Source organism: Melospiza georgiana, chromosome 1, assembly GCF_028018845.1.
Source record: "Melospiza georgiana isolate bMelGeo1 chromosome 1, bMelGeo1.pri, whole genome shotgun sequence".
Lineage (NCBI taxonomy): Eukaryota > Metazoa > Chordata > Aves > Passeriformes > Passerellidae > Melospiza > Melospiza georgiana.
In genome coordinates, this window is record NC_080430.1 from 16,486,074 (window position 1) to 16,771,816 (window position 285,743).

The 285,743-nt window shown below is 38.1% G+C and overlaps 3 protein-coding genes across 4 annotated transcripts; 2 read left to right on the forward strand and 1 right to left on the reverse strand.

Annotated features, from left to right (window-relative positions):
• Positions 1-33,945: 33,945 nt before the first annotated feature.
• MPP7 (MAGUK p55 scaffold protein 7) lies at positions 33,946-180,789 on the forward strand. Its single transcript, XM_058023683.1, has 18 exons — positions 33,946-34,033; positions 38,442-38,518; positions 75,478-75,641; positions 88,703-88,821; positions 115,237-115,314; positions 120,218-120,298; positions 135,207-135,338; positions 143,470-143,551; positions 144,676-144,761; positions 146,553-146,627; positions 147,227-147,423; positions 147,946-148,010; positions 165,119-165,289; positions 172,055-172,135; positions 173,958-174,051; positions 175,123-175,231; positions 176,101-176,244; positions 177,624-180,789. The coding sequence occupies exons 3-18, from the start codon at positions 75,605-75,607 to the stop codon at positions 177,801-177,803; spliced, it is 1,731 nt and encodes a 576-aa protein (XP_057879666.1). The 5' UTR covers positions 33,946-34,033; positions 38,442-38,518; positions 75,478-75,604; the 3' UTR covers positions 177,804-180,789.
• Positions 180,790-190,075: 9,286 nt separating this feature from the next.
• On the reverse strand, positions 190,076-195,609 carry LOC131091930 (uncharacterized). Its single transcript, XM_058038316.1, has 2 exons — positions 195,580-195,609; positions 190,076-191,286 (listed from the first exon to the last, which is right to left on the reverse strand). Exons 1-2 carry the CDS (start codon positions 195,583-195,585, stop codon positions 190,588-190,590), a joined length of 705 nt encoding a protein of 234 aa, XP_057894299.1. The 5' UTR covers positions 195,586-195,609; the 3' UTR covers positions 190,076-190,587.
• A 6,337-nt stretch (positions 195,610-201,946) lies between these two features.
• ODAD2 (outer dynein arm docking complex subunit 2) lies at positions 201,947-271,335 on the forward strand. 2 transcript variants are annotated; one of them, XM_058030080.1, is made up of 14 exons: positions 201,947-202,013; positions 206,430-206,632; positions 208,083-208,205; positions 208,410-208,548; positions 220,461-220,607; positions 220,889-221,098; positions 221,277-221,501; positions 223,740-223,850; positions 224,343-224,497; positions 228,070-228,312; positions 235,804-235,918; positions 246,644-246,832; positions 247,419-247,640; positions 269,765-271,335. In XM_058030080.1, the coding sequence occupies exons 2-14, from the start codon at positions 206,439-206,441 to the stop codon at positions 269,876-269,878; spliced, it is 2,187 nt and encodes a 728-aa protein (XP_057886063.1). In that variant the 5' UTR covers positions 201,947-202,013; positions 206,430-206,438; the 3' UTR covers positions 269,879-271,335. The 2 variants fall into 2 exon arrangements, with proteins under 2 accessions (XP_057886063.1, XP_057886074.1); XM_058030091.1 differs by having other exon boundaries at positions 208,086-208,205.
• Positions 271,336-285,743: the final 14,408 nt, after the last annotated feature.

Sequence of the window (285,743 nt, forward strand, 5' to 3'; positions counted from 1 at the left end):
CTTATTACTTTATACTAGTCCATGTAAGACCACCAGGTTTTTTAGGCATGGAGGCTCCTTGATGCTTGAAGGCAGTGGGAGGTCTGAATTCTAGTCCATGTATACAGCATACAGAGCACATAGAGCAGGCTGTGAGGCAGCCATATTCCAACACAGCTTGTTTTGGGTTAATGGATTGAGGTAGTATGGCAAGGGAGGAACTCTGGATATCTGGATGGATGGGACTCTTCTGTAGTGAAAATAAGCTGGCTGCATGAATTCAGGTTAAGAACCTAGGACAGGTGGCACCTGACAGCAGTGTTCATATATTCACACATCATATGTATGTATATATGTGTGTGTGTATACTCACACATACATTAAAATGGATATTTATATATACTCAGCATTTTGTAAGTATAGAGAAAGCTGTCTAATACTTCAATATTATCTGCCATTAAAAAAGACAATTTAAACAGGTTGGACATTAACAACTTGCATGAGGTTGTGTACTCTGTTTTTTCAGTAGTCTTTGCAGTCTTGCTTCCACATAAGCCATCATTTGTAGCACCATCCTCGTCTTCCTCCTGCAACAGCTTTTGTTGCCTCTATTTCCTTGCTCCTTTTTTCCATGTGTTTAGTTATCCCAAGCTGCTGACCAGAACCAGACTGCTCTTGTGATGTGTGGTGGGTCAGAGATGCTTTCACTATCCTTATCTTGATATTGTCCAGGCACGTTCCAGCACACTTGGGAAAATTGTTTGCATGATAAACAGATTACATTCAATTTGACAGGGCCCCAAAAGTTATGATTGGATGGGGTGACAATATTGTATTGCAGAGAAACAAGAGACACCTGATCTGAGTTTCATCCTAATAAAAGGATGTAGGTCAAAGTAATGGATGGAGGGGAATTTTCCTGATATGCTATGGAGATTAAAGAATAGAAGTTCATTTTGTTTGTCATTGAGTATAAATAATATAATCTTCTGCAGATAAAGGTCTATATGAGATGCTGTAATTTAATTTGTATTAAGGCTGTATTCAGAGTGATATGAGTTTGTTTCAGAAATGTTTACTCTGTGTTTGGGAAAAGATTATAACTTGAAATTAGAAAGAGGAAAAGGAATAGAGTGCTGGATCTTGCAGATAATGATCTCATTGAGGAGCCTGTTGTAGGTCAGCTGTGTCTTCTTCAAAGCTCTGAGTGTGATCTGTATTGCAAATTATTAAATATGTGCTAAGACAGAGTGGAGTATGGCACAATAAGGCTACTTGGAAAAAGTTATGTCAAGGCATTGTATGTATTCAGCAATTTTCTTTGCAGTCCTGCTCTATTTTACAACCTAATCTATTCCCCACTAAGATGTGCTAGAGGTAAACATTGCAGATGCCTTTGTGTGCAGAGAAGAAGGAGAGGCAATTAAAAGTCTGCATGCTGTGAGGTCTCTGGGTAGCAGCAGTGTCTGCCCAGACCTTGACAGTGTTTTAGGGAACAATTGCTTTTCCTGCTGGCTGGGCTGACCGAACACAAATAGTTTTTGAACAAGGACAGTAGCTCAGTTATTTTCATGCTGGCTGAAGTCCTGCTGGTTTGCATAAAGGTTCCCATTTTTATTTACTGGTAGCAAAGTCTTGGTGACAAAGTGGTTTCTCCAGATCAGATGCTGTTATATTAGAGCACGTCATTTCATTTCTGACAAAGAAAGGGCAAACTTCTGATAATGTAGTGAAAGAACCTGGGGCAGGGCAGTATCTGGTATTGGCCTCCATCAAAGACAAGGAAAAGCACAAAAGAACCAAACTGCTGGCCATGGTCTGAATCAAACAGGATTGCCTCCAAGAGTAGCAGGTGAGAGGGCTTTTCTTTCTTGTAACTTGCTCCCTCCTACATCATTACTGGGCTGAGTAAAAGAAAAATTCTTTTGAATAATAATAAATGGGATAATTTGCTTCAAGAAAAGCTAGTTCCACATAGGAGGCAGCTAAAGCTGCTCCATGCGAGCTTTATTTATTTTTTCGTCAAAAAAATTTCAAAATTCTAAAAGCAAGCAACCATTGTAAGGAAAAGAGGAACAACAAAATGATGTGTTTGCTTGTCATTGCAGACTTTTTATACTTCAGTAACTTCACTCCTATGTGCAGTTTCTTGGCTGCAAGTACTGCTTGTCCAAAACATGGATTTTTGGTCTCAGGCTTGTTCAGTCTAAAATTCCTTTTCTTATTTTAGATAAACATAAGAAAGCAGAATACATTTTTTATTTATATTGCATGTATATTATATATACGTGTTATATATTACTTATGTAAGTATGTTATTACTTAGGTAAGGAACTTAACCTATAACTTTTAAGTACAAGTTTTTTCCCCATGGTTTACAATGCCATGAATTACTTAATGTGTTACCACACTGATGTAGCTGGAGTGAGGCTTGGTTCTCAGACATTAAGATGACCTTTGAACTTTGATTAGCTGATAAGTATTTATAGTTTCAGGTGTTGGCAAAGTCGGAAGCAGCCAGACATTGGGAAGTGTAACTTGACTTTGCAGATTTAAATTAGGATTTGCATATTGCCTTACATGGAACTTGACTTTGTTTCAAATAACTTCTGCATCTGGTTGTGTGGTGGAAGAGCACAGCCAAATGTTTTAAAGAGGTATCAAAAGCCATAGAGCCATTTAAATTGGAAGGAACCTCCCAGATGGTCAAGTCCAGCCATTAACCCAGAACTGCAAAGCCCACCACTAAACAATGTCCCTAAGTGCCACATCTAAGTGTCTTTTAAATAAATAATAGCTGCTTGAGCTACTAGATGCTACCTCTGCTACACTGGGATTGTTACATTGAGAAGCTGTGATGTAACTTGTAGTTAAAATAATCTCATTAGCAGGAGCACAAATCCCCTTAAACTAACTACAGTAGTTGTACAGTGTCACTGGATTTCAAAATGTAAACTTCTGATTCTTGTGCTGTGGCCTGTATAAGAGCTAAGGTGGTAACAAAAATTAATCTTAAAATTCTGGAATGAGTTTTGAGATATTAATTAGAATTTAATAGGTGCCTAAGGGTTTTATGCCACAAGACTCACTGAAAGTTAGTGGGTCTTGTGCTCTGCTTGGTGTTGCTCTGGTTTTTAAGATTCAGGATTCTGCACACATTTTCAGAGGCCTGGCTCCTGAAAGCAGGGCATTTTCTTTGTCTTTCTTCCCCCTACCCTCTGAAGTTACACTTCTGTTTCTTGTAAAGAAAAGGCTGAAAGCGCCAAAGCAAGTAGAAAGGCTCAGAAATGCAAATATAAACAATTCTAAATCTTTTTCATGATTTAACAACAGTCTCACACTTCGTGCTTGGCCTGGTGTGCGTCTTTTGGAGTGCCTGAAGCTGGTAATGGTCAAAGTCCTATTGAAAATTTCATACCATGTTCTGCTTCAGTCAAACCAGATGCTATGATGGCTCTGAGAAAGGCCCCCATAATCTGTGGCTGTAGGACATAACTGCCTTTCTGTACCTGTGAGGTACAGAAAGTGAGGTACAGGATTTAAATTCCTCTCAGTACCTTTATCAACTACATCCAGCGTTCCACAGTCATTATGGGTTACTCAGAGCTGTCAGGGAAGCCCCTTTTAATCCAGCCTCAATGTGATCTGCAGGTGTCATGGAACAAGGTGTATGGAATTCTGGAGCTTCCTGGAGCAGAAGCTGGAAACCCTGTGGGCTGGCAGGGGAAGGGAGGGCTGCTGACTCCTGGCTGAGAGAGCATGCAGCACCAATGCAGCAGCAGCCTGTCTTCTGCCAGAAGAACTATTAACCTGACATGATGCTTCCTAGAATCAGGACTCTTAGAGGAACAAGCAATTTCAGGGCTGAAAGAGGCTCCAAGGGATCTCCAGACATCACAATGTATTTATTCCCTGTGAGTGAATGCAGGAAAGGTGGATGGGACGGTGACTGAACAGAACGGGTTTGTAGTACTTGCAGAGCCTGCTTTGGAGTCTGAAAGGCCAAAAATATGTTCACAACATTTAGCTGAGGATTGAAGATGTGATTTAGAAATGGAACAGTTTGTCAGACTGAAGCTAGAGATTGAAGTAAGTATGCTGTATAAAGGGTAGGACGAAGACATTTGAATAAAGCTAACTCTGATCAAGAGAGAATAAGCAACTGACAACATCCAGAGGGATTTTTCTGAGAGGAGAACATCAGAAGAACTGCCAGAATTGTATAATTTTCCAATCTTTTTTGTTAAAACATAAATTAGTATCTAACATGAAGAAAAATTTATCACAATAGAAATAATTAAATCCTTGGCAAAATGAACATGAATTTTGATGCCATTCCACAATTATTTTTGACAAATGTTTTAAATTTGGCCCAAACAATAGCAAGGAGGCTTTGTGGGTGTCATAATATGCAATCTAGACTGGAATGATTTGTTTCAGTCGTCATAAAGAGGGGACAATAGAGGAAGCATGACAAAAATATAGACAACAATGAGTAGGGCTGCACATAATTTTGGCTCTCCTATTTTTATTATAAATCTTTGTGGTTTGCTTAAAGCCTCAGCTCCCAGATTCATGTAGTAAATAAGCCAAGATTTCATTACACAAAAACAAGTTTCTGATTTCTGCAATTGCAAAAGAAATGCTTATATACAAAGCAAGAAGAGGAACCAAAATGCATCCTTTTAAGAGACAAAAAGTAAAATCCACCTTTACTCTAAAAAAATCCAAAGGTGTGAAGACTTGATGCTGCTATTAGTGCTCAGGTCAGTATTTATGGTGTGTTGGTTGCTCGGACAGACATTGCAAGGCCTTGTATCCCACCCTTTTTCTTTCTTTAGCAACATCCTCTCAGAGCCTGGAAAATAACATGCCTTTGCCCTCTGTTTTATGTGCTTTTTCCTTCAGCAGATGCTGCCAAGCCCAGCGTCTGATTTCAGTCCTGATCTGGAATAACTCCAGGGCCGTGCATCTCTTTCTTCCCTCCTAAGGGGGCGGTGGCAGGGAGGAGACTCAAGACCATTGTTCTCCCTCCCCGTGTCCCTCCTGCAGCAGCAGCCAACATTGTTCCTTTTTATTTACTTCCCCCTCTCTGTAAACCAGCAGGGCTCGCAGCAGAGGGATGCAGCTCTCATTAGAGTAATTAGGCTGATTCATGAGAGAGAGGCACAGTGAAGGAGAGCTTTCCTAACCCAGTGTTCCCCACGGGAGGCTGGGCACCCTCCAGCTGCTGGCAGGGCAGTGCTGGGCCTCCCTGCCAGCTTGGACTGGAGAGCCCCCTCCTCTTCCACCTTTCATAGCAGTGAAAATGGACAAACACATGCAATAAATGCTTTTTTCCTTCACATGATATTCTTCACAAGTTGTTTGTTCCACATTAATATTAGAAGTCTGATTAAAGTAATAGAGGGGTCCTTCCTTAGTGTTAACTAAGTGTATGTTTTGACTTACAAAGGACTCTTGAAGCAAGTTTGCTGTGTCACTGCAACAGCAAGAGCTGCTAGGGCTTTGTTCCTCTCCTGCTCTGTGGAAGTTTTGCATTACTTTTATGAAGGGTTTTATACATCATACTTTTATGTATGATGAGTTAGGAAATTGCCTTCTTCCTGGGAAAATGTTATGGATATTCTCTGTTCATCACATTTCCTTGGTGTCTTCATGGCAAGATACAGTGTGTCCCTGGGAAGTCCTGCTGCACTTTGGAAGTCCCATTTGAAATGTGCATGGGCCTATTTAAAAACACATTTAAGCTTTTAAAACTGTATTATACAAGCAAACAACAATAAAATATCATTAGCAGTTCTGCCTGTTGTGTTTCTGCCAGGCACCAGGATCAAACTTGTAAAACTTGCCAGCTGCCTGCACTTCCCAGTGCAATATTTGTGGTCACCTTTATGGAAGAAATGTAGTCATCAGTTGTCTTCACTAACAGGGTGGTATTTATAGTGCCTGAAGGGCAATTAAATAATTTTGAAGTCATCCCCCAAGTCTATAAGAGTATATTCTATCCAGGAGCATTTTAATGGCGCTAAAGGCATGTTCAATAGCCTCTCACATTGCAAACTGAAAATCCTCAAGAAACACAAGGAACTGCCAGTAGAACTAAGCCAGAAAAGTGAAAGCAATAAAAGAATGAGGTGTATCTTATAAACTGACATGGAGTATCTTACTGCAATTGTAATTGCCTCAAAATGCCTCACACCACCCACAATAAAAAGCACATAGGCATCATTTTCTGCCACCTTCACGTTGTCTCAAATGCTCTCAATACACTTTCAACTGGAACATTTGCCTCTGCCTTTTGCATACACAGAAAAGCAGTGTAAGCCCCAGTTTCCTTCATGCAAAGCCACAGTATATTTTTGGCTGCCACAAACTTGATCCATGAGGAAATATATCCCCCTTTCACAGACTTGCATTCCAGAAACTGAGTAAGAACATGTTTTTTTTATGAAACTTCATTTAAAAAAAAAAAGAGGTGGGGAGGGCAACCCCTGGGACCTTTACAGCTGGAAGAAAAACTTTGGTGCTTATTGATACCTCATTAGTCTGTTCACCACAAAACAGCATCTAAAAATGTATCCAAACCATAATTTTATTCTCAAAGGTCACTGTTCTGATGGGTAAATATGCAACCTAGTTTTTTGTGCCTCCAGACACAGTGATTTCTCTGATGTGGATGTGGAGCATTCCCATGGGAGGAGCCCATGGTGTTGCTGTGTGCAAGGGCAATCTGTGGGGAAGAGACACAGCTCTAAAATGGAGAAATGGTTAAAACAGTGCAGTGTGCCTCTCCCCTAAACAATCATACTGTACTCGCTTTCCTTCTCAGGATTGCTGCCTTGGGGAGGTAACGAATTACCATTGCCATAAACCGTAATCAAGATCAGATGTGCAAAGGGAAAGGCCTTGCTCAAATATCAAAGGGGTCTTAAACTGCCAAAACAGAGCAAGAGAGAGAAATCCTGAGGGAATCAGAGATGTAATTTATGACTGACCTTCATTTTAACTGGGAAATCTGTGCTCTTGAATGGTAATGCTCCCATGAATGCATGTTTTATTTTGTTTCAGCTTATTGGGAATCTTTGTTGTAGCAGTATTGATGTAAACTCCCAAACAAAGAGCCAGGGACAAGGACTCACATATGCATTCCAGAAACATTTTTCTGCACTGAACCCGTCTCAGCAGTGACAGTGCCTGGCTTTGTCATCCCCTCTGCCACAGCGCTGCCTTCCAGGGCTCGCTTCTTTGTGTTTGCATCATTGCTTGCCCAAATGACTCCACATTTTCTGCATTCTCATAACCCAATTGTATGGGAAACAAAGTGAAGTAACAGCTCTTCAAGGGGATTTTTGCTGCCACAGGAGCAGCTGATGCTTGGATGAGCTCTCAATCATTCAGAGTCCAAGCAGTACAAGAGAAAATAAACATATTAAATCTTTGCAGTCAAATACTAAATCACAGCACCACAGTGCCTCAGCTTCCCATGTGCTGCCTCCTTCTATGAATTTCACAGGGTAACATTTGGGGCCCCACTATGCTTTGAAAAAGTTAGACTAAAATCTAGTTCCAAACTTGTCTTTGCAACAGACCCAAACTGCACACCAAGCATTGGAGAAATTCAGATCCGCATTTCCATCTGTATTCTGTATTTTGTGGCCCAATTCCAGCTATAGTTTAAAACAAACATGCTTAGCTGTTGTCAGCTGAAGTACTGTACTCAGTTCCCCTGGCTTCCCATCAAATATACTGTTTTAAAGCAAATACTCATTTGCATCATCTCAGAATGACACTCTGGATTCTTTTTAAATTCCAGTTAAACATTTTGATGCGAAAGCATATCCTCTGAATTATCCCTTACACTGAACATGAACTACAAGCAACAGAAGTGCTTAAAAGGGACGGTGAAAAGAACAGATTGCCAGGAAAGCCTGTGGAGTTGTCCATTCTGAAGAAACGTCACCAGGGTGTTAGCTATTTGTAAGTTACACTTCTTGTCTGATAACCAGAAAAAGATATCTGTCATAAATGTCACAACTCCTTCACAGTTTCCCCTCTCAGCTTCCTCTGTGAACAGCTGTCAATATGTGTATGAAACCAACTTAAAAAACCCCAACAGATAGGTTTGATGGCTGATTTAAACAAAGTGATCTTTTAAACTGAGCTTTTTCAGGTAAACTCCCCTTTAGAGCTAATTGGATGGGAGTTATTTTTCATCACTGCAAGATGTTGTTCTGCCACACAAAATATGTCCATTTTCAGTAAATACGGAGACGTCTGCAACAAATTAACTTCGGAGTTTTGGAAACACAGATGGTATTTGTTGCACTTTCCCAAAGGGCTACATTCACTCTAGAGAAAGCAGAGCTTTTAGCTATTCTGTTATTTTTAGGAGTTTGTTCATCCCCATAATTTCCACTTCACTAAGAAGAGATAAAATCTGATTTGCCGTTTATCTGCTACCAAGCAGGCAGATTAAACAATTCATTTTGTCACTCGCGCTGTGTTTCTGCCGCCTCGGGCATTTAATTCTAAAACAACTGCAGGGTGGCCATGGAGATCGTGCGCTGCACAGGGAGGGCTCGGCGTTGGCACATCCCGGGCAGGCAGAAATCCCGGCGCTGTCCCTGCGCTTTGGCCCGGCCCGCCAGGAGGGGGCGGTCCTGGATCTGGGAAAACAAGCGTGAAACATTTCATACAGCCTTTGCTGGAGCTCGCGTTCACGACTGTCCGCATTTTTGGAATTTTTCACCGCCATCATGGCGTTAGAAATTCAATTTCGGACACTCCCGGGAGGGCAGAATTCCTGCGACCTTTAGACAGAGCGGGCAGTGGAAGGGCAGAGCGTGCAGCAGGGCGTGCGTCCGTCCCACCAAAAACGGGCATCCAAGGGGGAGAGAGGGCTGACTGGGAAGCCAGTTTGTCTTTGCTTCCCTCTAGAGTCGATGGATGGATCTGGCTCCTCCGAATAGCGATTCAGCACATACAGCTGTCAAAAGCATCGCTCAGTTCACCATCCCCTGCTCCCAGGGGGGAAATAATCAGATTTTGCAGGCGATGTAACACAACATGCTTTTTGTAAATCCTTTATTGTGATGCTTAAGTCATTCAAAGTGAACACTGTGAAGTAAATTACTACTTTTTCACTTAAAATGTTAAAACACACAAAAGATGGCTTGAAGATGTAACTTGCCAGTGACAAGTTCTGTTAAGAAGTAAGAGAAATAGTCTTGTGGCAGAACTGTCATTGATTGACTGCTAAAACATGCAAATGAATCCAGAGAGGCATTCAGACACCTCTCAAGTGACAAATTCTTACTGCAAGTAGATCAAATTCTTCTCTCCTGAATGACACATTTGACTGAACAGTGTTTATAACAAGCAAATGGTGAGTTTGAGATAAATATGAGGGCAGAGCAGCAAACTGCTCCTGCTTGGCAGAGCAGCAGGATTCCCTCTGCACCCTGCAGATTCCTTTGCCATCTGGGATTCCTCTGGCCTTCCTGATTTGACACTTGCTGTTTCTGGGATCAGGGAACACACATGTTAAATGTTCATCTTCTACAACTCAGTTCCTGCATATGGCTCTAGGATCACTCTTGTCCCCAATCCTAAAGGTGTTCAGCAGCTCAGTGAAATTGGTTTCTACTGCACAGACTTGTAAAGTCCTGGTAGGTACCTGCCTGCATGTGAAGGCACCTAAAATCCTTTCACAATCTGGTCCTTGCTTTGGCCACTAGCTGCTTCATTCCTCCAGCTGACTGATGACAGTGAAAAAGCAGGATTCAAATCAGGTTTAAACCTGCAGGCAGCCTGACTTCAGTATCTTGTATTGCTCAACAAATGGTCTTTTCCATAAGTCCAGGGTTTTTTTCATTTCAGATTTTTCTACCTGTTCTATCTTGTCTTCTTTTGTTATTTTCCCTACTATTAGAGTAATCTTCAGTGACATCCTCAAGGAAGGCATCCCTCAAATCCTTAAGCCAGAGATGCATGCAGTAATCTGCATGGATTGGAGGGAGAACAAGCTATCCCCAGACTGCTCCCAAAACCATCACCATCTCCCTCTTCCTCTCCTGGGAAGTTGCACAGCAGTGGCTGTGAGAATGGCTGCAAGAACACAGCCTGCAGGTTCCAGTCAGCAAGAACAGGGGCAGATCATCAAAAGGTAAATACAATACTGAGCCAAGGCAGAAATACTGTATTAGTGGAGCCTACACTACAGACTTGGCTACAAGCACCTTTGGGGGATCACACCAGAGGACAGGGACTCGTGGGCAAAGGGCCACTGCACAGAAACAGTCATTCTGGACTCATGTGCATATCCCAACTTGCACAGGATATTCCAGACTTGTTGCATCTGTCCTCTGGCTACCCAAGGTGGTGATTTCATGGCTCTACATGGTTGCTCTCAAGGCCTCTTGAGGGTTTGCACAGCAGCCTTCTTGCAGGTTGAGACTTTCTTCCTACAGGCAGCACAGCTCCAGGGGGAAGGGGGGTTTCCAAGACGTTCTCATCCTAGCCCTGATCCCTTAGTGCTGTGGCTTCTTTGCAATGATTGATGTTCACAGTGCTTAGCACTGCTGTCATTTGTGGAGATGTAACTTGCAAACCATCGTTCACTTGCCACAAAGCTCTTCCTTCATATTGCATGTGACCCACAGTAGCACATACAGACACAAACTTTGTTCCCAAGGCAACTGGCAAGCAGTGCTGCATCCTCATCCTGCTGTCACTGACCCTTCCCGTTGTAGCTTACACTTGTGAAACGCCTTTACAGATGTTTGCAGCTAAGCCACAAACTTCCACCTCTGCTGTCTCTCTCCTGAAAACTGGATGGCTCTTCTGCTGTGTGGATCAGCAGTGTGTGGTGTATCATGTAAGAGTGAACTGCTCAGCAGAAAGGGGCTGTGCAGGCTGCGGCCCCAGGCAGCTCCCACAGCTCCCAGCTGTAGCACACGGATTCCCTGCCACAGGAACAAAGGCATCCCGTGTCCCAAGTCCTCATTTCTTGTGGTGTCAGATCTCATTGTGTCACTGCAGAATGAACTGAAGCACTGCTGGTGCAGATGTGACCCTTGAGGTGAGTGGTCTCCTGTCTGATACCCTGTGGTTAAGGTAAGTGTGTGACTGCCACCAGAAGCAAGAAAGCAGCACTTGGGTGAAATGACAATGGGAATTCAAAGAGGAAGTGGTCAGTATTTGCTCATAACATCTGCAGAGTTTATTTTCTCTTTGTTGCCTATATCAGGAAAATCTATTACAGTAGTTAGGAGAGGAAAATATTTCTTTCTGTTTCTAAGCATGTGAATCACACTCCCCACTGGCAAAAGCTGCTCAGCACATTGCGTTCAGTGATGTGTAGAGCCTGCAACTGTACACTGCACCAGGAGCAAAATGTGTGGCACTACAGGAACCTGGGAAAGGGCTTAGCAGGACAGGAACCTGGGCTAGCTAAGCCCCAGCTAGATCCTGCTTTGGGTAAGCCTTTGTTTCTTTTATAAAAAGGGAAATTACACCTGTATTTCATTTCCTTTTTTACAAATGAGAAGTTTGGTGTTTTGAGGATGTGGGCAACTTCTGGTGAACCATGTTTTGATGATGAGTGCAACCATTTGGGAACAGATAGAGATGGATGGAGAGAGGGGGATGTGTCTTCCAGTGGCAGGTATGGTGTCATGCCCTACTCCTTTCCAGGGAAGCAAGGGAACGTGGGTCTGAACAGAAGAAAAATTGGCTTCAGTGACGTGTCAGGACAGCCCACCTTTCCTGACTGGTTATGAAAGCTCTTGTAGCTCGTGAGTAGCCACACTGGAATAGCATTTGATGGAGCTCCTGCCTGTTCATGTCAAATGAGCTCAAGATAAATGTCAGCTCATGACAAGGATGAGTCTTTAATTCACTTTTAAACTTTGAAGCTAGTGGAAAAGACCTTTAAGGGATATTGGCAATTATCAAATTTCTGTTAAAAGCATTTTACTTCTAAAGCAGCATCTCTAAAGAAGCAACAATTTAAAGGAAGAGGGTTTTCTTTCTTTTCTCCTGGTCCCTTCTGAGCATTTATAGTATTCTTTCAGCTTCCATTGTTTCCCCCTTTAACTTTATTTTTACTTTTTTGTTCCTGTGGTATGAGTCCATGACAGTTAAGTATAGAACATAGAGGAATCTAAGTTTACAGGGAATGCCAAATCAATTTCATATTTCACACTCAAGTCCTCCTTTAGCACTTCCTTGCCAATGTTTTACAGCTATAAATGTGCCAGTCTCCACACCACAATAATCTCATCATACACCTTTAGGAATACTTTTGCCTAGTGACCATAAGATAAAACCTTCCTTGAACCTTGATATACATTAACACAGATCTAGAAAGGATAAGAAACTTCCCAAATTCTCTTTTGAAAAATTCTTTCTTCTGCTTGTCTGTAAAGATCAAGTACACAAAAGCATGAGACCCTAGCCTCCAGCATTTAGAGGACCCAAGGAAGTTTTGGATGCCAGAAATCTTATACCAAGGTGGAGCTACTACCTTTTCAACTACTTTCTATTCCCAAAAGGTACCTTCAGCTTTGTCCTTTCAGGGGAAAAAAGCCTCTCTTGATCCTTCTTCCTAGAGATTGTTCCAGAGAGAATGAATGCTTACACCTGTCTCTGACAAGTCTTCAAGTCTGGTGGTTGAAAATGTGGAAAGAGCAGCTACCAGCACCACTGTCATCAGAGGGTCAGAGCAGAGCAGCTTCCAGCCCTGAGCATTGGCATGCAGTAGAGGACAGCAGAGGGAAGTTGTTACAGTTGAGGCCAGAACTACCCAGTCTTATTTGCAGTGGCAGAGAGGACTCTGGCTCCCTACTTGGGTGGCAGGACAACCTTAGTGGTAGAGGTCCAAGGAAAAGCTGTACATGCCTGAAGCAAACCCTGGGAGAATTTGTCATGCCTCAGCCCAACAAAAAGCCTGTTTATGTGCCTGAGTTTATGGGCACCTGAGCATCATTTGTATCCAAATTTCTATTGTCACACTTGTCCAGAGATGCAGCCACTTTGCCAAACTGAGCAGCTCCATGCTTTCTTCTCACCTAAGACAGCAGCAACTGTGGCAACTTTCATTTCAACCCACACAGGTTTGTGTAACAGCCTAGATGCTTGCTCTGGAAATAAGCCACCACTGTAACTTGCTTCTCAACTGAAATAAACTAAGTCAACAGTTCCAGTGACTGTAGGTCAGTAGGCTACAGAAGTAGGTGGGAAGGGAACAAAGTCCATTTCTTTTCGAAACTACATCAGTGCAAGTCCAAGAGTGATGTGGCCAGGAGGAGAGGAAATGTAATGAAGCCATTCTGTAGTCCATAAATTAGAAATTTAGCTAAGTGTGATCTCAAAGCAAAAGAGGTATGGTCATCTCTGAAGTGTCAGTGTAATCTCAAGACAAAAGAGGTATGGGAACCAGTCACATAAGAATAAATAAAGTCTTCAGTAACCAGAGTTCACCAGCTCCTGACCTGAGTTCATTTTTCATTGACTGCAACCCCCTCCTGTTGCTTGTGCACTTTGCTTACAGCCTACTGTAACCATTTCAAGAACAGTTAATGAAAATTTTCAGGTTACTAAAAACAAAGGTTAAGGCCAGATGTAAAATGAGCAAGTATATTTTCTAGGTCACATCAATCTTCATTTGCAACTCTCAAATTTTAAAAATAAAATGCCTGAGAACTCATCTCCAAAACCACATAATTAAGGACGAAAAATCTAAATGGCTTGTTATGGGGAAAATACTTAAAACCTCCTTTATGGAGCACTGTTGTATCTCTGGAATTTGGATGGTGTATTTCTTGCAAAAAAAGACTTACTTTCTCAATGAGAAATCCTCTCCCAACCTCTACGGCAGCAACATTCTTGAGCTGCTGAGCTGCTCCATTCGTTCTCATTCATGTGCTACTGACGAGTATGGAAAAGAGAAAAGGAGGCATGACAGACTTTCATCTTTTTTAGTTCCTGCCTGACTACATAAAACTATGAACCCTGTCAGACCTTATTCTTCCTGGGAGCCTCAGGGTAATTCTGAAAGACTTTACAGTCGTCTCTTTGAACTTCTGCAATCATTTATGCTTTATTTTCTTTTAAAAACAGCGAGTGGGAAATGAGTTGTCCTGCTCTGATTTCATCCTGCCTGTTGTTTCTGAGGGAGGAGGACTCCTTCTGAGGGAGGGGGTACCAAGTGTGAGCTCCAAAACTACCACTGCCTGTGATGGAGTGGAAGGGATCCAGGGAACCCTTAGAACATGCAGAATGCTCTCTGTGAAGGTATTTAATGCAACATTTAATGTTCATACTGCTCAGAACAGCAGGTCTGCTTTTCAAACACAGGCTTCTGAAGTACAAACTTTACAGGTAATGCAGTAGTAACACTGCCTGCCTGTTACTAGCTCTGAAATTTTCAATTGCAGTGAGCATGTGTCTTGAAAAATTCATTCTAGCTGAGACTGGGGTGTCAGATAAGGGACATGTTTCTCCAGTGCTGTGAGTCAGAGGCTCTCTTATTCTTTATCTGTGACAGTGGGAGCACTGACAATGAAAGCTGTATTTACGACACTTCCCTTATTGAAGTGCCAGGCTTATTGTGCTGCCTGTAAAATCATAGGAAAGAACCTCCCCAGGTTTCTATTTCTTTCCTTTTTTTTTTTTTTTTTTTTTTTTTTTTTTTTTTTTTTTTTTTTTTTTTAATACATACATGTTTGAACCAAGGCATTCCTGCTTCTCGTAGCTGCCAGCTCCTGAGCACAAGATTCAATGTTTTTCTTTTACTTGCTATAAAATGCTTAATCAAAGCCTTCCCTGCTCTGGTATAGCTGTTTCATTATTTATTAATCTAAAAATATGAATTACTGAACTTCAGCCTTGGCAGATAAGTGAAATTGGAATGAACTTTCAGGTCTTTGGTTTCAGAAGGTGAGTAAATCTCTGGTGGAGTTTGCACACATGGTTGGAATAGTTCCCCTTGTTTACCCTGGCACAGCTCCACCAACTGCTGCTGCACTGGCCCGATTCACACTTCCAGCAGCAGGGAGTTAGAAACTCAGGGGCCTAAGACAGCTGTAACTTTTTCAAATCACTTGTCCAGCTTACCTTTTAAAACAGAAAATTTAAAATCATACAGGAAGAGAATGGTTCTTTTTCTCCTTGCTTATTAGGGGTGACTTGATTACAGAGGAAGAAGCTGTAAGTGGCACACTGAGGATGACCCTGGAAGAAGAAATTAAATAACAGTACAAATATCCTTTGCCTCTTGAACCAAGTCACACACAGCATTTCTCATCTCTTTTACACAATGCCCTGGCAAGAAGGAGCTCCTTTTAACTTAGTTTCCCTAGGAAATGTAGCAAGTATGTTGACACCATCTGCCCATCACGTCTCCCCAGCCTTCCTCCTGCCTCCTGCCACTTGTCCACTTCCTGGTGTGTGACAGAGAAAGTCCAAAAGTGAAAACTGGCAGCTGTGTCTGGGAGAGATGAATGCCTGGCATCCCCAGCTGGGCACAGGGAACAGCACCCACTGGAGGGGGGGCTGCATTGAGTGTAGCTGCACCAGGATGCCTCCAGTCTGCCAGAGGGGATGCACAGGCACCTGGAGACATCGCAGGAAGGAGCAATGGCACTGGGGTGCAGGAAGGAACTGGGAGGGTAAGGGAATGTGGAAGAGAAATCCAAAGGAAACCAGCTTCTGTGAGCTTCACTGCACACAGCAGTGGAGCCTGACACCAGAAAGGCATTAAACTCAAGAAAATTCCTTAAATAGGCAGATGTGCTCTTTCCAAAGTATCTGCTGGGTAAAAAAATGAAGCCAGTTAAATTAAGCTTCCATGTTAGCATCCAGCAGTACAGCTCACCCTGATTTACCAGGCTGTTTAACTACAGTCAGCAATGTAAAGCTGGCATTTTATAATTTAGGATGGTTGATTCAAGTGTGGTTTGACATACTGTCCACTTTTAAAAACCAGGGAACACGAAAGTGTCTGCTCGCCTTTGGAAAAGGAAATAAATATTAACTTATCTGCACAATGTGTGAGCAGATCTAGCCCTGTTGCAGGAAACTCATTAATCTCACATGGAAAATAAATAACCAGGAGAGAAAAGGATGGGTGGGATTTCAACTTCCTCTATTTCCGTAAATCTTTATTTTATATGAACAAGAGGATGCCAAAGGTTTTAAAGAGGAAAATTACTGCAAAGAACAAATAACTTCATTGAATCTTTTAAAAGCTTTGCAGTAGTGGGATAATTTAGGGTGGCATTAGGAAAACTCACCTGTTAAATACTGCCTGATAATTCCTGCTATTAGACCACATTTTCCATTGCTGATGCTATTGTCAGTCTTCAGCCACCAGGGCTCACATTTTCCATGGCAGGTGTCTGCCTAAGGCTGGATACGTGTGATGCATGCGTGCTTGCACCAAGAATTGTCTCAGACTGTACATAAAAATTTCAGCCAAAATGCTTGTGCTCTTCAACAAGTTTCCCTCACACTGAGAAGAATGGCAACCTCATCTTTAGACAGTCCCAAAGGCCCCATACTTTGGAGGAAAAGCATTAAATTTGGCAGGAGTGCTTCAGCCACCCTGGAAATCCAACTCAGCCTGGATGAATCATGAGCCTTAACCAGATCAGTTTGGTCTTGATAGAGTTTCATAGCTTGGTGTTTCAAAGATCCTGCCTTCAGTGATTCTGTGCTAGTCTGGGGCTGACTGAGGTAATTTTCCTCAGCAAGTTTCTCATTTACTACTTTGAACCCTTGGCTGCTTTGGGGGAACCCAGAAGAAATAATCACCCAAGGAAGGAATGGGCTGGAGTGGGAGAGGTGTCTGGACAGAGAGCATGGGGCAAGGGAAGAAGGTTGGGATGACAGCTGGTGCAAGACAGGAATGTAGCAAAAGCGATGCTGGATGGAAGAAAGTGATCAGAGGGTTTGTGGCCACTGCACCCACAGCCAATGATCAACATATGTGCCATGGATAAGATAGAGGTAGTTTTCTTTGCTATCAGGGATCAGCTGACAGAATCTCACAGGAGCACTGACAGAGCATTTAGAATAACACAGTTTTGAAAGTCACAGAAAGCATGGCTCAAGCTCAGTTTCAGTCATGGAAGAGTTGGACTTCCAAGGTATCGCCATATTAAAAAAAATAGAATTGGGAAATGGGTGACTGGCCCTTTTCTCCCATAAAAATATGACTGCACCTAAAAACAGCCACTTGGGTCATTGGTGCTCTTGGTCATTTGTCACAGATGGGACATATTGTTCCTCAATGCCTTGGAAATTCAAATACTCACTGAGATGCCTTTAATATAGCTTTAAATGTTGGCCTTTCCCAAAGACAGACATCTGTGACCAAAGTAGCCAGCACTTCCACAATCATCCATGTATTCATCATACATCTCCAGCACTCTAGATCTGCTCTCACATCATTTTCAAAATAAGAAGGAAAAACAGAGTGTGCATTGAGTCACTACCAGTTCTCTCTCTGAGCCTATGGGTTTATTCTCTGATCACTAAAGGAGTTTGAGACATTTGTATGGCATTCACTGGCAAGAGGCACCTGTTCCTTCAGATTAAACCACATTCTTTAGTAATCTGTGATTTTTAATAGTAGTCATTTCTAACTTCAAAATATTGCTATAAATACTCTTCTTTCAGGTTTTATGGCAGTCAGATCATTGTGTGCTAAGGACCCCAAAAACCATTCATTACAATCCAGAGCTATATTTCTATAAAGATGTAAAGCTTAGAAAAGCAGGTTTAGAATATCTTTGAGAAAAGGAGAACTTTTAATTTAAGCTAAGATCTAGTGAGAGTGCCGTGAGAATTTAGGGTCATAGGATGGGTGTGCCACTGAATCAGACAAATGTCTTCCTGATATGAATACAGGCTGGAAAAGCAAATGAAAGCCAAGTGTGAAAGAGATGCAGCCAGCCCTTAGGGGAGTGCAGGAACATCTGCAATCAAATTAAAATAGCAAATAGCATATGACCACAGGAGAGCTTTTTTACAGTATGTATTTGGCAGAGCAGGCAGGGGGTAGATGAAATGCTGGTTTGGATGGCAAATACACAAAATTCAAATCTGAATTCATAAGCTTCTGTTGTGTTACTTGGGAGGCAGGAATTAAATTTCAGGGATTTTCAAGGCAGCTTGGGGGACATTGGGACAGCACAAGGTGGAAAGGAAAGGAGGGCACAAGTCATAAGTAATGGTTCATCCCTGCTTTCACACTGGACAAAGAAATGGCAATGGTACAACACTCTACAGATTGAGTGTCTGTACTGCGATTCCCTCCATTTCTATCCATACAGAATTTTGATGGCAGCTTTTATAGTGGTTTGGGTGCTGTCAGACATTGCTCTCTCCACTGAACAGATTCCCTGACACCTAATAAGAGCTGAGCTCTTGTAGTTTTTCAGTGTGGAGTCACCAATTTTGATTTCTTTATTCTGTCAGCTGCCTTTTCACAAAATTTAAACTCACCTCTGAGTAAATTCAAATATGTTTGAGACCTGAGTCAATTCTAATTCAAACTTGGTGACAAATCCAGTAATTATTGGGGAGACATGGACATCTAAGTCTTGACTCTTTAGAAACTAAGCAGAAAGGAAAAAAAACAAGGAGAGAAAAAAAAAGGAGGAAAAGAAACTAAACATTGAAAGACCTCTTAATATTTTGTATGTATTGAGAATCTGAACTGGGTTAACCCAAGCACATCAAAGGCTAGAAGTCATTAGGATGCCTTCAGATGTCTCTGCGAAATCCTCCTCCGCAGAGCTGTTTCAAAAGCTGCAGCACAGTGGAGGTCCTGCAGCTGTGAGTGCAGTCCTTGCACAGTCCTGTGCCCCACATTTGTTTCTTGCATGCTGATGGGAGTGGAACTGCAAGGAGTAGTTTTGAAGTCTGAAGTCCTGCAAACAGTGAATCATGGCTCCAGTGGATCATCTCTCTGAAAAGCCTGTCTCAACAATTTGTAGCTGTTTCTGACACCAGTGGGTCATTAGAGCTTCTACTGCAATGACAGCTACCTCCCCAGAATCCCACACCAGTCAGCCTAAACTCACATGCTTGTATTCTGCAAAAAGGAGACTTCCCCTCCATGCTTGGATATACAGCATGAGCATGTATGGAGTCTAAACTAGGTGATATGGTTTCATTTATCAACTATTTTGGGGCAGGGAAAACTTAAAAAGTTACTTACATAGCCAGTTGTATAGGACTACATTGGAATTAAGTTTTCTGCCTTTAATTTAGATATTAAGAAATTAACTGAAGTGAACTATACTCTGTTTTGATCTCTATCTCGAGGATCTCTGTGAACAATGCATGACAGATGCACTGTGCTGAGACCCACAACAGAAGAACTGGAACTTTTACTCAGGGGTGCACAGCTCTTTGATTCTGGCATAAATGTTTTCTTATTTATTAAAAGTTGGCCAGGGGAAATCAAGAATTCTGGAAAAGAAATTATACATGTTTCTGATCATCCTGATATATGCCTGAGGAAGAAACTACTATTCCCCAAACAAAAATGGGTAATTAAAAGTTATGCTTTTAATTCTGTGACTGCAGAATTTGAGAAAAAAAATCATATGGTGTCTAATTAATGTCTATGTTAGTACTTTCATGTCTTTTCTCAGGAGTAAGATATTTTTAGCCACATACAAAAACGAGAAAAAGACCTAAGGGAACACAAACAAAACCCCAGCACCTTAACTGCAGCATCTGCAAGCCAGCAGTCATGGAATACTTGATGAAGTGCTTAAGGCTAGAAAGGCTGATAATGAGATTTCTTTTAAGTTCACAGTGCGCCACATTAAAGAGACATTGCCAACCTTATTCTGAAAGGAAATAACATTACATTACATATCACAAACAGGCTGGGTTTTTTTTTTTTTAATAGAAGAGCCCTTTTCATCAGCCTTTGCTGGTGTCTAGAAAGACAAACAGGTTTAGTAAGCAGCATACTTGGTCCACAAGTTTTCCCTCAATATTTTTGCATTTTATTTGTGTATTTAGTAACACTGCAGTTCTGATGGTGTGTCTGGAGAGTGCTCCAGAGAGAAGATTGGTTCTGAGCTCCCACTGGATCAGTGGGCAAAAAGCTGGAACTCCCCAGGATAGTACCTTACACACAGTACACTAAAGGCCTCCTGCGCTCCGTGACACAGACTGCACACAAAGTGCTGACACATGTACAGCATAAACAACCTGGAACCAGAGAGTCCCACCTCCCTCTCTCTCTGATCTGTTCAGTGGAAGAAACTACCACATTATTTGCTGGAAGATTATTATTATTATTTTTATTATTATGGTATTTCTAGAACTACATATGAATCATTAAGTTGAAGAAAAGTCAATCACTTACTTTGTCTACTTTCCAGATATTTTTTATAAAACCAAATCATATTTTCTGATGCAGAAGCCTTTTATAGAGGGATTGTAATGTTTCTTATAAAACAGCATATGTGTAGTCCTATGCTTATCCCAACTTAATTGCTTCCAGGAGTTTGTCTGCAAAAATTCCTTGAACCCTTTCTGTTGGCCTTTTTTATTCTAAATGGCAGTGAAATGGTAATGCCAGCATGTTCCATCTTCCTGCACGGACTAGTTCAAATTAACTTTCCTGTTCTCCTTACTTCCTATAATTTTTCCTCAACACCTGCTGTGAGGAGGAAGACTGTGAGCTGCCAAACAGGTAGAACACATAAATGGATCTGTATTCAGAAAAAAATTGCATTCCAGCAGTATTAATATTACACAATCAACCACTAAAACTTGACAAAGCTAATTTTGTAATTCTAACTTTTAGCATAGTTTTCACTTACAACACTGCATATCTATTTTTTGGGCCTGGTGTGGGTATGACAAAATTTCTGAACCAAAAGTATCTCTTATCTGCCAGACCCTTGTTCCCATTGTTGCAGAAGATGGAAAATGGTGAATGATGCCACAGGCGACTGCATGAAGAAATAGGATTGCTTTACAATTATGGTAGCAGAACTCTGTCACTGGGGGAATGGAGTCTGCTTCTGCAAGGTGTCAGCAGACGAGTTCTTATTGTGCTACTCCTTAGTTTCATATCCTTTGTTTTGGGTGCTGACTTCATAACCTAGGATTTGATTTGTAGACATGCTGAAGATAACTATAGCTGAGGATTCAGAAACTGCTTTGAACATACAAAGTAATATACAGCATTAGGTATTACCAGGAAAGAGATCATAAAAATCACAAACTGAAATTAGGGGATATTTTTAATCTAGTTTAGTATGTTGGTTTTACAATGTAATGCTGTAACTGCTACAGAAACTGGAAAAGAAGTGTTATCCATATCTGTTCATCCCCACACCCATCTGATGCTGCAGGGCTGGATGCCCACAATATGGTAAAAAGCTACTGAAGACAAAGGTGCCACTTCACAGCACTGCTCAGCTGCGGTGGTGCTCACTCCTGAGCTGCAGCCACCAGTGCCTGAGCCAGCTCTCCTGGCAGGACAGGTGCCATCCACAGCATGCCCTGGTAAGGTCTCATGAGGGAGACTGTCAGATTTCCAGCTGGAACAAAACACCAACACCATCCCAATCACTATGTTTAAAAGGATTGTCAAGAGAATGAAAGAAATGTAGCTGACTTCAGCTCAGATAACTGCTGGCACCATCTTACCAGGGTTAGATCAGTCCATGGATGAAGCCTCCAATCATCCTTTCTCAAAGAGTATCAATGGCAACCGAGGTGTTCCTCTGTGGTAAACATTTCAGTGGGCTGTGTGCAATAAAACCACCCCCAGAGCTCCAGAGAGTGATTCCTACAGTGGTCTGTGCTAACACCAGCCTTATTAAACATATTTGGTCATCACATAGAAAATGCCACATAGACCCTTAAATACTGATGGAACCTGGTTGATCTTAAGTGACAGTAGATTGGCTCCACCCAAATGATGTTGCTTCAGAGAGAAATGAAGACCAGCACCATGCATGGGCCTGTGTGCCATCTATATGGCATTACAACCTTCTGCACACAGAAACCTGGAGACAGCTGGAGTTTTCACAAACACAACCCAGACTAAGAGGATCAACCTACCTTGAACGCTCACAGTTATGCCCATACACCTTGGTCAGAGGAGGAAGATCAGGAGCTTTTTCCAAAATAAATGCAAGGATCTATTCAAGAAAGCTGTGCTAAATACAAAAATCATTATCTATGCTATTCATTTGATGAATACTAGAAGGCATTTCATCTACAGCAGACTTCACCATTTTTATTTTGCCATAATTAATATGATTGATAGTTTAAAATCATTAAAAGCCATATTGTTACTTGAGATAGCCAGAACCTCTGCTCCTGCTGTCTATAGCCAGAATGCAGCCTGACCACCAAGTGGTGGCAAGCAGAGAGCAAGTAAAAATCTCATTAGAAAATCTAGAGTCTCCACCCTGGAAAGGAAGCACACACAGCATGTGACATTCTTGACTTGCCCTGCCTGCAGTGTCGCTTCCAGGAATGCCCACAGTCAGAGAACCTGCTCACCACGGGCTGCCACATCCCTGCTAGAGCTGCTTGAGGGGGCATGGTGTGGTCCCTTCGGGCAGTGGTCAGTTCAGCATGCAAGCAGTGCAAGGGTGGCTCCTGTGTCCAAACAAGGCAGCTGCTCGTGTCCTGGGCTTCTTCTTGTCTTCTCAGAGTGTACACTTACACGTCTTTGACAAGTAGATGATAACTTGGCTACTTTTTGTTTTGTTGCAATTGTTGCCTTATTTGTTTCATTTCCCAACACTCATTAAAAACAAGCCCTTGTACTCAAACTCCAAGGCAAGGCTTTATTCCACATCTCCTTGCTCAGTTTTTCTGAATTCCCTCCTGACTCTTTGTCCTGGCTCTGTCTCATCTGGGACTGCTCACTATGTCCTCTTGCCAACGCCACCCACATTCACTGGTTTCTAGGCCCAAAGTCTCTCCCGGGACTGCATTCCCAGAACATCTGCCCTGTTCATAACAACTTCTCTATCAGTTTCCTTTTCTTGTGCCTCAGTTTCTTGAGCAGTTTTTTCCCCCCCCATATTGCATTCACCTCTTCAGCCTACAACACCAACATTCTTCTGGATCTTCAGTCTCTGCCAGTTGTCATACTCTCTAATGGCTTCACAACAGTATTCTTGTCCTGCCAATCCTGAGTTTCTGCAAGTCCCAGTTTTCACCCCACATGCTCCTTCTTCCAGTGCAGCCTGCTGGTTTTCCACAGAAAGGGCCTCAGATCTGTCTCTTGCACTGCTTGCCTCTGAATCAGGCAGTTTCTTCCTTCACATTGCCTAGATGCCAACAGAGAGGTCACTGAAAGTGCAGAAGTGTCCCTGCTCCCCATTCGTTGCTTGGGTCCAGCTCAGCATGTGGCAGCTGGAAACAACCATTACTGGGAAATTCTGTCTCCATCATATAATCCTGGGCTGCACCATGTGTAGTGGCTTTGTACTGAGAGTGCATGCCCAGGCCAGGAGCTGAGAGAGGCTGGAGAGCCTTATTTGAACTGTGGGAATGATGCACAAACAGGACTGTAACTGTGAGAGTCAAAAGCTTGCTCTGGGACAACCTTAACCCTTAAGCAGTAGTAAGTGTCTCTGTAAACTGGGATTTGAAACATCCCAAAATTTGGGCAAATGAGAGTAGATTTTCTTTGGGACATGAAAAAACATCTGACAAAGGCCTCCTTTGCTCAATTTCAAAACAAATTTTCTCCATAAAAAGTTTGGGGGTTTTTTTGTATTGAAAACCAATATACCCTTCCTAAATTTAATTTCAGAAATTACTAAACTCTTTGGTTGATATTTTCCCCAGGCAAGAAAAATACCCACGTGATGCAGACAACCAGTATTGACTTTTCCAGTGTGAATCAGGGTAACCTGGCACAAACAGCTGAAAGCTGGGTCCTGCACTGGAAAAGTCAAACCCTGTGTAACAGGCTGTATGGGCTCTTTAAAAACTCAGCAGAGCAGCTCACCCTACCTTGTGCATGTGTTGGGAATCAGCTGAAGGGCTGATTCCCATCAAGCAGATTTAAATAGGTTTCCAGCTTAGGGAGAGAAATGGATGTTTGTCTCTTGTGGGAGCTGTTCCTCCCTCCCATCCCTCCCTTATATGTCCACATAGATACACTGCAAAAGAAAAGAGCAGGATGGGTATAAAGGTATTCTCCAGACAGGAAAGACCAATCCCCTGTAGAGACAGAGTAGCATTTCTGGCAGATCTGGACAGTACTAGAGTTTAAGTGAGTTGAAAATAAAAGACTTATAATCAGATTTTGCACTAGATTGGCTGGCTTGCGCTGACAGGCAACAAGCGCAGCCAGGCTGCTTACAATTCACTCTAGATGAGATAAGCAAAAATAGAAACCAAAGAGCCACAATCTGTTATCCAGCCTTGGGAGGTAAAAATATTTACTTGAAAGGACCACCACTCTCACACAAAGTGACAGCTCTAAGTTGCAGCCACTTGCCTTTCTCTGAGTTAGATTCAGAAAGCACTAATCTTTCACTTGCAGAAAGAGTAGAGCTCACAATTCCGCTTTCTCCAGAGCAGGCAGAGAGCAGTGTGAGCACAGAGGAGTGTGGCATTTGCCAGCTCTGGTCAGACTCATGGTCCCTATTGCTGCTGATCCTGAGTGGCTTATGGTCCTGTTAGTCTAAATCGCCTTTTCACAGGCAGGAGCTTGTGCCCAAGCATAGAGGAGGAGTTCTAGGAAGGCTGAGAAGCAACAACTGCTTCACAATCTTCCCAGGATGGAAGAATGGTTTGCCAGTGGATTTGTCCAGAAAACACACTCCTTTCTGGATGTGAGCTTTGCTGCAGCCTGAACTCAAAGCATCTCTGCTTCTACTTAGGAAGAGGTAAATCTGAGACCAATCTCACTGCTGCCGGCAAGGAATTCGCCTGTGCTTGAGTCATCCAGAGACAATGAATGAGCACAGATCTAAAGTATCTGACACTTATCAGGAGCCTTCAGATCTTATGCTGCTGAGGCACTTTGGTGAAGACTAAGAACTGTATAGCTGGGTGCAATCCTGATATTAAGGGTAGGTTTTACCATACCTTGCTAGGTGCAAGAGAAAGGTATAGATCTTGCTGGGTCCTGGAGGACAATTTATATTAAATTCAGGTGTCTTTCCTGGTATCTGGAGGAGAACATGGCTCTCAGTTTTTGTCACATAAGTCTAGTAAAGAGTAGTTTAACTATCTGATAGAGAACAAGTATGCTTAATAATGACTGGTAATAGCTGGGTAGATAATGAGCATCTTTCATCTCACATTACTTATCACTAATAGGTACTTATTTTTCAGTCTAGAAAATTCTCTTTAAATGCACAAGTAAATGCACAAGTGCTGGTGGTGCATCTCAGGCACTGTGGCTCCTCTTCTGATATTCCCCAATTTGTGGCCACATACACAGCAACATCTGTGAACTGGGAGGACAAGGTTAGCTCCACAGCAACCCTCCTTCCCTCTGGAATAAACTATTTGCCAGAAGCACTCAGCATCAGTTGCCCCAGGAGAGAATTTTAAACTCAAAATATGCCACAAGTGTGTGCTAATTTATGAAAAATTGCATCTGGCTCCCTCATCTTTATTAGTTAATGTGCTTGTCTGGGTCCGCAGTTGCATATTTACTGTTAGCCTTGGTGTCATGTCTGTACCTGAGCAGTGGCCTCTTTTCTTATGCATTTCCTAAAAGTTTAGCTCAGTACTTGAGCTGTACATCATGGTAATCACATATTTTTTTAAGAGAGAGAGACATAACTCTCTCCCAGGATTTTTCTGGGAAGCTGTGAGAAGCTGTGAAAAAGCTCAGAGAAAACAATTCTTATCTCCACATACTACACCTGTTGCTGTGCACTTGTTGAATGTGTTACAGAGATTGTTTACCAAAGGGAAGTTTCTTAATTAGACTCTGGTGATAGAGTTTTAATTGATTGACCAATTAGGTAAAAGCTGTATCAAACTGTCTGGCAAGGGCAATAAGTTTTTCTTAATAGTACAGTGTAGTGTAATAACAGTAAAGCAATAGATCAGCCTTCTGCAGCCACGGAGCCAATGCTCACCATTCCCGGCGGGGAGCGCTGCTACGATGGCACAAGATGATCATTTGGGATACACTAAAGGGAGATCTGCTCTCTGTTCAGCTCCATGTGCTGCCCAAAGGGAATGCAGCAGAAAACTCTGCTCCCTGCCTCAGTGCTGGGGAGGATTAGACAGGGTTTTGTGGAGAAAATGTAGGCAAATGAAATCAGGCAATCAGGTAGCAAATTAAAATGAAATGATAACTGTTTATCTCACTATATTCTATTTTTCTTCATACTTCTTCTGCCGTTCAAAAACACAGTGGACCCCACTTCCCAGCTTCTGACTTTGAGCATCAGTCTTCTCTTCAGCCTGTGAGGGGAAGACTAAAATGCAGATGCAGGATCACACTCGTGGAACAGCACATTCTTGGCTTGCAGCCACATCCAAATTCATTAATAGTAGTTTTCTGTAACTGCCAGGAAAGATAAAGAAAGCAGTGACATTTTAACTATCTTGTGATGCAAACAGTTCACCCTCCCAAGAGTTCTGCAAAGTAAAGTGGAAGCTTAATCAGGGATGATACATTCTAAACTTTGCATTCAGTATGTCTTTAATTCTTTCACAACTCCTCCACAAATCCTGAAGTTGTTTTGTAAGAAACTTTGGCGTCAGCAGTGAACTTATAAATATACCCTGGTTTTGAAGTATTGCAAACAACTGTATATTTTCTCCTCTCCAAATAACATTTTAAAATATAATATTAACATTAAGGAAGTATGAAGGACATGTCTGCTTTTGGTACAGTGCAGTTTGGTGGTGGCAAGTGGCTTAGTTAAGCAAATCCAAACAATTAAACAATATTGAGTAAGGTACCAGTAGGTGTGCCAGGGATCAGGAGGTGGCAGCAAAACTCTGAGGAGAAGTTTGGTTTCTGCATGTCAATAATGGAAGTATTTTAACTGCAAACCAGGACTGATAAACATGTAAAATTCTAGTAAGAAAAACAAGGGATGGCCACTGATCATGCAATGAGGAATTGTATGAAAAATCATTGAATTTTGTGAATTGAAAACCAGCCACCGTTAAACCTGAAATAGCATTAATAATTAATGTAATAAATGTAACTTTTCAGAACAAGAAGACTCCAAGTTGTTGGACAGAACTTCTCAAGCTGGATGGAGTAGCATCAATGGATGTTTTGCAAAGCTCAGTAAATTGGACAGAAGTTTCATGATTGGTCAAGTTATATATCTATCTATCTATCTATATATATATATATATGTATGTATAAACTGAATGGCACGGCAGAAAGGATATCAATGTTTGCAGTAAGGAAAACTTTAACACTGAGCAAGAAGAACAAGACATATTTGGAGTAGAGACAAAATTCACCTTTGTTGTTTATCAAAATTGCATGAATATTCAAAACAGCTTATGCACAACAAAAAGATCCATGGTAAGCTCACCAAGCATGCAGAACAAAAAGGTCAGATCTGCATTTGCGTGTACTTCTGTGATAGCTGGATCCTAGCTAGAAATCCTAAAGGTGGTGCCACAGAAAAACACTGGGTTCTGGCTGAGTACACTGAGTTTAGTACTAATACAAAGGTTTGAGATTATAGAAGAGCAAACTTAGCTCACTCAGAGCTCAGGTGGCAGGGATTCCATGGAGGATAAAGGAGTTAGTGAGCACTGAGAATGTTCTCCTGGAAGCACAAAATGTTCATCCCTTTTAGAGGCAAGGAAAGCAGGTGGAGCAAGAGACCCCCTTGGCTTAACTGGGAGCTTCTGTGTTTGCTCAAAACTAAAAGAGACATGTACCAGAGATGGAAGTGAATGAATACTCATTGAGAACTACCAGGGTGTGCAGAGATGCAGTCAGAAAAGGAAAAGCTTGAGTTGAAACGGGCCGGAGATGTCAAAAATCACAAGGAAGGGTTCCTCAGGTTTGTAACCAACAAACAGAAACAAAAGGGAAATACTGGCCCACTGTTAAACAGGAGAGATGAGTTAGTCACCAGCAACACTTAAAAGGCTCAAGGCTTTCTTCACCTCTCTTTACCAGCACTACTGGGCCCCAGGCCTTGGAACAAAAATCCACATTGATGCAAACACAGACCCACCATCAGTGAATGAAGAGTTGGTAGATGAGCTCTACAGAAACTTGACCCCTACAAATCAATGGAGCCTGACAATATCCACCCAAGGGTGTTAGGAGCTGGTTCATGTTGCTATGAGGTCACTCTCCTCAAGCTTTGAGAAATTGTGGAGACTGGGGGCAACCCAGAAGACTAATGACATCCATCTATAGGAACGGCTTAAAGGAGGCTCCAGGAAATTATAGGCCCATCAGTTTTACTTCAGTGTCTGGGAAAATTGTGGAATGAATCCTTCTGGGGCTATCAGATGAAGTATGTGGTTAGGAAAAGCCAGCATGGCTTCACCAAGGATAAATTGTGTTTGACAACCTGATCACTTTCTACAACAAAGTAACCTGTTCAATCGATGTGGGATGAGCAGTGGACATTTTATAGGTGCCTTTCTCCAAGGCTCTCCATACAGCTTCTGTCAGGCTCCTCCTACAGAACTGAGGTGTTCTGGTGGAGACAAGGGTCCACAGGGTGGGCAGCTGGCTGAGAGGCTGCACCCAGATCAGGGTCACAAACAGCTCCTTTCCACCTGCCCCAAGTGAGGCCTCCATTGGGCCCAGCACCGTTTAATATCTTGAAAAAGCAATCTGGATGATGGGGTCAAGTGCAGCCTGATGAAGTTTGCTTCCCCTGAACTCAGTGGGACACTGGACACAGGGATGAAGAGCCATCCTGCAGGAAGATCTGGATAGGCTGCAAGAGTGAGCTGCCAAGAACTTTATGAAGTTAACAAGACAAGAGTAAGGTCTTGCACCTGGGAAAGTATAATCCATGAGTGCAGCACAGGCTGGGATCTACCAGCTGCTGAGGAGAAGCTCTGTAGGAAGGAACCCAGGTGGACAAGCAGTTGAGTATGAGTGCACAGTCTGCTGCTGTGGCAAAGAAGCCAACAGGAGTCTGGGCTGAATCAACAAGGGCATCAACAGCAGAGATGGAGATGTCATTATCCCACTCTACTCAGCACTTGGCAGACTACACCTGGAATAGTGAATTCAGTTTTTGTCCCTGCTTCACAAAAAATAGGTGGGCAGCTGGAGAGGCTCCAGAGAAGGGCCACAAAGATGAGCCAAGGGCTCAAAGCCTGCCACGTGAAGAAAGGCTTGAGAGAACTGGGCTTGCTCAGCCGTGAGATAAGAAGGCTCAGGGGAGAGCTGATGGAGGTAATGGTTCTAGTCTTTAATGGGTGGCTACAAAGAAGATGGAGAGTCAATTTTTAAAATGTGACACATGGAAAAGTCAAAAGGTAATGAGTACAAGTTACATCCACAGAAATTCCAATGGCACACAAGAGAAATATTTTTAACAAGAACAACCAACCACTGGAATAATCTCCCAAAAAAGTGGTGGGTTTCCCAACTTTGGACACTTTTAAGATTAGTCTGGGCAGGATGCTGGACCATCTGGTCTGGATGATGCTTTTGCCAAGAAAGACTGGACCAGAAAATTCTTCAGGTCCCTTCCAACCTAGTATTCCGTGACTAACATTATAGACAGAAAAATTTTACAAGGTGAAGGGGAAAAATGATGTATTTTGAGACTTTTATAAATATAATGAAAGAAGAAAGTTAAAATTACCTTATGAGCAGCTAGAAAAATTTCTCAACCTAAACCAACAAAAATAATGTTCAACATATTTCAATATTTATTTATACTACTGTATTCAAGCTCCATGTGTCCTACACAAGCATGACAGATTTCTACTGTATCATTCAGAAATCTGGAATCTTTAGAGCAGTTTTTGCTTTAACAAACTAGGATGTTACTACAAGTTGCATCTGTAATAGGAAGACCAGGCAAATAATGTGTACACATAAATGTGCATGTTCTTTCAATAAAATAATTTGCATAATTCATTTACTATACCTAGATAGCAATACTTCAGAGTATTGCTGAACAAAAAAAAAAAAAAAATCAGAAGGTTTTGCAATTATAATAGGAAAAAGTGAGAAAACAAACGAAATATGCCTTTAATAAATGAAACCATTTTAACATATTTTCCAGTATCCTTGATTTGCAATGACTGAAACATTATATTTTCCAGTACCCTCAGTTTGCAATGACTGAAACAGATATTTTGCTGGTTCCAGTTCCATTCAGCCAGTCCTTTGTGCTATCCACAAGGCTGTCTGCTGGAATACTGTGAAGATGAAACAGTAACACAAAAAAAGCACGTATTTAAAATGCAACAGAAAAAATATGTCTATGACTATCACTTGCACCAACAATGTTGGAATTTGAGATGAAAAATGGAATAATATTGTTTATACTCATATCAGAGAAAAATCAAGGAAATAAACTTGGCTGGAGACAGCTCTCATAGGTATTTTTGGAGCAAATCAAACATATGTGAATGAAAAAAAAAACCCACCCAACTTGTCTTCTAGAAAATTTCCTAAATAAGCAAGTTGTGTAAACTCTTCAGTAAATGTAATGTGTGCCACAACCTGGAGAACAGAGCTTGAATGCTGGGAACAGAGTGGGAGACACCTGAGATGGCTCTGTTAAATTATGCAAGAATCTCAGCTATGCACAGCAAAAGTGTCAGTGTCAGGAGGTGAATAACACCAAAGCAGTTTCTAAACACACACAACTAAACATATTTGAAGCAGTTCTCAAATTGTCCCACAGGGCTGGCCTCACTTTGAAGAGAAACTGGCTCGGTTTCACTTCCCATTAATGATCATATAATATCTTTGTGCCAAATACAGCAATTGCCTGCATGGAAAAATAATTTTAGGAAAGTATTTAATATGTTTTTAACTGCCTTGTAAAAACAACTTAGCAACTGAAAAGAGTGATGCCAACACCTTGTGATGGGCTAAATCTTTAGAGGAAACCAGGAAGATTCTGTGGGTGGAATGTGTACAGTGATATGCAGTCATGGTACCACCTGAGATGTCTTTCTACTGTTTCATCTCCCTGAGAGAGATGTAGGATGCTGCCTTTGCAGATTTCCAAACATGTCAGCAAGACAGGAGAAAATACCCCAGACATATCAGTCCTATCTAAAGTGTTTTGGGGACCAGTGTGTCTCAACAGCTTCTGAAGTGTCTTATTTCTTCCTGACATTTTTCACCAGAAAAACCTCTGGGAGGAAATGAAAAGGAGCAGGTCATCCAACCTGCTTAAATTTACCTCCCTAACCATCTTTTTCTAGTCTGGCTCATGGACTTTCAGACTTGGACTGATTCAATGATTTTGAGATACTTAGTTCTTAACCAAAGTCACATAGAAAAATATTCTTTGAAGATGGCTTGGAAAAGCCCCTGGGTTTGGAAAAAGCACTGATCTGTGGAAAGTTCTTCCTTGTCTCCTTAGTTTCATCACGTTTGCTATTACTGAGTGTTCAGCTTGCAGGAGCTGCTGTGCTTTGGATTTGCGGAGAAAACGCCCTTTTTCAAAACCAATAGAGGGCCCAACTCACTCTTGCCAAACCCTACAATAGGAAAGGAAGGATAACACATGGATGGGCACAATGGCAATTCATCTTTCTGACTGGAAGTCGTGTTTTGGAGTTCTGTTGCTTAGTGTCTGTCAGCACTTTCATCCTGGGGAATTTAAATTTCTCCAACAACAGCCTGACTGCAACTAAAAGTTTGCATATAAAGTATCAGAACTCAGAACTAATTATTTTTAATTAATTTTCCAAATGGACTTAAGTCTTAAGATATGAAAAAGTACTTGAGGAGTGCTACTCAGCATAACAAGAAGGAAATTATTAGCTTCGTATTTGTTTAATATTGTGAAACATTTCTTTAAAAGGACAGGGAGATGAATATCTAAAATGTGATCTCAAAACCCACAAAAAATATGTATTCATCCAGGAACTGAGCTACATTTGATGTGTCTAGCTTTTCTAGGCACTGTAATTACCCTGCTGGCTTTGAGAATAACTTATTCAAAAACTAACCATGTATGTTCAACAGGTTTCCTTTCAGGAATGCTTCAGTTGCTGATGGATCACAAAAGGAAGGACCATATCCTGTCTTTGAAGATATGGATAAAAGGGAAGTAATTGTTAATGATTTGCTCATCTAAACAAAAAATGACTGACAACATAATGAAATCCTGTAATCGTGTAGTGTGTCAAATACTGCAATTTTAAACTGAATAGGAACAAATGTCAAAGGAAGCTGAATGAGAGCAGTTGCATTATACACTACAGAACCATATGTCTAGTAATAAAAGACATGAGAGGAAGCTGTAAGAATCTAGTCTTCTGGAACTGCTTACGTATTGCAATGAATTTTTGGCACAATTAAGCACTTCATTCAAAACACTGATTGAAGACAATGCTGAAAGGCCTCTCTCAGTGCAGGAGAATTACAGCTGTCCAAAACCACCTGTAATGACATATTTTGAAGAGATTAGCCAGGAACTAGTATCAGTACAGCATGCTGTAGACTAGGGAGCACTTCTGCAGGCTGGCAGTTCAGTGCATTAAAAGCTGAGTTGTGTGGATGTTGGACAGTACTCTTGTAGCAAACATACCTGTTTATAATACCACTGTGTTTCTTTGCTTAGAAAAGACTGAAAGAATCCTTGGCATGTTTTATATGAAAAACAAACCTATTAAGAGTAGATTCACCAAAAGAGTAAAGTCTTGTTCTTTCAAACACAAGTAGGACTGTAGCCTCTTCCTCTGGGGAAGGCACCCAGCTTGCCAGCTGCCAAGCCCTGTCCATCTCTCAGCCGCATACCGATAGCCTTTAACTGCGCTGCTCCCCGCCCGGGCTCCCTCCTGGAGCAGCGCGGTGTCCCCGGCCCGGCAGCACCGCAGGTCCCGCGCCCGGGCTGGGAGCACAGCAGGGCACACGGAGCCAGCCTGAGGGATCTGCCTCAGCACTGAGGCTGCAGCGTGAAACAAAGCAGGAGGAAACAAAACCCAGCGGGAGAAGCAAACCCAAGTGTTGTTTTCCCACCGTACCTTTTAAGGATATTTTCAGTAAGCATTGGAGGAACATCGTCACATTATCACAAAATAGTTGGATCGCAGTAAAAGAATGTGGCTCACTGCTAGCATGTGCATTAAATAGAAGGCACGGAGCTGACAAATGAATTAATTTGCTTTGTCACTAGTCCTTTCCGGGCTTGGACAAGCAGCTGCTGCAGATCACTGCTGTTCCCCTGTGCACAGCCCTGACCGATGCTTTCCAACCTTTGCCTGCAAGGTCTGAGGACTCTACTGCTAAAAAAGTCCAAACAAGTTGAGAGTTCATATATCCAGCAAAAAAATTTAGCAAAATTTTAGAGAGGAAAATATGTGCATGCAAAGGTGTTCTAACTCAAAGACTTGAAATACATTGGCATAATAAATAAACAAAAGTAGGAAGAAGCTTAGCAGCACAAATGGTAACTGCGTGGAGAGCTTCGCATTCGTTTTCGGGCAGAGCCGTAACGAACTTTTGGCAGCCCCGCCGTGAGGGGGCTCATCCCGGAGAGCGGCTCACCCCTCAGGAGGGTTCATCCCTCAGGGGACTCATCCCTCGGGGGACTCATCCCTCAGGGGCTCCCGGCGCGGGACCCACGGCCCAGCCCCGCCACAGGGCGTCACGCGCCCCCCGCGGGCGGGTCCCCGCCTCCGCCGCGGGCCAATGGCGGCCCGGCCCCGCGCGGCCCCTCCCGCCGCCAGCCAATGGCGCGCGGGCCCTGGGAGCGGGCGGGCCGTGGGCGCGCGGCCGTTGGGCTCCTCGGGCCCCGCCCCGGTGGGCGGCGCACGGCGCGCCCGGCCCGGCCCAGCGCGGCGGCGGCGATGCGGAGCCGGGGCGAGCGGAGCCGCGGGTAGACGGAGCTGAGCCACACTCGCGCGTCAGACCCGGCCGCAGGTACGAGCAGCAGCCCCGCGGTGGTCCGCGAGCTGACGAGGGTCGCGGCGGGGGGCTCCGAGGCGCTCACGGTGCGCCGGAGGGCTTTTCCGCGGGAGGGCTCGGCGGGCGAGCGAGGGGATGCGGCAGGTGCCGGGCTGTGGCCGCTCGGTGCCGGGGGCGCGGGGAGGCGCCGGTTCCGAGATGGCCGCCGCCGCCTCCCCGGGGAGCCCCCTGGAGCCGCTGCCGTGCCCGCGGGGCTCTCCGGGGCGGGCGGCTCCGTGCGGCAGCGCCGGCTCCCCGAGCCCCCCCGCGGGCAGCGCCCGAGCGGGCGGGGGAGCTCCCGGTGGATCTAATCACGGCGAGTGCTCGGGCTTTTAAAACCTGCCGGGCTGCCCGGATTCGTTGCGCAGAGCTCGCTCTGGCAAGTAATGGATGTGACTGAGCCATTAAGGGACACCGGGCTGCGCAGCCGGGCTCTGGAGACCTATCAACTTCAATTTATGGGGTATCGGGAACAGGAGGCGTTTTTATGAATTGGCTGGTAATAACTTAATTCACCTGTGAGGCCAGCTCCTGTTAATGCCTACGTTTAATCTGCGTGGAGCAATAAATAGCTATTAATTTGGCGTGTTGCATGTGGAGAAGGTAGATGATATTTGAGGAAAGAGCTGGGAAGAGCAGTAGGTGCCTTTGCATGTTACTTGTGTGCTTTCCCTTCTGAATTCCTAGCTTCCTTTTATTTTACCCGTGTTTTTAACAACGTGCCTTTCTGTGCTTCCAGAGCTTCTTAACTGATTTGATTTCTTAAACAGCCTGCCATATCTTTGCTTTTTATTCCCTCTGAGTAAACTGTAGAGTGACTTCAGGGGCAATAGCTTTCAGTGATCATAGAATCGGCAAGGTTGGGAGAGAGCTTTAACATCAAGTCCAACCGTGAATGCATCAACACTATCACTGTAACTCCTAAAGCACTAAACCATATCACCCAGCGCCAGAATTCTTCCTTTTGAGGAAGACTAAACAGTCTGGACAGTGGTGATCAACATCATTAGATCTCATGGCTATCTTTGGTAGCTGAATTCAGAATTTGTTTTTTACAGTTAGGTTTTTTGGATGAGGTCTGGAGTTCTTATTTTAAGTTTACTTAGATCAGGAGCCTTTTAATGAGGCATGTTGCTTTGTAGGTGATCATTTTAAAATATAGTAGTTAAAATTTTGGTATGAAGTATTCTCATCCATCAGGTCTCTTTTATGCAGGGATGTTATATCTTAGCCATTTTTATAGAAATACCTTGCTTAATTTACTACTAGGTTATTCACTTACTGAAAGTATTCTTTGTCCTTAATTGATGTGGATGATCAAATCTATAATCTCACTTAGAATTAACATTAGGATTTTGCTAGATGTCCCTGTTTGGATTAAGATTTTTTGCATTCAGGGTGTGTGACTGAATGTGGCTTCTAAAAGCTGTCTTAAAGCAACAGTAAATTTAGGGTTTGTGATTTAATCATGCAGAGCTAGGAAATAAGTGAATGAGAGTCATCAGTTTCAACTGTGCTAGTTTATTCATCTTTATGAAAAGGAATAAAGCAGTAACCTAAATGCTGAGGACTTGATTTAAATTATTTCAGACATTGACTAGGTTTGGACTTTACTGTGAATGTGTTTATATTTACATGTGTACACTTAAAGGGAGATGGGAAATCCCGGAGCTGCAGATTGCTGTCAGCTGGCAAAGTACATCAAGGAATGGTAGCTGTATGTTTGCTCTGTTCTTGTGCTCTGTGCACCCACTGGCAGTACTTATTAGAAACAGGATACTGTGTCAGATGGACCTTGAACCTGAGTCAGTATTGCATTTTTGTGTTTGTAATGAAATGTTTTCTGTGTAGTAGCATGTCGATAGGAAGCTAGATTTTAAAGTAGGCACATGTCAGAGCTGTGAGTTTTTAAGAGTACAGTGTGAAAGTCAATACCAGGTACAGAAAAAGCAGGCTAAGGAATGTGCTATTACTTTGGAAGTTTATTTGCATTTTTGTTAACATCCCAACACCTGGTAGGAAATGGTCACAAGCATGTCTTCTAAGTGGCAACTTCCAGTCCTTTCCTGAGTGCCTTGCAGGAGTACTGTGCTTCTCACGAAGATGATGTTAAAGCTGCTGCAACTCCCATCTTATGATGTTGCAATGTTGCCTTTCCCTGAAACTCCAGCCTTAGTTCTGCTTTCCTGCACGGAATCTTCCCGCTCTGTGTGGCAAGCACCTGGGCCACCCGTGAGTCTGTCAATTAATTCTAGCATGTGGAAGGGAGCAGAATGGATCTATAAAACTTATTCAGTAGTGTCTTCCCTCCAAACTAGTTCTACTTTTTAAAATTTTACTGTGGATCTTGCTATGATAATGAGTAGAAGCAGGAAAAAAATCCAGTCTTGCTGCTAGCAAAGTGTCTGTTAGTTGCCTTGTAGAGAATGTTTTGGAAAGTTGTTGCAGTGAGTTAAGCAAGTTTGACCATCTAGAACTACATGAATTATGTGTAGGAGTGATGAAAGCTTCCCACATAGCTGTGCTAATGCAGTTTAATCCCAGGCTATGGTGTGTGTATTCTTCCTGACCTCATCTCCTGCTTGCTGCTGGTTTTTGTTTGGTAAAGAAAAGATGGAGTATATTAAATTGTGTCCTCCTAATTTTAGACTTAGAGGTACAATAATAAAGCTGAATTTATTTTTACCTGCTTTTAGTGGATTGTGGACATTTCTATCACAAGTGATATCATATACTTATCTAATATAGTACCTTGCTCTGTATTACAGAAATAGAGCACAAACATTACTTAATACACTTCAAATAACTTACACTGCAGTATCCTTAAAAGCCCTTGACAGCCCAGACCACTAACTCTGTCCTGTGTCATTCTGGCCATATGGCAGTTCTGAGAACAGCTCTGATGCCATGTTTTTGTGTTTTACTGAATTGTTTTTGAGCATTACCATGAGAAGTGTTCAGTAAAGTTCTTTGACAAATGAGTTTTCAAAGACAGAAATAGATTATAGATACATGGACATGCTCTTTTTTTTAGCTGACACTCTTGCCTTTAGGGGAAACCCATCAGATATAAAAAATAAGGCATGTCTGAATATGCACAAAGTGTTGATGTTCTTGGATAGCTGCTTTCATTATGCTTAACTACCAAAGAACACAACTTGAATTTTCCCCACACCTTGGTAGGCTAACAGATTCTATGTGTTCTTAAGCAGTAGCATTAAGCAGACTAGTTTATGAGGCTCAGGATTTTGTCCTGAAAATGTTTTGTCAATCTACATTATGAATCATGACTAGAATCAATCTTATCTCACAGTTGAAAGCTCTGAAGAAAAGATGAGCTGCTAATATAAAATGGTTTTCAGTCTATTTAATCTCTTGGAATCACATCGCTACAGTGGCCAACATCTTTATTTTTTTTTTTTTGTCAGTGATGTAATAAGCCTGCAGCAAAAAGCTCATGGATGAACTCATGGTTTCTATCCTCAATGACATCAGAATTTAAAGATAATAGTTGAATCAGTCAATAAACTGTAACTACAAACTATATTAAAGAGGAGTTATATTATATGTAATATAAACTGGGGAGATGAACTGTATTGTAGTTTGCAGTGTGCAGAGGAGTTGATGGCCCATGAACATGGGAGGAACAGGCCTGCCTTGCTCCTGTTTTGGCTGTCAGGTGCTTGCCATGCTGCCTCTACGTGTATTCCATGGCTGCTGCTCCAATTCTGCATTTATTGCCAAGGGGAGACCTGGGGTGTTCCCAGTGTGTAGCAGCACTAGGCAGTGCAAAATGGACATTTGCTCAGTGTTGGTGTGCACAGCCAGCTATGAGCTAAAGCTTATTGCTAACTTTCAAAGCAGAGTAATTAGCTATGGGGAAGCAAAGAAATGAGCATCGTTACTACAGACAAGAAGTCACAGGTACTTAAGAGCTTTTTAAAGTGGACATATTCAGTGCAGTGGTAGAAGGCTTACACCTAAAACTTCATATCAGAATTTGCATGTTTTTAATGTATAAGATGAAATGATATATCTGAAGTCTTACAGATGACTAACATATCTAACAGATATGTTAGATAAAGCTTACATGTACCCATTTAAAAATAATTATTTTGCCTAATTCTAATGTTAAGACCAATTTATCTCAGACAAGTGTGGAGGCAGAATAAATATGCAATTTGAAATCCTCCCTCCCCCCAGCTAAAATAAGTCTTTTGACTTCTCTTGTTTCTGCAGAGTTCAATATAGAATCAGATATTTGGAAGTTAACTAATTTAAATTTATTTTCCTAACAATTAAAAGGGAAAAAAGTGCAAATATGTAATATGTCCAATACTGACTAGAATGTCATATTACTGTTACCCTTTCTCTTTTCTTTCAGATTCCATAGACTCTCAGCTTGGCAATCTGAAAAATGCATTATCTTGTGCTGCTGTTGAAGTGAAAACAGTTATCCAGGTAGGACTCCCTTGTAATGACCCTTGCTCATTATTTTCTGATACTGAATTAGGCTGTTGCTTGTTTTCTGTTGTCCTGAGCAATGAACAGATGTGTGTATGTCAGTATTAAAGACCAATAATAATTTCATATCATGTTTAGTATTAATAAATAAAGTTGTGAAAGTGTTGTACCATTATGTGGTGTAAGTATTGTGTGTTGTCTAATTGTGTACTGCTTTATTGTCTTGTAAAGACAGCCTCTTTTTTGAGTCAAAATGAATAAAATTTCTTATGTTATTTCATCATGTATGATAGGAGAAGTTTTGAAAAAACAGGGAAGTATTGCAAATACAGCCAACAGTTAGTAAGGACTGACTTTGGATCATGTTGCATCATAAATTGTGTAGCAAGTTTAGGCATAGAGTAAAACTGCATCAGAGCTATTAATTGTGTCTCAGAATTTGAGAACACACACATCCATGTATAAAAAGATCATAGTGAACCTTTATTGCTTTCATAATGTATTGTTTTGTGGATTGAGCTTGGTTTAGCCAGTGAAGCTGTTCTGAGAGGAACAAAGTAGTTTCGGATACGAAGTGCAGAGCTACTGTTTCACAGACAATATGCCATGAATGCTATCTAAAGAAACAGACTTGACATTGCTAATTATACATGAGAGTGAAGTATATTTATTTCACACATCGATGTGACCGAATCAGAAGCTTCAACTGGCATATGGGGAGGGTTTTTTGTGGTTTTAAAAAACACCTTACAAGTTCAGCTGATGAAAAACTTTGCTTATTTATCACGGTCCAGGAGAGTTGGAAAACAAGAACTAAATCTGTTCTAATTCTGTATATAAAGAAACAGTCCTGAATTTCTTCAGAGATTTGACAGATACAGTAATGAAGATTTTCAGTCCCTAAACAGACACTGTGATAGACGTTTTCAGTGAAAAGCTGTTCATGAGCAGTTAATTATCTCATTGTAATCTGGGTCATTTGGGAAGCTGTGAACACAGTTAACTTCTGTGTTAGGATTGCATTGTAACTGAAATGTGCGTGTGGAAGGGGGAACGCCAGAGCTGCATCATCTTGAAACTTGCAAGGCTGGAGAAGTGACCAAAACCAACCTCTCACCGAACAGCTTGCTGCCTAGTTAAGGTGAATGAAGGCTAAAGCTTAACGAAGCTGTGAAATCGCTACTCTAAATCTTATCTGAAAATCTTTGCTCCTCCCTCAGTGCTTTCCCTCCTACCAGCCCGAGGCAGTTAGTGCTGCTCCCACCAGGACAAACAGCAGCCCTTTGTTTAGCTGTCTTGCCTGGGGCACACCCTGTCCTCACACTGCTGCTGCTCTCTTGCCATCTGGGAATCCCAGAGACCCTGAAAGGAGCCTTTTGCTGCCTGGTCTCCAAGGTTAACTGATTCAGTAAATCTGTGTTACTTCCAGTACACATCGAGCTAACCTGTAACTTCAGTCCCAGCATTTAATTTCCGTGGGGATGGGAACATCCAGTACCACAGCTTGTAGGCTTCTTACTCAAAGATTGCTTACTTCTCTAAGCATCCAAATCTGTGACTTTGAAAGATCAAAATTATATGTGCTAGAAACTTTGTCTTGGTATTGAAATGGCACTACAAGTACTACAGCCCAACAAGACTGAAAGGGCTTGAGCTGCAGTGCGTGACTCTCTGCTTCGAAAGCTTGTTGAGTGTTTGAAATGTGATACAGACAGTGACTTGGACCACCTTCCAGCTGCCTCCACCAGTCTGAGCAAGGGTATCAAAATGGCAAGCAAACCTCAGAGGATAGAACTGTGAATGGCATGCTTTGAGCCAAGTGCTGAAGGGTGCCTTTGGTCCCTCATCTGACTGCTGTGAGAGTCATGTGTCTGCGCCGTGGGACCTGGCGAGACATCCTGGGTGCTGCCCAGGGAGGACTGGCTGCCTTCAAGAAATCTTGGTGGTTAAAATGGAGAGCAAAAATCATGTGCAGCAGCTGAGTACTGAGGCAACACAGATCAGTTGTCCAGCAAACACATTTTTGTACTGAGTGTAGAAAAGACAGATGTTTTCCTTTGTTTAGAATCATGGCTGCAATTTGCAAATGTGGATGGTTGGATTCTGTTGTAGTCTCCATCTGTTTAGAGATGCTGAAAGATGCTGCTTCTAGTGGATGGGGGGCATGCCGTCAGCCAGACTGAGGGAGAAACTGTCACTGGGAATAGCAGCTTTTGGACTGCAGCTGGAGGGGAGAATGTCCTCCTGAGCAGTTTGATGTGCAAAGTTTTGTTTGAGTGCCACAAAGGGAAGGATTCACAAGGCAATTACTGGAGGAGGGAAGTTAAAAGGGACAAGTGACTTACTGGGAGTCAAATGACCAGATTGGCAACTGGAGAAAAGCTGAAAACTTCATTGTGCCAGCTGTGGAGGCTTTTGCTTCCCAGAAGCTATAGAAACCTTCCTAGCACTATATACTGTATTAAACATTATCTTAACTCCTGATTTCTTGACATATGCATTTATTACTTAATGAAGATAATGAAGATTCCCTCTCATTAGGGCCTTTTTTTAAACTTGGTCACATTGATACATTAAGACTATTAAATACCTTTACAAAGAAAGAAAAAGGTTGGGATGGGAACAGAAGGGTGTTAGAAACCAATATGGAAATTTGTCTGAAAAGAAGACTCTTTAGCTGACTTGGCTGTGGAAGAAGATGTTAAATATTTTAGATACAGAAAGATACTCTAGCAGAGCTGTAAAACGTACTTTTTTTTGTGGATACCTGATTTAAAGTCATGTGCAGGCATTAATATGACAAATATTTGGATTTTGAGGAATAAAACAAACCCATACATTTCACACAGCACAGGAGTCTTAGGTAATACTTATTAGGAAAGGTTTGCAAACTGAGTAACCTTTTCTCACAGTAGAAACTGGCTGATCTGCTAATTATATTTAATAAGTCATAGAACACCAAGGGAATGTAAGAAATTTTGCCAAATGCTCTTTTTCTTTTAATATTTAGAGAAGAGTTGGCTAGGGGGTGTGTGTGACCCAAATCAGTTCTAGTTGGTTTTTATCACCTTAACTGACTGTAAAAAAGTACAGAGAAACAAAACCAACATGTGTCATATGAAGATGGGTCATCTCAACCAGTAAATCTATCCCCAGTGGTTCCCTTCTGGGTCAGCAAAGCAGAGGTGGTGTTAGTTTTTTCTTATGGTCTGGAACTAAAGCTTCCTGTAGGAAGATAGGTTTAGGTAAATACTCTGTTTAACTGCTCTGTGAATGGAGGCAGACAGCAATTGTAACACAATGTTTAATTCTGTAGCTTTTTTGTGTAGGTGGACATGTAATTGGTGATGGCTGTGGAGTAAATGTCATTTCATTAATGTTGAATTTGTATTTTACTCCTCAGACTTTCAGTTTTACCACACTATTTAATGAATTACACATAGCTGTCTTGACTTCCTATGGGTGATAGCAGTTACACTTGAAAGAAAACAAGAGGAATTCTGGTTTCTTTATCCAAGGGCTGAGCTCACCATTTTAAGTGCTGCTAACTTACATCAGGGAGTTAAATGTCCTACCTTATTAAATCACTTACTCTGTCTTCTCTAAAGCTTTCATTTAGCTTTGATACAGCATTAATATTTAAAATGCATGTATCAGTTCAACAGACACATGCATTACTTATCAAAACACTGCAGCTTATTAAAACAAACCTGCTGTCATCACAGGTGAAAGTCTAGAGTGACATGCAGTGCCAGGAGGTGTGTTGTATATTTTCACGAGGTGTTCATTTGGGATGGTGGGTACTTCAGGAAGAAAAAACAAAAGTGGATGCCTTATCCCTGGTGGTGTTCAAGGCTGGGTCAGATGAGGTCTTAAATAACCTCATCTAGTGGGGGGAATCCCTGCCCACAGCAGTGGAGTTGGAACTAGGTGATCTCTTAGGTCTCTTCCAACCAAAACCATTCTGTGATTCCATGAAAAAAATCACCTTGGTAATAGGAATGGAGTATCTCCAGATAGCTGACATGAAAACATGCATGCACATTAATATGGTCTAGCACTAACAGACCATAGTAACAGGGAAGAATTCAGTAATTGGACCTTCTGTTCAGTGTGTTTGTATGAACAGTTTCTACTGTGTCAGAGCAGCTACGTTTAAATTGAGATTTCTTACTTTTGCCCACGTTGTAAAGATATGAGTAACAAATTTAGTTATCCTCAGTTGTCTAAAAGCAAATCTCATCTTGTATGTGATACTTATGGTTAGGTATTTGTTTAGTTGCTAATTTGCAGCTCATAAGGTCACTCAGCAGTGGGATAAAAATAAGAGTGTGTCTTTCTTCCAGTGCCTGCACAGGCGTGGTTGGAGTTGCTGCTGTCTGTCTGCAGGATTCCAGCATGCTTCTGTTGCTCCTGGCTCCCAGGCCACAAGGACAGTGTCCTCATACAGAGGCCAGACACCTTCATCCCTGTCCTAGCACTGGGGTGCTTCTCCCTCACTGGCAGGTCAAATTCAAATGCTGATTTCCCTTATTTTTATTTTTAGGTGTGCATTGACAGTGAGCAAAGGGCTAAACCTTCCCTTTGTGCCTTCCAGTTAGTGTGGGTCTTACAGCCCATGTGCTGGCTATCACACACGAATGAAAGGCATATTGTCACCTTCTTCCTCTCTCAGCAGGGCTAGGTTTTGTTTCTGCTTTAACAACTGTTAATGTCTGCCTACTATTGTTCCTTATATCATCTCCTGAATAGTGGAAATTAAGAGAATGTCTCTCTTCCTCTGTATATATTTTGCTGCCTTTAGAAAGAAATAGATCTCTCTGTACTTCTTGGAATGCTTTTAGAGGCATTAAATAATATATAGTTTTGAATTTGTAAGTAATAATACAACCTCTTCTTCTTGAAAACTCATTCTTGAGAAGTATGCCAAGATGTTATCTCCCCACTTGAATGCTTGATTAGAGATATGAGATTTGATATGGGTGTGTGTGACAGCCTGCCTTCCCAATGGAGAAGTAAGAACATGCCACAGCCTGACTGAAAGCCTAATGTCTAATTACCTTGTGCTAAATCTTGTGATGTTTTTTACGATGTTATAATAGGAAAGGTAACCTCAAATCCAGTGTTTACATGTTGCAGATCGACTCACAAATCTAGAAACTAGAAGTTACAAACACATGGGAAATGACACATTTTCTCTTCTTTGTAGTTAGATAATCTTTTTTTGGGGGGGGGAGGGGTTGGATGTTTCTATGCATAGACTTCTTCATATGCACATCTACTTACAAGAAATTCTTTCATGATGTATGTGTTTAAGTACAATACAGTCCTCACTGCAAGAAGACTGAATGTGTGTGGGTATACGTGTGCATCTGCAGCTGTTACCAAGGGAGACACTTGACCTTGAGTTTCAGATGATTGTTGCATCAAGCCTCTCTCCCTAATGAGTCTTCCCCACCTTCCTTGTCAGTGAAACCTTTCTCAGGCCAGGCAAAAAAGCAGAGAGTGATGAGGTGCAGAAAGGAAAATGTCAGATGCTTGCCATTCTTTTAGCAGAATCAGCCCATTTCAGGAGAATTTTTTTCTGAACTTGTGCTGGAAGGGAACAGAGAAGTAGTCCTGGAAACAGTAAAGCTAAAGGAAAAGCTCAGCTAATCCACTGGATCATACAGGAATCTTGTAGCAAAGGATGGATGGTAAAAACTTTAAATAAAGGCCTATTTCCAAAGGGTCAAGGGATGAGCTGTTTGGATCACCAGGTATGGAACTGGCTTCAGCCCTGACATGAATTGATGTAGTAGTACCACAGCCTAGGTCAGTGGTTCCCAATCAGTAAGTTGCATTGTCATGGGGCACAGTGTTTGTTCTCTGTACCCTTTTCTTTGTTAGACAACGCTGAAGAGAGAACAAACAGTATTGTCAGGCTGGCTTGGACTTCTCTTTGTAGTAGTTCCTTAAGTGGTGCTGGGATGTTTCCTCCATGTAGCTAAACTGGGCTGTGTTCTGGCAGTCAACGTGAGGCAGATTTCTTTCTCTGTTGCCGATGTCTTATCAGAGAGTTCTTGATCTGACCTATTTTCATGGGAGTCTTTGGCTTGTGACTTGGCATGGGATTTAACAGCTCCCAGAATTACCTATGTGGTTTTATAAACTTGCAATTAAACACAAATGAAGAAAGAAGAACCTTGCCAATAAAAACTGCAAGTTTTTGTGACTGTCAGCCTGAGGCCTAGCATAAACAACTATTCCAGAGATGCCCTAGTCATAGTTCCAATACAGTATTTCAGAAAGTATTGTTTCAAAATAATATACTAAAAAATGGCTGTGCTGCTTGGGACACAGCATTCCTTTACTGTCATTGCAGTGACAGCAAAATAATTCAGGCTGCTTGTAAACTGACCAGGGGTGAGTGTAGAGAGTAACCAGAATATCTGGGAGGGAATTCTGTAAATTGTTTGTGGGTGCAGTCTGGAAGAAGCAGAAGACACAAAGCAAGAGTATTTTGAAATGGGTGCAGTTCTTGGCATCTGCACATTTTCTGAATGCTCTAAGTTAGTTTTGTATAGACAGCTTTTCCTCTTGTGTGCTTACAGTGTTTCTGAAGAGTTCAGTTTCCTCTTTTAATGCTTATCTTAAGGGAAAGACCTTTTGTGATACAAAATATTCTCAGTAACTTTTTTCACTTTATAGGTAAGCTTCTGCAAAAATGAATTCTACTTCAATAATTTGTCTACTTACAATTTTGTAAAATTTAGAGAAATGAAAACCAGTTCAAGTAGATTTCATCTTCCAGTTTATTTACTTTTGTATCAGACTGCTGAATGTCAAAATTTGTCAGAGGCCCTATATATGATATAGTTATAGTTTTGTATTTTGCTATCTAAGACTATGGTAAAAAAATCAAAATGATCTACAAACAGTTAACTGCAATTTATCTTAGCAATATCCAATATATCCCTTTCTATATGTGATGGAGAGAAATGCAGCTAAAGTTGAGATGAGTATGCTACTTTGTGGTACAAGGGAGATCAGGTGGTGCATTATGAGGAGGCTGCATAAAGGCCAAGAAGCAGAGATCTCTTTGGTACTTCCAGATGAAAAATGATCAAAGACTTGACGTGGAGTTGCAGTGAAGATGTGAAAGTGGTCATTTGAGCTTGGCATGTGCTGCTAAGGACCAGCTTGCTGAGGTTAGTAGGGTAGGTCAAGTAAAATGTGTCTGTTTACTCTCAGCAGGGCTAATGGGAAGTCTTTTGTGATATCTTGCAGCACACCTTTTTTCAAACCTGTCTGAATTATGCAGTCATATGCCTAGAATATACTGTGAATCAGATCTGTGGGCTGTCATAGTGAATTAAGAATGTATGCTGTTTGGATGACAGGGTTAAAAAGCACTGGTATTCTGTTATAAGCAGATGAACTAAAATAGAAGGAAAATGCTGTGGTGTGATATAAACAAACTGAAAATGGACTGTAGTGCTGCCTTGCAGCTAGCATGCTCTGTGCTTTGCTAAGAGAATAAAGCTAAGTAAACTACAGATTGAGATTAATTTACAGAAACTGTATGGCTCAGACACAAGTTTTATTATTGTTCTGAAAAACTTTCCATGGGTTTAACCACAACGGTTTTGTAAGGAATAGAGATGTATCTCTGGATGTAAAGCAAGTTGAAAGGCTGGTATGCCTGAAAGACTGTCTGCTCTTTCAAGTTATAAAGTCTAATAGAATGTGTTGTTTCTGTGACTGTTCATGTCTAACCAATTCTCTTACACCCTCATGATTGCTGTAGTTTTTCTGTTTAAGGAGGGCAGAAGTGGTGATTTGAACCTTTAACAGCAAAGCCGTTTCTGGCTCCTCCTGATGAAGACAGTAAGGGTTGGAGCAAATCAAGGGCCCATTGAACATACTGGATGTCATTTGTTTGGGGTAAGGTGATCTGCTGTGTGTGTGCAGAATGCTCGGGGTGCAGATCATAGGAGTACCTGGTTGCATGGAGACAAATAACCTGAGCTCTTTCAGATCTGTGAGTACTGCATGAGAGGTGTGCTTTCTGCAGAGGCAGCATGAAATTCTGAGAAATGAGGTTATGGGTCTAAGATATTTATGAAACTATACTCTGTGAAGTTTATTCTTGGCAAAGTTTGTCCTGCTGTGATATTAATATATCTGGCTTTGCTTTCTGTGCTGTAATTATTCTGGGGTATTGCCTGACAGATGGTTATATCTTAGGGTTGTATCAGAATGATGTTATTTGCTTGACAGGTATTGTTCTCTTAGGATTGTGGGACAGGAAAGGACCTGCCTATTCATCAAGTTTATTTTCATGCTCTTGTAGGCTTTATGTCATACAGACATGGCCATATGGAGCTCGGTCTTAAAAGCAGCTGAGCCTTTTCCCCTCACTGTTTTAATTAGAAGCCTCTTCTAGTGCTAAATTCCTCAACATGATGAAGCTGCTTAGATTGTTCAACCTAAATTTATTCATCATCAGTTGGTAACAATCTTGTGCCAAGATTGTCCTTTTATTTTAAATAGGTTTTTCTTAGTATTTTACAATTATTTCAGTGTTTTTATACATAGCCCTTGCTTTTCTGCTCAGCTTTATTTTTGTTAGGCTAAGGCCAAGTCCTTGCAGCCTCCCTCAGTTCTGTTGAAAGTAGAGCAAAATGAAGGAATGGGTAGTTGGAGACTTTTCAGCTCTCACCTAGCAGGTTTTTCCAGTTCTCTGAGAAGGGCGTGTCTTATTCTTTGTACTCTTGTTGATAAATGAAGTGAATAGGAGCTTCCTTGTTATTGCATTGCACCAACAGAACCGCAGACAGAAAATTTTGTATTTTAAATGCTCTGAAAATTGTCTTCAAGTAGCAAGATTGTTCAAACAGTAGGGACTCGTGGTATATCCTCTCATTTAGGAATAGAGACAATCCTATCAAAGGGGTGTTGAAAGGCAGGCAGATGTTTGATTGCTTCAAGTGCGCGAGTTCCATTTTGTGTTTTTTGTGTTTTTCCTTAGGCTGTTAAATGTTCAGATCAGTATTCTGTGGCTGATCTGTGCACAAATTCTTTGTGCATTTTTAATGACTTACTGCTAAAATGTGTGATCAAAGATAAATCAGACCGATTACAAAGGAATCAAAAACTGGAATTATATTTAAATATTTTTCTGACTAATATTTATAGACATGTGCTACTTGTAAGGCTCTCAGTAAATCAGTGTTCTCTCCAGACATTTATATTTGAAATACATTAATGGAAGATGTAAAAGGCAGATAAACTTTTCAGAATTTCGCAACAGAATTTTAAGAAAAAAAATTTTTAAAAGGCTTCAGTAGGAAGACTTGACCTAATTTCTTCCCATTTAAAATCCTAAAGGCTGTTGTCTTGGAAAAAATAAAGCAAATACTGTTTAAAATGCAGTGGATGGTTTTATGTCCTAGGTTTTGACAAAGAACATAAGCTTTGTAATGTTCAACACTGCAGCTCATAACATTCAGGCTCCTGGCTAAGAAAGTATGGAGGCATCATATGATGATGATGTTCTGATTTCCTGATTAGAATTTAAATGTGTAATGTGGAGCACTGGTACAGTGAAGCTGGTTGATAGGAAACCAGGGTATACCTTAGACATACATATGACATTTATCAGAATATAAATCCCATACCCCTTTCTGCAGTTTTCTCTTGGGAAGATGCTTTTGGTACCTATGTTTTATGTAGTGGACTAGCAGTTAATTAGCTGATGAGTCCAAGAAACAGGAGGCCTTGTTCCTGGGTCCTTCTCAGCCTGGGGGATTTCAAGTCCATGTTTTTCTCCTCCCAGAGAGCTGTGAGGTGGTGGTTCATGCCTAGCAAGGGGATCCAATCCCCAGACTGCAGATCCACACTTCATGTCCACTGTCCAGAACCCATCAAGGTGCATTTCTGACTGCGTTGTAGAATCATGGAATTGTCAAGCTTAGGAAAGACCTCTGTGATCACTGAGTGCAGCCATTAACCCAGCACCACTGTGCTTTGCTCAGAACAGTGTCCCCAGGTGCCACTGTCACCTTCCCCTCAGGGAGGATACGGCAGTCCTGTGCAAAGGGTCCTGCAGGCTGATGGGTCAGGTGTGTTCTCGTGAAACACAGATTCAATTCTTCTTGCTTTTCCAGGAAAGCAAATTCTGCAACTGAAGAGCAGGAGAATTAACATCCAATCAATCTGGTTTTATTCTAATTTAATATTTTTAGCACTTGTTTGAGTACTGTGTTCTGCTTAATATTTGACCAGAAAACTTTTTAACAACTTGATTCCATTTCCAACTGTAATAAGGAAATTGAATAGTAATGGCCATCACTGATTATATCACTTCTGGGCATGAAATTTGAGTTATTTCAATTTATGGTGGTTTTTTTTCTTTTTTTTTCTTTTTTTTTCTTTTTTTTTTTTTATGTAAAAAACCCCTCACGTATGTATCTTTTTTTTTTTCAAAGACAGAAATTGTGCTTTTGAATCCTGATACAGGAAAAGAAACAGGAATTTATAGCTGTTATAGTTTAAAATATATATTTTGTGTATTTGCAGGCTATACTGGAAAACCCAACTCTGAATTTACTTGCTGAGCTAAATAATTTCTTTTTTGTTACTAAGTGGTGACATAACACATCTGCAAAAAAAAATCCTACTCTGCTCAGTTAAAGAAGGCAAGATTATAGTGAATGGGAGACCTAAGAAGAGGGTAACCTAGCTGTGAAACTTACTGTTAAAATGAAAAATAATTCAAAATTTTTTCTTTGCATTTTTCTATGTTGTTTTGGTTTCCTATGTGATAACTCTCAAAGGTTAGGCTTCTACCTGGGCAAAGTTGTAATAGAATGAAATTTAGTCAATTTTGGCTCTTAAGGCGTTCCTTAGTGTGGAAGTGAAAAAAGAATGGGAAGAACTTTCCTCAATGAAAAAAATTAAAATAATCGTGCTAACTGTTGATTTTTAGCTCCAACCTGCTAAATCTTCTGTGTTACTCAGTGTGAGACAATGGTTTCCTTCATGCATGAGTGACTTCTTTAAAAATACAATTCCTGGATGCTATGAAGCGGAATTCATTAAAAAATGGTTGAACACTGGTATGATTGCACACTTGTGGGGATGGCTGTAAAGCAGAAGGAAACAATGTGTGCCCAGACAGCCATGATGGGATTGGTTTTTGTGTCCTGTATTGTGTGGAATATGAAGAAAGGGCAGTCTGTGCTTCTGATCTGCAAGACATCTTCCCTCAAGTGGTTTAGCTTTCCTAGCTGGCACAGCTCACAGCAAGGAGCACATGTGCAGTGTCTGAGATACCTCAACACGGCAGCTTCTGCCAAATTTCACTCATGTTTCCAAATGTAATATTATGCTTATGTCCTATCCTGACTCTGGCGCTGAATTAAAACAGCACCTGTTAATATTAAGAATAAATGAAGTTACTGTAATGTTGAGGATAAAGAGGTTTTGGTGAAAGAAAATTGGATGTGAGATTTAGATTTCCTGCCTTATTAAATATTTCAAGTGGTGGTGTTCTACTTCAGTTTTCTTTAGAAGTCAGAAAGCAGTATTACAATGGTAGCACACACCTTTTTACTTAAATCTTCTTTCATGAGCTGGTATTTGCTGTTATTCAGTTCAAATGCTTTTAAGGGATAAAGAGAAACACTCTGGAACACCATTTTTGTTTTTGAGATAAGTGGTTTTTTTTGGAAGCTTGTTATTCCTCTGCATGTTGTCTGGTTCTCATTTGCATTTAAATCAGCGTGAGCAGAGTTGTGTAGCTCACTGGTGTTCCTCTTCAGTCTGACAGCTGAAGAATAGCAGGTGTAAGTTATGAACATTAGGCTAAGGCTTGCATTGTGCAGCCAGCAAGCATTTGTTCTGGCTGGAGCAGAAAGTTAAAACACAGATTTCTTTCTGCTTCAACCAGTGAACATTGCTGGGTTTTCTGGGTTCAGTGCTGCTTTTGGGTTGTGCTGAAATTGCTAAAAGCAGTGAGCACCTGCACTGTGGATGTTACTGCTGTGGATAAAGAAGGGTAATGCTACTGATGCACAGTTGTTTTTCTAATACCATAGCTGTCTTTCAGGATACTGTCTCAAAATAATGTGTTTTCTTTAAGACTGAAGAATATATTGCAAAAAACATCTGTACTCTATAACTGAATTTCTCTTAAGAGTGGTAGATAAAGGATCATGATGATCTAAGCACTGTTCTGTTTCTAGTGGGAAGAAAGAAGTGGGGGCAAGAAGATGATAGCACCTTTATTAGGATATTGGCAAAGAGATGACTGCGAAAGAGAATCCTTTCTGTTGCTGCTCAGAATGAACATTGTGTGGCTCCTTGGATGGGAAAGCAGGAGAGCTGATTGTCAAGGACCAAGGGATCCAACAGGATCTTAAAGAAATTGGGCAGTGTCTACCTTGCACTGAGAAATGTGATTAACATGTTAGATTCTCCAAAAGACTAATTGTGGAGGAAGTTGTCTGGGGAGAGCTGGTTGTGCTCCTTGGTATATGACAGTTCAATACTTTCATCTCCTAATATCCATAATGAAAATCACTGAAAAAAAAAAACAACTATAAGAAAAGGAGCAGGAGAACTAGTGATTTTAGTTGAAGAACACTGTTTTAGAAGTTCTTGTGAATGTGCATTGCTTTCAGTGGAATTAATGGAATAGAAAAAAAACCTGCCTTCCAAGTTTTATGTGATGAGAGAAGTACCTTTCTTGTCTTCTTGGAAAACCAGGCTTAGTTCAGTTTGATATATACTTGTGCCTGGGTGTGTCTTGTTCAAATGTCAGTCCTAACTTAGAAGCTACAGAGGCATCCTCCTCAATAAATCATTACTTGAAGGCAACACGCGCTAGGATTTTTTTTTTAAATTGAAGTGGATATTTTTGGATAGATACTATTTTAAGATTATTTTAATGGAAGGGCTTCCTCTTCCTATTTTTTCAGTTGCTCACTCACTGGTGACAATAGGAGATGAAAGCTTTGCAGTAGTTGATCTGTTGGGGTACAGAAAAATAAGGCAATGAATTGTAGTTTGTTTAGAGGGAAGTAAGACCCCTTTTTTTTTATTTACCATGTTGTTAAGCTCAATTAAAAGCTAAAAAACAGTATTAGTAATAATAATATTAATAATTATATTTTTGTGCACAAACCTAGGTTTAGTTTAGAAAGGCTAAATTATGTGTGTGTTGTTTTCCTGGATCATCACTAGCAGTTTCACTTTTTTATGCATTTGGGATGCAGATTGCACAATCATTTGTTCAAGACTGGATTTGATACATTGCCACATTAATATTAATTATTCTGACATAGTGTCACTAGTTAAAACTGCAGTTGTGTCAATTACAAAAATATAAATTTCTCGTTGCTTTCAATGTCTGAATATATACTATGAAATTTTTAAAAATAGTGTTAAAATTGCACTGGAAAGTATTTTGTTAGTATTATTTCTGGTTTTCAAGTAAATAATTGGAAACACTTGACTTGTAATATTAAAAAAATTGCATTCTTGAATAATACTATTCATAACATAATGTCATTACCATTTCTAAAATTCCTTTTATGTCCTTTAATGATTTTCTGTGAATGATACCATTGTTCTGTCATTAACTTGAGCTCATAAACAGGAAAATATTTTACAAATTCAGCATTATGTCAAGGCTATATTTAAGTCTTAGTCATTTCAAATCCTGTAGTACTATCTTTAGGATATATTCTTTCTTATGGAGTAATACGGCATAATCTCTTTTGTCAATTGCTGCAGTGTATTCTGTGTTCTTGTAATACTCAGGATCTGGTCATGCTGCTCTCTGAAACAATTCTGCTGCAAAGAATTTCCAAGGCTGTTGATTGTATCTTGTCATTCTTTTTTTTTTTTTATCTGCAGAATCTCTCTTTCTAGGTGAGTTCTATACACAGTACCAGACCTCCCTTCAAAAGTCCTTCCTTGCCTGCTCCTGTCCTGCTTCTCATTAAGTCGCCAGTAATCTGCTGATACATAGGGGTCCACCTCCAGTCAGCCCTTAGTGACGGCCTTCAAATCTTCCTGAGAACTCCTTGAAGGTTTCTCTCACAGAGTATCCTAAACCAGGGTGCATTTTGACTCCAGCTTGGTGGAGAACTGTTCTGTGCAGTGGGGTGGATCTCTGGTGCGTGCAGCAGTCCCTCAGTCACGGCGCGGCGCTGGCTGGTGTGTTCTGACTGCTCACAGCGTGCAGGTGCTTTGGATTCCATGTAACCCTGCACTGTCACTTGCAGACATACCTTAGTTTCATAGCTGCAGTTAAAACTCCTCGCTTTTTACAGGGTGGTAGCCTTGAATTAGATCTTAATCACAAGTAAAATTCTGAAGGAGCCCTCTTGAAACTTGTCGACCAAGTACGCAGTGCTTCCAACCTAAATCTGTTGTACTGGGATCTAAAGTCACAAGCTGCAGTTTTAGTTACAGATGCTAAGGACTTAAGTGCCTGAATGTTTTCTTACATAGAACATACTTTAGCAGTACAAACAACTTCCAAATTGAAATTAAACTGGTGGTTTTCAAGTGGGCGGGTTGATCAGGTGTAGAGAAAATAAGCAAAGACATGATTGTACTAGACACTATGATTATATAAGGCCCAAGAAACAAAACAAAAACCAAACACAGGAATATTTTACAGTAATATAAAAATATCAGATTCCTACTTTTTTTAGTGGGTATAAACTTCTACCAATTTATACAGGAACTGATCACAATGTAACATAGGTAAGTGTGTAGGACAGATGAAAGAAGATGCATCTAGAGAAAGGCAGAAATAGTCATGTTTCTGTCTCTGTTAATAAATTGGCAAAGACAAGACATCCCAGTTCAAAACAGAATGAAAATGGATCCAAGTGCATGTGCAGACTTATTTTGTATCACGATGTCTGTATATTAATAGAATTCAGAGAAAAGAAGGCAAACTCATTTTGCTAATTTCAGTGAATAGACTTATTCAGCTTCCTACTGAGTAATTGCAGAAAGCATTTTTCATTTTAATGAGTATTCTGAATTCTTTATCTCTTGGTTTTCTCCATTTCCCATTGGAAATTTGCTGTCCTAAATGTGTTTCTTAGCACTTTTGTCCATATTGTATTTATGTCTAGATCAGTTAAGAAGTGATTGTAATGTGCAACTTATAATGATTAGCTTAAGGAGGTATTGAATTGAAGCACTTTGTTGTGTGATGGAAAGTTGTGGTTTACTATGTGAACTTAGTGAAATCTGCTTTCCTATTTGGGAAAAGCATTATAGAAACATTATAGTAACATTATAGAAAGTGTCAGCTCTAGAGTTTTATGTTAAATAGATTTATGTGTGGCAGAACTTGGTTTGTTTCAAAATAAAAACTTCCTTGTTACGACATGAATAAAAATACTCTGGAGAGACAAGTTTCTGTAACAAATGATCTTGGCTGTTGCATTCTAGGGAGTTCACACACTCTTTACAGGTAAAGATCTTGCATTTCTTTTCCATATTCAACAGATGTGTCAGGGAAAACAGACATCTCTGCTTAAACATAATACTAAAGTACTGGGGATTTATATGCTTATTTCATAGCTAATGATGGATTGTTAGAACCTGTGTGTTGTTATTCACATCACAGGTTTTCTGCTTGTGATCACCTTTCTTATGTAGTTTGCAGTTCTGCACTTGGCACTGTGATGCCATCTCTCATCCTGCTGTAAATGGTTTTGTTTCACTTTTGTCTGGGATAAGCCCAGAAAAATTTGTTATATGCATATCTTAGGCTTTAAAAACTGTTTTCTTTTAACATAAGTTACTATGAAAGCTTGTTTTGGAATTGCACTATGAAGAAAGTGTCCACTTTTGAGCTTTGGGTGACAGGAAAATGCTCAGCTTAAATTGAGAGACCGAGATAACTCTGCAGCAGGGTGGTGAGGCTGTGGATTCATTGTTTTTTCCCTAATCAAGAAAGACAAAAGAGATGCAGCATTTTGTAATCAGAAGTAGAGCATGTGTCCCTGTTCCATCACCCTCTGCAAGTCTCATGACAAGATGGGTGTTGAATTCTGTGACCCAGTTATTGTGTATGGGCAGGTTGGGCCCTGCCTCCTACATAACTTGCTGAAATGTTGTGATGTTTCTGAGTTTCTGTACAGACAGAATAGAAATTTAAAAATCTACAGCCTGTTTCCAAAATCCTGGGCAAAATTACTTCCCATCAAAATTTTGTAAATGCCTCTTTTCTAGGACTGAGGTAATTCTAAATCTTCTGGGATATTTAGCTACTACAATAAAAAGACAGGTAAAAAAAAATGAAATGGCTTCTCCATTAAAAAAAAAAAGTAAAAATCCCTAATTTTGGTTTGAAACAGAGGTGCTTGAAGGAGGACATGAAAGATAATTATAAATACTGGGAGGAAATTAATAGGAAATTATTTATTCATGATTTTGAGAATTTGAGCTACTGAACACAATGCAAAAAATGCTTTACACTTGACATAAGTTATAGAACTTATTTTCACAACATATTGTGAAAAGTCAAAACAAAAAAATGGGTTCACCAAGGAGCTTTGCAAATCTGTCAGTATTACTGGTGGTAGTTAAGAGTCAGTCTGACCCAGATGGATGCTGTGCTGCTGATTGGTGGGGGAGGAAATAATTTTTATTATGTGTCATCATTGTCACTTGTGTCATCTTCAGTGTGTAGTAGATACTCTGTGTGGCTCTCCTGAAGATAGGATTCTGTACTTCATGGACTGTCACTGTGGTTTGGGGTGTTTCCTTGGTTACTTTTTTCATGTCCTGTTCAAAGTTGGCTGTTGAGCAGGAAGGTGATGTCTTGCCTTTGCCAGCACTGGGGGAATGTGAATTGTTGGGCTTGGGTCACCAGGCTATCAATGACTTGCTTTCCTGTAGAGGACACAAAGCTGACTTTCCATCTGTGTGCACATTCTTCACAAGTGGATCAAAAAGCAGCAAAACAGAGACAGTGTAGTAGTGGCAGTGATTGCAGATGTATTCTGGATTAGTAGAAACTGAAGTGACTGAAAGTGCTAGGTATTGATAATTTTATACTAAAATACAAGTCAGTTACTTTCCCAGGTGTTTTATTTTTCTAAACTTCCTTTTCCATAAAGTATCCCATCAAAGTGGTCACAGAATGATTGAGATCAAGCATTTCCCTGTGGAATGGAGTGGAAAAGTCTGTTATCCCTTGGTTCCAGTTTGTTCTGTAGGACTGAAAAGACAGTGTAGAGTGTGCAAGAGGGTGACAAGGTTTTGTTCAGCCTTTCTTCTGTACACACCATGTGATGGGAATCGAGACAGGTGATTCCCAGGCAAGACCAGTAATTGTGGTTTTATTAGCTGCAGTTCAGACTTGATGATGGCTAATGAGTGCCTAAAGAGACAGCATGGGTGTCTTAGACTCACTAAAATAATATTTTAAGTATTGTTTTAGAAACTTTAATTCTTACAGACCAATTACAGCACCACTGATTAGTGACAAATGAACTTGACCTCTGAATGACAGCTGAGTCTCTCTACACAACTAAAACCGACATAGATGAGAACATTTAGAAAGTGGAGAGAAGTCTGGTGGGGTCATTAGGTGAGGTGTACCTCTGTCACTTGTGATCCTTCTGTCAACTGCTAAAGTTAGTTTGTTTTTTCAGGTCTGAATTACCTGAAATACAGAAGATTGGGACAGCTGCTTCTAAGGTACTAAGGAAAGTTACAGCCCTCAGAATACTGGAATATGCCTGTGTTAAAGACAAGTTGAGCAAAGGAGTGTTTTAATGCCTGGCATAGCAGTGAGAAGGAAAAAGGGAGACTTCTTTTCAATAATTAATGTCTGTATCTGTTTTATAAGGGTGATTGTTCAACATGTAAAATGTTTGGTTTTGAGTGTACTTCAGATTATCCTGTGATATAAACATTGTGTTGACAGAAAAATCTAGTTCTTTTTGAGTAGCCTGTCCTCAATGAAATGTAGGAGTCTTGTACTGCACCTGAATTCTGAACTTCCTGATTCAGCAGAAGGGTTGATGGCTTAGTGGGGAGATACTGAATTCACAAGGAAACAACCATCAGTTCTGTTTTCATTCTACTCTGTCTTCAAAATGAAATAAAAATGCAGTGGAACATATGAATGTGGTTGAATTTAGGAGTAAAAGACATACAGTGATTCTGCTCATACCAGATATTTCTGGGAACTGGGAAGTGTTACCATCTTTTTTTGGGGGGGTGTGGGGTGTGCGAAGTGTCAACATATTTGATCTTTTTTGCGATGTTTTTAGAGAATTATTTAAAATAGAAAAAATGTAATATAGAATTACTTTAAACAAGAACATGATACAATTATTTTAGGAATAGTTTGTCGGTAGATGTATAGATGTTTCTGGCCCATGTTTATGTAAAGTCTGATCCCATCTTTAGGATGTAAACTGATCTGTCTATTTGTGAAACTAGAAGCGATGCCTTTTATTTCTCCCGCAGTTAACTTTGAAAGCATTTGAAGAATGTGAATAATTTCACTCTACTCAGAGAGTATGACAATAGTTTTTTACTTAATATCAGCAATTGACTGGAAAACAAAGTGCTTTCATATACCTCTTTGAACCCAGGAGTGAACAAGTATGTTTCCTTCCTGTTTTGAGAATTCAGGCTTCCCCTCTTGGTATTAAAATATGGAAACTATAGCTTGAATGGAAACTCAGAACAGATCATGGTTTTGTCTCTCTATTACACTCTGATAATTAAAAAAATTAAGTATTTTTTGTTTAGATCATGTGAATTTGCTGAACACAAGAAGACATTTTGATCCCTAGAAGGTGCATGATAGGGTATTCCAAAGGTACTTATAACCAGGGGACTTCTTAGTTTTACTTCTTTGAAGTTTCTGTTGCAAATTCCAATCCTGTGATGGGAATGGGGACTGTGATAGGATTCCCTGGGGACCCTCTGCTTCTCTGTTTGGTACATGGTTCCATCTGGTGAATTCAAGAGATTTTGAAATAATAGCATATAAAGTACATTCAGTTTCTTAATATTTTCCTGCACAGTGTTTTTTTCGATGTGTAAATCCAGTGTTGCTCCCTCAGGTCATCATTAACTTGTTTGTGTATTTGAATTAACTAGCTTGGCAGCTGCCCAGCACCTCCTGCAGATTAATAGGAGCAAGTTTCACCTTGTTTTTTTTGGTCCTTTCATGACTTTACATGTGACATTCTTTCTGCTGATTGTCTGTAACTAGTTTTTTTCTGAGCTGGTATTTTAAAGAAGACATGGTTTCTTGAAAGTGAGGAGAACAAATAAGGTAGCACAGTATATTGTGCCTAAGCAAACATTGATATAGATCTCCCTCTTCCTTTGGTGTTAGGTTGATGTCAGTCTTTTCTCCTGGAAATACAAAAAAAAAATTGCCTTTTCTCATTCAGTTTGGAAAGATTGTCCTTTCTAGTTCAAGTAGACCTGTGGAGACTAAAAGACTTATACTAAAGTTTTGGAATATCTGTGTATTGTTTAGGAGTGGGACGGGGAAATTTTGTCTTTTTATGTTTCAGATGATACTGTGTTTCATGTATTCTGCTGAGCTGGTTTTGCATCCATAGCCTGCCAAAACTATATGAGCTGAGAAGGCCCTTCAGGATATGCAGCAGAGCCGGTAGTGCCAGTTTTTGTGTGGTCCATGTGCTGTGCCCTCCTGCTGCTGTGTCTGTACCTGGTGGTAAATGATTGCTGCTGCTTACTGAGCACCGGCCACAAGGATTTGTGCAGGGTTTCAGAAAGCCCCAGTTTGTTCAGCCCCTGAGCCATGGAGCTGTTGATTGCTTGCCATGATAATACACGTGGATTTTGTGTTAAGACTGATTTCTTAATCAGGGGAAGCTTTTTTTCACAACCAAATCTGAAAGAATATCACAAGAATAGTTGTCAGGTGCTCTAAAATGGAGCAGGTCTGAGATTTGCACTTACAGATTCATTGAGTTCATTTTGTATAAATGTTTTCTTGGTCCTATGTGATGCAAGATGCTCTTTGGACAGATGCCTCAATCTCAGTTATTGTCTGAGTTGTAAGACTACAGTAAGGCTAGGTTATTGCAGCTATGGCAAAAGGTTGTGGGAAAGTGAAGCTCAGCAATTTTTATGGCATTGGAAACTCGAATGGAGAACTACATTGTGCTCCTGCCTCTGCAGCTAGGGTGTTCTAATGAGTTTAATCACATTTTAATTAGTGTTTCTAGGTAATTAAATTTTTTCAAGAGATGTTGCTAAATAGATACACTTGAGTTTGAGTTTCCAGCATGTGTCTGCAAGCTGGCTTCCAGATATCCTCTCTGTCTGTCCCACAGAGGCTTGAGTTCATCCTAACTGTGGTGTTGTACATATAGGTGTTCATTAAACTGCCCTTAAATGCTAGATCATCTCAAAAAGGGCACTACAGATTAATCAGGCTCCTGACCTAAGGCCATCTGTGCCTTCTCTTTGAATCTGGGGATTAAGTACAATGATGCCCTCTTGCATATTTTGGAAATATGTGAAAACTGTAAAAGTACACTATAGTACAGAGAACTTTTATAAGTCAAATTGTTTTGTAATAACCAGATTTTACAACAATTTGTTAGCGTTTACATGAAAATAAATATCTAGATTCATATTTGCCCTGAAACATCTTCACCTTTTCTTAAGACATTCATTCCTTTTAGTTAAAGGCACTTTTTCCTATCCATTGAAGATATACAATGTACTTCTGTACATTTTAATATTAGCAGTTGGATAGCTTAACATGAGTTTTCTTATTTTTTAACTTTTACTGATAAGAACAAAAGGCAACTTTTAATTTTTTAACATAATAATATTTTTGCTCCTTATTTCAGTGGAAGTAGCCAGTAAGTAATTTTTGAATTTCAAGCATAAAGAATGTAATAAATAGTTTTATCTTTCAATTAAAATTCAGATGTGCATTCCTATGACAACACTTACTAGTAAATATGCATATGGCTTCATGAAAAAATTAAATACTGGCCTCCATGATAATTTAGTGGAATACATCAAATTTGCCATCTTTTGAGAAGGTAGAACAAGCAGATCTTCCTGTCGTGCTTACTTTTTCATTTGTATACAGGAAAATGTAAAAAACACTCCTGTGTGAAAGTTCTACTTGGTCACTTGGATTTTAGGCTAGTTATTGCATTGAAGTAATTGAGTAATCTGATGTTTAGGAAATATTCTCTGCATATGTAAAGAGGCTGTGATACTATCCAGGGTAATATGTGGTGGTGTTCACAGGGGTCCCAGGATGAGGGAAGAGATGAGAATCTTGACTCCATGTTTCAGAAGGCTGATTTATTATTTTATTATATATATTATATTAAAAGAAAATTATGTATTAAAACTATACTAAAAGAATAGAAGAAAGGATTTCATCAGAAGTCTAACAAGGAATAGAAAAGAAAGAATGATAATAAAATCTTGTGACTGACCAGAGTCTGAGACAGCTGGACTGTGATTGGCCATTAATTAAAAACAACCACATGAGACCAATCAAAGATGCATCTGTTGCATTCCACAGCAGCAGATAATTATTGTTTACCTTCATTTCTGAGGTCTCTCAGCTTCTCAGGAGAAAAAATCCTGGCAAAAGGATTTCTCATAAAATATGCCCATGACAGTAATACTTCAGAAAACTCTGTCCCTTGGAACCTATTTTAATATATTGTTTTGTTAGACTTTGAAATTTAGACAATTCTATTGGATGAATATTTCTATAGGTTCTTACCTTTTGTCACTTTGGGCCATGATTATGTACTTAAAATAACAGGAGTCTTTTTGAAATACACTTATCTTCAGATTTTTTTTGAAGTGAGAATTAACTTCTAATGTTTCAATAACTTTTAGTATATTGAGCAAGTTGTGTGTAAATGCAGAAGCAGCAAAAGGTCATCCTGTCTTCAGAGCTGCATGTGGCTGGTTTGCAGCAAATAAGGCCAGTACACAGGACAGTAAAGACAAGTCTAGTACTCGGTGAGCATGGATTGTCCATGCAGTGAGTGAGAGGGTTTGTATTTTGGGCAGTGTGAAGACAGAGAATTACTACTTACAACTGTAAAAGATGGACTTAGATGCAAGATACCTCAGGGTTAACACAGAACATAGGTTGTTTCAAGGTATACTTGTTAGGTTTTCATAGGAGGAGCCATCTTCCACTTCCAAGCTAGCTTTTATGGTGAGATTAGATATTGCAAGTGTCTTCAACAAGGTTTGGAAGTAATGCTGATAGCAAATTCTTTGGTCATACTTGCTTGCAATTTGTTTTCAAGGATTCTTTTACCTCTCAATCAGTGCCAGGGCAATTTTTTTCCCCATTAGCCTCATACTCTGCTCCTCCCCGTTGCACACATGAAGACTGTTTTGCAGATTGCCTTAAACCCACAGGCAAGGGTGGGTTTATTTGGGGCTGAAAGATAAGAACAGTGAAACATGCAGAACTGCTCACTGCAGCCCGTCCTGCTGAGCCACTTCCAGAGGTGGCTGCTTGTGTACACAGGGTGGCTGCTCTCTGCTGGCTCTGCCACAAGAGGTGGTGCTTGGGCTGCTCCCCACTGGCGTCTGGCTTCAGGAATCAAGCTGACCAGCTGATACTGGTGGGTTGGAAAATTAATTAGGTCCCAAAAAGCAAAGGGAGAAGAGTGGTAGCTAAGGTGGCTAGCTCAAGCTCAACCAGTCTGCATCTGTATCCAGTGTAGAACAGCACATTTCCATACTTTTCATGGTCATGAAGAACTTACTGAGTGCCTGGTTGGTGTATTTTTTTATTCAGAGTTCTCTACAGCTAGAGGCTTTGTTGTTTTTATAGGCTCTTCCCTCCCCCCCTTTTTTAAGTTCCCCTTCATACAGCAGTAATTTATTTTTCAAATACTTATGCATTTGCACATGGGTAACTGTTCCACAAGCTCCTGCGACATTATTTGTAACTGATCTCTGACATACTGTAGATCTGATGGCTTTGGTATTAAAACTGAGAGTGTTACCACAGGGTATTTGGTGAGACAGGTATTCTGCAAACCCTGTTGTTCCCTCTTCTTCCCTGTGACTCTGGGGAGTTTAGAGGCTGGGCATGCCCACTGTAGTTATTCTGTATTGTTCAAGATAGCAGAACAAAAGAGATTTTTTAAAAAATCACCTACCAGTGCTCTGATTTTGGCATTGCTTTCTAACCTAGAGGTTCTAGTTCTCATTATTTTTTTAGTAATTTTGTAGTTCATGAGGGCATGAAGGGGTTTTGTGAGTGGCCAGAAGAGAAAGGAGCTTAGCAACCTTTATTCATCTTCTTTTGTGACAATATGTAAGATACGTATTCATCACAGAAGCACGTTCTACTGATTTTCAAAAATGCTGTAGTTCATTATTTACATGTACTTACTTGTATATTTTGTGTGATTAACTCTTGGGGTGGGGCTTGTTTGTTTTAAATTTGATTATTATCATTAATCTGTTTGTTTCTGTTTACACTGTCTGCTTGAAATAGTGTGATGTTGTACTTGGGGAAAAAATTATTTAGTAAGCTGCATTTGTATCTACAAGCTGTGAAATTATGAGTCTCTTATTTCTACTTGTTTTCACACTAGACAGCAGTGTGAAAAGAGTTTTCTTTCTTCTCTCTGCCACCTTACTGTCTCAGCTAGGAAAGGGCAGGGCAGAGGCAAGAATTGCAGAGGAGACTTTGGTGACCAGTGGAGCTGACCTTAAAGAAGCACAGCTTGGGCTTCATGAGTGTGTTGCATAACAACCTATTTAAAACAGAGTTATTTCAAAAGAAAATACTTTTTCTTTCTTCCCTTAATATGTGCTTGACATTTAAATGAAGAGAAATTTCCTTTTGAAAAATTCATTTGAATCTCCAAAGTTTTGGTCCATTTGCCTAACAATAAAGACAGCTGGATGGGTGTCATTGTTCTCTGTGTTCAGCTGTTTCTTCTATTGGGCTGTTGGATTCAAGAATTTAGGCCGCACTGAAAAACTCTTCCAGAGAGCTTATGTGCCTCTGCACTTCCATTTCCTTGCCAGTCTGTTGCTGGCTATATTCCTTTCAGCTGAAAGGTGGTGGTTTTTTTTGTTGTTTCAGACTGCTGGGCTACATAATGATGAAATATCTTCTGGTATCCACTTAGTAATTTCTAGGGAATTAACTTCCAGGACCTAATGTCTCTTTAAGCCAGTTTATAATGTTATGAGTAACAATTACACTATTTGTGAAAATTAAGTTACATGTCAAAACCCCTTTAGTATTCTTTAATCATACTGCCATACCTGAAATGAACTGTGACAGTGATACTTTGGCAAATAATATTCCATGAAAAACAGTAATACTCTAATATTTTCCACAAATCTGAAGCCTACTGATGAGTGAGAGAAGAGTAGTTATGAAACTGCATGAAATTTATACTACATAATTATACTGCTATACTGTAAAAGCTGACAGTGATGTGAAATTTGGCAGCAAATATTACTGCTGCTTTTGCCCTTCTTTTGATCTTTATGACTTTCCTTTCTTTCCTCCTTTACCACCCTAGTTGAAGGTCACAGACGCAAAGGGAAAATTTTGAGCATCATTTTTCTCTATCATGAAGCCAGATTTCATTGATGAGTAGATTTCGCTGTCAGTTTTGTTTTCAAGCACAGAGCATTAGTTCAAGAATATTACAGTTGTCAAATGAGAAGTTACATAGACCAGATGGCTGATTGGATGCTGGAATATGATGATGTTAGGTTTTATTTCTGATTAAGCTGAGAGCTGTGTGGGAAATGCTAATACAGTCATCAGTAAGGAGCGGAAGAAATTATGAAGCGGAAGCTTCATTTCCTCGGAAAAGAAATATAGAATGTTGTCACTTCTACTATATAGAAAATAAAACCATTTATCAAAGTTTATACATATCAAAGCATTGGTTAGGGAACCTGGAAGGCTGAGAATTTTGATGAAAATGGAAGAAAGGTATGTAAATTGGGAAACAAGTGCTTACCTGGAACTTAAATCATTAGGAGAGGCAAATATGTTATTTCCTATGTATGCCAAATGATGTCTTACGTTTTTGACATTTTTCCTCTTCAAACTAGCATGTGCTTTCTAGTGAGGAGTTTTCACAGATTGACTTCTTTCAATGGGTAAACATTTCTCGGACATTCTTTACAAGACTTAGAAATAAAAATAATGACTGGCTCAGTCTTGGACATTTTAACTGAACAAGAAACAGAAAGTTATCTGCAGGATTAAGGTGTGTTAGTTCAGTTGTAAACCAGGCATTTCACTATGTATGTGTAGTTTGAAGAGAAGTGATTTAGAAATTTGCCATAGTGATAACTTTTAAATACCTAATCAATTTTATTCCATGAATAGTCCCTCAACCTAGAAAATGTTACTGGTATCACAGTGGTGATTGTGGTATAATGAATGTGTTCTGTTCAAGCACACTATGAAAACTTGTGTTTTGTCCCCTCTGACTTTTTGGTTGTCTGCTCCTACTTTGAGTAAATACTGCCTTTATAGTATGGAAACAGACCACAAAATCTGTGAAATATTTTTTTATTTATCCTGATTAGAAAGGGAGAAAAATAAGCACTTTATTAATAGCTATTCTAGAATGAAATGCTTTATAAAACACCACCTTCATAAAAAGATGGATTGACAAAATGCAACTGTGAAAATATTCTGCAGTAATAAATTGCAAATATTTGTTTTAGTTGGCATTTCTCCAGTTTCTGAATTTCCTTAAAATTACCAAAATCCTGTCCTTCATTTCTTGTAATTCTAGCTTATTCAATTTAGGAATAGGAAGAACACCCTTTGCAGTTAGGAAATTCAGTGGGGTTTTGTACCCATTGTGTTATTGTTTATAGATCATGTAATTTCACTACTTAAACAGTTTGCAGGCAGTTATTGCAGTAATGTTGTGTATGTAATGTGAAAATTATCTCTTTTCTAAGGAGGGGAAATAAAATGAATGGTAACATTTTTTTTTAACAACATCAGTCACATATAGTTAGAGCATTATATATCCTAAAGTTTCATATTAGATTCTTCTTCTTAAGCAATCAGTTGCAGACCTGTGCATGGCATGAGATGAGAACTGCTTTGTTATTTCCAATGACGATGAAATCCGCACGGACTTATTTGAAAAGTGCAGGAGCTCCCTCTCCTGGCTTAGAGCGCTGTAAGTTGCAAGTTTCTGGGAATGTTTTCAATTTATCACATTTTGAAAATACCTTATTTTGAATAGTTACCTGTAGAAATGTTTTTCTGGTATCTTGAAAATCACGGTGAAAACTGGTTTTGATGCCCATTTGGTTTCTGCTCCGAGTGCAGTGTCTGTGTTTCTGCCATCTGGCTTTGTACCCCCATAGGCAGCCGATGATGTCTTCCCTTGTCGGTGCGGTCATACTGGAATGACAGCAACATTTAACCTACTCTGAAGTTACAAATCCAGTACATCCCTTCATTAAACCCCACCCATGCTTTTCACAGCCCTTCAGAGTAATGTGAGTCGTTGATGATCATTTTGTACAAAGCCCTGTAAATCATCCTAAGTCTACAAAGAAGTTTAAAAAAATGTAAATGTTTTACTCTTGATGTATATAGAGTGAGTTCTTTCCTCCCCGCCCATCCATCGGGACAGCAGTCGGAGAGAGAGGAGGCCTCCTCACTGTTTGTTTATTCAATCACTCTCCTTTCATAGCATGTTCCGTGCTGGAATTCATCAGAGAAATTAGATTGTTTTGTAGATACTTCAATTTGATAGGGTCTTTTATACAACATCATTTTCAAGTGTAGGAACTTGGCTTGAAAAGGCAGCACTGGAGACACATTTCTTACTGTAGTGATTTAAAAAAATCCCAATCCAAGCAAAAACCAATTTCTCAATACTGAGAATGCAGGTTGATTAAAACATGTATTTAACTCATCTCTATCAGTGTTGTACCCTTAAATCATCTATCAGAATGGGAGCCAAGAGTGCCAGATGAGCCCTAGCCCCTGTTCTGTTCCGTATCTTGACATCTCAAGGATACTCATGCAAGGAACACACATTGGTATGTACTGAAAGAGAGCAGTGCTTTGAAGGGAATACGACTTCTGTACCTGAAGTAGCTTCACTTAGCTGAACTCGGTTACCTGCCCTTTCTCTGGGTTGTTGTGGGGGTTTTTTTGTTTGTTTGTTGGGTTTTTTTTGACTTCTAGGTATTTTTAGCTTTTCAATTCAGAGGGAAGATTGACCTCTGGTTACCCCTTGTTACAGGAGTATAAGGGAGTTTATGACATGTATGGGGACAGTGCACAGTCCTGTATTAACTTCATCAGTGCAATTAGGGAATTTTCAATGACAGCTCAAGGAAACATTTTCTGTAGAATAGTTATGCGTTGCATCATCAAAGCTTCTGTATTCACAATATTTGATTTTGCAAAGCACTACATTTTTAAAATATGTTTATGCACTTTAATTTAGCTACACTTGCTGGCTCAGGTGTGCTTATTACTTCATTTAGCACCTTTGTTATTTCCCAGTAAACTTCAAGATATGTAAGTTGGAGAGGACCAATGAATAACAAAAAGGTTCACTGTCAAATTGCTTAACTCTGATTTATACAGTTTCAGACAAGGAAAAAAAGAAAAAACCAACTTTGGTATTTCTTGCAAATGCCAAAATAGAATCAATGCAGCATTGTTCACCTAGTTAAAATTCCAAAATCCAGGAAATGCAAACATTAAGTTTCCAACAGCAACATTAACTTGGACTCTTTGCATATCCTGTATTTTCCTGGTATGCATTAAGACTTAAAGCAATGTATTAAGCTGTGAGTTAAACAAGAAAAACAGAAAAAAAAGTCTTCATGTAGGTAGCACTGCCAAGTTTAGTTCTGTTAGCATTTATGTTTATTGACCTTTTATAATTTTAAATTATTTTCTTCATAAAGATTGAATATGGTTTTTTTTGCCAAATGAAGTGAAATCTGAGAGCTTGTTTTCACTGCAGTGTGAACTCGACACACAGTTTACCCCTTGCCTTAAACCTGACTCTTCATCCAGCAGTATCTCAGATTTGCATTAAGCAATTTTAAGTCTTGGAAATACGACTTGACCCTCAGAGGCACTCTGATTACTGTGGGACTATTACTTGGGCTATACAGGTTGGCAAGCTAGAATTAGAATTAATTCTAGATGATATCTTTTTTGCTAATTAAATCTCCTCATAACTTAAGTGTGCAGAGTGACTTGAGTCACAGAGTAAATCAAACGTAAAGATGGACTCTTAACTATATCTCATTTGAATTCCAATGTATAATTTTGTAAGCTATATACGCTATTGGTTTCAGAATGTTTAGAGTATTGCAGTTGCCTCTAAGTACCTGAAGACACAGGAAAGTCCTGCTCTGAGGGTGGTTCCATCCTGGAGATGGTACAGAGCTGCAGGCAGACACTCCTTCCTTCCTGTGTGGATGTTGCTGTCTGCAGCTGCTGACACGTGCCACACACTTTAGGCTTCTTGCCTGTTTGAACTCGACTAATCCATGTTCTAGAAGAAAGGGAAGAGCCTTAAAGGAGGTATTTGGAGAGTATTAAAGCAAGGATTTGCTGGTTAGAAATAGATTTGGGAACTGACTCTAGGTTTAGGAAGCAGTGGTGTGACAGTCATTCACATTTCCCATGTGAACAGTGGTGTAAAAGATCAGTGGGGTGGGAGTGGAGACAGGAGAAAGTGAAAACTGTAAGAGAAGTAAAAGTAAAGTGTCAGGAGATGGGAATATTTATCAAGAGAGAGGGTAAAGGCCAAGTTCATTGCTGGAGGTTCTTGGATTCACGGCAAGAATAGTGAGTACATGGCAGTGTCATAAGGGAAAAGGTAAAATGGATATAGGTGTGAAGCAAGAAACTGCAACATAGAATTTGGACAGCAGGGCCTGAGAGGGGGAAGCTTCTCTCCTGGAAAGAGAGAAATGGAGAAAAGGAAGAGAATGAAAATAGAAATGGGAGGAAGTATATGCTAGGTGACAAGTCATACAGTGGCTTTGAAGCAATGGTGCTGCCAGAGTTTGCCAAGAAGGAAGAGGGGAGGGTGTGCAGTCAGAAGAGAGCTTTTCAGTGGCATCTGGAAGCTAGAAGGAATTGGAGAATTCAAGAATGAAGGATGGTCACAAGGAACTTTCAGAGAAGACAGAAGACTGCACAAAGTGTCTGGTATGCTTGATGTGCCAGCAGTGCAAAGGCACTGGAATGTGTCATTGATTGGCTATTGACCTTCACCTTTCTTATCTTCTACAAATTTAAATCACAGAAAAGTTATTGAGAAGAAGCTTGTAAACTGATGAAAGTCAACCACAGACTTCCTCTGCAATTCCTATTGCACATTGACAGACTTAGCTGTCTGTCAATGTGCAATACTGTTTTTACAATGCACATGTACACTTGAGGAATATTTTTTGTTACTTATGCTCAAGATGACACTAATAAATTACCATTTAATAAACCAGAATGTTTCAAAATTGAGCTAAAGTTGTACTGTCCAGATTGCTCACTGAATTTTAAAACTTTGCTATGAAAAAACAATCTGAAACTGATTAAAATTAAAATTATTGTAGTGGAGTTTTTTTCTTGGATAAAAACACATACGAAGAAAGTGGGGTTTATTCTAGTTTTGCTCTCTGAAATTAAACCCTGTACTTAATTACTAATTAATCTCTTTACTTTACCCAGCCTCTAAAAAAATCATCACATTTTGATGGAGGAGGATTATGGAAAATTATGTTGAACAAAGGAGAAGTGTTCAGAAGATTAGTTAATCTGAAAGAGGAGGACTGATCAAAAATTCTGTAATAAAATTTGGAAGCACTGTAAAATATCTGTACCTTATTTGGCTCTAGAGGTGCTCAGAATTTTGAGTTTGAAAAATAGTATTCTGACATTGGAGGAGGTATTTCTGAGTTTGAAGTAATAATTTGAATATTTATGTAATTGTGGGGATGACTTTTGGATATGGCTGTCTAACAGACCTGAGAATTGATGCATACATGTTTTGTTGGTGACGCTAATATATGGCTAAACTGTTTAAGTCAATTAGATATGTACTAGTTTCTTTAGGATGTACTAATCCTGGTTTTACTTCTATCACAGATTTCCCATCCACTTGAGTAAATGTGGGCTCAAACTGCATTATAGTACTATTAAAATCTGAAGTATATTTCTAAAATTGGAGTTGCAGAGCCCCTTGGTGCAAAACATTTTTAATTGTTTTTAGGGAGTGTTGAGGTTACTGGATGATTCATTGCAGTAGGTTTTGCTGAACTCTCATTTATAGAAAAATTGCCAATTTTTTTCAGTATTTTGGGGGTCAGTAAGGTTTGTAATTTACTGTAGGTAGTTACATTTTTCAAATAGACTGTCAGGAAACACTGCCAGAACAAAACTATTTGTTCAGGTAATTAATGGAGAGGCTGTGGTACGTGCTGACAGTTATTTTCCAAGGAAAGGAATGGTTTGCAGCTAGGGGAAAAGTGTTAAAAGTGTGCCCAAACCAGTAACTCAAACTGAAAGAGCAACCTTTGATCTGAGACATAGTTTAGGTCACATTTTAATGAATAGCTTTATTAAACTAGTATATTAAACTAATATTATTCTGTCAGTTGGTACATTTTATTTGCAGAAAATTGGATCTGTCTAAGGGTATTGGACATCTACAACACTGATGCTGGTTAAAATTAAACTGGTAGCTTTAGTGTGTTTATTTAAAGGAACGTTTTCATGCATTTAAAGGAATGTGTTCAATTCAAACACTGACATTAAAAATCTAAGTCTGGACAGAGCTCACGTAGGGGTTTTTGTGTTAAAGGCAGAGAAGGTGCAGGTTGCAAAAAGCCTTGCCTCTGTTTTAGTATTGATACTCATTGAACATATTTCACATTCAGCATGGCACTAAGGCTGCAAGCAACTTTCTAAAACTTAAACTATAATGCATCGCAATATATAAATTATTAACAACATTACCAACTTTTAATTATCTTCATATATTCTGTATTTTATTTCTAGTTTTTCTATGTTGTATTGACTAATTGAAAGAATTATTTCACATTTGTATTTAGAGAGGGCTTAGATAACAGTGGTATCTAGATAAATGGTCCTGCTCCAGACCATGAAAGAACACTATGGGGGAAAACAGTCTGGAAAAGGAAAATTGTGATACCAATTTCAGTGTTGCTGTTGGAGTTGTTAAGGTAAGTGAGAGTTTTCCATTGACACAGGATTACTCTCATCAAGAGGAGAAACCTGTCTTTTGCTGAAGTGAAGGAATAAAATTGTACACTGTGCTCTTTTCCTTCTGCCTCTCTTCTGAGCCCTTTGAACAAACTCAGTCAAACATGAGAGAGGATCTCCCCCATATATGAGCTTCTGGCATGTTTTTGGAAATGTGTGGTCAGGTAGTGATTGAAGTGTGTGTTTTCTGTTAATAATCCAGCAAGGGAAGTGTGAAGTGGAAGCTCATCCTTGAAGAGAATAAAATTATAAAGGTCCAAACATGTAGCCTAGACCAGTCAGGAGGGCCACTCACTTGAAATAAGCCTAAACTTTGTTCTGGTGTTGATCAAACAAAGCCTGACTTTGTTCTGGTGTTGATCAAACAAAGCCTGACTTTGTTCTGGTGTTGATCAAACTGCTGGAAATAGCTACCACAGACTGCTGGGGTAGTAATTTCTACTGTCTTAATGTTTTTCAGTACACTAATTCTTAAATACTCTCTATTTTTATTCCACGTACTCAAGGATTTTATCATTTAGAGTATCCCTTTTTTTCCATATGTAAACATTTTCCCATAAATAGAGGCCAGAGACATCTCTCTCCTGATGCACTGACTTCACAGTCAGATTTGAGCCATGGAAGTAGAAGTCACACTACAAAATAAAATTATTTTAGAAGTATTTTTTCCAAACTGATGTTTGTTAAAGATGTAACCACAAATGTATAATTAAATGCCAAGCACTTACACATTTTCAGTGGATGCTTAAGAGTGCCTAAATTATCTACTCTTCTCAAAGTCTTTTCACAAAGTGAGGCTCTTTCTAAGATATCTATGGTGTAACCTAAATAAAATGGAGAACACTGATAGAAAAATATGCAGAAGCCTTTAAATTTTCTTATGGCTGGAGACTGATATGATGACAAGTCCGTGAGAAGGTTAATGAAGGCAGCTGTTGGCCATCGCAATTTGGGGCAGTCCGTGTTTTCTGTGTTGTTGTATTAGTGAGTTAATGACATTTGGTTAGTTAGTTACATTTGGTAGTTGCCATAGTTGCCATTTCTGAGGTTTTTAAGTGAACTTCATACAGAGAGATTCTTTCAATAGTTTTAAGTTTCATTACACAGGCAGCTGAGTGAGTCAGAGGTAGCTTCTCGCTTCTGCAGCATCTTTGAAGACCCATCATATTTATGCACATGTCCTCTATGCTGTAATTCAAGTTGAAGATTTTTTGAAGGTCCCTGTTGCCAGCAAGTATGTACTGCCTGTAGGGGTGGCTGAGCAGCTTTGGAAGCCTGTCAGGAGCCACAGGCGGGTTCCAGTAGCCTGTCGGAGACCGTGTGATTGAGGAGGTGAAACCTGCTTCAGAAGAGTTTAAGAATTCACTAGATCCCCTTACATTACAGCTTCCAAAAGAGTCGACCACCATTTTCAATTCAGATTTTGTCTACTGAAACAAATTTACTTCTCCCAGTCTAGAAAACCTCCCTTGGCAATTTCCTGTGCTCACTGGGTTTTGGAGTCTTGTATACATGTCTGTAGTCACTCAATTTACTTGAGGCCCCATAATGAATACAAGACTGACTGGCTGTCAAATTTCCTGTCTCTGCATGAAATCTCTATCTGGTACTTTGAATACCATTTGCAGACATTCTGGTTTAGTCCTGCAAATCAAGGTTATAGTAATCATAATTGTGGCATCCTTTAGAAAAAAACAGGTTGAATGTTTCTAGTATCAAACAACCAAATAACCTGGGGATGGGTTTATGTGTCCCATCCCCAGCCTGCCCGCCTCCTGATTTGTAGTATTATGTTCATACTTAACATTATCTGTCATAAATCAATCAAAGCCTTCAGTCTGCTTTTCAAATGTGAAGAAAATTAATTTATATTCATTAAAGTGCCAAAATTTTGTGTAACTTGTAAAACACCCTTTCAGAAATAAATATTATGCAGTTTATTGAGGTTTGTGTGGGAAGTCTGAAACAGAACCAAGACTTCATGTGTTCTGTCTCCAACTGCATGTGCTTGCCATAAGTACAAATTTGAATTAGCTTTTCTACCTCATCTTTTCTTGAAAAATGAACTTGACTGAAATAAAGTGTATGCGTGACTGATGGAGTCACTTCAATTCAAAAACAATAGAGGATGCTAGAAAGAAGTTACTAAAGCTGAAATTATGCGGAAGGCCATTCATCTTAGCACTCCAGCTGCCTCCCACCTGCTTGCTGCATCTGCCCAACCTCTGCCTGTTCTTACAGTCCTGTATTCACAATGTGAGTGATCACAAACAAGATTTATCCCTCATGCTTTGCTAAGGGGCCTCTCTTACATGTGGGATATACAGAAAAATGGTTCCCTTGGAGAGCTGTAATTCTAGAATTTTGTGAGTTTGGACAGTGCTTCTGGGAGGCTTCTGCCCCACTCCTGGCCTTGTGTAACCGGGGCACGTCACCCTGGTGAGTAATGTCATTGTAATGACCTTGGTGGTGACGGTGACCAGAGCTGTGTCTGGCTTGATGACCCTGCGCTGTGTGGGAGCTGTTGGAAGACGGGAGCATTTCTGTGCTTTTTACAGCCGAGACTTATATTTTCCCCCCAACACCTGCCATTCAACCAGAACGCCTTAAAATAGAGATGTCTTTCATTATGCAGATAAACACAGGCAGAAACAATTAAAGTTATGCGTTTTGTTATTTCATCTAAATCCATTTTTATTGAAGTAATTAAAAGCAGAAGCAGGGAAGGCACTGTTGCCTCACGAGGGGCTCCTGCCCGCCGCGTGCGGGGAGCGGGGCGGGCGCGGCGCCTCCCGCGGCCGCCAGGGGTCAGGCGGGAGCCGTGAGGGGCCGTGAGGGGCCGGGCGGGCGCCGCTGTTTCCACGCGGCGGGTGCCAGCAGAACACGATACGGTGCGATCTATAGAAGCAAGGTACAACTGGAATAATGAAATTTCAAAAATAAGCCCTTTTTAAAGGCTGGTTGTAACAGTTCTGCTGGGTATTGTAAATGCCTCAGGTGCACTTGATACTGCTGTTACGTTCCTGGCCCTGGCTCCTAATTTTGTGGAAAGATGGATTGAACTTCAATTTAGGAATATTTGGTAATCCCTCTCAGGACATACTGTAACAGCTGGTATTTCTGTGTTGCAGCAAATCGATTCCATACAGCAGTCAGCAATGCCTATGGCTGGGCTCCGGCAAAAACTTCCAAAGCATTTTAAATGAAGTGAGCCAAAGAAAATAGCATCATCACTGCAAAAATGTAGCTTAATTTGCACGTTAGAAAAAAAAAATCCCCATCCCATTCCAGCAAAATATTAAGCATTTTACTGGTAAGGATTTCATCAGGTCATTTATTTTTCATTAATATATATTTAGGATCAGGGGGCAATAACTTTATGCTGAATATAGGTTTCTTAAATAATGAGCTTGATTTTTTTTGTACTGAATGATTTACTGTGAAATAAAGAAAAATAAAGAAACTGATGGAGTTGAAATACATTGCATATATGTAGATCAACAAGATTTTCTGCATTTTGCAATGAACTCTTTTTAAAGAACCTGAAGTTTTGGTTAATAATAATGTACTCATAATGAGAACACCTTGTTTGGTTGGTTTTGGTTTTTTTCCTGTTTTATTTTTTTTTTCTTTTTAACAGATGAAAGTACTTTAAGACGAGGAGAAATCAAAGATGTTTCATTAGTAATCAGTAATTTTGTTTCACCAGTTTCTTACACGTGTTAAAGTAAAAATGCCTCTCTCCTTCGTACGGCTGCTCGGGAGAGCTCGCGCTGGGGAAAGTCACAGAGTTTGGGACCCGACTCCTTCTTTATGTGTTAAACAGAAAACAAGCAGAATTAATGTAAAGTGAATATGTTCCATCTTAATTGGTACAATGTGTCCTTGGCTATGATGTCTTCTTTTTTTCCTCCTTTAAACTGCACCCTGGCTAGCTTTACATATAGATGTTTTACAGCTCTTGTCATCATAAGATGAGCTTTCACTCTGGAATACTTAATTTCCTTATCCGTGCTTTAAATTTTAAGTTAATGGACTTTTGTGCTGATTTGATGAATGTCAAAATATGTTTTTTAAGCTGATTTTTTTTTTTTTAAACTGGAAACTTCTTTTCTTCATAAACTTCTATAATTTAAAAAAATTCTAAAAACCTAAGCAATCTTAATAGATAAACTTTTAGGTTTTTATTTGGTTCTTTTAATCACAGAAGAAGTTGTCCAGCAAGGTAACTTCTGCTGTATTTTGTCTTCTTAACCAAACCACCCAGATTCACTGGGTAAATGCCTAGGGGATGTAAAAAACCCCCATACTTAAAAAAACCTGCCAGACTATTTAAACTGTAGGTTTATGCCTGGGGACAAGTGAACAGCTAACTTATATCTAATAATTGCTTTAAAACTTATTAAACAAAATCTTGTGGATGGCCTTTAGTATGCTGCAATATTTTTTGCCATGTGGAGATTTCTTTCAGTGAAAAACAAAATTTTGAACAGCATACAGTGTTTACAGCACCTGTATATCACTCTTCCACAAGACTGTTGCCAAGTTAAAATGGGTCCAAAATATGCACTTTAAGAGCCAACATGACTTCAAAAGTCATTCTGATTAATATGAATGTGTTTTAAAAAAACCAACAAAACTCAAACCAGCAATAGCAGCGGCAAAATGCTCTTCTATTTGTTTATTTTCTTTTGCTAAAGCAGAACTATGCTGCTTTCTTTCTTCAAGGATCCTTTTTTGTTTACTGAAATCTGGGGAAAAAAATCCTTATTTTCTGGTAGCTTCTACTTCCCCCTCTCCCTGCAAACACATCAGTCCCTGCCCTGCTCTAAGTAGACATTTGCTGTCTTGACTTGGAATTTCTTTTCGTACGTTTGCGTTCCAGTTTCACATTTTAACATACTTGAATAAAAATGCATTTACTTCTATTTGAAATTAATTTTAATTTTTGTTACATGTACTCTGAATTTTTCTCAAAAAATGGTTGAAGGAAAGACCCAAAATTTACTATCAATAGACCTGTACAATTATTACAGAATATGTGTTAAACAAACACTGACTTTGTCATAATGAATCACAGAAAAATTCCTTACATGGTAATGGCTCCATCAACTCCACGAATCAAACTGCTATTTACCTTAGAAAAGTATTTGCTCCAGTCCTACTTTTTACAGCTTCAGTTAAAATTTAGATTATATTTCCAGATTGCAAGCAAAAATCTTAAATGACCTGAAAACAATTGAAAGGAGGTTAAATAGAAACACTGAATAAATTACTGTGCTTGTAAGCAATTTTATTTCCCTGAGATAAGTAGTAGAAAAATCTGAATTACCGCAATTATTCACAGTTTTAATAAAATACCCCTAGACTTTATTTCCAAAATGCCTGGAGTTAAAGAGTATAATTTACACAAGAGAAATGTGTTAAATTATTGTTATTGCAGAATGGGATTGTAGGCTAGATTGAAGAAAACAAAACTTGTTTCACCTGGAGGAAACAACGATCTTAACAGTCATAAATAAATGTCTAGTGATTGGTTTTGAGAATCTTAAATAAAAGCTTACTTCATGATAATCATTTAATTTGATTAACTGCAGTAATATACAGTTTAACAATGTTCTTAATTGTAAAATTCTATTTCTGTTCTTTCTAGGAGAAGCTGGGAGATAACATAAATCTTTATAGACAACTTGGCTGCGAGCAGTGAAACTGAAATAAATTTCTGCCTTGTGGCTGCAGCGCTGGTTGGAGTTTGTGTGTGACGCTCTGCAGACTAAACCATGCCGGCGTTATCCACTGGGTCTGGAAGTGACACAGGTACGCGCGCCAGGGAGGGGCCGTGCTTCCTCCACGTCTTGCTTGTTAAGTCTGTATTTCAAGTAAGATAATTAATTATGGTCTCCCCAGATTTTTAATTTAAGACTTAAAACATAACCTTTTCTCCCTGAAGTTAATTTAGCTACATGAAACACCACAGATAAAATATATTCATTTTGAACTGTTCCGCCACCATCACCTTCTTCCTGTCCGTCCCCAGCCTCCTAAAAAGAACAGATCCAAACATATATTATTGATGGATCTGAAGAATTTGGGTTCACCTCCGAGCACGGTTCCTACAATGTTAACTTGAAAAAGGAGGAGGAAGGGAAAAAAAAAAGATGATGATATCATGCATGCCTTAATATTTGCAGCAGTCTAGACTATCCCCTCTGTGAGTTACAGTTATCAGTGGAGTTATTTCTGAACACAGACTATTCAGTTTTGACAATTCTATAACAAATTAGGAGAAGAAAAATACTGTCTCAAGTTCAGTTCCTTCACTTGCCTTCCATGTCAGAGCCCAGTTCCTGACACTGACTGCTGGCAGTGGGATTGCAGATACATAGCTTTCCATAGTTTTCACCTTTTTTGTGGCAATAGAAGGTTATATTCAAAGGTTAAATTTCATCTTCTTGTTATCCTGAATTCTCCTTCTCTGAAAGTATTTTTGCCCCTCTGTTTGGGATAACTGAAGTTAGTATTTTTGCTTAAGAGTGTTTGTTAAAAAAGGGTGATCCAGCTGAGGTTGCAATACAATACAAGATCCCTGCTTTCCAACCCTGTGACACATAGTTTTATGCGCAAGAAGTAACAGCAGGATTTGGAAAATTAGGAGGGTGATTTCAAGTCAGGAATCCAAAAATATGTGTATAAGTATGTATATGAAGAACTGCATTTGATTCTTATTTTAGTAGACTGTACAGGGCAGTGATTTTGCTTCCCCTACACATAAAATTTATCCTAGATGACAATATTAATCTTTACAATTAGGGTGTGCGTCTGTTTATTTGTTGCCATGGGGAAGGAGAGTTGTTTGGTTTTATATCCTTTTTTTCTCCCTATTCCTGTGTTTAAGGGATTTGACTGTGACTTTGCCAAACCCTATCTCTGCATACCTTTCTTTTCTCTCCCTCTCCTCATGGAAATGTGTGAGTTGAAGCTGTTCAGTATGCTAAAGCTGACTTATGGAAGATGTGTCAGGGTCTACTCTTGGCTAATTTTCCACTCTGGACCTTTGCTTTCTTTATCATGCACCCTTTTGTGTTCTTTCAAAACCTTCCTTAATTTTTTTTAACTATTACTTGTTTATTTTTAAAGATTGTAATATGTCCAAAAGTAATAGTCACAGAGTTTCTGAATAAAGAAAGAGAAGTGCTTCATAAAGTAGAAGATAATCCTAATTTTGAAATATTGTGTGTTGAAATGCCTCTAAGCATGTTCTACTGTGCTATTTAATCCATATGATGATGCAAACATACCTTTAATAATTAAGATCTGTGTTAAAATTCAAGTGTCTCCATTGTCTTCAGAAATTTATAGTAAAACACTTTACATGCCGATAATCTCTTTTTCTTAAATAATAGTGCTTGTTCTTTTTTTTTTCTGCTTCAAGTTATAAGTTGTTTCTCTAAATAAAAATTTGCATTTGGAGTGAAAAGAGAATTTTTTTTTCTTCCACTTTCTTTACAGTACTTCCTGATTGGGCTGATATGCACTTAAGTATTTTTGGAATGGTTACCTCAAACTGTGCTTCCTACCCTGGCTATGATACAGGTGGTTTTCTGAAGTCTTGTTTTTCTGTTGTTTCACTCTTAGATTAAAAAGTAGTGATATGCATAAAATTTTTCCTGCCTCTGTTCTTCCTGTGTGGATAAGCAGTCTCACCCTGCCTGCACAGACTGGTACTGTGACATATGACAAGTTGAGACTGCCCTGTCTGGGACACTGAGGACTTGGCAAGTCCCTTAGTGGGACTTTAGGATAGGGACATAACCCTGCTCAGTCTGTTTGCTGAGACTGTCTTTTGTAAATACAATCAGACAAAGTGCAGCCTAACCTCTTTTTGTGTCTGTTAGATGCTGGGTGAAATAAAAGTAAACCTGGATCTAAAAACAAATGAAAGCATTCCGTGAGGGTTTATAAATAGAAGTGCATCATCTGTGAATATTGAAAGTTGTCATGTCATGGACCACTGGATATTCAGTCACCAGTATGGGAACATTAATGATTTAATTTTTTTTTTATATAGTCTGAAGTATCAGTTCACTGTCAAAAATAGGATTGTGTTCATGCTGGGCTGTATTTGATGATACTAAATGTGTATCTGACTGTGTCCATTTTACCTTGCTTTGGCTTTGTCAACAGCTTTTATTAGAAGTGGCACCATGCACTTGCAGCTGCTTTCTTCATATACATTCTTCATATGCTTGCTTTTCTCCTACCGTGTTTTAACCTGTATCTTCTTCTGAACACAAGCCATGCCTTTTAAATCTGTTTTGAGGGGCATCTACCAGGCTTTAAGCTATGATAAATCAAAATAATGGCTACACTATTTTCAATCTTAAAAAAAAAGTTTTAATTTATTCAGATTGATATTGTGACTTTTAATTTAATCTTATACCTTACCAGATTGATCTGGCTTCACTAACCTAAAGACAGAGAGCAAAGGCTTACATGCAGAGGATAAAGGTTTACATGCAGATGCTTTTTTCCCTTCCACTCTCCATTAGCCATATAGAAAACCTATTTTTATATAATAATGATAATAGTAATAATTGAAAAGCTGCTCATTGTGAATAACATCTGTGTGACCCTTAAGGTTTATGGTCCTGTCAGTGTCAAGTCAAAGTTATCTTAAAGCAGCCAGCCTGAATGGAAGGCTGAGCTCATGCCTCAGGCTGGGTCAGAAGCTGTCAGCAGTTTCTGTGGTGCAAAGTCTGCTTGCCCTCTGTGTGCAAGCCCACCAAACAGAATTTTTGAAGACTGAGCAGGAAGACTTGTGTTTTTGCAGGTAAAGCAAGTCTGTGAGATCTAGCATTCACTTATCTGCTATATTTAGGAAGGTGTAAAATTGCAATTCTGGCTTCACAGTAGTAGATGGCAGCTTTGTTGCTGACTTTGGTGGAGCCAAGATGACATCATTATGCTTTAAGTGTTGTTCTAATGTGAAAAACATCGTAAACTGGTTGCAGATTTCTTTCCTCCCAACACTGTATCAAGCTTGCTTAACTGACAAGCTTAAAAATGCTTTTCTGTTTGTTCTCAAAAAGCAGTGCATGAATGTGCAAAGCAGACTTCATGTTTTTGTTTCATGTGTTGTCAGCAGGAAAATCACATTTATGGGCCAAGCTTAGGCACCAAGAGACGCTGTGTGAGATTGTTTATATGCAATGAAAAATACAAGTCAGAAGCAGTTCTTGGATTTGAATATTGTAAATTATAGAAAGAAAATGTGCAAGGGCTTATGTTAGTTTCTCCTTGAGCACATAAAGGAGCGAGCACTGTGCCAGATAGCGAAGTTTTCTAAGTATTACAAGGCTGCAAAACCGAATACATATTAGGTTTAATTTAGGTTTTAAATTAGGTTTAATTAAAAAACCCCCACATTTGTTACTAACCAAATTTTAAGTTCATATGGCCTTTAAATATTCTTGGTTTTCATGTTTCCGTCTCTTTTTTGTAATAATATTAAATAAATACGTGAAATCTGTTAGGTATTTTTAAATAAATCTAAATGTTAGGTATTTTTCCAAAATGCATTTATAGAGTGTATTCTGTGATTCTTTCAAATTAATCTCGACCTCTGAAGCTGCATGCTGTTGATGTGGATATGCTGAATGCTGGTAGAAATATTTTCCTAGGATGGCTCATATGGATTGACTTCCCAGGGGTCAGAGACCACTGCAAGCAATGTGAAGTTCAAAGATGATTTTTTAGGCACCTGAACAAGAAGCTGTCTTGCTTTTATTGTTTTCATATAGATGTCTTCTCTTTATTTACTATTACATTAATGCATTTTGATCAGCTTGACAGTTTCAACATGATGTTTTCTAAGAGGATTTGATAATAAAAAGGATAAAAATAAAAAGGTAGAGAAAAAAGTAATAATATGAAGAAAAAGCTGAGTAGTTGGCTAAGCTGAAAGGGGGGCACCAGAAACATCAGTAGTGGAAGAAGGACAAATTAATCTGAAGTGCTAAAATTTTAATTTTAGCCTTTTAACCCAGTTTTCAGGATTTGGAGGAAGATAGAAATCAGCGAATTCTATTTTTACAGCCTATTAAAAGAATGCAGCAACATAAGATGGTGGCCAAAGATCTGTCCATCTCATTGTTATGAGATGGAGAGAAAGGGAATTTAGGAGAGGCTTGAAGGAAAGTTGTCTGGGAGTTGTTCTGTTGGAGGCTGCCAGGGCAGAGGCTTGCAGGGTCATCGGTCCCTGCTCCAGACTGCCGTTCCTTCCCACTGGCGTCCTGTGGTGGAAACAGAGCGGAGGGAAAGCCTGAACTCACCTGCTTTACACCTTGGTTATAACTGCAGGTACAGGTGTGCTGCAGCAAGTGTGGGGTGTAAATGCTTTGGCTACATCACCATTTCAAAGCTGCTTTAATTCCTCAGCACGTTGAGATGCATAGGTATGGCCAGATATTCATGAAAATGGATATGACAGCCAAGGCAAAATTTATACTGAATTAATAAACAGAGCCAATATTTTATCCTTGCATGCTTGATTTCTTCCCATCTCCATCTGCCAGAGGCATTAAATGGCTTTTAGGATAATACTAATTTGAAAGATTTGGGAAAGTATGGCTAGCTTTAATTGCAATCTGATTTAATTTTTAAAAATACAACTTGCTGGTGTCAGAGTATTTATTTTGGTATCAAAATATTCATGATGACTTGGAAAATTCGTTTAAAGTGAAATGAAATTTCTCTAAACTGTTCTGTTTTGTGTTAATATTGCTAGACTGATTCAGTAGTGTGGAATCAGAAAATGTGTGTAAGTATATATTTACTGATGGTAAACTCTTTAAAACTGTTACAGTTTTTGGACACACTTAAATTCAAATGGTCTGGCAGTTGAAAAACAATTTTACCCCTTTTTTTTGTTTGGTGAGCAGCATGTAGTTTTGTAATAAATGTGAAGGTACAATACTGTTTGTAAGCAGGGGCTCTGTTCTGTTTGTTGGGCTGAGAGCTGTAGCACACACGTGGGTGTCAGTTGTGCTGAGGCCAGGTGTCCTTTGCTGAGAGCACGCTGCCACGCTGTCCCCCTCAAGTGCAGCTGTGCCAGCATCCAGGTTAGCCAGCAGAGCCTGCATGCTGTGTGCATTGCATGCAAGGGTCTGTGGCTTCTCAGCCCAATATCACATCAAATCCTGCCTGATTTAGAAGAATTAAACCTCTTAATCAGAAGACAGTTTATTACTTCTCAGAGGTAATGAGAAGCTTCTCTGCTAGCTGTTAGTTGCCTGTTGAAAAATACAGGGTTCAGAATTGATTTTTTTTTTTTCCTTAATAACACATTGGTTTAGGAAAAAACCCAACACACACAAAGAACACCTGAAAGCAATATATTAGTTTTACAGATAAACGATGAAATAATTCAATTATTTCAAATAGTTTACTTTCCTAAACTTACTTTCAAAAGGAGGTGGTGATGTAGGATCGTGGAATGGTTTGGGCTGAAAGGGACCTTAAAGTTCATTTAACTTCAAACCCCCTGCTGTGAGCAGGGACATCTTTTACTAGGCCAGGTTGCTGAGAGCCCCACCCAACATCACCTTGAACACTGCAAGGGACGGGACAGCCCCTGCTTCTGGAAACAGCCTGTTCCAGTGCCTCACCAATCTCACCATACAGAATTTCTTCCACATATTAACCTAAATTTCCCCTGTTTTCAGTTTGAACCGTTACTGCTTGTCCTGTCAGTACAGTTCCTGACAAAGAGTTCCTCTCCAGCCTTCCTTGTAGGCCTCACTCAGATTTTGGAAGTTTGTTGGGGGTCATAATGCACACTCTTCCATACTGAACAGCCCCAACTTTCTCAATCTGTCAAAATACTTGACTCTTTAAATTTGTGCATAGTCCCATATTCTTCTATAAACTTTTAAATCAAGTGTATGTGGCTGCATATATGTGACTGATTGTGTAATGGCATAACTTGTTTTGAGTGTTAATTTTTAAACTAGGTCCTTCAGTGAATCATAATGCTGAAATAATCTACTGGCTTGATTTCAGGCATCAGTATTGCCTAGGGTTGTAGGACTTTTCTTCTACTCTCATGACAGATATATCCTGTATGAGATACATGATTAGCATGGGTCTTGACCATGAGAGGTTGAGATACGTGGTAATACCGCACTGGTTCCATTATTCTTAGGCACAGCTTGAAAATAATGTTGATTTCTATTGCTAGAAATCTTTATTCAGGCTCTTAATGAGATATTCTGTCTTCCTTTTGCAGATGTGAAATGCTCTGTTTAGTAGTCCTTGCTTGTCCTCCCCAGTGCCAAGTATCTTATAACCTTGTAAACTGTGACTGAGGGGTTAAAACATGGCCAGTGTGCCCAGTGCCTTCCTAGTGCTGGAATGAGTTCTTTCCTGACTGCCTGCCAGGTGCTTGCTATTGCCTCCTCTAGGGCTGATGAAGATCAAGATAGAAATACCAAAGAGTTGCCAAGCTGATGTCTATGGAAAGGACCAGTCAATTAGTCAAGGTTATTCAAGGTGCCATAGCAGGCTTCATTGGAGGAGACAGGAGTTAAAAAAAAAATAAAATTGTATGAGTTTTCCACAAGCTGCTTGTTAATTTGTCCTTGATGGGTCACTTTAAATCAGTTTTATGTATATGTTATTCTTGCAGATAAAAGGTGGGTTTTTGAATACTCATAAAAGTACATTTTATGAACGTTGAAAATATCCATGTTGACACAGTGTCTAGTAACTACGTTTTTGAGGGGGCTTGATTTTGAAACAGCTTTGATGAGCCATGCAAGCAGGAACTTTGCAGCAAGTCTTGCCCTGTATGGATGCAGATAGAGATCAACTCTTTAACTCACATCAGAACATTAACAGTATGTGGTATGTTAAATCTGAAATACACATGTTGAGACAAATCCTAAAAGACCAATAACTGTTTCAAACAACTGCATATTCTGTAGCTCTGGGAGCCAAGTTCCAAAACTAAAGACTTTTCCATTTTGAAGGAAATAATATTTTTTAAAGTGATGGGTTTAAATAATTACTCATTCAACATTTTCTGTCATAACATTGTTTTAAGGTGCATGAACAAGTTTACTGTAGCTTTGAGGAATAAAAATTAGGTACAAGTTTTGAGTCAAAATACTATTGCCCTTATGAATATGCAGTCTTGTTCTTTGAGGACACTTACAGCAAAATTCTTTTTTTCATTAGAAAAAAATATACAACATTGGTATTTCTATTGCTCTGCCATCTGTAAGGATTTCAGCCTTTTACTTTTTTTTTGTGAATTAGCAAATAAATCAAAACAGATATTTTTCCCAAGATGCCGATCACTTGCATGTTGTAGTTTTGCAATTGCATGATGTAGTTACTTGGTGTCCTGTACTTTGAAAATTAATTTTTTTGGTAGAAACACTAAACCGCAAAACTTAAAAAAGGTGCTTACTGGAATGAGTTAATCCATCTGGCTCTGCAGAGAAAAATTGTTACTCTTTAACTTTTTGTAGTGTCAGCAAGCCCATATATTCAGTGGAATTACTTAAGAGAACATAAAAAAAGAATTATTTGTAGCACATAAATTTGAGCACATAGTGGTCTTTTTACAGCTGGAGTCTGATAGGACAGTGCAGTATGTCCATCCTAATGTGCAGACACAGTGCATATGTTTTTATTTGAACCTGTACGTAAATACTAATCTCAGATTTCAGAATGAAATAATTTTCAATATGTGGTGTTAGTGACTGATTTTGTTATTCAGCAGCAAGGATGTCAGAATAAGTGCTTCTACTGCAGTGATGCTTGGTTGTGTGTAAGGCAGATGTCTGAGTCTTCGTAGAACTGTAAAGTACAGTTCAAATGTGAAAAAATGTTAGCTTGTTATAAATGGCAGCAAATGGTGCTGATTATTTTACCTTTGACAAAGTGGAAAATTTAAAGGTTGGTTTGTCCCATTTTATTAATACAATAAATTTTTACAGTGTTGTTCTGGGCCTTTAGATATATGTTCTTTAGTGTTTATTATCCCTCAGCTGCTGTAAAAATTCTAGATTTGAAGCCTGGCATCATTGTTCAGAATGCTAATTCAGGAAATTAATTAGCATATGAAAGCAAAGGCAGATCCATGTTTCCATTTCTTTCCTTACGCTTACCAAAACAAAGTTGGTGTTTTCTTGTAAGAAAGTGATGGAACGCAGAGACCATATTTTTTATCATTTAGCACTAGTTTATAGCTTCCACAGACTTGTCCTAATAATGAAGCTATGAAGGATATGACAAGAATGGTGATATTAAATTTCTCTAGACTAACAGTAAATTTTTCCACTCTGATGTCAAGAATGTAGAGCATCTGGAATCTGCAATGTGAGTGGTTCAGTACGGGAACAGTTTAATCAATTGCTTAGCCATTTATTCTCCTCCTAGGAACAAGCAGTCTTCTGCAGAATATAACGCTACAAAGGAAGCAATTTTCTAAAACTGGAAAAATCTTTTATGTCCTGTTGTTTCTGATTTAAAAGGTTTCCATTGCTTCTTACTCTTAAATCCGATTGCAGGTGCAAATCCACTGTACACGTTTTTAAATTGGAATTAGCATTACTCTACATTTTGGTCTTCAGATCAAATAAAACTAAATTGTATTAATTAGGTTTAGAAAAAGGTGAAGATGCTCTGAAGACAGTAACTGCTTAAGTGTGTTGAAAGAGCACAGTTGAAAATTGTCTTTTATCCTTTTAGATGTGATTATGTTGTGATGAGTCTTGGGGTTCCTCCCCCCTGAGCTGTAGGAATGACCAGACTTACTTCCCCTCTTAAAATTGCATAATTGTCTTACATCTCTATGTTTAATCACATTGTTAGTTTTTTTAGTGTATGCTCAGGTCTTCTGGGAATAAATTATCTACTTTTAAAAATCAAAATAAATTAGTTTTTCTTGTGTGAGTCATGTTTCCTCTGCTGAGTTTTGACACCTGACGTGTTTTGATACTAGTAAATTCCAATGGGTGCAGGATTTCTTTTGAATATAAATGCTGGTTAAAATTAGGTAAACCAGACTAAAAAAAAATCAAGAACCCCAGAGTAGCAACAGTGTATAATAAAAGCAAAAAAAAAATTTTTTTTGCATAACACTCCACACAGTGGTGCCAACATCAGGCTTTCAAAACAACAGGATTTTTTTATTTACTTTTATTTTTCTTTTTAAACAACTTCTAGATACTTTTTTTAAAAGCTCTTGGTTGTGTTCATTGACATTGTGGGACTTTTAAAAAAAAAAAAAGTGAGGTCCAAGCATGCCATATGACTCAAGAAGGTGGGAAACATCACAATTGACACCAAAAGCACAACCGAGGCCTGGCAGGCAGTGGTAGCTTGGAGGTGCTGATACACCTCACTCTGGTCTGATACAATGAATATGCATTTTTAATTTGCCAAACAATCTGTATTTTAGGGACAATCACTTATGACCTTTTGGAAAGTTAATTTTTGGTTTTAAAAGTATTCAGAAGTGTTCAGTGTGGCATCCCTTCACACTTCATAATTGCTACTGGAACAATTTTTAAAAAATCTGGTTTTAACTGTCTGGCATTACTTAAACCATTGTTAAACTTGCACTTTTTTCCTATGGCCTTTGGCTCTGTCTTCTGGAACCACCTGAGATACTACTTAGAAATTTTGCAGGAGGTTTGAAGTTGATCTGAAGCACTCTACTATGAAATTCAGATTACTTCTGCTGCTGCATGGCAGCATCTCTGTAGAGATCTTATAGGGCTGCAGGAATTTGAGCTACTGTCCTTCATGTGTAGGAAGGATGGATGTAGTAATTGTTCAGATTTGATAAGTAAAATTAGGCCAATAAAGTGGTGTCAATTCATTACCAGTTTACACTAACTTGACAAATTATTGTGTCCCTGTCCATATCACAAACACACTTTCTTTAATATGCCATGTGCTGGTAAAGTCACATGCCAGCCACAGTTTTTACTGTTTGTTCACAGTGGAATGATTAACATCAATACATGTCATGTAATTTAGACACAAGTAAAAATCATGTTTTACTTGGAGATGTGTGTAGAAGATCCACATACTTGATTTCTTAATAGATAAAAATTAGAATGCCCATCTAAAAATTTTTGATTCTGTGGTACCGTTCATCACAGACAGAACAAGAAGAAACAAGAGGAAAGGTAAGCCTTTGGAGGTGCCACCACCTTCTTCTGCCATTGCCTTCTGGAGCTGAGTCAGGTGATCTGTAATCACACAAATTTAACTTAGATATCTTCTAGATCTTTGTCTTCTCCCCAGGTTAATACACTAAGTCCTCCTTCTGCCTGATTTTTACTTGGCTCCTTAATGGAGTTGTTTTTTACACAGTTTGGGTAGGAGTGTTTAGAGCAAAAGCATGGTGTTCTCCAGCACGCTGCATGGCACAGCCTCAGTTTCCACTGCTGCAGAGAAGGGATGGGTTCTCATTCCCTTCTGGCTGAAAGCTTTAAACACTGGACTCTAGAGCCAAAGCAGGGAAGAACTAGAAGCATGGCCATGATATTGGATAAAATCAGTCAGCACCTGTCTAATTGTCTCCACTTCCCAGGGGAGTTGCACAGATGGGTGCATTGCTGTTGAAGCTGGAGTGGTGCACTAGGAACATGGACACCCATTTCCCTGGAAGAGGCAATTCAGGGCTGTACAAATAAATAAAGCTCACAGAAACTTTTGAGCTGGATGTGAAACCTTCATATGTGTAAGGACCTGCACTCCTGGAGTGCTGGCAGGTGGGGTTCTTCTCTGGGAGTTTTGTGTGTAAAACCAAAGTCTCATTATGGGCTGATTCAGTCTTCCCCTGTGTCACTAATAGTTAATCCATCAGGAAATACAAACTTTCATTTTATTTTTCACTAGGGATTTGATTCTCAAAGTGTTGAGGAGCAAGTTACAAGGAGAGAATAGTTTTTATAGTTGATTACATGTGGAATTTAAGCAGATCTGATGGATCAAGGAAAAGAAAGCTTACTCTGTTACATGCCTTTATTTGAGGGAAGTGTCTGAAGTTTCTGTTTTCTTTCTTCTGAATGACACACAGGAATTGTCCCCAAGCAGTTATGCCACAGTGCAAGCTTACATTGAAAATTTCTATTCCATTTTCTGACAGCCTTCAGGTTATTTTGAGGTAAATATATTTACAGTAACAAAGTGGCCAAGTGTAAAGAATGTTAGCAATTTTCTAAATAAAAAAAGAAATGTTTTCATTTTCTAAATGAAACTGTTTTTTCATAAATTGTGTGATAAAACAACCATTTTTGCTAAGTTCTGAAGTTCTGATAATCTGGGAAGTTGGAGTCACAAGTCCCACTGAGACCTCTTCTCTCTGGCTGTCACCTCAATCAGTGATTGTGTCTTGCTAGGCAAAGCTTGATGGTCTTTTTTTCTGTCTGCAAAATGGTAGTAGTTTGAGTTGTTTCTTCTTTTTGCAGTATTTTTGAAGCAGAAACAAGAACATACTTAAATAAAAGCAGGATTGTAAGAGAAATTAATATCAACCACTGAAAAATGCTTGGAGCACAAAAAGAATGTATCTGGAAGGAAGTTTTTTTTCCCAAAATATTTTACCAAGGGGCAGTAAAAAGATGAAAATATAAATAATCAGAACCCAAAAGTGCTGTATGCAATGTTGAAAGGAATATGTACTGCCTGAAAAGGTTGTGAAATTATGTTTACTAATAAATATTCTAAATACTCTAAATCATAACTTTCAGGGAGATAATAAACGTAATAACAATAGGTAACCTGTAATTTACAACAATGTTCTTTTACCGGTAGAATATGTTGTAAATGTGTTCTTGTGATGAACAGCAGCCCTTACTCAGACTAAAAATAATAACAGGACCGTGTATCTTGGATCCCAGGAGACTGTTGGTGTTTTTGTAGACAGCAGACAGGAGAAAAAGGCATTTTGTCCTTTTTACCCCAAGTAATCCCACTGGAAAATTAAACATGTGCTATGAATTGATAGCAACTCATGCCAGGTTACCTCCCTAAAGAGGACTGCTGCAAACACTGTTGCTGCATTTCTTGGACAGCCCTTTGATGGTCTGTGTGCACGATGGATACTTTATGCTGTACGCTACTGTGGAACAGAGTGCTACTGTCTGCCCCTCCGAGAGCGCTGCTGAGGTGTGCCACAAATAACTGAGCTCAGCAATTGCTTCAGCCCTAGAGAGAATCTCAAATACCTGCAAATTAAAAATGTTACTGAAATATTTCTGTGTTCATGTGTGTCTGGGAAAACTGTGTTGGTTTTGTTTTTAGAAATTTAATCCTGCAAAACAGAGAAGGTGCTTTTGTATTGCCGTGGATCCTTGCTGAACACAGGATTGAATAAAATATTAAGCAATATATTAGCAAGAAATATTTAGAAAAACCACGAACCTTTTTTTAATGGACCACCCTATCCAGTTTCTGTTCTTTTAAGGAAGTTTTTCCTATGCATGACTCATTTCACTCTTTGGCTAACATCAAGGGAAATGGAATAACGATTAAGCAAAGGAATGTATGCTTTTTTTCTGGGTTTGTCCTTTTCTCAAAACCTTTATGAATTTTCTGCATAACCTTGTGTAAATATATATGGATGTAGAAGCTTGACAACTGTGACAAGGTAAAAAGTACCCTGCTAATACTTGTTTCTTAGTAATTTTTTCTAAATGTTCCTTTTGATTCTACATGTTAATGTTGTGCTGGATACCCCAGACTCCCTCTTTAGTTAAAATGACATGCTCCAGGCAGCCAATTACACAGAACTGTTAAGTGAAATTAATGAGATCACCCTAGATCACACTTTGTGTTTTATTTTCATTTTATAGGTCTGTACGAGCTGCTGGCTGCATTGCCAGCCCAGCTGCAGCCACATGTGGACAGCCAGGAAGACCTGACCTTCCTCTGGGATATGTTTGGTGAAAAAAGCCTTCATTCACTGGTGAAGGTAAATCACATTTTAGTCAGATTCTCTTTGAGAGGAGCATATGGAAAAATGTTTTGAGCGCCATCTAGTAAACCAGTGACCAAACTGTTGCTCAGTGAAAACAAAACAGCCTTGTTTTAACTCTGTTTCTGGCGGGGTGGAAGTTGTTAAATAAGATTTTACCAAAAATACATAGATGATTTCATTTAAGAGTGATGTTTTGGCAGTGTAATGCTAATGCAACAAACATGTGTTGTTTGCCCTTGTTTAGAAAAAAGGAGTACGAAATAGTAGCAGGAAATCTGACACTTCTTTATGGTCAACATTCAAGGCCTGGAGTTTAGCTTAAATAAATAAACGTTCACAGCAAAAATTAGAAGGAATATATTTTCTGAGGTCAAGTATGGCAAGAGTTCAGTAGCCACATTAATTTAAAATAATTTCCTTTAACAAAGTCAACTGAAATTCTAGTAAGCTGTTTCTTTTATTGGCTTGTCTCCATTTAATATTGTGTTTTGCTCATAAATATGCTGGACTAAAGTACAGCCTAAAATAAGTTGGATGAATACTTGAGTAAAATATTATGCTACAAAAATGATCAGCACCAAGAAATCAAAGCATGCCGTGGGAGTACACAGAGCTATCCCAATAATCTTAAAATTGTGTGGAGCTGAAAAATGGGACCAATCAGCTGGTTAAAAATACTCCACTCCTACAAAACGGTAAGTATGTCTTCAGTCCCCAGTACAGAGCTAATTCAAGCTGGAAGGAAATTCTGAGGTCTGAAATGAGTCAGTAGATGTTAGTAACCCATGCCATGAATATATCCAGACTTGTGCAGAATTTGTTGCCCATGTCAATTACTGATCTAGAGTAAGCTTAAAACTGGGATTATTTCTAAGTAGGTATGAAAGAATCACATTTTCCCATTTTTTTCAGTTATTTTATTCTGGAAAAAGATGTAGTAATGTTGATACTTGGTCAAGTGCTTGGTGATACTCCTCAAAATATCTGAGAATTTACGTGTAAAAGTAAAACTAAATAATACTCTCTGGCATTTGATACGCAAAAGCAACAAACAGTGGAACAGTGCTTGGCAATATTTGCTTGCCTGAAGAATTTCATCAACATTTCTGAAGTGCCATGACTCCCAGACTCCTTGTGGCTTTGCTGCAGCTGTCTGTGCAGGTGGCTCAGAAGATCACTGTAAGAGGAATACCAGTCATCTTTCTGATGCAGGCTGACAGTGGTGTGCATCTAAGCAAAATGTTATGTCAGCTGCTAAATTAGTTTTCTTTCTGGTTTGGGAATTAAAGAAGGCTGGCTAGAAAATGAGTGTGGATCTGTGAAACATTGACACTTCAACATTTGCTCTAATTTTTTATCGAGGCAAAACCTAAATGTGTTCAAACTCCTTTCACTTACTCCTTTTGCCCCTCATTCCAAAAGAAGACAGCACTGGTTTACTCACTTGGAGTATGCTCTCATTTTGGAGCAGTTGGCTTTCCTAGCAGCTCTCCTGGTTGCATGCCCTGGTTACCACGTTGTTTGTTATTGCAGGGTGGATTGGACTTTCTGACTGTAACAGAAAAGAAAGATGAGAGAGGGGATCAGTGAATGGTCATTATATTGCAATTACAAGAAGCACTGAAATATTCCAACCATCCTCATTATTTGTCTTGTGCTCTCTAGCTCTGAATACTAGACACACATGTAACTTTGACCCTGTTGATGCTTTTCTTAATGTCCTTTTAAACCTCACACTATCTTAAAGTAGATATAATTCTTGAAATCTTGAAACTACATATTTAGTGTTCACTAGTTGCTCTTCTTTAAGACAGTATATTAACTTCATTTGAGACTCAAAGTTTTTTAATTGCAGGAATTAAGACTATTAAGAGCATTTGGTCTGACCAGTGCATGTCACAGGCCATCAAACCTCACATTTGATTTCTGTGAAGGTCTGGTATATAAAGTAGGGTATGAAAAGCTTTCTAAATGTTATCTAGTTCATATTCTTGCCTCAAGATGGGCTTAATTGTATGTGAAACTCATGGTATTGGTTTGACCTTTAATGCATTTTTAGAAGGATTGTTCAGAATCCTCTCAAGTTTCAGAGAAGACAGTCCCTAGCATTTTTGGAAGAGAGCTGTAAGAGCAGAAGAATGAGCCCCATCTGTCATAGTTTTTCGCTGTTACAAGGCTTTAGGAGTGCAAAATCTTTTTCTAAGTTTTGGTGTCTTATTTGAAAGACTGTTTTTTCCTAGCAGTAACTTCTTAAAGTCAACTGTACTTGCAAAGACAAATGTTTTTAATTCTGCAGTCAGAGAATGATGACACATATTTTGTAATAAAAAAAGAAAAAGAAAGGAAAAAATGTGCCCTTGTCTTGGGCCAAGGATGTTGTGATCCTGGTATGTGGCAGTGTAGGAAGAAAATGAGCATGGGTATATTACCAGTTAGCACTGATATTTCTCTATTTTTAATATGTTGCTTAATAAAAATTTCTACACCAATCTTCCTACCTTACTGCTTAATAATTTCAGATATTATAAAAGACCTTTTTTCCTAAGTTATGAAATGGATAATATGCTCCAAAATTATTGGAATATTTAAGTATAAAATGAACTTACTGCTTTTTCTACAGATATTCTACGTTTCATGGGTATTTAATTACTATAGCTTTTTCTTCATGGTTGTGTACTATAGCATATGGTTTGCTATTCTGGCTCTCTAAATATTGAGAAGAAAAAAAGAAGAAGAAAAAAAAAAAAAAGCCCCAGAACTTGTCTTGGAGTTCTCTTCATTCAGTATTGTTGGACAGAAATCTCTTTGAGAACTTGGATGAGTCTAAGCTGTTCTAAGAAGTCAGAAGTGGAAAAGTTGTATTAGATCATCCAATCCATTCCCCTGCAAATACTGGATTGCTTTCTACAGTACATTCCTATTGTAGTTAGTAAAAGCAGCAAACACTGATGCAACTGCTCTTGCTGTCCCTTTTCTTCACAAAGGAATCTGTTAATGAGATTTTAGTTTACAAAGTAAAACACAGATGAGGGAACCCACAACTGTTGTTGACAGTTTGGAAGGGAAAACTGGTTCTGGATAGTTTAAAATTTGTTTCTGCTTCCCTCAAATTGTTACTTCCTTCTTCTCACATGACTCTCAAATTTTACCAAAAAACTTAAGCCATCTCATTCTTTTTTATATAGCAGAGATCCTGTTAATTCTGTAGATTTGTAGGATAGAAACACGAGGGGAAGATCCTTCAGGGTAATTACAAACATTGATGTAGCTGATACCTGAAATAGTACGCGTGCTCAGCTTGGATATTTTTTTAGAAAGGATAAATAAAGATGTGTTCCAGCTACTCCTGTGGATTATTTTTAGAGGAGCAGCAAGAATTTCCATGTGCGTTTGCTTGCTGTTAGTGCACCAGACACGTTTTACTGTTTGTCTGTTTAGCTCCAGGATGAAGCTTCCACTTGCACTGTTGCCTTAAACATTTCTGGTTGTGGATGTAATGCTCAAGAATTGAGTAAACTTTTCTGTTGCACAGCTACCAAAGTATTTAATAACCAATTGCAGTTTGGTTCTGGCCAACTCAGTACTGTACTTTCCATTATGAAAATGAAGCCACAGCAAGTGCTGTTGCTGTTTCTCTTGATAGGGAAGAGTTTGCACATTCAAAAAGCTATGTGTTGCACTAGGAAAAAAATAACCAACTACTGCAAAAGTAGGAATATTTGGTGAATCAAGTCTGATTTTATTATAGCTGCATAGTATTTTTATAGCTGGCCCTACAAAACCTTAATTTGTGCTAATTTTCCTAGTTTCACCTGGATTTGATTTGACTTGAAGTTCAAAGAAACTGCATTTTCTATGTGCTGGAGTTTGACCATATAAATTGCTTTAAACATATCAAAAATAAACTAGTCAGGTATATCCTGGTGAAATTTCTTTGGCATGTAAGATGAATTGCATGATTACATAGCCCAAATTTTACAATCATTGTTTTGGAAATTTTCAGTGTGAGTACTCAAATATGTAAATGTAAATGGTTTCAGTATACTGTGGTTCCATGTTTGGCAAGAAGAAAAATAAAGACAGTATTTACAAAAACTAAGTTGACTAAGGCAAAGCAAAGGGAATTGATTTGACACATCCCTTAGTGAAAAAATCAACTGTATTCAGATGACATACTAAATCTTCAGTTTGAATTGTTTGTGGGAAGAGATGTGCAGGTTATTTTGGCGTTTGTGGAAGCTCCCATGGTGCAGCTTTCCCTACCCTGTGATATGTCAGCTGTTCTGGGTCGCAGCAGGCATTGTTCAGAGCGCTGTGACCCTTCTGAAGAAGCCTCTTGAAAAAGACACCTCAGGGGCACAGGCATGGTGTGCTCACAGTGTGTGATTTCAGCTCACACAGGGTGATTTCAGCTCACAGCGGGTGATTTCAGCTCACACTGGGTGATTTCAGCTCACAGCGGGTGATTTCAGCTCACAGTGTGTGATTTCAGCTCACAGTGGGTGATTTCAGCTCACAGTGTGTGATTCCAGCTCACAGTGTGTTATTTCAGCTCGCAGTGTGTGATTTCAGCTCACACAGGGTGATTTCAGCTCACAGTGGTTGATTTCAGCTCACAGTGGGTGATTTCAGCTCACAGCGGGTGATTTCAGCTCACAGCAGCTGATTTCAGCTCACAGTGTGTGATTTCAGCTCACAGTGGGTGATTTCAGCTCACAGCGGGTGATCTCAGCTCACAGTGGGTGATTTCAGCTCACAGCGGGTGATTTCAGCTCACAGCAGCTGATTTCAGCTCACAGTGTGTGATTTCAGCTCACAGTGGGTGATTTCAGCTCACAGTGTGTGATTTCAGCTCACAGCGGGTGATCTCAGCTCACAGTGGGTGATTTCAGCTCACAGCGGGTGATTTCAGCTCACAGCAGCTGATTTCAGCTCACAGCAGCTGATTTCAGCTCACACAGGGTGATTTCAGCTCACACTGGGTGATTTCAGCTCACAGTGTGTGATTTCAGCTCACACAGGGTGATTTCAGCTCACAGTGTGTGATTTCAGCTCACACAGGGTGATTTCAGCTCACACCTGGTGATTTCAGCTCACACCTGGTGATTTCAGCTCTTCTGTGATCCAGGCAGAAGGAGAGACAGCATCTTCCTGTGGGGTTCCAAGGAGAGCCTTTTCTGAGCTTCTTCCTCCAAGGGATGCAGGGATGAAAGAGCCTCTCCGGCAGGGAAAGCAGGGGTTTATGTAGGGATCTTGAGGGGTGGGACAGAACACCAGGGCCAATGGGATATATTCAATCTGCATGTTTCATGGAGGCATGCTGGGAGAAGCCTTTCTTCTCACCCTACCTCAGAGGCTGTGGCTTGAGGGGTTTTCCCTCCAGAGGAGGGTTGTGGATTCTTTCCCTGTTGGCCCACCAGCTCCACAGTTGTGCAGCCAACATCCAGGTGTGTGCTTCCCAGATCATGTGCATTCACCTGCTGTGTTGTGCCATCCACATGATGCATGCTACTGCCTGGGCACAAGCTCAGGCACCCAAAGATTTGGATTTTCTTCCCTTAAGAATGTAGAGAAAATGGACTTCTGACTGTATCAGTTGTAGGTTACAACTGATTGTTCTGAACGTATTGTTCTGTGTTTTTGGTGGGCATGGTCCACAGACGGAGGGAATGACGTCTCTGGGTGTGGCTGAAAAGCACGTGGTGGCTGAGGAGAATGTATTAAGTGGTGAAGACCAGAGCCTGACATGATAAAAAATGAAGGTTGTTGATCATACTGAAATAGAAGTAGATTTCTGCATGGAAGGCTGATGATGGAATATGTTGGCTACTTCTGCACTTCAAGTTTGGACTGACATTGAAATACTTTTTGCAGGACATACAAAACTTATTTATTTTTCCATTATTTTGTTCTTTATATATACTTTCTCTAGAACTAATATTTATACAGTCTTCATAGTTATTGTTCAATTTGTTTATTTCCTGCATGTCTCAAGACTTTTTCTGTTGATCATATAGAAGAGGAAGAGAACAGGGTTTGTTTGTGAGGGGATTTTGGTGGCTAATATATTTGCACATGTTAAGGCAATGGTGAGAGTGGTTTCTGATTTCAGGGTGGACAAAACCAGCCACCTCAGAAGGAGCTCAGAGGAACTCCAGTACACAAGAACTGCAAACCTATAAAATGCACAAGAATAGAAAATGGGACTGGGGTTTTTTACCTAACCTCAATTTATCTAACCAAGTGAGAAGGTTGTGATTTAGGGGGAAAAGCACTGGAGAGTTGGAGAAGTGTATGGACCACCTTGGAGTGGGTGGAATAATTGAAACTGACAGCTCAATCAGAAAAATGCTTCTTTGATATTTGAAGTCCTTAAGGTTCTTTACTGATGAGTTCTCAAGCATATTTATTTTTAAAAAGCTGTACCTCTCCAGTAATGGGAATAGACAGCAGTTCTCTAAATTCATGTGGAGGTCTGAAGTACTTTTTGCCTTGGAGATAGGAAAAATTAAGGAAAAGTCAGTATGAGTAAGGATTTAGCACCTGGGCATAAGGAGGAGGAAGTGAGAGTGTGGAGGAGGTGATTGATAGCCAGTAACAATTCATGGCCAATGAAATTTAATTGTTCTTTGTACTTTAAAGAAGAATCAGGCAAGGTTGCTTTGTATGTTAAAGTTTACATCTTTCAGTCAGAGAAGCAAGCAAAGCCTCCTCATGGCAGAAGTGAAGTGATCACTCTTGTGACACAGACTGCCCAAACAGTGCGCAGATGTGGTCCGTTGTGCTGGTGGGGAAACTTAAGCTATTTCTGGCAAGAGGATTTACTAAAGTTGAAGTCATTAATAATAATGAATTCGGTAATAGGTGGCACTTATTTGTCATTCTTTGAATCCAGCTCATCAGAGACACAATGCAGTTTCCAGCTCTCAAGAGCTACCTAGGAATAGGTATAGTGGGGTGTATGTGACAGTATTGGGCTACTGAATGTACAAACATGTTTTTAGGCTACATGGAAGAAAATAAAAAAAAATTCTTTTTCTCCTTCTTTTTCTCATTCTGTTTCTTATTCTTTTTCTCATTTTCTGGAGAGTAAGGTTGATCTCTAATTAATTTTTGAAACTTCCTGCTAGATTTTTATGTACAGAATATATATGGAGGAATGCTAGAATTTCAGTACTCATCTGATCCAAAGTATTTGTAGGTAATGGTCTAATTAATATATCAAAATACAAACTTGCCACATGCTTTCTACTTAGCTGAAGCTAAGAATTATTGGGAAATAATGAAATCCTCTTGATGACTGACAACAGTTTGCATTCGTATTTGGAGTAATTACCACTGAAGCAATGAGTCATTTTGCTTCCATCACAATTATTACATTTAAAAAATTGTAATGCAAGGTGTTACTTGTCATGAAAAAATGCCACATAAACTTAAAGTATTACTTTTAAAGCCAAAGTGATTTTTTGAGACTTGCTGAATTGCCAGCAACTGAAAACTGTAAGCTAAGAGATCGCTCTTAGCTGGAGGCAGTCAGCTGCCTTTGAGCTTAATTTCCATGGGAACAGTGATCAGATTAATCAAAATAAGGTAATTGAGATTTTATAGAAAATAGTACAGGATCTTTACGTTATTCAGGCTGATATTGTTTCCATGAAAAAATTTGGAAAAAAGGTAGCTAGCAGCCAGGCATTGAGCAAATGATTGCTTTTCTTGTTAAGTTTCATGTATTTTCTGGTCACTCTGTGTGTGTTGAACCATTTGACTTGTTTCTGCTTTTGTAGTATAAAAATGGAGTACATCGGGTAATAACTGGGCAAAAATAAGCAAAATAAAAATGGATTCCTTTTGCAATAATAAATAAATCCCCCAACCCTCCATGTTTTGTGTCTAAGTAAAGACAAAGTTGTTTTTCCATGTGTGTCCACTCATACATACCTGTGCTTATTTTTGCCTTCAATTACGTGAAAAAATGCCCCTCCTATTTATTTAGGCATAGCTTTAGATAGTGTAGCCTTATTTGTAGAAGAATGCAAGTTAGGGCCAAGTGGATGGAATAATGCAGTTGTGAAATATGGATCCTATGTGATGGTTCAGCTAAAAATATTTGTTATAGTGTAGCTAGTATGTCATTTACTAGAAAGTAGACAGCAGGTGGACAATAAATAATCATTTTGTCCATTCAAAGTTTGTTGAATTGGTTCTCCTGTGTTCTCTTTTGTGGTTTTTTTTTTCATGTATTTTTATTTTGTATATTTTGGTAGAAATTTAACTGAATATCTAATGTTAACTTCTTTGTCAGGAATCTAGACATTTGGTGTGTCTAGGATCTTTCAGTTTCTACATCAGAGCTGCTAATGTGTTTAGTAATAGGCACTTGCAACTTTTCATCTAGATTTTTATGAGGAAGTCTTGTTCCTGTCATCAACTCCTCTATCAACCCACTTTGTTAAAAATAATAATAAAAAACTGAAGCTCAGATCCCAAAAGGATCAAATTGTCTTGTTGACAGTTTAGTCTCATAAAAGCTGTAGAAATTAGGTTGGTATCAGAAGTCCCTACAGGTGGGTGTACCAACAAACTTTTAAAATTAAAAGTAAAGCAGATAAGCTTATGAAATTAGAGGTGTGAAGTATTTGTCTTTGAGTATTACTTGAAACTTGTGAATAAATCAGTGCTTTGGAATGTGAAAAAACTTTGGTTTAGGTTAAAGTCCAGACAGAGGCTTTTTTTTGGATCAGTGGTAATTGATTTAAAGTTTCTGCTGGGAAACATCCAAAGAGTAGCAGAAATCCAGCCAAAATGTACTGGACATAAAATAAGAAAATCAATCCTTCTAAGATAAATAGTTTGTAATTTCATTGTTACCAAGGGGGCAGTGTACCAGCCTGGTGACTAAACTGGTACTGCAGTTCAAAGAGAACTTCTAGAACCAAAATCTATGCATATACCCAAATTTTTCTTGTCTTACAAAACTTGTGCAGTATTTACTTAACCAAAGTGATGCATTTTTTGTCTATGATACTGAGACTAATGAAAGGTCTCATAAGCTGCTCAGTAATAGTCTGATAAATCCAAGACATCCAAGGATAATGTAATTTTAAACTGTTTTTCTACAGTGTTCTTTTTCCTTGGACTAGAAATTCTGTGGCAGAACATGTGAGGGAGTGTTTAAAACAATTATTTTGTTACTGTCTTGGACTGTTTTCCTTCTAAGAGCAGAAAGTCTTAACTACCCAAACCAACCTCTGCAGTGTGAAAACATTGTAAGAGTTAAGAAGGATGGGATGTGATAGTTATAAAATCTTTCTGAAGCATGAAAACTGATACAATAAGATTTAATAAAAATCGTACTTTTAAGATCCAGCAAAAATGCCTGCCAGTGTTTCCTACCAGCAGGTTTTGTTACTCCTTATATTAGCTTTCCTTCTTTTTTTTGGAAGTCTTGGTTGTATCATTTCTCCAGCTAATTCTTGTGAAGTTTATTTGTTCACTGATCTTTTCAGTATTTTGTTCACTGATTTGTTCAGTGTTCACTGATCTTTGCTTCCTTACACACATACTGTCTGTAGTATGGTAGGTGTGCAGTATTCCTTTGCACTTCCACATGGCACTTTGGCATAGTGCCTCAGTGAGCCATTTAGAGTTGCACATGATTTCCTTGTGGACAGGTATTTTCTATCTTTCCCCACTCCCTAAGACCAGTTTTTCCCTCTGTGTGTTCTCCCATGTATATCTGCAGGCTTGTACTATCTCTTGTCTAATAAATAAGGCTTGGATTAATTCCTTGTCTTTTAGGAAAATTAACACAGTAAATGTATGAAGATGAAATACTTGTGTGCCATGTTAACATGGCTATATAAATTCATAGGGGAAGCTCTGCTTTCATCTCGTTTGCTACATTGCTTTAATGTATTTGCAAAGTTACACTGTTTCATTAGATGCAAGCTAAGCAATACTCCATCAGTGCTGGAATTGAAGGTATTTTGAGATTTGCCAAGTGTAGCAAATACTAGGACAGGAAGACTCTTTGGTCTTGGCTGCAGAGATGCAGTCAGAGATGCACTAGGAGATGGAGGCAGCCACTGCTGAGCACCTGCACCAGTAGCCAATTGACCAGAAATGCCACCACAGGCAGAGCAGTGCTTCAGCCAGCACAGGCACCAATGGCACTCATGTGAAAAAAGCAGGCAGCCTGGTCCCATTTCTCATCTCCAGCTGATCAAGGCACTGCTGACACCACACACCCTTCTGCTCTCTACATTTCTGAACAGGTCCATGTTTGTAGATTCCTCAAATACCAGCACAGGTGCTGAGTGCAGCTGAACAGCCATGCCTGGGCCCTAAGCTCTTTACCCAGCCACAGGTTAAGAGTCCATGTCCTTTCAGATAAGGGTGTCCACTTATTTGCTGGCTACACCATTAGGGAAATACAAACATATTCCTTTCATCATTTTCTGGACTTGGATTTCACACAGAGAGACATATATCCATCAGTATTATTATCAATAAAATAATAAACCATTTTGATTTCTGAATTCCGCTGCATATTTTAATTTCATTATCTATAGTTCTCACACTGTACTAGATGCATCAGCATAACCCTCTTGATCCTTTTGCTAGCCAACACTTCAGAACTGTTTCAGAGAATGTTAGTGCTAAGTTGGTACTTTGTGCTGTCTCCTTCAATTTTAGGTTATTTTCCCTCTGATTTTGGTTGTGCTGCCTTTCTCCTTCACTCTGTTTCATCGAGCACTAACATGAAATCATTGTTCTCCAGAGTAGGAGATTTTGAACCTTGGAGCCACTGACTATTTTCAGCCCCAATGGTTCAGGTACAGCGTGACTCTTTATGAAGAGCATGATGTTTACTGAGTGGAGAGCATGGTGGAGGGTAAAGTCTTTGTCTGTTGGAAATTAAATCTGTATTGTCTCCTTGTCTCTTTCTAACTTTTCTTGTTGGCTTTTGCTAGCAATCACAGCCTGCACAAGGTAATTCCAGTGATTTCAGTTATTCACAAACATGACTGCCTCAATTATTTTGATAGTAGGAGTTAAAAAACACTCCAGTCCTGCCAGTTATAAATGCTAGGGATTATATATGGGATAGCCTTGAGTACTGCTTTACATTTAGTATGGATATCATCTTCATAAAGTATTTTCAGTTTTAATGTGCTTTACAGATTGGGTTTCATGGAAAGGAGCAGTTTTTGTTGAGATTTAGTGATTAAATAATCCAGTAATGACACTGCAGACATACACAGCTTTAATCAGGATCAAACCATAAATCAGGGTGTAATTTTGAATTTCCAAGTTTCAAACATTCTAGGAAAAGAGTAACCCATAATTGTCATCATGTTAATTGGCATCTAAAATACTAAGCGGATCATACTGAAGTTTAGTGTATCATTAAAGGCTAACTACAAATCATACCCTAGCATGTGCCAAGCAACAAAGCATTTGTAATTGTGTGCCTATGTGCTTTCATTTGGAAACATACACTTTCCACCAATTTCTAACTAATAATCTGACCAGGTTTTATTATTGTTTTCTCCCAAAGGGGAAGCAATATTTTCCTTTAGTGGTATATCAGGAAACCACTGCAGAACACCTTTGTATAGCTTGATCCTGTGTTCTGTCCTGCTTCTGCTCTTTCTCTCTTTAGTTATTGAATATGCATATTTGTCTTTTAACTTACTAGAACTAGATTATTTGATAATTTTTTTTCTATTGCTAAATGAATCTTTAATGTATGAAAGCCTTTAATTCCCTTTGTGTTATGTGCATTTATTATCCCTTCATAACCATTCTGTCATGGTTGCTCTGTGACAATGTCATCGTTTTTACTTACCTCAGCTTTTCCACCAGTTTAATAATGTAGGCAAGAGTGACCTCTCATTCACTTGAGGCTGATCATTTAAAGATGGGTATTGTTAAACTACTTCACTATATTTTGATTGAGGTGGGGGAACTTGAGTTAAGCTGGATCATTATTTTTGTTCTCTTGTTCTATCAAGGGTAAATTGACATTTTTGCTCAATAGAAATGGAAATGTGTTGTCTTTTTGTTCTGTTAATGTTATGATTCATGGCACAAAAATGTAAAACAAAACATCAATGGATAATGATACTCTTGGTATTATTTAAATTTTTGCTGGTTTCATATTCAAATGCAGTGTAAACCAGGCTAGGTCATGCTAGCTAATGTTTTGGTTGAATCCTACTTGGAAAAAGGGGACTGGAGCTGGGGAACAGTTCCAGGTTGGAAACTGTCAGGAAATCTCTTGGCATCCCAGCCGCTGATAATTTTGTGTTCCTGGTCTGTATGTTTATAGATCCTTATTACAAGAGTGAAATTGCTAAATTTATCCCTATATTCTTTTTTGTAATGGCAGCAGCTCCTTTATCTTTGTTACTCCTGTCTCCTCATTGGGCTATTTGTACTGTTTTCTACCAGCTTTCCAATATTTTAAGATATGGTGTGGCTGTAATTTTGTACACCTGTGCAAATACATTCGTGTTACCCCTTCCAATATGAAAATAAATTAATATGTTTGCTTTGATTTGAAGCTTCCTGTGAAACAGGTTTGTATGTTGAGGTGATTTAGTGCAAAACTTGAAGTGCCCTGGTCTGAAAAGGTAGCGGAAATGGCAGTAAATCTCTCCTAAATTACTGCAATTTTCTTCCAATATTTTGTCATTATTTTTCATATTTCTCTTTTTCCTACAGCACACATTGCACTTAAGTGTTGGTGTTTCTCTGTCCTCTACAGGGAAGGTTGAGAATTAATTTTGTCTTTTAAAACTATTGTAATTTTCTGGTTGAAGTTACTTGGGACATTTTACTCCTAATGCATCTCTGTATCCTTTTAAGTGAAATTAAGATGCTGTCTTCATGTATTTTTAAATTAAAATTGTCGCTATAAATCTTACTTGCTGGTATTAATTGATTTATTTTAAGCTCTTTGTTTTGATTTCCATGCAATTTAAAATGTAGCCTGGTCCCTGGCTGCAGTGTGCAGGCCTCAGCAGCTTCTCTTCTTACCTTCTGTGCCTTCTGAAGTATTCACTGCAAGCCTTCAGTTGCTGATTTTGATTGATCTTAACTTTGCCCCCCTATTTACATATTTTCTCCACATTTAAAAATTTTTCTTCAACTACTTTTACCATTATTCCCAGAAAAAAAAAAAAAAAAGACTTTTGTAGACTTTGTGTCTGCCGCTCATTGTCCAAGGTCTGTTTGGTATGTTGGATCTGCTTGGCAGGCTTTGTGACCAATCACCTCCTTTAGGGACCAGGGAAGGCTTGAATGCAAAGCATGTCTTCACAGGTGCTCTTTGCTTTCATGGCCATGATTTCATTAAGGAACATTTAAATAAATGTTTAATTTTACACTGGTAACTTGTCCAAATGGTCTTAAGCATGAACATAATGTTTGTGATTGTTTCCTGTTTCGTGTTGCTTGGATTTTTAACATGGACAGTATGCAGGCAGAGGGAGAAGGGAAAGGTGATGTTTTTAGCTCCCTTGCCTGTTGGCAGAGACTGGTAAAGATTTTTCTTGCTGCATTTCAAGCAAAATCTAAAAAAGCACCTTCACATGCAGCTACTTTTTATTTGTCTGTCTGTCTGTCTTGCCTAAGGTTGATGTATGGGGAGTCTACCTCTGATGGCTTTTACATTTGAAGTTCTTCAACAGTTTAGTTGCATGACTTAAGTCTCCTGAAGTTTTAATTGCAGAATTGACTAAAAATCCATTTCTAGGTTTCATATTTGAGAAATTGCATTAAAGGTTAAGGTTAGTCCTTAGTATCTGTTTACAGTTGATGTCTTTTAAATTAATTGTTATGAATATTTAAAAAGTATTTACTATGTTATTTTATTAGGGTTTTGGATTAGGATCCAGTGTTTGTGGGACTTTGATGCAGGTTTATCAAAAGTTGTATTTACAGCAGAATTCTGCTGTGATGATGGAGGTCTTAAATAAAACGGGTTTTTGCATTATCTGATGCTTCAGAGTAGCTTCTTTTAAAGAGTGGCAGATTTTTCTTGAGGCATGTGATAGGGATGCAAAAGACTAAGAATAGAAAATAGTAATTTAATTGTAATTGTGTTTTGCATGTGTATGAATGTCTAAAATATTGGGGTTTTTATTCCTATCAGTAAATTTTCGTATGTATGGACATGCAGCTTTCAATGTCAGTGTTTTTCTTCAAATGTAATTTATAAGGGAAAAACATAATCTTCTGAGTTATTTGGTTTTTTGTGTTGTTGTTGTTGTTGGTCTTTGTTGATTTTGGTCTTTGCATCTGAGTTTTATTAATTAAATTACCTGCTCTGTGTCACGACGTTGCATAGGATGTAGAAAAAGCAGAAAGTGAGCTGTGTATTTCTCACATTGCATAAATTGAACTGACCCCACTAGATGGTGCTAATTGATAAATGTATATCTATGTATATTTGTATAGATGTATTTAATTTTAGCTTAAAGCATAGATGTCCATGTCTGTGAATGAAGTTTGGGCAGTGAATGGGTTAATTCTGTAACTCTGAGCTGCACAGAAGTGATCTCTTCAGTGAACCTGAATCGAATTCCATCTTGGACTAGCTTGCATTGAGTACAGACTGTGAGGATGATGTTTACTGTACTAAGCAGGAATAAACCCAGCTCTTCATGATTTAAAGTTAGCAGTCTCTGTTTGAATAGTAAAACTGAAAAAGCCCAATTCTATGCTGAAGTGTCTTAGCCTGTATGCAGCAAATCCTGTTTTCTTCAATTAATACTTAATTGGCATTTCTGTAGAATCTTAATTCTGCGGGGAATGGAGCTTGCTGAAAAAAGCAACCATCTGACAATCAAACAAGTAGTTTAGCTGTCGTTCTGTTGGAATTGTGTTTACTCGGAGAGCAGGGTTAGGAAAGTTCTTTCCTTTGGGTTTATATCGTTAACAGAACAGTGGAAGTCACTTTTGGAAAAAGTCTGGAAATTTTGTTGTGCATAATGAAATAAAAATATCAGTTTGAATTTGTGATGTTTAAAAACAGTAGTATCAGAAGAAATGAAATTTACAAAGCAGAACATTTATAGATAAAAACATTCTTGTGGGTGAATTAGATCCTTTTAATGTTTATATAAGTGTAGGTGTTTTTTTAAAGAAAACATTGAGACATTTGAGGTATTATTGAGGTAAGTATTAAATCTAGGCACATACTTGTTTTGTTTCTAGCCTCTAAATTAAATCCTAAACTTAGATTTCAAGGAAGTTTATTAGCAGTGAACTGGGGACCTGCTCTTACTGCGCAGTGTTTCTATACTTTCTTAGCAGATTTGCAAAGACGATTCTAATCTTTCAGTTCTGTCTCACATTGAAGATTCTTTTTCCACTGTATTTATTTGACAAAGCAGGACCATACAGTTCATTTAAAACTTGTCCTGTTACCTTTTTATTTAGAAAAGTGCTCTTTTAATTTAGTTTAATTTAATTTCTTTTAATATACTCTCTCCATAATCTTAGCAAGTTACCTTTTCAGTCCTCTGACTTGAACTTTGGGAGTAATGTAACAAAAATCGTTATTAGTATTGGCACAGAAAATATTGTAAATTTTTGTTTGAATTCACTTTATAGCTCTTTCTTTGCTAACCAACATACCAGCATAAAGCACTAGGAAATAATGGAATATTGCTTTGGATTTTAAAAAGTTGCAGATAATCAAACTCAATCACATGTCATGAAAAGTTCAGGATTGCTGTTTTCCCAAGTGACCCTCAGCTGTAATTTGAGTGCTGTTGTTTGTATGTTTTCTGCTTAGAAGGATTTCAGATAATGATAGTTTCTAAAGTGCAGTTAGCTGTTGATGTGATCGTTGTTCTTTACATTTCAGCAGCATCTCCAGTCTTTTTTCTTTCCTTTTTGCATTCATATTTATCAGTATAGTTATGCATACCTATTTTAGATATTTTTTTATTTGAAGTGTTCAAATCTGATATTCAGGATCAAAGAATGATTATATTTTTCTGGTTTTTCTAAGAAAAAACTGCTCCTCTCAAATTCATAAAGATCTTTACATTTAAAACCAACACCAGACCTTAAAAGGAGAAACACTTTTTTACATAAAACAGTAACATTATATTTGCACTGTTAAAAAAAGGTTTGCTATAAACCTGAAGAAACCTTTATATTTCTTAAAATCTGACCAATGCAAAGACTTGAAGTTTTTAATTTCTGATGTTTTAGATCAGTTCTTTGGATTATTTGTTATACATAGTAATTCAAATTAGTTAGGCATACATTTTGCAAGTCTTTGTTGCATTACTTAGACACAGTCAGGTGATACCTGAAAAGAAGATTTTTTAGTGAGAAAAATGAAAGATGCCCTTCAAGAAAGAACAAACCCCAAAGTTTATTTTTGGAAGGTAGGCTTGAAATAATAGAGACAGGTATATGTGTTTTTCTGATAATTTTTATTTTAAAAAATAATTTTTTTATTTGTTAACTTTTATTTGAACTATTTTTTAGTTCATTATTGTCATGAATTCAATGTTTTTCATCAAGTTTTTATTTAGAATCATTATATAAACAGCTATTTGATTATTGCAGTAAATGTTGTTTCCATCTCTATTTTGTTAAAACTATGCAACTTTTCTGTGTGCTCTTCCTCAACACTGAAGATCTTCAGTAGGAGTTACAATTCCTTTCTTGCTTGCATTAAGTAAAAGTACATTTTAAAAGTCACTTAGAAATAAAGATTTCCTGATATAGTTGACATATAAACAAATATTACAGTTGGTGGTATGTGTGTCACTATCAGTAATTGAAATATCAAAAAATGTAAGATTACAGTACTTTTTTCTAAAGAGATGTCATTGTAGTAGTATTGGTTTCAAATTAAATACACTTTTTGTATGTGATTAGTCATTGTCTTCCTTTTGTTGATGAGGAAATTGATGCTTAGTTCCTTTGGTAATGTGCTTATAAATATTTGGATAAAAAATTGTTATAATTCTAAGTACTGTTACCACTGAACCTTGCAGTCTTTTATATAAGACTTTGAGAGTTTTGCTGTATGCGTGTTCAGTTTGCTCTGTCTGTAGTACTGCACAAAATTTCCTGAGAGCTGAGTCAGGATCTTTAATGAAAGATTTGGTATGTTGTGTTGTGAATGATGTACCCTTATCATTTTCTTAATGAAAGGAAGGGAGAAAAATCAATACTTACATGAGCCCACCTCAAATTCTGTCTTCTGTTTAAATCTGAGTGTTTCAATTTGAAAAGTGTTTTTATTAAAGTAATAATACTGAAGGGAGGAGGAGGGAGCATCGAAGTGGGAGTGTATAGACAGAAGGGCCATAATCTGGGAAGAGCAATTTGAGACATGGAATCTTGAGTTCAGTGTTGCTCTAATGAAATATTTCCCTCAAAATTTTACCAATTTTAACGTGTGTTTACACAACAGGTCATTGTGTACTTTTGGAGAAGAGAATTGCTATACTTTTATCAAATTTGGACTGGTACTATTGAGACTGGGACATGATGGGTTTATTCCCCCGATTTTGTTGAAACTGTATTTATGAAGCACAGTGCATTAAAATTGTAGGGATCTTTAGCATCCACGGACTGCAGTTTGAAGACTGCTTGTTTCAAAGGAAAAAAAGTCTGGTGTTCTGTTCTTTCTGTTCAAGGACCTCATGTCCTTAGCTCACATAAAAGAGTTTCATTCAAATTTGGAATTGTTCTGATGCTCCTTCCTTTGGAATTGGGGTTAAAAGTACAGAAAAACAATTTTGAAAATACTGTATACAGTAGCCATGTAGACTGTTTGGCTCTAAAGGGGCAGGGAAATTTATTTTGGAGCAAGTGCAACTTGTTTAGCTTTGGTCTGAACTTCCTCTGTCTATCTAGGGACCCTTTTCCTATAAGCAAAGTCATCAAAACCTTTGCCTATTACTGACAAAAAAGAGCCATTTGAATGAAGTCTGTGAAATCTCATATAATAGGACCTTTATTTTATTGTATAAGGAACAATGAATTCAAAGTGAATTTTTTAAAAAGTAAAATAAACATTTTTAGAAGCTCTGCATGAATAACTGGGTTTGTAGCCAGTATTTAATCTGTTTTGCTTACCATTGCAAAAATAAAATAGCAAATGCTATTACTGTATTACCTCCTTTTAGCAACAAATGGAGAAGGAGAATTGCCATCCTTTAGTGGGTGTGGGGAAAAACATAGTGACAAAGAACAAGGAAAAGGCTGAGGTATTTAATGCCTACTTTGCCTCAGTCCTTAACAGTAAGATCAGTTGTGTGGGTTCCCAACCCCTGCACTGGAAGACAGGCATAGGGTCAGAATGAAGGCCTGTAATCCAGGGGGAAGTGGTGAGCGACCTGCTACACCACTTAGACACAGCCCAGTCTGTGGGGCCGGGGGGATCCACCCCAGAGAACGGAGGGAGCTGGCAGAAATGCTCACAAAGCTCCTTTCCATCACTGGCCAGCAGCCCTGGCTAACTGGAGATGTCCCAGTTACTGAAAGTCAGCAAATGTGACACCCGTCTGTAAGGGGGGTTGGACGGAGGATCCAGGGAACTAGAGACCTGTCAGCCTGACCTCAGATCTTAGGAAGGTCACAAAGCTGATTGTCTTGATCATCACAGGGCAGTTGCAGGATAACCCAGGCGATCGGGCCCAGCCAGCATGGGTTGAGGAAAGGCTGATCATGCTTGTCCAATCTGATCTCCCTCTGTGGCAAGGGGACCTGCATATTGGATTAGGGAAAGACTGTGGATGTGTCTACCTGGACATGAATAAAACCTTTGACAACATTTCCCACAGCATCTCCTGGAGAAGCTGGCTGTCCATGGCTTGGATAGGTGTGCTCTTTGCTGGCCAAAAAACTTGGGATGGCTGGGCCCAGAGAGTGTTGGTGAATGGAGCTACATCCACCTGGTCGCTGGTCACCAGTGGTGTTCCCCAGGGCTTGGTACTGGGGCCAGTTCCATTTAATGTCTTTATCAATGATCTGGACAAGGGCATCAAGGGTGACAACAACCTCCGCAGTGCTACAGGCTGGGGGAAGAGTGGCTGAAAACTGCCTGGCAGAAAAGGACCCGGGGGTGCTGACTGACACGAGCTGAATGTGAGCCAGCAAGGCTCCAGGTGGCCAAGAACGGCATCCTGGTCTGGGTCATCAGCAGTGTGGTCAGCAGGACCGGGGCAGTGATCACGCCCTGGTGTTCGGCGCTGCTGAGGCTGCACCTCACATTCTGTATTCAGTACTAGGCTCCTCAGATCAGGAGGGACATTGAAGGTCTGGAGCATGTCCAGAGAAGGCCAGCAAAGCTGGGGAAAGGTCTGAAGCACAAGTCTGATGAGGAGCAGCTGGGTGAGTTTGACCTGGAGAAAAGGAGGCTCAGGGAAGACCTTATGCTCTCTACAACTACCTGAAAGTAGGTCGTAGCCAGCTGGGGTCAGTCTGTTCTGCCAAGTATCACGCAATAGGACCAGAGGAAATGGTCGCAGGTTACACCAGGGGAGGTTTAGGTGGGATTTTAGAAAAAATTTCTTCACTGAGGGGTGGTCTCCAGCCCTGGAGCAGGCTGCCCCCTAAGGTGGTTGAGTCATCATCTGTGGGGTATTTAAAAGATGTGTAGATGTGGCACTTAGGGACATGGTTTAGTGGTGGACTTGGCAGTGCTGGATTAATGGGCGTCAGTTTTAAAGGCTCTCTTTGGTCATCAGCTAAAGGGAACTCATGGTATATGAGCATAGTGGAGGTATTTATTCATTTTCTCTCATATTCTTTGGTGACAGTAGCATGAATACAGGAAATTCTAAATTAGAAATATTACAAGACATAGCCCTGAGACACAGATCTGCAGGCACATCCCACTGTTCATGCTTCTGCTTTTTGGAAAAAAGGTTTAAAGGAGAGTTGCTCATCTCTTTTGCTAAAACTTTTTACTCTGACAAATTGGCGCAAATGAAGATCTCTGAGTATCTAAAAGCCTTCTGAGGCATACTTTGATTCTTGTGACACTCTCTCAGAGGTCTTTCTGCAATCATTTTATATTTGAGGCAATTTAATGTTACTATGGGGATTGAAATGCTTATTGCAAACTTTGAATAGTTAGCTATGATTGATTAATTTCTGTTTTGTTTCTGCTTTCTAAAATACACGATGCTAATTTCTTAGCAGTATTCTATCTCTAGCTGCAGTTCAGTTGTATGACTAGAATGTGATTTAAAGGCTGTATGTGTTCTAGGTTTTCCTACACCTTGTGTTCATCATGCCATAGCTCTGCAGAGTTGTTCATGTATTTAAGTTCCTTAGTGTGCCAAAGCTTCCTACTGAGTGATAAAGGTAAATCAAAGAGTTGGCTACTTTTTCTGTTACTTTCATGTGATACAGTATGGTTCTGGATGGAGAAAAGAAGGGAATTAAGCAATCTTTTAATTAAAATTCTACATCAAGCAAAATATGTATTCTCTTTCAGCAGAGTTGAGAGTGTAATTATAATTTCTGAATGGTTTTAGTAGTTATTTTCGTTTGTTTTCATGGTAGCCCATAATTTATATTTTTTCTTCTTGCTTATTTATTTTACCTTGACTCAAAGTTGCTAGTAAATTTAGACAGTGACCTGAAGAGTCTAAATCCCAGAGTTAAGGTCACACTATTAGTGAAAACCCTAATTCCTGTCTTGAAATCTCACTGTGTAAATGTTGGAACTATTCACAAGTGTGTCTTTTACGGTCATGAGTGCCTTGGAATGATTTCTCTTGCTTCAGGTATTTCAGATGCAGAACACGAACTGCAGATTAAGCCAAAACTAGCACTTACTCCTCCCTCAACAGTTTTTCTTTTGCTTTCTTTTTTCATTCCTTAATCTGCTGTGGCTTCTTCTTTGTAGTAGCACCACTTTGTAGTGGTGCCATTAGTGGAATTAAATAAATTTTCGCAAATGTCCATGAACCTGAAACTTCGGTGACAGTTAGCTTCTCTGCGTACAAGAGTCTTCCATTATGCATCCGTGTATGGGACTAAGAAAATAAATGCAGCAGCTCATGGCTTTTGTCAGTGCTTTGCTTTCAGACACTCTTGCAGTCAATATATGATGAAAAATACAATGAAGAGAGCAGTTAGAGGAGATGTTCTCCCGACTGTTACGGACTTCCTGCAGCAATATGTTCAATGCCTGTCTTCTAGACTCATCTTGATGGTTTGTGTGTGTGTTCATAGTGATATTCTAGTTCAGATCACCAGTGCATTTTTTAAAGCAATTTCCCATCTTCTCAGCTTCTGCTGCTTTGGTTTTACATCAGCAGTCCAGGATATGAAATGGGTTCCTTTCTGCTGAAAGTCAACAAGCACATTGGCTGCTAATGTGTATTCAGCAGGCAAGACTAGGATAGTCCAGAGGAAAACCCCGGAAATGTGTATGATGTGGTGCTGAAATGAATTTTGCAGGTACAGTATCTTTATGCTGAGTGATATCTCATCTCATGAAATAAAACCCAAGTAAGGGAATGTTTATACAACTCATAAGAGGGTGTGAGCTTCTGATGTTTCTCAAAAGGAGAAGTATTCTAGTCTAGAATTGCTGTCTGCCCCAGAATGATGGTCAGTGCAAATACTCACATGCTCATGAGATCCTCTTCAGCACCTCCTGTCAGGAAGGTGTCATTGCCACAAAAAAAGCTCTTACCCAGAGGTGTTGACATGTCTGAGTAGCTGGTGACACCCTTGTGTGGTTGGCAGAACATTTTCTTTCACACGATGTGTGTGACAGCTCTTGTCCTTGATGTGCTGGTGTGGCTCATTGATGGCCAGTGCTTTTTGGGCTACAAATGTTTGCATATTGTATTTTAACATATACTTTTTTCCTATGCCAACTGTTCTGTCAAAAAGACTAAGTTTGTCTTCTGTTAACTCTTTGGCACCTTTGGTACATGCTTATTCCACTTCCCTGTTTTATTTTCAATCATATGATATTAGAACTGTACATGGAAATGAAGAAATCTAAAAGGAGAAATTAAGCTTATTTTGTAGGACTCTTTGCTTAAGATTCTTATTTTTCTGACTTGGAAAGCTCCTCTTGGGTTTTGAAATAGTCCTGGCTGAGGACACTACTGTGTTTATCATAGAAAGCTTAATTCAGGCTCTCTGGGAAAATCCAGAAACAATTTTTCTTGCTTACACGTGTGCTAAAAATTGTATTAATTTGCAAATTATTATTTTTCCCTCTTGGGGCATAATGTCAGAGTAGATTGTCAGTTTTTGCAGAACCTCATAGATCTTCTTACTCTACAGTGAAAAGAATAGGTAGTCATAAAAAAAAACCAAAAAAACCCACGCACAACTTAGTTATCTGTTCAGCAGAGCAGCTTTTTATGCTTTATTTACAATATATAATTCTTGCTTTGACAGACTTGGTCTCATCTGTGAAGAGATTTTCTGCATTGAGGCTTTACATGTAAATGTCAGAAGAACTTGAAACAGATGTACTATATTTCCTACTTTTAAGCACGACACACTCCTGTATTTTCCATACATTGTTTAAGTTTCTAGTAGAAATAAGGCCATGGTATTAGCGTTACTGGACATCCAGTATCACACTGTAAGCTAAAATTGCCTTTTGTATGAAATAGAACTCTTTAGCTTGAAGCTCAAACACATGGCCACAAATATGACACATCTTATCTTGAGTAGGTGAATGCTCTTGCCTCTGTTTTTGAATCCTCTCTCATACTTCTCTGAAAGTGTTCCAGAGTGGTTTTAACTTCTATTAGAGTTGAATTTCATTGAGTGATGTTTGTAAAGGGGTGAACTATTTGCACCACCTTGTCCTGTTTTGCTTTTCATTTCTGTGTTTGGCTACTTGACATTATTCATTTTCATCTATGTAGTCACTTAATCTAGGTATTCAAATTTCAAATTCTATTTGTATAAGAATTGAAATTTGGAAATGCAGTGCTTGGCGTGTATGTATTAGCACGATGTAACAATTTTGTATTTGGGAAAATAATTACCTGAAAGACAGCATGTGGGGAGGTTGCCAAAGCATATGGCTGTGTGCACAGTAGTTTCTCTAAAGGTGTTTATCATAAATGCAGTCATTCATCACCCTGAAGTCTGGCAGATTCAAAGGCTACCAGGTGAGCTTGCAAATGTTTTCTGTCACTCTTGAAAGACAACAGAGATGACCTAGTGCCCAGTGAGTAGGAAAAGGCAAGTGCTGTACTTGTCTTCAAAACAGGCCTAAAAATACAGCATGAAGAATTAGAGGCCGGTCAGCAGTGCTGTGATCTATGGGGGAAATTGTGGAACAAATAATCTTGCAATACAATTTTAGACACAAGGAGGGAAGGAGTTGTCTGAAAATACATTTTTGCCTCCCTGAAATTTTTGCGTTATCAGTGGAGTTGCTCTAAATCTCCTGTGTTACTGCATCCAGGAATATATTATATAAAAGTGCTGCATGCATTATGGATACATTACTGATCCAGAAGTTAGAGGTGTGAGGTAACTGTTTTTTATGATGTATGTGGTAATTTTATACTAATATGAAAGATAATCCCTGTATTGCACATTAATTGCATCTTGGTGCACCAGTGGTTTTTCATTTCTGTAGGTATATCCTTTAAATTACAAAGATGTGGAAGACAGATGTTGTCATCTAATGATCTGATTTTAAAAATAGATTCAACTAAGAAGGCAAACTACTGTCAAATCAGATATTTGAGGGAAAAACCCATTCTGTATTGCATCTTGAATGGAAGTGTGCTGAAGTTGCAGTGTCTGTTACCATAGACCATGAAATGATTATCTCTAGAGTCACTCTTTTATTGCTAGTACAGTGCTAGTACAGTAAATTAATAAAATTTTCAACCTGATGTAGAAAAAGCAAATATCTAGAACTGTCTAGTAGCAATTAAATTTTCCTGCTTACATGTTTAGCTTCTGGTTTTTTTTGGTTAGGCAGTTACTCTCCACAACTCCTCACTAATGATTGACCTTAATGACCTAAATTATTGTCCTTAAATGCTTAACTGGAATCTAATATCCACTTTTAGGAAAATAAAAATTTGTTTTCAGTCTTTTCTGCAATTTCTGGCTATAGACAGAGCCAATAACAAGTTCAGGTTACACTGTGCCATCTTGAAAACCTATTTTTTGTTGTGTGAATTTACAATTGTGTAACATTTTTCTCAAAGATGGGTTAAACAAGGCTATCTCGACTGTTTTTTTTGTTTGGTTGACTTTTTCCTTTTATTTATTTCAGTATTAAAGATATGTACAGGTTGTCCAGGATAAAAGAAGCTTAATCAGCAGTGGCTCTTCTGTTTTTGAGAAACTGGGGGGGTAATATAGACTACTGCTTCTGACCTCAGAGTTGACAGAAGCTCAATCTGGATAAAATCAGGATGTTATCGAAGCAATCAAAAATTATGGTTTTGAGACTTTTTGATTTACTATGCCTTTTAGTTGTTCAAGTTAACAGTCCAAGTAAATCACAAACTTCTGCCAAACCCAGGGAGCTGCAACTCCTTGTTCTGTTTAGTTTCTCTGCTTTGTGAGCTAGAAATATGAAGTTGTTTGGTTACAGTTTTGTGAAATCCAGTATGAATTACTCTCAGTAATTGCTGAGTACACAATGTCTACGTAAGCAATGCAAAATTCAGATTCATCTTCTGGAGACAGTAGTGCTTTCCATGTAGTTTCCAGATTAGAACAAATTATTTTACAGTTTATAAATTAAGTGACTGTAGTGCCTTCATAATTAACCATGATATGTCAGAACTTCAGCATTCTTTAACCAATGACCTACTGAAATAGTCTTGTTAAAGTTGCAGAAATGATGAAGGAATCAATCAAGACTTAGACCTTGCTATGCCATATTGTATTAACATGCTCTTCACTTCGAAGAATGTACAGACTGAATGAGGAAAAACAGATGTGGACTTAGGGTTATGAAGCACAGCAGAAGACAGGAAAAATGGCAAGCACAAGTGTCACTGACATGGTATTATCTTGTTATGGACATATTTGTGAAAGTTCAGTGTGAATTAAAAAGAATGGGCTTAAAGAATGACCTTTAAATTAAAGAGTGAGGAGGTCCTAGGCAGTGAGAGGAGTGAGTGCTGCTCACTCAGGGGAGAAGTAAGCAGGGAAAAGCAAATGTGGAAGAAGTGGGGAAGGCTGGAGGGAACATTTGGTGCAAAATGGAGATTATCTGGTCAACTCTGAACAGTTTCAATGTGGAAAGAGTGGTTTGCTTGCTCTTTAAATCTGTCCGTGCTGTCTGGCATCTGTCCTGCTCCTCCCCCAGCAGTGTGCTGGGGAGTGCTGGGTATCACTGGGGCTCCTGTTTCCCAAGGACATGAGCGAGTCCCCAGCCAATTTCTGCACCCCACGGCCTCTGCCAGACCTTGTTTTCCCCTCCTTGCCAAGCACAGAAGTCCCTGATTTAGCTCCTTCTGCAACTCCTCCAACCATCTGGAGTTCATGCCTCCTTCAGAACAGCAGAACTAAAGCACAAAATCTAAGAATGGTTATATTTACATTAGTTCAGACTACTATTGTCTTATTTTTTTTAGATTTTAATTGATATTTGTATATCCACGTATCTTCAAAAAAAATAATGTTGATAAATTTAAATGTTTAATATAGTCTTTTATGCTACTCTGAAACAGCTACAAAGAAACTTGTTAGGAGTCTTAAAATCCTTTGGTTTTAAAAGCATTCATACGGGAAAAAATCTAAATTTTGAAATGCATAACTTGTGGAGGAGGGAACAGGGTGGTGTTTAAATAATGGTGTATCTTTTCCCTTTTAGGAAGAACCAAAGCACAGTGCATCTTTAATGTTGATAATTATTAATTAAAAATCTTAACTTGCTGTAGGACTGCCTCCTTGTCTCAGATGTGTTAGAATTAATATTAGCACTCCTCTGCCCTTGTTTCTGAATTATTTTAATGATGGCAGCCGCTCCATCAAGTTGTCTGTCAAGATGTGGGTGGCAAGCTATTATTTCACTTCATAAATCATAATTTACAGGGCTTTTTATATCCATCTTGGGGATAAACACTTTATGCTTTGTGTTTTCAGCAGCAATATAAAATGTAATTGATACTTGAAGCAATATGTTAGAAATATGGACAGAGAAAGCCAGGAGAGAAAAATCACAAATGTTTAGTTTTTCTGTGGGTTGGTCTGCATACTGAGCATTTTTTCCATCTGATTTCATATTCTTAGCACTTCAACAGAGGATGATGATGAATTGCATTTACATGATTGCTGCCTGTAGGTTACTATAAGGATGTTTAGTTACTGACAGTCAACAGACTCAACAGGGTTATTCTGTACCGTTTCTCATGCTGCTAAATAAACTTACCACTCTGTACTATTGTCTTCCAGATTCATGAAAAACTGCATTATTATGAAAAACAGAACCCGATGCCCATACTCCATGGTGCAGCAGCCTTGGCAGATGATGTAAGTGTCCCCTGCTGAGATCACTGGTACCAAGTCTACTAAAAAACTGTCTGCAAGCAGAGCTCTTCACAGTGCAAACATATGAATGTAATCCTCTGAGCTGAAATCAGAAGAAGCTGCAAAGGTTTCCAAAGCTTCTGTCATCACTGGGCTTGTTGCTGATATTACTTTGATTTTTATTCACTTGCATGTTATAAAAACATTGTATCTAGGTAGCCTCTTGTTCTGCTTTAGTAACTAAGCAATAAAAATTACAGGTTGGAACTACTGGGAGGGAAAAACCTGTCAACTGTTAGTGTTTTGAGAAAGTCACAGACAAGAGGAATGCTTTGGAAAAATAAAGACAAATGAGATAGCAGCACTGCTGACAGAACACGAGAAATGACAAATAATATTACAGAAATGAAGCATATGAAATGCCTAGAATGGAGGTTTGTTGAAAAAAATCAAAACTATTTAAGAAAAAGTACAGTAGTGATTTATTGATATTGGAGCCTTCCAAATTACCTTCATAACCAAAAAATAAATTGTAAAAGTGGTCAGCATTGATGGAGTAGTTAATTTCCTGTTACTATAATTTTTATTTTCAAGGAAAAAAATCCAACCTGCCATTTCTTGCTATTTGGTTAATTCTAGGATTCAGATGAATTGTGAACACACCTGTATAAACTATGACTGAACCTTGAGGTAGGCCAGAATAGAGAAATGTTTAATAAACTGTGGTTTAGGTGAAATCCAGAAATCTTTGTTGCAATTGATGATGTCAGGTTGCTTTTTGGAAAAGGCAATATGTGTTAGGATCCATTTCCAATACAGCATGTTTGAAACTTCACATACTTTATAGATGTTTTAAAATCTTAACTATCTTTTTATATAATTAATAGATTTTGGTTTTTAAATTTTACATATAATTAAAAGTTGTGAATTTAGATTGGTAGCATTTTAACAAAAAAATAAATTAGACTTTTTTGAGACTATTGAAAAAAGGATACATGATAATTTAATCATGTTTCAGTGGGAGGAGAGCTATATCCTGTAACATACCAACTATAATAATGCATTAGCCTTGACATCAGGCATGTATTAGTAATATTTTTTTAACCTTCACATAGCTTTGAATGTTGATAGTAATTTTGAAAATTAGAAAGCTGGTTGAAATTCTCTTCATTAAGTTCTTGCTGACATATTAATAATCCTTGCTAATATTTGTGTTATAGATCTCTGGGCTAAAATTCTTCATAAAAATAATTTCTTATTTTTGGATGCAAAACTTAGTTTTTGATACTTTTAGAAATGCTGAGCAATCTCATTCTTTGTTCAGACCCATTTAAAATGTATGGTTTTGGAAATCTCCAAATTTAAGTACTCTGTTACTCCTCAGTTAGACAGGTTGGGGCTTTTAACCCCATGAATGTACTATTATGTACATGTGGTGGTGTTTTTAAATGCATATGTTGGAACATGATTGTGTCTAGGCATCTACCTACTTCAAATGTACAGCTTCTTTTTAATAGATGCTCTGGCTGCTTCTTCATTAATTATTTGTAGGTGAACTGGCTTTTATGGGCACTGTCTCATAGGGTAAGGATGTCCTTTGGGGACTGCACTCAGGCTAGCACATTGCAGGATTTTCTATGTTTTGGTAGTTTTGAGGAAGCAAAATTCCATGCAGTGGGCTTTGTACCTCCCATACTCATGAAGTTTCAGGTTTAAAATGCTATTCATTTTTTGGCATGTTTGTCTGACTGGTTATCAACTTCAGGGATTTGAGAGCTTGTTGGTTAACATGGTGTGTTATTAAACACAGTTTCATTTCAATAGCCTTTAAATTACTGTTTTCTCTTCCTACTGATAGTAACTGTTCTATAGTTAAAGAAGGTGATATTTTTATTAGCAAGTAGATATTTCCTGCTTGATTTTAAACCCAAATCTGAGGTGCTGCTGTCATAAATACAACTGTTCAAGGAGTGTGTTTTTATTCTTGTGGTATTTTTTAAAGCAATTTTAGAAGTAACAATTGTGGCAAGGATTTTCTAAACATTTTCATATTCCCAACTGCCATACCTTCTCTCTCCTCTCCCTCAGGGACTTTTAGGCTGAATTTATCACACATTCTGTTTGCTTCTTATTTTGGAGCAGCAGTGTCTGACTTAAGGCTCAATGATTTCGTGCAAATGATCTAAACACCTCTCTTGGTTTCAGTCAGGACAGTGTTAATTTTTTGCACTGGCTGGGAGAGGGCATGGTTAGGACATGGAGGTTATTCCATCCTACCTCATGTCAGTTCAGAGATGGTGAAAGGGATCTCTTCCCAGGAAGAAAGGGTTTGTTCTAGTCAAGAAAAGGGGGTGGAAAGAGCAAACTAGCATTGTGTATTATCAGGGAGTTTTTCCATATGAATAATTTATTTTCTTACACCTTTTGTTACTAATATGTTGCTATTACTTATTTAGTGATAGTACATACATACAGTATAGTACATTGTCTTATTTCATTGTCATTTCCATTAAATTGTTCTTACCTCATCCTGTGATCTTACATTTGTGCCTCCAGTTGGAGAGGGAAGGGAAAGTGGTGCATGGTTTTAGTGGGATTACTAAATTGGAGAATACCATTCCTAAACCACAACAATATCACTGGCAGGATAGCTGTATACAGCAAATAAGGCCTCAAGGTTGGTAGAAAACTGTTCTGGCAAAAGAAGTTTCAGAACTTTGTCCAGAAACTTTAAAGAGTGGTCCTTGGTGCTCTCCACCTTACCAGCCTCATTCTACATCTGGCCCTCTCCCTTGCTTTTCTTCCCCTCTCTTTAGTGGCAGCTTTCCATAAAGAGCTTTTTGAAATGTTGTGGTTCCCTCAAGAGATCATAGAGGAGGTTTTCAGGCAGATTTTCCTGCAGTCTTTGGCACAGGAGGAGATCTCTCTGTGTCAGTGTGTCCCAAGTATGCCAGGTACTGCTGCTGGTATCTGTTTCAAATCTCAGCACTTTAACAACAACAACAATAACAGCAAATAAAAATCCAGTCTAGAACAGCTGAGGTGGTATCTGTTTGCTAATCTGAAAACACAATTTAGTCTTTCAATCTTTGTTTTCCTCCTCTTCTATCACAAGGTATTAAATGTGCCTAAATCCTTAATGAAAATATTTGGAAAACAGTATAAATCACATGAGAGAAAACAAGTTTTAAATTGTCTCTGAAAAAAATTTACTAAATTGTAAGTTTAAAACATCTGTTTAAACAGTAAGTAAGTGTTTTTTCTCACTGTTCTAAGCCTTATGTATGTATGTTTGCCCAATACCAGTTCTGCTGGAGTTAATACTTGTGCACAGTTCATCTGAGGAGAAATGCTGAAATGGTCATTCTACTGATTGGTTGCTTGTCTCCATCAATGAAACACAAATTAATAGATTGTATTTTCCAGTATGAGCAGCATAATCTAAAGAATGAAAAGAGATCCAAAGGTAACCCATGTCATAGACCTGCTGTCATTCCTATCACAGAATATTTTCAGCTTTGCAGGGCTTTTCCAACATGCAGACTCAATTGCAGTCAGATTACTTCAATATTTGGCTTTGTGTCTAAAAGTATTTAATCCTGACTTTACCTACAGAGATTGTTTTCTAATATTTTGGTATTAAGACACAAACATTATTAATATTAGCACCGAGAGATACTTGCTGGATGTTCTTAGCTATGAATTATGGTTAAAACTCTGTAGGATTGTAGGTGATGAATTTTTGACACTGTTTAATTTGAAGGTTAAAAGAAAAAAAGGTATTCAAACTATGTCTGATGTCTATAAAGGCTTCTTCAAATATCTAGATTTATCTATTATATATAATTATGCAAAATATACATCCATCCATTTATCTTGAAAATGTATACAAAATAAAAGTACAAATTAAAAATTAGGTTAGACAAATAAAATTACATGCTGCAAATAGCCAATCTTCCTTTGAGACATTTTTATTATACTGATTTAATGCAAAAAAAACAAGTGATTATCTGAAGTCATGTTTTGCATTATGAGCCATGTAGCTTCAGAATTTTAAACCAAAGTTCAGTGTTGGGAAATGCATTTTAGGTTTTCTTTCTTCTGGAAAAATAGTTTGAGTCTAAAATCTTGCAGTAAAATATGCCTCTTGGGTCCAAATTAGTTGAGAAGGGCATGATAAGAAAACCCAAGATGTGAGCCAAATAGCCATGGGATTAAAAGTTAGACTGCTGGTCTATTGTTCACCAAGCCACAATTTTGTAGTATAACCAAACATAAATTACTGATCTTGTTGTTAGGACACAGTTTGTGCATTTTACAGGCTTGAATTGCTGATGACCTGTTATAAATTATATTATGATTAACTTGCTTCACGTTTAACAAGCTCCTTCCAGTGTATGTGTAAACATAATAAAAAGTTCAGATTGCTTGCACTGTAGGGGCACTTTGCTTTCTTATCCCAGTCCTAAACAGCACAGCTACTGTGGGTTTTTGGAAGCAGTGTGGATTTCACCACCTCATTCGAAACTGTTTTTTATAGACAGTGTCAAAGTTTGATCCAGTCATTTTTACAAGCAGTTCTTTGTCTGCACGCAAAGGACCATTCACTTAAATGAAGTGCTGGGATTTGCCCCCTTTGCTATAAATCAGAATGTGATCTGGCTGCACCCTTGCCAAAAATGATTACTTGTGTTAAACTGAGCCAAAAGGCCTGGCTTAAATCTGGTCCACTGAGGGCCAGAAACAGAAGCACGGTGATTGATGGTGTTTTCCTTCATGCTGGCTTCTGTTTGAGCATGCTGGAAAGCAGTAACCTTGAGCAAGATAGATTCTGGGTTGTCACTGATGCACTGGGTAAAACAACGCTTTGCTAATGGTCTTTGTGTTGATTCAATCTCCCACCCAGCTGGCTGAGGAGCTGCAGAGCAAACCACTGAGCAGTGAGATCAGAGAGCTGTTGAAACTCCTTGCAAAACCCAATCTCAAGGTGAGGATGAGTTGCACCTGCAAAGTGCATTCTGCATTGTTGTGTGCATCAGCTTCCTTGGGCTGTGTGTGAGTTTGTCTGCTTTAACAAGTACTGTTTTAGAATGTATGCAGTGTTAATCAGAAATACCTGTGATGAAGAAACACATTAAATGTTGTCTGTAAATTATTATGCTGTTACTTGTACTTATAAAAGGAATCATTTATTTGCAAAGGATATTTTTAAAAGTAGATAATTTCTTTTTCTTTTGCTATCTTTTAATGCATGGGCTTCATAAGTTTGTTGCAACTGTACTTTTAGTAAAAGGTATCATTGATCAATCATAAATATCATTGATTGAACTGCATCATGCATAAAGAGTGCAGCCTGGTACTCAAGACAAAATTCATGATGGATAATGTTTTTTAAAACATCTAATTTTGAAAACTTCCATAAAACTCCTGGGTTTCTCTGTGGTATTTTCAAGGAACTTGATACCTTTTATCTGACAGTAGACTGTAGAATCGCTGAGTCTCTGAGGTTGGGTGGAGGTTGTCTGGTTCAATATGCTGCTCTAAGCAGGGTCAACACCGAGTTCACAGTAGGTTGCTGAGGGCTTTTCCCATCAGGTCTTGGAAATAAAGGTCTGGGAACAAGCATTCTATAAATCTTCCATGTGGCCTCTTCCAATTCCTAATTACCCTTCTAGTGAAAACTGCCTTCTATCCAGTCAGAACCTCCCTTATGTATCATTGTTGATGCACAGGATCATATTTTTTCCATTGTTAAGAGAAAGAAGATCTCAGTGCATATTGAGATGCATATTGAAATGATAATTAAATGTAGCAGTTGATAAATTGAAAAGAAAACTGCAGAGTGGAAAGGAACTCCTTTAAAGACAGTTGCTATTTTATCTTAACTATAAATACTATAAATACTGATCTCAAAACCTGAGAAACTATGATATCTTCAAAGTGCTACAAAATTGTAAAGATCAGTTACACCTGCTTTTAGATGATTTTTGCACTGATGCTTTTTCCATAGTTTGTAAAACCACAAGCTATCTTTTCTTTGAAGGGGTAAGTAATGCCAATGGCATATTAGAAGAGGAATTGTTGGTGCATGAAATTGCAGAGATCCTAAGCTTCACTGTAGGTGTTTTCTTAATGATTGTCCATGTGTGCTTCATACTTCTGAAGCTTTGATGGGCTGAGCCTGAAGACAGCTCCTTTGCCACAACTGTGTCTCTCCCTCTGCTTTTCTTGCTTTCTCTGACTCATTCCCTCACACGCTCACTCTCACTGTCTGTTCCTTGGTAGCAGTGAAAGGCAATGTGATAATCTTACTGGGATTTCAGGGAAACAAGTGCCTCCCTTCAGAGTGGTTAATGTGATTGAACAACTGCAGTAACTTAGCAAATGTCTTTCTTGGCTGCAGGGGGAGATCCCAGCTGCAGGGCACCAAGCCTTGCATGGCCAGACTGCCTAATCCCACACAAGGCACACAATTCCTTTCCCTGCAGGGGCCTTGCAGGTGTTTGTGTGGCACCTTGCAGGTGTTTGTGTGATGTAGGGGTAAGAACTGATGGTGTGCAAGGTATTTTGCTTGTCCATTGTCTTCTCCCCCTGCCATGTCATGGCAAACATGGCTCAGAGTGATGGTAAATTACCACTGCTCCCTCCTCCGTCACATAGACCAGGTGACTGTGCTGCATTCAGTCAGAGGCTGTAGTTGAGATTCTTCTCTTGATCTCCCCTGCTCTCTCTTGGACAGAAAAGGAAAGGAAGAACATTTCCTCAATACTTCCAGTTCCTCCCCAGAGGAACCCTAGTCCCTTCAGTTGTATCTGAGCTTATACTGTATCTTGCATAACCTTTTCTAGCCCTCTGCTATTAGTTTTATGGCTAGAGAGGGTTTCTTAGTTTTGTTCTAGATTCCTGGGACAAAATGATGGCTAGAACAGCTCTTTGTTACACACCTGAAATTTCTTGGGATAACTGATCTATCTTTTCCAATGATGTTCCATAGACTTTATCTAAAAACATATATGGCTTAATTTGGGATTGACTTAATATGGCTGTACATTATCTTGCAGGGGAAGCTTTCCTCTCCTGACCAGATTTAAAACAGCAATGTTAGCTGGAGCCAGGAGAGCTTCCACTTTCCTAAAGCTCTGCTCTAATGTTTATGCATGGTAAAGGATTCTTGGGATTAGTTTACTGCACTACATCACTGCCTCCACAAGTCTGATCCTGTAAGAGGACAGGTCTAGCAAGGTGTTTATAACTTTGCAGGTTTGGTTAATGGGCCAAGAAAGGCTGGGAGAGGTTTCTAATCATGTCTGATTCACTAAATGTTTCTATTATTTTGATTCTGTATTACAAAATTCTTTTGTTGAATATATTTCTAAGTGTTTGCATCTGATGAGTAAAACTTCAACACGTTTGTGGTGCTTGTCATTTTCATCCACAGAGATATATTTTAAAGAAGAAAGTAGTTTCTCTGAGGCAGTTATATTTATCAGACCTTAGATTTTCAGAATGTCCTAGAAGTAATTCCAAGGTTTTGTCAGGTGCATTTTCTTCTGGAAAGAAAAATAAATTGGGCATTTCTAGTCAGTTAAAAACTGCATGAAGTATCCAGTTACAGAGTGGGTTTTTTTCCCCTACTCTCAAATGTGGCATCACTTACCATAATTAAATGAACTAATAATGATTGTGGTTTATCTTTTCTGATTAAAACAGAACTCTGGAAGTAGAACAGAGCACGTAGCTCTGGGAAATCAAGTGGATTTGTTTAACTGCGTGTTAGACATTTCATTTGCGTTCTGGATTTAAAATATAATTGTGTAGCCCTGTGGACACAGGCCAGCCACACTTATTATTTTTAATTTCCAGCACTGAATAAGGACTTAGGGTTTGCATTCTTTAATCTTGCTTTACCTTGTTAAAGATATCAAGAAACAGAATAGTATTTCCATACCCTAGAACCAAAATCCAGTTGAATACTCTTATGTTATTTTTAAGCAGACCAGAAATTAGCTCTTTGAAATAGAAGTATAGAATAACCTGAGTTGAAATGGACCCACAAGGATCATCGGAGTTCAACTCCTGGCCCTGCACAAAGAATCACACCATGAGCCTGAGAGCATTGACCAAATACAGCCAAGTGTCACTCTTGGGGCTGTGACCACTTCCATGGGGGAGTCTGTTCCAGTGCCCAACCACCCTGTGGCATCCAGCCTAAATATCCCCTGCCACACCTTCAGGCCATTCCCTCAGATCCTGTCACTGGTCACCACAGAGATGGGATCCGTGTCTGTCCCTCCCCTTCTCCTCATGGGGAAACTGTCTCAGTCTCCTCCAGGCTGAACTGACATAGTGTGTCACCATCATATTTTCTGAAAAATCTCCTTGCCCAGGATTTTCTCCTGGGAAGCTGAAAAGCCTCAGAGAAGAAGGAAGACAAATTCTTATCTCATTTGCTTCTCCTGTGTTGTGCTTACATGTGGAATGTATTTGGAGATTGTTTATCCAGCTGGTGATTGTTTCATTGGTTTCATGTGAATTGTTTTGACTTAATGACCAATCACAATCAAGCTGTGTTAGGATTCTGGAAGGAGTCACGAGTTTTCATTATTATCTTTTAGCTTTCTGTAAGTATCCTTTCTGTATTCTTTAGTACAGTTTAGTTTAATATTCTTTAATATAATATAGTATAATAAAACAATAAATTAGCCTTCTAAGAACATAGAGTCAGATTTATCATTCCTTCCTGCCACGGGGCACCCCACAAATACAAGAATAGTGACCTCATCCACTCTTCATGTGGCTTCACCTCCAGACCTTTCACCAGACAGAAACTGTGCTTTCAGAAATCTAAAATACATTTGCAGATAGCTGGGCAGGCAGACTCAAGGCTGATCTGTTGGTGTTTCAAATCACCCAAATATGTCCTTGCTTAGATCCAGACACCATTCCAACCAGATCTGCACAGCACTGCCTGCAGGTTGGCCTGGCCATGAATATGTATACCTATAAGTTTTGTGTCTTCAAGGTATACATTCCACTGCAATTTAATAAAAACAACAAAACACAGTGCCCATGCACCTCACACACAAACACAACAATGTAAATTTCAATACATTTATAGTTCTGGTTATTTACCATAATTTTAACTTTGGCATGTTAAACTCTTAAGCTGTTTTTAAACATGAGGACTAGAATATATACTTGAGATATACATCAAGAAATGGTATTTCTGATTTAAGAGTGGACACTCCTGTGAGTGCTTTTGTACAAAATATGAATAGCACAAAGAAATAAGTATTTTCAGCTTTAGTGATTTATCATTTCCCCAAATTTACGGAACTTATGTGATAGCAAAAAGTAATGTCTCCTCTCAAAGAGGAGAGTTGTACGGAATTCTGAAAGTAATGACAAAAATTTAAAAATTATGATGTATCAGGTAGGTACCAGTGCAATTGAGAGAAGTGTCTTTATAAAAATTTAGGGGTTTTATGAGTCAGGAAGTATTGCTGTTGAGAGCACTGAGCTTTTTTTTCCTTAATTCTCTATAGACAAAATATTTTTCATTGTCATGCAATTGTGTAAGTTGGAATATTTAACTGGAAGACTGAGATTCAAGATGCTAACACAAAATACACCTAGAAAGGAATTTAATTTTGGCTATTTAATGAACGTGTCACAACAGGCTAGTGAAATGGTCTTACCTGTTAGTAGGGATGGAAATAGGAGGAAGTGAAGTGTCACTAGAGTAGGTCTGTCAGTAACAGGGCAGAAGTCCAGTAAGAAAGGGGATGTACAAATTACAGATGATCAAGCTAAGAATGAAAGACTTTAAAGCTTCCAAATTTTTTTCCACATTTAGTTAAAAACTGTCTTGATTAACTAGACTTCAGTTCCTTTTCTAACAAGCTGGAAAAAGCTGTGTTCTTTTGGGATGGTGCCATAACAGAAGAGCATCATTTTTATTTATTTTTAAAATTATTAGAAAAACTGAAACAAATAACTATAGGATTTAACATTTTAGGCACTTACTTTATTGCTGTGGCTGTGAACAGAAAAGACTGTTATAGAAAGAACCATCTCTTAGTCCATTGGACAATATTATCCCAATTACACTAACTTTGAGACAGGCTTGGGACATATTCAGATCTAAATAATGTTTAATTTTGTCTTTAGAACAGCAATTACATTTGTGATCATTTCATATCAAAATAAGCAATTAACCATTTAAGTTAATCTCTAGTAGGGTAAATTAAGTGTGTTTTTAATTATATAAAATATCTCCGTTGTGGTCATTGGTGTAATGGGCAGAACAATAATTATTTCCAAAGTTAATGCCACTGTGCTAAAACTACTCTGAAGAATGTTTATACCTTTATGACCTGGAGAAAACAAAGCTGCTGCAATGGTGGTTCTGCCTGTTTCAGTGGAGTTTAAATTCTGTTTATGTGTGCTGGAAGGTTTGCCAGCTGCTAGTCTGAAACATAAACCAGGTACCTAAACAAGGGCACCCGACAGGACTGTGAATGAGTTCAGTCTCTCATGGAATGTAAAGTATTTGGGTCACTTTGGGGCATGTACCTATAGCCAAGGGGAGCAAGAAGTGGACATGCAGTATTTTTCTTGTTTTCTATTACCATAGAATGAACAAAATTTTGGAAGTTAACTTTAAGATTACTTGCAGAGTGAAGGAAAAACTGCACTTGTATGACTGGGAATGTTACTGTTTCATACAAAATACAGATCCTTTATTTTAAGTTGGGGGGTGGGGGGTTTAATTGCTTTCAAATGGCAAAGATGCATACACCAGCAAATTGCGAGCAGGACTTAAGCTTGCTGTTTTATTTGCAATTCATTTGTGGTACACTTGACTTTCAGTTTCACAAAATAATTTACATTTGTAAATATTTTCATCTAATTTCACCTCTTTGGCTTTCCTTCAGAACAGAACCATGCATTAAACAAAACTGAAACTGCAGATAATGAAGCCCAGGACACTTTGTTCTTAGTTTTCAAATCAAATTTCTGTATTTGATAAGGTTTTTTTAAAAAAAGAAATAGTGCTTCTTTGAACATGAAGCATACCTTTAACATTGTCCTGTCCTGAATTGCTGAGAAATTTGTAAATTCTACCCTTTGTTTCATAAACAAGTGCTAATACCATCATCCCTGCCATCTGAGGCTTAGTAGGCTTGCATAGTGGCTCTAAAAGACTGTTCAGATCAAAGTGTGGCTTGTTCTGTTAAAAAAGCAAACATTTTAAGTGTTTATCAGCAGAGTCTTCTAAAGCTGCCTTTCAGTCACTGATGAGATTCAGCAATGTAAATTAATGTCCAGGAAACTGTGGGCTTTTTTCTACAGGAACTTCAACATACAAAGCACAGAGAGAAAATACTGAGCTATAATAATATAAAACAAAATCCATTTTTGCTTTGAAAAGTTCATGAAGCATTTCATGTAGCATGTAATTAAAAAAAAATAAAGTGAATCTAAACTTTGTCTTCTTTCCAACATTTCCTTTGTAATTAGACCTGCTGAAGATTTTTCCATCAGGGCTTTTTCACTGAGCTATGTGTTTTCTGCAAAGTCAACATTTTCCACTGGAAATTGTTGGGATTTGCCTACAACTGTTCAGGTTTTGTATCTGAAGAACTCAAATACAAATTTCAGGTCCATTAAGATCTGAGCTACATTTGGGCTGCTACTGTGTCCTAGGCACTTGGGCACCTTTTGGCCCTGTCACCTTAGAGACCTGTATTTCCAGATGTACCAATGTTTTCTGCTTTGGGCACATGTCTTGGGAGTCTGTTCACCTCTACATGAAATACTTATGGTTACAAATGGTAACACAAACTACAGCATCTACAGTATCTATTCTAAACTAGTTTAGGAAGCATAATTTCCCATGATCTTTAACTATTTACTCATCAGTGATCTGGAAGATGTATTGGTAGGACTGTTTGTAGGAATTGTGCTCATATATGAAGAGATTTTACTGTACAAACAGTGCTCATATATGAAGATATTTTACTGTACAAACACTTTAGATTTATTAATATGGTGAGCTGGAGTACAATGTACTTCATATGTCAACTGAAGAGTTACCTATGTAATCCTTACTTGCAAAATCAGATGCCATTAATTTGTAAATCTACAACAATGTGCTTGAGTTTTGATGGTATGCTGTGAAGTATCAGCAGGGAGATAGAAATATTTATTTTTCCCCAAATTAATAGATGCAAATGACTGCAACAATTGGCAAGGACCATTGAGGGTTCAATGGCATTGGTTGATGGACAGATATCCCATAGATGTTCTGAGCATACCAGCATGAAGCTGGGGCAGCAGGGACAGTGCTGGGAGACTTTCCTTGGCAAATGACTGAAATCCTTCTCCCCAGTGTTTTGTGTCTTTAAATTATTTGCCACTTTGGGAAGCTATCCATCACATCTTTTGGCAACCAGCTGGAGGAAAAATATATTTTATTTGTAACTCTTTTCAACTTTAAACCTTAACTTCCGTTTTCCGTTTATGCTTGCACCCATAATTAAAAAAAAAAAGTAAAGAAAATTCTTCTGGATAAGGAGAGCTGGAAAAATTTGTTGCTGTCTTTATTTTTGGAATGTTACTTGCATGGAGTAAGTAAAAAAATATATAATGGTGAAATATTCCTTCTAAAAACAGCAAGAAAAGCCATGATTTTTCACATCTGTCAGGCAGAGAAAATCAGAAACCAGTTGGGGCACACTCTTATTGTTGTAGGAACTGACATGTAACAATGCACAACATAATAGAAGCATTGAGACAAAATGATACAAGGGAGGTGAATGAATATAGTGCATGAATATATTTAAGTAACAACCACCATGTTACTCTGGAAATGCTCTCAGGTCCATCTGATGATAACTCGGCTCATGTCCAGTGCAGAGCTTCTGTCCATCTTAGACGTATGGATATGAGAATGCTCACTAGCAGCCAACATGTAATAAGCAAAGGGATAGATAACATAAACAAAAGTGAAGCCAGGCAGGTTGGCAGCAGAAAATATAAAATCTGAAAAGTAAATCAAAGAAATTCTTTGGTTATATATACAAACTTTCCGACATGAGGGAACCAACTCTCACCCACCTAAGAACGTTGAATCGCGTGCATGTAACTACAGCGTTCAGATACAGAACATACCAGTTGGCAGCAAGGCCAGTAATTTAGGAGGAGGAAAAAGTCACGACAGATAAAATCACATCCCTTTCAAGTAGTAATTCCATTCATCTACTGAAAATGAACTAGTGAATTGGAGAAACTACACAATATAAAGCAAATAGTCCCTTTCTTTAGATGTCATCTTTTTATGCTGCTTTTTCCTTCAGTGGTGTTTTTCTTTTGCATTTGTTGGACCATATTGTGTTTGGACTCTCTGTTCAACAGTCTCCTCGTTTCTACTTCATTTTTCTTTAGGTTTCCACATAGTAGGAGTGCTCTGTAGCTGAATTTAAGACCTCCTTATCATAGATCAATACATGTTGTTATTTTCTGGGGGAATTAGGTTTATTCAAATTCTTTTAACCTTTTGGATCAATATATTTTTTTCTTTTGAGGACTTTAGACATGATGCCAATGTCAAATAAAGGCTGAGTCATTCCTAGAGTCATTATCTTTTTTAGAAAAGGCAAATGCATCCTCAGCTTTTACTTTCTTTAATGTTTTCATATGATTTCTTTGGGGTGCCTTTGGATGGTTTTAAACCAAGAAAAGGTATGTGCTACCACTGTAGACACTTAATATTCTTTGGAAGATGCCACTTTTTCTAAAAAGGAATCGATTAAGGATTGCCAAGATATTGAAACAGTGCTGCTGTCTCGGCATTTTCCACTCTGACAGCCATCTATTTGTACTCTTGGAAGTTACTTAAACAGGGCTTAGAGCTTCAAGGACACTTGAGCTACATGAATCATGTTGCGAATGTGAAACAGACTGTTCAAATTCTTTGCTATTGATTTAAAATCAGAACTTTTTTCGCTGGTATCCACAACTGAGGGAAAACATAGGGCTGTCATCTGGAAGGGTATTAACACCTTTACCAGATGACACGGATGGATGGAGTGTGTGTTTCTGTGAACACTGAGAACAGTTTGATTTGGGAAGCATCTCCAGGGGCTGTGAACACTGAGCCAGAGGAAGCGGGGGTCTGAAGATGCAGAAAGTTCATTTTTCTGTTGGCTGTTGCCGTCTGGCTACCAGCTGCAGGTAAACCCATCAGTTCAGACTGGTGAATCTGAAATCAAGAAATAGCATTTTCAGGCAAGGAAATTACCCTTTTGTGAGAGACAGTGCACATAGTCATGAATAAAGTCCACCATAATAAAGAAGAAAAAGTAATATATACTGAGTATTGATCCAGCTGAGATGTTGCTGTGCTAAGATCATTAGTCTACGGTACATATTAAGAACTCAAAACCACACATATACACAGTATGTGTTATTATTTTGAACCACTGCTGTGACCCAGCTACATCAAAGATTGGAAGAGAAAGGGATTTAATTGCCAGCTGGACAAGCTTAAAGTAGAGGGCAATTTTAGTTTAAGTACAGATGCAAGCATGCAAATACACTTGCAAGCGTGGAATGTTATTTTCTGTTTTGTACATATCTGCTGTCTTCTCATACAATATATAATTTCTGTATATTTTTATAAAGGATATATAGCAAAAGATATCATTTGCAGGATGAAAGGAAGTAAATTAGCCCAGATTTTTTATCTCTTACTTAGTACACCCATTGGTTTCCTGATTATGAACATAAAATTATGCTTAAGTTAAAGGACCATATTTAATTTTTTTACTGTCCCTGTCAAAGATTTTTGCTTATGTTGATTGAATAGTGTGAGTGGTCTTCACTGGCAAAAGCAAATTGATTTAACTAGAAGTTAACTGATTTCTTTAACATTATGTACTCTATATATTTAACTTGGGAATTTTGTACAGAACAGAAAATCACAGATTTCTCTTGGAAAGTGATTGGATTAGTGCAGCATTGGAGAGAATAATACTACTTCTCTACTTAATATGTGTTTACTGTAGCTTGTAAAAAATATTTTTTGCTCTTACTCTTGCCATCCTCTGGCTACTTCAGCAGCACAACTGAGTTCCTCCTGCCTGTAATTTTACTGCTTGCTTCTGCTTCTGGATTATACTTCATGCTTTAGCTGAGATGGAGTGTTCAGCTAATGTGATTGCTCTTATCTGCTGATTGAGATGCCTGTCCTCACCTGCCTTGTTTTGTATTGGGGTTAGATTGCACACAGTCCCTTAGCAGGCAGAGTTGGTGGTGAAGCGATTGTCATGTGCTGTTGATTTCTGATGGCTGCTTTACCACACAGTGGATAGAGTCTGTATGCCATCACCAGAGTGATTCAGCTTTCTCCAGGTTTATTGTACTGTTCTGTAAATTCTTGCACATGTTTGGTTTTTATGACTTCTGTGCTTCTCCTTCCATTCTGATGCTCTCAATGGTCTTTCCTTCCATGCTTCAGTCTTCTCCCAGCTCTTTTCGACTTTTCTGCTTTGGTATCTGTTGCTGGATGACATTACTCACATTATTCTAATTTTATGCAAATTACTCATTAATTAATCTTGCCAATCTTGAATAATTTTCTCCACCAACATTTTCATACTTTTTTGTTTCTTCTGTAACCTTATCTCAAAGGAAAGCATAATATGGCTGGAGCTCTCTGGAGCATGAGCTCTGCCAGGTGAGTTGAGGGGCACATTGCTGTGGTTGCTGATAAAGTTACTTTTCTCATCAAGTGAAACTTTCCTGTGCCAGCCTCAGTGGCAGTTCCTGGCACCGTGGCAAAGCAAAGAGGTGGGAAAATGTCTGTGTCTCACCTGATGGAGTTGAAGCTGAACTGCCAGAGAAGGTGGCTGGTGCTAATGATGCAGGCTGTGCACTGGGACAGCGCAGTCATGGGCCATTTTGTTCCATTTTGCTGACTGTGCTGCCAGGGCAGTAATGTGCTCCGCTGCCTTGGCAGTGCCGCTCTCTTGTTGCAGCTGTTGGCTCTCCTAAAGGTTGGTTTGAGTCGCTACAAAGTTTCTGTTGATGACTGTTCACTATTTAAATTTCTAATAATTACTTTTTCCAACTACTATTAAGAGGCTGGTTCTGTTTCTTCATCCATTCTGTTTCACTTCTTTAACTCACCGTTTTCTAAAATGCTTTTCTAGACTACTGAACAGAAAGCATCTATGAAAAATAAAGCTTAGATGGAGAGTTTATTTTAATAATGAGGATTAAAAAACATAAGGAGCTGTGTTCATGAATGAGGAGCTACTGGTGTATTTTTACTCCTGCAGATCTCAAAATATAAAAAGAAGCAAAAAATAATATGAAATTTGTCATTGTTTTATAAGAGCAAAAATGTAATTAGTCTAGTTAAGTGATACACATTTTTCAAAGTGTAGAACTGTTTTCATTAATAACATTCTCAATTTAAATAAACATTTAGAGTTTCAGAACTGTTTAAGAAAAAGAACTTACAACGTTTCCAGTGTCAGGTTTTCTTCATGTAAGTTGATAGTGTAAAATTTCAATTTATAAACTGTGAAATGATCAGTGATAGTTTTAATATGAAAAATATAGCACTAGTTATTAGACATTTCAGAGGTCCGATGAAAGTATTCATTTCCAGCTAGATCATGTCTAAGAATTTAGCTGAACATCAATATTTATGTTTAGGTAGTGCAGGAGTTTGAATCATACCTTCTTTCAAGTTCTAAATATGGACCATGTTTACATTAGTGAATCATAAGCATAGAACTTTGAGCTGAAATAAAATCTTTTTCTCCAGAGGTGCTTAAATATACATGACCCAAATCTCAGATTCTGTGTTCATAGTTCTGAAGAGTTGTGTATTTGAAAACAAAACAAAAGCATTTTAAAAACTCCGAATTTGTATGCACTTCTTGCAGTTTCCTGTGAGAGTTAAAAAATTATGATCATGGACATGAATTAGCTCTTCACTTCTTATATAAAAAAAGAGAACATTTCTATCTTTACATTGTGCATTTGCTGCACAATTATTCTGGGTAACTCTTGTTCATCTTATGATCCAAATTTTGTTTCTTGGCACTTGCAATTTGTTTATTTTTAAGTAAATCCCTAATATTCTCTGTATACATCTAGTCTGATACATCATTTTTTATACTACATTAATTGAATAGTGCAGAGATTCTGCTGAAGATCTGTGCATACAGCAGCTTATTCTTGTGTTCAAAACATACAGAAGTACTCTTGAGGACAGACCGATCACCTGTAGTTGGACCCTTTAAGTGAAATCAAAATGGCTTTTTAAGTTTTCTTTGCAAATTAGCTATTGCCCAAAGTCTGTGCTGATATTTCAGAGCAACTGACTGACTATTCTGACTCTTTAGTTGCTCTGACTGTTTCAGAGCACTACAGTGGACAGAGAGTAGTGTGTGAAAAGAAGAGCAATAGAAGACAAGGCAAGAATTCTTAGCATGTTCAGTGTACATCATAAACAAGTTTGTGATTACAGAAGCTCTTCTGAAAGCTTGACTGAGAAAAGACACATTGTTTCTGCTCTCATTCCTGCTCTTATCTGAAATATGTATCTTTGCACTGAGATAAAGTAGTGCTGGAGTTTGAGGAAAAGATATTACATGGCTAACTGTAATACATTGTAGTTTAATATGTTTTTTGGGAGAAGAAAGGAATAGGTAGATAAGTTCTAGTTGTTGTGAAGTTGAAGTAAAGAAAAGCATCATAAATACCAGGCACTGATTGGGATGCATCGTTGTTCTGTATGCAGTGTCCAGGATCCTGATCTGGCAGTCAGAGCAGGGAAGTGTCTTAATAACACTAGTGGCATAATTCAGTGTAGAAGTGGACAGAATTGGTTTTGCAAGTTTCATTGTCAAGGGTAGGTTTTTTTGAACTTGTTTTAAGTGTCTACCTTTTACTCTGGAAATGGTATTTTATATTATTTTCATCTGTTTTCTCTATCTGCCTGATTGTTTTTAAACTGGAGTATAGAACCTCATTAAATTGAACCAGTCCATGAATGTGCCCTAGCTTTATGTGGAAAATGTAATTGCAGAAGACTAGTTTAAGGAGTCTTAACTTTAAGTAGCCTGAAGTAAAAGCAAACACTACTTTTGTTTTAGTGTATCTTTGATATTTCACATACATCTTAGAGGGCTGCATGTGATTGCATGGCTTTTACATATGTAATGCATCACAATAAACATTTCCAGGAGGATCCATAATTGCTAGCCTGAGGTTTTTAGCTCAGATCTAAAGTAAAACTGGTCATTCATTGGAGGGAGATGGTAATTTCTGACGGTAAGTAGTATAAATTCATAACTGTGTATTGGGAAGAAAACCAGAAATAATTAGTGTGTTGAAGTGTTTTAATGAAATCGCACAATGTGCATAAAGATTAGTAAAGCAATAGTAATTTATCATGAAGCAGGCATGATTTTCCTGTGTGTTTGTTTTGTTGAAGCCCTAAGTTTAAATTTACACTTCAGAATTTGAAGATTACCATATGCTCTCTTTGTCCTCAGCTTTTGACGTGGTAGCTTGTAGCATTTTCTGGAAATTACTTTTTGTTGTTAGAAGTTTCCTCCATTTAGGAAAAGAAAAACCCTGAAACAGTATAATGGAAGTGTCATGTTTTTTAAAAACAGTTGTACTATCCTTGAGAACGTAAGAGTTTCTGGTCATTTGTGTACTCAGTCGAATACTGGCCACCAATGACTAAGTAGGAAGGAAACTGGCATCAGAGAAATGTCACCATTTTCTGTCCTTTAATAAGAAAGGCTGTTAAATAGTCACATATTGAGAGAAAACTACTTGAAAACAGAAGCAACAAAGCAGTAGATAGGATTATACATCTGGCTGTTGCTGTTATTTGTGGTACAATGTGCAGTTTTCACTACAAAAGCTAAAGTATTACTTAACCATTTTTCACCAATGTACAAGGTATTACAAATAATGAAGACTTTTTGAAGTAGAAAAGAGTGTCAGGAGTTCTGTATCTAGAAAAAACTGTATATTTTGTGTTATTGCTGAGATTTTTTTTTTTGAGCCTTAGGAGAATGAGCTTTCTCATTTCCTTTGCCTTTCGGGATTCTTATTTCCTGAAAGGAAAATTCATAAATTATTTTATTTTTAAGATGGAACCTTTTGTCAGTCTTTGTTAGGCTTTTCTTTGAAAAGTAAAAGTTATGCATGAACTGGAGAAGCAATAGAGAAGGAAAAGAAGCAAGAAAGACAGCCAACATGGGGTTGATAAGCACCTACATAAACCAAATTGCTTCAGTAGTATGTTCCTCAGTCTCACTTATGAATTCCATAATAAATTAAAAATTCCTAAGACAATTTGAGGCTGCTGTTGATGAAAGGAATCCAGTAAGGAGGTAAGCTTTCAGAGCTCCTATGAAGAGAATGGTTGGGCAACAGCTTCATGTTATACATCTTGTGCTTGAACAGAAATCTTGGAAAGTGCTTATTTTGTTTGTTTCATAGGACTGTCTACTGTATCAAATAAAGTTTTTACTTATTGCAAAAATTTACTTACTAAGGTTTTGTCCTGTTCATAGTTTTAATTTCAAGCTAGCATGCAAAGCACATGGTGTTTTTTTGCGTGTATGAAGACACAGTTCTCCACCCACAATTTACTAGTTGCATACATTCTATATATAGAAACATATTCTTTATGGAGTTGTTTCATCAGTTTGAAATGAAGTAAAATTGTATATAATAATTATATTCAATCTACTTGCAGTAGTAAATTCGGGGTATGAATAATATCCTCTGCTTTCCCTTCCCTAAACTTTTCAGATGCCAAATAATAATATACTGATCAATAATGTTTCCAGGCTTTGCTGTCTGTACATGATACTGTTGCTCAGAAGAACTATGATCCTGTCTTGCCCCCCATGCCTGATGATATTGATGAAGAAGAAGATTCAGTTAAAATAATTAGGCTTGTCAAAAACCGGGAACCATTGGTAGGTAACTCTGTCTTTTGGTTTGGGGTTTTGTGTTTGCATGCAGGGTGGGAGGTGCTCAGATTATGAATGTGAGTGGGGGATATTAACTTGAAACATGGATAGACAGACATTACACATGATTATTCATAACATAAAGTAATACACTTGTGACTGCCATTCACAGTCTTTATTAGTAAAGCATATGAAGTGAATAATCATCATCAATGAGTGATCATCATGGTGTTTAAGCATTATATATGTGGGCCAGTCTGGGCATTTAGATCAAATATATATTTGTCTTTTATCTTGAATTCAAATAATGAACTTAGCTTAAAATGTGAGACAGAGAATGAATCCCCAAAGAAATCTTGACCTGTGTTGTGAACTGTGCCTGTTAGCATTCATGTAAAAAAACATGACCTTTCAATACACTGAAAAGAAAGCATGAAAACATATTTTAAAATACTTGAATTGAAATCTGGGCAAATTTAAAATGTCTGTTGTTTTACTTTGCATTATGAATACTAGAAAGTTAATATCTTCATGGGGATATCTGGAAAAATGAAAGGACTAAACCTAGGTTGTATTACAAGAATATTAAAATGCTTTACTGATTTGGTTCTTTTTATTTGCTGTAGAGTGGGAGTCATCTTGTATAAAATTTAACTATGTTCTTTTTATCCTGCAAACCAGTAAGAGGTTTGTTTTATGTTATACTGAATATTTGTTTTAATGGACAGCAATCCTGGAGAAATACCTGCAAACTTACTTTGAGAAGGTCGTCATTCTGTACTTGAGACAGCAGTGGGAGAGTGCTGCTTCTGTTAGACATACAGGGGTATTTTGTCCCACAGTAGATATCTTACTATCACTCTAATTCTTGATGGATCACACTCTTCAATAAACAAGAAATGAGTTTTCTTATTGACTGACTGTAGGTGCTCATGGGCATAATTAGAAGTTTGACCATATGGAAAGTTCTTTGTTTGAACGTACTAAATATTTTTTCCTCAAATATTTGAATAACAGCTTTAAGCTTTTTGTATTTTTTTATCAAAGACATTATTTGGGAAATAAAACAAGTTTGCTTTAGGATTTAGTATCAGAAATATTATTCCTTCTGAGAGGTATGTGGGGATTTGAACATACAGTATGAACAGTATGAAATGAAGTCTAATTGAGGAGCCTATTTTTAGTGTTAATTGTAACACCTTTTTTTTTTTGATTTGTCAGAAAAGCTTAATAAAATCTTAACTTACATAGTTTCATATTGCAAACATGATTTTTTACTAAGACTTAGGAGTTCAACACCGTAAGTTAATAGTATTTCAAAATGGATTGGATAATAGTAACTTGTAAAACATAACTCAGATATTTTCTGAAAACTTTGTGAAATATATACACTGTATATTGGCCTTTTAGATTTTAAGCTCTCCTAAAGAAACCACTTGCTTAAGCCAAAGGTTATCCTTGGACTGTTCCTCAAATTCCAGTCTTGCCTCCTCGTTTCGGTGGGACACTGAGCTCTTCCAGATACCTGTGTGTCTGTTTAAGCAGCTCAGCCCCACACAGCCACTCACTCATTGTCCCAGTGGGATGGGGGAGGGAATCGGAAGGATGAACATGAGGAAGCTCGTGGGTTGAGACAGACAGTTCAAGAGGTAAAGTGAAAGCTGCATGTGCAAGGAAAGAGAAATATGGAATTCATTCACCACTTCCCCTGGGCAGGCAGATGTTCAGCCATCCCTGGGACAGCAAGGCTCCATCGCTTGTAATTGTTTCTTGGAAAAACTAAAGCCATCACTCCACACATGCCCTCTTCCTTTTTCTTCCCTCAGTTTTCTTGCTGAGCATGACAGCACATGGTGGAGGATGTCCCTCTGTTCAGGTGGGGTTGACTGTCCCAGTTATGTCCTCTCCCAGCTCCTTGTGCATCCCCATTCTCCTCACTTGTGGGGTGGTGAGCAGAAAAGCCTTGACAGTGTGCAAGCACTGCTCAGCAATAGTTAAATTATCCATGTATTATCAACACTGTTTTCATCACAAATTTAAACAAAGCACCATAGGAGCTACCATGAAGGAAATTACCCCTATCCCAGCCAAAACCTGTACACTGTCTTAAATCCACACTTGTGAATTTAAGTTAACAACACTGTTGGTGTTAACAACTCTTGTATTACAGAGGTAACAGAGAAGGGGTTTTAGATCTTTTACTAGACATGACAGCAGCCATGGAAAATATAAAACATGTGAACAAACTAATTTCTTTAGTTTAAGACAGTTTTGTTTATTTGCCAATGTGAAAACAGCCTTACAATAGAATGTGTTGTAGACCTTTTATTAGGAAGAGGCAAAGGGTAGAATCTAATTGAAGCATTCAAGTACTTTATTGTCACAAGGACAATAAAGTAAAATTCCTCAGCAGTGAAAGATCTAAAACACAAGGCACTGGTCACAAGGTGCAGCCCTGGGAGGTTTAGACTAAGAATTAACAGTAGTCCATTAGTTGGGAAGTCCAGCACTAGAACAGAATAACTGGATATGTGGAATCTCCAATATTTCTAAGGTTTTACTTTATCTGTATAGGAAAACTGTATTTGTGATCTTTCCAGATCCTGAGCCTATCTTGGTGTTTTATTTTTGTTAGAGAAGAACTTATGGGGAGTCCTGTTACTTGTTCTCCAAGAAGAATTCAAAGAATAGAGAACAGTCCTCTTCCATAATGCACTTTAACATCATTCATGTTCATGTCAAACATTAATTTCTTTGTGTCAGATTTATAGTGACTTACTATGACACCATCAGCACAATACATAACAAACCTATTATTTTTGTCTTTGTCTTCTCTAGATTTTTTTTCCCCTTATGGGTCTTACTGAAATACAGCATGGCAGAATAACTGAAGACAGGCTTATACTATAATATTAGATCTTCTGTGTTTATGCTTCCCAAAGTTATTTTACTAAAGGAAGATAACCATGATCTATGTTTATTAAACTAATTATAATTTCATTTATTATTTATTTCCATATTTTTTAATGGCTTTTCCTTCAGAACTTGCTCTGAAGTCTTGGATATTCTTAGAAGAGATCAAAGAATCTCTGCTTGTTCTGTTAATGGATTCATTTTCCAGTCAAAAAGTCAGACTTCCACTTGCAACATTGTATCAGGAGTCTGCTTTTAGAAGCAATTGAGTTTGAGATTGGAGATACTATACAAGATTTTTACTGGGATAGAGATTGTTTTCATTTCTTGACTTGAAGATATGGAGCTCTTTGAACTTTTCTTCCACTCGAGACACAGACTCATATTCTATTTGTACCCAAGCAGTAGAGATTGTTTCCCTGCAAAGCCACAAGCTTTACATCAGTTGCAAACCCTAGACATTCTGAATTGCATTTCCTTTGGATTACTTTCAGCAGTACTCACTGTGAAGCAATTAGGCACTCTCTTAACTTCTTTGGAATATACCTAGTGACCATTTTTATATAAAACTGCACCATGTTTCCTCTCATGCTCCTGTTCGTGCTTTTCTCTGAGTTAAGCACCTCACCAAAGTTCTTAGCTGGGGTTAATCATATATTGATGAAGCCTGAGTTCCCAGGAGTAATCATTTCAAGAGAGAGAAACACATGGTTTGTAGGAGGGCCTTCTGTTTGCCAGATTTCATCAATTCAGAAGTCAGTGCTGAACTTTCCCCCAGTTTTTTGAGAGAAGTGTTTTAAACTTTTTGTTAATCCTTCCACAATATTGGGTTTGGGGTCTTTTTAATGCTCTGTTAGCAAATGCCATTCCAGCAGTGTCTCCCTCAAGTGAGGTGAAATTGTATTATGATGTTTTGTTTTAACAAAGGAAATTGGAAGATCTCTGAACCTTACATAAAGAGAGGTAGAAACATCTCTTTTCAGAGACAATCCGGAATTCACCTGTCCATGACTGGGCTTTTTATCAGAGAGCTTGGAGAGTTTTTACTTCTGCCTACCTCTCCAGGGCTTTTTCAGCCACAGCCCTGTTCCTAGTTAGCATTCCTGATATCCAAGATGAGTAACCACACTACCAGGGGTTCAGCACCTGGCCTCCTACTACTGCCAGCTTCCAGATTTAGTACTCCAGGTTTGTTACAGCTGGTACTCTTAATAGGATGCTTCTTCACATTAAGATGGTTGCTTCTTTGTCACAAAAATTCATTTCACATAGATCTGGTCATTTGATGACTTATCTCTATGCCATGCCATGTCTATAGTCAAGAGAAGAAGAGGCAGCTCCTGAAAATGACCCATGCCATCCATCTGTTTAAAATTCTTGACTTAATGAAAGGATGATTCAGTCTCCAGAGCTACAGAAGTAGCCTGGACACCTTAATTTAACTGTGTACCTCATATCCACAGCTGAACTTGGTGAAATTCATTTTGGTGATTTAAAGAAGTCATTTATGCCTTCTGTCCATGCAGATGCAACAGCTTTCATCCACCTCACACTCTTAGTCCCTGTAGCTCAGTTCACAATAGTGGGTGAACCTAGCTGGTTTTTTGGTGGGATTTTGGTGGGATTTGGATGTAGGGTTAGCTTTAGTCTGTATAGTCTACATATAAGTGTACGTTAACTTTTAAATAGCTACTCACTGTAAGGTAGGAAACTGATACTTGTATTTGTACTTTCAATAGAGAATTAATTAAACTAAGGCTTATTGGAATATTTATTTGCATTTATCATCTGCATGTGCTTTTGTTTAACAGAGAGGTATGCAACAATATTACTGATGTTTCAAATTCTCTTATTAGTAATTTATTTTACAGGCTAGTTTTTATTTCTTTAAAAAATAAAGACTTAAAATGTTTATATTCTGGAACCAGCAGATAAATGGATGAAATAATAAAGCTCACATCTGTGAAGCCCTGAGCAGTCCTTACCCATGAGAGATACTACATTAAAAATGGGGGGAAGGGGGGAAAAGCAACTAAAAAACAGTGGAAGAGCCTTGCTGAATGAGCTTTTATTATTTTTGTATGGTATACCTTTAAGCATTTTCTCAGTCTGATCACCATATGGCTCCCAAACTCCTTATTTTTCCCTTTAGAAGTATTTTCAACTGAGCTATGCTATTACATCTGTATATGTCTCGTTTAGGGTAACTTACACTTTTGGCTCACAATACCGAAAATATTTTCCAGCTTTCAAGGTCCAGTCTAACCTTCTTCCATTTTTAAAGCCCTAAATGAGGAGCTGCAGTGCACATGTAACTGAAAGTACTGGAGCTGAACATCTTATAAGGAGAATTTCTTGCCAGATTATATATACCTCATAGTTTAAGCAGGGCTGGCAGCAGTACAAGAGAAGCTGCTTTTTCAGAAAATCAGCTCTTCAGGTTTTCACAGAGAAATCCACTTGTATTTGATGATTTAAGAGTTCTAAATTGGGAGGAAAGTGGGATTTATAGAACCTCCTTTTAAAATTGTGTACTAAAGGTACAAATACATAAACTCAAGTAGTGTTTTCCATGGACCTGCCCATGCACTTTGGGTTTGCTACAGAGGAGATACTGACAGTGAGCTAACTTGGGTTAAATAATTTTCCTGTCATTTTGAACTTGTTTTTGTCCTTTGTATGAAAATTCCACTTTACCTGTTATCTTTGTGGGGGCCATCTTTCAGATCGATTAATCTGTGCTAGGAAAATTCGTTTTGTGCCAGTAGTGATAATCACATAGAGCATGAAGTGACTGTTCCACTTGGACAAGAGCCTTATTGTTACTTCCAGATGCTGTCTGGGTCAGTAGTGTGGTCTTTGATTGCACACAGGTTTTTTTCTATTATCAGTCCAAAAAGCCTGGCAAAGTGAACTACCACTTTGCAGACATCAGCATGGGGCTGGGATAGTGGGATAGTGGGTGATCACAGGGGAGGCCTGCCAGTCCTTGCTTGCCTTTTGAATTTGGTGGCATTTCATGGTGTTTACTTCTAGGTAAAAGGCATACAGCCTTTCTGATGAAGGCTTTTCCCTGGATTAATTAGGAGAGCCTATTTTGTATGGACAGTGTAGTGGAAATGTCCCATATTTAGATTTGTCTCTAGCATCCTAATGCTGCTCTTTTTCTTTTTGATGGATATATTCAGAAAAGAACCCCAGCAAAATACTTTTTACTTTAAAATAGGTAAAACATTCCAGGTATTAAAAACTTCAGATTAGTAGCTGTTGATGCAAGGTCAGAACTTAATATTGAGATATAAGTTAGGGGGCTTAGGCTGTTTAATATTTTCCTAATGGTATGCAATTCTTTTTGCACAGAAGTCTAGTAATGAGTTATTTAAGTGAGATTAGCTGCAGCTAAATCTGGTTTTTTGAAACTCTCAGACTAATTTGAAACTGTAATGCAAACAAGTGCATGGTGATATAATTGCATAATAAACAATGCGTAAGAATAAGGCTGGCAAATTGCAGAATTAGTTTACTTATAGATAGAATTTCATACTAATAAATTTAGAATGTAAATGAAATGCACAAACATAGCACATCGGTTTTGCTTTGGAGTGCTGGCTGCTGTTGAAGTTTCAGCCGAAGTGAATGGTGACTGTTTTAATTTTATTCTATTTGCAATAAATGCAACTTGCAGATAAAATATAAATTAGTCTCCCAGTTTTTGTCTTTGTGACTTGTGCTGTATTTCCATCTTATAGATAGAGGGAAGCAAGTTGATTTACAGTCAGTGAAATTGCTAACTGTAGGAAAATCCCAACTCTGTTGTTTGTACCATTTTCAGCTTTATGTTCATGAAGCACTTAAAAATTGAAGTAGTGATAAATATGATGTACATGTTTAGAATAAACAGATACAGCAATGTAGCTATAAAAGCTTTTAAATTATTCAAAGAACTTCCTTAAAGAGTACTTATGTACCTTACTCCAAGCACAACACTTCTTTGATGGAAGGAAATGTTAACCAGTGATGGCAGAATACACTTAGCACTCAGAGGTGAAGTAATACTGTTCATTCACTAATTGCAAATATGGAAATTTTCAGAGAGTTGACTTGCCTGACAGAGTCCTTAATATCTCTGTTGATTAACAAAGTTAGAGCTATTTCAGGTAACTAATTAGATTAATATGAGAAAGTAACCATGTGCAGTTAAAAACTTGATGGACGAAGCATGAGGTTTTTTTCCCCTGTTGTTTTTTAAAAATATTGGATCAAGTAACCTTTTTGGGGCTGATAATGCAGTATGACTTACCTAGTTAAAATCCCTATTGTAGTTCTGTCTCTCAGAACAGGGCCAGCATTTCCTCCCTGGCTCCCCCAGTTCTGCCTGAAAGGACTGGCACTGCACCTGAGGCAGCAGCTCTGCAGCCACGTGTCCCTTCTCACTTGGCACTGCTGCTGCCTGCTGCTTCCCCATCACCTTGTGCCTCTTTGCAGTGCACCCTTGCAGTTCTTGTTACAAAGGCATTTTTCTCATCCAGACAGCTGTTCACTGGAAATTTAACTACACTGTCATTTCACCTCAGTGCCCTGTGCTGTCTGTGTGTAATGTACGAAAACAGGCATGATTAACTCAGGAAATGTCCCTTCCTCTGCATTTCTGTCCTGTGAGTGTTCGAGGTGAGCCCAAACATTCAGGATACTTCTCAAATGTGTGTTTGTTTATTGATAACACTGTAAAGGAAAAAGCTACACAGTGAGTTCTGAGCATAAAGTGCAACAATTATGAACAATGATATACCTTCTGTACCTGTAGTATTGAGTATGGCCTATTTTAATGTAGGAACAACAATTTATCAATTTGAAATTATCGATTTGAAGCAGTAGTTTAGTTCAATTTTAGTAGCAGTCTCAAGTAAGCTACGTTGCAGTTGCCATTAAATTGAAAAGCAAACTTTTTCCATCATTGTCCTTTTTTCTTTAAACCTATGTATTCACAGAATGCATGAGTTACTTCTGATTGAAAAGAAGACCCATTTTAAGAGGACAGAAATAGAGCAACATATTTTGTATATTCTTTTCATAAGCAAGTATCATTTCTGGTTTAATCACATATTAATACATCAGCTTTTTGCAGTTTGATGTAGCAAATGTTTTTTAGTGTAGTATATTAAAATTATGCTGAGGTAAACCAAATAACTTTCTTTTTTCTTTTTTTTTTTTTTTTTTACCCAAGGGAGCTACTATTAAAAGGGATGAAAATACTGGTGCAATTGTGGTGGCCAGGATAATGCGTGGAGGAGCTGCAGATAGAAGTGGTAAGGTGTCGCAGTTGGCATTAGCCATTCAAAAGCTCAGAACAAGATGAGATAAAATAGCATATTTTGTAGAAATTAAATACATCACTATCACAAACAGAAATATTTAGGCTCTGAACAGTTTTCCAAAGTGATATTTCAATACTGCTGAAAGTATGTTGATTTTTTTTCCCAATGCAGTTGCAGCAAGGTATCTTTGAGTCTTTGAGTTAGTGCATACAGAGGGGTTTATATATATATATATATATATATATATATATATATATGATGACTTGTTTCCAATTGATGACATCTGTTTATAAATCATAGAGTATGCTGAGTTAGAAGGGACCCACCAAGATCATAAAGTCCTACTCCTGTCCCTGTGTCAGATGCTGCAGGAATCATTCCATGATGACATATGCCAGCCTGCTGATGGGGGAACTTGGGGTGCTGACATAATTAAATATTAGGACATCCATTTGGCATTTCAGCTGGTAGTTCTCAAAATTACAGCACATCCTTGTTTAGTTTGGGATGCTCAGTGTCTGCAAAAACTGAAGCAAGAAGTCCCAAATCATGCATTAAGGTGTCTCTTTTCACTGAAGAAAATTTAGGACAGCTGTGTTTCACCCTTAGATGCAGTAATGGAGTAAATCTAGATAAAAATAGATAGATAGATAGATAGATAGATAGATAGATAGATAGATAGATAGATAGATAGATAGATAGATAAGATTAGCAAACATTTGTGCCACAAATTAGCATTCCCAGCCTTAGTGCTCTTTGCATTACTTGTACCTGTAGCAGCAGGAAAGTAGTAGAGTAGAAACAGAGTAGAAAAAGAATTGGCATAGATATTTTTCAGACATCTGCATGAAAGTCTGGAAAAGTTGTAGAGAAGGTGGTATTAATTTTTAGGAGGAAGACATGGAGGTGAGTTAACCAACCACCTTATCAAATTTGTCTGAGAGGGCAGTTAGCTATTATGTTCACCATATATTCCTGTTTTTATTTTAGAGCTTAAAGTGTATGAAAATTGGAGCTTAACGTATATGAACAAGGGAGAAAAAAACTGAATGTTAATGGCAGTTTTTTTGTAATACATAGCTACAGTTTCACAACTTCTTCTTTTTCTTCTGTAGGGCTTATTCATGTTGGTGATGAACTGAGGGAAGTCAATGGGATTCCCGTAGATGACAAAAAGCCTGAAGAAATAATACATATTTTGGTAAATACCAAACATTTTAAAATTAATTTAGGAGAGTTAAGAAAAAGTAATGAGACTTATGATTTCTACTGTATTTCTTAGAAAAAAAATGTATTCTACTGTAATGGCTTTTATTCCAGTGCCATCATTTAAAAATCTGTCATTTCTCATAGAGTGATTTTCCATGCAATTATAGATTACTTGTGAAGAGTTAAAGACAGTAATATTGCCATAAATATGTTGCAGAATGTTGCAGACTTCAGTTCATAATCTATAGTTTTTAAGGCCCACCATGATGTGTTGAATTTGAACTATTTTAAATGTATTCGCTAATAACTCATTAATAATCATTGTCACTCCATGTGACAATTAATTAATAATACAGGTGCTAGACAGACTGTAGAACATATAAGATTTTATATGACATTGATTTACAGTATATAGCCATATATATTATTCTGTCTACATTTTTGTAAACTGCACAGTCTCTAAAGCCAGCCTGATTTCTCATTATTGAAACACCATTGGAAATTAGGTAATTTAGACTTTTTCAGAAATATTTCATATTTTTACATCAAAGACATTGATGAGGGTCATGATAGCTCCATTGTTCATGCTGAAGTGTTTTCTATACACATAAATACCTTGCTGTCCTGCTGAATTGAGCAGCTGTCTCACAGTTTTGGTTCAGGAACCAAGATCATTCAAGTGCTAGCCTGCTGATACTCATTCTTGCTTCATGGTTTCACGTTCCCTACAGAACCATAGTTTCCTTCAAAAATTAATAATTTAAAATGTCTAGAAACAAAACACCACTAGAAAAGGTGTGAACAATTTCCCCATTTACCTTTTTGAGGTACCATATAAACATCAAAAGCTGGTTAGAGCTTGTTTCAGAAGTAAGAGAATTATTGATTCCAGTCCTGCGGCGGGTGCAGTGAGCCTGTCAAGCAGCGAGCCTCGGATCGCAGACGCACGGCGGGAGAATGTCTCGCTTGGTACTGGACAGGCCTGTTTCCATTTTGCTGAAATCGTTGGCTGCCTGCTCACTCTGCTGGTTTTATGAAACTTGTCGGCTGCATGCAATAGTAGCAGAGCCTCCAACTGATTAGCACTTCCTTCAATAGCAAAATGTCACTGAGGCAGTGGGAATATACTGTGGTTAATAAGTAAAATGCAGCCAGACACACTTTAAGTGGGATATAGGGAAAGATGAATGGATGAGGTGGTTGCTGATGGCTAACTTGTTTTAAGATTTATAGCACAGGGCTTTTTTTCCATTGAGTACACGTCGTCTATTCAAATATGTTTTGCTTTTCTACTTTCTTAAAGTTGCCAAGCGAATAAATCCCACCCCTAATAGCTCTGTATGATAAATATGGCACAAGCCTGTTTGAATTTTTCTATAATTTTTTTTCTGAAAAATGAAATGTTAGTTTGATTTTTCCAGGGATGTCCAAACTGTGCCAGGAGTCCAGCAGTTGCTTCTAATATGCATACATTTAAGCTGTAGCATTTTCTCCTACCTTCAGTACAGAAATGGGACCTCTGAACCATGCAGGTCACAGTTGTTAACAGTCCATCTGCCCCCCCCCCCCCTTCCCCTCCCCCCAAGAAGCAAATAAACCCAAGTATTTTAAGTTTTGTTATGCAAAGTTTGGGAAAGTGAAACTGTCAGACTCCAGAGATCATGCTTGGGAGAGGATAGACTCATTATATTCTTTTAAATTAATTTGAATTTCTTTATCTTCTAAGATTTCTTTGAAATACCAGTTTAATTCTGAGTGCATTTTCTTTTCAATTATTCACCAGGCTCAATCTCAAGGAGCCATTACATTTAAAATTATACCCAGTGTGAAGGAAGAAATGCCAGTGAAGGAAGGCAAGGTAAGCAAGACTATTTCAGAAGGCATGGCAGTAACTGTTATGCTGAGGATATGCATTTTTTGTTTGGATGAATGAACCAATAAAGTGATTTATACCTTTGGACTCAACTTCTGTAATGTGACAGTACTGCACATGACAGCACACTGTACACTTCAATACACAGAATTTATGAGTGGCTGTAACATGGTTCTTGAGCCTGAACTCTCAGCTGTATAGTGTACAGGTAATCTTCCACCTTCTGCAAGGACTGGCTTGGTTCCAAGTACTCCTTCCATCGTTCATAGTTAGCAGACACTTGATGGCATCTTGGTTCAACAGTGTCTTCTCCTCTGTTCCTCATATGGGCACACTGTGCACCTGCCAGGTCCTGCTTGCCTTGAGTCACTGAGCCTTTGCTCCACTGAGTCTGCAGTTGCAGAAGCAATGAGTTGAACATTCCCATATGAACTTCCAATGCTAGACATCCATAAGGATGTTTTGCAGCAGTAAATATCTACATTATTTAGTTCAGTGGTTTTGAACAGTAGAAACAGAAGAGGAAGATACCTTTGGATTGTATTTAATATTTGATTCTAAAGATCAAACACTGTTTGTTCCAGATGTTTATCAGAGCCTTATTTGACTATGATCCTAATGAAGATAAAGCAATTCCTTGTAAAGAAGCTGGACTTGCTTTCAGAAAAGGAGATATCCTTCAGATCATGAGCCAGGATGATGCAACCTGGTGGCAAGCCAAACATGAAGGTGATGCCAATCCCAGAGCAGGCTTGATCCCTTCAAAGCATTTCCAGGAGAGGTGAGCTGCTGAGAAGCATAATTCCATTATTTTTTGCAGTAAGAGAAGAGACTTATTGGTGAGTTGTTAAGTTAGCATAGTTGGCATGTGTAGTGCTCATAGATTACAAGGGTACAATGAATGTGCATTTGCAGCAGGACAACTAACTTGGAAACAAGTTGCTGACATACTCTGGACTTCCTTATTTCTCTGGCTAGAATTAATAATGACAAAAACTGATAGGATTACACTGATCCAGACTGAAAGAAAAAACATATGGAAATTAGCACATCAGTATCTGCATTCACACTGATGTACTATGCACGAATAAGAACTGCAGCAGGTTTTGGAGAGCTTACAAAAAATTCAGGGAAGATTTAACTTTTTTAGATTGTGAATAGATTGCATTGTTTTAAGTTAATTTCTTACAAAATCTTCTGTATATTTTGCAATAGTCTTATGATATTAAGTGTTTATTAATCCCAAATTTGCAGTGAAAACTGAGGAGCTTGTGTCTTTTCCCCACCACCTCCCATTTTATAGGAGATTTGCATTAAGAAGACCAGAAGTGCAGGTTCAGCCACTGAAAATTTCCAACAGAAAATCATGTAAGTCTGTTAACCTGGAATAGAAATAACACTCCACATCTCTAACCTTATAAAATAGCAGTTTGTTTCACCTATAGGATGCATTTCTCCCAGGCAGAACAGCCTCTTGATCCCATTGCATCAGTAGGAAAATAAATATAAATAACGTCATTAAAAGCTTTAAAAGAAGCTAGAAACGTTCTCGGACCTCTGACTTTGTTTTTGAAGTACTGAACCCAATTAATATTTTGATATGTAATATTTCAAAGGTTGAAGAGTATTCTTTTCCTGTTGAAACAGTACAGAATTGGCTCAATAGTTTATATAATTTGGACTGCATCAACACAGTGACATTTATAGAGTAAGATGGAAGTCTGATAGTCTCCCCCTCTCTCCCCCATATAGCTGATAATTTTTAGTGTCCCATGAAGTAGTAGAATTTTTTAAAAGTCAGAACATTCTGTTCATTGATACTCATTCACAGAATCACTTCTTTCTGCTTTTTAAACAAACTCATCCTTAATAGTATCTGTTTTTAAATATGGTAATTGCACAATATAGGAAAAATAACGTCTAAGAAAGCACATACATTGAAACAAATATTTTTCTTCACTGGAATTTACATCAACATCTGTTTTAAGTATTATTGCATATTTTACTTGACCTGTTATTTCTTTCAGTTGTACAGGCTCATAAGAAAGTGAGCAATGTAAGAAACTATCATGCTACAGCAGGATCTAAATTTTAAATACAAACATGACTGTGAGTTCAACTAGAAGTGTTCAGAAAGTGGTCTAATATTTCCAGCCACCTTTCATTATCCAACAATGAAAGAAAAAATGTGGATACTATGGCAGATAGTGGCTGGCACGCTAAATTCCAAACTAAATGCTTTTAACTTTAAAACTCCTCACCAAGGTTTCTGTTGCAATTGTCCTAACTTCTTGCTATGGTTGTTGTGTTCTGAAGCTTGACAATAACAGTCATTTTTCTGATAATCTATATTTTCTATCTTTCATTCAATTTCGCTGTTTGATTGTGTGCCCTAATGCTATTGTTAACTCCAAAGCCCTTGACTAGCCCTGTAATTGCAGTAACAGACATTACAATTGCACTGTAGCTTTTCTATTTACATAGATCTTAGAAACAAGAGGAGCTTCTCCAGCTTGTAGTAAATCTGTTGTTTTTCTAGGTTCTAGGTCAAGTTGCTCTACCCCAGTTTTGGAAATGTGTCTGATCCCAGGGTATAGCTATTTCTCTCTGCCCACTGTTCTTGAATCTGGATAATACACTCAACAAGAGCCTTCCAGTAAGGTGGCACTGGTGCTTTTGAAGAGGTAAATCAGCTGCTGCAGCAACACTGCATGAACCCTTTTATAATGGACTGCATCTTTCTAGTGACCTTCAAGTGAAAGGTTTTACAAGATGCATCTCACCCATCCAAATAGGCAGCCTGAACTTGATTGGGAATTGCCAAAATTACAACCCAAAGAAGACCCAGAGTACAATGCCTACTGTTGTCTCTGCTTTTTCCACTGACTGCCTTAAATAGCTTGAACAGGGAGAAGAGTTCCTGCCTTCCTCCCTTTACCTTTAAAATATGACAGAGCATGAGGGTCAAGCAGTATGCCTATTACTGTTCTCTCTTGGAATTTCATTGAACAAAGCAAGTCTCAGCTAAATACCAGGCAGGTGGTGCCTCTTAAAGGAGGAAAGACTGCAGAGTAATGTAGGTTTGTCATTCTCTCTCTTCATTTTTCTTAAGACAATCTGCTGCAATATCTGCCAGATTTTCATGGGAATAGGGAAAATGCTTCTCTGAGTAGACTTATCCCTTTGTTCAAAGACTAAACATGTTTTTAGTGTTGGGAGGGAATTCAGATTCTTTGTAGAGAAGACATTTTAAAAATCAGAATTTAACAGTAGAAAAAAACATTGTGCCTAGAATGTTGCTCATATTGCTCTCAGGAAAACCTACTTGCTTGAATTTTCAAGAAGATTCTGCTGGGAAACTCTGCACCTTTGTGATCTTTCTAAAGTTTATTAGCTTTTTTTGTGTTACCAAGCATAGCAGTGAAGCTGTGAGGTATGGAGGCCGTGTCTGTATTTGTGCACAGCAATCATCTTGCCAAAACTGGGAGATGCTGGAAAATCATGCATTGCTCAGTTGAACAAACAGCATTCTGACAGCACCAGAAACATGTAGGGAAGGTGACATAGAGAACAGAAAATTGGAAAGAACTGCTGGGTTAAATTTTTTTTTCTTTTTTCTTTTTAGCCCACACATGAAGGTGGGAAATTGATAATGCTTGATTTCTTCGGGGTTTTTTTTTTAATCCTTCATCCTAATAAAGGGTTTTCCAATGCTTGGAAGGGTAATTATGTGGGGAGACATGTTCTGTAGGTCATCCTGAACTTGCTGTATATTGAGAGGCTGGTTGCTGTTGCAGTGGTGCAGTGGTTCCTGTCCAGTCATGTGACCTGAATTTTCTTAGCAGTTTGGAGGAAAAAAGGGTCATTTGCCAGTTGATATTATTATGGCTTCCAAATAAGATGAAAACTTGTTGACTCCAGGAGAGCTGCTGAGAGAAGCCCCTTTCCTGACAGGATTGAGAGTTGCACTAGGAAGCTTTCTTGGCACTTGGTATGTAGCCATGGTTGTTGGTCTGCTCTGTTCAGTCAACTCATTCCATAAATCCCATGTTTTGTAATGAGGAAAAACCATGATACATGCCTTTGTTTTTAATAGGGAGAATTGAGGAAAAATACTCTGATTTCTTGAATGCCCAAAAAGTGTCAGTCAGCTCTGGTTTCTTAGGTGTGATTCCAGGGTGGTAGTGTCCTTGTACTTGAAAATTAATCTAAAAATCAGTTAAAATCGTATAATATGCAAGAAGTGTCCTATAACTTCTTTTTTTTCTTTCTTCTCAAGTCAGTCCTGGAACTGGAAAGGACTTTTATATTTATCTATACAGAGAGCTCTCTGAAACATTCAACAACTGTTTTTGCTTTGATAATTAAGTTGTTTTAAAACTGGAAAGAAGATAGGTTGGATTACTTCTGGGAAGCCTTCTTTCTGTTTCCTATTTTGAATTTTTCACACTTTTCAGCATAACAATGCATGTAGTTGCCAATCTTTGCACGTATTTGTGTATCATACATTTGGAAGCAAAATAAAAGTGGGCTTTTTTGGAGATGGTCATATGCATACCCATATTGAGGCAAGAGTGAAAAATACTTTCTACAAAACATTTTCTGCAAGAATTATTTGCACTGAAATAAACAAAGCCAATCTAGTTCTAAGTTATTAAAAGGATTGGTTTTTAATGGAAATACCAATTCTTATTTTCACTGTATTAGCCAAGTGAACTGTTCCATTGTGTCTGTGTGTAAAGACACCTGCCTTTCCCAGCATTTACCTCATTTCTTGAAAGATGAAACAGAATCATTCTCACATTGTACCCCTTAAAGTGAAAAGGATTTCTCATGTCGTGTATACACTGGAGGATAGGGCAGAACAGTGTACACTCCATATTGAAATCACACTTTCTTACGTGCAAATGGAGAAGATGCACATTTTGATGGTATCTGGGACTGAAGTTGAAGGAAAATGACAATGTAGGTGGAGCCTGCACTGACAAGAGGAAGATATAGAATAAGTAGGAATAAAAATATAAAGGGAAAAGAGAGGAAGTAAAATTTTGTATTGAGGGTGAAGAAAAGGAAAGTGTTGCAACAAGGGCAGTGAAGGAACACATGGACAAAAGCTGCCCATAAACCCCATTAAGAAAAACCCCACAGAGAATGGGCTTTGAAATTCTTAGATTGATGCAATTAACAGTATTATGCAGGAGCATTGCTGTAGTCACTATTTGTGCAATGGTTCAGTTGCCTGTTGATTCTGTTTAAATAAAATACTACTGTAAAAGTCTTTAAAACAGTGAATGCAAAAATTACTGACAAGAGCTCTGAGCTGATTTGTTTTGCTGTTGTTGGTAGAAAAACCTCAGTAAGTTCAACAGTAATATTTGATGCATGAGATAAGTGGCTGTTAGGTGTTCTGACCTGCTGATAAGATTGATATGTAATTCCCAGGCTTAGGGTTAGTGCAGAAGTGATGGAGGAATAACAAACCACTGAAGTATTTTCATCATTTTTTCCATACTTAACAGCAATGACTTTTCAGCAAAAAGCAGTCTTGTACATTAATACTGTGGGGAAATGATACTGGGGAAAAAATTGTAAGAACAAGCAGCATAGGAAAAAAGTAGGAAAATGGAATGAAAGTAAAGGAACAGAGTTGCATGAGATTGTGTGAGTGGGACTAACCTGGCATGTGCTGGGATGGTGAATGAGCCACATACCTGAGTGAGTGTGAGGGAACTCTCTGGGATACAGAGGGAGGTTCTGTAGATGTGTCTGCCTACATGCAATTGGCTTTTGTGTGTCTGAGCTTGTGAGCCGCTGCTGAACAGCAGCTCCACAGAAACCTACTCACCTGATATTCCTCAGTAATACCTAACAGCATTCCTGGCTTTAGGTGATCATCTTAGCTTGGACAGCTTGTCAGCCAGAGCTGCCTCTGTGAGTTCTCCTGTTGCTGCATGCTGGCTAAATTGGAGTGACATGAGACTTTGTACAGGGAACAAGTATTTGTTTAAAAGCTCCCACTCTGTTAACTTCCATACAAAGAGTACTCATGCTCTGACTGCAATAGATATTGCCAACAGGTTTGGTCATTCTTGCATGTGTAACTTACTTTAATTTGTATGCAAAAGTGATAACTTGTTTCATTGAGGAAAAAGATTCTTTGAATAACAACCAAATAACTTACTATTCTGCAGTTGTTATAAACTGCAATAATCAGGCAAGAAATTATACTCCTTCAACATAATTTTGCTTTCACAGTGGTTACTGTGTTTATTCTTACATTATGTATGTGTTGTCTCTGATGAAAATTACTGGTAACTTTATATTTTATACTAGTGTGGCCTGTGAGCTCTGTCAACTTGTGCCCTGTTCATATGTATATGTGTATACCCATATCCTGTGTGTACAGTTTAATATATGTATGTAGCATATATGACAGAGTTATTCAGAGATGTCTTTTCCATAAAAATACATTTGTTCTGTGTATGTAAAATGTAAATACTTACTGTGATAAAGCCATCATCATATAGTTTTTCTAAGGCTTAAAACCCATTTTACTTTCAGTTTTGATTTATGAGATGTGATTGCCATTGTGTGAACAAGAGGAAAGACTTAACTGCAGCCAAATGGTGTTCATTCACACAAGATGTAACCCAGTTTACCCACAGTTGAGTGTCTTGAATTGAAGATTGTGTTCTGCCAACAAAAAAATTTAAACAGGCTAAAAGAATAAATGCTTTGTACTACTTGTATTTGAAGACCGAACATTTAGGATAAATGTATAGTAGGATTCTTTGTGCTTGTTATAATTGCTGCACAGTCTTAACTCTGCCTTTCTTCTCAGTATTTTTCTGTGTTCATATTTGAAACTTGATTGCCCACCTGCAGGTAGTTACAAGTACAAACAAAAAATAAACCAGACCTACAGAGTTAAATTAGCACGTTAGCATTTTTGTTCAGAAGTCTCCTGTCCTTACAAATCTTAACTTCCTGCTACCACAGAGAAATTAAGAAAACCTGAAGCTGGATGACATTTCAGTCAAGTTCACATGAGACAGAACTGGAAATGGATCTGTCCTTCACTGCAAGACTATCCTTCTTCATTTTCCAAATTATCTTCATAGAGATACTGTTATCTGATTGTTTTATAAGAGAATTAAATTTGATCATCTTAAATTTCCTATTGAATGAACATAATTTATCATTCAATCTACAAAACTCTACTGCAAAACAGTAGAAATGTTGATTACTATGTGGGGCTATTCATCACTAAAAAATCAAGAGTGTTTAATATATTCACTGTAATGCTGACTGTTGTACATCACAATTTCTTGCTTGCTAAAGTAAAGTATAGCTTAAGGCATAATGCAACTTGTTTGTGATAAGAAACTAGAACAGAGCTGCTGGATCAAATTTTAGACTGAGAAACATTTAAGTAAAATTGCTTGGTGGAAATATTTTTAAGAAAGTCAACAAAAGCAAAAAATCTTAATCTGATGCTGGGCTGTTCCAAAGAGTTAAGAATGTTCCTGGAAGTGGCCCTGGTTTTGAGCTTCCTAAGTAGTATAATTTAGGCGAGGCCCCCAAAAACCAAATTTTGATTACATTTCAGTTAAAATACATACAAAAATGCAGTGTATATGATACTGGTTTTCATTGTTATAGCTTAGCATTATTGGCTATGCTGAAATCTTTCTAAAATGAATAAAACCACCTAAGCTTCCTTGTGCTTGTGTTTCCTATTTCTTTTTTCCCATTTGTCTTGTTACAGCTTTGTTGTCATTTCATAAACCTGTTTCACGACTATTTTCTTTGGAACTTCCTCTCCTTTCTTACCACAATACATTTAATTGATTGTATTTCTTCTTTTCTCAGTGTTTTATTTGTTCCATGTTGCCTTATGGTTTGGGATTTTTACTCATTTTCTCATTGCTTTTGTTTTCCTGCTTCCCATCAGATTTTCTCCTCTTTAGGCTTTGACCTATTTTAGTCTTTAACTTGTCCCTTCCAGCTGAAGATCTTTCCTTTCTCAGCCCACTTCCATTTAGTGAAACTGTATTGGCCCCAGTTTTTCATGTCTCAAAACTCTGGAACTTTGGGCACACACTTGGTTCATGCATACAGCTGCTTCAGATGCACAGAGCTGTATTTAGTAGTAAATCACAATACAAAGTTCCCTGGCAAGTAACCTCTGACTTTACTAGGGACAGGAATAGTGCTGCTAAAGGTCCTTGTCAAGTTCAGACTGGGAGCCACATGATGATGACTGTTTATAGCTGCATTAGGCTATGAAAACCCAGTGATTTCCAAGATCTTTTCATTACAGAATGTTATTTTCAACCTTAAGAGTAGCCCAAGAAAGTTAAGAGCAGTATTAAGAAGGAAGATTTTTAACAAAACACAGGAAGTCCAGATGCCTTTATCAGCATTAAACCTCACTTGTAGATGTTTTGGCTTGTGCTTTCTGGGTTCAGCTGGCTCACCTGGGAATCCTAATGTCTTTCATTTATGGATAAGCATGTTCCCTTCACTGGCAGGGTAGCCCAGAAGCCTGGATTCCTTTCAGTGTTCTCAGCCCTGATGCTGTAACTCCACCATGTACCACACCTGCAGGACTCCTGAGAGGTCTGCAGTGGTCAGGGTTGAGCGAGTACACACCTCTGTCCCTGTGGGCATACCGACCTCCTTTGCTCCTGGTCTGGGTTTTCATGTTCATAAATGAGGGCTTAACTGCTGCCAGTGTTAAAATAGCAAACAGTGTTTTAAAATGCACACTCATTAGTTAAGTCAGAAAACTTTGTTCAATTCAAGAAACTTTTAAGATCTATTTCTGTGAATTGGTGTTGAGCATTAGTGACTTGTTTTCAGGAGATACACTGCAGTCTATTAAAAGTCATAGAAATACAGAAAAATTTGTCATACATCACAGAGAAGGAGATGACAGTTAGTACCTGGAAGCCAGCCTGCCATTCTAGATACAGCTTTAGGCCATTTGTCAAGAATTGGGAGCTTTTAAGCTCAAGAGAGAAAAATGCATCCAATGCTTTCACCTTCAACTCACAAAACTGTCTACACTCTTTTAAGGCACCAGATGGGGTCAACCAAGGAGTGTTCACCTTAGAGGACTTCCCAGCAACTTAAACCATATGGTCACCTTGACCATAGAAATAAACTTCATTTAAAGATTCAGAAAGGTCTTCCAAAGTAATATTTTAAAATGTAAGTCCTCAAGAAAAATGGTACCAAGAAATGATTGTTCAAAACAGTATTTTTCCTGTGGCACGAGAGACTCTTATGTCCATTTCATGACATGAAATGAAAAGCTCTTCCATGTGGTCATATATGCTGGACAATTTTGACCTAGCCTTTGTTTTGTACATTAGTTATGCATAAAAGATTGTAAAATAGCTCTTGAATAATTTTTCACAGAGAAAATACATGTTCCATAGAAAGTCTTTGAAACAGTTACATTTTAGCCCCGTTTATCCACATTCTAAAGGAAATTTGAATGAGAGGTAGATTGCTAAATCTTTCTATAAATCTTAACCTTAGTATATAATATCTTTGTAAACAAAAATTCATTGTATTTATCTTGCTTTTCTGTATAACCCCAAAGATGATTACAAAAATGTATGTTCTCTACTATCAAGGCAGCACAAATTTATTGATATACTATAGGTAAGGAGAAAGTCTTATGTATATCTATTATATTAGGATAATGTCAAAGAAAACAAGGGTATGTGAATCTTTCAGCTTGTTTTCAGCTGCAATTGTAAGCATTCAAAAACAAAAATAGGAAAAAAAGCCACAGCCAAAAAACCTTTTCAAAATCCATCACAAAGGGCCATCCCAGCTCTTACTGTAAGTGCAGAAAAATACTGAGATATGTTCCTGGTAGTGATTCTTAGAAATTCTAGGTTAAGACTGATAAATTGGAACTAACAAACTTTGCATTTAATACCAAACAGATCTTCCATGACAGCAGGGTAAGGTCATTTCTACCAAATGAATAGTGGAAGAATCACATACGGGAATTTAAAGTGCACATAGTATTTCAATGCCTTCAATTTTTTACATCCTTTTCCGACTGTACTTAAACTCACTACTGGTATGTTGGTATATGCCTCAATATAATAGGTGCTGTCAAGAGAATTTGAGAGTAGCTTACATACCTGAAGTTTTTCCTATTTATGAAGTATTAAACAATAATACTTTGTCTTTTTGGCTGTTCTAAGATGAGGAAGCGGTTGAGTGTGGTAGGTGCATTTTTCTTCTTCGATTTAACTTTTCTTTCTTAAGTTATGTTTTCACTCCATTTAATGATTTCCTTTCCTATTTCTCCTTTGTGCTTCTCAGAGGAAATTGAAGGTACATGTATAAAAGTTTCCCTGAATAGCCCAATAATTTTATTTAGAGAACATGTGTTTAGAATTAAATTGAATATAGTCCAGTGTTTCTAGATGTTATACATGTGATGTTTTTATATTGCCACCAAATACATTGAATTGTGTTTTAAAGTAGATAAAAATACCAGAATATTCCTAGTTGCTTCATTGAATGATCAGTAATTGGAACTGTTGTTTTAAACTGCTTTCTCTCTCTCTTGAACTTCTGCAAGATATGTATAGAAAAGCAGTATGATAGAATAATACTGGCAGCACTTGGGTGGGCTGGGATGGAGAGAGATGGTTCTGAGTTGATTACATGGCCATGAGAGGTCCTGAGCTTCTAACTAATACTGACAGACTATTTCTCTGGGATGGTAGAAGGTTCATCTGTGTGGTGTCATCCTTACTGTTTTCCTTTTGAGTTTCCCTCTGACTGTTGCTGGTTACTGTTATGTTTGCAGCATATGTTAAAGTAATAGCAGCTGATCTCTTGTGGTTTTTTGTTTGGTTTGTTGTTTTGTTTTGGTTTTTTTTTTTTTTAACTTAAGAAACTTTTGTTTATAAAAGCATTAGAAATTGTAGCTCATATTTTTGATCAAAGGGCCTCTGGCATGTAAAAATATACATTATAGCTATTTTATATTAAATGAGAGATGTGTTTTTGATCAAAAACCTTTCTGTCTAATCCAGTGAGCCAAAACATAAAGCTAAAGTTTGATAATGTATAGTTTACAAAAAAGCTTGATTTACATCAAATAATTTTGCTTTCTTTTAAGTGGCATATTTTCTATTAACTGATAAAACATGAATAATACAGTGTTAGAATTTTTTTAGAATGTTTGTTGTCATCACAACTTTTGCTTGAAAAGGTAAAAAGATCAGTGTGCATGCTGCAAAATCCAAGAATATCTCCAGCTAAAATATAAAACAATAAAGATTGTTTTATGTTTTTAAGAAAATGGCTTACTGAAGACTTTTTAATGCTGTGCTTTGTACAGTTGTCATTTTAAAAATAATTTCTTCTGTATTTTTTGCTGGGCTTCTAACTTTTCTGCTTTATTTCTTGGCTCTTATTCTGTATGCTTTTACCCTTCGTCCAGAAGATGCTGAATGTGCTGGTCACAACAGTGGATCCTATCTAGGTGAGCAATTGGTTACAAAAGACAATTTTGTTCCTTTCTTTCAGCTTCTTTTCCCTGGAGCTACTGTGTCCACTTTGCTTTTGGGGGTAATCTGCATACAAATGTCCTTACTCTGCATGACAAATGCATGAATATTAAGGTTTTAAACATGGCTCATTGGATTTGACATAAAGGGTTTATATAGAGTATGCCTTTACCTGGTTAAACATATGCTAATAAAATACTGGTTTGATCTTTAAGTCAAAATTTTTAAAGTACATGAAGCAAACTATGTGTTTAATGAAGCAAAAAGGTTAGTGTATCATGAAAAATTATTTAAAGACACTCTCAAGGTTTTTTCAAGTTTTGTCTACGCGTTTTTTCTTTGTACATGTCTATCTAACCATTTTGGAGGATTCAGTAAGAATACAGAGCAAATTTGCAGGCACCAATTCTTTTTCCACATTACAAAATATCAGTCATAATAACTCAGTAGCTTAAATTTAGCTTTAAAGCTGGTCTGAGCTCAATGTATCATTGCGGGGAACGGGGAAGAGGAGGGGCAAGAGTCCTTTGGCTTCATTTTCAAGATTCCAAATTTCGAACAAAAGTAACATTTAAAAAAGGTGAATGTTCCATGATATGTTTCAACTTTTTAATTTGTGCCATTTTGAAACCTGTGTAAAAATATTTTAGTTGAAACTGTCCAGAATTCCTGCCAGCTGAAGGCTGGCTGGAGCAGATTTTGTGGCAACCAGCCCTTTTCCCAAGACTTTCATCCTCCTACTACAAGAGAAGTGGGGAGAAACTTGTCAAAGTACTTTAGTATTTCCAAGCCAGTGGGCTCACTGAAACATCATAGACCAATACTGTAAATTGGAGTTGTTTTAAATGTGCTATATAAACTACATCAGGTGCAGAAAAGTATATAATTGAAAGAACTCTGACCTGTTTAGAAAACCTCAGTGTGGTATAATTCCATTCTGTGCTTGTGGAACTTGTGAGTATCTGATCATGCTGAAAATGCACTTCTTACCTTTGTTAAGTAATCAACTAAGTTCATGTTGAATTGTAATTGTATTGAAATATTTGGGATGTTTGGAAAATGATAATTTGGATGTGATTCCAGATGAAATTCATTTTCCTCATCAAATAATTTCTTTGAAATATGAACAATACCCCCCCTCTCAGTATTTTCTTTCTGTATGTATACATACTGCATGAATTCTTAGGGTGAGACTATCATGGTTTTGCAATCAGATCTTAGTAGGCTGCTGCTTTATTTGAGAATGAAGGTAACAAAACAAAATCCACCTTTTCTAGTACTGTAGCCTTTTTCACTGAAACTTTTTAGTCCATAATTACCAAAAAGACATGGCCATTTTAGGAAGGAGGCCTCTTGAGGAAGAAGATTGTTGTCCCAGAGGAAAAGAACAAAATATCAAGATGCATTGTAGTTTACTTAGGCAAAACTTTACAAAAATTATTCAGAATTACTAAGTACAGTTCAGGCAATGGTTTCTTTTTTGAGAGCTTCCATGTCATGGAATGTTGTCAGCAGTCCAGAAGTGGTACTTTCAGCCATCTCATGCTGGGTGTGTGGTTTTGGAGTGAGATGTCAGAGAGGAGAGTCAGAAGGCAGAAAAACTAATGTTAGGACTGGTTTTGGGGTAAGGACACAGGTATTTTCACTGATTGTGAATAAAATAAGTAGCTTTTTGGTTTAGAAATTAGAGATTCCTTGGAACTCTTCACTAAGAATTATTCATTTAAAACTTTCCTATAATAAGAACAAGCAGGTAGGCTTTTGACAGTTGATGTTACCATTCTTTTGCATGCAGTAACAGGACACAGTGATTTGTAATTCAGACTGTCTCATGTACTCCAGTGTCTCCTTGTTTCACAAACCATATATAGGGCTCTGGCACTTCAATCCGTGAACCAGATTACTCTCTGAACACCCGACCCTCTCTGAAAGGATTTGTACTTCACACACATGCAAGGTAGTCATGAGGAGCACAGGAGGAGAGTCTTCAGAAGACAGAATCTCTGAACCATTTTGGAACAAATCTTTTATGTCCAAGGCTATACTGCTATTAATTTGAACCCTCTCCTCTAAAGTGACTCAGATAAATTTTATGATTTTTCACCAAATTCTAATATTTAAGCCACAGTATGGTATCATATGTTTCTGCTGTAATTTCCTGAGGAATTGCTGAGGAAAATGTTAGGAGTTTGCCTTTGCCAAGCTTAAATTCTGGTTACATTGCTTGAACCTTTATGAACATACATAAATATAGATGAATATCATCTGTTTACTATTCTCAATTTCGTCTTTAAAATCCAGACATAATCTAAATTTTTACTAACCCTGTCTAAATGTGCAAGCTGGGAATCAGTCCAGAAGAAAACAGTGTAAGAAGTCTGCTCTGTGCAGTTCCTGTGTAACAATAGAAATCCTCAGTATACAGGCCAATGTAAAAAGAATACCAATATTTTGGGGGAAAAATAATATCCAGAAATATCTAGTAAAAATATTATGTTCATACAAATCTAGATAATGACCATGGTACCAAGCCTACTTTTGTCAGTAATATGAATACAAAGGGTGCTCTTAAATGCATTTACAATTAAATAGAAGTTGTTTACTCTAAGATGAAATTAAATTCAGTGAAGAACTTATGTAATTTAAACACTTACTTAAGCACTGATTTTAGTGAATGAAAAGTAACAAAAGCTGATGTAAGTGCTTTATAGCATTCTGGAGTCTTCCTTGTGAATTTATGAAGCATGCATGAATTTATATGTTGTTATTTCCTGTTAGTGTAGTCTGTCTGAATTTGAGAAATTAACTTTCTGGTTTTATTAGTATATTTGGACTGAAATTTACACAACATAGTTGCAATCTACTTCTTCAGAATGATGTCATTAAATGTAAATAAGCACAACAATTTGCATTATCATCCTTTTAAAATATTGCAAGGCAGGCAGGTTCACACATTGTGTGTTTTCAGTTTGGATTCTGTGTGAGGCCCCAGTGGATTTCTCTGTGTAAGTGGAAGGATGTTGTTCTGAGATGAAGAAATGTACGCTGCTAATGGTTAAAAGAATAATCAAATTTTTCTGCTAAGGTGTTTTTTTTATTCTCAGAGATCTAAGTGATTTCTCTTTGCTTGTTGGGTCTGCAGTAAGTTTATTAGTAATGATTTTTTATTTCATATTGAAAAGTATAAGTTTTAAAGACATCAGTAGTTTGAGAACATTTGTTCTTAATATTTTCTTTCCAGAGCCTGCTCTTATTTCACCAAATCTGTTACATTCCAGCAGCAGTTTATGGGTTTGCATGTTCAGTAAGCTCCTAGACGTGTAGCTGTAACCAGTGAGCTGGTGCAAGCTTCTCAGTGTTCAGGAGATTATGTCGCTTTAGTGATAGAATTTTCCCCTTTTATTTTATAGTCTGCATACTTGGCAACTAAGGTTAATCTCTGCTGATACCCATATTCCACAGACAGAGTAGCCTGCAGCTCCTTTCATATTCATCAAGGTTTATATTATCAAATATTCTAGGCAAGCAATGCATTTTCCTTTTGTTCTTTATAGAAATTTACTTTTAACATGAATCATTTTATAGAAACCTTTTCTGCTAGATATTAGTATTGGGTTTGATTCTCTGTAGTAATCATCACTGTAATGATGCTCTATTGTTAATTTAAATATTTGAATTATGTTTTCAAAACTGTAAAATATGCAAACATTAGTAGAATATCTTTTGCCTTTTCACAAATGTTTTTATTCCTTCAAAGTACAATATTGTTTCAGTTCAGCTTAGTATTTTTGTGCAGTCATAGTTCCCATAACATAAAACGTAAAATGCAATTACAAATGCAGACATTCAATAGGAAATATTTATTAGCATTTCTGTAAAACAGCTTCTAGGTCACAGTAAACTTTTGCCATACATGAGAGGACATATATGGCAGATGATGAGTGATGAAGATGCTTTCAGGAATGCAGCAGCAGTATCATAGAAGTCCTGGATTTATTTGAAACATCCTTCCTCTTGAAAATCTATGTTGTCCTTGGGTTTGAATGCTATTTAAAGCAAACTTTGCTGAAATTCTGTGCAGGCTATTCAGATGGACTTTGAGGAACAGTTTAAAATTTAAACTTTCAAATTGAAAATAGTCATAAAGTGGTGAAGCAAACAGCATGCCACAAACTTTTAATAGTCAGTAGTTTTACAGAGCATCTTCACCAGCACACTACAGAGAGGTCAGCCTTACTCTGGTTTCTATGTTTTTTTCACATTTGTTCTTTTTAATTAGTAGTGTTAAGATTAATTAGTAGTGTCTAAGTTCTTTCTGAACTTCTTGTTGAGCTTTCTTAATACACAGGACAATATTACTATTTTCATTTTACCAATGAGTTTCAGGGGCAGAAATATCAAATCTTTTTTTCAAGGAAACGCATGTTAGCAATGGAATCATATCACCTGAGTCTTTATTATGTTTCCTGTGGAGCCTGTAAAAGTGACAAGGGACAAATCAGCCTGAAGACAGAGTTGAAAGATTTTCTCCTTTTTTCAAGGAGTGAAAGAAATTAAAATTCTTGAATAATCTATCACCTGACAGTTTGCTAGTGAGATCTGAATAAATTGGTTGGAGAAAAGAGGAACAAGTTACAAATGTTCTTACCAAAACCTAAAAGTGGGGATTGAATTAATAGGAAGATTTTGCAGAAAAAATACTTTTCCTAAAGATTGCACAGTTCACCATTTAAGTGGAGGTTGAGAAGATGTTCTAGTGGCATTTTGAAACAGATAATCAGGGGCATGGAGCTGTTGTTGATTGTAAGGTCAACACCAAACTGGAATGGAGACCACTGGCATAGATTCATTTGATCATTATTCTTACTTTTTTACCTTTTCCAGATACATGGATTCTTGATCTTGTAACAAAGCTCTTAATTTTGTAAACCATTTAGTAGTCAATGGTGAAGAATTATTCTTTATTTTTTCTCTCTTTTGTGTTTTTCCATAAAAAAATGCAACAAACAGAAGAATTTTCAGGGTTTGGGCAACATTTTTTTTGGTGTTTGGGTTTTTTTAATCAGGAGCATTTTAGATGAGGCCTCAGGAAACTTGTAACTCACTTCATGTGTCTGTAGTCTGTATTGCTAAAGCTACTTTTAACCTTTCTTTGTATAGCTGTCTGTACACTTAGGTATAGCTGTGATCAAGAGAACATCCTTGTGTCGTGATGGACTTCACCATAGGGCAGGCAAGATCTCCCAGGCCCTCTTGTGGGGGTGTCAGCTCTCCAATAAAGCATTTCTGTTTCTGACAGCATTCACTTCAATGTCAGCATTATTTCAATAATAAAATAACGTAACCCAGTCTATTTCATTATGTTTTCATATCTCATAATTTCATCTTTTTCTATGTCAGCCCGCCTCCTACTTAGTCTGGACTACATTGTACTTCTTAAAAATATCATCTGCCCTTTCTGTGGGTGCTAGTTCTTCTCCTTTGTCATAGATTTTCAGTTTACTTATTCATATTTTGAATATAAATTGGTTGACATCATGGTATTCTCAAAGAAATTTTTCTTCACCTTTTGTGTGTGTGCTTGTGTTGTAGATTCCCATAGGTATAGGGGTTCACATCAATTAACTAACTTGGTTAACATCCTCTGTGGTCCAGGTTCTATGACAATTTATACTCAATGAAACTGTATGTGTGCAAAGTGCTAAGCCTATAACTAAGTCTTGTAGCATTTCTCTTCAGATCGGGTGCTAAATATTTGCAGAACTGGATCATGAACTTGCACAGTATTACCTTTGAAGAAGAAATTATAATATGACTACTTCTCAAACACCTAAACATAAGTGCTGTTATAAGAATATGAGAACATTTTGCTGAAAATCTGGGGTCACCACTTACTGTCCCATGAAGTGTTCTGGGGAAAAACACCAACAACTTTTCTAGTATTTAAAGTATAGCTTGTGTTTTACTCTGCTACCACCAGACAGTGAAATCAGCTTTGCAGTCTTCACAGTCTTTCCTGTACTTTCTTATAGAACAAAAGCGGTGTTGTAGAGATACCAGTAAAATTTAATGTAATGCAATATAAAGGATTTATTTGAAAAACTCTAAGGTAGTCATTAACAGAGGACAAAATTAGTTTTTAACATGTAGTGTAAAACAGGTTTTTGTGCTGTTCTGTTTGAAAATGCCAATGATTCTCTCCTTTGAGAGTACTTAAAAGCTATGTGAAATTTCAAGTCTTCTCTAGAAGGCACAATAGATATCACACAGTTGATGCAATTATAAATATAGATTAATAGCAATATTAACTTTTAATTTCATAATATGGATACTGTATTGTCTAAGATGTTTCTAATTGTAATTTAATTGTGAGTGCTTGGATTGACTATTAAATGAACTCAGGAAAGGTTTAATGCAGTTTTTAAATATACTATCAGCATGGAGCTAAGCACAAGAGAATTGTTCCAGGAGTTATTCTCATTAACCCTTTCAACTACCAGATGTGTTTCTATCCTATGTTGTATTTGATGTCTGTGTGCCATAGTGATTTAATAGACGTGCATTAGATGTAGTATGAGACTCCAGCTCGCATGAATTGCCTTGTGTATTTATATCAATTTATAAGATACTCAAATTGCCTAAATAAATATATTAACAATTTATTAACAATTTTAATAGCAATTATATTTTGCAGTTTGTTGTTGTAAAGGTTCTGTTTTATTGGTAATCTTAATTTTGCAGTTTAAATAGGTACCTGATATAGTTTAAAAACATGGGAAATGTCATTCTAATGACCTGGCTTATTAAACATATAATACACATTTTATTCCATGCTCCAATCCATGAATGTTTGGAAGAGACTGTTGTCAAATGTTTTAAGAAGACTTATTTTCTTACTTTGAAAAAACCCTGTTCTTACTGCAGCTGGTTTTAGAAGAAGCTTTCGTCTTAGCAGAAAAGATAAAAAAACAAACAAGTCCATGTATGAGTGCAAGAAGAGTGACCAGTATGATACAGCAGATATCCCAACCTATGAAGAAGTTGCAAAATATAGACGACAACCTAATGAGAAATACAGACTTGTTGTTTTGGTTGGTAAGTTGTTTTATTTATTTTTGACCTGGTAAAACAGAGACCTGCTGATTAGCACAATGCTGATTAGCACAATGCTTACCAGAAAGTCATTTAGATTGGAAAGGATCTCAGGAATTCATCTGGTCCAGCCTCCCACTGAGTGAGATCAACACCAGGTTCTGAGCAGGTTGCTGATGGCAGCAGCTTTAGGAACCTGTATTCCCATCATGTTTTCCCTGTCTTATCTCACACCTCAGTAAAGAGGTGGTTTCCATCTTTTCAGTGAGTGTCAGAAGGGTGCTGGTGGGTCCCCCCAGGACATCTCTTCCCCAGGCCAGGCAAGCCCAGTTCCCTCAGTCTCTCTTGCAGGTCATGTGGTTCAGCTCCTGACCATCTTCAAGGCCCTCTGATGTCTTTGATCCAGTTTATCCAACAGTATTTTAGTGCAGGGCTTGTTGTGGACAGAGTATTCCTCACAAGGGACTGACAAGTGCTGAGTGAAGGGGAAGAATCATTCCCCTCTGTCCATGGGCCAGGCTCTTGCTGGTCCAGCCCAGTCTCCTGTTACCCTTCACTGCTGCCAGCGAGCGCTGGGGACTCGTGCTTAGCTCTGCCCACCTGTGCCCTAAGGCCCTTGTCATCCAGCCAGTCAGTGCCCAGCCTGTAATGCAGAACTTTGTCCTCATCAAATTTCACTAAGTTCTGCCAGCCTGTGCCTGGAGCTCTCTGGATGGAAGTCCTGCCCTTGAGAAAGTCACTTGTATCACTCATCTTGCCACGAGCAAGCTTTGTAAGGGCCCAGTCTGTGTCATTGGTATGGATGTGAAACAGAATGTGTCCCAGGGAAGTCCCCTTATAATGAGCCATAGAGAACAGACCAATAACCCCTTCCCTTTGAACATGCTCCATTTTTCCACCTGTCTGTAGCCCACTTTTCAAACCAGGGCAACAGGATATCTCAACTTGGATATAAGGATGCTTTAGGAGATTGTGTTCAGAGCTTTCCTAAACCAAGGGGAGATGACATTAAAATACAGCTACCATGGTTACAAGTCTGAATGTGGCAGTCAAGCCGTACTAAAACTCAAAAGAAGTATGTTGATATTCTACTCTTAGTGATCAATCAATATATCTTTGTGGGGAAAAAACCCCAAAAGAACAGAATAAATACCTGAGGTCAATGAAGACAGACAATGAAAGTGGAAAGAAACAAAACCACCTACTGCATTAGAAAAAGTAAACGGACAACTAGTAATAAAGGTGGATGCAATGTGGACCTCTGTAGTCCAAGGATGAATGCAAACATAGCTTCAGAGGACTCAACATATTATTCTTAGTCAGCTTTCTATTCTTCTATTATCTGTCACTGCCATGGCTTCCTCACAGCATTTATTGTATAACCAAAATGCCTTGCTTTAGTCTCCAAAAAAGAGAGAAAGTGCATTACCTTTACAAAGGTAACAATTGGAGTACCAATGAGTAATAAGTAACCATCACTAGGAGTGAGCAATGTCTCATTGATTATTGTTTCCTTGGCAGTAACACATAGGCTGGTTCTTCATTAGTAAAATTTCCTCCATTCTGAAAGCAGCAGAGCAGAGAAATATGACCCTCTATCAGGGACTGTTAGGAACTGTTGAGTAGATGTGTTTTTATATAGCTCATATCCAAGGGAACATTAAATTGAGTTTTTAATAAACAGTTTTGTCACTCTCCAGCACTAAAAATCAGCCACCTACTAGTGTGATCACTGTGAGATTTTGGATAATATACAACAAGTAATAACATGGTTGAGTTGATTTTACAGTTACATCAACAGAGTGTAGTGCAAAAGTGTGATAAGTAGACTTTTTATAACAAATTGCATATGTCTGATCTAAGGAATGCCTAGAGATTCCATTTGATTTTTGTTGTAATAAATCAAATGAAGAAAGAGTGCTTTTTCAGTAACAAAAGCAATTCAGAAATTTATTGCGGACTTCAGTAATTCTAATGTTTTTTCTCTGGATATTAAGAGCAGCTTAAGTCTGGCCAATACCATAAAAATGTCTTGGGCAAAATGTGGAAAAAACTAGCAGAGCTAAGCAATACAGGTATAGTAGAAGCAAATACATTTTAAAAGCTTTTTGTGTGCCAGTAGCAGCATTCCTTATAATACATCGACTATAATTTGTATAGTAGTACTAAGAAAGAAAGGGAGATATAATTAACTTATAGCTGTAATTGGTGGAAGCACTAGATGTCTGTTGTGTTGAGCTAGGTCTAAATATATTATTTACTGTTTAAAAGGGGACATTTAAGTTTGGTTTTGCCTTCTTTTAGGGGGAGGGAGTTTGACAACTTTAAAACAAATTTGACTTCATTTTGAATAGGTCTAGTCTAATTTAAAGAACATGAATTGCACACACAGTAATTTCAGTGCTCTGTTGTGTGTTACACACTACTCTCAGATTCAACTCAGTGTAGCAGTTTGTCAAGATTTTACCTTGCCTGCAAATCTAAGTTCATGAATAAAGCTCTGCAAATCCTAGGGGCTAATATGACATCATCTGAAGCAGTAATGATACAAATATTTTTGTATGCTTTTAATTGTTAGGATTGTGATGAGTCTGGTAAAAACAAATTTATCCAATATTATGTCATCAGTCTGCTTCTAGTAACTTACTGTTCCCAAGCTGCTAAGAAATCCTAAAGTCTTCCACCACAAATATTGCCTGCATCCTAAGCATAACATACCTCACAGCCCTATCAGACAAAGGTAGAATATTTTAATATGACTTGTATTATTTAGACACTAGAATTTTCATTTATATTAATGAGGGAAAAGCCCTGTTCACAATGTCTTCTGCTCTGGTGAATTTTAAGGGCCAGAGTAGCATAAATTTTATTTCTTTAGAGTTAGAATGAATGTGCTACCTGCAATAACTTTATCTGGCATAGTTTCAGCTAAGTCAGAGCTTTCTGAAGGGGCAGGATAAAGCAAAGTTGTCAGTAACAAGCCATGAGCACTTGTCCCCAAGAGCACACACTGTTATGTGCATGCAGTGTGATCACTGGAGGTGTGCAGAGCCTTTCAGGTGCTGTGGTCCCCCATGGTGATGCCTCTGTCCAAAGTGGGCAGTGGTGGAAGCAAGGAACAGAGGCATGTAGCCATAAAGGAGAAGTTGTTACTGGTGTCTGACATGATCAGAAAAGCCTCTGTCTCTGAATGGTGCTGCCAGTACTTCCCACAAAGATATGCTTCTGGTCACTACTGAAAAGAAAAAGAATCTGGGACTGAAAAAGCTCTCTATTTGTTGTATTGCTTAGATTTTGGGTTTTTTAATCCATCACCTCTGGTTTTATCATGAAGGAGTTATGATGAGGCCAGGTCTATTTCAGAGCAAAGGAGGATGAAATGAAAGGGCCGTTTAACTCTCCACCTCTCCTGACATAGCTTTAGCATGTTCAGTAATGGCTTGCAGAGTTTTAATTGATTTACAGCAGTAGTACAGGAAAATGGCCTACCATGGCCATGCTATTCCAGTCAACTAACTGAACAATGAAGAAAGAGACCTATAATTGCTATCTGCTTTAAAACTTCCTGACTGAAGGCATGGGAAGGTCAGCAAGGTTCAGGAACAAATACATAGGATGTAACACAGTGCCTAGCCTTGCCCTTGAGAACACCAGTATGAACTCACTGATCCTACTTCAGTGAGCAGCAGATATCAAACTAACTCCCACTGCTTGTTAAAATGTACAGAAACACAAAATAATGAGGTTCTCTTTTGCTACCACACTGAGCTGCAGTCAGACATGCATGTGCAGTCATAGCATTGTAGTGTACTAGGAACTGAGCCACAGAGCCTCTCCCAGGGCAGGTCTCCTACTGGGTTCTTGTTATCCCAGCAGGAATATTGTCATCTAACTCAGAAAATCTTTTCTGAAGGACCACTCTCCCTTTCTTTTCTTTCCAGAAGTCTATTAGGAGCTCATTATGTGTCTGTGGGTGTAGAACGGCTGGTTGGCTCAACCCTCCCAAGACCTAAACTTAGTTTTTTCAGTTTTCTTCAGATGTGTCTGAGTCGTACAAAATTTAGTGCAAGTTTTAATGATTGGTAGTTTAATTCTGCAGATGTTTCTCAGTAAAGTGAGGTAGGCACTGCAGTCCACTTGTGCAGGATTTGACCATTAACATGACTTAGCATGCAACAGCAAGCAGCACAAATGTTCCTTTAAAAAAGTAAGCAAAATATCTCTAAATCTGTCAGCATAACTGTAAATATTGCTGCCTGGGGTGATTTATGGTAAACCAAAACTACACTACAGACATGGATCCTGGATGTCTTATATTTGAGTATAAGAATCAGGGTTATCCTTTTAAATCCTGACACTTTATTCTCTTTTTGAGTTCAAATTGTGTTCAGATTCATAACTGTTAGACACTGGCATCTTTCTCTGCTGCATGAAAACAAAAAGAATATTTAGAAGGAAACTGTATATTAACTTGGGAGAGATAGTATAAAAATCTGTATAATGAATGGATGGCTTTGCTGAGCTGGAATCAGACTTCGGTGTCCATATGCTACAGTTATGAGAACTCTGTGAAGACAGCAGTGAAAAATAAGACTCTACACCTTTCAGTTGTTTAATTTAAAGATGATTTTAAAATGTTAATCTGGAAGGGGACACAGTAGTAATAAAGTTGTGATCTGGAAACAGAGTTAAGCTGTTTCCAAAGCACGTGTCACAGGAAGCGAAGCCAGGACTTGTTATATATAAATAGAGCTAAAAGCATACTGTTGATTTGACAGCATGTAGACTAAGGAAATAATATTTGTGTGGATGTGATGGGAAATATTTTTTGCTTAAAAGTAATAGAATGATTTTTAAAAACTGAATTCCATTTGGTTTGATTTACTTTGCTAGGATATAAGAGTTTTAATTACTTTTCCTATAAAAGTCCATATTTGCCTTAAAGAGCTAAACTCTTATAAAAAGGAAAAAAACTTAAATTATAACAAAAGTAATGCCATTATCTCCATAACACATTGCTGTCCTCTGCAGACATGCACCAGTAGAGGCTGCTGTACACCATATTAAATAAACATTTATACATACTGATAGATTAATTTACAGGAAGGTCAGAGATGGAACTTGAAATGTATTTGTGTGTTTAACTGATGTGAACACATAGAAACTTTAAATGTAGAAACTCTAAGAGTCTACAGTAGAACCATAGTCTGGGGGTAGCAGCAAAGTAGCAAGCCCTTGCTTTTCATCATTAGTGTTTCAACTCCAGACAGGGTGTAATGTCATTTTCTACAGATACCTGTTTCACAGATACATTTTTTCAGTACCTGAAGGTACTGAAGCATCGGTCTGTTTTTGGACTGTCACTAGTAAGTAGTGGTTACAACACTGTTTCATTGAAATTTTTATTAGGGTTTGAACATTTTCACAATGTTTAAAATGTGTTTGTTAAGAAGCACTCCATATACACGTGTCCCTTTTACTAAATGTGCAAGAATTTTCCTTAAAACCACAGGTATTATCCTTGCATTATTTAGGCTATGGTTCCAATGACTCATTCTCCATTGCCTTCTGCTGTTGATCTGGCTCTGTGGAAATGAAGGCTCTCCACTGTCAGAAATGTAAGAACATGCAGAGCTGAGCTCCCTTCACACACAGCAAGCACCATGGCCCTGTCACCACAGTGGGCAGGCAGGGCATGGAGGGCTCCTGGGGACAGGCAGCGAGTGCCTGTGGAGCCTTTGAGACCTCACAGGACAGAGTGCCCTCACAGAGACCTAAAGCACCACTGGCAAACAGCTAAGAATTAGGGACAACCCGAAAGCCAAGAGGAACATCTTGCTCTGTTGCTTCCAGTGCAGTGCTACTCAAGTGGAGGTGGAGGAGACAGGTCAAAAAAATTCCATGCAGTCTTTGTTTCTTCCTGCCATCCTCCTTCCAAGAGTGGTCTCTCTTTGGCAGTCGCATGAAGAAGGAAACATTTGCTTTGGACCAGTTCAAACAGCAGGCAGGAGACAAGCGCAGTTTAAAAGAAAATCAATAACAAAGAAAGAAACCCAAACATCCCAAATGGGTTGTGACCTGGCAAGTACTGCCCTTCCTTCCTCTCTCCATGCAGTGCCACCCTCACGCAGTTGAAAGGTGGATGGTGACAGCTACAGGCAGCCAGGAGCTGGGCAGTGTTCCTGCCTGCAGCAGGGGCTGGAAGGAGCAGTGCTCCCAGGGCATGGCAAGGTGGCAGCAATTGTCCCCAGGGGCATCTGGAGCAGGCGAGGGATGCAGCAGCAGGAGGGAGTGAGGCCATGCTGAAACACAGAGTGCAGAGACTTTGGGGGCACTTTGCACATGCCAGCTGGGGTCCTCTAGTCTGCAAGCCGGGGGTATTCTGGCAAAATAAACAGCCAAAACCGCTTTTGGTTCTGGAAAGTTGCAGGTTGGCATGCAGGGGTTTGTAGCAGGGGTGAGATGGAGGTGGGTGCATGCTGAGGGTAATTGCTGCAGAAAAGAAAGTCAGCTTTGCTGGCAACTTATTTTCACTGATATTTCCTCAGTAATAAAGTCAGAAAAGAGTAACTGCCAACTGCATCTCCTGAAATTTGTCAGCTCTGTATATACTAGGAGAGGCTGGAACCACGGGTGTTTCCAAATCCCTGACTAAAAGGCAGTAATGTCACAGCTAGAGGCTATGTAGCCTTACCTTGGAGCATACTTGCACCTGAAGAGACAAGAGACAACTGGCTGTTGGGAAACAGGACAATTTTTTTCTTTCAGGTCCTGTAGGAGTTGGACTGAATGAACTTAAACGGAAATTGCTAATCAGTGACACGCAGCACTACGGGGTAACAGTGCCACGTAAGTAAAAATGCACTCCTATTCTCTAATGATATCATTGCATTATTAGCCTTTATTATTGTATTACCTTTAAGGTATTTTTAAGTTTAGGTCTCTAAATGCATGCTTGGCATCCAAATTGCTTTTCTTATTTTTAAAAGTGCTGCTGCAGTTCTGCATTAAATAGCATTGATTTAACTGATAGAGCTTTTTGGCTCAGAGGTATTGCAGTACACTTTCAGTACAAGTTTAGCATGATTGATGTCAGTGAGGTTTAGTAAATGAAACTCAGCTGAAGAACACCCTGGATTTGGCTGTAAAGCACTGAAATGTACTCTGTTACCAAGGCTTGCATTCAGCAAACTGGCCTTTATCTGTTAGGCTGAAAAATGAAGATTAATTATAAACAGTTGAATCCAGTGAATAAATTAATGAAATCCCTTTTATTAGCTTTAGAAGAGATGACCTGGGGAAGTTTTTTCCTCTTTCCTGTTTCTGACCAAGTAGTGTGATTTTTATAAAACTGAGTAACATTGTGTTATATCAACTTCTACAATTCTTTACTGGATTTTCTTTAATATGAAGAACTCAACAGTTTTAGACTTTGATTTCTTGGTTTGCTTTCTACTTGTACCTTCTATAGGGAACCTTCACAAATACGGCTCCAACATTATGAATTTGGGAGATTCTCTCTCAGGTTTTTTGCAAGTGCAGATATTCTGTGAAGTGTATATATATGTATGAATGAATTTCCTAAGTAGAAAAATTAATGCATTTAGTTTGGCAAATCATTTCTTTTGCATATATTTGCTTCAACTGGATTTTGAAAGCAACAGTAACAAAAAAATCTAGATGTTCCCAAAATATTTAATACATTGAAGTACATGCAATCATTTGCCCAAAAATATTTCTCTAAAAGTTGACAGTATTCATCAAGCTACCTTCTCTCCTTTCTCTTCCAAATTTGTGGTTATAAGTTAAAACAAACATGTAAAGGAATCTCTCTCCCTGAAATTCAGTAAGTCAGGACTTGGAGGGAGAGTGAGGTTCCTGTCTTGGAAATGTTCCTCATTGTGTCTGCCTAAAAGGAGTGATAGATCAAATGGCATTTAAGTCTCTGTTGCTGCAAGCAGGTTTTGTATGTCCATATGTGGTGAAGAATGCATGATGCTGTAATATTCAACTTGTTCAAAACAGGATGTTTTAATGGGTTCATTAATCATAAATGACAACCCCTCAAATATTATAAGCAAAACCCTTATACCTACTTGGGGGAGAGTAAGAAGTGCAAATAATACAAGGCTATTGAAAGAAAATGGAATTCCTATTTTTAGTCACAGGATAAAGAAAAGCACTAAAACATAAAGTTCACACCCTATTTTTTTATTACCATGCTTCCCATACCATGGCTACAAGAGTTGTTAATGAACATAACATTTTATAAATCAGGATGGTGTGCTTTGTTTCCCTTTATGGTCTCGTATGCTAATAAGTTTAACAAGAGGCAAGGCTGGGGTAATTGTTATGGACTGCTGTTCCTTTTATTATTCAGCTGTCCTCATTTTATTGGATTTTTCCACTAGTTAATAAAAAATGATAATCTGATACTTGTCCAATAGTTTTTTTCCTGATTTTCCTGCATGCATTTAAAACTCAATCCTGTCATGTGCTTGTGTGCTGCCTACCAGATCCAGAGCAGCCTTATGTGCTTCAGAGAAGTGAGGGAAGTGCTATGCTTAGTATTGCACAAAGGGTCTGTGCTTTTCAGCTTTTCCTGAACTGGTTTGCATTATATTGTTTTGTGCATATTTTCCTTTTTTTCTTTTATATGATGAAACTGCAGACACTACCCGTCCAAGGAGAAGCCAAGAAAGTGATGGTGTCGAATACATTTTCATTTCCAAGCACTTGTTTGAGACAGATGTACAGAATAACAAGTATGTTGAAGAGATTTTTAACTAGAACTGCAGTTAAAACAATGGTTTATTATAAAATGGGGCTGGTTGTTATTTTAGATAATAAGTCAAAGTGGATATAAGTTGCAGTGATTTGAGGATGTGTTAAAATTACATGTTGTTATATAAGCAGCTGGGGAAAAATATGGAATATGTGTAAACACAAGAGTTTCTAAGCTTACATGTAGTTTCAGTACCTCAGCTCCTCAAGGAGACACTGAAATTAGAGGTGCTTGGGATGGGGGAGCATTCTTTTAATAGAGCATCTTCTGTCATAGCACTAAAGCACTGCAGCTCTAGGGAAGGGGGCTGTGGAAGTGCTGCAGACGTGCCTGAGTCAATGTTTGCATAGTTCTGTTCTCTTTCAGGCCAGGCACTTCCTCTGCTTTTGAATTTAGATATCTACAGTGAAGGCCCTGCCTGTACACCCTCCAGAAAGTAAACTAAAATGAAGAGACAATGGTAGCATCGCGTTCTCCAGCAGCCTGTAAAATTCTGTAGCTTGAAATTCTGCCCCAGTTTCAGAGGGCAAAAGTGTATTAGACACAAAGCTGTGGGTTTTATTGAAACTTCAAACTGTGCTTTGCTTTTCTGGCAAATAGTGCTTGTACTTTTATAGCAAATAACCAGCCGCCTTGGTTCCACCAGCACCGTCATCATTCCTCCTCTTCTGAGACACAGAATTTGGATATTCTGTAGTGTGCAATGAAATTTCAGTAGTTTCTATTGTTTAGCTTATCCACTGTTTTATTGCATTGCATTAGTTCAGAAAAAGAGGTGATGGAAAACATTAGTGGGCTGTTGGACTACAGTGCTTTTTTCTCTTTAACTGTAATACAAGCAGGTGTTACTGATTTGAAAGCAGTAAAGTAGAAGATTTCTTAAAATTGACATGCTGAAGTACTTGACAGCATTTCCTTTATAAAACATGGTAGAACTCTCATGTAAAGTAAAATATTTTTGCTTCTGAATTAAATCTTATAAAGCACACTGCTAAGCTTTTTTTCTGGAGAAAATGGAAATCATTTCAGTTGTTTTCACCTTCTGCCACAGGTTTATCGAGTATGGCGAGTATAAGAATAACTACTATGGAACAAGTTTAGACTCTGTTCGGTCAGTTCTAGCTAAAAACAAAGTTTGTTTGTTGGATGTGCAGCCTCATGTAAGTAAGCATGTCTTCTGTACTCTTGTACTTCCCCATATTGCATATTGGAATCCTGGTAAAAAATATTTCTCAAAAGGTGTGCTTTATCCCACACTGAATGACTGTTGAGTGGCTTTTCTTGCTCGCTTTAGCTAAGCAAGGCTCTCTGAAAAGAGATAAATATACAGCCAGTAAATAAAGGAATTGGAAGCCCTGCAGCATAATACTTAAGATTTAATTACAGAATGCTCCTATATTTCCATTTATCTTTCTGTTAGTTTGGGCAACAGATTGTCTCTGAAACTGTAATTTCAGAATAGTTTTGAGTTATCACCAAGTCCAGCAACTCTCTCTCACATGTTTCACTACAATGTTCATGCCAAGGGTTTCCATGCAGGATGGACATGAGTCAAGGAACGCACTAAATGTGTTGTTGGCTGGATAATTGCTAAGAATATTCCTCTCTAAACCATTTTTTATTCATTGACCTTGTCTTTCAACCCTGCTGAACAGCTCCACTGGGAATTTTGTTGCTCCTAAAAACCACAGTGCTTCTAGGAGCTGGACTAGTTTGTTTAAACCCAGCCAGAGCATCTCTTCTCCAAAGGTGGCCAGTGTATGGTTGAACTTTTTCTCCTCCACTAAATACCTGCTCTTCTCCTCCATCCTCTCACTGCCAGTGGCACTGGAGAAAGAGTTTTCCTACCTTTCTGAAAATTCCCCTTAGATGAATCAATGCTGGTCAGCAGAGCAGGATGGCAGTAAATGAAAAATAACTGCCTAGAAATGCTTTATGGGTTTATTATGGTCAATGGGGAGTTTCTTTTATTACAGTAAATTCCATTGTGCAAAATAAACTAATTAATTAAAATCTTTCCTCTTCCCAGACAGTGAAACACTTGCGGACATATGAGTTTAAACCATTTGTTATATTTATAAAACCTCCATCACTTGACCGTTTGAGAGAAACCAGAAAAAATGCCAAGATTATTTCAAGTAAAGATGATAAGGGAACTGCAAAACCCTTTACTGTAAGTATAATTAGTCATGGCAAATCAGGAGAACCTGTCAGGAGTTTTTTTGTAGCAGTTCACCTTGAAAATAAAGGTGATCTCTGGTTCTTATTGACAGCACTTGTCAGGGCTTCCATGAGCATCTTGCTGTTTCTCAACCTCTCTCACACTGCACATTTACTGTGGTGTTTTCATTGTTTGATATGCTCATGGGTATTCACAGTTTCCATGCTTCTCTGACTTTATGTCAATAAAGAACCCCCACAGTGCAAGCATATCTTTATAAGATATAATGCTGTGAATTTTCTTTAAAAAATTTGTACCTGGACTTAGATGTTTCTATTCAAATAAAAGTTTGTTTTGTCAACTGTATTAGGGGTCTAAATTTAGAGGAAAATGCAAATATAAAGAACCAATTGAAAAAGTAAATGGTCCTTTAATAAAAAGCCCATATTTGTGGATAAGAGAAATAGAAGGTTTTTAAAATGTTATAGAAAAATTGAACATTGTAAGAAAGAAGAGATATCTAAGCAAGGAACAAATGATGGTTTTTGTGAATAGTCAGAAAAAAAATAACATTACCCAATATTAACCTACTTACTTCCTTGTAATATAATGAAATCATATTTTAATTGAATCTACAGCAAAGTTGGTCATCATTAGATTGTTTATCTGTATTTACAGTGTGTGTCATTTTTCTTCATTCAGGTGTCACTTAAGATTTTTTAGATTTTGTTTCCAAGTGAGTCACAGATATAGTCACAAACTGTATCTGTGTAAAATGTGCATTTCAAATAGTTTGGAAATTACATTCTGTAAGAAACTTTGGTTTGTGGTATATAAAAAGTAAGAGGAGTTTGTTCTTAAGAGCAACCTTCAGGCCATTGTTTAGTTAGGACAGGTTTCATCTCTCAAAGTCATTTAAACAAATTACTAAGATTTGCTTCCTCCCCAAACATGACACCCACTAAGCCAGATCGAACAAGGCATAGAATGATTACTCCTACCAAGCTCTTAAAAGGGCTGTGCTGTAAGTGCTAATAGCAAGCTGAGATTAACATAATGAAACTTTAAATGTATCATCAAAGTAAACAGCTAGAAACATTTTCTGCTGGTGCTGCTAAAAGAAAATGTCTCCATAATTACGGTGCAGTGACTAATTGTGTCACTACAAAGGCAGAGATGAAAGAATTGCTGGTTAAGCTGAGTCAACTCATCAGAATACTCTCTGAGATCACTTGTAATGGTAATCTCTATTTTTTTTTAATTAGAGGTAAGCTTCCATCTCCTGATGAGATAAGAAATAAGCAATTATATAATGTTTAATATGGAAAGTGTTTATGCAGGGTTGTTATGGACTGGCTGTGCATTGATCTTTATTGCACTGCTCTTACTAGGAAGAAGATTTTCACGAAATGATTAAATCTGCCCACATGATGGAGAGCCAGTATGGCCACCTTTTTGATAAGGTGATAGTCAACGATGACCTTGCTACAGCTTACAGTGAGCTTAAAACAACTTTTGACAGACTGGAGACCGAGACCTTCTGGGTTCCTGTCAGCTGGCTACACTCATAGCAACGTTTTAGGCAGACAAAACCTCTGCTGTTGTATCAACATGTAAACTTTGGGCATGGTTAAGCTTTTACTTGATGGCTACTTTCTTGGGAGGAGGGATTTCAGCTCTTCTGAGCAGCAGGTATACTCTTCATGCACTTGGAACTGGTCTTGTTTTCCTGTGTCTTCAATTCTGCTGCCCACGGTTTGGGGCAGAACAGTCAGATTAAACCAGAGATTTACTGTGCTCCGTAAAGTGAGCTAATACTAGTGTAGCAAAACTGCCAAACACCTCTTTATCATCATCTGTGTGTTTCCAAGGTGAGTGTTTTTAACACAGAGTTTGCAGAAGATACAAATTGATGCTGGAGATCAGCACTTCAGTGGTTTTAAGCATAACTGTTCCCATACAAGAGCACATCAGCACTTGGAAGTTATTGCCCTTTCAGTGTTTGAGAGAACTGAAACAGGCAAAAGAGACCAACATTTTTATGAGGAAGACACCATAGTTTTAATTATGTATCAATGTGTTTTTACTTTTCTAGATGTGAACCTTGTCTTACATGTACAGACTGATTTAAATATTCTTTTGCAATTAACATAATCATGGAAAGAAAGATGTATTCAGTGAAACACTCAGCTGTGAGCATGCATGGATTGAAAGTATTTTCAGGCATACTCTGTGGCAAAACAAAGAAAAGTCATGGGAATAATTATTTAAATAGGAAAAAATGTGGCTTAGTGTGTATATAACTTCAAAGTCCTTGGGATTAAACTTCTGTAAAATCAGTGGCAAAGTGATGTGAATAGCAACAAAGATGAGAATAATTTTTCCCCCTTTAAACTGATTTAAAATATTTTTGGCACACTTTAGAACAATTTTCCCATCAGAAATTTTCAAACAATGAAGAAACCTTGGACATCTGAGAAACAGTTGAAAGAGATTAATTCTTTTATTGTTGAGTATGTACTGATACTTTTTAGTAGAGTGACACGTATTTTGTCTCCTCTCAAAAATAAATTAATGCTGTACAGTTCACTGTAAAAAACATCCTTGTCACTGGAAACAAGACAGTTGGAAACCCCATTTTAAGATTTGATGTGTCAGTGTTAAGCAAATGTATATTAGAGGAATGTATTTTTAATATAGATAATTTGGTATTTTTCTTTATTTACTACTGATATGCAGGAAATGAGTACAGATGTAAAGACCAAGTAACACCTGTGTGTCGTGTTGTGAATATGTCTTGTAAGTACAGAATGTCTATAGGAACTTGGTGACTTTAGATCATCCCATCTGTGGCATTGAAACAGGAAACCATTATTTCATGTTAATCTGTAAAGAGAATATAGCGCTCTTGTTTAAAGAAAAAAGAATTTAGTGAAACTTTATATATTTATGAAAGGGTTGAAAAGGGATGTTAAGTTTTTAAATTTCTTGTCAATGTGATCATTTATTAAAGAGATTACTAGTCTGTAATTTGAAACAGTCTCTGTAAATGGAGCTCAACATTCCATGTAAATATTTTATTTCAGTTCATATGCTGATAAAGCCATGAGGTTTTGCAGTTTTATTCTAAATGTGTATTTAATGTGTGGGCCATTGCATTTGGCTTAGAGTCTTATAAAACAAATGAAATGCAAGAAACAACAGCAGAATCCCTGGGAGTCTGGAAAAGTTTATGCAAGAATTACAGATGTACTGAGTCCCAGTATGGACAGATGCTCTGCTTGAACAGCTCTACTGTAACTTCTATCAAATTTCACCATTTTCCTGGTGGACTTAAACTTTTTTTTGTAACATAAATAGGAATTTTTTGATTAAATTAATTGCATAGAGATTATCTTAGTTGAGAAAACATTTTCTACTTTTTTTTAAATCACTGAAAATCAAACTATTTTTCAGGGGATATGGAATTCAGCAGGTCAGTTTGCCTTTTTCTGTGAGATGCCAAGTGACTTCACCATACCTAGAAATGGAGAGGACCCTTGGCATCTCTCGGGATGTGGCCATTTCCAACAGGAGGGACTTTAGTCCTCACTAAAACACTATTGGCATTGCTCCTAACTCAGGCTGTCTTGGAACATTGGGGTACAGTCAATGCTTGCATAAGGGACCTGCTTTTCTCTTTGTGAAGTAGATGCTAGAATAATCTGCAAACACCTTGGCAGGGACAGTTCTGGCTGTCCTGCAGGCTGTTTTTCCTGTCTTTTTGAAGTTAATTTATTCCCCATTCCTGGGTCGGTGTGGTCTGGGGGGATCTGGAGCACAGCTCAGCTGTCCTGGGCAGCGCGGAGCTCCCCGAGCCACCGACCCTCTGATCCCAGCACATCCTGGCAGGAGGCTCCCACAGCCATGGCTGCCTGCCCTTCTCTGAGCCAGGAGCCAATTCCTGAATGGGAACACCTGCAGAAGAAAGGGAATCTCAAAAACATGGATGCAACCAGCAGAGTAAAACGTGCACAGTCTGTGACGAGTCAGAAACTGTTTTAATTACATTACTAAATTGCTCTTTAAAAATCAACATTATTGCATTATTTAGCTTCTAAAGCTAAAAATTAAAGCCCTCCAAGAGGCAGGCAGAGATGACAGTAGGTTTAGGCAGAAAAAATATCTTAGTCAAACAGTTTCAACAGGACAGGAGCCTGCTTACCATGATGGATCCTGAGCTGTGCTGAACTGTTCTGGGATACCAAGGGGAACAGGGGGGTGGATTGTTCCTTTGACTTAAGAATTTGGGAATGAAGACAACTAAACATGTTTCCAATATTCCACATATTCAAGTTGTGCTGTGTGGGTTTTTAGAGAAATGTATGTTTTGACAGTCAAGTCCAGATGTTTTTATTGTGTTCTAGCTGTTTGCTGTAGTCAAACAAAGGGTAGTGTTTTTTAATATTGTACCAAACTCTATACTTGAATTCACCATCAGGTCCTTGGTTGATGTCTTACCTGAAATCTGATCTTACCTTCTTATGCAAAACAATAAATTATTGATATACCACTGAAGGTGTTTTTTTTTCTTTATTGAAAATTGCCCCATAGCATATCATAGACTCATAGAATGGTTTGTGTGGGAAGGGACCTCAAAGATCACCTTGTTCCAACACCCCTGGCATTGTCAGGAACACTTTCACTAGACCAGGTTACTCTGAGCCCCATCCAACCTGGCCTTGAACACTGTCAGGGATGGGACATCCACGACATCTCTGGACAACCTGTTTCACTGTCTTACCTCCCTCACAGTAACAAATTTCTTCCTAATACCTAATCTAAACCCACCATCCTTCAGTTTAAGGCCATTTCTCCTTGTTCTATTGCTACATTGACTTGTAAAAGTCCCTCTCCAGCTCTCTTGTAGCACCTTTAGGTACTGGAAGGTGCTGTAAGGTCTCCTCAGAGCTTTCTCTTCTCCAGGATGAACAAAATGACTTTAAAAGAAGAAATTCCTGACTAGTAATTTATTTCATGGGACTCTATTAACTTTAATGCTCCAATTATCTTAAATGGAAAAACAAAGCACCCCAGAACAAGGATAACAACTCTTAGTGTTTCATTTCCATTGCCAAACTCCTCTTCAGAACTGATGTTTACCCTTTCCTGTAGCCCACCTCATAATAAACCATTTTCTTTCTGAGGGGAAAAGCTTACATCAGTGGGTCAAACTGAAATATCAGCTTGTCTGGGCTTGCAGAATCTCAGTGTTATCCAGGTTGTTGACTCGGAGTGTTTCACCAGACACATAAACTTCTAGGCCATGCACAAGTCCCATGGGAAGTTGTGCTCATTTGTAGGACTCAAAGAAAGTAATGCTTGAACTCAGTTACTTTTTGCATTGTGTTATACCTTTTCCAGGAAAAAAATAAAGTAGCCTAACACATACTAGGATTAGAGAGAAGGCTTTTAAGCACCTTCTGTTTTGTTTCAGTGCACTGTTCTGCATTTCCCACATGTACTTCTGTTCAGGTTTCTACTGCGTGCGGAGAATTTTTTCTTCAATAAAGCTCATATTTAGCTTTTGTGAGATTGTTTCAAAGGATGAATAGTTTCTTCAGAGGTTTGAAATTGAACTTGATCTAGTCTATTTTTGCTACTGCTCTCTCTATAGTCATTTCCCCACAGGATGAAGAGTTTTCTGTGTATCAGTGCTTAAAGTGATTTGTACTTGAAATTTGCCCTAGATCCTTCTGCTCTCAGAGTCATTATGTATTTATCATATATTACCATGATTAATGTATGATACCAAGCATTCAACAGAAAAATGTCTGAACACAAAATTAAAGGGAGACTGTAGGTGTATTTGTTGTCTAAGAATTCTAGTGCTAGATAACAGTTAAAGGTTTCAGCAGAAAAACACACAAGAACATTTGGAAACAGTTAAAGTCTGTTCTTAAATTTTGTGTTATGTTAAATGGCAGTACAAATGAGAGACTTTGGAGTTCTAGACAGCTGGAGACTTTTCCCCTCTTGATATCTGTGTCTGAAATACAAGTTGGATATTTGGAAGACTCTATGGAATGATTTTACATCTCTATAGTAAAATAGTATGGTATTTTCTGTAGCTGAAATCCAACATTTGAACAAAGAGGGTAAATATGTGTGATTATTGAGACTCTGTTTTGTTTCTGTTTCAGTTGTACACTTGCATCTCTTTAAACCAATTTTTGAGGACTCAGTGGCAGAAGCTGTCAGCTACACATTTCAATATGTGGAGAAAAATATCCTCAGAATTTCCAAGAGGGTTCAAATGGCTCAAACAGTATCTGAAAATTTGTTGATAAGAAATAGAGAAAATTAGGTCACAATTTCTTTTGTAATTAGATTTTTTTTCAGTAGCTATATTAATATTCAGAACTTGAATATGCTAAAAAAACCCAGAAGGCATCCAATAATTTTAAAATGAAATTTAGATTTGTGTTTTAACAAGATATTACAAACTTTCTATAGGATTATACAGAGGCTCATAAAAATTTGGGTATGTGTTTTAAAGGGAGGGTCTGTGGGTATGGCAGAGATGAACCAAGAATGTTACAAATGCAAGTACTGCCCTGAAAATGCATCTTGGGTTTCATAAACCACTGAACAGGAGGTCAGAGACCTGGCTGCAAATGTGCTGCGGTTTCTGTTCCTTCCTTGGTAAATACAAATAAGCACCAGTAAATTTTCATTGGTAAACAAAGCTAAAATTGTCCAAATTATGGAGCTGAAATGTAGTATTCAGAAGGAGGAGTACTCCAGGTCCTGGTGGCCAAAATGCTGCTTTACTTTCTTCTAAATTCATTAACTTTTGCAACAAGAGAACAGCAATCACAGCTTTAACTCAAAATTACCAAGCTGTAAGTCATTGACAATTTCATTCTTTGATTTCCTTTTCACCCTTGCACAGTTTCAATTTAGTAATCCAGTTATATAAGGAGGGGAAAAGGGACAATTAACCAATCTTGAAAAGCAGACATCAAAAATTTGATACAAGGACATTTATTAGCTCCTTCCCAGTGGACACAGGGGTGGTGTGTTCCTGAAGCAGAAGTGAAGAGCTAGTGTTTTTTCCAGATGGAGAACACCTGAGCAGTGTTTTGTCCCATGAAAACAGACCTGCTCTGAGAGGTCCCCTTGGCCTGTTTGATGCATGAGAGCAGCGTGTGGTAAAAAAGACCAGGAGCAGTTGTAAATTTCATGCAGCCAGTGTTGGCTTCAGGGGTTCTTGTTTAAGGCAATGGCCATTGGCGTCAGTCCTTGTTTTCTGTGTGACCTGTGGACATTTCCTGGTGTGTCCTCTCCCTTTTCTAGACTTCCATTACTGGCTTGTTTTTAAGCAACTACAGTTCCCTAAGATTGGTCTAAGCCTCGGGCAGTGGGAGTAGTCATGTTTGGCAGTCAAGGCTGACATTCGTGGTGGGGCAGCTGCCCAGATGTGAGCATGGGTTGAGGCCACTCCAGAGAGCTTTGCCTGCCCTGGATGGTTTATACTGCCCCACTAAAGGTACTTTGATGCAGCATCTGGAGCCCTACTCTCAAAACCAGGCTGGACTGTGTTAGTCACCAAATGAACATGGAACAAAGACATGGTCCCAGACTCAAAGGAGCTCACTAAAAGAAGTGGGAGAGATGGCAGAGCAGTGGGAAGGAGATGCACTGGGCCCAGCTCTTCCTACCAGCTGGCACAGGGGCAGTGCTGGCCTGAGGGGGCTGTCAGATCCAGGATTCCGCATCTCACAGGAGGATCAGTGGTGGAGTTCCCTGGCAGGGCTTCATCCATGCTGGGCAGTGCCCAGGCACAGCTGAGGGCTCACAAAAGCCAGCTTGACTGCAGGAGGGAATCAGCTGTGTGCATGAGCTGTGCTCTGCCTCCCTCCTGCAGAGCCAGGACAGCAGGGCTGCTCTTGGCCCATTTCCCTGCCTGGTGCCAGTGGAGGCAGGAATGCTCCAATTCCTGTGTGCAGTCCCGGCCACTACTGACTGTAAGGCACAAAAGGAGTTTTCTTGTTTGGTTGTGTTTTTTTCATTGTTGTTATTGAAAACTGGCTTGAAAGCTTTGTTATTATTGGTGTTATTTGGACAATATGAAGGAGCAGCCTCTCTTATAGGCCCTGCTGGGTTATTATTCCAGATGTTTTTCTTTACACAGCTGTTAAGCAGGAAGTAGAACCAAAACCAAAGATTGATTTGAACCATTGTTTTGTCAAAAACCAGAACTGAACCTGAATTATTGTCTTCTCTTGACTTCATTGAATTCAGATCATCATTGGCCACAGCTGGATTCAACCCCAGCTCAAACCACACTGAAAAAAGCACTGAGCCTGACCACACTTTTGAGTAGGTGAGATTTTGAAGGCCAAGAGCCTGCATCTTGTCATGAGTGCAGCTGATGTTACCTTCAAGCCAACAGCAGCTTTTACTGAGTGCACATGTGTGCACGTGTACATATTGTTATGTATTTATCAAGCGCTTTAGTGTACACCAGTTTATTTTAATGAAAAACGCAGGTTTATATTGCATAATTGGAAGATTAAGGGCAGGCTAAAGAAAGAGTTTTACTTATAGAACACCAAAGTTTTAGCAAATAGCTGTATAGTTTTACTCCAGCAGGACTCAGTCATCCCAGGAAACTCAGAATTTTACATTTCGTATATATTGGTTTGCCCCTATTTTCTGAAAGTCGAAAGAACTTGATTGAATGCAGACTACAAACTTGTTCACTACAAACCTAGTTAAACATGAAATCTTGTGGGATTAGCTTAATTGTTCCTTAAATAAAAAAGCTACTTTGTACACTGACTACGATTTTCTGCTTGCCAGATAAAGAAACATGAACCTGTCCAGAGACACAGGGATTTGTCTGTGTAGGAGTATCCCTGGGCCAACTGTCTTGCCTTTTGTGCGATATTGTGGTGTAAAACATCACTCCACTGGTTTCATTTTACAGAAAATAGTCTCTGTGGTGGTACCCTGTGGGAACTGAAGGATCAAATTCTATTTTCCCCTCACAAATCCAGCTCCATTCATGCCCCGCTCCTGACACGGCGCTCCCCAGGAGCGTCAGCCAGCGCGTGGGCTCGGGGGAGGCTGCGGCACGGCAGGGCAGACGCAGGGAAGCTGTTCCAAGCAAAGCAGGAGGTGCCACTCTTTGCCACAGGAGAGGCTGCCATAGGTAACACCACGGTGTTTGAAACGAGGGATGGTAGCCCTGATAAGATTACACAGTGACTAAGTAAATGAGGGAAATATTTTATTATTCAATTTTTAATTTTCAGAGGATTATGTGACACTTCTGATTTACAGATATTGTTACTTTGACTGCAAAGTCTTCTGTTTTTCTTTGGCTTCCCTACTGCCTCCTTGAAAGCAGGGGCTGCTGTAATTAAAGACTTTATTTGTTATATAAATGTAACCATAAAACATGTGGAGTTCCTATCTTCCAGAGCTACCAGACCAAGCAAATAAAGACAAAATTTCTGCAAGTGTTCTCAAGTGACCTATTCTGTTTAATCTCGTTTCCTTTCTTCCTAACCAGTCTTCTCAAAAAACTCTCCATGTCACGGGCCAATAGTTTAACAAAGGCAATGTGAAGCAGAAAGGAAAGGCTGGCCAGGAATCGCTGGAAGGGAGAAGCTGGGACACTGCTGGACTCTGAACACTGGCAAGTCTCCAAGTCTGCACAAAAATGGGCAATCTATGGGTGAAAACAGCATGGGAAGGTGATTTGAGCAACAGGGTGTCATTCACTCCCTCTTCACTACAAGAAGAAGCCATCGCCACCCCTGGCCCTCACTTCCCCACATTTAGCAGGGAGCTGTTGTGTTATCCCTGTGTCAGGTAACAGATTCCAGCATGCAGTCCTTGACCACCTCATGGCAGACTCTGCATGTGCTTCCCCTTCATGGTGTCACTGAATGTAGCTCTTGAATTTGTGGTCTCCAGAAATCATCTGCTGAAAGTGGTATTAAAAGCTGCCTACACTTGAGAGTCTGCTGGAGTCCAGCAGGTGTGGGTGCAGTGTCTGTATTGCTGACAAGGTGGTTGCACTTTAATCCTGAACCTCCTTCACACTTGCCTACTTTGTACCAGAAGGGTGGTGGTGGCTGGTGTTAACTCTTCTGCCACTGGCAGAATGTGGTGCCTTTATACATTTGGTTTTTGTTATTGTCCCTGCAATCACATTTAGGTATCCCCAGTGAGACACTCATGCTCAGATTTTCTGCAGGAACTCCTGGGTCACTCGCAGTACACTAATTTGTCTGTCACAAAGTGTAAGTGGAAGACACAAGAGGCCAGATTCCAAATCTGAGTGAGCTCTGCAGGGAGCCAGTGCTACTGCTCTGCTCCCCTCTCAGCTCCACTTACAGCAGTGGTAACTTGGCTTGGGCTCATGAGCGTCATGTAAAATCCTTATGGGTCCTCACAGTTCAAGTGCTCAGGATTGATGATTCTTTCTTTTAGCATCTTGTGAATAACTTAGAATTTTTCATGCTAATGCAACTCCCTCTCTTCCTGGTAAATTGCCTCATTTTGTGCTATTGGAAAGTGCTTAGTCTGGATTGCTTCTCTGTGAGTACCTAATGGCTGCTGCTGCTTTCTCTATCAAGTGCTTGGGACAAGGGTGAAATATCAGCAGAGAGCTGACACCACTTCAATCCCTAAAGGAGTGATAGTAGGAACTCCTGTAGTTGGCCTCAAATGACTTTCATCTGTACCACTTGAGCACACAGGATTGTTCCTGCAGTTTAACAGCGTGGCACAGATGAGATGGCAGGGGATGAACACAATAAACATGCAGTGCTAGTGAAGTTAGAAAAGTTTCATTTTTACTTTAACAGTATCAGAGTTTTACCTCTTGTCCTTCCATGCCTGGGAAATCAGGAATGCCTTTGCTGTCAAGACCTTGTAATCTAATGCCAGGTCTTGCTGACTTTTACAGTTGAACCTTAGTGCCTCATTTCATGTGTGGTCCCTTTGACTTCTGTAACACTCCTCACAATGGGGTTGGCAGCTCTTACCCTGGAATCAAGCTGATTACTTCTCTGGGCTCAGGGTCTGGCTTTGAGATAAGATGCAATCAGGAAAGATGATAAATATTTCAGCAAGTAATCAAATGTGTGAGAGATGTCTGGTTATTATCTTTGGATTAGTATCTGAGATTAGTATCTGGGAGCAAACTTCAATACAAATGCATCAGAGATCCATCAAACGTGGTCGTAAATACGTGTGGCTGATAAATCTATTGACTTTTTGTCTAAATTATTTAATGGAAATTGTGGGACTGCATTAGATGGCCCTGCCCTTTGCTGCTCAGCTGTCCTTTTAGCATTTCATTTCTTTTACACCTACAGTGTGGTCATGATAAATCTTCTACATGTTTTTAAGTCATTTCCCAAGTGCTCTCAAAATGGAGGCAGCAATTCATTGCTATTACTTGAGGCAATTATTACTGAAATCTACAAAAGAGTGTTTCGGAATAATTAACCTTATTTAACCTTAAACCCTGAAAGATTTTCTAGTGTTGCTCAGCAGCCTGTAAGCTGCCAGTTGTACGTTTGTACATTCGGAGCTGTCTGATAAACCCTGTGGAGTGAGCTCTGTCTGCTTTACTGATTTCAGCTCACACAAAGGCACAGCACTGTACAGCTCAACTTGTAAATGGCGTATCTTGGGGGTTTTTGTTATTATATTTCTGTGTAATACTTTCCAAACTCTACTTTATTGTATCTTGCAGTTAAAAAACCACCTGGATATTCCTTTTCAATTCTTTTTTTTTTTTTTTGGACTATCTCTAAGCCCTTAGCCTTGCATGTTTTTGTAATGTGTAAGACAGACTCAGAGGCTTCAGAAGACTTGTGCAGCTGCTAGCTTTTTGATGATTTCATTTCACAACTCTTTAGAAATAAATGTGGGTACTAGTGAGAACAATGAGTAAAATGTCAGTGGTACAAAATATAAGTGTTCTGTTCTAGAAAAATACAAACACTTCTGTCAGTTCAATCATACCTGTGGATCATTCTACTTTAGCAGAGTATAAAAAGTGAAGTCGGATGGATGTATGGTAAGGACACAAATGTTTTGATCCAAGGAAACATCATAAATCCTTTATACTAGAACTTTTAGTGAATGTTTTAAAGACTAAAATGGGAATGGGGATATGTCCAGGTGTCCTTTGAACCTTGAAAGATGATTAAAGTGAACAAAGCTGAAAGTGATAAGGCTGAAATTACAGTACTGACATACATAGAGATAAATGCATGGGATGGGGATTTACAAAAGAGGAACAGCAATTTCACAGGAATGGCAAGACTGCCATGCATGGGAAATAGGGGAAATGAACATTTACAACTTTCTCCAAATGGGAAAACTGGTGGTGTGGAATCTCTTTAAGTATCTTCTTTCACAGGAAGTAAAATGTTATTTATTTATCTCAAGTAAAATATTCATTGCTCTGCTGGAAGAAAAATGAGAGTCATGATAAGTTGAAAGAGTATAGCCAGTTACAATCAGCATCTAAGGTCTTCATGAAGCAGTGAAATACTGAGTGCTAGAAGGGGATAATCAGTTTTATATATTTTCATATTAATACAAAATGCTACTCTCCCACTTTTGCTGTACAGCCTGGGTTTTAGAATATCAAGAAAGTATTTGACATTTACAAGAGACTGCAGGCACTAATACAAATCATTTTTATCCATTTATGCATTTTAACCACCACGCTGAGTGAATTGTTGGCTCTGCGCAATTAGTCTCTATGCTTCTTGACAATATAACCACAGATTTTCACAAATTCTATTAATAATACAAGGTGGAAGCTCTGTTCTCCAAGTCTGCTATTTTGCTTCGAGAAAAACATTTAATTTCTTACAAACCTGATATAAATAGGCCAGCTGACAAGTATCCCAAAAGAAGAGAATATGCTTGGAATAGCGAGATTCGAACTGACATATTTTTGGCAAAAAAAAAAGTTATACAAGCTGTATTTGTCTGAAAATTTAAAAATAGGAGCCTTTGTCATAATGTCAGGAAAGGCCAGGTTGAGTCATGATTGATGTCACTTGCAACAATACTTTAAGCTTAGAAAATGACATCAGAATCATCAGAACTTGGTAAGATTTAGAGCAGTTCCTGAAGCCAGGGTGCTGGGGATTCAGGAAGATACTTTGTGGATGATACATAGCCAGACATCATCTGAACAGAAGCCAGAGTTACGGTACTTTCAGATTACATTTCTGAATGATGGGTATAATTTGTTTTAATAACATTCATTTTAAGTTAAATGCATGTTTGGGGTTTTTTAGGTTTGATGCAACCCCCCATTTCAGGCTGGCAGAGCAGTCTGTCACTGCCTGACCTCTCCCCTTATTCACTTACATGACAAGTTTCCAAGAGCAGTCAGGAGTGCTTTCCTTATTACCACAAGTCTGCAAATACAGCAGGATCTCTTTCCATTTACTCTTCTCCAGTTTTAGTGCTCAATTCCTGCTGACTTTACTACTGAGCATTTATAAGTCAGACTGTAACGGCACATATGTATGTTAGAAGTATTTCTTTTAGCTCCCAGGCTAAAACTAAACTTTGTCTGTCTGTCTGCTACTGCTGGTGTTAAAATGGAAGTAACAAAACAGAGAAGGCGCTTGGATTTGGCTTTATTAAAGATAACCAATAAATCGTGCAGAGCCCAGGTCACGGAGAGGCTGAGCAGAGCCTCTGCTGTGCGGAGTAGCGAACCTCTCTGGAAAAGCTTCTTGCATTTCTCCTTTGATTTGCCACATACAGCAAGTCTTTGCTCCTAAAGTAATTTTAGTGTGAAAATCAGTGTATTTAAGCTAAGTACACAATGCTACTTCTGATCTGGTTAGGTCTGTTTTGCTTTGGAATAGCTTTTAAACATGAAGAGAAAGTAAACTGCAAATCACATTTCCAAGCAGACTTGTGCTTGCATTTAGTGGCAGCATGTTTTGTTCCTAAAAATGATAGATATTAGTGAAAAACAGAGTTTTACAGTTGCTTGGCTGCATGCCTTTCACAATATGCATAATCAGTTTTCATAACTAAAATGAGTTTGTTCCAGGAAAATCAGAAGTTCATCCTGCAAGCAGCTCCGTGGGTGAAGCGTGTGTGTGTCAGCTCAGAGCCGCCGCTATCTGCCCTTTCGATTTGCACGTTGTGCTCGTTCCTCTTCTGTTTGAAGAGCCAAGTGGTGGATGAATTATTCCTGGTATTCCTGACTTTTACTTCAAGCCAATAAACACCTGTGTGTGACTGGTCTGCCAGAGCCATTCCATGAAACATCTGGGCATGCTCCAGCCCTGGGGCTACTGGCGTTCAAAACAGTTTTCCCTGATCCTGCCGCTCACTGCAGCTGCAGCCGGGCCTGATTACACGCAGGAATTGGATCGGGAATCCCATTGCTCCCATGCACCCAACTCTCCTGGTGGCATAAGAGGCAGAAAAAAGGACCAGGGCTCTGGTGCATTGTGCTGGTGGTGGGGCAGAGGGAACAGTGTGAGATTCCTTTGGGCAGAGGGAGTTTTCCGTGGCCTCCCGTGTTGTGTAGCCCGCAGAAAGAACCGGTGCTGGAGGACGAAGCACGGCACAGTAACAGGGAATGTGCTCTCTACAACCTGTACTCTTGCAGCTGTTGGAAGGACACAGTGAATGAAGCAGACAACTGCAGAGAAGAGAACATGTTTTCATGATTAAGGCATGAGTGCAGCTCTGGGGAACCAAGTCATATCCCTGCTTTTGCCACAGATTTCCTGTGTGATACGAGTCCCTTTGCACAGTGGTTGTTAATGCTGTTTTTCGTGGTGCTTGGTATGGAGGAGTGTAATTTGTAGAAGTGCCACTGCAAACTGTAGGCAGTGGGAGCTGTGCTGAACACTGAGAAAGCAGGCAGCCTACATCCCAACGAGGCAGGCAAGCAAAGTGGAGGCAGGGATTACAAAGATAAATCTTCGTGACTTCAATTTCTGCGTTGAAGAACAGCTTGAAGGGGTTTGTCCTTCTTAAACTTGTCCTTTCCTGTACTTAAAATAAGAGCATATTTCTAGTTAAATACAGGTGCAGTACTTGTGAGCAATTGCTGAGTTTCAGATACATCTGCTAAGCTGAGAAATAGTAAAGTTACTGTTTAGCACTTGCCTATCCATATCTTTCTTCTTTATCTTTTTAAGTGGAACTGTTATTGCATCACAGAGCAGTTACTGAAGAAGTCCCGATTAAAGCAACATTGTGAATACTTGTATGCTTTTACTGGCCATGTGCAAAGTTAGAGATTCAGTAACCTGTGTTCTCCCATAGTCTTAAGGTTCAAAAAAAAGCTTAACAGTACAGCTAAAAGGAATAAAAAGACTACACTGTTTTGTTGGTAAAAGTTGTAAAGGACAATAGGACACATTATGGGAAGATACTTCTTGAAATGAAGAGTTACTCTTCTGCTAACAAACAAAATAAAGCATGATGGTTTGTATTGTGGATCTTATGCATCATTACATTTTCATTACATGAAAAAATGAATTTTGTATGGAAGCCATCCTTCTATCAAGACAGGCAAAGGCATATATGAAATGGAACAATGAGTACAAGAAAGCATATAACTTTACAGATTTCTGTAGTATAGTCTTGTCATCTTAAATATTCTCATTCATTGAGAATAATGCTGTAATTCAGTGCCAAGGACAAGTACAATTTGCTCTTTAGGAGTGCTATTTATTTTGCATATTCACCATATTTTATTGGAAAATTCTTCAATTCCTCCACTCATTAATCATAGATTTTTAAAACCATACATTTGGGAGTACCTGTTTTATGCAACTGGAAGAGGTATGCTCCATTCCACCAGAGGTGGATTGGATTATACACTCAGGATGTACACAAGGCACCAAAACTGGAATTCAGGAAATACAAGTCAACAAAAGTGATTCAGAAAATATCTGCTTTACTGACTGTAAAATCTGAACTCACTTGGCTCCATTGTTTTGCTCCTGTCACTGTGCTAAGTCCAGAGCTCAGGTTTCTGTAAGTACATCGAACTCTCAATTTCTATCTTCAGCTTCTTTTACCCCACTAAAAGAGAAGTCTGGACTTGGACCCTTGAGGCAGTGCAGGTACCCTGAGCACACCTACCACTTACTGACACCACTGGCTGCTTCCAGGATGGATCTCACTCATGTCCTGGGCTCACAGGTGCTTGGCAATTGCCTGAGACCTTGTGGAGTTGTCCAGTAAAGTGGTGAGTTACAGAGGAGATGAGTTCCTGCATGCTTCAGCGTCCCTGCCTGCCTGTGCAAAGCTGGCCCGTGTGATAGAAGGAAATCCCCCTGGACAGGGACTGGGGCTCCATGAGGAGCCTTGGGAGAGTTCCTTAGAGCCCTGCATCCACACAGGCACCCTCAGGCTCCAAAAAGAAGTGGAGGGGTTCAGAAACTCCTCCACACTCACCATTCCTGTTTTGCAGACTAAAGAGCTGAGTACAGCATGTCTGTGTGTGCAGTGCAGCATGTTCACAGAATCTGAAAGCTGTAAAATGTTTTGATATGTATTTGAATATGGTCTGTGCTCAGTCTCAAACACAGCATATAGAATTATCACTAAAAGCAGACATCTCCAGATCATCCTTTACACTCACCAGTGTAGCAGACAACATCAAGTATTTCTAATTACTGTATTCTACTCCTACAGAGAATAAAATAAAGCTGGGTTTAACTGTAAAGTTTCAATAGAGTGAGATTGCAAACTATTTACCCCCCTGAAGATTCTACTCAATCCTTCCCCGTGTGGAGTATTTAATTCCAGTTTAGCTTACTTTAAACTGAAACGGAATTTTTGTACCAAATTAGGACAACTAAGTCCTTCCACGCAGAAAACTACTGAGCTCACTGAATATTTTTCTGTCTTGGTGCCAAACCATACAGTAATCATACTAGGATATGGATGGAAGAAAGGTTGCTCTGCACAGTAATTCCATATAGGAATCACTATTGATTACAGCAAGGCTACTTTATGGGTAGTGGTAAATTATGAGGTTTCTCTTGTAAGTGAGAACATTGATTTACATGAGTAATGCAAAGGCTCACACGTAAACTGAACTCAAACTTTAACTGTCAGCCGTAACACATCTATTTATACCACAGATCTGTGCTTAGCTGCTTATATTTAATTACAATCAGTTGTGGTGCCTCCATTTTCTGTGTTTACCCAGAGAATCACATTTCTGAGGTCAAATGGAATGACAGTTATACTGTAGTTATTTGAAAACATGCTTAGTTGTACATTCTGCCTGTATTTGAGGACTGAATTTCTGCACAAGAGAGAGGATGAGTATGATTCATCAATCCTTCCCTACATGAATAAAATTTCACACACATCAGTTTTAGTCAGGGCACAGCTGTGCTGCACAGCACAGTGGTGTGGAGAGATACCCAGAGCAGCTCAAAAGGAGCCAGCTCGGGTAACTGGAAGCAGTTTAACCACATTGCTTAATGCTGCACACTGTCTAATTTACCCTGGTTTTTAGCAAAGTAAATTAGCTTTGACAAAGCACTGCACAAATAGACTACCCTGCTCCCAGTCCATGAGCCAGCTTTGGCACCAATTTCCATGTTGGACTTACTGTGCAGTACAACACAGCACAGCTTGTAGTAGATGCAGAAGACTGCTTGCATAAAAATGTGCAGATTCAGATCCTCAGATTTTATTCCGCACGTACTCATTTTAATGGCATAAAACATTTTAAATTCTTAAATGTCACTACTTAAAATTCAGTGGTATTACTGAACCAGAACATCAAAAGACTACAATAAATGAATCACTAAAGAGCATCAGTTTAGGCTTGCCATGGTCAAATATGCTTTTCTTGTTTATTTTATTTATTTACTGGCAGCAGTAGCAAACTGCTAATTGGTAGTAGATTTATTCAGTCTCTTAAGCCTAATTTCTACTGACCTTTGGCATCCTTATTTCCAGAGTCAAAGGCTTTACCAAAATCCTAACAGATCACAAGCCTTTCACACTGAAATCTAAGAAGAAAAATGTCATTAATAACTAAAATATGTTTTAGAATGTCACAGGACCTACATTTTTTTAAGACTCTGAAAAAATGAAGTTTTATTGCCTGCTTTCTGACAGTAGTGTTAATAGACCAAATCTTTCCGTCCCATGAAATCAATGACAGAAATTCATCGATGACCACAGGTGCAGATACTAAAGTCTCGTCATATACAATTTTCCAGGAGGGACAGAATCTCTTTTCATCTCTCAGAAATTATTTCAAACTTCTTAGTAAGACAGACTTTTGGCATCATAATCAGCAACCTTTTCAATACCACAGCAGTACATGATAACTTGATATTCCAGGAAAAAATGATGTTCAAAGTATTCAATGTAATTCTTCCCAAATCTAAACACAGCACATATTACATGCCTTTTGAAGAAGTGGCCTGCTTCAGCCCCCAAATTTTACATTCAGAGTTGAAGGCTTGCTGAAAATCAATAGCTCTTGTAACAAGCTAAAATATTAATTTATGCATAAATTGGATAGAAAAGTAAAACTTTTAAAAACTACATAGTTTTAATCTCTATCTCTGCTTGAGCTAAAATATAAAAACCTATGAGTTACAAGCATTCCTTCTACAATAAAATACCTAACTACCTTACTGTGGCAGAGCTCCAGATCCTCCAGAAAAGCCTTAATGATCCTAAATTTAAATTGAAATACTTGAACGTATACCGCTATTACCAGAAAAAGAAATGGAAAAAATCAGAGGAAAAATGTACCCATATGGAGGACTCTAATATCCATGGCACAGATCTTGAGAACAATACCAGAAAATTGGCTGAATTAACTGTATCAGAATGTACACTATGCAAGAAGACATGTATATGCAACACACATTTCTGCTTCTCTCAATAAAAACAATTTTGATAAAAAGGCAGCTTTCCTCCCCAGATTGAAGTTTGACTGTAAAAGGATTTGGAATGGAGCTATAATCACTGTTCTCATCCATGCAGGACTTCATTTTCATCCAAGTTGAGGGAAGATGTCATATTCATCAAACATATTCTGTGGACTTAGAATTGGTTTTTTATTTTGCTTTGTTTAATAGCTCACACAGTGCAATCACTATGAAGCAGAAATTTAGATAAATGCATTATTTTTCTACCAGGCACTGGATTAATGCTCAACCTTGCAACATCCAACTGTTGCTACATATTAATTTTACAGCCAATTGCTGCTCAAACCCTGTAGCGATTTGGCTTTATTCTGATCTGCACTGCTCTCACAATTTCACATTTTCCCATATAATATTACTGTACCACCATAAATGATAGAAGCAGTCTCTTCAAAACCAGTGATTGCTCCAAGGTGCTTGAATTTCTGCCTTGAAATGACCTACAAAGAAGAGAAAACGCCCTGATGTCAGTCTTGGCTTTCTTTCTGATTATATAACAGAGGAAAAATGATACTTTTTTTTTGCTTTTATTTTTATGTTAGTTTTGTAAAAACTATGCAGGGAATTATCCAGAATTATTATTGGTGATTACCTAAGGAGTGAAATGGGGCTACCACAGTAATAACTGGGAGCTGAATAACTGGGAGGTATTTTAACCTTCTCTCTAACCATGTCGTGAAATTTTGTGTTCATATTCACACCTCGTGCAAGAATCTGCTCTTTGAGAAACAGTCAAACTCTTTCTCCTGATTAATATCCCCACATTACAGTCCAAAATGCTTTTCACCAATAACTCTCATTTTTCCTCTAGGAAAAGAAATTCAGAACTGGAGACTACTTATGACATTCTATTTCTAATTTTAAAACAATCTCCTTTTCACACTCCCACCACAAAACAAACAGCTCAATCCTTTTTTCCTTTTTCCTCTTGAAAAAGGAGGCAATTTATAGAAACTACTAAGAAAGCAAAAGGCATTTGAGCATGTCAGTAGCATTCACTTGCAAAGGTTTTATGTTTGAAAGCTAAAAATGCTGGTTTATGTTTGAAAGCTGAAAACACTGTCCGCTGCGTACAAGACATGCTGTCTGCAGTACTGCTTTTAATGTCAAATTATTGTAAATGTCTAGCAGCACAAGCTGAACCTATATAACTAAGAAGTGTAGCTAGCAGTTTTTCTGCATACATTTAAAAATAATTCTCTATTTTTACTTGCCAGAAAGTTGAATTCCTTTCAAAATTACAAAGGTGCGAAGTGTTTCTGGATACACCCAACTCAGAGCAATTTGCAGGGTTATCACTTAATCCATTACACTGGGCACACATGTTTTGGATACATATCCTTGCTTTGATTTTGTTTTGCTTTGCTTTGTTTTAATTAAATCTCTACTACTTTGGAGAAAAGTTTCACTGCTAAAGTTCCATTAACTTTTATAGTGTAAATTAAAAAGCCTGATTTACACTGAAGCTTTAAAAGGCTGCTATATCCTTCTGATTGCTGCAAAGAAACTGTATTAAATTTGTACTTATAATCTACTCACAAAACCAATTCAGCTCACCAATGAGCAAGTTTTAAAAGACACATGTAGTTTCTATTGATATTGAATTGCTAAACTATTAAGGTCAGAACAATTAACTATTTCAAGGAAATGCATTTAATCTGTACATGAAAAGGCACAGATATTATTTCTCCCTGGAAAAATATAGGTAAAATATGGCTGGTTTTTTTTCAGGGAAGGATCATTCATAAAAATAAAGACAATTAGCCATTAATGCTTTCTGTGTGTAAGGGCTGTACCAGTACATGAACAAATTAAAGTGTCTCATTGAGTCAATATTTTAATGACTTCACCTGTAAAAATCAGCATTTTAAAACAATTCCAAATTTATTCATATACTTAGAAAAATCTGCTTCAGAATAGCTTTTTCCAAAGCTTTCTCCCTCAGTATTATTAGGCACACATATTTTTTTGCAAAAATTTCAAGGCAAAATATTACATGAAAAGGGAATTTAGGTTGATGATATAAAAAAGATAATTTAGGGATTAGAAAGTAAAATCTTTGAATGTAATAATTCCCTACTAAGTATTATAAACCCAGAAAAAACAACTTAAGTTTCACTGAAGTGACATACTACCATTTTAAGGCCCCTGATAACCTGACATGTTTTTTTTTTAAATGCTACAAAGAAAACGAATGAATTTGCTGCATCTTTCAAAACCACAGTCTTCTAACCTAGCATTCTAAGTATTACTATGACAATGTTACAGTCACCTCGTTATTACACCAGACTTATAATTTCTTTCAAACTATGCTCAAAAATCTTCAAAAATCCTGGGTAGTATTAAACAGAAACCAACAAAAGGGAATAAATGGCCACCTACAACAAGAGGGAAGTCTACTAACACAGTTCACATTCTGAAATATTTTGTTTTTTATTGATAGAAACTGATTAAATCACATTCAATCTTGGACTGTAAAACATGAATCCCATCTGGAAGCCATTTCTAAAAAAGAGCAGCAGAATCTCTGTTATTGTCATTGTTCAGAAAATAACTGTGCAGATATTGTCAATCTATCACTCATTAACCAAAATATTGTCCTTCCTTATTTTCTTTAAAGATTTTTGAGTAACTCTTTCTTTGCCAGACACCCATGCACACCCTTGCACACCTCTGCCCCTTGCATGAAGTCCCATTTGAAAAATGTCCTTTCCTGTTTCTTAATTTCTAGGCCCAAGAGGGTGTATTGCACAATGTCTAAGCCTGACAAATCCTCACTGCAAATAATCTGTCATTTTTTGAAGCAGTAATTACTCAGTAAACAAGATATAAGTAGGGGAACACAACACAGAAACTGGAGACTGGGTGAAAAAGCAGTATCCTTTTCTTCCTAAAGATGAGGTTTTAAACATTTTTTTCCATAGAATCTTGCTTAAAGAAAAGACATTAACAATTCATCATGTCCTCTGCTGCATTTTGCATTCCCATGTACATCACCTCTTGAGCTGAAACCCTGCCTTTCCACAAAGCAAACTCCCCAGTTAAAAAAACCCCATACACACACAAAAACCAAAACACAACAACTAACAACAACAGATTACCAGCAATTAAGATGCAGAAAAATGCTTGTTAAGAACTCCAGGCACCTAAATGGTGCTTTTGTACTGATACAAAATGAAATAAAAGCATTGTCACACCCTTTAGATCAAAACAGTAGGACTTCAGGAATTTCCATGAATGAAAAATATACATAAATTTTGCAAGAAAGGCAAGCTAATCAACAATAAAAGTAAATTGATGAATATTATATTGTTTTCTGCTGATTTTCAGCCTGTCTGACAAACTGCCCATGAAGGTGATCAGCTAAACTGCTGTTTAACAGGAGGACTAGCTGGTATGATTGACGTTTTTCATTTTGCATAAGCCTCTACAATTTTTTTTACAATGGATGTTATTGTTCTGCTTCAACAGTAATAATTTACACCCTCTTCTATAATAATGTGAGGAAAAATATACATGAAAAATTGCTTGCACATTCTGGCTGCAACTTTTAGATTGTAAAAAAATTTCCACTTGCCTTACTCTCCGTGTTAACAAATTCTTCATATTCCCCATTTCTTTGTGCCAGTAAGAAATGATCTCATCTTTTGTTACTGGCAAACATCTCACCTACTGTTTTATAAAATATCTTTTACATTCAAAATGTAAAAATAACAGAGAAAAAACATTACTACATAAATGTACTACTACTACTAGTTTGCAGAATTAGCCAAACATGGTGCAAATGCCATCTCTGGGTGGATGCAGTTCCTGAGTCAACTGTTTTTGAGAACACATTGCAGCTTTATTGCCTGTAATTTTTTTTTTTTTTTTGCACACTGATTTTGGGGCACCAAGAGAGTGCTTTCATATTTCTTTAAGTGATTACTTAACATTTTAGCTTTCAGGCAAAATTTTCTTCCAAGACATCCATTTATACTCTCGTGCTAGGTAAATGATGGAGTACCTAAGTATTTACTTTTCAGTGATAACTGATATAAGAAAGCAAGATTCCTTGTCATCCAGCAAGAAATGCCTGAATGTAACTAAGGGAATAAGCCAGAGCTCAAATACCAATGCAGTAAAGCAAATGTCTTGCTACAGCTGATACATGTCTGAAAACATGCAAAAAACTACAGAGCACAGAGACTACAAGCACGAACAAAAATTGTTCATGTCAATTCATTATGTTCAAGACCACAACCCTCTATGAAATATGTTTCAAATTTAATATTAGATTCAAAAACTTCTTTGTAAAAGGGGAAGAGGATGGGGACCAAAACATAGAGACCACATGCTATAAATATTTCTTTTGTTTAAAAGTGTAATTTTATTTTATGAGGGCAAACTGCAATATTATATGCTCAAATCCTGCAGAAAGCTGCAAACTCATCAGCTGAAAATAAAAGTAATGGATTAAAAATTGGTTGATTTATTCAATTACAAGGTGACAACAATCCCCAAACATGAAAACCAAATGTAATCCTAGAATGTAGTAGTTGAGGAGCCTCCAAAAGAGATGAAGACTATTAATCCCATTGTAATGGAACTTGGTGAAAGGATCTTCAGAAACAGCGTTGAATCTATTTTATAAAAAAAGCTCAGACTGCACCACAGGGCAACAGGGGATACTAAGATTGTAAAAGAAATTAAGAACTTGCAGTCTGAGTCTAGAGGAACTGAAGTGGTTTAGCCAAACAAAGTTAAATCTAGGAGAAAATATTCTAACTCAGAAAATGAGTGTAAAATCTGTGGAGGAAAAGTAGATGTTGAAAATAAGGTAAAGAACCAACATTTGTACAAGAAAAAATACACAAAAACTTGCCATACAAATTGAGGTTATAAATTAAATCAGATGGTTTCTAGGCTTCAGAAGAGTTAGAGCAATCTTCCAGAAGAAATGCTATGCTACAAACTCAGCATTTGCCAGCCACAAAGAAAAAAGTGGGAAACTCTTGAGCATTCACAGGCATTGCTTGTAATACCAGATCCCAGCAGCATTCCTCACTGCTGGCTTGCAGAATCTGCTCTGCTTTTTCATTTTCTGACTTACCTGTTCCCACAGGAAGTTCCACTGCAAGCTAAACCTGAGCTAGTTACCAAAGCTCCTTTTATGGCCAGTGGAGAAGCACAGCCTTTGAGGGCACACCATCCCATTTATCTCTGCCATTGAAATATCTTTTCTTCTTGCAGTTCAGTGGAAGAGAGTGATCTCATTTAGGAATTCTATTTCTTACTCCACCGACTTCTTGCTTAAAATACTCAGCTCTGTGTGAAAACTCACTGTCTTCACTCCCCACCACCCATGACTTTTATTCCCTTTCACATTTTGTTTCTTGCACCTTCTGCCCTCAAAATCAATTTTTAAAGAGTCATTGCTACAGTAAAATGAAGAGATTTAATCCCTTCTGGAAATGCATTCATACATAGTATTCATACATACACAGGAAAGAAATTGCATTAAGTGTTTAACCAGGCTTTCAACTAAAAAAATTCTCTTTCAGTTTAATCTAATAAAATTAGTAATTTTCTATCTTCTCTAAGTTAAACAAGTAAAGCAAAAAAAGCCAATGCTATTCTTAAACTATTACTCTGCAGACTGCATGTACTTATACATAGCTACTGCTTGAAAGTTTTGGTAAGTAAAATCTATATGGACAATCATCTCCATGCAAAAAAAGTGTATATTATTAAATAGTATATTATACTGTTATTCTTTGAGATATACCCCACATACATCCCATGACCTTCCTCACTATTAGAGGTTTCTTACCCTGCTGATTTCTCAGTTGGTAAAATAACTCCTGTCTATGTTTGTTCTGTGGCGTTGGAAGCTGTGTGCTTCTGCTGGAATGTCCTCAAAAGGATTATTTTCCTGTGCCTTCAGAAGGACACATCCACTGCAGTGCTGACAGAGCTTCCTAGCTTCAGTCAGCGTACAGCAGGTAGCCATTCCTTCCTTAGTCAAATCTAAATCAAATTTTCATCATCTGATAAGGATTTTGATGGAGACAAATAGCAGAACTACAGAGGTAACAAACAGCAGAACTGCAGAGGTAATTTACAAGTGGGAAGTCAGACAATATAATTCTTTTTGGCTCAGTGGTACAAAAGAAGAGACAATGCATGATGAGTTCAGTAGGAGCTTTGTAACAAAAATTTATCCAAAGCGATGGCTCATTCAACAACATATGGACTTACGACAGAATTTGGGGAATAATGTAGATTTCCATTCTGTGTTTGGGGCTGTCGATTTGTGCATGTACAGTGCTGTGTTGTCCTCAGTATGTGAAAGGAGTTTATTCACTAGCACTGCCCATACCTATTTCTTTCACTTCCTTCAACAAACATGAATTATACATTACATTTCCTTTAACAATAAGCGTTTCAAGCACGATCTGTCACACTGCCTCAAGAACTAGAAGTGGTCAATCTTAACCTTTATTAATTAAAGCTGTTTCCCTGTAACCGCTGACCGCCAGGGAAAGGTTTCAGCTGTACTGGCTAAAATTCAAGCTAAAAACCGTTGGGTGCTCTTCCTTTGGCCTCTGGTGCAAGGTAACTCTAATTACTGCATTATTTAACTCTACACCGAGGGCACACAGCCCGCCTGACGAGTTCAAATGTCGCTCCCCTTCCCTTCGGACGAGGAATTCCGCCCGGGGCCGCGGCTGCTCCCGCTGTCCCGGTAACGCCGGCCCGTCCCCACGGCAACGCCACCGGCCATGGTGGGGCGAGGCGCGGCCGGCCCGGGCCGAGGTGAGGGCCGGACATGGGGCGGGCTGCGTGCGACCCCCGGGCTCTGCTGTGTCCCTGCTCCGCGCCCTGGGCTCCCGGCTCCCTCCCGTTCCCAGCCCTGACCCTGCCCCGCGCTGCCAACACGGCCGAGGCCGCCCCGGGCCCGCCGCGCTCGGCCTGCCCCGGCTGGGCGGGCAGGGCTGGCCCTCTGTGTCCGCCATTCGGGGACAGCGTCGGGGACCATGGGGCCGTGTCTGTCCGCCTGCACTGGGGGCTTTGAACAGGGGGATCCTTTTCCTCCAGCCTCGGGGGGCCATGGGGCCGTGCCTGTCCCCCTGCACTGGGGGCTTTGAACAGGGGGATCCTTTCCCTCCAGCCTCGGGGGGCCATGGGGCCGTGCGGGTCCCCCTGCACTGGGGGCTTTGAATAGGAGGATCGTTTTGCTACAGCCTCAATAGAGGCCTCCTGCTGTCGGCTGCCGGAATTTCTAATGGTAGCGGGAAATAATCAGTGTTTGCACCTGATTTCCCCATTTCTTTAAAATTTGCAAGTTGTCTTCATAAGGTCGCCCTTCCCCTCCTCAGGGATTTAAATGAGTTAAAAGAATTTGTTCGTTCCTAGGTAGGTTTATTTCAAATCCTAGCAGCCACAGCGTATTTGACCGTTTGAGAGCTCGGTTAGTGACAGGGTCTCTTTGCCAAGGTGGGCTCAGGTGACACTGCTAGCACTGATTAGTCTTTAAATAAAAGTTCTTCAACCATTGCTGTTTAAAGGTCCTGTGGGTACCTGTGTGGATGTCTCTCCAGTGCCTCATTGCTCTTGTTCTGAGGCGCTGTATTATTATGTGGGGCTAGTAGAGCTTGCTTTGGTCATTTTATAAATGATCAGGAGTTTCTTCTTCTTTCAGAAGAAACTTTTTAGAAATTACTGGTCTCTTTTCTCCTTCTTTTCATTTTGGCTCCCTTCTTCCTCTTGGATGGGTTTTGTTTAGACCATTACATGTGTTAAGTAGTGACCAGAGCTCTTACATTCATTTTGAAGAGAGACTGGATCTGTCAGGCATAACTCCACAAACTGATTTCCTAAGAGTTGAAAAATCCAGGGAAATTTTGACTTGGCACATTTTTAACGCATGAAACTCATGAAGCTCAGGCAGCCATGTCGTTATTTTCTGTGCCTTTTAAACATCTGCCATACTGCACACGAAGCTCATATTTACTTGATTGTTTCCCATAAACCATAAATTCTTTTCAGTGGAACTACCCGGGGTACAATTAACTGATGGTTATTGCCTGCAAAATCCTGTGTAAGGTCTTGATCATCTGTTGGGGTCCATGGAGATGATCCATGCATCTTTAAGAAGCATTTTTGAAGTTTGGTCAACTTTGCTGAGCATGAGACTTCTTTATCTAATTCATTACGATATGACCTTGGTGCTCTTTTGCCCTATTTTATGATGCACATTAAATTACCTGTGTAAGGCATAACTATTAACAATTTTAAATGTATTCTTTTTTTAAGGGTCAGCTAAAGTGTAAAGATATTGACTATGAAAGAAAAAGTGATCTGTATAAAGACATAGTCACATTTTTAAGGGGTGATCGCCTAGATTTGTAGAAAATATGGCCAGACAGGTATTTATTTACTATTACTTGGTGTCCTTTGTGCAAATGTACATTGGTAAGAACTACATTGTAAACCTGGCTGAACATTTATGTTTTTTATCAAAGATAAATCTATGATTAAATGAAGAATTTTGAAGACTGGAATGCTTTTTTAAGTTTCAATTTTAAAAAAATATGTTTCTTTTGTAAACAGCAAGTAGTGCACCATTTCATGTGTTGCTCTATCATACTTTTTGATGGGGTTTGATCCAACATGTGAGGTCAGCTTCTAGTTTTGCATGAAATGTTTTGTCTGTCTTCTGGTCTTGTTCTTTATGGAGCAGTGGAAATGTTAAAGCAGGAAAATGTGATATTTGTATGGAAAAGGTCAGCTTTTTATTACAGTATTTTTCTGTGACGAAAACCACTTAATTTTTTATTTTCATTCTTCCTAACCCAAACATAAATAATTGCCCAACTTTCTTATGAGAACTGCCTGATTTAAATATCAGAGCTGAGAGTTAAGTTAAGCTTACACACTTTATCTTGATTCAGACACTGTCAAATGCAAGTGGTTTGGTTTTTATTTAGAGCTCTGTATTAGCTAGAATCACACAGTACCAGTACAATTTTAGTTGTTTCCTTGTTCCTGATAAAACTAATTTTTTTTAGATTTCTAGTGTGGTTTTAACAGATTACTTGGAGGTAAAATTCCTCACAGGCCAAAACCTGTCAAGAGTTTCGTTGTGGTTATTTACATGCAATTTTAATTATTGAAAGAAGGAAGAAATTAACAGTGAAATTTCCTTATCCTCTAGTTCTGATTTTCTGGGATTTAGGGCTGATACTTATTTTTTTAAGATACAGATATTAGACAATTTTGAAAGAACAGAGCATTCCAAGTAATACACATATACACATTAGCTTACATTAACAATATTGGAATCAGAATTGTGAGTTGTTCTCTTTGAAAATGTATTAAGTTCCAAAATCTTTATTTATCTCATAGGCAAGTATTGCTTTAATGTTATGCCTACACATTGGTTTACACTTCATAAATAGGACAACATATGAATGTTTTGAGACATTGGTTTAATTTATTTGCAGTGATTTGGCTTAATTTGATGATCATGAAAGGCAAAATGTGGTAACATTTTACTGTTTTGTCAGATGTAATCCTAAATGTTAATATAGAATTATGTTACTATTGATGATAACATGACTTTATTTACTACTTTTCTGCCCTTATGAATATATTGTAACTTTTTAAGTTGCACTTAATAAGTCACACTTGTTAAATTAGAGCAAATAAACAGAACTTACCTTGTTTTTCCTTCAATTTTCATGTAAATCATACACTCGTTCTCTGGCTGTGTAAATAAGTTTATGCAGAAGAGTATACATTTTACCTTTCTTATTTTGGAATTTCTTATCATCTTGCCTTGCTGAAGAGTTGGTGTAGTACATTCTGCTTTCTATGACTGGAATTTAAACAAGTTAATATCATAGAGCTGCAGAACATTTATACCTGTGGGAAAACCTTCTCTGCTCTAGAACTGAAATGCAGAGAAAAGCTGTATTTCTAAGTTTAACTAAATGAAGTAAAATATGAGTGGAAATAGTTTTGATTTATTTTCTGAGGAGAGGAGAGCTTCAAAAAGCTCATTACATACACATATATTGCAAAACCAATTAACTTTTATAATATCTGCCTGGCCTTGTTTAAGCTAACGTTCAGAATTGCTGTGTTGGCATATAGTGCTGTAGCAAACATGCTTTTTAAAGTATGCTTAACTGATCAAGCTACAGCACCAATTCCCCTGTGATTTATCTCGTTTATCATGTGCTAAATTGTCTTGTCTGGAGTACATTTTCAGAATGAGAGCATTAGCATGAGTTAGTTTGGAATTAGACACTTGAGTTGGCAAGGCTTCAACAGCCGATTCTCATCAGGGACCAGTGGAAAACAGAGCCTGCTGTGACAGTCTCCTTCAACTGCCTTGAATCAGGCACACAAAGGAATGTCTTCACCTATCTGGGACTGACAGCTGCAATAACAACAATAATAATAATAAGTAACGATCATATTCTGACTTTCCTGTAAAAATTGAGTGTGTTCCAATAGAGAGTGAGAGTTGACAAGAGTCCTTTCTGTTCTGTATGTTATTGATTAGCCATGGTGCTAGACACTGACAGCTGAAGGATTGGTAGGTGACACTCAGCTCCATTCGTGTATGTGACTTGTTCAACGCTGTTTTGTCCTGAGAGACAGAAGATGAAAAAAATGAAATGGAATGTGTTTATATTAATTCTAAGCTATATCAAATTAAATTACTTGGAACTGAAGTCTAGCAGTTTATGATAGTCTATTTTCAGTTTTATGTTCATTACTTTTTTTGTGGGAATTTTTTGTAAATCCTTTATGCAGGGAAATAGTTTTAATGTAAGTGTTCCATTGAAAGCAGAAGGCTGACTTTGCATGTCTAAATCTTAAAACTCATTTGGATCTAGATTCTATAAAAGTGCTTATGTTACAGATTTTTGACATATTAAAAATCAAACAACACCAAATATTGAAAGATTTTCCTGAAATTCTAAATTTTTCAACTTGATTTACATAAAAAATCCTCAATTTGCATATGATAACTGCTACTTTTCTAATTAATGTTTTGTTCTTTTAAGGACAATATAATTTTGTGTTTAGAATCTTATTCTGTGTTTAATGCATGCAGTTTTTAAGCACAGAGTCCTAGAATTTTGCTTATAACTTAGTGGTTTAATATTCATTATTCATATAGCAATATGAGTGAAAAAACATGTCTCCTTTTACTAGGAATCCAGTATGTCTAAAGAACCAGCACACAAGAAGAATCAGCATGTGGAAAGTGCTGAGATTTCTGGCCAATCACAGAGCCTTCATAATCTTACAGAAAAGACTGAATGTGAGAAAGGGAAAACTTGTTCAACAGGACCCACTGACCAGAGGTCAAAACCACATATGAAGTGGAAGAGCAGTGGGATTTCTGCTTCCCAAAGGTAAGTAATTTTCTTTAAAATTGAATTTGCCTTTAGAGCTATCTAAACTGTGCTAATGATGGGGATGCATGTTACAGGTTTCCATTATTGTCTTAACTTAGGAGGAATAAAACAAAGCCTACTACATGTTAATTACCAAGGAGAGAGTTTGGACTACCAAAGAGAATTCTCAGGTTTTTTCTGTCATGTGACAACTTTGATGTTGTGACATCATTTCCACAGCAAGGCAGGGAAGGAACTTGCAGTCATCTGCAGTACTGGTTCTCCAAGACTGTGATATCATCATATTTTTTGGTGTAAAATGCCTTTTAAGCAAGACTGATTAGAAAACCTGATCTAAACCACACTTTCTGAGCGAGGTGAAAGAGGTTCTGGGTGGAAAATCAGAATGACTCTTGTTACTGCCACTTGATTTTGTATTATATGAGCTATTTCTCTAGCTCTGCTTAGCAATGATATTCACTGATGAGATTATCTCAAAGTTTGAACACTCAAAAGAGAGTATACATATATTGTATATTGTTGGATTTGTCTTCTGAAGATAGTCCTCTGTTTTGATTTCATGTTTCCTGATTTTGTGTAAGTGAAGGAAGAAGAAGATCTGCCTTTCAGATGTCATCCTACAAAGCCTTTCAATGTCATCCTACAAAAAATAGTCTCTTTCTCAAGTCTACCAATTTAATAAGTTGCAAGAAACATTTTGAGATGTTGGATGTGACTTATGGTTATCAATTAGAAAGAAATTGGCTTTCCAAATCAAGAGCTAACCTTTTCCCACAGTTACTGATGAAGTCTTAATGTAGTGAAATTGACTGCAATCATAAGTAATATTCTCTTTTTTTTCTTGTGACTGTGATAAAGTGACTAGCTCAGGCTCAAAAAGACATTTTGCTTTCACAACATTGTTATTTTGGGACAAAAAAAAGGACCAGAGATTGTGGCCAGTTAAAAGTAGGAGTGTTTTGGAATATGAGGAAAGTAATATATGCTGTATTCAGCATGATCAAAGCTGTGGAACATCTAAGTGTGTGGAAGAATTAGGCAGACCAAACTGCCTGGAAATAAGATGACTAGAGGAGGAGAAGAAGAAAGATACAGAAACTCATGTCTGGGGATGGTAAATAGGAAACAGATAGTCACTGTCTGTTCTAGGACAAAAATAAGGGCATCAAATTAAAATGAGCCAGTGAGATTGTTCAGAACAAAGGGAGAGATGCCTTCATATGCCACATCGCCAAGCACTCACATTCTTTGCCAGAATATAGTAAATTCATTTGTTTGTGTGAGTTCAAGAATCAACCAGAGACATTTATTCTATTCATCCATTCAAAACTGCTAATGCATGGACAATCAGGAGTTTTCTGAATCACACTATGCTGAAGAATATTCTGGAAAAAAATAATTTCTGTGTTCTTTTTTTTTTTTTTTTTTTAAATAAACCCAAATCCAGTAGTGACAAGGTTCGAAAAAAATACTCTGAAGGAGAAGGGAAAAGTAGAACTGGATCTCTGACTGCAAAAAAGAAAGCCAGTGGCAAATCTAAATCAGTTAAAATTCAAGAAACTTCAAAATGGTATGGATGAGTTATTTTTCCTTCCTCAATTTTTTAATTTTTATTTTCCCTATGTACAGTAATTATCACTATACTTACCATTTGGTAATATTAGTTGAATTTTTCTAGTTATTAGGCTGTGTTGTCATACCTGTTTGAAATATGCTTGTCCATATCATAGTTTATAACTATTTGAAATTGGTGATTCTGTTTATTTGTTTTTAGTAAAGCATCAATCAGCCTTGAGGATAGTGAAAGTTCCTCAGAGACTGATGAGGATGAACACCCTGTACGTCGTCAGGAAGGAGGCAGCGATTTGTCAGCAGAATACTGGGGAATTCAAAAACTTGCAAAATATGTAAAAGTGAGTAAGCATTGATAAATTGTATAAAAACTAAAAATAGTTACATTTGAGGAGACCAGACCAGTTCCTTATCCTTTCCTCTTTCATTATACTTTAGTATAGCCCTGTGGTGTAGTATTTTCAAATCCTGGAACTGTGGACTTTCCTATCATGCACTTTTTAATCTGCTGTTTTTGGCTTATATAGCCCTTTAGATTAAACCATCTGTTCAGTGTTATTTAAAACGTAAGATGGCATAATCTCTTTATTAATTATTGGGTTTCTGTTTTGCTTTTTGTACGAAACTTTCCAAGAGATTTCTTTATGTGGATAATAACTTTCAAGAGTTTTTATTAAAACTGAATAGTTGCCTAAAGTCTTTCATCAACTGTGATTAATGCATGTCTGAAATAATTCTAACATGGTCTTGTGTCTGGATAGATGCTTTAGTGGACAGGAAAATGTATGATAAACAGGCATCTTCTAAAACAAACCAAGAAAACGTTTTTACACAGACTTGTTGAAAATCTTTTGGAACCTATAAATATAGATAGTTAGAATTCTGAATATGTCTGAAACAGATCAAAACCCCAACAACCCTGTACTATTCTGGAAAACTCTAATTATGTTTTTCCCTCAGGAGAAGTTCCTTTACAAGTTCATACTGGAATTTATGTTCTGTTAAGTTGCTAATAAAAGCACTGGCTTATTTATTTTTTTGAGTGCAACTACAGAGAATGCACATCCGACAGATGAAATAATGGTGTTGGCTTTTGGTGCACCAGAAAGGGCAAGTCATATGAGGAGCAGCTGAGGGAGCTGGGCTTGTTCAGCCTGGAGAGAAGGAGGCTCAGGGGTGAGCTCATCACTCCTTCCAACTGGTTGAAAGGAGGTTGTAGCCAGGTGGGGGTCAGCCTCTTCTCCCAGGTGACCAGAGATGGGACAAGAGGACATGGCCTCAAGTTGTGCCAGGGGAGGTTCAGGCTGGACATCGGGAATAGTTTTTCACTGAAAAGATGGTTAAGCATTGGAACAGGCTGCCCAGGGAAGTTACCACAACAGTGGAGTCACCATCTGGGGAAGTGTTCAAGGAATGACTGGATGTGGCCTTGGTACTGTGGTTTAGTTGACGTGGCAGTGCTCAGTCAAAGGTTGGACTTGATGGTCCTGAAGATCTTTTCCAACCTTTATGATTGTATGATTGATTCTACAATTAATTACTTGTGAGGAATAAGCAAAGTTTTGGCTCCTCACAGTCCTTTTAAGTACTGTAGAAGAGTAACTCAGTCTTTTAAAATGTATTCAGAGTACTCACACTGCTTGTTTTCAGTTCATGTCTGGGGGGCCTTGCTGGTGGACCTGGCAAAGGGACACAGACAAACATGGATAACACAGGCCCATCTACATTTATTTTTTCTAGGTTGGACCTCTGTATTTTTGTCATTTTGGCTATGGCAAAATAACCCTTTGCAAATGTAACTTTGAGCATGTAACTTGCTCAGCTCTTCCTAATACTGAACACAGCATGTTCACATTTTGTATTATAGAATTCTTCCTACTCATGTGTAATTGCAGTTCAACAGGATGCTTTCAAACCTTTCAGTTTGTTAATAGCTTACTTCTCTCTGTGTTATGAAGCAACTCTGTACTTTTCAGAGAGCTCAGAGAAACAAGCATGCTACTTTTTAGTAAAGACCCAAGGTCCTCCTGGAGGAGATACTCGAAATTCATTATTGTTGATGCATTCCTACTAATCTTTTAATTGGCCCATTTATGTACTACCCACTTTACTGACAAAGATCTTCTCTCCTGATTAATTAATTTTCAAAGTCCCTTTCCTCTCTCGATCCTTCATATAGTTGGGTTTAGATTTTAGTATTGAACTTAAATCAGTATTGAAATTCATATCTACATTTGCATAAAACCATTCTGAAAGAAGAGTGAGAATGACAAATAGGAAAGCATGTTTTTCATGCACCTCTGTTTCAGAAATTGACTTTATTTTGTTCCAGTTGTCATCAAACAAAATTACATAATGGTTTAGAACTAGGAAATGACAGGGCAGCATTTTTGATCAGACAGTGAGTACTCATTAAGAAGTTTATAATATAAACTTCAATAATATGAAAAAGTTTTGTTGTGAAAATTCAAATATATACTTCTTTACATATTCATGCACACCTGAGTCTTCCTATAGTTCTTTAAGTTAGATATAAATTAAACTAAGTATTTGAAGATAAAACAGTTCTGTGAAAATAGTTCCATGTTCATTCTTAGCTGCATAAAGCAAGAACTCCCTAGTGTCAGATAAAGCTGAAAAGAGATGCCTCAGTGCCATACCACAGACAGTGGTTGAAATGTTTTATTGATGGAGTGCTACTCTAGCTTGCACATGGAATTCATTTTAATTCAAGTATAAATACTGCACCTCTGGCCAGACTTGGGAGATTTTTTGGCATTCTTGTTGTTCATGTGGGCAAGTGTTCATGCAACGTAAGAGAAAATAAATTTATGACTGTGTTATTTAAGTATCTACAAGCATATTTATATAGAAGCACAAATTTCAAAGGGCTTGTGTTGTTTGCCCATCTGAAAAAATTAATAAAATGCCTTAAAGAATATTTGGTCAATATACCAAGAAAATGCAATAATTTGTAGATGCAATGATTTTTCTAATGTCTGTTTAAGTTAGTGGGAATCACAATTCAGCAAGACTCTATAAAAGATCAATTTGCAAACAAGAAACTCCCATAAAACCTGAAAACCTAGTTTTTCTGTATTGTTAGATTGTCATTAAATGTTAAAAAGATGGTTGCTGTTTGTATAAAGCAAACTTGCAAGATCCTGTGAGTTGTGCCTGTAGGCTCTGTACTTGTATTCCTCTTCATGGAGAGAAAATTCCAGTGCTGAGGAAATTCCCTTCTGACTTTTTGCCCTTCTCCACTCCCTTTCCTTTCTGGGAAAGAGTATCCACGTTGGAATTGTTCCTCTGGGAAGCAGCTGCTTCTGTGGTCTGGCTCCTTGTCCTACCTTCAGGCTTCCCAGAGCTATGCAGCAGGAGCTGGAGCATGTGTGTTCCTGCCATGCCTCCCCATTGACTTAGCAATGAGCAGCAAAATAGATCAGTGAGCTTGGGATGTCCTTGTGTTAGACATCCTTTGGGGCCAGAGTAGATAAAATGGGAATGAGGTGCTCTGTAGGTGTTTGTAACAGTGAGATTCACCCAGCCTACTTCAGATTTGACATTATTTATTAAATTGGCACTTCTGAAGACTTGGATTTCTAGATGAAGGACTATATTTCACATCTGAAAAATTTTAGGAGTAGGACGAAGGGGTCATCTTTTTCAATTATCCTTTTTCTAGAAATGGAGAACATCAGGTAGAAATGCAGAGTCTTTGTGGCAGATCTGGGGCTGTTCACTGGAAAAAAAAAAGGGTGAGAGCTGGGCTGTGTGCTGTCCACAGTTGAGCATTGACTATTGCCAGTTTTATGGTAAAACTGAGATGTTAATGGGTGAATTGGGCTGGTGACTGTGCCAGGAATAATGCCAATATCCAGAATAAATATTAAATTCCTTAAGCCCTTGTGCTGTTTGACTTTGGTTCCCTGTAAGGGCATGATTCAGATGTACACCTATGCCAGGATGAGGATGAATAGAGTTCTGCAGGACCACGTCAGTTACAGAATTCATCCTTCATTTTCTTATGTGGAAAGTCATTCTACTCTTGGCTATATTTCAGGATTAGGCTAGTGAAACCAGTCAAATCTCACACTTCATGTAATATATCCTTTAATTTGATATCTGTTTGGAATTAATCCAGTGCAAAAGACCTCATTCCCAGAACAGCATTGTGTTTCTTTTCTACTTTGGAATCATAGATGGACAAATCTGCTGTCTCTCCCTGGCTGTTTGTGCCCTGTGCCAGGCCCAGGAGCTGGAGAAAGGCTGTGGCACTTCACTGGAGCCAGGGAGGATGTCCCCTGAGAGTGGCATTGAGCTGCAGCTCCCAGGTGCCCATGTGCACATGAGAATTGTGTAGTTTAGCAGCTGATGTATACAGCAACTCTTTTATGAGAACCAGTTATAAATTTATGGCACTTGTGAAGCCATTGATGTGGCTTGTAGATTTTTCTCAAAATTTACAGCAATAGAGGACAGACAGTATTTTTGAACTGCATCATGAAAAAGTATAGCTCTCTTTAAGTTATAATGGTACTGGAAACATTCCATATTATTAAGATTATACTAGTGCTCATTATAAAAATTTGAATCAGTTTCATGAGCCACGTATTAAGAAGTCAATTGCATTTTGGGATTAGCAGAAAAGTAATTCTACTTTATTCTAATGTGCAGGACCTCAGAATAAGACATGAACATCCCACCCTAAGGAATACAATGGATCTTCAAATACTAATTGTTTAAAGTGAAAAGTCTAAAATCTCTGTTTATGGATGTTTCCACAGTCTTGAAATGTGACCCTGTGTGTGTGATGGATACAAATGTTAGGATCTAATGCAGAAGTCCCTACTCTGTGTAGGACATATACTGCACATCAAAGCTTTTTCTACAATCTGTGGACAAGAGTGAAATGTTTTTTCTTTATAATATCTTATTGGCAAGACTTACATGAGATTGTTTTAGCTAGTAAATACATAATAAACACATGTAAGTGCATGTAAAATATTTTTGTACATGTAGTAACTTTGTGTAAGGCCCTTTTTCAGGACTGACCACTTTGACCAACTCACCTTATTAGTAAAATGTCCAACAACAAATCTTTTCCTTCTTTATGAAAGTATAGGTGGGGTAATCTGAAGGAGGTTTTCAACTGGATGGAAAGGTAAAGATGAAAAATAAACTTTGCTTTAGTCTGGCTAAGACTTATTTTTCAGAAGATACGAAAGGTATGTGACATAATCATGTGCCACCTGCTAGTGTTTCATGGCACATGTTTGGTCAGCCCTGGCAAACCTATCAGCCTTCATATCACTCTCCTCTACTGTTCATGAATATCTCTTGCTCCCATCTTCCAGTATTAGCCAAGATTTTATCTTAAAATTCAGTAAAGAATGTGATTACTGGGAAAAAAAAGGAAATAAAAATATGTGAAAAATTCAATTTATAGTTAAGATATGTGTTTCCTAACGACCTTGATAGTGCTGATCATGAAAAAGAAATAGTTTTATGATAACTTTACTAGGTAGGAAATATTTGGCAAATGGTGAACTCTCAGATTATTATTATAATTGGCAACTTTGAAGCATTGGAATAACTCCCTGTTCAAAATACCATGCAATCATTCTTCATCCCAAGAGACATATAAAATTCATAACCACCAGTTGAATTTTGACCATTAACACTGATACCAACTCGGATGAATTTCTGTGTAGTGAAGGTTTAATTAATGTTTACAGGGTCACACATTCCTTAGAGTTTCATAGCTGATGAGATGAAAGTCAATCTAGAAAAAAAAAAAAGTAAACAGAATTCAGTAAAAAAGGAGAAAGAAGAAATAGTAGATGAAAAATAATGGACTGAGGAAAAGAATGTAAAGTAACTTAAGTGATTCTCCTCTTTCTACAGGGTTGTAGTCTTTGATGAAAACAGGTAATGAAATTAATGAGCTATGGCTTTGACACCATAACTGTAATACCTCTAAAATAGTAGTAAATTGCCACAATTGTCTCAATCTGACTTCTGATTTATATTCATGAAGTAGATAATGAAATTGTTATGTTTCCTAATAATTAGGATGTGATTGTGTCTGAAAGGTAGCGAGAGTTTTAAGTAGTGAAAACAACATTCTGTGTTGTTTCTAAGTGTCCCACATTGCTCTGGACTCAGTCAAATAACAGCTCACTCCACACTGTTATTCCAGAAGCACGCCTGTGCTTCAGCCGTGTCTTCACCCATATTTGTTTTTCCTATGCTCTCACTAAGCCCCGTTTCTAAGTTTGTTTTATTTCTCCAGAGAACACCTGTCTCTTAGGTTTTCATAAACTATTGCTATAATTTTGTTTTCCTTGCAAAATTATTTTTGGCTAGTTTCAAATGACACTGCCTCTTCTGTCTGTTCAGTGCTTATGAAGCTTCCACAGCGTGCAGGCTCTCCAGCAGCCTGCAGAGGCAGAAGTCCTTCCTAGTTGAACCTCATTAACTTTTCTCCTCAGATTCACATCCACTGGTTTCCTAAGTTACCTGGATACCTAATTAAAATGGTAGTAATAGCATTAATGCTTTTATCCTCTTCCTGAGCCAAGTACTAGACAGTCAGAATTGCTTAGGCAGGTCTGACACTGTCACACAAGATCAGAAGCACATGTGTGAAATGGACAGCAAATGTCTCATCTCCAAGTCTCCAGTCAGGGTTTACAGTGTTATATTACTGTTAACAGTAGTGCTGTTTGTGTAGGGTTTTTTCTTTTAAAAATTTATTACTAGACCCTTTTCCCTTTCTCATTCAATTCTGTTTGCTTCTAATTTCTACATGTTCTTTTAAAACACGTATATACTTTATTTTCCTCAGATTAGGTGTTCTTACAAAATTGTCCATGTGGATCTGGGGAAGAAATACACTCCTAAACTGAAAATTTCACAATGGAGTAGAAGATAAACTTGCACTGTTAAGATATTATATATTATCTTGGCCAGGTTTTCTGTGGTTTTGGGGTCACCATTTCACTTCTTTCCAAGTTTGAGGTTTAAGAAGTTACTAGGAAAATATTCTGTTATTCCCAGTCCAAGGAAGTAAAAGTTCATATGTTTGCACATGAACTGTTAGACTTTTGCCTCCTCCTCCAATTTCTGTGAATCAGAAAAGGAAAGCTAACAGAATGGGTACATGTCTTGGAAGAGTTTTCAAGAGGGAATCAATGCTTGCCTAACAAAACTTGCTGGTTCACACAGAAAATAATAGACATCCTTTTGTTTGGAAACTCATTTCTTTTCAGTTTCATAAAATATGACAATTTAAACTCACTGTAGGGGGGTCATGACATATATGTCACTTCTAGCACTGTGTAGGGTGAGGGTCAAGGTATCAATCTGCAACTAAAACAGTGCAGCTTCTGTGCATTGTTGTAGTCCAGTGTGAATGTTTTGAAATGTTGTGATGCCTGTGATTTTCCACTGGCTTTACTTATATTAATCTGTATGGTTTACATACTGCCAGGCTGGAGCTAAAGAATGCCAGAAGATTCAGGAAGTGGGTCAGGGAATTATTCCATAACTCAGTTATACTTGTCTATAAGTCATGTCTTAACAAGTTGCAGCTTGTATGTTTTATAAACTAAGATGAAAAATTGGAACTAGTATTTAAACCATGACAAAACTCAGTGTGCTTAGAGATTGACTAGCATAGAAAAAATTGCCTTGCTCTGGCATATTATGTATTTTATACATACTGAGTACTGCAGTACTCAGTCTTTTGTTAAGCTTTATCAAAATTTATTTAGATGTTAAAGTACTTTCTAGCAGAAAATTACAAAATTTTCTCTGTGATTTAAGAGAGTAAAGTTCAACAGAAAATAAAGTCACAAACTTTTAAACTGAGAATTCTGTTTCATACTTTAATCTTTGTTTTGAAATTTTTGTTTTATAAAAATGACAATACAGCTTTAGGTTTGGATTCCAACTAAACATTTTTTTTTTCCCTTGGAGGTTTTTTGTTCCATTAATGAATTTTAATTTTAAAAGTCTGGTGTAATATTAATTTGACCAACTATTTTGGGCTATCACATTATGCTATTTTGTTTGTTCAGTATTTTTAAAACATATATTGACTTGGCACGTTTGGTCTTAATTTTGTCCAGTATATTGTAATTGCCATTCAGATTATATATAGTCATAATCAAAACTGGGATATTACACAGGAGAATGACAAAATTTCCTAAAAGCAGCAATTTTTTCCCTGTTATTCAGCCATAGGCTTGTTACCACAGACATGCACAGTTAGCCACCTATCCAGGATTTACTTAATACAATAGAGAAAATACACTTTTACTCTGGCAAAATAAATTTCAGCCATTGGTCTAAACAGTAAAAAAACCTCATCTTTGACATTTCCATGCAGAGTAAAATATTTCACTTTCTGGTAGCATTCAGTCATGGTCACTCTAAATCCTAAGCCAGATTAAATAAATGAATAATACACTCTTCAAATAGGTACTGTATTTATGGAGATATTTGTGAGCCAAAAACTGTACAATTTTCATTTTAATTTCGCTTTCGGTTGGGAAACTGCACTGTAACTTGATTGTAATGTTTCTGTATTTCCATTCACATATTTTCATTTTGCTACAAATTCGGCAACACATTTGGAATAATATTCTTTATAATCCTGTTCATACTTTTATTAGTTGTACTTCTGTAATGGCTTTAGGTTTCAGTTGAAAGGGTTAACTTTAGAGTAAATTTTGTATCTTTCTTTCCTAGACTGCTGAACTGACATCATCAGTTCAAAAATGGAAGTTTTGTATTGACTAGGAATGGTTTAATTGGGATTGGACATCTGCTATTGAAACTTAAGCCTGTGTATTTTATTATCTATTCTCTGTATCTATGATCATAGTATCCATTATGGGTTAATAATTTTTTGAAGAAAATCAGTAAATACCAAAACGTTTCTTATTTATGAAATTTCATGATAGTAAATAACAGACAATAGGACTTGAGCAAAATGTAGGAAGTCATTGACTCCACCTGCTTGCCTCCAAAACAGCACCAATTCTTTGTGGGTCTTCTGGACAAATATTTCTCTGGCTTTTCTTTCCTGTCATGGAGATTTCATGCTGTAAGCAATGTATTCAAGAAATCAAATATTCTTACTAATAAAGTTGGTTTTGTTGAGTTTTTTTTTTTCCTTTTTTTTTTTTTTTTTAACCAAGCATAGATCAACCCTGATGCTCTTAAACCCCATTATTCCTCATCTGGACCTGGAGAAGAGAGGTCAGATTGGCATTGAAGGTGTTCTTTAAACTACCTTCCTATTGTCTTCTTTAGAATAAACAGTTCCAGTTCCTTCAATTTTTTTTTGTAGAGATTGTAATTTTGAGATTTTGACATCCTCTGGTCTTTATCAACTTTCCCTGTATTTTTTCTGAACTAGAATACCTATAATGAATGTAGTACTTAAATTGAGCAGTGCCAATCCAAAGAAAAAGTAGTTCTTGTATCTTACAGGTTACAAATCTGGTTATAATTTTCTCTGTAAAGTTTGCTTTTTTTGTTTGGCGATGCTGTGATATTGACAGATAATATCAGCATTGTGTTCTATTGCTAACAAAAGATTTCTTCCTACAGTTCTGCAGACTAATCATGGCATCAGCCAGTTCTCTCAGTACCACAGAGCAGAGTCCATTGAGCTTATCTAGTGTAAAACATCTGTTACCTAAGCACTTACTGACTAGTTATGTCCTCAGCATAGCCAGAGTGTTCACTATGCTGTCAGAGACATTAAGTAGCCATTAGCAGAATTTAGTAAAGGTTAATGCATAAAAAAGACCCCTTACTCCTTTTGCTTTTTTGGTTCCATTTGTTGAAAAGTTGCCATTGACTAGCAGGGTTTTCCTCTTGATTATTACAGAAGTCAAACAAAATGATTGTTTGAACGAGTGTATTCCTTGGTAACTGTACTTTGGGTTGTGTCTGTATTTGCTTGTGTTTTTCTTTTATTTTCGTTCTTTTTTGATCTTGTCAGTAGTTCTGTAATTCTCGGTTTTTCTCACTTGTTAGCTTGAGTATTGTAAGAGAGACATCACACATTCAGTGCAAGAAGATGTTTTACTGACAGTGTAACAGTGATACTGGTTTATTTTCTTGGATATATGTGTTATACTGATATATAGGAAGAAAGACACATTTTAAAATGTCTGTGTTTAATTTCAAGCCTTAAAATTGACTGTTGATCTGCCAGTAGAATCTATTTTGCTTCCAACATATCAGATTTCAAATGGTATAACAACATGATGCAGATTTTATGTCAACTTAATGGAGAGGTAACTATTTCCATGCATGTTAAAATCTATGCTGTAACTACTACAAGACTTACTGTAATGATAACTTCAAGAAACAAAAAATAATTGTTGAAACCATCAGCAGTATTTCTTATTTTGTAGAATTGATGCTTCAGCACATATGAAAAATATTTTATTGTGGTTTTACATTAAAAACACTTAAAGTGGTGTGTTCATTTTTAAAGCTGAAAAAATAAAATGCATATATATATAATATACGGTTGTATTTTTTATTCATTATAAGAAAATTAAAAAATGTTTATTTTTTAAAAACTTGGTCCATACTAACTATCATATGCCAACCATTATACATGTAAGATAAGGGAATTATGGACTACTATGTTATGTATAAATGCAGTTTCACTGTAGGAGAAGCAGTCCTCACAAGGAGAGATATCACTTTTCAGGTTAGCAATGTACTTCTTACAGTTATTAAAATAATAAAAAGACAAGTTTTTTTTAAAACTCCTGTTGCAAATTTTTTATCAGACAAAGCAAAGTAAATATCAAAGTCTAATCTGTTAAAAGGCCACAGATTTCATAAAAGGACAGCTCTTTGTTTTTCTGAGCTGCAGAATATTCTCTGTAGTTTTATAATCATGTTGTAGGGATTTTAAAAAATATAATTAAGAATTTTATAAGTGTGGATAGACTGATTTCTCTAGGAAAACATTTGAGAATTTGTTACATTATTTTATACTCTAGGGCATTTTTTCAGTGTAGTTTAAAATATGTTAATAAAGGAAGACATTTCATTCTGCTGAAGTCAGGATGATAAATATAATTAAAAATATAATATAAAAAAATTGGGGGCATCTTTGTCATGGACACTGTTTAAAAATTACCTTTGTATTTAACCACTTTTGTGGGGAAATTTTCTGGTATCTGTTGTAAAAAGAAATGTAGGTAAAAATTATGAAGAACTATGAATATATACTTCATTGATCAGCAGAAGTGTTTTGTCTGATGTAAGCTACTGGTCTGATACTTTATGAAGTAGTTCTCTCAGTTTCTTTTTGGATGTATTTTTTCACTTGTGATTCTTTACTATATTTATAACAACTTGAAGAACGTGTTAAATTTAAATTCCCTTTGTACTGTGTCTGTCCTACTGTTTCTGTTTACATTTAAGAAATACGCTTCAGAAGTTCTGGTTTTGTTAGATCTACCTGGTTTATATTACTCAGTTTTGTAATATTCTGTGTTTCATTATAATGTCCACAATTCAGCAGAACATTTTCCTCAAGGAAGGGTTGACCAAAAATCCTTTCCAGATTCAAAACTCTCATTTAAAAGAGATGGGCTTGGGCAGCAGAGCTCAGATCTGGATGGGAGCCAGAGCTTCCCTGGAATGCAGGAGGTGGATGCTGCACTTTGATTTACTAGGTACTCTAAGTTGTAACTTCCACGTTAGTACCAGCTGGCAATGTTCACTCCAGCTTCTGCTGCAGCTATAGCTCAGCTCTCCTAACTTCCATGCAGGTTGGTTCAGCCTTGATTTTATTGACAGTAAACCTGTATTAGAGGTTTAAAAGAATCCACTGTCATATGGCTTAACTTCCTGCGTTGTGTTCTTTGATTTTTTTCTTTAAGTTTAGTTGCAGTGACTGAAATAAAGCTTATCTTATCTTATTCAATAGAGCTTGAATGGTTAGAAAAGCATTCAATCTGGTCTATTCACAGCAAGCCATGTTAATAGTTTTCCACCTGAGCTATTCACTCATTTGAATCTTTATGCCATTTACAGACTTTATCAATAATTCCATTTCTTACTGTGTTTGTGTTATTGAACACTATAAAGTCAAAATATCTAACATGTTTCTTCTTTAGTAGTAGTTTTACTAGCACAACTAGAAGTGATTGGGTTTTATATTAAATGCATTTTACATAGTTTTTAATTATTTGCTTTATTTTAGGGTGGTGATCCAACAGCCACTCTAATTGCACTGTGCTCAATGAGGGATTTCAATCTGTCTGAAGAAACCTGTCAGCTGGCCATCAAAGACACTGGATGTCTTGAAGTGTTAATTAATTTACTTGATACTGAAGAAATTAAATGTCAGGTAATGAGCTTTGTCAAACAGAGCAATGAATATGCCTTTTTTATTAGAATATTTATTGAGTTTCAAAGTTACAGAGTGTAAAGAAAGTTTATTTTTCATTTCTGTATTTTCTTGTTTTCTTCAGATTTTTAGGAAAGATATCTATGTCTTTAACTTTCAGTTTCCTTCTTTTCTCCTGATTAAATATAAAGGAAAAAATTAACTAACCCATCATTTTAAATAATGTTAATGTTTTTATATACCTAAATAATGTTTAACTTCTGTCGTTTTCCATTATTTAGATTGGTTCATTAAAAATCCTGAAGGAAATTAGTCAAAATATATTGATCAGACATGCAATTGCAGATCTTGGAGGCTTAGAGATCATGGTGAAAATACTGGACTCTACAGATACTGATCTAAAATGTTTAGCAGCTGAAACAATTGCCAATGTTGCTAGATTTAAACGAGCACGAAAGACAGTAAGGAAACATGGAGGAATCAAGAAATTGGTAAGCAGACATTAAAATTTGTATCCTTGTCATATGCATATTTTTGTTGAAAAAATAGATCGTATGTTGTAAACATGATCAAAGCATGATAATGTAATTATGTTTATCATAATTAGAAAGCAGCATGATATCAAATTTCCTGTAGATATTAGGAAATTTTTTTTTTTTTTTTTTTTAGGTTGAGCTGTTGGAATCCATTTCGGTGGCATCATCATACCAAGTCAAAGACACTGAAACAGTTCGCTGTGCAGCCTTGGCACTCTGGAGCTGCAGCAAAAGCATCAAAAACAAGAAAGCAATCCGTAAAGCTGATGGCATTCCATTACTAGCTAGATGGCTCAAATGCTCACATGAAAACATCTTAATCCCAATAGTGGGGACACTACAGGAATGTGCCTCAGAGGTGAGTAAACACAAACAACTAAGTTATTTCTAAACATTAAAGAAATTTGACAATAAAAGGAAATACTACATTCTACAGTCACTTAGGTCAGTTATCCCATCAGGAAGTAGATGCTTTATGTAATCAAAGTGGTTTTGAGAAGATCACAGCTTGGATTGAAGTAAAAAACATGTATTTTTATTTAAAAGGCTAGGAGTAATACATGCAAGAAATGAAATGAAAGCCTTAATCACTTTCTTTTTTTTCTTATTTTTTTCATCATAATTTACAGATTTGGCAGCCTAAGGTGCTGTGTTCTGGTTAAGCAATGCATTTAAATTCTTCAAAACTAACCTGCAGATGTGGCCAAGAAAGATCTAAGGCAGTGCAGGGCAGAATGGTTTACAGTGTCCTTGTGTATTGGGTCTGATCCATTGCAAATAGAAGAAAGGAATATATGTGATTTTTCCACAGATTTCTGTGGCACATTTTGCAAATTTGAGTATATTCAGTTTTTAAATTTGAATACAAATATTTTTTACCATAGCCATGTAAGGAAATACACTAGTGGGACAGTTCTGTTTAATATCTTTGTGAATGACCTGGTGGAGGGGTTTGTGGGTACCCTCAACACACTACTGAGTGTGCAGGCACACCAAGGGTAGAAGTGTCAATCTACTGGAGGGCAGGAAGGCTCTGCAGAGGGCTCTGGACAGGCTGGATCCATGGAGTGAGGCCAGTGCTATGAGGTTCAACAAGGCCAAGTGACAGGTCCTGCACTTGGGTCACAGCAACCCCTGCAGTGCTACAGGCTGGGGAAGGAGTGGCTGAAAACTGCCTGGTAGGACAAGACCTGGAGGGCTGAACATGAGCCAGGGTGTGCCCGGGTGGACAAGAAGGCCAATGGCATCCTGGCCTGTGTCAGCAATAATGTGGCCAGCAGGAGCAGGGCAGTGAGCATCCTGCTGTGCTAGGCACTGTGCAAACCCTGTGTTCTGGGTCCCTCAGTTCAGGAAGAACATTGAGGTGCTGGAGGGTGTCCAGAGAAGGGCAATGGAGTTGGGGAAGGGTGTGGAGCACAAGGCTGGTGAGGAGCAGCTGAGGGAGCTGGGGGAGTTTAGCCTGAAGAGAAGGAGGCTCAGAGGGGACCTGAAAGAAAGTTGGAGCCAAGTGGGGTTGTTCTCTTCTCCCAGGTAACAAGCAATAGGATCAGAGGAAATTGCCTGGGGTTGAATCAGAGGAGGTTTAGATTGAATATTAGGAAAAATTTCTTCACCAAAGCAGTTGTCAAGCACTGCCTAGGAACATACTGCCCAGGGGAATGGTTGAGTCACCATCCCTGGTGTTACTTAAGAGATGTGCAGATGTGGCACTTAGGGATGCAGTTTAGTGGTGGACTTGGCAGTGCTGGGATAATGGTTGGACTCAATGATCTTAAAGGTCTTTTCCAACCTAAAGGATTCTATTTGTTTATGATTCTCTATCTTCATTTCAACTTGAGGTGTATTGCATTTCAGATAAAATAATATACATATTTTGTCTTGGTGATTTTGAGGCACAAAAGACAAAATTTTAAAAGAGATTTTACATTATTAAACACTTTGTGTGTTAAAAATTAGCTTCTTGAGTTACACCAATTAATGCATGTTCCATGAGACACAAACCTGGCAGGTTTTATGTTCAGTAAGTATGTATTGAGAAGATGTCATTTTTGAGTGTTTCTTGTATGGCCTAACTTGGAAGGAACACTAAATGCATTTCTTACACAGATGTTTCCCCCACTTAAAAATTACCCCATTACAATGCCTGTGGCTTAAATTTGCATGACAATATCACTAAAAAATTTAAACTCTAAGAACGTTTTTTTCTAACCTTGTTTTAGGAATAGATCTGTTGTTGTGGCTGCTGGTTCTTGATGAAGTGAGTGGGTAGTTCTTGATCCCATTCTGAAGCATCTTTTGCTTTCTTGGGTCTGAGCAGGGAGTCTGGACACCTTTCAGAATATTCTGAATTCTTCATAAGCTAAGTGGCTACAGGATAGGCAGTGCAGTACCTCAGGTTACAGGTGATTTGAAGAGCACTGCAGATATTTGCTTACCTCTGAGATCATCAGTAGTATTTTCAAGGCAATGATGACTTGTGCTTAGATAAAGTACAAGGCTTCTCAATATCAAACCCTATAATTGTGGCATTGTATTATTGTTGTGACCTATTAACTGTTAATATGCAGGATTTAAAAGATGCACTTTATCTTTTTAGCCAAGTTACAGACTTGCAATAAGAACAGAAGGCATGATTGAGACCCTAGTGAAAAATCTGAGTAGTGAACACGAGGAGCTCCAAATGCATTGTGCAAGTGCCATACATAAGGTAATTTTATTATAGTCAGTAGATCAGAACCAGCATTAGCCCTTTGTTTTCATGTCATTGTCAGTTTTAAATTTTCTTAATTTCACTATTTCTCTAATGTGTAAAAAATTATAGAAATGTTGTGAATATTTTAACACCATATTTAATATTATAATTAGGTTCCTGTTTGCTCTTCTTGTGCACAAGCATTAAGTTGCACAGGTAACCAGTGAAGAGTGGTGAGGCATACTGTGCATAGAGCTGCTTGGGTTTTTTTGTTTGTTTGCCCCTAAAGAGGACAATGTGACAGTATAAGCACTGCTGCGTATACAGCAGCAATTTACTGTCATTCTCTCAGTGAGTTGTTAGCATATTCAGAGACTTGAATGCAACATTTATGTTTTCTCCTCTATTAGTTTTTACTAGTTACAATGTAATACAGCTAGCTTTTGAAGACATAATCTTACAGACTTTTACATAATATATATGTTTAATATGTATATTTTTTTATAGTGTGCAGAAGATGAAGAAATACGTGACCTGGTTAGAAAACATGAAGGTCTACAACCACTATCTGCTCTGCTTGATAAAAGTGAAAACAAACAACTTTTGGCAGCTGTGACAGGAGCAATCTGGAAATGTGCAATGAGTAGAGAAAATGTGTTAAAGTAACTTAGTAATTTAATTTTACAAGCATTTCTTACATTATTATGCTTTGATTTTACAAACCTCTATTGTTTTCAAAACTGTTTTGTCATAATTCTTCAAAATCAGTCTTTATAATCAGCTGGGCTTTCACCTTAGGTTTTGACCTCATCAGGGTAGAGTAGAGACAGTGTTAAGTTACTAGAATCTTAACAGTCAATGGAGGCAAGTGGTGCCTCTAGTCAATCTACAGGACTCTGAGTCGGGAGGTCACATTTGACGTGTGGCCATATCTGATATCCCCCCTCCTGTCTGAACTTTAGAAGCCAGAATCACTGCTGCATGGTAGAGAGAGTACTTAGTACACTTTAATGTTTTACATCAAGAGAGAGAGAGAGCAAATTTGCTCATTGTAGAGTAGACATCTAATACATATTAGAAATATACTGGAGTCTAGGATAACTAGCCTAGGTACCTCTCTTCTTGGCTACAGAAGGGGCTCAGAAAAGTAGCTTAGTCTGGAGACCCAGCTTCTAAATGAGTGGAATTAACTGATGAGAATTCTGCTGTGGGTGCCAGCAAACTCTCAGTGCCAGGGTTCTGAGTAATTATTTGAGACTGTGACAGTAGAAGTTGTCACTCTCTACCTTCCATGGAGCAGCTTAATGATCAAGAACACTTTACCCGCTCATCTGAAATTAATATAACAAATTCATGCACCTTACCTAGAAAAAGGAAACTGGCTCCACTACTTCTGTGCTCAGTTTCCTGCTGAAATTATGCTGTTCTGTATGTAGAGCATGTAGAAAGATTAAAAGGAGTATTAGTAAGGGGTAACATCTTCCTGCTGCCCTAATTTAGTGTACCTTGCTGGGTAAGCACATAATGATAGACCAAGACTGGGTAAAAATTAGGAAGATTTCCAGTTTTTACATTCTGGCTTTTTACTGTCCTAAATGAGTTCCCTAACTGTTGGTATACAGATCTATGGTCTTTACTTCCTCTACTGCTGACCTACTGCTTTTTTGCATTCTTAATTGCACAGTAACCTAACTTTTCATATGGATGTATCCTTCTTTTCTGTGGACTTTGGGTTTGTGCAGAGGTATCCTGGTTTTGGATCAATCAGTGATGAGACAGACTGAATGGCTCTCTCTGTACTAGTAAACTAAACAGGGCCAAATCTTTCAGGTTTCAGGCTCTGTGTTAGGATTATCCATACTGTTTAACTGCCAGCACAAGCCCTTACACAGTGTGCCAGCAAATGCTCTCCCAGACAATGCCCAGACACTCCTTGGGAACGGTGCAGGCAACAGATTGTTCCCATTAGGCAGCATGGGTGAGGCCACCCTGCATTGTGAGGATAAGAGATTTTAGCCATATGGATGCTATGTTGTGCTTCTTGTCCTCAGGGCTAGAGAATGAGCCCTAGCCTGTTTTATTTATTAGTATAGCTGTAGCCAATAATTCTGTCCAACTGCAAACAGATTTTTGTTGGGCTACTCACATATCTTTGGCAAGTGCTTGATGCTCACAAAGGTTACTAGCCCAGCGCAGCTCCAGCTGAATTCACGTGTTGTGTAGTGCTGAGTCTGAAGCAGTAAACCCTGTCCAAACTCAAGATGGGAGGCCACTAAAGAAAAGGGAGTGAGGATAGTATGAAAACACCTAAGTAGATCTGGAGGGATGAGCCTGAGTCTGGCATGAAGCTAGAACTAACAAACTCTGCTGGCTCCTGCAGGGGCACTTAATTATCTCTGAATTGCTCCAGATTATTTCCTTTACCTGGAGGTCGCTGCTGAGAGGTTGTGCTGACTCAGCTGTGAGCCGGGGCAGGTGCCTGTGCCTGTGACTGTGACTGTGCCTGTCCCTGTGACTGTGCCTGTGCCTGTGTCTGTCTGTGACTCTGCCTGTCCCTGTGTCTGTCTGTGACTGTGACTGTGCCTGTCCCTGTGTCTGTATCTGTCTGTGACTCTGCCTGTCCCTGTGCCTGTGTCTGTCTGTGACTGTGACTGTGCCTGTCCCTATGTCTCTCTGTGCCTGTCCCTGTGCCTGTCCCTGTGACTGTCTGTGCCTGTCCCTGTCCCTGTCCCTGTGCAGCTCCGGGCACAGCTGGTGTGGGAGCGGCCGTTCTGCTCCTGGACACAAGATGGCCCGAGCCAGCAGCAATGCCTGAGAGCAGCCTGCCCGCTGCACAGCCAGCTCACAGCATCCCATCTGTGAAGAAGTTGAAAAGCCAGCAATAATCAGTTTTGTTTTGTTGTTTTTTCAAATTATTTGCTTACTTTAATGCTCTTTTTTTTTCATGCTGTTGATGTTTACTCTTGGAAAAAAAAAAGTAGGGATACTTCCAAATTACAGCTAACAAGGAGTAGAAAATTTATCTTTAAGCAAAGTTTTGGATGATGAAAAACAAAAGTTTCTCATTTCTCACTTACTTTAATTATTATGCTGATAACCCATCTTGGAAAGATTAATTTTTATTGAAACATCTAGTTCTGCCATAAAAATATCAGAAATACTAATATTTTTTTTTATAAAAAGAAAAGCCACATGAGCAACTGGTTCCCGGAAAATAGTTTTTGTAGCTCAAGCAGACATTCCCAGAAGCTAGGGGCTGGGAGAAAAGCACAAATGAGAACTCAGTACTCTCAGAGACATTTTCTCTGATAATTAGATTATATACAGGTTAGATCTAGCTTGACATACCCCATAGAACTGTCAGGGTATATCAGAAGATGTATAAAAAGAAGATGCAGTATTTGTTAAGTGTTAAGAATCCCCTAAGTTTTAAACAAAAAAAGAAACAAAAACCCAAACCCTTGAAAATTATTCAAGCACTGAGGAAAAAATCCTATTCTGAAAGATGAACTTCTTAGGTTTAGCACACATGTCTTTGTAGGATAGGACCATCAAGATTTTAAAAACCATATTTTTGATTCTCAGTATCAAAAGTTGTATGAAGAATGGGGAAAGTATTAATAGAAGAGTCAAGTCAAATTTCTGTTAATTTATTTCTTAATTACAAGTTAGGATCTAACATTGTGGCTATGGAAACGTACCAGAACTATGGTTCTGACATCAGGAAAATGCAGTGTATTAGGCCTGAGCTGAATGTAGAACGGCTCAGGGTAAGCTCTAAAGGCTCATATTTAGTGAAAAGTAAGGGCCATCCTTTGGTTCAGAGAAGTGAAGGAGGGTCTGGTACTACTCTAGCTATTGTTAACACAGCAGGAAAAAGTGCTGGAAGTAAGGATGGCACACTAATTGCCAGTCTTCTGGTTTGTTTTCAGCTGTTTGTAGGTGTTGCATCTACATGTCAATTTTAAAAAAACACTCAAACTACTCAAGAAGTTCTTAGACAACTAAATTGTAGAAATGTAGTTAGAAAGTTAGAGTAAGACATTAGGCTGTATGTCACATTTCAAATAATTGTATGGAATCGTTTACCTGTATTGGGATTTCTTCAGCAAGGTGATTTACATACAGAAATTAAAACTTGTACTTCAATTATAATTATACTTTAATTATAAAATCAAGCTTATATTGGTAACATACTAAAAATACCAACTTTGGATTTATTGCTGTCTTTTAGATTTCAGGAATATAAAACTGTAGAAACTTTGGTAACATTGCTGACTGATCAGCCTGAGGAGGTCCTTATAAATGTCATTGGAGCACTGGCAGAATGTTGCCAAGAGGAAGAAAATCGAGGCACCATCCGCAGATTGGGTGGAATTGCACCTATGGTGACATTACTGACTTCAACTAATCCAGCCCTGCTTGTGAATGTCAACAAAGCAGTGGGAGGTTGTGCCATGGATCCTGAAAATATGGCGTAAGTTATTAATATTCACAGCATTTTAAATATTGAAAAACAGCTCAGTTATTCTGGTGCAAATATAGTCAATTCTAATCTGATTTAAAGCATTTTTTGCTTCTTGCTTTTTACAGAACTGTGTGGGTTAGTTACTAATCTTACTGTAAGTTTGCTATAGATAAAAAAAATATTAAGGAAATATATAGAATGTAAAGATTTTGCATTTTGAGAAAAATCAAATAAACCTTTAGTAAATTGATTTTTGTGTGAGTTGAAATTCAAAGTTTCAAAGCACCATTTTAAAGTGCTGCATGATAGGTCCATGTTTTACACTCTCTTTTAACTTCTGTTCTTAAGTTATTAAAAATATCCTAAATTAGAGACGTTTATTCTAAAAGGAAATGCACACATTTACTGTCATGATAATAAGCTACATTTTTTGTAGTAGAGTATTGCTTGTATTGTATATATCTTTTGTCCCTCCCCATAATTCCTTTTGTGAACTCAAATAGTTTTAAACCCTTCTCTCCCCTCTTATTCCTTTGTAAAATCAAAGAAAAAGACAGCCTTTGATTTTGTGATGTCAATTTGTACAAATTACGAAGATTGTTGAGTTTTATGATGAGGTGTTTCAGTTAAATGTTGAGGTCAGCATTTGCTGTACTTACTGTTCTCTTGCAAGGATATTTACCTCAAGATTCTCAGCATATTTTCCTCCTTATACATAAAGGAGGTCAGAAAGAGAGTTTTATTAAGCTCCTCCTGTTCTGATTTGCATAATTCACTTGATATTCATATAGCAGTGCAGGGAATTCTTTTCCTGAATAAGGCTTTTGTTTTCATGCTTTGGCTGTCACCCAGTGGCAAAAGACTGGATGGTACACAACCATAAACATGGGTTGTATGAGCAGTTAGCCATGTAGCATAAAAGTATAAATAAATGAAAATATTTCAATGACATTTCTCACTAAAAACCAGCCTTTAGCATAATATATTAACCTAAGAGAATTAGCATTGCAAATACTGAGAAACTTAAATGCCGATAAACATGAACTGATATTTATAAAACCTCAGACATACTCCAGTACTCAGAACTGTCACTTGTTGTATCCACTATGGACAGCTTCATACTGGAATGTGTTCAGTATAAGCATAAAAAAATGCAAGTTGCTGCTGAAAATTGTGGTAGAACAGAGTCTGTCTTGTCTTTGAGAAGGAGAAAGTAGAGGTTTGGGACAAAATTTATATTATAGAGTTTGTAAAGAGTGAACAAAGGAATCAAATACTGAATTTCGTTCATATAAAACATTCTCTGTTGAAGTTCTCAACTTTAGAAGTGTTTCTAAAAGTATTTCAAAACATTAGCAAGTAAGCAAGATCTTAAATAAGTATGACTATACTTTTTGGTACTACAAAAAAAGTTACACAAAGTTTATTAGCATGACTGTGCCATGTACCTGATGTATTGTGCCAGCTATGCTTGTAGTACTAGAAGAGATAATGCTGCTATATTTTTACCAAAGCATGATTCATCCAAGTGTGAATAAATTCAGTGAAATTTTAAAAAATAATGCTTAGTTAAAACATTGACAACAGTGTAAGTGCTAATATGTCTAAAGTATTTCCTTGATTGAGTGCTCTGCCTCTCACAGGGCACTTAAAAGCAACCTCCCCTCCCACCACTGACCCCTGCCTCTCTCTCAAAAAAAACCAAGAAAAAGAAAAAAATTATGTCCATTCCTCTCCCTTCTCCTCCTCTCAGCTCAGTACAGCAGAAGCTGAAATTGTGTCTCCTTATCCAAAGTGCTGTCCTTTTGGGGAAGAACAAGTCACCAAAGACATGAAATACACACACCCCCAGAGTCTGTAATATGACTCTTTTCTGTTTACAAAATTGGGGTCTAAAACAATAAATAGCCTTGTTAGAAACCACTGTGGAAGTCAGTCTCTTTATGTAAATATTTTCTGATGTTCTTTATCAAAAAGACACATTTTAACAAGGGTGTGGAAGTGTACCAAGATTACCTTCTAGAAAGAAGCCAAGGAAAGCCACTGGCAGCCTGCACATACATACAGGTGATGAGACCTTTCTATTGCAGCAGGTTGATGCTTAGGTGTTCATGCTCTTTCAGATTCATACAGCTGGATCCTCATTACATTCCTTATCTCATAATCATTTCTCAGAATGGTTTGACAGATTCTAGGTAATCAGTTCTCTATGGTCTTTTTCCTACCAAATTTGGCTGGCACGTCTGTGGTACAGACAGGCTGTCTTTGCAGTATAACTTTTTTTAGTTTGGCAGCATAGAAACTTTTAAAATTATGATGATTTTCCTGAATTCTTCTATCATTGCCTTTCATATGTAGTAAAATTTAATCTTTCCTAAGAATTGAGATTTTTCAGATATATTCTTACATTTCATTAGCTGCAAGTGTGTTTGACAAAGTGTGGCTTAGAGACTAAATATTCAGTTTAGCAGTCTTCTACTTTGAATGTGCTTATCCTTGCCGCAGTAGGTATGTGAAGACCATACAGACCAAGAGTGGAGCTCACATAATTTCTGTAAATGATTCAGATATATAAGGAAGAGGTTGTGATTATTATAAGAAATAAAGCATCATTATGGACTAGAAAAAGCTGAGAGTATTCTATGAAGCAGTGCAGTTACATTCTGAGGGAAATACTGTGCTCTTATGTTCTGTGGAAGAAGCTTGCACTGATAGAGAGTGCATAGGTGATAGACAGGCATATGTGAATGTACATCTATATGTCTTTTAAATATTTTATTTCTGTCATGTTTCCTAGTTAACTCTGTGTCTCTTACAACTACTGAATGGAAGGTACACTATTATTTCTGCACCAATCCTCTACTTCAGGGGAAGGAATTACGTGAAGGAATTACGTGATTTTTGCTGACTCTATTGAGCTATTTAAAATAAAAAAACACCAGCCAGCTTCTCTCACAGCCAAAAGTGCGTTGGCTTATCTAAAAAAAACCAACATAATTATGTGACTGGACTTCCTTACGCTAATATAGACAGCATGAAGCTGTTCTCCATACTTGGTCTGCTGTACCAACACTGACAGAGATGTTACTGTTTATTTTTTTAATGTATATTTATCTTTTTAGGAACTTTCTGTAAGTTACTTTTTGTAACTTTCTTTATAAACAAAGGACTAGTACTTATTCTTTAACTGACGCTAGCTTTTCATTTACCCTTTCCATTTGAAAATCCATAGACTGCATTGCTGGCATTCAAGACTGAGGATTATTTTAGCCAAGCAGATGGAGTTTGAGTCATTGGTATATAATACTATTTATCAAAGCAGTCAGCAGCAACCAGTGAAAGTTTAAAGAAAAATGCTGAATTGTGGTCTCAAAAAAGATGAGATTACATTCTGACAGAGTAAAACCCTGTAATCTTACCAGTGAGCACAATAAAGAGTCAGTATAACTTTGTTTATTTACATTTGTATTTGTGGTCTAAATTGGCAGGCAATTAAACTGAAGATCTCAAAGTTCTGGTAAGTAACATTTTAGCAGTGAAAGATGATAGATATGACAAACAGATGTCTAGGCTGTGTGTACATATGTGTGTTTAAGCAATTCATGTTGATATTTCTACTGGAAATGTTCAATATTAAGTTTTAACTTGAAAAAGAGGTATTATTTCAGATTAACAGTTTTCAGATATATTTTAAAAAGCAAAGTAAATTTCTAGAATTGCAAGCCCCATCTTGCTCATAATGTTAAATGATGTCATGATAATGAGATTCTTAAATAATGTGAAAAGTCTTCATTGCCTGTGAACACAGAACAAAAGTAATTTTAAAAAATTATCTTAAGTTGACCAATCTGCACTGGTCAAATAGCAAATACTAATTCACTGTAGCCTAAAAATTGCAGTTACCTCTGAATGGGTTTAATTGCAATAAAGTTATTTGCCCATAAGACCTATTCTATGTACACCATACATATATTCTGTGTTGGAAGCAGGAAGATGTTTTGATCCTACACCTGGCAGCTGCCTTTTGGTAGGAGTGATGATGCCAGCTGAAAATATCCCTTCACCTCTGCTCTGATCATGTCTGGCCAACCCAGGAGCCCATGACAAGAGTGCCTCTTCAGCCAGTTCTAATTGCCATTGCAATTTCTTTTGGTCATTTTGAGGAGCAAAATAATATTCTAAATTGTATCATTATAAATACTATATTATATAAGCACTTTATTATAAATAAAAATTCGGAATTATATCTATTCTAAATTATATCAGTGATGAAACAAGATCAGTCTGTGACAGAGAGCTTTGGTTCAGAGGAGGTGGCCCAGTTCTATTGTGAGATGCCTTGGTATGCTGAGGAATAGAGGCACAACAGTTCAGAACTTGGGCTCTTGCTTTTGAACTCCACATATTTTGTGTTGTTATGTATTTACAGTGAAGGACCAAGTGGCTTATAATAAAGTTTGCATTTCTACTGTGAGTGAGTTTCATGCCTGTTAGGATTTTGACTATTAATAGTGTTCTGTACATTAAATACATTACACACACATACATGCATACAAAAGCAGATCAACTATTCCATAAAGCATTTGAATATTAAAGTATTAACTATTAAGACTTTTATATCAACTAAATACTGTATTATTGCAGCTTTTATGAGATTCCATTCAGCTTTCAAATAAAATGTTTTGCATTTTTATTTAAAAACCTGTCTTTTAACAGTCCCTTGAGTGGTTGCTTGCTCCAAATTTTAGTCTAGGTTAATTTTATCAACAGAGTATCAACAAATTATAATAATATAAATTACTTAAGTGACTGAAGCCACAGAGTGAATAATGTGCTAACTATGGATGAATACAGAATTGAATGCCAACCAAAGTAATTTTTATGTTACATTTGCTTGTATTTATTGTGGTAAGAAGCTTTATTACTTCATCCTGCTAATAATATTATAATACATTGTGGGAAGAAAATTGGATACAAAAACTATATAAAAAAGCAAATCATAATGTTGTTTAGCATTATGCCGTCAAAGCTAGAATTTTCAAGATTACAGGTCTATTTTCCTCTCTTTATTTTTGTAAAGAAAACTGAATGTGTATTTTTTGTCAGCTTCAAATAGGAGTTTTTACATAGGAAGGAAGTTAATGTCTAAGCACTTTTATAGAGGAAACATTTTTCAGGACCATTTATTTTAGTGTTCCCTTTGCCATAAAGGCAAATGCACTCATTCAGCACCCATTTTCTTCATCTGCTGGATTGTGTAGTGAAACCAAAGGAAGATTAAAAAATTGAACTTTTTAGCACTGCTTTCTAGACTGGGAAATATATTTTCTCGGAAAAATGAAAATAAGGTTTGTTCTTGCATGGTGATTACACAATTTCAATTCTTCCAGAGTGAGAATTTAAGAGCATTATTCCTGTATGTAGAGGTATTTTTATTTGTGTTAATCTACTGTAACTGCAAGTAATCAGTGATGAACAATGTGATTTGGAGGGTTATTGTTTTGTTTCTACTGTTTCCTGGTTTAATTTTATGCATGTTGAGTGGTCAGAGAACTATACTTTCACATAGTCTGAGCTGGGTTCTGTTGATCTAAGACAGCTGGTCTTTCCAGCCTTTAAGCAGAAGGCAAAACCCTTCTTCAGCAAATTAGTGATAGAGGGACCCTAGTTTACCTTGAAATACTGAAGACCAGAAAGCTGAAAAGAAAATGAAAGTAAACTTCCAATTGAAAAGGAAGCTTTAAAGGAAATAGAAAGATAAATCAGGTCTAGGGGTTGTTTTTTAAGTGTGGTGGGAAAATCTGAGCTGAGTGTTTGGCTCCTATCTTTTGATTTTTATATACTTGTTGGAGCTGGGTCATTTATATTTAGGCCCTCTTGGGAGGAAGTACCTCATGTTGGTAAATGATCAGTACTCTGCTTGACTAGAGGAAAGATTCATGGGTTCTTTTTAATTAATTCCAATACAGGAAGAAAAATCCTGAAATCACAGAAGAGTAATGTTAAAATTGCTTAAAAGTGTTTGGGGTCTGGAGGGACTTAAAAGTTTGTTTTGAAGCTTTTACCTAAGTTATCATTACTATGTCAATATATATGTGTAATTGAGTAGTTTATGCTCCTATTGTTTTATTTTGTCGTGTTAAGACTTCTGAATTTGTTCTTCGATGATTTTCTCACAATTGATTTGGAGCTGAGTGAGTAAAATAAGCTATACTGAAACTGGCAGATCTTAAAAAACTTAGGGTATTTTAGCTTAACCATAGCTTTGTTCAAAAAGTCTTATTTTGAAAAACATAGTTGTTTAAACAGTTTGCATAAAAATCTTATGAATAGTCCTTGCTTATTTTAGACAGACTTCATGTCCTTATTTATTTTTTCTGCTTCAAATGATGATGGAATTACACACAAAGTTAATTTTATAGCTAGTTTTAAAATTTCCTGGCAAAGCATATATAGTGAACACAAATAATATGTTTTACCTGCTGTTTTCTAAGCTCTCTTAAAAATGTATTTTGAATTCTCTTGCATTGACAATTAAAGCTAGAAACGCATTATATGCAATGGAATTTTTTACTTTTGAGGTGTGCTTACTTCTCTTCAGCTCATCTGCTTTGAGCTTAACACAATTTTTTTGAAAAAAGGCATGTTGGTAAAGGCCAGGAAGTTTTGTCTGACCTTCCTTTCCATTTAGGGTATTCATTGGAACCTAATGTGAGGTTATGATCTCCAAGCCTGATCGATACATAATCATAACCCAGATACTGTAGAGATGATTTTCATGTTGATTCATTTCTCAGTTAGTTATGAAGATACTTTGATTATAGTATGTTTAAATAGTTATAACATAGTGCTCAGTGTTGGTCTTGTTAGGAAGGAACATATGGGAAACAAGTTACACCTTATTCATGCCCAACAAAGGATGCTCTGTAGTGTGACCATTTTAATTTCTAATGCTTGATTAGAAACATAATTTTTAAAAATATGTCATAGAGCAAGGTAAATACATTAAGCATAGACTGAATAAAAAGTTAAGTACATAGTTTTGGCCATAAATATTTGTTTTGGAAAGTATTTGTTACTATATGAAAGAAGCCAGTATGCTCAAATTCAGATTTCACTCTGCATGTAGATCATTAAAAAGTCACATGCTTGTTTTCACATTTATGAGTCCTGGTTATAATGTAGCTTGCTTTATCTTCTATAAGTACTCTGAATGACAGTGCTGGAAAAAAATAAACAACATTAATGAGATTAGTTAGAAAACATTCTGTCTTTACATCAGTTATTGGCACCCATCTGTTAGAGTGGGCACTGTTTGTTGAATATGTTGATAGTGATTAGCTGACAATAAAACACAAGCATTTGCATAAAGCAAAACAGTATGTCAGAATGATGCCAGTGTTTCTTAGAGCAGTGTTCCAAAAAAACTGATATAATTTGAGATTCAACATTGTATACTCCATAATTAATGTTCCCTTTTTTGGTCTGTTTCTGCAATAGGATAATTGACAGTCTAGATGGAGTCCGCTTGCTATGGTCATTGTTGAAAAATCCTAACCCAGAAGTTCAAGCTAGTGCAGCTTGGGCTCTTTGTCCTTGTGTTGAAAATGCTCAGGTAAGAAAGTATTTAAAGTAACAGGTTTTTTATATTTATACTCATATAATTTTTATATTTGAATAATTTCCAGCAATACTTTGCTGTTTGCTACTTACACTCTCTTTATTTTATTCTGTTAACTGCTTAAAAAACATGTGTATTTACTTTCAAAAGTGAATAGTCCTCCATTTAGCACCCATTATATAATCTGTTTTGCCTTTACAGTGTTTTCTGTATTGACAGATATATTTTAGTAACTTATCAGTACCTAAGCTTACTCTTCCCAATAAAGCCTGATGAAAATCTGACAATGCTGAAAACAGAAAGCTTCTACTCCCAGGCTATGAATAGCATGGGTAGTTCTAGTTGTTCTCCACTGTGGTCTACTTCAGCTGTGTTCTCAAGAGACCATCATTTGGTTTTAGAGCACATTTTAGACTCAGTGCCAATGTAATCTTCAGGTTTTCTGCTCAGACTGCCAACAAAAAGTGCCAGTTGTGAATAGTGGTGGTTGTGCAGGTCAGTTATGTACAGAAGACTGAGCTATTCATTTACTTCATGTCAGTTTCCAAATAGAGATAAAATAGTGAGGATAAACTGCAAGTCATCTCTCTGAATTCTTAGCACTGACATATGATAAAATAAATGGGCAAGGTTTTCTTTCCCATTAGAAATTTCCTAGAGTACTAACTTTATACCTTAATCCTTGTACTGTACTAGCTTCCATTTCTGATTTAGCTCCATATTTAATGCAACATTTGCATCTTTTCTCTACTTTATGAAAAATATATATTCTTCTACACAGGATTGGAGATCCTGACTATGTAAAGAATAGTAATTCCTTCAAAGTGCAAGAAATCTGTGGCATCCTTTGCAGGCAGTTTCCTGTTTGGGATTGAGCACTGTGTGGCTGCTATTAATTTATGTAGATGATTCATTGATACAGATATATAGATATAGAGATATATGGATTTATAGTGAGAAAAATTTGTGTTGTTTTTTATAACTTAAACATTTTTTATTTCTTCCCAGTGATTTCTACAATGGCAGCTTGCTTGTCATTTTTCACACATGCTGGTTATTCTGAATTATCTTTTCACCTTTTTTTTTCTAAATGTGCACTCTAGTGCAGTAAAGTTTTTTGGTGCCTAATGGTGCAGTGTAAACATCTCTCCTCTGTAAAGATACGAATACAACTGCCTCTCTCTTGAACAATATTGCTATAACTGAATGTTAAAATACTACTTGATCTCAGTAATTCTTCCTATGTGTAAGACTCTGCAGCTTGATGTGCCAGAGTAGAACTGCACATGGGTAGAACTTCCACTAAAAGCACTTTTACAGAAACTAAGGGAATAGAGGACAGCTACTGAAATTATGCATTACATGGATTTTTTCTTCATTTTTTTCCCTGGGGTGTTTGATGAGTGCAAGCTATGTACACCCTTAGTGTAGCTATTCTCCTTTCATCTCTCTTGGCTGCCTGCCCTAATGCTAATCTGTGATCCCACAAAGAGTTCTTTGTGTGACACTGAGGCCAAGTGGCTCCCTGAAACAAACCTACAATAATACCCTTTCCGCTGACGCTGAATAGAAAGAAATATGTATAAAGCAGCAACTGCAGCCACACTGAGGAAGTGCAGCAACTATTTCTATCTAAAGAGAATTTGGGATTTTTTTGTTCAAAGTTAATATTATTCAACAATTTACATGATCTTCCAAGGAGCAGTTTGGTTTATGTAGTGCTTGATTCAAAAGCAGTAATAAGTACACGACTTTAAAGGGTAATGTGTGTTCTGGCCTTTCTAAGCCTGTACTTGGGACTGCAGACTGTGTTTCAAATAGCTGTGAGAATGCAGTCTGTTTTCTTTTCGTGTTCTTTTGTGGAAGCTGTAATGGTTCTCTTCTGTGTTATGGAGGTTCACAGATGAAATTGAATTTGTTAGTAGTATCATAAACAAATTTTTATAACAAGTTAATGCAGCATCCATTTTTCTGCACAGATATTTTCATTTTACTACCAACTTAAAGGTTATTTTGGATATTTTAAAAATCTTAGAAGCTAATCAAACATTCTGATAGGGCAGTTCTTTTGTAGTATGTGATTACATGTTTCTTTTTCATGCTTACTCTCACCATAATCTGTTTAGGAGTATTTCCCATAGAATAGAATTTTATCAGTATGGTGTAGCTAAGCGATATTGTTTGTTACAAAGGAATTAAAGGAATTATCTTAATAGAAGCAGATTCTTATTAATGAATTCTTTACTTCCTAAAGGAAAAGTTACTACTGCAGGCATATTGCTAGTAGCAAAGTGTAAGTGCAGTGTCCAAGAAATACAAATGATTATGAAAAATGAGAAGAGAACTCTGTTGATGTTGGAACAGCAATATTTGGTTATGATGCTTCTTTGAAAAACAGTACTTGTAATGTTCTCCCAACATACATCAGCCCAAACATAAACATTTGGAGAAATTCTACAAAGATGTAATTTGGGCTATTATAAAAATCACCCAAATGCATTGTGCCAATAAAAGGAACACTGCCAGCTTGAGACTGTATGAAAATTCCTATTTCCTCACAGAGGAACTTTCTACTAAAATCTTTAAATAAATTAAAAGAAAAAAAAAGGAAAGGGAAAAAAGATCTAGTGCTTATTTTCTGTCCTCATATTTAGTAGTTTTGGGTGCAAACATTAAAATGCAAATGGCAATATCAGGCATTGTGTTTTTTGTCCCATGTGCCTGCATATAAACTTTCAACTTGCAATTTTAGCCTTGCTATAGCTACAACTGTGAGGCTTTCTCAAAGAGCTTCATTAAGCCATTTATGTATAGAGTTGTGGTTTCAGCTAGGGTAGAGTTAATTATTTCTTAGTAGCTGTTACAGTGCTGTGTTTTTTCTGTCAATTTAAGTAAAGAGTCAGAGACTGGGGGTTTGAAAGAGAGAAAATTACTGTTTTCTTAAAACTTACCTGTGGAATGACATCTCATCTTTTTCTGATATACTGTGGTTTCAGTTCTATAGGAGACTATCTTGGGTATCATGAAAGATGAGACATCTAAAGTTGTCTGTGTGTTTATTTCATAAGGGGAAAGAGAATGATCATGCTGACACCAAAAAACCCCAAAACAAAACCAGGTTTAAGAGGGAAGGGTCACGAAATGGGTATGTGTAAAAGTTGATTAGTGTTCAGTCCTGCAGCAGTGTTATATAACGAGGAAGTGAATTTTGCAGCCAACCAGCCTAGAGTTACCCTATGTGTAGAAAATATGCTGCTGATGATCTATTCTTACATAGATTTTCCTTGTTATGGAAAGTTTAACATAACCATATGTATAAAACCACAGAGAGCATTTCTTTTCTAAGAATAACAAAGAAATGTAGTTGAAGTTGGAAATTCTTCTAATATTTAAAAAATAGTAAAACCATTTGCTGTTTTAAATACATTAAGATGCTTTGATTGCACATTTTAATAATTTAAAACTATAGTGTATAAAGATAACTGTGCTCCATACTGCACACTGTTGTTCCTTTGTTTTACATTTTAAATATTTCAGTTAAATACTACCAATGCATTTTTGTTTTTGTACCATTCTTGGGTTAAGCCTTAAATGTCAAAATTCCCTGCTTGTATATGCGCAGTGTTTTCCAGTTTCTTTGTTTGCCTTGCTGTGCTTCTTGAAATTTTACACAGAAACCTTGGTTCAAATTTAGTGCTCTGACTGCTCTCTTTCCATTTTTCTATTTGTTTTCTCTAGCCATTAGAATTTTTTACATCTATCATACCTGTTTCTCTGTATTTGCTCTCATTTTATGCAGTTTTTACTCCCTAATATCTGGATTTAGATCTTCCAAATTTTTAAGCATTTTTTATTAACCAAGCATCAAATGCATACAATTAGAGAGACAAAAAGGAATTTTTTGCTTGCCTCTGAAGCCTTTCAGAGAAGCTGGGTCCTCAGAGATTTAGGAAGCCCAGGAACTGGCTGCCTTGTTTAGTGAACTGACTCTCAGGAGTTATTTGGGCCTCCTACAGACGTTTTGGAGATCCTAAATGGACTGTCATAAATTGCCCTGAGGTCTTCAATGTCTACATATCTAGGAGTCCAGTTTCTGTAAAACACACAGCGTGGAAGCTGGGAAGCAAAGGGTGCAGCCTGTATCTCCCTCACACAGGAGACTTGGGCCCTAAGTTCCATGAAAAGCAGCTGCCTGAGAGCTTGGAGACCACAAGAAGCCAAAAAGCTTAGGAGCTCCTGGAGACCTGGATTTCCAGCTGTTTGGCAGCTCATCAGGCAAGAAGTCAAGGATTCTATGAAAACTAGAAGCCAAGGAGCCTGGCAGGCCTACTCATCAGCCATCTGGCTGACAAGAGAAAAGATGAAGAGACATGTTGGTTATTTAGCCTGCCTTTCTGCCTGGTTTCTGTCAAAACTTTTCAAGAAGTCATTGTGTTCTTATGGAAGGTTTTGATTCCATTCCATTAGTATTTTTTGATGGAATACTGTTCCACTGGAAAATATTTGACCAGCTTTTCTTGTAGCCTGGTTTATTAACAGCTACACATGCTAGTCAACAACTTGTTGTGTGGCTTCTTTACTTTTAAATCTGATTCACTAATTGGATTTTGAAAATCTAGAAAATATTTAAACCCCATTCTCCTCTAATTTTTTTTCCTCCCTTCTTTGTTTTTCCTTTTTGTTCATGTCACTCTTTTCCTGTCTTTATGCTCTCACTTGCCACTGGGAGCTCTGTAGGTCTTAAAGCAAGAAAAGAGCATGGAGATCATTGTTTCATTTGCTACATAATATATACCAGAAGATTTCAAGCAATCATTCTGCCAAGTGATGAAACTTTTGACTGAACTAAAACATATTTTATACTTCATGCTGTTTGTTCAGATTCTCAGTGGTCTGTAATGATGAGTGGTACAACATGATATGATTGCCTTCTTATATCCCACTCTATTTCTGGAACCATGCCAGACATGCAAAAGCAAACAATAACTGTTTTAGCAACTTCTTTGTTTGTGTTGTCACTGACTTGATAGTTTAACTACACCATCCTCAAAACATTGTAATATTGCTGTCTACACTTCTACAATATGAAATTACATATCAGTGATGACTATCTCATAAATATATTAATGATTATAAGAAGTTTGCTTAGACATGTTTGAATTCAATTAAATCCAAAACCAATTGACAGAATGTTTTTTTTCCAGTTATTCAGTGTTATTTGTTTCTCATACATCCATTACTTAAATGCTCCTCAAAATAATGTAATATAATTGAGACAACTGTGGCATCAAAGGACTTTGATATTCATTGTTTCACTGCTTATGTGGGTAATTGCCAAAAAAAAGGATTTTGGCAATTACCCGGTACTGAACTTCAGGTATAATCTGCCAGACTGAAAAGTAAGAAAAACAACATACAGGACTACTAAAGTTGTATTAGTGACTAGGTAGACATTTTCCCCCTGACATTTTTAGAGACTCTTTATTGCATGCCTTCTTGGGCTGTATGCTTGGATAATTGACTTCACTTTGGTTCTTGAAAGTGTCAAGAGCAATAGAGTTGCCCAAGTGTGCGATGATCAAATCCCTGAAGAGAGAGAAGAAATTCTGAAGAGGAATTCTACTATTACAGCCTATAGAGTAGCATTGGAACCATGTCAAAGCAGCTCTGGTGTTGTTTTCCCAACACACTGCATTTTCTCACAGAAAAAAAAGTTGAGATGTAGGGAAGTAGTTTCGTCTTCTTCATCTGTTCTGCAACTGTGGAAGCCTCCATAACTGTATAGACAGAAATAAAATTAGCCTTAAAATATAAAGTAATTTGATCAATATTACCATTGAGTTATTTAATAAGAACAATGAATAGAAACTTCCTTGTATAAATTTTGTTTTCCTTTTTCACTAAGCAGCTGTAATATAGAAACTTCTTTCCATTTCTTTATTTTGAACTTTAAATTGGTTTGTGCACTAGAATGAGAAGCTATTCAGTTGGGAATAGCAAAAGGAAAGGAAAAGCTTCCTTCAAAAACGAAAGTGTAGTTTAAAGGTGACTCTTGATGACTAAAGTTTGTTTGCCCAGCCATACCTTTACTTATTTGGTTTGGGTAAAAGTGATTCAATTTGTCAAATTAGCTTTAGCTCCTTAAACTTTTCAAAGTGTCTTGAGAGTGAAATATCTTTAGCAGAGAAATTTTGTATTTCAGGTGTAATATATTTTAAAGATAAACACAATGTATTTTTGTAATAACGTGTTTAGCTTTAAATCTTTCAAATAGAGAAAACAGTTTTCACTTTGGAAGAAATAAGAAGGGAATTATGTTATGAAAGAGGCCTGTAGTTCTTCTACAATTCCTGTATGTCTCAACTTAAGGCTGATGAACTTTATTCACTCACTGAAAATAAATACAAAAAACATAGAATATGACAATGAGAAAATGCAAAAATCCCAAATGTTCTCCTTGTATAAGTACCACAAAAATCAAGTCCTGCAAATACCATAACAGTTTCTGCTCTTGATTAGAAAACCTGCAAAATACTGTGATCTGTGTCACAGTATTTTTGCTCTTGGCTGAAGCAAGTTAACTGAATCTTGTTAATAGTCATGCTGGCCAGCAAGGTACAAGTATGTAGTAAGAGTAGGGGGATGAGGCTTTTAGTAACACAGCAGGTAACTTTTCTTGCCTCAGCATCTATGCCAGATAGGTGTGTTTTTACTGCTTGAGATTGCAAATCCCTCCCCTTGAATCCAATTTTAAAATAATATTTCTCATACTTTCTGAGGATAAAAGCTTCGCTCTCCACTACTTAGAAGATGTGGTCACATGAAGTCATGAAAGATTCTGTTATCTCTTCCTTTCTTCTTTAGCCACCTGAAACATAATTTAACAATCCATGTTTTTTCATGTGTCACCTCAGGTTAAATGTTGCATTAAAAAGAATATTAATGATGAAGATATAAAATGAAGATATCTCTTGTTAATATAACACCTTCTTCCCCCTTTCAGTTTCTTTTTAACATTTTTATGACTTCTTTAGATGTCTTTGTGTTTGACCTCTTACTTTGGTCAACTCAGGAAATATTGTTAAAACAGATACATTCAGCTTATCGTTACCATGTGCAGGCAGATATATGCAATAAAATTATCTGGTTTATTGATTGTCAGTGATTTTATCAATGTTTTTGTCTATGAAGACAGCTTCTTAGGCTTTATTCTTAACATTTTTTTCCCACTTAATTCTACCTGAATAGCCTTGTTAGGACAACCAATAAATAAGATTTGTTACGATTGGTAAGGAAGCGGGACACATGGATAAAGCATAGTACAGATAAACATGAAAGCTAAACACATACCTATAGCTGGAAATTACAAACGCTTTGGGTTGTTCAACAAAGTTGTTTGTTAATTAATTTAGAAGGTGAAATTTAAAGATTGCATTTTTTTGCAATTGAAACAGAAAGTAAAGAAGTATTTCCAAAGACATGTTATATATTCTTTTTTCTCTTACATTAATAAAAGCAGTGTAGATGAAAATGCCTGAGAGCATTTGAAAACTAAAATCACAGAAGTTACTTTACACTATAAGCAATATCTGATCATTAATGCAAAGAACATAGATTCAGAAGAATTCAGATGTAGCCTCTGCAATTACAGGCACAACTTCATATAAATTCTTTTTGAAATTTTGAGGTATGGCAATTGAATAAAATAAGTACACATATTTCAGTTTAGAAATATATTGTACAAAGCAAGTGTGTGGTTTTGCTTAAACAATGCAAAAAACATTGTCTTTGTTGTTTAAGTTTCTCCAAAAAAGAGAAATCTTGTACATAACATAATGGATTTTAAAGCTCTCATTTTGGTCCTTCTTTCCGTTCATTGTTCTTCAAATTTCTTGCTGTTTTGCTTTTCTCTTTGTCTTGCACAGACCACCAGACTACACCCACAATCACATTTGGGAAACTTCCCTGACATGTGGTTTCTGCAGTTTCCCTCTGCTTTTCATCACTGGTAGAAAGCTCTGTCCTTGTGTTTACTTGGTTTCACAGATGATTATTGAAACTCTTTTCTTTTTCTTACTGCTGAATTTTTTATATGTTATTCCATGACTTTAGTGGGATGTGCTCCAGTACAAAATGTGGAAAGTATAAGCTTGTCAGAAGAGAAATTCAACAAATAGGGCTATAATCACCTGGAAATAAAATATGTACAGGTAGAAAAATATAAAATGTTGGTATTGATTCATTAAGATGAGATAAAGACTATTTATCTCCTCATGCAATATCTTTCAACAGCAGGAATATGGAGGTATCTGAACCATGCAGAAAAACACAATTGTGTTCAGGACCCTTTCAAATCTTAGACCTTGTACTGTATCACTTACCTGTTGAACAGAAGCCTTTCTCATTTGTTGAGAAAGGTAATGCTGTAGTGACCTTCAAAGTTTGGAAGTAAATATAAAATCTTTCATTTCCTTTTCTCCTCCCATGTCTGGTAATGGAACTTCTAGCCCTTGAATACATGTAGGTAAGAAATTTGTGTGTAGAAAGCTTTCTCAGTAACCCATTACATATCGCCTTGGATTGGATTTTAAAATTTCATGACAAACATGAAAACTGATATGGACAAACTGTTTTAATTCAGGTGATTGTAGATGCATGACATTGTGATATGCATACACTAGCAATTATAGAGGAACATTGATGCTGGTGTATCCATGGGAAACCCTCTGTACACCCACCTACCTCTACATGCAGCTCACATGGTAATAAAATGACAGAGCATTGTCCCTCCTTCTCTTTCTCAGCCGCTGTTCTGTGCCACAAACCTATATTGTCCTTCTTCTGAATTTACATTCTATTTTAAATTTTATAAGGACCTCTGCTATGTGTTTGTTTTGGGGGTTTTTAGGACTTTTGCATGAAGTGTACTTTTGGATGCTGCCCTTTTTCCACTTGCTGTGGTGTCTGTTTTCTACTCTTACACAGTTTGGCTTTAAGCTCTCCCTTCCAGTTTCAAGATTTGTTCTGCCTCTGGCAAAAAATGTTTCGTTCCCAATGGGCCTGCCCACTGCTTTTGCTTTCTGTGAGAAGGAAACATCACAGCTAAGAGTTCTGTTTGACATTTAGTCCCAGAACTAAAAAAAGATGAAACTGCAGTATCTTATGAAATTTTCATTTACCAAATCCATGATTTGATGGATTTGCTCACCAAAGCTGACACAATACAGTTGGACCCTACTCTGTTCATAAATCAGCCCCCCAAAAGAAATAAATATAATCAAAACCATGCTTGGTCTTCAGGGTCACTCCCTAGCCCTAGGAAAGTTCAAATAATCCATGTTTGCACTTACATGAAGTCCAGAGGCTTCCAGGAGAGTGTCTAGTAGTTTTTATTCAAAATTCTCCTAGTGGCCTGTTGAAAGAAGCAAATGAAAGCAATTCCACTTACAGACTTTTCTTTCTATCCCTGCACATTTATCACCACTGAGGAGCACAAGCTGAAATTTATCCTATGAAGTTACTGCCAGCCATTTGACCACTTGTCTCTTGTTCCAATGTAGTAACAGTTTGACACCAGACTGTGCAATGCCACCTGCGGATGTGCCGCCATAACATCACTTCAAGAAGTCTGTGCTCAGGAAATTTCTAAATCAGAGAGAATACTTTCATACTGAATAACCCTTAATGGATTTTCTTTATTTCTTTGAATTTGCCTAACATGTAAATTTTCTGAGAGCCACTGCAATCCTGTTTCAAGGACTTACAACTTCTCAACTGTACATTGTTTAAAAGCAACTTTGATTCTGAACATGCCACGTACTGATTTTATCTGATGATTCCAGTTCTTCTAGAAGAGAGATCCTGGTGTGCTCTTTCCACTCTACTCAAGGTTCTGTATATCTATATCACACTGCTCCTTCTTTTGCTTTTCTTACCTTGAATGTTCTGATTGGTTAGTCATTCCTTCTGCAGAACAGTTCCCTACCAGTGATTATTCTTGTTGTCTTTCTCTAAACCTTTTTTAACGTTATGATAACTTTTTGAAAAATGAATGAGATCTGCCCACTGTATTCAAGATCCAGGCACACTGTTTCTATTTCATTTTTATGGGTAAACATAGACATTTTTCCAGGGTAGTTTTAGTGTCCTTTATTCACATTTTAGATTGATTTTTTGTACTCTGAGGTACACCATGGTTTTCCCACTGTTGCTGTCATGACTTGTGTAACTTTCCCTCTTAAATATTCCTGAATACTATTGGCATTGATACAAGAAAATAATATTGTCATTCCTTTGTCTTAGCTGTCGATTAAATGTAGGAAACAGGAGACACTTTGAGAGCCTAAAGTGTCTGTTGCTGTGTTAGATGCCCTGAGGTGTGCAAGGCACCCATCTGGCCACTTTGATACTGCTCATAAGTGAGACTTGCACCCTTCTAAAGTGACAGCTGGAGATTTTTATACCCTGAGGTATGAAAAATGATAAATACCTTTATTTAGGCGTTGAATTTCTGCCTGTATGGTGGCATATAAAATAGTCTAACTCTCATATGTCAATCAAAAGAGCTCCAAGTTCCAAATAGCCATATTTCTTGGTGAAGGCAACGCAGCAATAGCTGCAGTTTTGAATAAATATGTCATGCCAATCTCTTTTTTAAACATTTGCATACAAATACTGATTGAATATTTTAAAACTGTGTTTCTTTTGATTCATATTTAGAATTCTGGGGAGATGGTTCGATCATTTGTTGCCGGCTTGGAACTCCTAGTTAATTTGCTAAAATCAAATGATAAAGAAGTTTTAACAAGTATATGTGCAGCCATTGCAAATATAGCTAAAGATGAAGAAAACTTAGCTGTTATGACAGATCATGGAGTTGTCCCTCTGTTGTCCAAGCTAGCAAACACAGTAAGTAACATTTAAAGATATCATCAAAAGTGTTGGACTTTCTTACTTCAGACTGCATTATGCCCAACTGAAGGGTTATGACAAGAGCAGTAGATTTTGCAGCAGTTACAAGGAAGAGCTGTAGCATCATTCCTCTGTGGGACATATATTGGACATCAAAAGAGTCTGTGTCTGCTACTAAAATTGGTTTGGAAGATGAGCTTCATTTTAATAGTTACTGTGGCAGAATATTGCTTTTGAGTGGTGCAGCTGCTATATGAGAACAGCACAAAGGGTTGAGAAAACAATTAATCCGAACATGCAGAAGAATCTCACTGATGAGGTTATATTTTACATTTTATTGCTATCTTATCTAATTTCTAGTCAGTCTAAAAGTACATTTGAAATAATATAAAAATTCATAGCACTTGCTATAAAAAGAATATTAAGGGATTTTAACAGCTCTATGCCTTACAGCTCTCTCCAGTTTTAATTGTACTGCAATTAAATTGGGATGCCTTAAAGATGTGTGGGAATACAATTTTGCTTTCCAATGAATTTTTTGTTGTGTGTTGACTTTAATTCATTATGTTTTTACCTTCTTCAGAACAATAACAAGTTAAGACGTCACTTAGCAGAGGCCATTGCCCACTGTTGCATGTGGGGCAGCAACAGAGTTGCCTTTGGAGAGGCCAAGGCTGTGGCTCCTTTAGCACGTTACTTGAAGTCAAAGGATCCATTAGTTCATAGAGCTACAGCTCAAGCTTTATATCAGCTTTCAGAGGATCCCAACAACTGTGTCACCATGCATGAAAATGGAGTGGTGAAGGTGAGGTGGAAGCTTTTTCTTATTTGGGGCTCAAACTATTGAGGAGGTTTGGCATGGTCTAAAAAAGATATCTTGAATTTGAAATATTTCTTGAATACTGCTGTGTACCTCAAATTTTCTAAACTTTTTCCTAGAAATGTTTGGCTAATTAGTGAATTAGGAAGCAGGATTTTAGTGTCAAAAATACTACAGCTAGGTGGGTTTTGAGAATGGAAGTATGATGTGGACATTCACCTTTAGAGTACTCAACTCTGACCTAGGCTGGTGGTGGCATGACATCTGCACTTTGTCATTCTCGAGTGACATTTGCTAAAGAAGTTGAGTTATCTCAATGGATGGTTGCCTAGCACGGCAGCATGACACTTAGACATTGAGTGTAACTGGATTTGGGGGCAAATTAAGATACCATAATACAAAGGCTTAGTTTACCTGGAGCTGTTTTGGTGAATTCTGAATTTACTTATAAAATTCTTATTTTAGGAGTTAAGCATAATCACATTCTGCAAAGATCTTAGAACAAAATTTTCTTTCAAAAAGATTTTTTTAGCAAAGTTTTATCTCACTAGTTGAAGTCAGAGGAGTTACTCCTTTGGCACAGGAGAGATGAGCATTATGGCTTTAGAGGTGGAGACATTAGGAGTTCTCAATTTTCATAAATTCCCTGAAAGATTCACTGTATGCAGACCTTTCATTTTACTTGATGTTCAGGTAAATGTATTTGCAGTAAGAGTTGACTTACAATGTAGTGTTATTATTAATGTTGATTTATGCCTGCATTTATGATCATGTACTTCATTGTGAGCAGTTTCAGTTCTGGCACAGTTAATGGTGCTGAATTGTCGTGTGTTTATCTGTGCACTGTTGGCCTTAAAGGATCCACTGGTCAAAAATACTTAAATATTCAGTTTAAGGTCCAATACTTGAACTTACTCAAATCTAAGCTACCCTTTCAGCACTGGAGAGTAACACCTTGCTATCACAGTCACATACATTGGCTATATAGCACAGAGGAATATATGCTGTACTACAGCATTAGCATTTGTTGGTTTTAAATCTTGCTTTTCTCTCTGTTTAACTGGCACAATCCATTTTCTGTGCTCCTGTCATCTGTTTTCTTTCAATTTGTTATGGAGATTTCAGGTTTCATAAGTTGCAGCACACTGATTCTGATAATGCACTTTTAGAGTAATTCCACTTCACTCTAGGTTCACTTTATTTTTCAGTCCTAGTTAAAGTATTAATAAACACTTTAAATAAAAAGCGTTAATTTGTACTTCCAGATAAATAGGGATGTACAGAAAAATATAATAAATTTTTAATGTTTTTTATTATTCACAATATTCTGGATTTTCCAGATGTGCTCGCCCAAGTGCTTTTGTTCTGTGTTGCCAGAGCTGAGCAGATCATGGAGCAAATCAACACATGCACCATGGCAGCTCAGGGCACAGATGACCAATCCACCAGCACTTAAGAGCTTGACTCCCTTGCAGGCACTATTGGAATTGCCATCAAGAACCAATAACTGGAGTTTCAGAAAGGCTGGATAGGCATTCCCAGACGGCAGGGAGAGTGGGTAGAGATTTAATTGCAGAAATGCACAAGTCAGAGGGCTGAGTCTTTCCTGGCCTGCTCAGTTGGTCTGCACAACATGGGCAAGACAGTAGTTGCAGCACTCTGTTGGAACCCTGGATGCTGAGAATTTTAAACTTTCTGTGCTGAAAGGTGCAGACTCACTACAGAGCACTGCATTTGACCTGAGGCTGTGGAGAAGGCTTCCAAAATTGATTGACAGCATTGGGATTACGGGCGTGTTGTTGGTTAGAAGCGTGTAATATCAGAGGGTGGAAAACTTAGAGTTTGGGGCTTTAGAATATAGTAATAAATATGAAGCAAGATGGAGGTGGAGATGGGATCTTCTTCTTTACTTTCTTCTTCCTTCTTCATGGGTTTGGGTGGTATTTTGTAATTGGGCAGAAAAGTCTACATTGCAGGCTTCGAGCGATCAGTTACTGGGTTAAAAGGGAAAATAATCTAGATGTCATTTCAAAGTTGGATAGTTTAGCCTTAAAAGACCTTGTAACAAGAGATAGCCATTTTGTGCCTTGCTAATGAAAGACTGCAGAACTCATGGCTATGTGGCTGTAGCATTGATAAGAAACAATAAACACCTAAGTCTGAACATGGACTATCATCTGGAGTGCCTTCCTTCCTGACCCCAACAGAGGCAGAAAAAACAAGCAGAGAACCCACAGCACTCTGTCTGTGCCCTTGGATATCTTTGCTCAGTGCTTCACAGTAATGACAGAATGCCTGGGTGTTTCCATTGTTCTAGCCTCTCCAGTGAGTAGTTGACTGAAAGCATACTTCGTATTTATATACAGGTTGTTATGTAGGGGTTATTCCAGGACCAATCATATTTTTTCTAGGAAACTTATTTGGATTTGATTTTTTTTTCATCTTTTACCAGGTATCTGGTGTTTCAGTGATCATGCACAGTTGGATTAATGTCTCAGCCTCTGTAGTTGTGACTGGATTGCCTAATTCCAGGTGTTCTTCAGCACATGTGCTGTGTTCACATACAAAGAATGTGTGATGCTTCAGGGAAACATTTAGCCTGTGTGAATGACACAGTTGCTGAGTGCTGTAACAGTTGGTCAGAGACTTTCTCAAAGCATTAGACTTTCTGACCATTCCCTATTCAATATTTATATACATGTTTTTGTCCAGGAAACCAGTAATAAAATTATAAACAGAAAATAATTCCAATCAGAGTGTTGTACTTCACATTTTGCTACTGCTTCAAACATTATTTGCGAATCACAAAACACCAGTGAGAGAAAACCAGTGTTGGATATTTTCACCTATTTGTAACTGCATACAAAATCATTCAATTTTTTGAAGTGAGTCTAAATGATAAAAATCTTGGAAAGTCACTGGTCTATGTCAGCTGCCATGTGAAATTCTGAGGAGGCAAACAGGGATTTTGGAGGAAGTTTAGAAAGGCGGTTTATGAAGTTACTCTTTTATGTTCAGTTTCACAATCAATGTTCTTATGACCAGGAATGGAACAATGGTTATGACCTATGACAGATGAACAAATGCTTTCTTTCTACCAAACACCGAAGGTCAGATGAATAAATGCTTTCTTTCTACCAAACATCAGAACATATTTCCTCTTTCTCAAGTAAAAATTCATGGCTGTGCTGGAAAATAGATTTGCATTTTCAAAGATGCAGTAACATCAGTGCAGTAACAATGCAGTAACGTGCATTTGCATTTTTGAAGATGACATGTGGAGCACTAGACAGCAAGAGAAATTGATAGACATCAGAGTAAGGAGCAGGTATCAATTTGAATTCAAGATTGGAGACAGCCATCCAGAAACCAAGGAAGAAGAGAAATCCAGTGAGGATTTGGCAGTTTACAGCTGAGATAAGCAGGAATATCAGGCAACATTCTTTATACTTGGAGTCTGTGACCATTATAGAGAAAAAGAAGAGAAGAGAAATAGGAAAATTCACAGGCAACTGAAAGCAGCACCAAGCCATCACCACTGTTTCCATTCATGGAAACAGCAGAACATTTCTCTCAAAGCTGTTGCAGAGAAACAATGATGTCCACCTATATTTGCCTGCTGCTGAAACTTTAGAACAATCAAGCTCATTCATGAAAAAGAGGTCTAACTGTGAGCTGAAGAGTACAGGTTTGTTACAAGGGAGGCCCTTGTAAGACAAATTATAAAAAGACTGGGGAGAAATAGGAGACTAAGGAAGTGCAGTTACTTTAGTAGTGAAAAGATGAGTGTAAATATGTTTTAAAGGAAGAAGTAAAGTCATCAGAAGATGCCAAAAAATATTTAAATAATTTTCCTACAGACTATGTCAAGATAATACAATGCTACTCTGTGCTACAGTCACTCTTTTTCTTGCTGATGTTGGCAAGCTGTAGATTTAGATTGTTTCTGAGGTGAGTTAGGGAGGATGGGGGTGTAATAGGACAGGCACCCATGCAACTGCTCATACTATACCTTCTAAAAGACTTCAGGTATTAAAAAAATTCTAAGTATATACACATGAAAAACATGTTGCTGATTATTCCTGGTCATTCTTCTTTCTCAAATGAAGCAAGGTGAAAGATAATCTCTCATGGAAGTTAATTTCTGCTATTTCAGAAGTTAATTTCTGACTTTGTAAGTGATATAAAGGATTTGGTTTTGTGGATGATGGTGCTGCTGGTGGTGGTGGTGGTGGTGGTGATGATGATGATGATTTCTGTGTAAAAAAGGCCTAGGAAGTTTGATTGGCTTCATCATCTACAGAGTTGAGGTCAGTCTTTTATTATCATGCTAATGAGACTCTGAGAAGTCTCTGAGGAGATTATTAAAGCAATGAAAAAAGTAAGAACAAGAGAAATAAGCAGCCAAAGTCAGGCTGTGGAAGAACAAAATTAATCAAATTAGTAATTCATCTTAACTTTATATGTTTACACAGTACACATGCCAAACTGAAATAGTCATCCCAAATCTTATAATAGTCAAGGAAAAAGAATAGTTTTTTTACTGTTTCATCTCTTTTAATTTGGACATTTATGGAAAGATAAGACACCTTGGTTTCTACAGGCAATATTTTCTGGTTTCCTTTGGCAGTAATGACAGTGCAGAGTCAATGGTTAGAGCTGCACATCTATGCTGTAGGTATCTATGTTTAATGGGGTGAATCCCATCCAAGGCAGTGGAGAACTTTTAAAAATGAGCATACAGTTCATTTCATTATTAGATAGGAATGACAGAATTCTGAATAATAGTGCAATAAGAAAGAGCTATTAAAATATTAATTTTTCTTTTCCTAGAAGAATACAGATGAGTTGAATTTATGTGCTATGATGGTGATGAAACTCAATCTGCCCAGCCATAACTGAAGCACGCATTGAGTATGATCTAATAATGCCAGATGTTTTAAATTAGTGGATCTAACTAACTTGAATCCAAGGATTTTGAAAGAGATCTTTGGCATATTAAGGATGGATTTCTTTCATCTAATTTTGGCCACTTTTAGGTATGGAGTTTAAAGTAGTCTAAACTAAGACACCTTCTGTAGGCAATGGAAAGAAAGAGACACCTGCAGACTTATCCTAGCTGAAAATAGAGGCCCAAGATATCTGCAAGAAGTAGACTCATGAAAGTGCCTAATTTTCTCTGCTGAATGTAGAAAGAACCTAGGTGACTAGCTCAGACTAAACAGCTAGCTTTCAGACAGCTGAATTTAAATTAATATCCTCCTGGATGTTGATTTTCAGCAAGCTTGTGGTGCAGGGGAAGTTGCAGGGCTGGAAGAGAGGTAATATGCCAGTATTTTAAAAGGTCAAGTAAGATTATAGTCTGGTAAACTGGACACTATTCTCATGTGACATACTTGTAGGTCCATGCATTATAATACTGGAAGGAACATTTTAATGACCAAGTCTGACTAGCCTTGCTCATGCAAACCAGAGACATTGCTTCATTTTTTTCTGTTTGGAATAGAGTATATCTTTTAGAAAAACACTGACTCTTTACTTAAAAAATTCCAGCAATGGAAAATCCACCAGAGACATCATAACTTGTTCCAGTAGTTAAATACCTTCCCCATAAAAACATTTGCACCTTATTTGTAGCCTAAGGTTTGTCGAGCTTTATCTTATGCAATTACACGCATGATACTTTTGCTTAGTAAACTGACAAGCCCTACAAAACTTCTGTTCTCACATACATTCTTATTGAAAAAAAATAAATTCTTGTCTCATTGTCATATTTTTAATTAGCTAGGCAAGTGTAATCGCTGAGGGAATTTCTGTCTTTTTAATTCTTTAATAATTTTTGTGTGTCAGTTCTGAATTTTTTATTTTTGAACTTCCTTTTTGGACTGAATTGCAACATGTTTCAGGACAAAATTCAGTATTCCACTAATATCTGTATGAATACTTAAATCGGGTAAAATAACTTCCCTTTTTCTATGTAAGCTCTGTTTGAACATCAGAGATTTTCATTATTCTCTTTGGCCACAGTATTGCCCTCAAAGTTTGTGTTTGGCCAGTTTTCTACTTTGATTTTCGTGTCTTTCTGGAAATGGATCCGCAGGTTAAACCTTTGCATGCTTATAAGGCTGGCCTTCATGCACAGGAGTAAAAAATCACCAGTGAATTTAGACATTGTGATATAAGGTGAATTTTTTTTAAGATGATTAAATCAGATTTAATTTTTGTGAAAATGTGAAAATACTTAGGTCTCGTTTTTGAAAGAATAATTCACAATTCAAAAGCAGTCACAAAATGTGTTCAAGATTTTTATTGTTTTAGAAAGGAAGATATTCAGAGACAAACACAGTGACCCTTCTTGTAATGCCTTTAAAACAAAATATTGCCTTTCCACAGTAGAGGACTGCAGCTTTGGCAGAGGTAAGATTCATTAGGAAACTGGAGGAGTTTACTGGCTGAGAAAGTGGTAAATGCTTTTGAATTATAGAGACATAAGTTTATTAAGGTCTGTGAAAAGAATACCAGTGGCTTTGACTGTAAAGGGTGAAGCTAAAAAATGCCTGTTCTGCCTGCCAATGAAATTCTACCTTTACAGATACCCAAGCAGATGGTACATAAATATTTTAAAACATTTAAGAAGATCTTCCCACTGAGGTGATTTCCAGTATCTTATACAAGGATCCCTTGATGTTTTGACTTTAAATTTCTACTTGAATTGTGAAATAATTAGCTAACAAATAGTAAAGTTATCAATTTTTTTTATTTATGCATTTTTTCTGTGTACTGTGATGATGCTTAAAGGCACTGATTACAGATAAAGGGGTTCATTTTGCTAGGGAGTGATGTGTACCTGCTTGAGAAGAAGATGACTCCAGAAAACTTTCAATTTAAATGTAACACACAATAAGGTGGAGGTGAAAAAACAGATAGGACTGCTATAAAAAGTATGTAAAATATTTATATGTTCATATTTGATAGTTTAAGCAAACCAGGATACATTTTTTAACCGCTAATTCATAACTGCAACTCAATCATCTTAAGTAAAATATAAATAACTAATACTGACTGTAAACTTTTTGTAAAAATCTAGAACCACTGGAGAGTAGCCAGTCACCCAGACTTTAAGGCACTCACACCATATGGGAACCATAACTGGTGCTGTTGTCAGGCTTTTGAATTTGTGTGTCTGTGCTGAAGGCTACATGAAGTCCAAGCAAATTAGTCTCTGTTTAGCTTTGCATTGTTCTGAGCAGCTTTTATTTTCCAAATTAATAGAAAGATATATTTCTGTGCTGCACTATGAAAAAGTTCATTTTCTCCTGTTCTTGTTCCATTGTATATACAGAACTAATTATTTTTGGGCTAGAGGAACCATTAACCTAATGATTAAGGTACATACCTGAAATGCAGATGATCAGAGGTTTCGTTCATGTTTTGATATTTTTTATTGTTGAAAGTTTCTATCCAACCTACCCATGCATAGAACTGATCTTTAGCCTTACTCTGTGGTCTGGTTTATGCTATTATTTGCCCAACATGGAAGTGCTCTGTTTTCTTATACTACAAAATACTAGTGGATGCCTCCTGGAATATCAGCTGTGGTCGCTTATAACAACAGCACCAGGAATGCTGAAAAGCAAATTTCAACTGCTTGGTACATTGAAGTGGGCAAAGAAGACGCTCATGCCCTAAGAATGGGACTTGATTTGTATAATCATACATTTTAATTTTTTTTAAAATTGGTCTTTTCATCAGGGTACAGCCTCAAGAAATGCATTGGAGGGGAGGTGGGGAGAGCATGGATGTGTTAAGCTTGGGTTTGTTGGTAGGTTGGTTTTTGGTATTTTTGGCAAAGAAGGCAAAACAGCCATAATGTATCTTCTGAATCCTGTGTGGAGTTAATAGGAGGTATTTATGCTTTTTGAGTTCAGTTCTTAGTGGCAGAAATGTTAGACTCTTCTCTTCCCTTGTTATATTCCAAGATATGAAACCCATTTGTTTAACCACTGTTTCTGAAAGTTATTGTGAAATGTAGATTTCATATTTGGAAGGTTTTTATAATGACTGTGTTAAAAAATACAGCTTCTGTAATTTATTGTGCAGAGCTTCCAGAAAACTGGTCATTGTTTGCTAAAGTCATAAATCCCTACAAGAAGTTTTGGCTAACTGTTTTGTATTCAAAGACTTGCATAAGACCATCTTTGTGAAATAAATAGATGTAAATTACAAAACATGGAAGACAATTACTAGTAATTTCTACTGAAAGCATTCTAAAACCAACCTTTTATCACATACTATATTTATTTGGAGTATAGAAAACTAAATGGAAAAGCACTGGCACGTACTTTTTTAGGAGAATTTGGCAACAAGTTTGCTTGTTTTGTTGTGCAAGCCTTTGGTGAAAACATTAAATACACAATATGGAGTTTTACATAATAAAGCAAGGTTTAATATATCTTCATATTTCATGTGATATCTGTGCAATAGTACTATTGGGGTATAGTAGTATGTGTTTTCAATTTACGTATTTGTGTTGTAATTTTTCCTTTAGAAAAGCCCCCTTTGTGACTGCAGTGGTTTGCTCTGCTCAGGCTCCACAGTTCAGGCTGGAGATACGGCGCGTCTGGCACATGCTCCAAGCTGATGCCTGTTGCTTTTTATAGCAGTTGTTACAGTTCTTGGACATCAAGAAAGAGGGCACTAGATTCCAAAACTTCTGCGTGTCTGTTGTCTACCAAAAATATGCTAAACCCCTTTGCCAACAAATGTATTGATCACATCACACTTAAATTTTGGATATAAGAGATTCCATAAACTAAGTCACATACTAACATGTTTTATTCCATTTCAGAAGGATTAATGTAAATTGACAGTGTTACACCAGTTTCCATTGTGTTGGCAACTGCCCGGTTGCTTTAAACATTTTGCTTACAGTTTCAGCTCCAGGAAGCAGGAGCCAGTAGCTGTTCTACCTTCATAATAAGCAAAATGTCACCATTCATAAAGTAAGGGTCCTTTTAGGTAAAACATTTTGCTTTTGCACCATTGACGAAGGTAATGAAGTTTGGCTTTAGTATAGATTAAGCCTCAGACTTTAGATTACTTTTTCAAAATTTCACATTACTGAAGTTTATGATATGTAGCAAGTGTTCTGTTAAAATCTGGCTGATTGTGGATGGGAAAAAACAGCAGCCTAAGGGAGATCAGCTTATTTTTGCCCAAACTCTGTGCTTCAGGAGATCTCTAATTTTGTAACATTTGGATAAAAAACCTAGAGGCTGGCATGAAGCTCCTCTTGGCACATTTTAAACATCTTTTAGTCTTATAAAAAGAAGCTTGTCCCACTAAGCTGTACATTTGTTGGAGCTGTTTAACAGTAGCTGTGCCCTGCAGCTCTTTTAGTGATAAATGAGCCATTTCAAATAAGGGCAATTGCAGCCAACTGTGCAGAAGGAATCATTAAAAAAAATTTAAATAGACATTTTTGAAGCTTAAAAATGCACAAACAAAGTATGTTAAATCAAAATATATGCTGCTCCTTTTAATGGAAAAGATTGCTACTGGCTAAGTCTGCCAGCTTCAATAGGTGTGCCAAAAAGCCAAGGAATCTGGCAGAATCTGCAGATAGCAGTTCCATCTTTCATCTATATTTCTTTTCTGTATTTATCTTGCTTTAGAAAATGCAGAGAATGTCTTTTCCTTCTGACTTGGCGCTATTTCCAAACCACAGAAATACACAGAGCAGCTTCTTGCAATTGTTTAGCTCCCTGCACCAGTCTTATCCTTGTGACTCTATGAATCATTTCTTTCTAATTTGGCAATAATAAGAAAGAAGAGCATTAAAATATTTTTATGTTTATGGAATAGTATCTTAGCTGAACTGTCAGATATAAAATTAGGTTTCCTAATTAAGAGATACTGGGTTTAATGTGTAAGGACAGAATGCCAGGTAATTATTTTTGACATTCAGCTGATCAAAAATAGTTTCCTTGTATGTAAGGAGCTATTCAAAGAATCTGAACATAAAAAATACCAAGAAAAAAGTTCTTCCTGTAGAATCAATCACTCAGTTCAGTTTGGCTTCAAGCCTTACTCATTGTAATCTCTCTTATATCACTGTTGCAAAGCACACTCTGGTATCTTTTAAGTGATAAGGCACAACTTATTGATACCCCTTTCAAAGGAAAGATGCTAAGGAAAAGCCCATTTGCAGTGTGTGGACTATGGGATGGACTCTAGTGTAGTGTTCCTGGTCAATGTTCTGTACTTTGGCATCAAATCTGAAGACCTGACAAGGCTGCCAGGCAGCACGAGCCTGGTGAGAATTCTGTCCTGACTTGAGTGAGGGCAGGGACTGGGTATGAATTGCTGATGCAGTTGTGCTCATTTTACAATCAATTGCATATGAAAGCTAAAATGTATCTTCTCCTGGACTATAAGTGAAATTTCATGTGATTTAATTTCATTGAAAATTTGATTTTAATTAATTTTGCCTTTATCTCTAAGGGTAATTATTGGCTGTATTTATCAGCTGCTAGTCAGTGCAGAATTTATTGCCATGCCATGGTTTATGATAATTCTTCATCTCTGGAAGCTTTGAAGAAAAAAATGTAATGTTAAAGTGAGAGAATATTATTAGCCAGGAGCACTTTTTAATTACTGAAAGAGTCTGATACACTACAAATTGCATGTTACCTTTGGATTTAGGAGAGCTGTAAAGCTAGATAGAAGGTGCCTTTAAGGTGATTCTATTCTACTCATTGCATTTGTATTGAAGGTATAGATAAAAATAAAAAAACTTTTCCATGGCATAGGATTGAGAAAGCAGCAACTCATGAACATGCTTCCGTACTGCTGTACAGGTATGACAGTTCCAAATACCAGGATAAGATACATAATTAGGGCTCTGTGAAAATAGAGAAAAGTTTAAAATGTCAAGAAGGTCTTTAGAACACCTAAAGTCAAATCTGTGCAATCTTCACAAATGCAACATTCATTAGACTGGATTAGCACCTTCTCAGCATTCCAGAGAGACATAATTGCTGGACTCCAGAGGCACTATAGGCTAAGGGAGTGTGTATATATTGAAAAAAAGTCTGTCTTTGGCACTGGATTTGCTGAATATTCATGGTATAGAGAATATTTTATCAGTCTTTTGCTTCTCAAAGAGTTTTGTCTTTCCATCAGTTGATTACTGTATTGGTGTGCAATAATCCTGTTGCTGTTTGGAAAGGTGGAATTGACCATGCTTGGATTTTAAGAAAGCGTTGAGCAGCACTCTTCACCAACAACTATTAAAGAAGTTAAAATGTGATGTGATGAGAAGGCAGAGTCCTAGAGAAGATAAATAACTGTTTAAAACTCAGGAATCAAAGTTTAGAAATTAGGATGAAGTTTTGGAGCCAAAGGATCTTCATAAATGGTAATAAATGGAAGGGTAGTAAATAGTGATGTCACAAACTGCTGACAGTACAGTTCTCTTTGAGAAGTGCAGACAGAGACAATTGCAAACTGCAGTTCACAGTGCAGAATAGAGGTCAAGTGTCCTGTGCAAATACATCATAGCTCAGTGCAAAGTTTTCCCCTTTCATGGATTTACTACACTGAGCAGTTTTGCTCACTGCACGTGCTGCAGATAGTGCCAGTAACTATTGGTTAGGATTGAAAAGATGTTTGGATGATACAATAAAGTCCTTGCAAACAATTTGGACAGAAATTTTTTCAGTGTAAGATACAGTTGGGGACACCATGAAGCCCTGACTTTGTTTCTGACTGAGCAGGCTGTTTCTGTTAATTTTTCTGCTCTTGGTCTCATAATCAAGAATCCTCATGAAATTTGCAGTTACTTGTAGGTGTTATTTATCCTTAAATTTTTGTTGACATCCTGGAGTGTGGGGGGAGAAACTGATAGTCTGTTTAATTCTTCTGCATCAGAAATGCATATGAGGGAATTGTATTTTGAGAAACTACTCTTTCACAAAATTTGCAGTATTGTGCATAAAGATACTTCTGTTCAGAGAAGGATGTTAAGTTCCTTAATTGTCTTCATGAGTCAAACTCATGATGTGCTGTTGAAATGAAAAAGTAGCCTGTTTGAGTGGGGAGCTGGTGAAGTAGAGAGCACATTCCCTGTGTGGGAGCAGTACTTTCTCTTAAATAATCTTCCACATACTGCTTTTATTAGGTGGCAGCATGCCTCAGACATACTCACCCAAGAATGCCCACCACGTGGTCAGTAATATTCTTGTGCTTGCACTAGTTTTGTGAAATAATGTCTTGGGTAGCTGGTTAGCTCCAAACATTTCCTCCTACCTGACAGACAAAGGAACCACCACAGCAGCTTTAAATCATGATTCTTTTAACATTTTGCAGCAACATTCAGGTAGAGAGTTCACATAAATTTTTTTTTCTCCTGTGTTAAAGCACAGAGTTGCATGGTTTTAGAAAACTAATTTTCACATCTTCCCCCGCATGCTTTAACCAGCTTTAGCAGAGCTTTTATGCATGTGGTACAACCTCCACTTGCCCAAGCACAACTATAACTTTCTTTTTATAGACCTAAAAGAGCTCAAGCAAATGAATAAGCCAAAAACATTTCCAAAACCTGAAGCTTGGAATTGAAGTTGAGAAGTTAATAAAAAAATTGAGGAACAGGCTTTTGTTCTAATCAGAGAAAAGCTTTAAATTTAACTTTTATTAATTGATTTTTCATTTACTGCTTCATAGCTACGTCTTTAGAGAGGGAAGGAAGCAGATCAAAGTCTCTAGTATTTCTGGCATATAAAAGTCAGACAGGTATTATTACTTGCTTGTTTGCATTCAACACAGTATTTTTAAAAGTCTCTGATCTCACAGAGCTTCCAAAAGTGAGCAGCCATTCAAGCTCCTTGTGGCCAGAGTCCTTGTGTGGCTTTGGAGAGACGTTTTGCTTATTTTTGAAAAACTATCTAACTCTGCTCTAAAGAGCTGTGTGCAAATCACAAATATTTTGGTTGAATATGGCCCGATTGGAGTGCTAATTCAAGCAACTCCCTTTTTTTCATCACCAAAAAACCAAAGCATTTATCTGTCACAATAAGTGTACGTGGTAATGTTTTCCTCAACACAGAATTTTTAAAAGCACACAAATTTCCAGCACTTGTAAATTTATTTTATGACAACTGACCAAACTGTTCATAAAAAAATTTGTGTTTATTATAGGAAGATGACTCCTTAGTATAAAATAATTTGGTTTTCCCTAATAGCAAAAAAAAAGCAGTTTGAGAATCTTGAGAAATAAATGGTACCATACATTTAATTTTCTGATATTCAGAAAATTTAGACTTAATGATATGAATGAACATGTACCCTTGTCCATGAACAGCTCCAGATTTTTTCTTGCTTCATCACATTCAGTTTCATATTTGTATGAATAGATCTGATCTGTGTTCATACCATCTATACATTTATTTACCCTGTGTTCTAATTCAACATTTTCTGGTACATTTGCTAGTCTAAAATCAGAGTATATGTTGAACAGTACCACTCATCTGCCAGTTTATGTAAATGTATGCACTGTTGCAACCCCCACATCTTAAAACATAGGACTGTAGAACAGTCTTCTTATGTGCCACAAAAAACCCAGCTTTAAAATGTGCTGGCTAGTGATTTCAAACAAATGCTATTGTACAAATTCACAGGGAGCACCTCCTGCTTTTATCCTCAGACTTTGATATGTAAGGTTTACTAGCAAAAGTACCTCACTGGTTTTGATTATAATGATCCTATGTAGGAAGAGAGGCTGACCCTTAGAGCACTGGACCTAAAGCTATATTAACTTTAGAGATCAAAATCAGTGCTTTCAATTGAATACAGAAGAGAGTTTGAAGTCAGTTCACTCATACCAGTAGATCTAACATACTTTTAAAGTATTGTTACAGTCAGATTATGTTCTCAGATCCCTATTCTCAGGATAAGATGCACTTGAGAGAAACACTGCAAAATTTGTCAAAAGTCTGGAAACTGTAGTGTCCCTTTATTGCAGTTCACTGTTGTTTTCAAAGATGGAATAGTTAAGAGTCCATTTCAGGAATATCAGACAAACTAAAGGGAAATAAACCCCACATCATGTTTTCAGAGCATTTTTGAGAAATCAGTCAGAATCCTTCAGAATGTCAGGGTTAATGGACAGCTTAAAGCTCATTTTTTCCTCTGTTGCTGCTGATAGTTTATTTGCTATTGCCCCTGATTAAATTTAATATAATTTTCATGTGATTACTAGAGATAGACAAAATTATAGTATTCATATCCATAGTGATGTTAAAAATATTGAAACAAAACTGAATTAGCAAATCTTTCTCAATTTCCTATACTACCACGTCAATAATGTTTAAGAAGGATAGGAAAGGTAAAAGTCCTGCTCCTGCAAAATGAAAAGGAAAGCAAAGAGTGAAAAAGCAGGTTAGTATGGAAAAGGAGTAGGAAATACAAAAAAGAAAGATTAGTCAGGCTTGCAATGATACAAAGGAAGGATAGTCCACAACGGGTTACTGAGCCAAAGTAAACTGTGAAAGGGACATCCATGACATAAATTAACAGTTTAGTATATCCATTCCATATAATAAGTTAGCAGGCTCATAATTTAATCTTAATAAATTTTGAAATGTCACTCTATTGAAACCACAAAAAAAGTTTTTTATTCTCTCTATGCCACCAAAAGCCTTTTATATGTTAATCTTCTTTTGAAAACTACAGTGAAATAAAAATAAAATTCAGAAAGTAGTTGAAATAAAAATACGCTGTGAGACCGGGGATTCATCACTTTTGGATTATCAAATCTGCCTATTGTTTTTTATGGGATGAATTTCATATCCTGTAAGACTTTTTGTACATTGGAATGTTCATGATGATTGAATTCTTTCTTAATATTGCACCAAACGTCTTGCAGCTGAATGGAGATTCAAGCTGTCTGCCTTTAAGGTCTCCAATTAGTTCCATATAATTGTACCTTTTAAACAAAGATTAAAAATAACTTTGATTACTAGTTTTATTTAACTACCTCACCTTTGCATGATATTTTTATAGGCAGTTAGATTTGCACCTGAAATAGTTGTAAATATTTCTCTGAAATCCTGTAAGTATCAAATTGAGATAGCAAAACCTTTAAACTTAGTGTATTTTTAGGTGGTTTGCAAATTTGCAGTTTTTAAACTATTCTACATTTCATCATTTGACATTTTGTTGCTTTTCTCCTTGTCAGTAATATTCACAGTTCTCTGCCCATTTATTGTGTCTTTGCAGAGAAGGAGGGCATCTTTCTCTAAATAACTATATAAGAAAAAGACAGTAAAACAGATGAGGTGAAGAGAGAGCTGTAGAGTGTATTCATATTTTGTAGCTATATAAACATTTGCCAATATGTCTGGGTGTACCATATTATAATTCCCTTTAGGCATATAGGTTTTATGTGTGTCTCCAAAGTAATGCAATGCAATGCAACATTTAACCTTATTGGAGAATATGACAACTGTATTCCTATTTTGTATGTTATTATTGTGTGGTCTAGAGATTTCTTTTCAAGAGTGCTGTTCCCATTCAGATATTGAAGAAATATGGCCCTTGTCCTAGATGCCTTTCAGTTTAGTTGTAACAAAGGAGGGAACTAAACAAAATAGATGAAAATGGACAGACAGCAGGTAGGAAAAATGGGAAAATGGAAAAATGTATCCAGAAGGATTTTAATCTTCAAATCTATCATGGTGTAAAATGAGTTGTAGCTCACTGAAACTGTGTATCCTAACAAAATAATAAACATCTCGTGGTAAAGTACCAGTAATCACATGTTCAGAATATCTCACTGAAACTATCAAGCCCTACTTTTCTTTTCCCCTCATTTCCTGGCATTTTGTGGGATTCATCTTGCCAACAGTCGTTTTGTCCTAGGCAGTCACATAAGAAAAATGGCTTGCCAAGGACAAATCACCTGTCTTAAGTCCTGAGACAGGTGAGATGGTTTAAGTGCACAAAAAAACTGCAGTCAAGTCTGTTCTCATCCTAACTTGGAGTCCTGCACCTCCTTGCAGGAAGTGCTCCTGTACTCTTTCTTAGGGAGGATGAAAAGGATGAAAAAGAAGACAGTTCCTGGCCAGCCTGCTGGCTGCCAACATGTTCAGGTGTACCTCAGCCCAAGCTGCATCCTTTGGACCTCCTGATACCCCCCAGCCATTCTTGAGTGATTCCCAAATGTTGCCCTTTTCCTGTGGCTGCCAGAATGGAGATGCGTTTCATGGGAGAGAGAAAGGACAGAAGTAGGACAAGAAAGGGAAAGAAGCCAGGTGTAATCTTCCTGGGATTTCTCCTATCCCAACCAGAGAGCTTCAGTTTCACCTCTTTATGTTCAGAAAGGGTGAAGAAAGCTGCATCAGGGGTTGCTCTGATTTTAGTCCCAGGGAGGAGAGACCCTGTGCAAGGGGGAAGCAGCACAGTGAGTGTCAGCCTTGCTCATTTTTTGCCTTCATTGGAATTTCTTGGTACTGGATTTTGTAGAGCTGCTAGCTCAGTGTTCCCTGGTACGTGGGACTTTAATTTGAAATCTGTTTTCTTTGTGCCTGTTTTCTGAGGAAAAAAACTAACAAACAAACAAAACACCCCAGAACTTACATGAGCATCTTCTTCTTAAGAGTCTGAGTATGGTAGATATTGTCTTATCCTTTTGTTCAGCTGAAAAGAAAAATCAGGAAATTGGCCTGAATTTTAGTTTAGAAACAGTGACTTAGCTTAACCTTCATTATGCTTTGATTGTGGAATATGTTTTATTATTTATAATTTAATTTTATGAGAAGAATTTTCATAGGAATATGTGTAACGTAACACTCTAACTAGGTGCTTTAATATTTTCCAGTGTGCACTATGGTGTTGAAAGTTAGAAAATGCTGGCTGGATCTAGACTGATACTTTCTTGGATAAGCCTCTACCATATGCTTTTATTTAAAGTATTTTTTTTTCTTTTAGGTTAGATTTATAAAAAACATGTGAAAAATGTCTTTTTTTTGAAAAAGAAGTGTTACGCAATTAGAAAATCACAGTGCTAGAAATTTTGCATCCTTCAGGAAATGTTGCATGTAAAAGAAGCCAGATACTAAATCTAAATTAAAAAAAAAAAAAAAGAGGCAAGTTCTGCCACCAACTGGAAATGCTATGTCAATCTACAAGATGTTGTACTGAAATGTATGTCTTTAGTTCCAGGAATTTTAAGCTCTATGTGAACTCTGACTGGCTTCCCAGTATAGATATGAATCTTGTTGAAGGAGTTTATCCATATTTCCTTCTGATTATAAAAATTTAAATAAGATTTGTTTTACAGGGCAGAAAATCTAAAGAAGTCAGGACAAAAAGGGCATTAAGTATTTTTTATATAGTTATTCTTTATTCATCATTTTCATCCATGTTCACAGGACTCTGGGGTATTGAATAGGCTGATCTTATTATCTATTTTGTGTGAGCAGGGGAGCCTCTTTCCAACAGCCTTGTTCTGTACTTTCCATTGTTTTATAAAACTTGTTGTGGGCACATCACATGACTAACCCCTTATTTAAAGATTATTCCATGCCAACCTCTATACTTCCTGCAAACATGACACCCTATGCTTTCTGCTTCCCCTCTCTGAGTCTGGAAGCTGCAGTGACTTTGGCTGAAGGAAAATGAGTAATTCTAAGTTATTGTAACCAGTACATGGAGACCATCTGAGATTTTGTCAGATTTAGGGTTTGTTGGTACAATATTACCTCTGCTTTTTCTGCTTTTAAGTCCCCTTGGGCTACTTTTGTAGAGGTGAAAAAATCTAGAAAGACATCATTGTTTGCAGTGATACAGGCTAGAGACTGATAGGCTGAGGAGCATGGAGATTTACTGAAAAGGGTATGGATATTTTGCAGACAACAAGCAGAACATTAGCCAGCAGTGTGTCCTGACAACAAAATCACAACTCTGGACTGACAGCAGGAGCACAGCCAATAGGTTGAGGGAAGAGATTGTTCCCTTTAGCACTCATTAGATCACACCTAGAATTCTGCACCCAGATTTGGCCTTCGATGTAGGGAAGATATGGATAAACCATAATAGGTTTAGCAGAGGACCAGCAGGATGGTCAGAACCTGAAGCACTGCTCTGTGAGGAAAACCTAAGGAAACTGGGCTTTTTCAGCCTGGAGAAGAGAGAGCTTTAAGTGGTTTCAATAGCAGCCTTGTAGTTGCTGTGGAGAGTTCAGCCATCAGAAAGATGGAGCAAGGCTTTCCACAGTGATGCATGGCAAGAGGATAAGAAACAATAAACATAAACTAAATCAAGAGTAAATAGGCACAGGGAAAACTTTTTTATCCACCAGGACAGTCAAACATTGCAATAGGTTGCCAAAGATGTTGTGCCATCTGTATTCTTGAAGTTTTTCAAGATCAGACTTAAAAATTCTGTGCAACCCAGCCAAACCTCATAACTGACTCTGCTTTGAGCATGACCCTAGGCTAGAGATCTCCTGAGAGCCTCTCTTTTCTGAATAACTCTGTGATTGTGTTGTCCTAATATAGTATCACAATTCTGGAGTAGTAATAGCAAAACTTTAATTGTTCTGAATATTTAAATGATTTGGCTGTGCATCACTTTTGGAATCCAGAAATGCTACATATGCCCTGTACGTTCTCCAAACAGCTTGTATTTGTGCTTATTTACTGGTATGACGTGCAAACTGTGCAAAAATATTGGACTCTAGCCTTGGAATATAGATACCTGCCAACAGAAAATGAAGGCTACATGGTGCTGCAAATGCTTTCTCTGTCTATGGAAAGTGCCTTTTATGTGCCAGAAAGAAGCATTTATACCACATGCTTTTTTTACTGCTTCTCACATCTGTTAACATTTACATGTGTCAGAAAACAATACCTGAACAGTAAAGGGAAGGGATACATGAAGTTCAAGGGTATTATATCAAGAAAAATGGCATGTCATATTGCATATAGTACATTGGAATAAAAGAAAAGGAAAAAGGAAAAAGATTTCTTGGACTTGTCAAATGTACCTAATACATGGGCGTAGTTTGTATGTACTATCTATGAATGCATTTCCATACCTGAATTGAATGACCCAAATTGCCAGTAAATGGAACTGAACCCATGAAAGGGTCAAGGAGTGATAATCAAGAGGTGAAAGAATTATAAACGTCTTGGTTTATTAAAAAAAGAATAAATTTTATTTCATGAAAGGCAGGATTTATATAAAAATCTTCAAAGTTGAGTTCCTAAATACAGAATTACCTACTTCTGTTGAAATATTTTGCATTTTTGATAATCTTTTCTTCAGCTGTCTTTTTGTTAGTACAAAAGGAGTAGGTTAACTGACAAATGTTGCTGTATATCCACAGTCCTTTGAGGCAGCTACTGTATTGGGCAGTGTTTCCAAGAATAGTGGTTTGAAGTCTCACAGTGAAAATCCTGAGACACAGTGTAGTACTGGATTTTGTATGACGTGGCAGTTCTTGCAGATGTTACAACTGGCAAGTGATTTAGAAGAGCAGCAAATTAGAGAGAAGCTGATCTGTGATCCCCTGAACACAGAAGGAAAAAATCAGTATTTGATACCTTTGTAAAAACTGGTGTTTGCGTTGGTTACATATGTACCACTAGTTCTTTAGGCATCTGGTTGGGTCTTTTGTACCAGTTTCATGTAGGATTCTGTTCTTTGATGCCTCACCCTGATTTTCCAAAATGCACCTACAGAAGGAGCATGGATCCTCCCCTACATCTATTGATTGCTAAAAATTGAGTTCTTTGTGGAAAGTTACAGAAAATACCTATTCTCTCAGGTCTTTTGAGTCTAGAAAGAAATGATGGCTAAAATAAGAGGTAACTAACCTTGAATTTAATCCTACCTAACACGTAGTCATAATAAAGGCAAAGGTCAATTTTTGTTTTTTCCTATGTTCCTACTAGATAATGTATCTCTAAAACACTATTTTTGATGAACATCTGCTCTTGCACATGGATACAAGTCTTATCTGAAATTTTTCTGGATGTTAGAGTTCCACACTCATTACACTGAAAAAGCCTTGTGTTAGATATGTGAAGATGCAATGAATAATCACATAAGGCATATGGTTTCCTTGCCCCCAAATTTAAAACCTAGAGCTTTACCAAAACCACCATATGAACAGCATGTGCATACATATTTTTGGGTTTGAGTCAGGGATATGAAGGATCTATAGCAGTTTTCTTCTCTTAGTGGCACAAGAAAGTTGTGAGGCACCTGAAGAATCAAGTGGCAATTTAAGCTGGTGAGAAATCAACTCTTGACAAATGGCAGAGAAGAAAGATCTTCATCCAGCAGTGTTTCTGAAGGAAAAAATAGAAGTTAAGCACTTGATAAGCTTGCATTCTGGTCTTTGTGCTTTGTAGAGCTGCTTTATTTTTCCAGGCAGACCTGTGGTCTCCTTAGTCTTATTTCCACTTGAAGTCTGTGGTGAACCTTCCACTGACTTCTCTGGTTGCTCCCCCTGGCCCAGGTTTTGCACACAAATAAAATATAGAAACATTTCTTCTCATGTCACTTTACCTCTGGTCTATCCTTTCAGAAGGGTTCATATTTTAAGAGTCCTACCTAGCTACTTGGACCTAGATATCTGATTACAGGAATGGAAATTTTAAGAGGAAGGATTCCTAGGAAAATATTATCATTGATGCTTAATTGATAATAATAAAACTGTTTCTGACATAATTCAAGGCTATCACAGGCAGTCTTACATGTTGCATGTAGAGGTCAAAGGGTGAAAGGTGACTGGAAAGATGCTTGTTTTGTACATTTGGCTAACACAAATACTTCCTCAAGTACAAAATGCTTTGATCTCTCTAAGTAAATGCCATATGTGTGCAGCTGTGGCCCATGCCTCACGACTGCTGGAAGGTTAGGAAAAGGTAGCATATGAATTTGATGTCTGCATTCAATTTATGCTTTTATATTTAGCAGTTCATAATTTTGTGTAATATTTTAGCTGTATGAAAAATATGCACCAGAGTTGAGTGATAACAGATTTCTCTGTGGTTTAACTCAACATTGTTTGGGTGAATACAGATTCCTAAGTATTGCAGACTGAAAATACAGGTTTTAATTAGGAGCTGTCTGAGCTTCAAAATACCTGAACTCACATTAAGCCTGGCAAATTTTCAGAAATCTGGGGGCTGCGTGGAGCTGATTTAAGCTAAGCAAGAGTCTTCTCTTTTCCAGCTATATTGCATTTGCAGTTGCATCACTGACTTGCAACACACTGAAGTGAGATCACAACCCATTATTAATGTTTTTCTGATATGTAAAAATGTTTTATGACCAAGGCCTGTCTTGTGTCATACTCATGTTAAACAGTACCTTACTCCCAGGGAATTTCCATTGAAAAATTTGAATGACTTCCAGAGTAGAGGATCTACTATACATGACTGAAAAGCTGAAACAACTCCAAAAGTTTGGTGCCTTTCTCAAGCTTTTGTTTTTCACTTTTACATTCAAATGTTTAAGACTGGTATACCCAGATCTATATCCTTCAAGATGTTTAACATGAGTAGTTTGCTGTTACAATAAAGAAACCTATTGCAGTCAGTGGGACATAAGGACATCACATGAATCCAGTTTCACGATCAAGACCAAAACAAAAAAAAAAAAGCAGCATGGCTTTGTCTTTTAAAAATACTGAATGTATACAATTGCACTGGTATACTTTGGAGGGAAAATTGTGACTCACATGACTCACATAAAGTATGTGCAATTTCTCCTTACAATAGCAAAAATACAAGTCACAACCAATAGAATGACATAGTGCAATGAGCAGAAAAAATGATATGAAAATATCAATTCACAGGTACAAATATGGTAAAATATAATGCATTGCACTTTTCTGTGGATGTTAATAGATATATGCATACAAAAGTATACATGTAGTAGATACATGCATATGTATAATCTGGTGTTGTTAATATGATTGCAAGTATTTTATTTATCAGGTGTGTTGGTTAATTAATGCAATTGTTCTAGATATGATTTGAATGTTACTGAAACAGAAGCACACTGATTTGTTTTTTTCTCCTCTGTGTTTTTGCTAGCTCCTACTGGCCATGGTAGGCTCTACAGATGACATTCTGCAGGAGGCAGCAGCTGGTTGCATAGCAAACATTCGCAGATTGGCTCTGGCAACAGAAAAAGCAAAATATGGCTGATGCTTCAGCAGCTTTTACCAACACACTTGTTTAGCAATTCAGCTACATTTAAATACACAACTACTCCTTCTAGCATCTGTATTTCATAGCAGAGCTCATCTATTTGAAGATAATTTAAAAAAAAACAAATCTGTGGAAACTTATGTTTGATTTTACATTACTGGATTGTCACCCCTAGGTTTGATAAAACACTCATACCTAATTTGGTGTGTGTTTTAGCATTACACCCATCCAAAGACCATCAGTTATGATATGTCAAAGACATTTTCTGCAGTTGATGTGCTTTTATTTTCATTTATTGTAGCTATACATGGTTTTGCTTATCTGTGACATTACAATAAATTTTGCTTTTCTGTGTGTGTGGTTATGCAGCAATTTATGAATGTCTTGAGCAATTCCCTGCATTATAATCTTGTCCAGTCATCCTCTCATTATGCTTTTGCATGTTTGATCAGTTGTGACTCACAGGAGAGCAGAAAATGCAGATACATGAATCTCACATCTGGCATTATATAAAGGCTGCAAACAGCTGTAGCAATAGACATTACTCCAAATTTCCCATTTCTACCAACATCAAACAAAATAGTGCTTAATTTTATAAGTAGCTGGTGAAATGTGTTTTAATTAACACTTTTAACTCAGCTCTAAATAAAGAGTCAGATTTCAGATTTACATTTGCTTATTATCTTTTTGTGGTTTTTAATTTTTAAACTGAAGACAACATTGTATTGATGTAGTTACTTTATTTCTGTATAAAATTATGTTCAGAATTACACTTGCTTTCAAAAATGCACAGAAATTATTATTGATACTATAAATTATAGACCCACTGTACATGCCATGCTAAACAAATAATGCTAGGGCTTTTCAGTGAGAGCAGTAATGTCTTAATTACAGCCACAGACTGCAGGCAAAAATGAATGAACACAAATATTTAAATTCCTTGCATTTGTAAGGGACTCACTTCTGAATTGTTTTTTTACTTCCCTTAATAATTAACAATTTTCTTGGTTTAGAAGAATTACAAAATGTAGAAGAACTTTGTAATTTCATTATTTTCCTTCAACTAGCATGATTCCTCAAGGCAACTAACATTCTTGGTGACAGAAGCTTCTGAGGAAGACATAATGCCAATCCACTTGTTTATTTGTGTTTTCTCTGAAGCAGACATGAGGACTCATTTAAAATATCATTTTGGAAGACTTGCACGGTTCTGAAAAAGGAAAATTACAGTGGACCCTTAGAGAAGGTGTAGAGACTATTTTAAAGGAAGCCAGCTATGGACAGATGCTGAAGCAGTGTGGAAATCAAAATGTCAATCCAAGTGTATTTTTTGATCAGTGCAAACACCAACATAGTCACAGGGTTCATCACAAGCTCCATCAGCATCCAGTCACCACGTAAATGCTATTTTAGGTTTTTTCAAGCTCTGCTCCACAGGCCTGGTATGTTATTTTGACTAAACATGTGTATATTATTATACTGATGTCACAGCTGTAGTAGTATCATATGCTTCATTGCTATACCCAAAAATACTCCTAAAATAAATGCTAATTGCCAAATTCATTTGAAAGAGAAGAGGCTTGATTTTATTTTTGTCTCTTCTGTGAGAGGAGCTGTGGATACAAATAGTTTATCACAGTCTCACTTATGAATAACACGTAAAATGGTAGCTTATTTTTCTAACTGTTGAAGGGCAAAAAACTCCCTGAAAATAACTCTTGTCCTTAGCTTGACCTCTCAAGGCACACTTGACTGGTTTAGCATGGATTTCAAATGGAGTAAGCTCTAAAGCAAGCTTAATTTTATGATACAGGTGTCAGGGCAATAAATGTCACGTTTCTGACAATGAAATGGCCTCAGTTTGCCATTCTCACTCACACTGGTAGCCCTTATGCCGCTGAATAGTTAATCTGAAACCTTTATTTAAAACCTCAGACAGTTAATCCCAGACTTAAGATAACTTACTTGTGCTGTTTTCTTTTCCTTTACCATGCCTGAAGTTTTAAAGTTCTGTACAAGAATTGTTGAAATCAATACAGATCACTACACAGGCAAAGAACTAGTATTAGAAAAATACATCTTTTTTTGGCTAAAACTGGTAGATTCCACGTAATTAATATAAAGAGATTTAGTTGTTGGAAAATGAATAAATGAATGTGATCCCTGGCCCCTGTGAATGATGCAGTACAGCGTGTACATTTGAAAAGCTTCCACTTTGTCCACAGATCTGAGTTTCACAGTGCTGCAGCCCTCTGAAAAGGGATCCTCACAAAGCTGGGTGCCCCATGCTGCTCACACAGCCCTCCAACCCTCCTGGCAGTGCCCACCAGCCTATTCAAGCCCTGGCACCAACCCAAGGCACTGCCACCACCCAGGCCCAGCACTCCCATTGTGGATACCCAGGCACCAGCCAGCTCCCACCCCCTGGCTCCCGTGCTTGGGAGGGAAAAAATGCCTTCCCTCCTTTCCACCAGCTGCTTCTTGTCCGTGGAAACCTGTAGCCTCTTAGGAAATATGGTTATACTGCATATGGGGCCCAGTATTATTTTCAGCTCAGAGCAATTTGGTGTACAAATTATTTTAGGTGCAAAAACGCAGTGATTTAGAAGGGGGAGTCAGGCTTTGTCCTGTTCAGTCGCCGTCATCTGCTCAGTCTGCTCCCTCCATGTTTTTTCTATGTGATTCCTATACTTTCACAGTTTTGTAATATGTCTTTTTTCCCAGTTTATTTACATTGATGTTACCATCAGCAGGGAGTATCCAACACTTTTCACAGTTTCAGGAGCCAGGCCCCAGCTCTGCAGAGCACCATTCTCCAACTGGCAGTCACAACGCCAGGCCTGCTCTTCTCCAGCTGCTCATTGTCAGCTTTGTTCCTCAGTTACACTCAGTTGTCAAAAACCATGGAATCCAAGTAAGAAAGGTTGTCATGAGAAAGTGTTGTTTTGAGTATGGAAATACTAGAGTTGATGAGAAAAAAAGCAAGAGAAGGAATCTTTCACATTTATGCAATTATTTCTGGAACCTTATAGGCCCACTACATCTTTCAGTCTACACATCTGTCAGCAGCAAGATAGCTTTTCTTCTACCACTCCATGACTTCATGATTTATTGCTTGGTGACAGATAACCATTATCAATAATTTAATTGTCCCAGGATGTTCAAGCTACACATTTGAATCTGGGATTTATGTTCATTTCCTTTTAGTGTTCATGCTAATGACAAGTGCATGTGCTCTGACACACGATATTGTCTCCAAGTTGTAAGAGAAATATAAACTTCACGGCCTGGGTGCAAGGAATCTGTGATGTATTAGGGGCTTTGTTATTCTGCTCCATCACCAAAACTTTCCTTTGGAAAGTAAATGAGCTTGAGACTCACAGGGCTGTCTCAAGATTTGACTCAGTAACATGCTTTAGGCTAACTGATCACTTTGAAAGCGTGGTACCTCTTTCATTCCATGTCTCCTGAAATGAGTTGAGTGAGCTGCTTACACTGGGGGTCAGATGTGAATTATCCCAGGAGGCTGAACTAGATAATATGTTAGTTTAAGAATTTCAACTCATAATAAATTAAATGGCTGTACCTTGCACATTTCCACCAAAATAATCTTTGTTTTATACATGACAGCAGGATGACTGCGATGGAAATATGTAATGTGTTTCTTCAGCAGTGGAATTCAAGTTTCCACGCAGGCTGTTAGCAGAGCTTATTTCCAGAGTCAGAAGCTGACTGCTCCCCAACTGCAAATTGTGGTTTGCCTCTTCTTTAGCCACTTAAGCTTTGCCACACACTGCTCAGGATCCAGAACAACAGAAGGAGGCACTGCTGCATCTTGGCCACTCTTTAATTCAGACAACGTAATTGTGACTGTTCAGTGACCTGGCACAGGCCAGGACCAGCATGTTTCAGCCATAACCATTGCAGTGGTAAGTTACATTGCACCATTTCTAAAGGAATCAATTTTGCCACTTACTGTTCTCTCCCTTGCTAAACAGTGATATTCCTCAGTGTTTAATATCTTGCTGCTTTGGCTATTGAAAGCAGCCAAAAGTCACCCATTTTCATGACCCTTTTCCTTGAGTGAAACTTTCATGGTAACTTGTGCTTTGCTTAGTTATCAGTTCAGTAATACAACTTTCTGGCAAGTATTTCCATGGACAACATCAACATGGCTTGTATTTATCTTCTTGACTTGTTTTTGTGTTATCTGCCAGACCCCTTTCAGTTGGCAAGTTCCTTTCTCTTTTCCAGTTGTTGTCATTGGCAAGTTATGTGTTTTTATCCTGGTCTACATAGAGCACAGGACCCTTCAGTTGCTTGATCTTTTACAACTGCAACCAATTCTACTTTAAACACAAATGTTTGCCTTCTGAAGGGCTCATCAATGCATGTAAGGAAGTGTTGACTTTGGCTTCCATACAATGTGATGTGACCTAGTCCTGCCACTTCGTAGTTCTGCAGTGACACAAAAGCCATCTTCACTAGTTTCACACGTTTTCTTCCATCTTTTGAGAATCCTGACATGGTGACAAGATAACTTGGCTAGTTAAAGCCTTTGCCTCTTGTTACTTTGACTGTGTATTGGAAAAGGACCATAGGAATGGCATTGTATTAATACTGAACCATGAAACAAGAGGTTGTAAACCAGCAGTTTTCAGTCAACTCCCCATTGCACCAGGATCCTGAATGCCTTTAAAGCTTCTCCATTCTTCGTTAGGTGAGAAATGGCTGAGAAGCTTTTGGGGCTCCAGATTGTTCCTTGTGATTGGTAGTGCTGGTAATTTTTTGTCCAGCTGTGCTGTGTAACACCCCACTTCTGCAAGGGCTTGGTGAAGGCAAGAAAGAAAAGCTCAGCACCTGTGCTCCAGTGACTGCATCTGGCAGCAGAGTTTTCCTTCAATGGCTGAGCCTTGAACCATACCTTCTAATATCCAGATTAAATAGCTGGGGATTTGTGTCCTGCTTCTGGAAAAAAAAAAAAAAAAAAAAGAGGCTTTAATAAAAATGGTAATTAAAAAAATACAGATGCTGATAAAATTAAAAACATATGCATATGGAGTTGAAATGATTTAGTGCTGAAAAATGTTGGTTGATTCAGTAGTAGTTAAACTTCCAAATAACTTGTCTTGAACAAGCAAATAGTTATAAGTACTTGGCTATATGTCTTTTTTTAAAAAAGTGAACACAGATCATGTTGCTGGTTCCCTCTACCACTAACTGGTAAAGGCTGCACTATAAAATTAGTGCAGCAAACCACTCATCTTTCCAGTTGCCACATTCTCTGCCCCAGTTGACAGCCTTTTGGGGCCTCCTTGGCTTCCCAGCAGAAAGCACCAAGTGCAGTTCTGTTGCTCTAATGAAAACATAACAACAACGTCTGGGAAGCCATAGAATGATGCAATAACCGTGCAGCTCTGCTTCCTTTAATGTGATGAAGCTTGCATATTTGCCTGGCTCCAGAGTTTTACTCTTGCCAGTATTGTACTGTAAAGAGACTTGGCAGAACACGTTCAAAGGCTGTTCGTGGTTTTTCACTCAGCATTAAACCTTCCAATGACGGAAGGGTGGGGGAACACATATTGGGACAAACAGACACTCAAAAAGTCAAAAAGAAAGAGGAGAAGGAGGCTGGTGGTAGATGGTCAGCAGTTATGAAAACATTGGTTATGGGACTGGGGTTGATTAGGACTCAGCTGAGACCCACTGGAGGACAACATCATGTATTGAACCAGTGGGTCTGCTCTGCCTGCTTTCCAGGAGGTGATCAGCCCAAAAGAAAAACAGCTCCTAAAGTTCAGAGAGAAGAGATCAGCATTGCTTCATTCTCACAACCAAAGTCGTGCTGCTGTCCTTGATAACTGCTCAGTCACCATGGCTGCAGTAGTCAGAGGCTCTAGGATTGCCCTCTTTGTCTGGGTTTGTTCAGTATGGGGAAAGTCTCTGCCCCCAAGGCTGCCAGTCTTGCTCTGCAGACCTTCACTGAACTCATTTATGGCTGACTGGTTTTTTTAACAGCACCATTTGGAAAGCAGACTACCTAGTCCTTACCCCCCTGTGTGAGGTTAGGCAGGAAAATATTCAAAGTGAAGCTGAAGCAACTCTTGGAGAGAACTATTCCGTACGCACTTGCAGATGAGGGGCAAAATATGTTCTGAAAGAGAACTTATGGTCAGATTGATGCCTCCTTCCAGCCCGTCCCACAACTGTCTGTGGTGGGATGTCATGTAAAAGGAAAAATATTTGGAAAAGCGGACATCTGTGGGCCAGCCTTGGTATGCTTCCCAGAATGTAATGACTAGGTGAATGTTTTTCAGGGCAGCAACTAAGGAGTGTAGGTGACTGCCAAGTGCTGGATCTGATGTGGCGTGAAGAGGTACAAAACAAAGAGGAGTGAGTTGTCTGAAGAAAGTGAGGTTTAATTATTTCCAAACTCGGCATTAAAAAAAAGCACTAAAAAACAAAGAGGAATGATTTGTCAGAAGAAACTGAGGCCTAATTATTTCCAAACTAGGCATTAAAAAAAAAAATATCCCAAACCAGAACTCTTTTCAGTCCCGTCAAGTTGTTTTTCAGATTTTTGCATATCTTTAAGACACTTCCACTGTGTGGACATGCTCCTTTCACCAGTCTTGGGGCTCTACAAATATGGCTGTAGACGCCCTACTGTGAACATTTCTACATCAACAGTTACTGAGATCTGTGTTATGATTTTAGTTCCACTGGCAATTACTGATATCTAATTACCACTTTATCTGTTCTGAACTTTGTAGGAATGTGTAATAGAAACCACTTCAACTTTTGCTAGAACTGCATTTGAATCGTGTGTCTCCTCTCCTACAAGACTGCCACATCCACACCCACCATCCCAAAAGAACTGAAATATATTTCAGCTTTAACTGAAACTGTACTGGTGTACTCTACCATGTACATTCTTGCTCTGGGAGATGAGAAATGCAGGCTCAACTGCCCCACAGCACCCTCAGAAACTGCAAGACTTGGAGTCTCCATCAGAGAAAGCAGACATGAGAGAGGCCCCTTGTGGCCTTGGAACAGCTATTCTGTATCATGGACAACCATTACAACTAGGACAAAACACGACTGTGGTGCTGGTGCCTCACAAAGTACTGGCCAAAATACTGAACTCCACAAGCAGTTTTAGTGGTGTGAGGCATCTTTTTGTAACCTCGGGACTTAGCTTCTCCATGGGGTTTCCCAGTTCCAGCAGTGCCAGTGGGGTGTCAGCACCCTGCAGCACTGGGCAGGGGGCTGACAGGCAGCCTGGGCTCAGGGCTTCCACCCTGCATCTGGCAGGGTGTGCTCTGGATGCAGAGGCATATGTTTTCATAGCAAATCTAAGTGGCAGTTTAGAAAAGCTGACCCAGCCAAAGAAAACCTTGGAAAACCCTGCAGAATGAATCAGTAAAACTGTCTAAGAATTTAATACAATGAGAAATTTAGTAATTGTCAGAAGTCCATGAGATATACATTTCTAAATTAAACAGCCCAATGAAGTAACAAGATTGTGCTTCTGTAATCAACTAGTAGCAATTTTACAAAGTTGTAAGAATGTGGAGGGAATTCAGTTACAAAATGTGGATGCCACCTGCAGGTACCCCTTCAAGGTTTCATTCAAGAAAGTCTGTGGAAAAAATAGGTGAGATCTCATTTTGCTGAGAGAGGTAACATTTCTCCTTGGCCAGTGGCAAGTGTGATTTGGGTAGGTATGTCTTGAATAACTGCAAACGAAATGATGGCAAAACAGCCGAGAGAGAGCCAAAGGGAGCTGCAGGCTATCCCTGGAGAGCTCCTGTTGGCTGAGGATGAGCTGCAAACCCAGCCTGCTGTGGCAGGAACACTGCCCTGGGCAGCCCTGGATGATAAGTAACTGCATAAAGATTCCAGACATGGATTGTAGGATATCACTCCTGCCCAAGGAAGGTCTGAGGGGAGGGATGGAGGAGTCACTTTCAGTGATTCCCACTTGTGGAGCTGATGTGCAGGCACCCAGTGTGCTCCAGCCCTGGGAGCAGTGGGGCTGCACAACTGCCCTCGTGCTCTCTGCCTCTCACCTGGCTCTTTGCTGCAGGGGAGAGCAGCTGCATCTTCAGCTGCAGGGGAGGTGCTGGTCAGACACATTGCTGTATGGAAGAAAGTGAGGTGGAAAGAAAGGTTTTATTAAGGAAGGACCTTAGCAAGAAGCAAGAAAAGATTATTTGGTCTCTTAGCCTGATAGATACAGATTTTGGGATCCTGCACAGTGGAATGGAAACCCAGGCTGCCAGGATCCAAAGCCAGCCCCTCTTCTGAGAAATCATTCTGGCCAACAAGGACATGAACCAACGCTGCATCAACTCAGAAAAGGGGTACATGGCCCATACTACTCTCATGTGCTCCCTTTTCCATAAATACACAAAAGTGCATGTCTCTCTGCTATGAGAAGAGAGCTTCAGAAAGTTTTAAAGGAATTTTCTTCCTTTAAAGAAGGAAGAAAATTGTGGGGATCCCATGATGATCTGTGAGCCAAATGCCCTATCTGTTACAGCATTTACTGAATTTTATGAGGATGTGTCTCAGCAGGGCATTCCTCCAGCCTGTCCAGACCCTGCTGCAGTGAGACCTTGAGTCTGACAGCCCTGACAAGCTGCTGAGAAGCAAAAGGACTTGAAGAATGAATATGTGCACAGGCTGTCCTGCCTCCAGCTCAGACTGTTTCCTTCTGTCTCAGTCTGATAACCGTGCAGTCTCCCAAAACCTTCTCAGATGGCTGCTGTCCGGCAGATCCCAACAGAAGCAGGGTGAAAGAGAGCTCACAAAAGGTTTGGTATCTCTCCCAGCAGTCTCAGTCTCTGGTAGATTAGCAATGCAAACAAACGAAAGCAGCTTGGAACTGGCCAGGGGCTTTTGGCAAACCCGTGTGTTTGTGACTGCTACCTTCACTGGAGACAACTGACACGACTGTGTCCTTTCCAGGCATTTCCAGCATTTCTGCATTATCAGCTGCCTGGTGCAGGGCTGCAGAGTCCATCCAAGGGAGGACTGAGGTATGAGTACTGCTTGAAGCAGCTCCATGAGTAAAAGCCTTTAAAAGCTGGATCTTTTGTGTAAGAAATCATATTCCTTGGACAGTTTGTAAATGTTCCTTGCAAACTATCTAGTGCTGCTGCCAGACAGAATTACCTTAACTGGGACTTCATGGCTCAATCCATGGAGAATCTCCCACATGAACAGAAGGCACAAATCAAAGGGCCTTTTTTTGAGAGACAGTGCTCCAAGTGGGCCCAGGCATCCCAGTTGCAGCTCTTTGCAGGACAGTGCTGTGACAACTCTGAAAAAGATCTTAGAATTGAGTTCTCTGAACTACAGGAGGCCCAGTGGGTGTCCTTCTCAAAGGCTTCCTCAATAAAACCCATAGTGTGTCACTTGTGCACTGTACAAGGCCATCTGTTCCTTCCCAGATATCTGCATCCCAGCCCATGGAGGCAGATATTACAGGTCACTGAAGGAGAAAGAAATGTTGAGAAGGAAATAAGTTTTCAATTCAAATACTATGTATCCAGGTGTTTTTAGTCCTGTTGCTGTCCCTAGAAAGGTGAACAGCAAAATCCAATTTTAGTATTTGGCTGTTCCTGAAGCGCCCTCTTGATTTAAGATTTTAGGATTCATAATCCCAGGGCTGCAAACTCTGTACTATATCCTGTAAATGGCCTGACAGCTCCTGGCTTGCCAGGCAGGTGTTTTCATGCTCTGATTCACCCATCTGCAGTAAGACACTAATATCTCAGCTGTCCTTGGGGAGAGCATCAGCAAAAAGCTGGAGGTCACCTCTCTATTATAGCAGTGACCCTCTCCAGTCAGGACCTGACAGGAGACAGCTCCCCTAAGGACACCAAGTGTTTGAGCCAGCCACCTGGTGCCATGTGGTGATGTGAAGTTTGCAGTTTGTGAACATATCAGTTCAGGAGATCTGAGCTTCCATTATTGCCCTGGGCAGCCTAAAATTCTGTTCACTTTCCCTCTGGTTAGAGACTAGTTCATGGGCAAGGTGCAAGGTGTCCCTGCATGGACAAGCTGCTCACCACATCCCTGCTGTCCTTTCCTTACTGAATCAGTGAAGAGAAAATAAAGGCACGTAAGGAAAATAAGGGGGTCTGTTAAGACAGGCTGGGATATGCCAGCTGGAGAAGGTGAAGTCCAAAGGTCTTGGCTGATCTCCTCTGTGCCCTGGGAAGCACCCATGCTCAGACATCTGGAAAACCTTGCTCTGCAGAGAGATTTGTAACCCCACCACAGCTCCAGAGTGGGAGGAGAGCCCCTCTCCAGGAGAGCGCAACCTGCCCTGTGGCAGAGCACTTGTGGAGCCCATCATCTGAAAGGGCAGGAGCACCTCAGGGCAGAGCTCCATACTGCCCAGGCACTGCCAGGCTGGGGCAGGCACAGCACCAGGCTCTGCCCCATCCCTGCCATGGCTGTAGTCTGTGCACATCCCCCAGCAGAGGAGCCCCAGGAGAGGATGCAGCTCTGCTTTGTGCCTGCACTCACTCCCAGCTGAAGCAGTCAACTTCAGAGCATTCCTCTCCTTTGTGGAAACACTGTGAGGTGACCAGCACCTGAGTCTGCTGACAGCTTTGAAGCAAACAGTTTAATTATGCAAACCTGAAACTGAATCTGTCCCTATCCCTGGGGCACATCCCCACTGATGGCAGCTGCAGTCTTTCCCTGGGCATCCTAGGGCACCTTCCATCCCAATCCTGCAAACACTTACTGGAGGATTAAAATTTCACCAATTAGGAATTCTTGCAAAGTCAGTGGGATAGCCAGTGGGATAGCCAACATTTATGTGTACAATCAAATGTGCAATTTGGGTCTGAGCACTTTGTCATATCCTTGGCCTGTGTTTAAAAAGAAAAAGAAAAAAACATGAAAACCCACAAATCACATTTAAGCTAGCAGAATGATTTATTAAGAAAAAACACTGACGCATTTTTGAAGTACTGAAAGGGTTGAAATAGTCTGAATAGAATGAAAATTGACACGAATTTTTACCACAATGCAAAAAGAACTTGAACTATTCCAATACGAGTTTGCTTTAATGTTCGTGCATGTCTTCACATCCTGCTTTTGGCAATGGCCAGAAAAGAACTACTGAAATACTGTGAGAAAAGCTGTTCTTGTGTTATTTCTGGCCCTGTTGTAATGCATGAAATCAGGACATCTCATGAGAGACACTGATATTCAAGATTTTCAGTCTATTTTTCAGATAAAAAAGTCTGGATATATATCTAAATTTCTGGGTTTAGTCATGGCTAGATCTCAAAGCAACAAGTAAAGTATCTGTGAGGTCACAAGTCAAATAGTTACAATTCAGAAGAAAGTATAATAGTTATATTCAAGTAACTTGGAGGGAAAAAAAAAACCTGTGAAGCCAATATTCACTTGCCAAGCTAAGGTGGATGTCTCCTCATTCTCAAAATAACCCTTCATGCCATCAGGGAATTTCTGAAGTTTATTCAAAGGGCGGATGGGGGTTATGATTAAACCTAAAGTGCTTGGAGGCACAGCGACTGTCATAGGCATGGTTTTGTGCATGTGTGTGGCTCTAATCTGTCCAAAAATCATTTTTGATAAACACCTTTGGGATGCAAAGAAATGAGGGCTCTATGAACTATATGTTTTCTGGTGCCCCTGCCAACTCTGAATAAATACGCTGTGTGTGTAGCCAAGGTCCTGGAGAATTATTTCCTGAAAGCTACTTACTTTAGAACCAGAAGGGATTAATGAAGATGTGCCAGCTATTTCCTTTGCTGGCTTGCATGCCTCAGCCTCACCAATATTAAATAGTAACAGTGTGTACATGAGTTATGCTGCTGCACCTCATGTTTTGCACCCTGCAGAATCCATCTATTCTGTACACAAGCAGGAAAGCACAGAGTGTGAGTTTGTTGCCTCTCCTTGGGTATCCACATTTGAGGCTTGCAGAAGCTATCAAAGCCAAATTGCATCTTGAGTCTCTGGTTTTAGCCTCTGATAAAATAGCATTTGTGTATTTTACAGCTATTAACAGAGGTTGAACCTCAGTTCTGCTAAAAAGGAGATAATACAGCTATCAGCACTGGTTAAACAGATTAATATGATTGATCTGACTTTTTGATCTTCCTGAACAAACATATTTATTGTTACTGGACAACTTTCAGAAAACTTATAAATCATTTGAGATTTATAAATTATCAATTATGTAAGAGCTATAGCAGCTAGGGAAATGTTTTTGTATGACTGCAAGCAATGAGAAAGGAGATTTTCAAACTCAGGCCAAAAACATTAATTACAAGCCATCTTTAGAAGAATCTTCCCGCAACCTTGTTTTATCTTTAGATTTTCTCAGGCTTCCTTTGTGGGAGTCCCGAGCAGAGCCAGGGAGAGCAGGATCCTGTGTCCCAGGGGAAGCTCTCCCCAGGCAGCTCCGGGAGCCTGACTCCACACAGTCTTTGTAGAAACTGGCATTAACTTTGGGGTTTTCCTTCAGGACAGAAAATCCCCTCGATCACATCCGTGTTGCCAAGGCAACGCACTCCAAGTCTCCCTGTCCTCTCCAGGACCTGATATCTACCAGAGGAGCTTCTAGACAGAAAATCACCGAAACCCTGACTCAACCGCACGAGGTTTAACGCCGTGCAGGCAGCCAAGAGGCTGAGGATAACTCAGAGGTTTATGCAATAACTGGAGGACCATCAAACTGAAGCTTGTTATGACTACTCCCTGTTTAAAATCCTAAAAGTCAGCCTGAATCTTGCATCCTCTCTGTCTTGCGTCCGGAAAACGCCTCAGATTTGGGGTTGAAAGTGAATACGCTCCGGACTGACGCGTTGGGAGCTGCTGCCCCGTGCAGAGCTCTGTCAGTACAAAGAAAAGAGGAAACGTTTCTACTGGTATTATTAACATGTCAGTAGCAGTGATAGATTCCAACTGAGATCAAGCCCTCTTGTATTAGCAGTGTGCCAAAAGCAGAGTAGGAAGCAGAGAAAGGGGAGGAAGCGTTATTATTCCTGTCTTACAGCTGCAGAAGAGAAGCACGGGGATTGTGAAATCCTCGAGGTCGCACAAAACTGCATGCAGCTCAAGTGGGGAAGGGAGTCAGACCCTCACAGCTGCCCCCTCCATCCCCTCAGCCCACTCATTGCTCCCTGCCTTGCTGGGCTGGTTGACATTTTTGATATTTGGAGATGCTCAAGAGTTGGGGCTGGTGCAGGAATTGAGTCCCTGGGGATGGGTCCCAGGCGGACACCACATCAATCACAGTGTCCTTGCACATTACTGCACTACCTTTGCTCTCACACATGTGCACATCCTCCGCTCTTCCTGCCCAAAAAAGACAAGTTTGAGCAATAATTCATCATGGTTTGAACCATTGTGTAGATAATTTCAAGTTATGGATAGACCTCTATATCTGTAATACTGAAGAATATTGGTGGCAAAATTGCCTGACTTTATGCTCTCCAGTGGATCTAGATGAGAGAACAGGCATAAAAAGCCGGGAATTCAATAACACAGCGTGGTGTGTTTATTTTTGCACAGGTGGCTGAAGAAAAATTAATTTATGATTATTATTGTTATCAGCTGTTCAGCATTTATACTTAACTTTTCAAAGCAGTGATTTTTGCAATGTGACCTGCACCGTTAATGTTAAATCCAAACAAATCCACATTTATTTTCCAAATGTAGGACAGACATCACCCATCTGAGATACTACATCAAATAGAACTGAGTCACTCCCAAGCCAGTAGAGACACCAAAGATGTGATTTTGCTCTGAGAATATTAAGTACAGAATTTAAAGCTCAATTAAATGAATAAAATGTATAAAGCATAGCAAAATCACTAATTTTGATTCTATTGATACATTACATGTGTAATGGGTAATCCACTTTGGGGATGTTTGAGCTGCTGTTGTTTTTCTTTATAGAATAAAGGAACTCATGTATGTATTTAAGGCTTGAGTCTCTGGCTTTGTATTCCTTGGGGTTAGAGCAAAAAGCTCTAGCTGGGGGGCAGTGGTACAGACTGGAGCAACTCTCATAGCTTGGCTCCACAGAGGGCACAGAACTGAAGAAATCAGGGAGGCCACAAGTGCCGTGAGTGGAGTCTCCAATGGGGCACACACAGACCCCACCTGGATCCTGAGCACAAAATGGAGATCAGCTCACACATAAATGAAGCTAAATAACCAAGAGGCTTGATCTCGAGACAACAACTCTGTCCCAGGCCAAACTGTAGAGCTTCTCCTGCTGACCACGTTTCCTCCCAATTAACCCTGCATTACACACCATTTCCATTCCCAGGGAAACCTCCTGGCCCCTCTCTGGAGCCCTTGTGCCCTTGTGGCTGGTCACAGAGCCCTGGCTGAGCCTGAGCTATGGGCTGCTGGGAAAACATCTCCTGCAAACACCACGGCCCTCCTCCTCCTCCTCCCTGTGCCCACTGCACACAGCAGCTGATGCACAGCAGAGGCCTTATGGAAGGAGTTTTGTTTTACATGGCCCAAGGGGATGGAAACCTAAAAAATGCAATAAAAAATGGAGGTGGTGCAGAGAAGTGAGAAAAAATAAAGACCTTGAGCACAAGCTGGGAGATTGTTTTTCTGACTCTTTGGGGATGTGTTCAGATGGAAGTAGAAATAACTGATATCCTTGTTTGGAGACATTTTTTTGGTTTTGTTTATTAATTCTTAAGACAAAGCACATATGTAGAACAGAACTGGGTCTTCCACCCTTCCAGACAAAGCAACAGCTACGTGTTGGGGGCTTCCAGGTCTGCAGTTTGTCTGGGGCTTCTTGCTGCCACTAGCCCCAGTTTGAGGGTGTGATCAGGGAGGCCACCCATAGGACCCCGTGCTTCCTCAAAGAAACAGGGGCCAGCTGCAGCTTCAGAAGAGGCACATGTCCCCTCCTCATGTTTGCAAGACCAGCTCCCTGACTTCAGAGTGGTCTCAGCCCCACCACACCTGACTGCCATGACTAAAGCCATGCTCAGCTTTATGGGTATCTTCTTCCTGCAGCTGAAGCACCCTGGCCGTTCCCTTTGCAATATTATATGTTGTAGCACAAGTCAACTCTATAAGCCAGCCCATGCTGTCAACCTACTCTTTTCCAAACACAAATAGCATGCAAAACTTCCTGATTTGTGGAAGGCAAGAACTGGACCTTCACACAAGGTCATCTCCTGCATTTGTACAGGGATTGTTTTTTGACTTTCCCATCAGATGATGTCTGGTCTCCCTTTCTGCAGCATTCAGTACCCCACAGACAGCAGACCAGCTCTCTTGGTGGACATCCTTCCCAGGCACACACAGGAAAGAAATACCTGAGTTGTGCTGAATGCTACCCTGTAGATACAGTCTGTCATTTTATCTCAGTCCAGTCTTACTTTATTTGGAACTGAGACCAGGGTTTGATTAATGATGACATCAGCCAGGTTTCAGAACTCCCTCTTGACAACAGCCTCAGTTCACCTTTGTGCTGCTGTTGCTCACAGAGGTCCCCGCAGTCTTTGGCCCTGCAGTTTGACAGTATTACCTGCTGTAGCAACAGCACTAAAGATGCTTTAGGGATGGTCACAGATGACACTGATGTGTTTCCTTCCTGCATGCATCATTTCAACCACCTTCTTACCAGTTCATCCAAACCAAATATCCATAAAGAAATGATATAAACACACATATTGTCTTTCAAGTGCTCCTTCAGTCTTGTTGAGAAATCTTCCAAAGCTCATTTCTCCACAGGTTTTTGCTTGCAAAAATCAGGTGGCAACTTTTGAACCTATCTTTGCTTTCTTGTGGCCCAACATAATTGGGCCCAACATAATTGGGC

Excerpts from the sequence above, each read along its gene's own strand:
- MPP7 (XM_058023683.1), top strand. The coding sequence starts at position 75,605 with ATGCCGGCGTTATCCACTGGGTCTGGAAGTGACACAG. Across the intron at positions 88,822-115,236 it reads GCCTTCATTCACTGGTGAAG|ATTCATGAAAAACTGCATTA; the intron begins GTAAATCACATT and ends ATTGTCTTCCAG. Across the intron at positions 172,136-173,957 it reads CTACGGGGTAACAGTGCCAC|ACACTACCCGTCCAAGGAGA; the intron begins GTAAGTAAAAAT and ends ATGAAACTGCAG.
- ODAD2 (XM_058030080.1), top strand. The coding sequence starts at position 206,439 with ATGTCTAAAGAACCAGCACACAAGAAGAATCAGCATGTGGAAAGTGCT. Across the intron at positions 228,313-235,803 it reads ATGGATCCTGAAAATATGGC|GATAATTGACAGTCTAGATG; the intron begins GTAAGTTATTAA and ends TTTCTGCAATAG. Across the intron at positions 235,919-246,643 it reads CTTGTGTTGAAAATGCTCAG|AATTCTGGGGAGATGGTTCG; the intron begins GTAAGAAAGTAT and ends ATTCATATTTAG.